Here is a 288,358-nt window from a genome sequence, read left to right as displayed (position 1 = left end):
AATGGTTCGGGACTATTTAGAAAAACTGAACGTGCACAAGTCCATGGGGCCGGATGCGCTGCATCCGAGGGTACTAAAGGAGTTGGCGGGTGAGATTGCAGAGCCATTAGCCATTATTTTTGAAAACTCATGGCGATCGGGGGAGGTCCCAGATGACTGGAAAAAGGCTAATGTAGTGCCCATCTTTAAAAAAAGGGAAGAAGGAGGATCCAGGGAACTACAGGCCAGTCAGCCTCACCTCAGTCCCTGGAAAAATCATGGAGCAGGTCCTCAAGGAATCAATTATGAAACATTTAGGAGAGGAAAGTGATCAGGAACAGTCAGCATGGATTCACGAAGGGGAAGTTGTGCCTGACTAACCTAATTGCCTTCTATGATGAGATAACTGGCTCTGTGGATGAGGGGAAAGCAGTGGATGTGTTATTCCTTGACTTTAGCAAAGCTTTTGATACGGTCTCCCACAGTATTCTTGCCGCCAAGTTAAAGAAGTATGGGCTGGATGAATGGACTGTAAGGTGGATAGAAAGCTGGCTAGATCGTCGGGCTCAACGTGTAGTGATCAATGGCTCCATGTCTAGTTGGCAGCCGGTTTCAAGTGGAGTGCCCCAAGGGTCGGTCCTGGGGCCGGTTTTGTTTAATATCTTTATTAATGATCTGGAGGATTGTGTGGACTGCACTCTCAGCAAGTTTGCAGATGACACTAAACTAGGAGGCGTGGTAGATACACTAGAGGGCAGGGATCGGATACAGAGGGACCTAGACAAATTAGAGGATTGGGCCGAAAAAAACCTGATGAGGTTCAACAAGGACAAGTGCAGAGTCCTGCACTTACGACGGAAGAATCCCATGCACTGCTACAGACTAGGGACCGAATGGCTAGGTAGCAGTTCTGCAGAAAAGGACCTAGGGGTCACAGTGGACGAGAAGCTGGATATGAGTCAACAGTGTGCTCTTGTTGCCAAGAAGGCTAACGGCATTTTGGGCTGTATAAGTAGGGGCATTGCCAGCAGATCAAGGGACGTGATGGTTCCCCTTTATTCGACATTGGTGAGGCCTCATCTGGAATACTGTGTCCAGTTTTGGGCCCCACACTACAAGAAGGATGTGGAGAAATTGGAAAGAGTCCAGCGGAGGGCAACAAAAATGATTAGGGGTCTGGAGCACATGACTTATGAGAGGCTGAGGGAACTGGGACTGTTTAGTCTCCAGAAGAGAAAAATGAGGGGGGATTTGATAGCAGCCTTCAACTACCTGAAGGGGGGTTCCAAAGAGGATGGAGCTCGGCTGTTCTCAGTGGTGGCAGATGATAGAACAAGGAGCAATGGTCTCAAGTTGCAGTGGGGGAGGTCCAGGTAAAACTATTTCAGGAAAAACTATTTCACTAGGAGGGTGGTGAAGCACTGGAATGCGTTACCTAGGGAGGTGGTGGAATCTCCTTCCTTGGAGGTTTTTAAGGCCCGGCTTGACAAAGCCCTGGCTGGGATGATTTAGCTGGGAATTGGTCCTGCTTTGAGCAGGGGGTTGGACTAGATGACCTCTTGAGGTCCCTTCCAACTCTGATATTCTATGATTCTATGAAGTCAGTGGCAAAACTCCCATTGACTTCAGTGGGGCCAGGATTTCATCCACTGTATCCTGTGTTAACACTGATATTTTCTTAAAGGCCTGGCCTACATACAGATTTTGTATAACTATGGCAGTTAGGGGTCTGATCCAAAATAATTAAACCAGTGTAATGATCTTGGGGTTCATTAAATAACAAAACCAGTGAATGAGAAAGGAATAAAACTGTATTAAAATAAACTGGAGAGCTTGGGAGCTGCTGCACACAGCCAGCCATGCGGTGTTCCCAATCCCCATTTCCAGGAATTTGGAGATGTGCCCTATGTTCATAATACTGGCCCTTGTCAGGGAGCATCTCTAAATAATAATCTTCTACAACCAGTACAACACTTGTGCAGATGCAGTTATCTCAATATAAAACAGGGCCGCCCAGAGAATTCAGGGGGCCTGGGGTCTTCGGCAGCGGGTCCCAGGGCGGAAGGACCCCTCGCCACGGGTCTTCGGTGTACTTCGGCAGCGCGTCCCGGGGTGGAAGGACCCCCCTGCCGCCGAATTGATGCCGAAGACCTGGAGCGGAAGAAGCTCCGGGGCCCGGGCCCGCGAGAGTTTTCCGGGGCCCCCGGAGCAAGTGAAGGACCCCGCTCCAGGGGCCCCAAAAAAAACTCTCGTGGGGCCCCTGTGGGGCCCAGGGCCTGGGGCAAATTGCCCCACTTACCCGCCCCCCCATAACTTATGCCTATTCCTGTACAGGAACAAGCTACATCATAAGGATCTTTATACAGATGATATTACTCCATCCACACTGTGGGGGTTTTACCACTTTAACTATCTCTATATAGTTAAAAAGTGGTACAACAACAACTTCTGTGTTTAGACAAGTCCAAAGAAATCATAATACAAATCCAAAGTGCTGCTAAACATGCAGAAAAACTGTATTACTAAAAGTTGCCTTTTCTTAACCAGCTGTGAGGAAGTGTAGTCCTGGAACATTTGCTGATTTATTGCAGCTAATGGAGCAAGGTCATGAGATAGCATCCTTAGCAAGCATCCTGGACTGGGCAATTATTGTTTTACCAAAGACTAGGATATGTTTGCAGTTTACATTTAAATATTTGGGTTTTCTAGTATTCTCCTGCATCTATATTGTAAGAGTGATAGCTTTTGTAAACAGTAGTCCCTTTGTACATCCTTAGACTCTGATGTTAGCATATTTTAATAAATATTTTTATTTCACTCTGGATTTTAGCATATTTTAATAAATATTTTTATTTCATTCTGGATCCCACAAGCCTGTGGGATTTTCAGACATTAGTAAACTCAAAAAAAAAAGTGTGCTTAATCTGATAATGATCCACACTGAAACCATACTATGCTTTACTAGTGAGATGCCAGCCATTTCCTTCAACTTCAGTGCCTATGTTAAGAGTGAAGGGTACCCAGCATGGGCAGAAGAGGCAATCATATAAAGGTAACTGCAGTTATGCTTGTGTGGGAAATGAGCTCACGGCCTTACTGGGACTTCACATCCAATCTATGTTGAAGGAAAGTTTACTTCTGGAGTTGCAAGTTGAGAGCATATTTAGGGTAAACATTTTCAGGCATGTTTAAATTAGCCTGAAAACAAACATTAACCATAATTCTAAATTTCCTGGGATTGTAAACATTATAAAAATCCAAAGATATAGATATGCACAGTTCAGGCACCCAAATAACCTTAATGCTGCTCTGAAATGACAGCATGCAACAACAATACGATTACGATTGATTCATATTAATGCTTGTTGTCACAGCTTAAACGGATTTTCTTAAAAACAGATTAAAAAAAATCTCCCTCATGGTACTACACAATATTCTATGTTTTATATTAATGTGTACACTTTAAAACAGGCAGCAGCACAATAAAGTTGTTGGTTATTATTTAATTTATTTTGCTCATGTTGGAAAGCCTATGTAGTTCAATGTTTAAATTATTGCTTGATCCTCCAAATATTGGTCAGTTGAGTCTACATAATACTGAATTATATTTAGTAATACTAGGAAATTAAATTAGATGGGCAAATATATTTGAATGTTAAAGTGAACAGCTAACCCCAGGCAAAAAAGGCAAAACACAAGATGTAGGGGTTTTTTTTATTATTTTGTTTTAAACACTGACTTATTCCTAGAAGAACTGACAGGCTAGTCTGAATTGTGTTATTGTAAAACACTGGTCAATTTTGCTGTAACAACAGTAACCAAAACTCTTGCAACACCACTAAGGAATCTGATGACCTGAAAATTTAATTGGCAGTAAAATTCTCTTTTAGAAGCTGGAACTGGATGAACTCTTATTTTTCTGAAGGAAAGTTTCAGATAAAGCCCAATACTATACAAAATAAAGTACTAAGGCACACACTTTTGAAAGAAAGTTGTGACAAAGTGAGCCCTCTAGCAGACAGACATTCAGTGAAGGAGAGCTGATGGATAAGAAAACATGAACAAAGTGAAGATACAAAACAAGACATTTTGAGCACTGAGAAAAAGCATAGTCATTGTTTAAGAATTAGAGAAGTAAAAAACTAGCACCATCAAAGGTGAGATGTTGCTCAACTGCCCATGATAATTTGCTACAGAGAGATACAAACTATATCTCCCCATATAATTATACCATCTTCATGCAGCTCCCATATCAAAATACTTTTTCTGGCCTAGTCTACCAGGCCTTCTCCCTTCCCTACCAGTCCCTTTATTTAAAATACAGTACCTCAATTCAACAAACATTTTAATGTAGAAAATAAAACCCCCTTATACTGCACCTTCCTGTGATACTTCCACCCTCTGGTCAACTGGTACAATTTGTGTGTGTATTGTTCTGTCTATCTCAGAAGGTGCTTGAAGGCTGAATCCACATTTCCTCTTTGTTATGTTGACCACCACCAGTGAGTTTTGTGCTATACAAACAACTACTGTATTTTACTGTGCATCAACATGTTTATTTGTGGCAATTATTAATTTTTGCCTAAAGGTTAGAACAGAGATAAAAAGGCAGAATTTCTGGATTTTATTCCCACTGCTGATTTACTTTGTGATCTTGAATAGAGATATTTATAGTTTGATTTTCAGACTCAAGTGCACACACCTCTCAAAGATACATGGAGATCTGACTGCACAGCACCTCTGAAAAATCAGGTCATGAACCTTTCTGTTCTTCTGTTTACACAGCTGTAAAATGGATATAATACTTATCTAACTCATGGTGTGATTTGAAGCTTAATGTGCATTTGTAAAGAACTTTCGGTGAAAGGTGTTAGAAAAAAAGACTTACACCATACTATAACTCTCCAAGTTACAAATGGGTTATGTTATTTTACTCAAGGTAAGATTAGTGTTTCTCTCCCCTTCCCTTCCTTCTGGCAACCTAGCCTCCAGAAAGTGAGCCTACCTTGCCTGAACTCCTCAGGACGGATCCTGTAAACATACAGGATCTGATCCAAAGTCCTATGAAGTCAAGGCCACATTTTTTTTTTTTCAGATTAGCAAAATGGGAGCCTTGCATACACAAAGGAGAGCATTTGACTTTTATCTGGCATAAACATGCTGAAGTGCTGTTGTCATGCATCCTGGATTTGGGCTGTCAGTGCTGTTGAAATACTCTAAGTTTCTAAGTTTCACAACATCTTCAACACAAAGTATAGACACAAGATTATCAATCACATGATAAGTATTAGTGCCATGAGTAGAACTGGTTGAAATTTTTCATATGAATAGTTTATTCATAAAAAAAAAAATCCAGTTTGTGTTGATTTGAACTATTTGTGAATTTGACATGAGTAGTTTTGGCCATTCACAAAATGGCCAAAGGAGGAGGTAAGAGTGCTGGGGCCGCCATTCCACCCCACCCCTTTTATCCTTTACCCCAGTGGTTAGAGTAGAGTACTCACCAGCGATGTGAGAAACCTGGGTTTGAATTCCTGCTCTGGAACAGACCAGAAGCTGACTTTCAACTCACCAAAAATTCCAAAAAGCTTCAGATTCAGTTCAACCTGAACCAAAATTTCTTTAGATTTTTCAAAACTACCACGAAACTGAAAAATCAGTTATTGGGCCAACTCTAGTCATGAGACAATATATAGAAAGCGAGCATAAAGGAAGACAAGCAGATAGGTAGTCAAAACCAAATATATACTAGATTTGTTAACAAAGGAGCATTAGGGCCTCCATTTGTTACTTTATACTTACAAGGGATTATGGATAAGCAGAGTTAATTTCCTGGGGTGCCATCCCCCTTCCCTTTACAAACAGCTATATTAGTATTAAACCAAATCCATTCTCATTTGGAAGATCTGGCATATGAATATTTCCTTTTTCTTTCCAATTTAATGTAGCAGTCTGACGCATACTGTACAACCTTGTAGTAAACCTAACCATTAAATATGGACCACTTAACTGCTGTGATTCAGAAAGATATTACAAAGGGTGGGTTAAGGGAGTTCATGGAATATTGTTATAGTTTTCATAAAAGTGATTGTAGAATTCATAAAAATGAGAGGCATTTTTGAGTTCATGTAAGACACAAACAGTGACAATCAGACATATATGCACACAGTAAGTGAGAAAACATTTATGAAAGCACATATTTGAACAGTTTAAAATCACTGCACAAAAATGGATTGGAGAAATTGAGAAAAATCTCACACTGTACATTTGTAATTTTCAACAAGGCATTGTTCAGACAGCTTCCATTATCTCTATGCAAATTTAGATAAATTAATGAGTCAACCTTGCAATTATCAGTAAGGCGTGTTTTTTATAAATGAAGACAGGAACACCTCTAATAGCTCATTTTAGAGCTGCAAAAGAACCTTTGCGATGGATTAGATTAATAATTCTCTATAGGAGATAAAGGGCAACTATATACTTAAGAATTCTCGTTCTTTTTCTCTCTCTCAGAGAAATAAGATTTAGAATTATGCAGTAGGGTTTAGAGTTTTACAGCCATTATATAGTAAAGTGCAATTCAATTGTTGGTGAGAGACGAGTTTGAATTTCAAACAAAAAACAAACAAAGCAAATGCAAGGGAACTGTTCTTTACAAATAATGATAAATTACATAAACTAAGCACAGGGTCATTTCAAAGAAAAATATACGCTGTGGAAAATGAATCAATTGGAGATGTAGTCTCCTCACACTTCTTTATAAGCATGTAACTACCAGATCTTTATATAATGGTTTAAATTTACAAAAGCTAAAGCAAGTCATGTTTTTATTTTATACATTGTTATTTTTCTCATCCATTCTAGGAGCTACAGATTTTACACATCTACATAATTATGTGTCATCTAAAAATGAAAATTCCTTAAGAAATAACCTTCCTTATCTCTTCGATATGCCAGCAAAGAACATATTTAAGGATATGAGTATTTCCACTGAAGTAAACAGAACTCAAATTGTTGTTTAATAACATTAATATCAGCCAAAGCTAACTTGAAGATATACAATTCAAAAAAAAGTGTAAACAGATGGGTTTTTTTTAAAATATGAGAAAATTTTGCAGTATACTTTAGACATACTAATTCCTTTTCTTGGTGCACATATTGTTAAATATTTATGGGGATATTTATTTGCCTTGCAAAGTGAGTAAAAGTCTTGTTGCATGTACTCCGGAGTTTGCAGTCCATATTCGTGGATGGATCCATGCAGCTATTTCCATATGAGGAAATATCCACACATTAAACATGATGTACAAAGTGATTTGGTGCATCTTTTACAAAGATTTGCAATTTTCTAAGCCATACAAGGAATTTAGCCATATTTCTTTCATTAATTTTTGTGGAAGATCTGTGGCTAAATCTCTTGCCTTGATTTGAAAATCTCATCCTTTAACTTTTTAATTTCTGGTTAGTGGCACTGCATACTTTAAGTCACACTGTTGCAGGAAATAAAATGCTGAATAATATAAATGAAAGATGAAAATAATCCTTTGAATTCCCTGGCATCTGCTATATCCTTAATTTTATTTAAATAGAGTTTTGAATTTGCCTTGTTTGGGGTTTTATAAATTTAAATTTAGAGCTTATTAACTAGTAAAATGACAAGACAAAAGAATAAAGGCCCCATAGATCAGTTACGTAGGATATGAAGTAAAACAAAATCTAGAATTAGAATATCAGTGTAAATTATAAGGAACATATTTATCAAAATGAATATATTAGTCAAATATACCAGGATAAAATAATTAAGGTTACTCACCAGTAATCTTTGAGTGGCCCCTGCATATTTCCTTTTGTGGGATCACGGCACCCATGCTGAAAGGTTCCAGAACCTTTGGGAAAGCTCTGTCCATTTCGGTCACTTGTCCCTCCGTGCTCCTTCCATTCTGGAGGGTTCTGAGGTTATAAAAGGGAGTGGCCTCAACTGCCTCTCAGTGCCTTTCACTAATTCAAGACAACCTGAGATTTGAAATGGGGAAGGAGGATTGGGACTGTGACTATGCAGAGATCCATCTTGAAGAACTCTGGTTACAGACCACTGGCTTACACAAGGAGATCAGAATTGCCAAAACAAGCATCAGGTCTGGACACCATTCAAGAGAGTGAATAGAGGTAACTGACCTTGCTCTTCCAAAACAAGTATTAATGAAGAATTTAAAAAGCTAAAAAAAAAAAAAAAAAAACCACACAGCCACAGTAGCAAATCATGCAATATAGTGTGATGAAGATGTCTCGAGGGCACACCACAGAAGTTGCTTTTGTCCTGGATGACCCTGTTAGGTCATGAGAATTGTGAAACAGTGTGTGATTTACACGGATAACTTTTGGACCAAGAAGGACTCAGTCTTCTGGTGTCAGAGCCCCAGATCCTTCAAAGTCAATGCTGGACTCAGTGCCTGCTTACTTGACCACACCTGAGAAACATCCTCTTATGAAGTCCCCTCAGCAGGAGCATGGGAGGCAACCCTCTTGCTCTTGCTGGTCCAGACAAACCCCCTGCCAGGAGGGGAACTTCTCTTCTTTTTTCTTTAAAACAAACAAAAATCACTAACTGACAAACAAAATTTGCCCCCACAGGTCAGAAAGAGAGAGGGGGGAACCGAACAAGAAAAGCATCAGAACACTGCATGATCTGACCTAACTGTGCCTTCAGTGGTCAGAAGGAACTAAGGGGCAGCTGAGGCCCCTCCCCCTTTTATACCCTCAGAACATTCCATGATGGGAGGGCAGGTGGCCGCAATGGAGGTTTTCCAGAAGATTCCAGAAGGCAGCAGAGCAAGCGCCTTGATCCCACAAACAGTGAATATGCGGAGGCGACTAGATTACTGAAGATGGCCAAAAAATTAGGGCCTTTCTAGGGCAACCATTTAAATTCCTGTCAACTGCCCATAATTTGATTATAGAAGGTACAGCTGTAAAGTTAGTAGCCTGGGCAGAATTTTTGTTTGGACTCCATGAGCTGCTCAGAGCAGCCATCTCCATTTTGATTAATCATTACTGAATTAAAAGCACAATATTTGACAATCAAGAACACATAAAAGACAGCTTTTCTGTAAACAGGTGAACAGACCTCAGACCAGAATGCTAGGATATGCTGTACCTTCTCACTTTAAAAAAAAAATTCTAAGTATTTCTGTATCACTCATCAGTGCATATGGAATAAATTTCCTTTAGGCTGAGTGGACAGCATTACAATTATCTGATCTTCCTATATCAGCTGCTATTTTAAGTTTCTGCATCCAGCGAACAATATATATTTTAGAGACGATATTCCAAAACTCAGACATATGGATGCCAATACTTCTAATCTAATTGCATTTCTAAATTTTATTTATGTTCCTCTATGAGCTTCCAGATTTCATTCTCTGTAAGACACAGATCATGAATGCTGCTGTAGGTAATGAAGAGACAGCACTGAGAGACTCCAGGTGGTATGGTACCCTATCTACATTTATTATTTCAGTGAAGACCCATCATTCAACTAATTACATTTCAAATTTGTGGAGAGCATCAAAAGTGACTTTGGACAAGCTGATAATGAGGACATAAATCTTCAAAAGAAAAGCCTCACTAGTACAGAGATTTCAATAATTTCTCTTCCCTCATGAATCCAGAGGCCAAAATATCACGCACTTATTATTTTTAAAGTAAGGCTACTCCCACTTGGAGCTGGTATACATATATGTGTGTCTGGAGGTGGGGTGGGTTAGTTTAATTATTACAACACTGACTCAGGAAGCATGACCATGAGTCACTGTAGGGAAGATGAAGATACTTATGATAATAGAAAAGAGGCAAATGCACATTGAAGCGGCAGAAGTTAAGGTGAAATTCACTCCAATGCAGAGTGTCTGCCATGAGCTGCAATGCTAAGTCGCATGATGGTATGGAACTGTGTGTGCTGACTATAGGCACCATGTGTGTACCTTAGATTTTTCTAAGGTTCCCATCACTGAGGTATCATAGCAACCCAAACCAAAAAAAGAGGTTGGTTGAGTATAAAGCTTTTATTAAAAAAACAAAATAATTCACACTAAAAATTACGTAGTACAGTCCAGGATGAGGATAATGTGGTTTTCACCTCAATACAACATGCAGCTAAATTCCTGGAAAACATTAGTACAGAACATGCACTTGGGAGTGCCGGGGGAAAGCTCTTGAATTGTTCATACTCAGTTTGAGGACACAAGTCAAATAATTTCAAAATGTTTTATTAACCGAGCCCCAATTTTGCAACTAGAGAATTTGTAAAAGCACTTTAGGCAGAAGAGAGGACTGGTTTATTCAGGCTGCGATATCTATACAGCTACTACACTATGCATCTTCCAGGCTCTGTAGCAACAGAAACTACCTTCTGTTTCTACTGAATATTTATCACTTGTACCATCTATCACTTTGAAAATATAAAGACTGTATAAGAATTAACTAATTAATCCTCACAACACCACAAAGCCATAGGTCAGTATTCTTCGCCTCATTTTATGGATGGAAAATGGAAGTTCAGAGAGGTTAGGTGACTTACCAAAGGCCCACAAGCCAATGGCAGAACTGGAAAATGTAAACCCTATGTTAGGTCTTCGAGGCCATATAATCTCTCTCAAATTTTATCTCACAGGTTTTGTAATTTTTTTTTAAACGTATGCTACTCCTCTTTGAATTCCTTCAGCGTAGATGTTTCCAACAACTGAAATTGTACCCATCAGTAGGTATGTTTTGAAAACACATGAACAGATAGATTAGTATGAAGTATTTTTGCATGCTCTAGAGTTGGAGCGGGTTTCATACAACTGCTAATATTCTTGAAAAATACTCCATTTCCCCCAAACTCTGGGCATGAAGGGGTGTATTCTTGGGCTACTGCCAGTAAGAATGGCTCCATGTACAATCAGTGCACACAAATGACTTCTAAAATGGTATATGTATAGGCTAATAATTGCATTAATATCACAGATAAAAATCTTAATATAAAATAGGCAGCATTAATATTTCCCCTGATTTATTGTTTGTTTAATAATCAAAATCACTATTTTTCTACCACTATAATCCAGAGATATCTTATAAATGTGTTGCTAAAAACTTGTTCAAAGTACAAGAATGCCACATTTGTTGCCATCTCTGGGCTAATTCTTATACAATGGAGCAAAGCCCAGCTTTAAATGCACTGAAGTCCACCAGGGCTGAGGGAAGAAATCTTCAGACTTTGTAACCTCCTGCCATGTGGCCCCATGTGCTCGTGTGGGGGCCTGAGCCCTGCTGCCTCAGGCAGCGGGACCAAAGCTGAAGCCCAACCTGAGTCTCACTACCCAGTGCTGAAGTCCCGGGCCCCAGCAAGTCTAAGCCAGCCCTGGCAACCCCATTAAAACAGGATCGCGACCTTCTTTCGGGTCCTGACCCACAGTTTGAGAACCGCTAGTCTAGTCCATGGTTCATTATAGCCAGGAAACACATTGTTTCTGCTGTGATTTGGCTTTATAGAGACATGTAAATCTCTCAGGATTAGCCCTTGAACAATTCCCTTACAGTGCTACACTGTTGAAACACAGGAAACCCTAATTTTAAAAAAATAAAGGAAAAAAAAAAAAAAAAAATTAATGGAGATATCCCATCTCCTAGAACTGGAAGGGACCTTGAAAGGTGATTGGAAAATATCAGATTTTACTCACTGTATGTGCAGACTCGTGTTATTTAAACTGAAGTTATGTAATATAATCTGCATAATTAGTAATAAATTCATCATTTAGAATAGAATAGCACTCTGCAGGGTGTAACTTCTACACATTAGTGAATCTGTACTTGAAAGGAATTATGTACCTTATTACAATTTTCTATGTGAAGACACTAACACAGAAGCATTTCCACAAGTAACACAAAGTTGCAGAGGCAGATTCTTAATGAGACAGGTTAATAAAAATGGCACTATTTGTTATGGTGGTGTGGTTTTTGTGTGTGCATTTTTTTCTTTGCGCAGAGTTTCATAGCTGGATTCGAACCTTGCAAGAAGATAGGGTCTAATTTTCCTACTCTATAGTTAAAAACCTTCATGATTGCCAAAATTCAAACTAAAATTATTCCAAGTATAAAAGAGCAGATGCTGAAAGCCATGGCAACACTACTTCGATGTTCATGCCAAAGAGATGAATTTGCTTGAAAAAGACTATTCATAATATGAATAGCGCTTGATCTGAACAGAAGTATATTATGAAATCTGCTAAACTTTTTCAGGAAAATGAATTTTTCTCCCTTATTTGTATTCTTTTTTATCAAGCTTTACTTGCTATGTCTTCCTTTATGTCTCAATAGAGCAATGAAGCAGACTTACAAATAAGTATTTTATCTTCTGCATTGTTAACAAAATACTGAGCAATTCATAATTTTAAAAGGGGACAGTTTTATAACCAGGCTGGTTTAAAGGTGTTTCTATCAAGTCTTAAATGGCAAAACCCCAAGGATCTAGAGGTTGCAATTCTAAATGCATGCTCTTGTGTATGTTTTAAGGCCAAAGTCTTTTCCCCAAAATTCTCCATTGTTGCTGTTGCCCATGGGCAGTAAGTATTGCAGGTAACAGTAAGCTGTACCATCCCAAACAGCCCACGCTTCGCCCCCAGGCCAGGCCCCTTCTTCCTGTGGTTCCCTCTCTAGACCACTTCTCCTTGGCTGGGGCTAGCTGGCCTGCTTCTTGCAGGGAGTCAGGGCAGCCGGTGCTGGGCCCGCACCGCCTGGCTGCCCCCACTGCCCGGCCACCCAGTGCACTGGGGCTGGCCATGCTGCCCGGAGAACTGGGGCTGGGGCCTCACCCCCTGGCCATTTGGGCTGGGGGCCGTGGCGTGCGTGCTCTGGGCTCCTGCAGGGGAGCAGGAGGAAGAAGAAGAGGCAGATGGGGTGGAGCGAGGCCTTGGGCACAAGGAGAGAGGCAGTGCTGTCACTTCATCTTCACAGGTGGTGGTCAATAAGGCAGTGCAGTTCACCAGCATTTTGCACACAATGTTCCGTAGACCTTGCTGTAAGCAGCACTAGACAACAGTGCTTAGAATGCCAGCAGCTGCCTAGAGGTTTGTCTAAACTAGAGCTGCCACTTTGCTATTGCCTAGTGGAGGTGCAATAGTAGCAACAACAGTAGTGAATTTGGGCAAAAAAAAAAAATCATAGGAAAGACAAGGTCTTTGCAAGCGTCCCCTGTGCTCTGGGCAAAATGGGACCAAAACCTATATTTTGCAACAATATTAACTGGGTCTCTCTCCAGAAAATACAATTCATTCTGATGCTTTCACTCCCATACGTTACAACAATGGGGCATAGTTGAAAACATTCATTGATACAAAACCCCTTGATTATCGTCAACCAATAGCTTTTCCAATGTGCTCTCCAGGTGGCTGGGCTCCATAGGCCTTGACTTCCATGATGCTATTCCAGATGGTCTAGCTTAGAATTTCCTTCCCCTCATATGTATCCAGGAACAGGGAAGCTTGTAGCCAGATTCAGCCACTTTTCAGCTCTTTGCCAGGCAGCATGAATAACCAGTTTACTCTTCTGGCTCTCCCAAATCTGATTGCAAGATTGGCAACAGCTCAGGCACCCTGATCTCCTGCTGCCTGGCTCCATGGACAAGTACAGGGACCACTGCGCTATAATCCAAATAACTCCCCACCAATGGGGAAAGCTAAAGGCCTGGAGAAGCTCCCATGTAAGATGCAGCTCCAGAAAAGCAGAGAGAACACAAAATTTTGGCTGTCTGGCTGCAGCAAAATGGTGAATTCCATGGCAAAAATGCTGAATTCTGTGGTATCTAGGAACAACGTTAGGCTGGCCCATGCTGCTACACACATTTGGGCGGCACTCCCTGTAAACATTTGCAAACCTACCTCATAATCCACCTTCAAATCCCTCCTCAACATTCTTCTTTGCTGTATTTCCCAGGTCTTTCTGCATCCATCTATTGCCTCTTGTCTTCTACTTGGATTCATAAGTGCCGTCTTTGTGGGTGCTGTGGGACTGAAGCACCCATGGAAAAAAAAATAGCGGGTGCTTAGCACCCACCAGCCGATCAGCTGTTTGGAGGCAGGAGGCAGGTGCTCAGGGGAGGGAGTGGTGCAAGGTTGGGAAGAGGCAGAGCTTACCTGGGGGGAGGGGCAGAGCGGGAGCAGGAAGAGGTGGAACGAGGGTGGGCCCTGAGACAGAGCAACTCCCAGAAAAATGAAAGTCAGTGCCCGTGCTTGGACTGTAAAAACTTGGGTAGGGATTGTCTTTCTGTTCTGTGTTTGTACAGAGCATAGCACAATGTGGTCCTGGTTCATGACTAGGGTATTACAGTAATAAAAATAAATAATAATATTGCTGAATTTCACAGTGTCCAGTTTGAGACAAATTCTAACTCTAGAAACTCTAACCCAGACTTCCTCCCTGAGTGCTTAAATATGCCCATGTCTCCTCTTCCATTCACACCAACCATCCCACATCAGCTCCTCTGCTCACCTCCAGTTAGTCTGTTAGGAGACTCCCTCCTCTCTATAACTCCCTAGGGTTCCATGATGCCAGTTATCCCTTCTTCCACCACAGCAGACCTACCCACTAGCTCCTAACCTCAGAAAGGGAAGAAACCTTCCTCCTCTACTAGGCCATGCCCAGCCTGAAGATTCCATGAATACCAGTTCCTGAGTCCTCTGCACAGAGGAACAAATGTTGCTACTGTTCCCATGGTTGGCTAGAGGAACCAGCAGAATAAAGAGGTAGTTATTGCTGCTGTAGCATCCCCTGAAAGCTGTGGGAGATACTGCAGGTGGTAGCAGTGGTAGTTCAGCTGAAAGTTGAATTTTGCTCTATGTTTCCAGTGGTAGTAGCTCCTTCAGGGAAACCCCCTCACCTCTCAGTCACAAAGGCCCCTGAACAGTAACACCTTTGCAAAATAACCCATCTAGGGAAGTGAGATCGCTATAGAATATGCACTCAGAATTTCCTCTTAATTCTTTCATTGGGAAAGGGAGAAAGGGGGAGATGGAGGATGAGTTTGCCCCTTCACAAGAGTGGCAGTGGATTCAGTCCCCAGACTGGTGGATACCAGATGATATGCTAGAAGCTCCCCTGCTGCTCCACTGGAGTAAGTCTCCTGCAGGAACTGTATTTTCATTGGCTGCCCCAGTTGCAGGTGTCCCCAAACTCCACCTCATGGAGACTGCATAAAATCTGTGAATACGGGGCCTAGCAGAATAGGGCATAACAACAGTGACTTGGGTCAACACTGGGAAGGGGAATTCCCAGCCTTATCTTCGTTCCTTCCCCACCCAAGGTGGAACCTGGTGGAGTCTACAAAGGGGTTTCCCTAGGGTCAGAGTGCATGGTGGGGAAGTGGGATCCACAGGTTTTCACTCATGAAAGGAGAGAGGGTCCTATGTTGTTAAAAAATGATCACTGAACAATACTTCTAAGTTTACAAGGTAGTAGCAACTGTATCATGGACTAAAGAAACTCTTTGGCCTTCACTCTGTTTATAAGCCCAAGACATGGTTATGATCAACTTAAAAAGGAAGCACTTTCATATTATTAAACAGAAATTTTCATTACATTTTCAAAAAACAAAAAGCTACACTGAGCAAAATAGGTGGTCGAACAACAAAGGTACATTGTTGAAAGATCAAAAACAAAACAATTCTCTTTTTGGCCCTTCCTTTTCCCATCATTTCCCCCTTTCAGTCCTCATTTTTCTCCCTCTTCCCTTCATCACTGTTCTTAAAGTGTTTCAAGTTGATGGACAAACTATGGAACCTGACTTGGCTTTTGAAGGCCCCTGAAAATAAAAGAAGGGACTTGGTTTTGTAGTTTCATGTGATCTTGAGTTTGGTCCTGCAAATTAACAGTGATGAGTTCCAGCTGCACACTATTTCAGTGTGCATGCAATGGTGCATTTTGAAATGGGTACTGTACCATAAAAGTAAAGAATTTCAGGAGCTGTCAGAGGCTTCAGTTCTGGAATATCTGATATGTTACAGCGCTCATTAATATACAAAAGATGTCCTTTAACACAACAGTAACATACTTCAAGAACTGCAGTTATACATACTAGATATTTAAGTGTCTATTACAGAAGAGATATATGGCCTTGGTAGTTATACCATACAAGATACCAAAAATAAATGGAAACATAATACACCTCTACCTCGATATAACGCTGTCCTCGGGAGCCCAAAAATAAATAAATAAATCTTACTGCATTATAGGTGAAACCGCGTTATATCTAACTTGCTTTGATCCACCGGAGTGCGCAGCCCCGCCCCCCCCCCCCAGAGCACTGCTTTACTGTATTATATCCAAATTTGTGTCATATCGGGTCGCTTTATATCGGGGTAGAAGTGTATAATTTCATGCCTCATCATTTGCTTACACAACTAAGAGTATGAGGTGTGCTCTTAACTAAGGGCTGGTCCACACTAACCCCCCAGTTCGAACTAAGATACGCAACTTCAGCTACGTGAATAACGTAGCTGAAGTCGAAGTACCTTAATTCGAACTTACCAAAGGACCACATGCGGCAGGCAGGCTCCCCTGTCGACTCTGCATACTCCTCTCGCAGAGCAGGAGTACCGGCGTCGACGGCGAGCACCTCCGGGATCGATCCCAGAAGATCGATTGCTTACCGCCGAACCTGGAGGTAAGTATAGATGTACCCTTACGCAGCAGTCCCTAAAAAAGTAGTATATTTCCTTTAAAGAACAGTATATTTAGCCACTTAATTTAGATAGAAAAAAATCCACAGAATCTATGGAATGTGCTTATTAGAGATTGCATAGGGCCAAACCAAAATACTTGTATGTAAAAGGCATCAAATCAAAATCTTTGAATAATTTTTCAAAGTCGTGACATTAAAATTATTGATGAAAAAATTAACAGAAAAAAATTACTTGGAAGAAAAAACTGCAGAGGTCAGTGCACTCTAATGTAATTTAAACACATATAAACTAAAGAGAAATTATTAGGAAAATATAAGCCTAGGAAATCCTTTTTACCTAGCACAACAACAACAAAAGTTCTCTCTTTTAATATTATACACATTAGTTATCTGGAATAAGACTTAATTCTCGTGCACAACCTATACTGATGGAGACTCCTACCTGAAAGAAAGCATTTTTTCTTTCCTTCCCCTCCCGCCCCCCACACCCACTTTGTGTGGCAAATTACATTCAATTGGATTTCAACACCTCTCATACTGTAGTGTCATATCACATTCCAGAGTGATTTATCTTACTGCAACTTGTGTAGCACAAAAGGCATTTCCAACAGAGATTGCTTTCTGGCTTTATATATTGTCAATCCCAGTTGCAAACAGCCAAACTGGACTACAGGGAAGGCGGGGGGGGGGGGGGGGAGATGATAGCTCACCTTCTGGAAGTGTGGGGGGCACAGAATTATTGCCAAGTCCTGTAATTCACCACATCTTGCTATAAATGTGTATAGTAAGTCACCAAAGAAAAGAACTGTCTTGTATCACTAATAATAGTCTACAACACCAATTACGAGCTGTGCTCATTTTCAAGGCTGGCTCACCAAGCCATTTCAGGCTGCTGAGATTGTGACACTCCTTTTTTGTTGCATATTGCTGTTGTCTTGTTATAATTTTGTCTTCTGATATCACATCATTGTATTAAATCACTTATATATGCAAGGTATCTTGTAGTAATAGTTCTACACATGCAAAACAAACAAACAAACCAACCAGAGTATTTTTCCAACTCAGCACTATTAAGTATGTCATAGTCCCAGAAGAGAATTTAAGCCCTGTTTTAGGGCTCAGTTCTATACCATTGAAGTCAGTGGGAGTTTTGCCATTGATTTTAATGGCACAGGATTAGGGGAGGGACCCACAAAAGGGACTTAGGCGTTGCAATGCTGAGCATCATGGCGCCTAAATCACAGAAAGAACACTGTGTGATTGACAAAGCAGAGTTAGGTGCCTAGGCTCCTTATAAAATGAATGGGAAGAGAGAGGCACCTACAAATAGGACTCACAAAAGCCAACATGGCAGGTGGGGAGATGCCTTAGGTAGCTAACAGGAGATGCCAACAAGAAGGAGATGAGCTAAGCCCTGCACCCTTCTTGGAGATAAGTGCCTAAGTCTTCTTAGTAATCCACAAATGGGAGCCTGCTGCCAACAATCAGATGGCTTAGGCACCTCAGCTGTTTCTTGCAGCAATGAGTTAGGTATCTGCCTTGCTCCACACAAAACAGCAGCAACAGGAGAAGGTGGTAGTTGCAGGTAAATGCCTTAATCTAGCACTGTAAAGAGGCCAGCTCTCAGACTGAATGAGATGAAAATTAAATCACAGATACTCTTATTTGCAAGCATGGCTTTGACTGCCATCTTCAAGTCGATGGTTTACAAATCTACTTTGCTACTGAGGCATTCTCCACCTTCATCCAATCTAGAATCTCAGCAGGTTTTTCTGACTTCTCTTTGTGGAGGTGCAGTCATCATCTCAAATTCAACATGAACATAACTGACCTCTTCATCTTCCACTCTACACCCTTCCATCCTCTTCCCCATTTATCACAGGGAATGACATAACCATCCTCTCGTTTACTCAGGACAGTAACTCGGGCATCAACTTTAAACCACCATGTTTAAAACTGGTCACTTCTTCTAACACAGCATCTCTAAGATCAGGCCTTTCCTCTCGGTCTGTAAAACCAAAAACACTCTTGTCCAAGCTCTCATTATTTCATACCTTGACTATTGTAACCTCCTCCTTTCTTGCCCATCACAATGGCCCCTCAACCTCAATTGGTGCCTTTGGGTGCTTCCAAAATATAAATATTGCTCCAACTCTGAAAACTAAAACTTTAACACAACGCTGATGCAACTCATCTGATGAGGCCCTATGGAATATATAAAGATTGTCAGCCTATCATCTGCTGGTATGTAATGTTTAGAACAAAAGAGCTAGAGATGATGGGAGCTGAATAATGAACTGAGGAGTTTACGGCCTTTCCAGTGTTCTATGAGAATTTTCTTTGAATTGAAAATCTGAATTAAAGTGCTTTTGAGTTATTTAATTTTAAAAATTAATAATTTTTAATCCCCAAATGCTCTGGAAATTAACTTCACGTAAAAAATATAAAATGTGAAAATGAGTCAACACTTGCATTATATAAAAAACAAATTTCTGGAAAGGAAAACAAAACTCCCAGAAATCTTAACTATAGTTAGGAAGCTCTCACTGCTTTTACACTTTATACTCACAAAGCATTTATCACTTTCAGTGTTCAATATTATCATAACAAACCCTCTTTCCCCCCCTCTCCCGCAAGCTATAAATTCTGGAACCATAACAGGGGCAACTTGTACAAAAACTTGTTAATATTATAATCTGGTATAATATTAATTATACCAGATTAGATTGGCAAGTATCATTTTTTGCAATATAGATAAAGACATGCTTGGCAATAAATATAGCATTCTTTGTAACCCTATTAGCTTTTGAACATTACAAGGACCATCTAGTCATATAATATGCCTTGGAAAATTCTATTCATCCACAGTAATTGTTGTTTATGACCATGATAATAAATGAAAATATTAATTCTTTTACTTATCCATCAAAGGATGGATGACCAGATTTTGACCATGGCTTTGTGAATCTTAATAGTGATTTTGCAAGGCTCTCAAATTTATTGCTCTTATAAAATATATATTTCATTATGTTTTATTACAGATTACTGGATAATTATTTTATTTTATGACTGGCAATCTGCCAATGAGCCGTTCCTCTCTGTGTTGCTATAGAAGTATTTCAGACTAGTTTATTAGCAGCTGAGTATTAAGTCACATCCAGTTGGAACAATTGTCACAGTGGAGCAAACTTTAGCAATACTTAGCTAACAAATAAAGAAAAAGGCAAATCTTGAATATGGATTTTAACTTAGCCTTAATGTATTTCTTTTTTATTATCAAAGTATATCAGGTCAAGACACTAATTGAACTAATCATTTAGCCCTTGTCTACATGAAAAGTTGCAAAGGTTTAATTTAAATCAGTTTTTAAAATAATGCATTTAAACCAGTAATAAAAATGTATGGGGACACTTGTTTTAAGAGTGGCTTAATTTGGTTTAATTTAAATTGGTCAGGAATCAAACTAAACTAAACTGTAATCATCCTGGTTTAAACAAATTTATTGTCTACACAGATTTAACTAATTCAGTTTAAAAACCACACCCCAAGTAAAACCAGTGCACTTTTTTCATGCAGCCAAACTCTGAGACTCAAAACCTGGGTGCCAGACAATCTAAAGTAGAAAAAAAGGATGATTTGGGTTTTAATTTTATTGTTATTTGCTGGAGGTATTTATTCTTTGAAGTGGGAGAGATCGAATATCAGATTATAAAAAAATTTGTATTTTGGGTATTCATTTGAAGGGATATTGAATGCTTTATACAGTGAAAGAATTATTACCACCTCCTCCTGGAAACAGTATACAAGTCATTCCAGAATAGACAATGTCCATTAAGTATATCAATTATATTTTCAGCAATTGGAAAAAAAAAGCCCAAAAGACTAGCATCAAAAATGCCCCTTCAAATTTTACTATTAGCTCCTGGGATAAAGTAGGGGGGGGGGGACATGCTAAAGTATGAAAGACACTCAGATGAAGGAAACAACTAGGAACTTTTGTTTGCGCCAGTGGATCTTTCACAAATGAAGCACTGTTTCATCTCTTAGAATGCACACATTCTCGCCAAGAAGTCCACTGCAACCAGCAAACGCACAACTCAGAATTAGCAAAGGCATTAAGAACCCTCATCTTTAATGATGACAGTTGCTTTGACTTATAGCAAGAGCTAAGAAAGAAAAAAGGGTAAAAATGACAAGTGGTTTTTAAAATGTGGGTATAAAAGCACTCCAGCTTCTCTCATTTAGTACTATCGTTTTGAATTGCCTAACATGGCACAATCCTGTCCTCCAATCCAAATGTCAGTATTCCCCATCTGCTCTCCCCTTGTCCACAAATCACTGATTGATGTCAATGGGAGATCTGCACACAGAGGGACAGCAAAATACTGAGGTGGAGTATTACTGTGCCAAACATAGTTTACACGTAGTTTTGTGTAATGTCCACTTTCATTCCGTCAGGTAGTGAACAGAGTGACTAGATACTCTGTACTTATGAAATACATGTATGCTCACATTCCAGAAAGTCAGTTGTGGTTTTTTTTAAAGTGCTACAAAATATGTTATGTTTGCTATTGGCAATTAATTTCCCCTGAAGTTGGGTTTCCATTCAAGAAGAAACAGTTCACTATATTGAAGTACTGAATACTGACATGCACATAATGATTTAGAAAGCTAAGTGCTGATGAGAAATATACTCTTATGAAGACAGAGCAACAGCAGCTGGGTCCAGAATTGCAATTGACACAATTGCATGGATCACCTAGCTGGTGCCAAGCCAGTATTATCCCTATCAACAAAGATGAGTAATATTGAGCACTTTATATAAACAATCTCCTTTGCCCTTTGTTCTAGAATCTCAGACCTAATCTTTTTTTAGGGGTATGTGATGGGGGAAGGAGGGCATAGTGAGGGGAAAGGAAAAGAATGCGTTGTCATGCACAGATTAGACCACTATATATTCTGGCAAAGGAGAGGTCTTCCATTTAAATTGCTCTAGTCAGACAATTTACGATAAAGGTCAAACTACTGAGGGTGAAATCCTGGCCCCATTGAAATCTATGGAAGTTTTGCCACTGCTTCAGTGGAGCCAGAATTTCACCCTAGATGAGGAGCAAAGGATCAAAATCTTAAAGAACCATAATCTTGTATCTTCTCACTCACCAGAGTGAGAACTTTCCTTGCATCTTCAGCATAGAAAAGCATTGAAACTGATGACTGTCATCGCACTGCCTATAAATATTAGTATAGGTTGCTAGAGAAAATGCTTATATTCTGTTTCTTATTTTGCATAGTGACAGCAAGTGACATGACATCAATCCTAAATTAAACTGTTCATAGTTTAAATACAGACTCCAATATGGGCAGAATAAGCATAGCGCAAACAAACCATCTGCTACAGCTAGGAGACAGAGAAAAGGAAAAATCTGAGCACATAATGTACTGACACTTCATTTTTGAATGGAATTTGTATATATTTATCAGAAGAGATCCTCATCTATACACAAAATATAAGCAGTTTTTAGAAATACAGACACCAAAGAAGATGCTTTTTACAGGTCATGAAGCAATAAATATCCTGGATGACCCTCAGATTATTCACAGAAAACAATGCTCAAGTATTCCTTTATTAGGTAGTCCATTGCACATTATCTCACAAATCATCTGATACTACTGAAGGCATGCCTTTATCTGAAACATCACCACACTGAATGGAAAATGACCTTGATGTCCTTCAGGTATGAAAACAGAGTACTAAAGACTCATTGTAATTGATTGTATGCATCTGAAATCTGTCACAGTACATAGAACATTAAATAGAGACAAAAAGAAAGTTAATATATTAATATATTCCTTACAGGTATTAGAATGTGTCTCTATAAATTCTATCATCTATAGCAAAACACTTTTCCATCAAATTGTTATTTGATATACTGTACAAAAGTTATGATAATCAATACATTTGTAAAGCACTTGAAGCTATGGAACTGTTCTATTTTTTGCTTCAATTGTACAACCCTCCCCTGCCCCCTAACTTAAGCTGCTAGTGTAGTTGAAATTTGAGCAATAACAACCAAGAAACTGCCTATTACCAGACAGATGATAAATTAAAGTAGCTAGATTTGCCTTAAGTCCTAAACATGCATTAGAAAACTAGTTTTCAGAGTGGTTTCATAGAAAATATTTTGTTGCTTTAGAAGAAAATTAAATCCTCTTTAATGGTGTGAATATTTCATTCCGTGAAAAAGTTTGCATTTTGTTTTTTCCTTCTCTCTATAAACTGCTAAAAAGGCACATAGAAAAGATTTAACCTATTTGTACAAATATAGAGAAAAAGAAAATTGACTCAAAGCTTATTTACACAGAGGTCTGTTTCCATGGCTTTGACAATCTGTACATTACATTTATTGGCCAGAGCACTGTAAAGAGTCTACATGTAAATGAGAACCATGACCAATATGTCTCCCCTAGAAACTATTTTAATATCAACCCATCACAAAATATCGAGGCATATGTACACAAAAACAATACAAAATGTTGGATTAACCTGTCCATGGATTGGATTTGGGAGCATTTGGTGGTCATTAGTTCTCTTAAAGGCTGCAAGCTAAGGACAAGGTTTTAGCCAGTCAAAATGTGGGACTTAGAAAAGTTTCTAAGCTTGCTTTCCTTTCTGGTAACCGAATACAATTGGCAAATTACATGTGAATAAAACATTCAGAGCTGTACTGTTATAGGCTGATGCTCTGTTCGCTAATAAGTGGTTTTTAAATTACAAATTTGTAAGCAACAGAGGGTCCTGTGGCACCTTTGAGACTAACAGAAGTATTGGGAGCATAAGCTTTCGTGGGTAAGAACCTCACTTCTTCAGATGCAAGTAATGGAAATCTCCAGAGGCAGGTATAAATCAGTATGGAGATAACGAGGTTAGTTCAATCAGGGAGGGTGAGGTGCTCTGCTAGCAGTTGAGGTGTGAACACCAAGGGAGGAGAAACTGCTTCTGTAGTTGGATAACCATTCACAGTCTTTGTTTAATCCTGATCTGATGGTGTCAAATTTGCAAATTGGTCCTCAGGATCAGACTCCAAAGAGAAACTGCTGAGCTCCAGTTCATTTGCAAATTTGACATTTGAACTAAAAACAGGTGTTTTATTGCAGCGTAGACATATCTCTGGAGAACTGACCAGCCAACTACAAAAACAAAGAAGGTTGAGATTGGTGGGAGCACTCTGTGGAAGCTTACCCCTGGCCCAGGCACTTTTTGTCCCTCAGAAGGAGAGACACAGTGACAGGAACCAGTTAATTCTCTTGGCCTCCCCCAAATAGGCCAGTCACAGCCTAGATGTGATGCCTAGGCACTCCCATTAGCCTTGTACAGGCTTTCCACATACGCCTGGGAAAGTGGGGAGTGTGGAGCAAGCAGACAGACACCAAGGGTTCTAATTCCCTGGCAGTTCAGCCAGCCTCCTCTCCCCATACATCTTCCTCTCAGCTGGGTGTGGGTGCTGGGGAAAGGCACTATACAGAAGCTGCAATATTTTACACCAGTGTCACCTGTTCAGGGAATTTCACCAGAATTCTCTCACCTGCAGGCCAACAAAACATTCATAATAAGTTATAGGAAGAAGTGATTGCAGCATAAAGAACTCCTGAGACATTTGGATTTCTTTCTTTAGGAGAGGATTAAAGGGTCAGGTATAGAAGCGGGAAGGTGGCATTAAGATAAGTAAGAAATGGGTAGGCATGCTGGGCCAGATGGTCTTTTTCCTCTCTTAAGATTTCTTATATTCTGAATTCTATTAGCATTCAGCAAGGATTGTTCATGAGTAACCCTTTGCTTGCAAATGCTCCAATAAAGTATGCAGCATGAATGTTGTTCCACTTTTCTGAAATGGAAAACTACAACACATTTGTTGAAAACAAATCCCATTGAAAAGGGGGTCAGTTTGGAAGCAAACTAAACTGTTTGTAGAAGGGATCAGAGAAAAGCTATATCAACCAGTCAGCCATTTACCTGTATTAACATACTGGTGCAAATTTATCCTTGTTCTAACTCCTCTGAAGTCAAGAGTTAGGGATGAATTTAGACCCCAAATACAGATAACTGCAACACTGTGAGCTATCTGTCCACTGCTTTATACAGAATAGTTTATTAGTAATGTTATAATTCTCTATGAAATTAAACAAAACATTAAGAAACTGCAGATTAAAACACATTATTGAAAAGTGTTGGAGGGTGGCTTTTTGAAGGTTGATTTTTGAACTTCAAAAGCAGGAAACATCTCACTTTTACAGATTCCAAACTTACCAACTTCACTAAGTTATAGGATGTCAACATATACTGCAATCATTCTGTATTAGATTGATCTAAATCAGGCACTGACAGGTTTTGGAGCATCCATCAGTCTTGCAAACTAGAGTTGAGATAATAAAAATAATAATGTAATGGGCAATAATAATTAATTGCTCAAAAATACAGAGCTAATGTCCGAATGATCTCTAAGGTTGACAAGAACTGAGGACAGGAGAAATTCTATTCATTGTGCATTGTAACCACAAGTGAATGAGTCCAAAGCAGCACATACAGAAGTCAAGCAGATAACCATTGGAGTGATCAAACACCATTAGTGATCTTTCTAAAACAATTATTGAAGCATGTGTACTCTCTCGTGCTATCATTTGCAGGACTATGAATGCAGGAAGAAGGATGATGCTATCAATATCTTTCAACCCCCTGGCAAGAAACAGTCTCAAAATTCAATCCAGACAAAACACCAAGGACTTCTCAATTCCAAAGAAGAGGTAAAGTATGTGTGTTCACTATAACAATAGTATGAGAGTATTGTTTAGATTTATTTTTGGTATTTTTTAAAAACAAAGTTAGTGGAAAACTCTTACTGGAGTTTTGAGGAAGCAATAGCTTGGGACAGTTGCCAAAAGCATCAAAGTAAACACAATTAATACCCCAAAAAATGTGCTGTGATTTGAAGCAGTTAACATTGCTACACACCATACCCCTGATCCAAACCCATAAAGGAAAGAAATGAATATGTAACAAATACATACCTTCTTCTCTTGTACGCACAAAAACACTCTTTATCATTACTACAACTACCATACACCACAGGCCACGTATCGCATTGTTAGGTTTGCCTTTCCCTTTACGCACATACCCCCATATCAAACGCTCTTCTCCCAACAGTATTAGTTTGATGTTTGGAGTAGTACAGTGTTAGGCTGGAATGGTGTGGTTTGGTAAAGGGGTAATGGAAAGCTGGCATCCCTAGGGAAGACAGAGGACAGAGTTACAGATGAAGTGTATTATCTGTGATGTAGGCTCCTTCGTTGGTAATTAAAGTCAATTGAAGTTTCACTTAAATTAGAACTGTGCTCTAAATCTGGTAAGAAATTCTCAGCACTAGAACCCTTCCAAAGTTACAGTAGAACCTCAGAGTAATGGACACCTTGGGAATGGAGGTTGTCCATAACTCTGAAACGGTCCATAACTCTGAACAAGACATTAGGGATTTCAGCCACAGTGAGGGGATGGGGAGACTCCAGGTGGGAGGGGGAATCGGGGCTTCTGACCCTAGGGGCTGCCAGGGCTCCTGGCAGGGGGTTCAGGGCTTCTACTCCCTGGGAGCACCAGGGCTCAGGGCTTTAGATTGGTGGGGGGCGGGGGAGGAAGAAGAGAGAAACACTGGGGCTTAGAGCTTCAGTCCCGTGGCTCCACTCCAAGTTTCAGCCTCACAGTAGGTGCTGGGGCTCAGAGCTTCTGCTACAGGGGGAGTGCTGGGGTTGAAATTGGTGCACCCTCTTAGCTAAAGCCCTGATGACCTTCACGGGTCTGAAGCTGGAAATGGGGCCGTGGGGCTGAAGCCTCAAGCCCCAGCACTACCCCCGGTCTAAAGCCTCGTGCTCCTGAGGGTCAGAAGTTCCTAGTCCCCCCTCCCACCCAGGAGCCCTACAGACAATAGTCGCGTGCAACCCTGATGCCACCCTGAGAGCAGACTCATCTTGCATACTGAAGGAGGCAGGAAAATAGTATATGATCATGTAATTTAAGACTGTATCATAATGCATATGCACAAGGGGGTGAATTATGGTTGCAATGCAGGCCAGCCAGCCAGCCTTAATACTCACACTTCTTAACTTTTGAGTGTTTGATTGTGCATCTTTAATAATGTTCTTTTAACAGATTTTTGTTGGTAACTTCCTAGGTTTTAAAAAAAAAAAAAAAAAAAAAAAAAAAAAACACCCACCCTGAAAAACAGCAATCCCATCACATGACATCACACTGACACCCACATGGTCATTAGCATGCTTGGAACCTTTAGATCTCTAACCCAGATCCCTGTCACAGTAACTCTTAGCAATAATAAGTTTTCATCCTTTATGCAGACCAGCTCTAGAAGGGGCTGAGGCACATTGTTTCCCAATGGATTTCACAGATATTTGCTGAAAGCAGAGAAATGGAGAGACCCTGGAATCTTGGGTCACATTCTAGGCTCTGGAAAGGAGCATACTCTAGTGGGCATGCTCTAGTGAGCACGCACTTGTCCACCCCGATCTCAAACTTTTCTGTCTCATACCCTCTAACCTGTCCCTATCCAAATCTTGTCTCTTCTTTAACTCTGATTATTTGTCCTATTCTCCTTGCCTACCCAATCCTAGTCTGCATGCCTCAGGGTTCTCATCCCAGTCTCCCCGTCCAGGCTTCGTTGTCCAAATCCTAATCTCCCTGACTTCTAGCCTCTCAGAGTCCCCACCTGGAACCAGGTTCTCCTCCCCCAGCTCCTTGTCCAATGTCTCTTTCTGCCCAATGGCTCCCAGCTCCAGTCACAACCCAGTTATTCCTAGCTCTGGTCTCCTTGTTATGTCAGTCCATATCTCCTCACACCATCCCAGCTTCTCATCTGATCTGTTCCCCCCCCCCCCCCCTCTACCCAGCCAACTGGCTCCCAGCCTCTCCCCCAATCCCCCTCATTAACTCCCACTGCCAGTCTCCTCACACACAGTTCCAACTCCTACTGTCCTTGTCCAGCTAGTTGCAACCCACCCTCTCCCACAGTCTCCTTGCCCAGATAATCCCAGTCTCATCAGAATCCCTGTCCTAATCTATTACAGTCTCTCCCCTGGTCCAGCTTTTGTCCACTCTGCATTCAAATCAGATGAATTCCTTCTCCATCATGTCAACAGAGGGTCACTGAGAGCACAGAATGGATAGGCTCCCTGCTCTCAGTTCCTGTGCCTAGCCCTAACTAGGTCCAGAGTGGCTGGGAACAGCCATTACAGGGAAAGTATTTCTGATCCCCCATACCCAGGGCTGGAGCACACTCAGTTGCTCTGTGGTGATGGCACATGGACAGTCCTGTCACATAGAGGAGCTGTGAGGATACGGAACGTGCTCACTCACTCCCAGGAATAGTACAGGCCCAGTCTGGTCAGCACTAGGATCTGTGAGAGGCTCAGTGTGCATGTTTCAGAGATGTTAGCTGCCAAAATCAAAGAAATCTCTGCACAACTGTGAACTGCAATTTTTTGAAGGCTTATAATTTGGACAATTTTTCGCCAATTTTTCACAAACATGGCAAAATACACATCCCTGACAAAGAGGCCACCCCCTGCCAAATTTCAAGTCTCTAATCCAAAGCATGGAGGCACTAGAGCATTTAAAATAAAAGATCAATATTTATTTTATTTATTTTTTAGTGTGTAGACAAATCTAGATTTTTTTCCCCATAGATATGTTCTCAGAAATGGCCCAACTCCTGAAAACTGACTTATAACAGGAAGAATCAGGCAACCTTAAAAAGTGATGTTACCAATCCCACCTATATCATACACAACAGACAATATATATATATACACACACACACACACGTGTACAGACACTCCTCAGGTTATGCAAGACCCAACTTACGCAAATTTGACCTTACGCAAAAAGTTCCATAAGGCATAAATAAAATTTTCAAGTTGTGGAAAATATTGCATAGTGTACGGAAATGCAAAGTACTGTACTGTAGTGCGGTGTGTGGAGGAATACAGCAGTAGCATCTCCGACAAGGGAAGGCTTTGCACTCTCACAGCCTCGTGTTATTTCAGTGATACTGTATTTCTGTTATTTCACCCTATTATTTCATTCAAATCATGCCGGGAATACGACCAAGTGATAGCAAGAGTGCAGGACCAGTTCATTAGCGAAAGAAGATTGATTTAGAGCAGAAAATGTTATAAATGTTTGGTTTTTTATGCTTGCACAATATACGTTTCCAACTTGTGTAACCCAAATTTTACATAAGGCTTTCTGGAATGGAATGATTGAGTAAGTCAGGGAGTGTCTGTACTGTATATTTATACAGGTTTTTATCCATTATAAACCAGGATTTTTCTCTCTACTGATTTGGGTCAAATTGTTCCATACCTCCATTGATTAGTACTTTTCATTTTTGTACTAAAGAGTTTCCTGTGTGGCTTTACTGAAGGTCACAGAGAAAGAACTGCATGCTGCTTTATTTAAAAGAAAAGGAGTTCTCTGAAGAACAAGTTAAGAAGTCAATGTCCCATATAGCAGCGATTCTCAACCAGTGGTCTGTGGCCCCGAGTCCCCCCGCTGAAACCCAATGCCCCAAGCAGAACTGAAGCGGGTGAAGACAGGAGCAGTGCAGGGCTGAAACCCCAAACTACTTCTCCCCCACCCCCTGCTGAAACCAGGAACAGTGCAGAACTCCCCCCTCCCCGAAGCCAGGAGCAGGGGCTGAAACCCTGACGCAGGCTGAAACCTTGAGCCCACGGGCAGCGTTGAGGAGGTGCAAGGCTGTTGCCCCCTGAAACTCCACTGCCTTACCCAGAATGGGGCAGTCCTGGGTTTTGATTATATTTCTCCTAAATTTTAAAGTTTTGACAACCATAATCTCTCACATACAACCTCCTGCTATAGAAGGTTCACTGTAAAGCCCTAGCTTGAGCTGTTATATTAAGCTGCTTGAATTTGACTGCTGACATTCAAAAATATGCTGAGTAATGAGATACATTCAAGCAGGTCAGCATGTAATTTTTGCACAACTTGTGTTTTTTCCACACATGCAACCACTAGTGGTAATGAGAGTCTTTATTCAGGTGGACTGTGTTTTCGTACACTTTCTAACTGCAGTAAGTTATAGATATAAATATTAGAATTATACATGCAACTATTTCAAAGCTTTTATTATTTATTTTAATTATTTAATTGATTTTACTACCTAAAACTTTAATAAGTACAGTTGATAGAAGTCACTATAGCCATATTTTAGAAGCAAACTTTAGCTGCATCAATCATTACTGTGATCAACTGAAAACTACACATTTCTCAACTTCTGTTTATAATTTTCTGAGCATATAGGAAAGAAAACGAATAAATTTAAATGGTATATTTTACATATGCAAATTTTATTAATATATGAATCATTTTTGCATAATGTCTCAAGCAAATTTAATATGTCAATTATCCATGTTGATATGCAATAGCAACTTTATGTCTGCCTTCGCACCAGCCTTAATTAACCCACCACTAATGTAGTGAGATATAGGTTTTTGAATGGCATTAATTAAAAAGGAATCTGCTGTATGTACATTTTATTTCTTTATCATAAGTCATCAACATAGATATCAATGCTGATGTAAGAATGTCAGCTTCTAACCAGAGATAAACTGAGTTTTTTCAAGAAAAGAATAATTTAATATGTAACGGAGGGAGTCTCAGTGAAATTCCTTTCAGGGAGGGATATACAAGACTATGTTTGAAATCAACATTACAATACACAGTCTCTTATAAAGATGGATTTCACCCAGGGGTGCTGGAACAATTTGTATAGTGAGGGTGCTGAGAGTCATTGAACAAACTGTAAACCCTGTATATGATGGAAACCACTTCAAGCCAGGAGGTGCAGCAGCACCCTTAGTTCCAGCACCTATGATTTCACAGAATCTCAGTGGGAAAAAGCACTTTTCAGCAGTCACCAATGTAGTCAAAAATTGAGATAACAGAATACATTTGAGCAGTCCAGGGCAGTTAGCAGCAGCAGAGATTGTGTTAGCACTACAATTTCATGTGCTCTATTATGATTCTAATTCTGCTCTGAAATACAATTGAACAGAATGTATAAGATGCAAGTTATTGCAAAATTTGTCCCCGGTGTTTAGACTACCTACATTGTTCTGAGCTCTTTGATCTCCAAAGATTCACAATGCACTCTTCCTAGCATACCACTGCCAGTGAGCTCTTTGAAAATATTATTCAGCACTGTATGTATAAATTTTGCCTTTGAAAAAACCTAAAGATTCCTGGATTGATCTTGGGGGGGTGGGGGGGGGGAGGAGGAAGGGGGGCGAAAACACACCAAAATCCCTTGAATACATACACAGTAAACTAGTCAAATATGAATAATTCAAAGGGTGAAAAAAACTTGTTGCTTGAACTAGTTCATGAGAAAATTTAAAGATGTGGATGCAGTCATTTCAATATATGCGGTCTCTATAAAAATAACGTATACAGTTCTTATACTTCATTTAAATGTGAAAAAAACAACTATGACATTCATTCTGTCCCATTTTTATTCTTATTCCATTCAACTATGATGTTTGTTGTAAAAAGCTTTTTATTGATACACACATTGAAAGATCCCAAAGCACAACTGATACCCAAACTATTGCATCATAAATTTTCCAAGGATTGACTGAGGCACCTGGCAAAAGGTATAAGACAGTGACCTAAGGCAAAAGAAGAGAAGCCTCTAAAAGTCACTATTCTTATTTGCAGCAATCGAAATTCTGAATAATCTAAAATGTGTCACTTTTGACAAATATCCACAATTTTAATAAAACAATGGTCCCTTTTAAAAACAAAACCAGTTTATTATGCATAGCAACACTGATATTTTAATCAACATAACTTTTGTTATTTGCAGAGGGATGACTTGAAAGATTAATTTAGTAGTAAATAACGCAAACTTTATTCTTTAACTCAACATTACAATAACTTTTATTAAAGACATTTAACAACCTGTATAACTTCATAAATCAGTAGAGTAAAATACTTAAGGATTCAATTTTAAAATATTTGTAATGTTTTCCTTAACATGAGAATATTGTGGAAACATTAATAATTCATACAAATAGTGAGCGCTATTCCATTACCATTTGCTGCCAGTGCTATTTAAAAAATTATTATACATCATACAAAGAGAGAGTTACTAAAATGTAAATATGCAAACAGAGTTTCCAAATACTGCATATTTACATTCATGGTAGATGGCCCTTTGAAAGTGTGCTTAATTAAAAAAGGATGTGCTGAGACACAGTAACTTATACGGTAAGTAACAAATAGTAGGAATCTCTTTGGTTAGTATCCATTTTTAGAGTCTTTATAGCTATCTTTAAAATCTTGAAATATGCAAGTATAGGTTGCTTATTGTTTCCACACACTTCACAGATACAGTCCTATATTTTAAACTCATTGTTATAATGAAATATAAGACCAATGTAAGACAACAGCTACCTATTTTTATAATAATACACCATTTATGAAGCATACATTGATCAAGCTGACAACTAAATTAATAGAAAATTAGCTACAGAATATTTATTATACACCATTAGTTATAAATAGCACTTAGCACAGAAAAGGGTAACTCCCCCCCCACACACACCTACTAGCAGATCAGTTTCAGTGCCATTATTGTCAAGCACATTAAATTTTCAGGATGCATGGTGTGGTTTCTAGGTTCTCTTTAACCCCCTGAACTGTGTTTTTAAAATTAGGCATTTTATATTTAAAAAGCCAGAGCAGAAACATTAATAAAAATATTCTGCAAACTTTCACAACAGAAGAATAAAAATGTGTAGTTTGTAGATCTTAATATCAGCAAAATTGGTCAAAATAAAATGATAGCATTCACTGGAGATCTGCTAACGTTACAAGGCAACAATTTGCATGGGTGGTTCATTCGCCCCCTCCCCCCAACAGAATGAGAAATGATTAAACTGAAGAAATTGTGTAAGAAAACAGATGAAAACCAATTTTACATTCAAGACATCATAATCTTTAGTTTACCTATTCCAGTTCTTATGGAAAAGGTAAAAACCAGAAACCATGGATTTCATAACTCATTACAATATGACGGCAGAGGTTCGTGATAAATGGCTTAGAGGAGGTTAAACAAAGCAATGTAGCTCTTGAAGGTGATAGTGTGGAACAAAAGTCATGTTTCTGAGACCTCTTGCTTTTCAGCAAAGGAAAATGAATACAGGATTCTTCTGGGAAATGCTAACAAAGGAAAATATAGAATAAATTTAAAAGAGCCAATCCAGCTATTAAATTCTCAGAAAGCAACGAAGTAGCACCTTCAATGAACACACTCAGACATTCCTAATTTATTATTTAACAAAGACAGTTTTATAGTAGGAGATACTGCTTACATGCTCTTTTTTCTGATCTATTCATTGTGCATCCAACTGTTACTAGTGCATATAATCTTCGCAATTTCTTTCATTGATATTAACAGGGAAATATCACAGGTAGCAAAACTGATGCTAATCCCAGGCTCACAACAAACAATCACACACATGTCCTTTAATAATCTTCAAGGAAAGACTAGCCATGTCTAACAATAGAAAATAGCCCTGAACATCAAATAGCCCTGACAAGCAAGAATCGTTGAGTAGAAGCAAAGAGATGCTAATGAGTGAGAGACAAGGTCAGGATGCGAGGAAGCATAGTACAGTGCTACAGCTTTCCGTGTGGGGAAAACCTAACGGCTGCCATTTACGCTGAAATAACATTTGTTAGGGAAACAGGAACGTCCTACCTCTTTCACTCCTCCGTTTGGTGAGCAGCGATGTAGTGTGGGGTGGTTTCCTTTTGCGATGGATGCAGCAGCAGCCGCCCAGCCTGTCTCTCAAGCAGCCTCCATTGCTCTCCCCGCGGCTGCCACACCATGGCAATGCAAGCTCAGTCACTCCAGTGATCACATGCTCCCTGCAACCCACCAGACCCAAGTTGGGCAACAAGAGAAGGCACGCTCCCGCTGCCTCGCCAAATGGGAGAGTTTGGGTAAAAGTTGAACCCTGCCGAATTGTACAGAACTGCTCCTACTGGGGAAAAAGGTAAAAGCTGGATTCCACCTGGATCCCGGTGATATTTGTACCCAAGCCTCCAAATTCCATTGCGTAAACAGAAATGTCTAACTCTGGGGTTCTCAAACTGGGGGTCACGAGATTATTACATGGGGGGGTCACGAGGTGTCAGCCTCCACCCCACACCATACTTCACTCCAGCATTTATAATAGTGTTAAATACTTTAAAAAGGGATTTTAATTCATGGGGGGTGGGAGTGTATCGCACTCAGCCCTGTGTTAAAGTGGTCACCAGTACAAAAGTTTGAGAACCACTGGTCTAGCTGCTTCTACTGCACAAATAAACCAATTCTGACCACTGATTGGTTCTGGTGCACTAGCACAACAAAAACCCAGTTCTGGCCTCCTTAAGTAGACAACAAGTTTAGCTGCTTCTACTCCAGCAATGAAACACAGATACCAAAGCATCCCAATTCAACTGAACAGTAACCCTGGCCCCGGTGGCCTGTCACCCCAAAAATCTGGCACCTACTCTTCAAATTTCACTGCCTAAACAGAGAACATGGTTAGCCTTTGCTATTTACCAAAAAAAAAAAAAAAAAAAAAAAAAAAAAAAAAAAAAATGTAGACACCAACACAGCTAGGTGCAACAGCAGAGCAAAACCCAGATCCAGCCCCTGATAGGCATTGGATCTTTCTCAGTCCCTCTCCCTCAAATTCCACTGCCTAGGTAGAAAACATGTTGAGGCTTAGGAGTGACTAAAAAAATCCAGACTCTGATGCAACTCACAGGAATAGTGCCACAAAATCTTGGATAAAGCATCTGGACCCTAGAGCCTTACCAGTTTTGGCTCCAGAAAGTGCACCATCAAAATGGAGAGAAAGTGTTGCTTCTACTGTTCCACCAAAAATATCTGGACCCAATAGACATTTGTACAAGAAAGATGCAAAAACTGCACTTTCACCACTATAGTATCTGAATGCTTTACAAGCATTAATTTATTTTCACAATACTCCTGTAAGGTGAAAGTGTACGATCTCCATTTTAGAGAGGAGGAGCTGTCACAGTTGCGCTACTTACCACTGGTCTGGCGCCTCCATCTCATCATTTCTGGGGATTAGCTCTTGAGGCCAACACCCTTGTCCGTAGCTTGCATACCATCACTCTGACTCCAGGCTGCAGCTCCTCTCACTGCAGGACCCACAGCATCCTCTTTGTGATTAAGCCCTCTGGCTATGTCACTCAGTGTTCCCCTTCTGGGTTTCAACCCATTAACAGTCCTACGCAATCTTCCCATTCACTGCCCCAGTTCCACTCCCTCAAGCTCCAAGAATCCTTCAAGAATCCTCCTCCCTCTTACTAGGGAATAACTGCTGCCTGCTTTTCTCAGCAGCCCCCAAACACTCTCCCTTTTCCCAGGGAGTTTCTCCCCTTTCTCAGCAGCTGCCCCTATCTGTAGACAGCTTCCTGCACAGGTGAGCCTGTTCCTAATTAGCTGCCTCCAGCCAAAAGCTCCAGTATGAAACCTAATTAACTGATTGGAGCCACCTACCCCAAGTCTACTCTTGCAGGACTATGAGGGGGAGGGGGAATCTCACTCCATCACAGGAGCTGTGGCACAGAGTTTAAGGTAAAAAATGTGCATTAATTTTGGGTGCCCAATTTGAGATAACAAGAACTGGAGAATTTAGCATTATATACAGGGCTGGCTTAACCTTTTGTGGGCCTAGCACCAAACATATTTGTGGACCCCCATAGGGGCAATGCAACATGGCGTGGGGGGAGGTTGGTTCCTGGAGCGAGGGGCCAGCCAGGAGCAATGGGGCATGGCATAGCATGGTAGGGGTGCCCTCACTCTGCCCAGCCCAGTGCGAGGGCACTGTTTACAAACTGGCAGTTGCCAGACACACAGTGGCCTGCTGCCAGCATGCCCCTTCCCCTTGGGGGCGGGCCTATGCCATGCCACTCGGCCCTCTCCCCAACACCCCCGACTCCCTATGCCCAGCACCCCCCGCACAGACTTGCCCACATCCCCACCACAATGCCCAGTACACCACACAGAACCCCCACTCCCTAGCACCCCAACACACACATCTCCCACTGACAGCGCCCTTTCCCACAGCCCCACCACCACAACGCCCCAAACAGACCCCCCACTGCCTATCATCCCAACATGCACAAACCTCCCCCACTGCCCAGTGCCCCCCAGAGACCCACTTCCCCACACCCTGCCCCCCAGCCACACTCACCAGCCCTTCTGAACCAGCTCAGAGCAGGGATCCCCACTCCCAGCACAGTGCTAGGGGGCAGGACAGCTGAAACTCAGGAGCACAGAGGGGCCCCATCCAGCCCTGCCTGCCTGGCACTGGTGGTGCCCATAGCATAGAGGAGGCATTTCCTTGCAGGGGTGGTGGAGGGCAGCTGCCCACTTCTCCAGCCTGCCGCTTCCACAAAGTGGCAGGGAGAGGTGGGCCCCGGCAAGCCTGAAGTGGATGGTCACCGGCCTGGAGCAGCAGCGACTGAGGGCTCTTCTCCGCCCCTGTCCCTGGCAGTGCTGGGGGTGGAGAGGTGCCCATCCCTCAGCTGGCTGAGAGAAGCGAACAGTGTGGGGAAAGGGGGGAAGGGCCAGAGGGTGGAGAGGAGCCAGCAGCTTGGGATGCATCGTGGGCCTGGTGCCATGGCACCACTGTAAACTTAGTACTGATTATATAGCACTTTGTGTTCAAAACACATGTCCCAAGTCCCCTTGACTTCAGTTGCAGCTATGAGTGCTGAGAACTTCTGCAAGTCAGACCCCTTGGTATCAGGTCTTCAAAGATCTCTGTGTAGCTTGAAAGCTTGTCTCTCTCACCAACACAAGATAAAAGATATCCAGTAAAAGATATTATCTCACCCTCACTGTCGCTCTAATATCCTGGGACTCAAAGGCTACAACACTGCATACACCATAGAGAATTATGCCACAGGAGGAGAGTGAAGGTGTGTGTTAATGGCAGAAACAAAGAAAAAGGGGTGGGCTATTAGGAAATCTAGATCACTTTTCTTATACAAGTTGTCCCATTGAGTTCATCATCCTCATCTACTCAGAATATCAACTTCATGAAGCTTTTCAACAGTGACCACTGCAAGATTTCTCTAACTCCTTAAACATGTACCCATTACCTGATGCAGTCTGTGTATCTAAATTGTGCATGACCTAGATTGCAAGTTCCTTAGAGCAAGGACTGAAAGGACTGCATCTTATTTTATGCATCTGAAGAAGTGAGGTTCTGGCCCACGAAAGCTTATGCTCCCAGTACTTCTGTTAGTCTCAAAGGTGCCACAGGACCCTCTGTTGCTTTTTACAGATTCAGACTAACACGGCTACCCCTCTGATACTATACTTGGGTGGCTCACCCCTTAAAGACTGGAGGGCTGGGGCTAGTCAACCTTGATTACAGAATGAGTCAGATTTGGGAGAGATTAGGGTTATTGCCCTATTAAGGGCAGGAGGCTGCAATGAGGGAGGAAATACTCAGGGATTAGAGGCTCCTAGGAATGAGCAGGTTCTAGCAGAGACTCATTAGTAATTTTCCTTGGACTCCAGGGAGATACTGATGAAGGTGGGAAGCTGAGTAGCAGATACTGCTTCCAGCCTCCTGGGGAACCTGCATGGCGCATATAAAAAGCTCAGTGTTCTAGAGAGCTTTTCCTGCCAGGCATCTCAGGAGGGGAGGTGCAGGGCATATCCCAATCTCCCTGTGTTTGTGTGTGGCTCTGAAGTCTGAATTTCAAGCAGTCACACACACAAAACAGTTGGTGTACCTGGTCCCGGTCAGTCTGTGACTGTGAGGAGCAGGAGTGAGTGGAGGGGCTAAGGGGTGCAGTCCCAGTCCAGGTAAATTTGTGTGTGTGGGGGGGAGGAGGCAGTGAAACCTGGCTGGATGGGGGAGCCACAGCCCCCCCAGAGTGGGATGCTGCAGCAAGGAAAGTGCACTGAAACCCCTCAATCTCCTTGCAGAGTGGGTGAGGGGGCAGATGCTGCATGCAAGCAGGGCTTTGGAGCTGTGCTCCGGCTCCGCTCCAGCTCCGGGCAAAAACCTACTGCTCCGGAGCTGCTCCGTGCTCCAGCTCCAGGCTCTGCTCCAAAGCCTTGCATGCAAGTCCCACTCCCCTACCCCTTTTTTATTTCTAGTCCTAGTTTTGCTGCATACAACATTAAGTTACACATTAAAATTATTAAAATACATTTGTGCGTATTTACATTATTACTAAAAAAAATTCTGGAATCTGTATAAACACTCTCCACCCCTTCTGAAATAGGTTGGACTTGTTTTGAAAGGGTGTGTGTGTGTGTGTGTGTGTGTGTGTGAGAGAGTGTGTGTGAGAGAGAGAGAGAGTGAGTGACTTGGCAACTCTGGTTAGGACTGAGACTCTAGCAAGGCAGGGCTTGGAAGTGGCCTGTCAAAACAAGGAAACCTTTCCAGGTAGGGAGGCCTGGGCGAGGCCCTGATCAAGCAGGGGAGGGACTACAAAGGCCCTAGATAGGAATGCCTGGGAGGAGGAAGAGAAACTTTGTGTTGAATAGATTTAGAAATGGGATTGTTTTGGGATTTTGAGTTTTATTTGCAGTTTACTTTAGACTAATAAACCCAATCCCCAAGGATGGCTTTTTTGACCAAGAAAAAAACAGAAGTTTTATTTAAACAGTCCAAGGGGGGAAACTGAGGCAGGCTATAGCATCACCCCAAGCCATGAGGGGGCACAAGATAGGCAGCCTGCCCAGTTACAATACTCAACTAAGAAAGGTTAATATTAATTACAAAAAATAAATTGTAGAGAGTCAAAAACTGTTTATTTAGAGAATAAAATGTTTTAATTGTTTTTTAAATAAAATAGAAAGCAATAGTCTTTATCTTTAAACAATGAAGAACAATTTGATTTATTTCTGGATAGCTGGGACATGTAATTTATGAATCACTATTGAGTATAAATCTCTTCCACTGTCCAGAACTGGTGCACCGGACACCACACACAATTCCTCATTGCTCTTGCAATGAACCTTTGGTCAAACTTGATCCATTCCATAATTAAATTCATATTGGTTATAAGACTTCAGCTATTTAAAAGTGTTAACTCTGCTACTTTAGATAAAGCAGAGGAAGAGAATGCTGTGAGAAGACAATTTCTTGCTGCAAGATACGTATTGATAAAGGTATGTTTTCAAAAAATGTAATATTGCAATGACTGAAATAGACAATCATTTTGCCTGACAGATATGAGTGCACTACAATGACTGCACCATTATTTATCACTGCAACTATTCAGTGACAGTATAATCTGAGTGGCTCAAGGAAGCAACTGTTTCAGGCAAAGAACAAATTATCCAGAGAGGAAAGGTAAAAACCAGTTACTTACAGTAAGTGTGGGTCTTCGAGTGCTTGTCCACATATATTCCACTGTTGATGCACGTGTACCCAATGCACTCAAGTTTGCATACTTTTGACCTGCAGTGTCCACTGGGTGCCATGCCTGCACCTTAAATGTGTTTGTACTTTCGAGGGCGTAAAGAGCAGAGCAACCCCCAGTGCCTCTCAGTTCTTTCACCAATACAGAAGCCAGGTCTTATTGAGACCCTGTAGTAGTGTGGGCAGACGACAGGAGTGAAATATATATGGACAACACATCTCAAAGAATCACAGTGACTGTAAGGTAAATAATCATTTCTTCTTTGAGTTCTTGTCCAGAGATATTCCACTGCTGGTGACTCACGAGCCATAACCTGGATTACCAAAGCTGAGTGCTAGTTTACCTAAACAAGACTCCTACCAAAATTGGCATTAGATTAGGATGCTTCAGTGCTGGGTGAACATGCACACTGAGCCCCAGTGGCTGCCCTACATCTATCTAGTATTGAAACATTTCTCAAGAAGCAACAGAAGCTGAGTGTGCTCTTGTAGAGTGAGCTGTCACTCTCATTGGTGGATCTATGCTGGCTAATTCATAGTCCAGCCTGATGCAAGTAGGAAGCCAGTCAGAAAGTCTCTGTGTTGAAATGGCCTGACTTTCACCTCATTCTCATCCCCATAAGCTATGAACTGTCTGGGGGATACTCTAAAGGCATTAGTGTTATGAATGTAGAAAGAGCATGCCCTGGAAACATCTAGGGTGTGAAGCTTAGCTTTAGTATGAAAGTGGTTTGGGGGGAAAAACACAGATAGGTACATAACCTGGTTTAGATGGAAGCTGGAGACTACCTTTTGATATGAATTTTGGGTGAGGTCTCCGGGCCAATCTACTCAGCACTGGTGAGGTCTCATCTGGAGTACCGAGTCCAGTTTGGCTGCCACAATTTAAGAAAGATTTGAACATACTGGAGAGAGTCTAGAGGAGAACAATGAAAATGAGAGTTTTAGAAAACATGACCTATGAGGTAAAGTTGAAAGAACTGGGCATGTGTAGAGAGGTGGGCACATAAGTCTTTAAATATGTAAAAGGTTGTTATAAGGAGGATGGTAATCAGCTGTTCTCCATATTCACCAATGGTAAAAAACGTAGCACCAAGGGGATTCAGATTAGAGATATAGTTAGAAAGTTTTTCTCAACTATAAGGATAGTTAAGCACTGGAACAAGTTATCTAGGCAAGTTGTGGAATGCCCATCAATGGAGGTTTTTAAGAACAAGACAGACACCAACAGGCTTGGTTTAGGTATATTTAATCCTGCCTCAGTGCAGGCGGATGAACTAGATGACCTCTTGAGGTCTCTTCCAACTAGGGTGACAAGATCAGCAGTATAAAATATCAGGACGGGGGGAAGCAAAAAAAAAAAAAAAAAAAAAAAAAGGAGTTTAAAAGGGGCTGGGGGCATTAGCAGGCCCCGGCCACGCGCGCTGCCCTCCCCGTGGAGCCTCCCACCCCCCGGACCGCCACGGGCATATGCGGCGCACAGTGGGTCCGGGCGGGGGCAGTGCGGAGTGGGCGGGGGCCAGGTGGGCGGTGCGGGCCGAATCCCCGCTGCTGCCAGGGAGCCCTGCGCCTCTCCCTCCCGCTTGCGGCTTTGGCTCCTTCCCGGCGGGACGCGCCTCCCACCGCCCCGGCCACATGCGGTGCGCGTCCCCCGTGTCTAGTCTCCCTCCTGCCAGGAAGGAGCCGCTGGACGCGCGCCGCATGTGCCTGGGGCGGGCCTGGGGGTGCGTCCCGCTGGGAAGGAGCTGCAGCTGCGAGCGGGAGGGAGAGGAGCGGGGTTCCCCGGCAGCAGTGGGGATTCGGCCCATGTCTCAGCGCTGCCCCCACCTGGAGCCACCGTGCTGCCCCACAGGCTGCAGGGCTGGAGCAGCCTCCAGGCTGCGCTCCCGGCCCCCGCGTGCAGCGGTCCGGGGGCCGGGCAGGAGCCCTCTGGCACAGTGGGGGGCTCAGAGCTGAGCCCCCCCGTTTCCCTCCTTTGCCAGCCTGCCTGCCCGGTGCCCGGGTGCTGGAGCTGACTCACCAGCTCCAGGCACCGCTGCCACCCACCCAGGCTTGCGCCGCCATGCTGCAAGCCTGGGAGGGAGGAGGAATGTTGCATGGTTGGGGGAAGAGGCAGGGCCAGGACGGGGATTTGGGAAGAGAGCCAATGGGGGAAGAAGGGGGCGGAGCCGGGGTGGGGGGCGAGCGCCAGAGCGGAGGGCAAAATTTCTTTTTTGTCCAGTGTCCCGACCAAACATTGGTTGGGACACGGGACAAAGAAGCAAATATCGGGACGTCTGGTCACCCTACTTCCAACCCTTTATTGCTATATGCTGCTCTCAGAGTAATTCCATGGCTATTGTTTGTTGTTGTTTCGGTTTGGTGGAGGTTTCAGAAAGTGGAGGAAGTAACCAGGAGAATAGTCATTTCAGACTTGATTCTCACACGGAGGTATTTTGTTGCAAATCTTAAAGTGGAAGGCAATTTGGGTAAAAGTGATTAAGAAATGATAGATTTCATGATTTAATGAAAGGAAGAAGTGAAAGTGGCAGAATAGGACAAAAGACTTAAAAAAAGCAGACTTTAAAGAACTCAGAGAACTGGTAAGTAAAGAAGACGGAAAGGAAGGCAGGGAAGAAAATCTAAGGAAAAAGTTGTTCAAGAGAACTGGCAGTTTCTCAAAGCCCCAATATTAAAGGCACAACAGCAAACTATCCTGATTTGAAGGAAAGATAGGCAGAACTGGAGCTCTTAATTACCTGAAAATCAAAAAGGAATCCTACAAAAAGTGGAAATGCAGACAAACATGGACACATTTGCTAAGGAAGAGTACAGAAGACTGGCACAGGCATGTAGGGATAACAGCAAAAAAGCTATGGAACAGAATGAGTTAGATCTAGCAAGGGGCATAAAAGACAATAAGAACTTTTTTTTTACTACATTAGGAGCAAGAGAAAGACCAAGGAAAGTGTAGGTCTTATATTTAGAGATGAAGGAGAGCTAATAACAGACAACATCAAGAAGACTGAGGCGTTTAATCCCTATTTTGCTTCACTCTTCACTAAAATGGTAAATTGTGACCAGATACTTCACATATTTAATATTAACAACAAGACAAAAGAACACAAGCCAAAATAGGGAAAGAACAGGTTAAAGAATATTTAGAAAAGTTATATTCAAGTCAGCAGGGTCTGATGGATTTTATCCTAGGATACTTAAGGAACTACCTGAAGCAATCTCAGAAGCATTAGAATTAATGGAGGAGGGGTGAAGTCCCAGACAACTGAAGAAGGGCAAACATAGCATCTATCTTTAAAAAGGGGAACAAAGAGGACCAAGGGAATTATAGACCTGTCAGCCTAACTTCGATACCTCCTGTTCTGCCTATCTTTCCTTCATATCAGGATAGTTTGCTATTGTGCCGTTAATATTGGGGTTTGAGAAAATTATTTAAAAAATTGTAAGCACGTAGAGGATAATAGGATTATAAGGAATAGCCAACATGGATTTGTCAGGAACAAATCACTCCAAACCAACCTAATTTTCTTCTTTGAAAGGGTTACTGACCTAATAGTGGGGAAGCAGCACTTGATTTTAGTAAAATTTTGGCACAGTTCCACATGACATTCTCATAAGCATACTTGGCAGGGGGATATCTAGTGGGATTCTGCAGAAGTATATCCTGGGTTTGATACTATTTAATATTTTCATTAATGACTTGGATAATGGCATGGAGAATATGCTTATAAAATTTGCGGATGTCACCAAGCTAGGAGGGGTTGCAAGCACCTGGGAGGACAGGATCAGAATTCAAAACAACCTTGACAAATTGGAATCAACAATATGAAATTCAAGAAAGACTAATGCAAATTACTAAACTGAGGAAGGAAAAAATCAAATGCACAACTACAAAATGGGGAATAACTGGCTAGACAGTAGTACTGCTGAAAATATCTGGGGTTATAGGGGATCATAAACTGAATATGAGTCAACAATGTGATGCAATTGCAAAAAAGGTGAATATCATTCTGGAATGTATTAACAGGAATGTCTGATGTAAGATGTGGGAGGTAATTGTCTTAGTTTACTCAGTGCTTGTGAGGCCTCAGCTGGAATACTCATTCAGTTCTAGATGCCACACTTTAAGAAAGATGTGGATAAATTGAAGAGAGACCAGAAGAAATTAACAAAAATGATAGGAGGTTTAGAAAACCTGACCTATGAGGAAAGGTTAAAATAAAACTTGGGAGGTTTGTCTTGTGAAAAGAAGACAGAAAACCTGATAATAGTTCCCATTTGTTAAAGGCTGTCATAAAGAGGATGGTAATCAGTTGTTCTCCATGACTACTGAAGGTAGGACAAGTAGTCATGGACTTAACCTGCAGCAAGATTTAGGCTAGGTGGTAGGATAACTATAAGGATAGTTAACCACTGGAATAAGCTTCCAAGTGGGTCTGTGGAATCCCTGTCACTGCATCTGAAGAAGTGAGGTTTTTTTTACCCACGAAAGCTTGTGCCCAAATAAATCTGTTAGTCTTTAAGGTGCCACCAGACTCCTTGTTGTGTTTGTGGATACAGACCAACATGGCTACCCCCGATACCTGTCACTGTAGGTTCTTAAGAATAGGTTAGATGAACACCTGTCAGGAATGTTCTAGGTTTATTATGTCCTACCTCAGAGCAGGGGGTTGGACTATATGACTTATTAAGGTCCCTTCCAACCCTACATTTCTCTGATTTGATGGCAAATACAAAAGTGTCATAGGCTTCTTGACATAGAGGGGTGCATTTTGCTCCCTCTTGTTTGTTTATATAAAACATGTCTGTGGTAATAATTCACAATTTGAAATGTTAGTTCTTTTAAAATGGGAGGAAAATTATGCATGCCCAATAACTAGCTCTTAGCTCTAAGATACTTATATGAAGGTGTGTTTCCTGAGAAGTTCACATACCTTGTGTCTGAAGGTTGTCCAAATGGGCTCCCCAACCAAATCTTTCACCAACATCTTTGAAGGCATTAGTGGAGACAATGGTACTTTCCTTGCAGACTTTCAGAGAGTCTTTCCACCAATTAAATGACATGATTTCTGGGGGAACATGCACTGACATATCCAGGTGATGCCTGCTGATATAGACTTTAACCACCCTTTTATGCAAAAAAGATGAAGTCTGGCAATATTGAGTTACGTATATGCAGAAGGCCATGTATCCTAGGAATCTGAGACAAGCCCTCATCAGTGTCTTGGGATGAACTTGCTGTTGGGATGAATGGGTCCAGTAGTCTGTCGTTCTTGTGGCAGACAGGTCATTGACATCTTGGAGTCTAAAACTACTCCTTTAAAATCTATTCGATTTAGAGGTTAGTATTAATTTTTCTTTATTTTTAGACCTAAGGAAGCAAAAAAGTTAGAGTCCATTGAATGGTTTGTTACTTGTTGATGCAACTTTCCATGACTGACAGTTTTCCAAGTATGGATAAACCTGGACTTCTTGTTTCCTGAGGTAAACTCTCTCTACCATTAGGCATTCTATGAATATCCCTTGTGCTGTTGATAAGCTGAATGGTAGCACCCTGTCCTGGCAGTGGGAATTATCCACTTACTCCTTTTTGTGGGCAAGGTGAATCTTTATATGGAAATAAGCATTTTGGAAGTGAAGAACTACATACCAGTCATGTGGATCTAGGGCTGGAATCATTCGCAGCCAGAATCCATCCTGAACTTGAGCTTGCCAATAAAGGTGTTTAGCTGTTTCCTGGAAGTTATAAAGCTTGGTTTACGCCTTAGCCTCCCCTCACCATGAGGCCCCGCCCCCTCTGTGGCCCTGTCCCCTGCTCCTCCTCTAACCCCACTCAACACCCCACCCTCCTGGCCCCATTGGAGGCCAGAAGCCAAAGCATTGCGCAGCACTGGCTGTTCCCAGGCAGTAAGAGCTGCCCGGCTAGGGGACCTGGCTCCAGGGCTGGCAAAGCCCTGGCAGAGCTCGAAGAGCAGTGACCGCAGGGGGCAGGACCCAGGAGCCCAGGCCAGAGTGGGTCAGTCCGGGCCACTCTGGGGAGCCCTAGACTCTCCACCTGCCCTGGGGGGCATGCCTCAGCGAGCGGGGACATGGGCCAGGGGCTGCTTTCGGACACCCCGTCCCCTGCTGGGGCTTACTTCTCTGCTGCTACTGGAGAAGGAGGATTATAAATTATCTTTAGACTCTGTCCCCAGAAGCTCCTGATTGGTCTTTTCTGCATTGGAGTCATGGCTCTTTGGGGTAGGACAGGGACCTTCTGTGCCAGTCTGAGCCCGGTGCCCTACCAGTGTAAGCGTTGGCTGGCTAGCCACAGGCAGGGCATAATTCCCCAGCTGTAGAGCCTGTAATTTTATGTTGGAGTCATGATTCCTGGGGTAGGGTGAGGACCTGACATGCTGGTCTGACACTGAGCTCTGTACCCTGCTGGTGTAAGGGTTGCTGGCTGGCAACAGTTAGGGCATAATTCAACCTTTGTAGAGCCTGTAAGTGCTGCCTCAGGGCAGGTCTACGCTAGGGGGTTAAGTCGACCTAAGTTCTGCAACTCCAGCTACATGAATGAAGTAGCTGGAGTCAATGTTGCTTAGGTCAACTTATTGTGGTGTCTACACTGCACTGGGTTGACGGGAGAAACTCTCCTGTTGACTTACCTTACATTTCTCATTCCAGTGGAGTACCTGAATTGACGGGAACGCGATCTGGGGTCGATTTAGCGGGTTGATTTAGACCCACTAAATCAATCCCCGGTGGATCGATCGCTGCAGTGTCGATCCACAGTAAGTGTTGACATACCCTCAGGGAACATTGCGTAGATTTAAGCAGGGGGGGTTGCAGGACAGCTCTGTCAGATCTGAATGGAGGCAGAGAAGTCTAGCAGGGAGATGCTGCAACAGTGGATCCAGGTGGTTGAAACCACTACTCTGCCAGATGAGGAGAATTATAAATACCAACGGCAAGAAAATGAACAAAATTAAAGGTTTTTGAACAAAATTGTTGCAAGAAATTGAACCAACTTTTTCCACTATCAGAGGCAGAAAATCTGGTAGCCTGAGCTGAAAGGTGACCCTTGTCCTAGAGGCTCCAGCAACAACATTGGATTGCCTCTAAATTCTGCAGGTGGAGAGCATTAGACCACAAGTAATGAATGAAGAGAGAAGCTGTACAACAGAATAAGGCACTGGCCCCCTTTCTTTTTGGAAATCGGAAAGTAATCAGAGTTAAACTCTTACCCTCTGTGTTCATTTAGTATTTCTTACATGGGTTCAAGATTTAGAAGTGATTGCACCTCCCTATGTAACTTACTCTTGTGTGAGAGATCACTGAAAAGGGATAGGAAAGGTGAGGGTACGGGGGCTGGGAAAGGTCGGGAACTTAATGAAATATTTACCTCTACAGCTGCCAGGACGCATTGGTCCATAGTGATAATGTTCTAGACCCCCCAAAGATGAAATAAATGAATCTCAAATGGAGGAAATATAACAGGAAGATCCAATAGAATTTGTATGCTACTCCTCACCAAATTAAATCTGCTGCATTGATGATGATGATGATGATGATGAGGGCAATGAGCAGACTTCATGTTGGATGGAGATGACTTTCCTCTGTGGAAATTTTGGCACTTTCTAGAGGGTTCAGGTTACCTATGTCAGGTATAAAAAGATTGCCTCTGCAGCAGTTGAGTTTTAAAGTCCTTCTGCTTTGGTGTCTGAGCATATACCCCTAAGGATTTAAATGTAGCATGTGAGTTCTTCAGAAAGAATAAGGCCTCCGTTATTTTAACATTGAAAAGTTTACATTCTTCAAATTGAAGATCCTCAGTTCTTAAGGGATCCCTGCTGACAAACCACAAGGATCTCCTCAGATCAAGGGAGGCAGCCATGAATTTGGAAGCTATATTTACAGCATCAAGGGCTACTTGGAGGGATTTAATCACCACCAGTTGACCTTTGTCAATCAGTGACTTTAACTCCTTCTTGTTTACAAATTTAGATAAGGAGTCCCAATTCAAATAATCATAGGTTGCCAACAGGACCTGGTAATTGGCAACTCATTTGGAAACTTGATGCAGAATAAGTTTTCGAAACACACTAACTTTTTGTGTCTCTTGCCTTTTAGTGTCCCATTTTGCTGGCTTTGTTTCAACCTCTCATTCACATCAGTGACAATTAATGACCCCGTGCTGGTGGTCATAGAAAATTGCTGGAAGCTCTGTGAAGGCACTTAGAAGTGATCGTCTGCTCTCTTTGATGCTGGTGCCAGAGAAGCAGGCACCTGCCAGAGCAATGTAGCTGGCTGTAAAAGCCCTTTGTTGGTCATTGCAAGACATCCTAGCACTGAAGTGTGCAGGATGTCCAGGAGTTTGTGTGGTGTGCTGAATGTCCTGGACCATCTCCGCTGGAATCTCCAATGTGTCATCCATTCTGCTTAACAAGTCCACGAATGTATTGTTTACCTCATCGAGGTCAACCACAGGTGGGGGTATAGGACTGACCTCTGCAAGTTTACTTAGTGGTAAAATTAAAGTGGCTTATCTTCACTGAGTTTTTAATCTTGTGATAGCTCACAGGCTACCTGAAGAGGGAGATACTGGTCTCTCCAGGAGGAATGTTTTCAGATGAGACCCCCTAGATCTTTGTCTCCTCCATAATGTGGCTCTTGCCCAGACACAGTAAACATCTGGTGTGCCCATTACGGAAAGGCATCATCATCTCCATGAAAGCCAATTTTTAAAGCCTGGAGATTCATGTTCAATCATAATGACTAATCCTGGGGCGCAAACTCAGGCAAACCAAACAATTTTCTTCCTTAAATGGAGAAAGGAAACAATAAAAAAATCTAACAACACTAATGACTAAATATTAAGTACTTAACTATTTACATCACAAAGAATAGGGCACACAGTGAGTGGAGATTGGGCATTGTATGATTTGTAGCCCTAGGCAGTGAGAAGGAAGTGACAGGTGGTTGGGGCCCTCTCCTGGAGGTGAGAACACACTCAGGGCACAGGTGTGGCCCCCAACAGACACTGCTGGCCAAAGGAATCTGAACTCAAGTGTATTGGGTATATGTGCACCAACAGTGGAATAGATATGGACAAGAACTGAAAGAAACTATTAATTGTTCTCAAGTTGTTCCAGAATGTAGACCATATGTTCCTAGAAGTGGTTTTATGGAGGACCTCCTCCCATCTCTGAACTCATAACAGCTTTATGGCCACTACAACAGTTACTTATATGGAAAAGAAAAAGTAATTGATTTTTACCTATTTTAATGTTTTTGAACAGCTAGAGGAGGAGAAGCCAGCACTATGATCAGCCAGCTCTCTGCAAACCACCATAAAGCCCATGGACAAGAGGTTGCATGTTTTTTGCAAGAGCCTAACAACAAACAACTAAAAATGAAACTAACTAGCTGAATAAGAGTGGTATGAATTAAATATTGCAGACTGGAAGGAGTGGTCAGCAGTGCTAGAAGTGTGCTGATTTGAAATGGGTTGCAGGCGTCAGAAATACAATTTCTAAAAGGTGAGCGGGGTTGCTGAGAGGTGCACATTTTTAGTACTATGTGGGGAAAACACACTGATTCCATCACTTGCCAACCTCCTTCTGGGGTAGAACAACAAATTAGTGGTGCAAGCAGCAGGAAGTGCTTTCCTTCTCTCCCCCTCAGCAATCCAATACCATTGTTACAGGAGGAGAGGGGGAGGACCCAATATAACACGAATTCGGATAGAATGCGGTAAAACAGTGCTCTGGGGGGGGGGGGGAGGGCGGGGCTGCGCACTCCGGTAAATCAAAGCAAGTTCAATATAACGTGGTTTCACCTATAACGTGGTAAGATTTTTTGGCTCCCGAGGACAGCGTTATATTAAAGTAGAGGTGTATGTTCCCTGCTCCCACTCCCCTTCCTTAAGCAACACGATGGTTCCTTTGCTCTTCCCCCTCCCTACAACACCCAACTGGGTGGGAGAAGGTGACCCCACTGCAGCCTCTCTCCCACCATGCTCCAAGACTTGGGAGAAGAAACCCAGGAGCTGCAGGTGTAGCATAGGGGCACAACAGATGTGGAGACAGTGGACAGAATTGATTTGATGGTTAGTGTCAGTAGCCAGACAGATATGGGGTGACAAGACTTTTTTAAGACCCATTAAGTGTTGCTGGTCAGGATCCAGAAAAGTCTTAGTGCTTCTTTACTTTTTATCTATATGCTTCTGTGTAGAGGTTAGATACTGCAGATTTTCTTGGCTTCTATTAACTCATCATCACTTAGTGAGGGGAGCATTTCTCAGTTTAGGAGGGTCTGAGAAAATTAAAGTTTCAAAATGCTTTCTAAAATCCTTGTTTAAAAGGGCACTGACTTTAGATTAATCATCTAAAATTTACCGAAGCCAAGAAAGTAGAGAAGGTCAAAACAGCTTAAAGTTTAATTTTTTTTTTTTTTTTAAACTGTTGATACTTTTAACCCACCAATCCAGACTGGTAGGGTTACTCTCTCCCCAGCATAAGCCATCTAGAAAGCAGACTCTTTGTGCTCTCCAGATTTCTCACATCTCTAGCAATCCACTCTAAAAAACACAGAGAGGAAACAGTCAAAATAAGTATCCCTTTTGCTTTATTTTCTGGAGTCATCAATATAAAAGCTAGGGAAAAAAATACCACAAGTCAGGTTGAAAGCATTTTGGGTGTCATAAGTCCATCAATGACTCCACTTGGCTGTCCTGTCCTGCTCCTTAACTTACCAGGTTAGGAAACTAGAACCTGTCAAAAAGCTGTTCCAGTTTCCTATTCCCCTCATCTTGGCAAGGTGCAATAAGAAAACAGCTCTTCAAAAGAGCTGACACTCTAGCAAAGAAAAATCATTACAATATCTCTGATTGACTGCAGGTTTGTTTTCAAACTAGTAGGCCCTTAGGATCAAACATTAAGCAATCAAAATAGTTTACGCACATCATCACACTGAAATAACTTAAATCTCTCAACCTTTTTCCTGTTTTATACTTACTGAACTAAATTAGAAATTGTTTTAGCTCTGTTGGTCCCAGGGTATATGAGAGACAAGATGGATGATGTAATATCTTTTATTGGATCAACTTCTCTTGGTGAAAGAGACAAGCTTTCGGACGACACAGAGTTCTTCTTTAGGTCTGGGAAAGGTATTCAGAAGCCTGGTCTATACTAGAAAAAATTCACACCCCTGAGTGACATAGTTAAGCTGTCCTAACTCCCCCTATAGACAGCATTAGGTCAACAGAATAATTCTTCCATTGACCCTGATACTGCCTCCCAAAGAGGTGGATTACCTATGCTGATGAGAGAACCTCTCCTTGTAAGCGTAGGTAACATCTACAGTTGAAACGCTACAGTGACACAGCTGCAGCTGATCAAGTGTAGACAAGCCCAGAGCATCACAGCTAAATACAAGGTGGAACAGATTGTTTAGCATCAGCACTTATTCTGAGACCATTAAAGGTGAAGTATCCTGTTAACATCTCTTCAATCATAAGACAAAAATAGAGGTTAGTGGGTTACAGAGGTGACCCACTATGCGTGGGGTGGAGGGGACTGGAGGGTCATGTGCCCCTCCAGATTTGCTCCTTGGCTTGTACTGAACATGTTCACATGGACTGACCATGCTCAGTAACACTGCTGAAGCTAGCTGTCCTCACTTACCCCCTCCCCCACACACTATCGGCAGGCACAGGTAGTCTCTGTTACTACAACAGTCTGTAAGCATAAATCCAGTGTGTTTATTAAGACCATGATTGTTAGGGTCTAGCAAAGTTATGAATTTAAGCTCCCAGGCTAGTCTTTGAAGGTCTTGTGCAGGTTACCTTTAGGGATGAGGACAGAGGTCATATATGGAGTGATTGTTTTGTGAAAAGTGTTCACCTATGGGTGATACAGTGTTTTTGTCTTATTTTTGTGTGCAAATTCATTTGAGAGCATAGTGATTGACACCCACATAGTCATTGTGGCATTTAATGCACTGGATGAGGTACTCCACATATTGTGATAGGCATGTGTAGGACCCAGGGATCTTGAAAGATGTGTTGTGGCGGTATTGATCATCATAGCAGTGGAAATATATATGCAAGTTTTGCATCTGTTGTTCTGGCAGGGTCTGGTGCCACTTTAAGTAGTGTATCCTGATCTGAGGGGAGCTTGCTTCTGATGATGAGCTTGGAGAGGCTGGGGGGTTGTTGGAAGGCCAGAAGAGCTCTGTGCAAGTTTGAAAGTTTGGCTTGGTCTACACTAAACCCCCAAATTGAACTAAGGTACGCAACTTCAGCTACGTGAATAACGTAGCTGAAGTTCGAAGTACCTTAGTTCGAACTTACCTCGGTCCACACGCGGCAGGCAGGCTCCCCCGTCGACTCCGCGGTACTCCTCTCACCGAGCTGGAGTACCGCAGTCGACGGCGAGCACTTCCAGGTTCGACTTATCGCGTCCAGACAAGACGCGATAAGTCGAACCCAGAAGTTCGATTGCCAGCCGCCGAACTAGCGGCTGGGTATAGACGTACCCTTTGTCTCTCAGAAGTTAGTCCAATAAAAGATATTACCTTTTCTCTATAAATTAGAAATTGATATTTTACATCATGAAATGGTATAATTGTTACATTTATTTGTACTGCTTACCATAAAACATTCAAAATAAAGTTGTAAAAGATGGTAAAAGAACAAAACTATAGTCTAATTTTCAATGATATTTTAAATTCACAAAGCTAGATGGCACAAACAACTATTTCAGTTTACTGGAGTATTGATATTTTTGGAATGGCAACTGGTTGGTGATCACATACAATAACATTCAGCTATGTAGAATTAAGAGTTATCTGCAAATAGTGAAATTAGTAAACAATTAACATTTGTTGAGTTATCTAAAATTAAAGATTTAATTGAGTAAATATTTACATCTAATTTTGCAGTTTCTTTTCCCAAGTGAAGAACAGTATCGTCCAAAGAATGGAACACTTGGGCCTAGTCTGCACTACAGAGTTATGTCAATGCAAGGCGGCTTACGTCAATCTAATTATGTCATGACTACACTACAATGTTCCTCCCACCAATGTAATTCACCTGCAAAGTTGACTTAACTTGACCTCTGCAAGAGGCCTAGCACTTAAGTCGACATAGGTTGATGCAGTGGCAGTATAGACACGACGTTACTTATGTCTACTTTAGTGGCCTCTGGGAGATGTCCCACAATGCCCTGCCATGACTGCTCTGGTCACTGTTTAGAACTCCGCTGCCCGGTGGCCAAGTACACAGGAATACACCCCTCCCCTTTTTGAAATTCCATTTCCTGTTTGCTCGGCGTGGAGAGTTCACCTAGCCACTTCCCAACTAAGCATGCTTGCTACACATTCCAAATGCACTCCTGCCTGGAGTGCACAGGAGATGGTGGATCTCCTGGTTCTGTGGGGAGAAGAGGCACTACAGGCAAAACTCCGATCCAGCCATAGAAATATGGACGTTTACCAGCAGATCGCTTGAGGTGGGCTACAAGAGGGACCCCCACGCCTTCTCCCTCCCAGGCAGTACTCACCAGGGCTGGGACTGCCACCACGGTCTATGAATACCTGGCCGAAGTTAAAATGTATTGCTTTAAACTTGGGTGGATTAAAGGGAGTGATTTCAATATAGCAAGTTTTCCATATGCTTGGAGTATGCACTCACAATAGTACCTTTGTGCATTGTGTCTTTTGCAGCTGCAAATGTGGCCTTCACCTCTCCCTCCACACCAGTGGAGAGGCTGAGCCAGATAAGGAGGAGAAGAAAGAGAACCTGGGATGACATGTTTCTAGAGATCATGCAAGCCTCTGGAGCAGCAGACACTGAGCTGAGGGCATGGAGGATCACTGACAAAATGGGCACAGACACTGAGGACAGGAGAAAAGCTCAGGAGAAGGAGCACAATGCACAGCAGGAGATGATGGTATGCATATCCTTCAGATGCGCTATCTATTGCCCCACTGCAGCAAAACCATTCACTATCTCCAGCACACTGCCCAACTCCAAATTGATTCCTGACTGACCAGTAGCAGTCAGGCATTACAAGATTCCACATGGCGATCGCCACTTGCTTCTCAAGGCAGGTCTCATTTTGGTGTCGCTGCACAGGAGGGCTGGGACAAGTTCCTCACACAGTTCCAGGAAAGAAGTGACCTTGTGGCTGCAGAACTTTTGGATGCACTGCTTGTCATCCCATACCTGCATAATGATGCGATCCCACCAGTCGGTGCTTGTTTCTCAGGACCAAACGGGCACTCTATCATGTTCAGTTGCTCTGCGACTGCCAACAGCAGGTGGGAATTGTTTTATTCCATGGCTTCCAGCAAGGCTACTTGAAAGGAATTGTCACATTCTGTGCGGCAGCTCCGGAAATACTGCAGGATCAGGCACATTGTGCTCGCAACACTCATCACTTGTATGAGTGATGGCTTGTACACACTACCGCTTAAGTCAATGCAACTTACTTCGCTCAGGGGTGTGAAAAAGCCATCCCCTGTGAGTGAGGCAAGTTACATTGACTTAAAGCAGTGTCTACAGCGTCTACAATTACACAACGGCAAAAACTATGGGACATTCATGCCATTTTCCTAGTCACCCATGTGAATGTTTTGCCCCCATGCTACCCAAAACACCCTACGCTAGATGGCGATGAGTTGCATAGTGGGATAGCTACCCATGGTGCACACTGCTCTGCATTGATGCAAGCACTGCTAGTGAGAACACATAACACTGACACAAGGAGCATAGTGTGGACATACACAACCAGCTTAATTACTGTGGCAGCTGACATAACTTAGATTGACTTAATTTTGTAGTGTAAACATATCCTTGCTCTTTTCACTTAGTATTTTATTATTGAAAAAGTTTGAGAGTAAAAAGAATGTAAATTAAAAGATTTAAAAGCTACTGCTGAGACTATCCAAAGCAGAAACAAAATAGAATAATGTAAGAACGTACTTTATATAGTTACTGTGAACCTCATCCTGCACCACTAATGTCAATGAAAGCTTTGCCGTTAGCTTCATTTGGGGTAGTATCAATCTCTACAGTATCATTTCCCTTCACCCCATAAAGGACAAACCAACAATCTGTTAAAAATAGAATTGTACTCTTTCTGTATAAGCAATTCCCTTCCATGCCCCCAGAAGCTGAAACTAACCAATTTAAAATATTTACAAGTAATTCTTAATTTTTGTGTGTTTTATGTTGCCACTTTCAGTCCTTAAAATCTAGTCTCTACACAGATATGACTGAACTGACAAAATATGCCACCTTCATACAAGAATAAAGCTTGTATATGGTAGCAACAATATATTTATGTTAATTACAATATTTCTATTGAGACCATATTTCCAGTTTAAACACATTTTATTAAGTCACAATCTTAACAATCTTATTGCAAAATACTGTAGATTGGAGACCAAGTGTAGCGAAGTTCAAAGTTTAATTCTTCCATGTCATTTTATATGTTCTTTACGTCTTATTGGTGTCCATAATGGAATCTGGGAAGTACAGGATTTTCTTCAAAGTTATATGAATGGAATGCTGTAAATCAGTCAGCAGGTATGCATTACAACAGTATAGGTTTCCCCTTCTAATTCTATACATAACACCAATAAATACTTGTCACATTATCTTTTGAATTACTAAATACTATTAAGCACTATTCAAATTTAACATTTTGGAGAAGGACAATTAAGATGAATCCAAATATACAGTTATCTGACATAGATCAGCTTTAATGTGTTATAAAAAAAAATGAATGTAGCACAGTACATAACCTACTTTGACCTAAACTTTGAATAATTGTCTGTCACATTTATCAGAGTTTTCGTAAAAAGATTAATCCTCACTGCACTTACCTAGTAGCTCTATATCCTAATAAGGCCCTGTGTCACACCTCTTTAAAAACTTGAACTCAACTGCATGAACAATTCCAGATTTTGTTCTGATCTTTAAAAAAAATAAAAATTGAAAAATATCTCCAGATTTAGTTTGGAAATAGTCATATTAAGTAAAATAGAACTATTGTGTAATATTTAGTACATTATAATATAGTACAAGTTTAAAATCTCATTTTCATTACTTTTCATTAACATTGCCAAAATAAGTTTTAAAATATAAATGGTATTACAGAAGATATTGCAGAAGACTAGACTATTCTTTTTATTAGAGATGACATATAAAGTAAATTTATAAAATACAATTCTTGATTTGACACTTCTTTGTTAAGAAGAAAAATCTACAGCAAGGATGATAATACATTCAGAAAATAAACCGATTCAGCAAGACATGGGGTGTATAAAAGCAATGACATGCAAACAGAAAACACTTGTAAAAAAATCCAAAACACATGGAAATCCACCAGAACCATAACAAATATACTGTACATGAACCAATCTTTAAAAAAGTCCAAGCCTGGTTTTGCTCAATATTAGCTCATGCTGTAGTATGGACAAATTTCTGAAGCCATATCTGATTTAAGCAAATTTAAATTAGTAGAGAAATCAGAAGTTGTTGCATCAGTTATTCTGACCCAGCTTCCTTCTTTTGTACCATGAATTTCTATAGCTATTACACTAGCTTTGCAAAACTGTCATGCGACTTTGTTATAATGTGTGAATTTTGTGCGTCGACAAGCAATGAAAAGCACCCATAAAAAAAACCTTGTCACCCCCAGATAAATGGGAGAATAGAATTTTGCAAGGCTGATTGTAGGACACGTGCACACACAAATTCACAAGTTATCACTGATTTGAAGCAAAGTCAGAGGTAGAATTCATGTCAACCTTCATAATTTTCAAAAGTCCTTGAAACAAGTTAATCCTTCTGTTACAAGTTTAGTTTTAAGACTATCCCAGGTATGGTTATTCCTTGAAGCTCACATTTCTGGGTGGGGGGAGGAAGAAGAAATTTTAAAAATATAAACATCTGCTTACAGCATTTTTATCAATTCAACCAAGGGTAAAATATATAATAACATTACCTTCTTCATAGTTTATTCCTAAATTACTTGAATCAGCCCATGCTATCACCCACAGAATTTATTTTAATATACTATTTCATTCTTGACACATGTCGCACAAGCACTGGACAAAAGTACAATGTAAGACAAGGACAAGAAGAAAGTTATTAGGTTAGACTAAGTGGCTTATAAAAAGGGGAAAAATTCCCAGTATACAGTATAAAACAATACAATTGACAGAGCACACTTCCACTGTGGAACGCTGCAAGGAAGGAATAAATAAGAAGTAAAACCGATAAGAGAGAGAGGGTAAAAGTTCACGGGCAGGTCAGAATGCCAAGAAACAATTATGCATTGGACTCAGAACTGGGATTGGACAAATCTTAAATTTGTGTATGAAATCAGATATTTCAAGAGTATTTGGATTCAAGCAAAGTCCATGGAAAAAGTACAAATATTAAATGGTATCTCTTCTGTTAACTTTGTGCAATTTTGGGATTTTTGGTTCCCCTCTGACAGTTCAGACATGATCTAGTTAGACAAGTCAGCTGTGGTAGCATACATGGTTACTAAATACTTTCTGAAAATAAACAAAGCTCATTCTCACTGTCCTTTGATTTTGACTTTTCATTGAGATGTAACATGTAGTGGTGGGTCACACAAACCTGTAACCAGGTTTGTAACATTGACGGGCCACATCTAAAACAATAATCTTTGTAAAAATGTAGAGACATACGTGAGTGTCCTGCAAATCTCTTGGACAGCAAAAGATTACAGGCTAGCTACAGATTCTGATCTACCACTGATAGACTGTGCCTTATCATGACCTTGAACGTTCAGACCTTAGCAATCAGAAATGGAAGAGTCCCCAAGATGCATCTTGGGAAGCTGGCAGTTTGTGCTTGAACCTTTCAAAAAAATCAAAGTTTTTGCTGCTTAGCCTGGGGCTTGGCATCCTGAGGCCTCTGCTAATGCAGAGGCCCAGCACCTTCCAGGTATCCTTCAAACCAACCTAGAAATAAAGAACAACATCTTGACCTGTCCCTTACCTCTTTTGTGGAAGGTAGAGGGTTGGATAATGGATCCCAAGAAACAGAATCTGACCACACTCGTTTTTGCCTTCACGAGACTGTCCTCTGCCAAAATGCCCATTTAGCAAACCTTCAATCTGCTAAACTGCCTACTGAAAGCCAAAAATCTCAGGCAAATGTATCTATGGGTATCAAGTGCGTTGGAGGATTTTCACACTCAATGCTAGGCCATTTCCAATCCCTCATAGACTGAATTCCATACAATTTTGCTAGGGGTGAGGACTGATAAACTGGTTTGACTTTTTCCAAAGCTCATACTAGTATTTACCTATGTATCTATGTTATCTACTTTAGTATAAGATTCCTATAACAGTGTATGTGTTATTAACAGGTAGCTCCTAGTATGGGTTGTTGCTCTTCATTCTTAGAGCATCCCAGCGTTAGAGTCGTGATTCAGGGGTGTTGAACTATGAGGCTTGTCCTTGACCATCAATAACGCTACCATCAAGTGCTAATGTAAAAGGTAGAAGTAGTCAGTGGCATTCTTTGGCAGCGTGTGCTTGCATTTATATAGAGAGAGAGAGAGAGAGAGACCTATCTCAGAGAACTGGAAGGGACCCTCAAAGGTCATAGAGTCCAGCCCCCTGCCATCACTAGCAGGACCAAGTACTGATTTTACCCGAGATCCCTAAGTGGCCCCCTCAAGGATTGAACTCACAACCCTGGGTTTAGCAGGCCAATGCTCAAATCACTGAGCTATCCCTCCCCCAATTTTGCCACCTTACATGTGGCTAGAGTGGTATATGGATGGATTGGATGATATGATTTCTGGCCTGGAGCCCATAGTGGTTTTATGCACGAGTCGGATGACCCTAGCACCTCTCTCTACAAAAATGAGGAAGCATGGCTACTCTGAGGTAGAGAGAAGGAGAGGAAGAATTGAAGGCTGTCTTCCTCAGTACCCCTGGATGTCATGACATAAAAAATTCCTCCAGCTTTCAGGGTATCAACCTGACAAGTCATTCTCATCTTTCCATGTAGTAGTTTCAGGTTGATAGATGAGATGATTTGTGTATCTAATGTGGTGTAGCTGTCAACCCTGGTCTTTGTGAGGCCATTAATGCTGAGAATATCAGAGCAAGGTGTGGTGAAGAGTGTGTTTAAATGAGGTTTACCATGAATGCCATAATCTCAGAGTAGGCTATGTGCTTGGACAATATCTACAGCTGACTAGGCAAGATGCATGGCATGCATCACCAAAGCTGAAGCAAGGAAACAAATTTATTAGACTGCACAAATACTCAAGCTCTGGCCAGTACAGGACACTGGATATGTTTACATAGCAACCAGACACCTGCAGCTGGCCCATGCCAGCCAACTTGGGCTCACGGGGCAGTTTCATTGCTGTGTAGACTTCTGGATTCGGGCTGCAGCCTGAGCCCTGTGACCTTGAGTCAGCTGGCACTGGCCAGCCGTGGGTTTTTCTTAGTTGTGTAGACATACCCAATTATCAGCTCAGTGGCACAGACATGCCCCAGCTCCCATCCGTCCCTCCCCCCGGCCCCCGCCCTTACTGGTGAAGAGGTTTAATGATTTTAGAATTTTAAAGCTATGGATGTCAAGTATCAGAGGGATAGCCGTGTTAGTCTGAATCTGTAAAAAGCAACAGAGGGTCCTGTGGTACCTTTGAGACTAACAGAAGTATTGGGAGCATAAGCTTTCGTGGGTAAGAACCTCACTTCTTCAGATGCAAGCTATGGATGTATATCGCAGTCCTGTTCTATAAGCAAAATCAAAGGAGCAGGAATTCATTGTAATATTTCGCTATTGGAGAATAACTAGCATTTAATGTTTTCAGTCAGTACTAGTTATTGTGTTTAAAACACTATAAGAGTGTAACTATCATTGGAGTGTTTAAATATTTCATATGCACCAAAACATAAAATGCTGATTTCCTGCCCCCCATTTCAATTTAAATACAGCTGTATTTAATTCTTATGTGAACACTTAATCTTGACAAAAATCATCAAATTACTTACTTTTCTGCTGTTGCTCGATCAGTTGTTCTTACAATTGCACGCTCTGGAGAATGAGAAGGAGATCTAATTGTTGAACTAAGTGGAGATGAGGTACGTACAGAAGATGTGGACAGACCATGTCGACGCATTTCCTGAATTGCGCGCTCTCTACCAAGTAGACAATAATTTTGTTAAACACTAATTTGTACATACTTATCTTTATTACCACTATTAGCATTCATATTCTGCCACACCATATTTCTCTGTAGAAATTATTAAATTATAAAAGAAAATGAAAGGTGATAATTTAAATGGATAGCATATATACATTTTAAATAAAAATGTCTCAATTATATTTAAGGGACACAGATCATTTTTTAAAATTAATGGTTAAAAGTAACATTTAAGGGTACAATAAAAGGTTAGAAAAAAATTCTCTATTTTTTCAGTTTGTTTACTTTGTGAATTTGACAACACTTTGTGTAGTCAGTCTTGTTCTTCTGTAAACTCAGTATATATGTTTTTTGTATGGTCTCCCATACCTCAAGAGGTGAGGAAAAACCCCTACTTACCACCTGAGCTGGAACTAACATGGACTATACCAGGGGAAAGGATTGGGCCCAGACTAGGAACGAGTCTAGTCTGTGAAAGAAGCTTATTGGAACATCTGAGGCTGAGATGTGATCTGTAATCAGTTTCTTAATGTATTAGGCTTAGACTTGAGTGTTGTTGCTTTATTTTACTTGGTAACTTACTTTGTTCTGTCTGTTATTACTTGAAACCACTTACATCCTACTTGTTATACTTAATAAAATCACTTTTGTTTATTAGTAAACCCAGAGTAAGTGAATAATACCTGGGGGAGCAAAGAGCTGTGCATATCTCGCTATCAATGTTATAGAGGGCGGACAATTTATGAGTTTACCCTGTATAAGCTTTATACAGAGTAAAACGGATTTATTTGGGGTTTGGATCCCATTGAGAACTGGGTGTCTGGGTGCTGAGCAGTTTTTGGTTAAAGTCTGCAGCTTTGGGGGTGTGGACCAGACTCTGGGTCTGGGTCGCAGCAGGCTAGCGTGTCTGGCTCAACAAGGCAGAGTTCTGGAGTCCCAAGCTAGCAGGGAAAAAGGGCTCAGAGGTAATCTCGGCACGTCACGTGAGAGTCCCAAAGGGGTTTCTGTGACCAAACCCGTCACAGGTGTCTCCTGGGCTTGATCCAGTTGTAAGAATTTTGGCCAATGCATTATAACTATATTGTTGCTAGGATATAAAATATGAGGGTATATATTCTTGTATTGATATTCTGAATGTAATCAACACCAAGAGGTCTTTGGACTAATAAAGGAATGCTTGTGTGAAAACTGAGTTATAGTAAACCTTAATAAAATTATTAGGAAAACTATTTTCAAACACACAGTATTGCATTAGCAGCTACCTTAATGATAGGAAAGGAGGATCACCCCACTGAAACAAAAACAACACAGGTGCTTACCGTTCAAATCGTTCAGTTGTCAGTTGCCTTTTTAAAACATCATAGTCCGTCTGTAGCTGTGCAACTTTACTTCGAAGTATGGAAACTTCTCTATTATGACTGGTTCTAAAAATAGCATGAGAAGTAACAAAAAATTTTCGTAAACTGTTGCACACTTTCAGCTGGTATCTTAGAGGAATTAGGAAAAACAGAAATGAACAAGGGAAACCAAAAAATGAAATAAGAGGAGTTGTTACTTCAACAACTCAAAATAAAGTGAGAATCAGAAGTGATGGGAAGAATTGAATGAATACAATGACAAACTACTGGATAAAGCTAACCTGTAAAAGACAGAAGTGTGAACTTGGAAGTCCTTCAATAAATTCATACTACAGTGCATCATATTTCTTTATAGATAAAAATATACAGTAGAACCTCAGAGTTACAAACGCCTTGGGAATGGAGGTTGTTTGCAACTCTGAACAAAATGTTATGGTTGTTCTTTTAAAAGTTTACAACTGAACATTGACTTAATACAGCTTTGAAGCTTTACTATGCAGAAGAAAAATGCTTCTTTCCCTTTTTTTTAAGTAGTTTATGTTAGGGCTGTCAAGCGATTAAAAAAATTAATTGCGATTAATCGTGCTGTTAAACAATAGAATACCATTTATTTTAAATATTTTTGGATGTTTTCTACATTTTCAAATATATGAATTTATATTACAACACAAAATACAAAGTGTACAGTGCTCACTTTATATTTATTTTTTATTACAAATATTTGCACTGTAATAAACAAAAAAATTGTATTTTTCAATTCACGTCATACAAGTACTGAAGTGCAATTTCTTTATCATGAAATTTGAACTTACAGATGTAGAACTATGTACAAAAAAACCTGCATTAAAAAATAAAACAATGTAAAATTTTAGAGCCTGCAATCCACTCAGCCCTACTTCTTGTTCAGCCAATCGCTCAAACAAGGTTGGTTACAATTTGCAGGAGATAATGCTGCCCGCTTTCTTGTTTACAATGTCACCTGAAAGCGAGAACAGGTGTTTTCATGGCACTGTTGCAGCCAGCATCACAAAATATTTACGTGCCAGATGCGCTAAAGATTCATATGTCCCTTCATGCTTCAACCACCACTCCAGGGACATGTATCAATGCTGATGACAGGTTCTGCTCGATAAAAATCCAAAGCAGTGCGGATCAACGCTTGTTCATTTTCATTATCTGAGTCAGATGCCACCAGCAGAAGGCTGATTTTCTTTTTTGGTGGTTCGGGTTCTGCAGTTTCCGCATCGGAGTGTTGTTCTTTTAAGACTTCTGAAAGCATGCTCCACACCTCGTCTCTCTCAGATTTTGGAAGGCACTTCAGATTCTTAAACCTTGGGTCGAGTGCTGTAGCTATCTTTAGAAATCTCACATTGGTACATTCTTTGCATTTTGTCAAATCTGCAGTGAAAGTGTTCTTAAAATGAACAACATGTGCCGGGTCATCATCTGAGACTGCTATAACAGGAAATATATGGCAGAATGCAGGTAAAACAGAGCAGGGGACATACAATTCTGCCCCAAGGAGTTCAGTCACAAATTTAATTAATGCTTATTTTTTTAACGAGCGTCATCAGCATGGAATCATGTCCTCTGGAATGGTGGCTGAAGCATGAATGGGCATACAAATGTTTAGCATATCTGGCACGTAAATACCTTGCAATGGCGGCTACAAAAGTGCCATGCAAATGCCTGTTCTCACTTTCTGGTGACATTGCAAATAAGAAGAGGGCAACATTATCTCCCTTAAATGTAAACAAACTTGTTTGTCTTAGTGATTGGCTGAACAAGAAATAGGACTGAGTAGACTTTTAGGCTCTAAAGTTTTACATTGTTTTGTTTTTGAATGCACTCACGTAGCAAAACAAAAAAAAAATCTACATTTGTAAGCTGCACTTTCACGACAAAGAGACTGCACTACAGTACTTGTATGAGGTGAACTGAAAAATACTATTTCTTTTGTTTATAATTTTTACAGTGAAAATATTTGTAGGCAAAAATAATATATACTTTGATTTCAATTATAATACAGAATTCAATATACATGAAAATGTAAAAAAAATCCAAAATAATTAATCAATTTCAATTGGTATTCTTTATTTAACAGTGCAATTAAAACTGCGATTAATAGCGATTAATTTTTTAAATCACGATTAATTTTTTTGAGTTAATCGCTTGAGTTCACTTGATTAATTGACAAACCTAGTATTTTTCCCTAACTTCATTTCCTGAAACAGATAAACCTGATCTGATTGAGAAAGTTTCTTTCCTGTAGCTGAAATCTACTCATAATAGTAACTGGGAGGATGGAAGCCCACATCAAGAGTCGTTAAGAGTTTTGGACTCTTATGGAAGGTTTGAACACACAAACTCTTCTAACAGGTGCACACATACAAACAATGATGCTCTCAGAAAGAATCTTTTGACCAAGTGTGGAGGGTTTGATTATGTAAATAAGTGTTTTCATATAGTTCAAAAGATTTTTCACAATCAAAATACAAATAAAATAAAAAATTTACAACTCAAAATATTGGAAGAAATGTAATTGTCTGTTTTAGAACTTACAGTTTGCTCTCTGCAAGAGTTAGCTTGTCTTTAAGTAACTGAATTTCTGAATCTTTCTCATGGGATGTTAAATGATTCTGAAACTCTTTGTCTCTGCTAGTAGCGAGCAGCGTTTCAAGATTCTGAATAGTAAGTCGTTCGCTGGACAATTGCTTTTTTAACAGCTCTGCTTCTGACTTTATATCTTCTAATTCAGCCAGAACCTAGGGTATAAAACAATTACTACAGTAAATTTGTTACTAGCCTGATATTTAACGCTCACTATTTATGTAGTATTTTACAAACAGATACGTGTGTGTACAGTTTTCACATTCTCTGAAAAATACTAATTTGCAGTTTATAAAAGATTTTTTTTTAAACAGACAAGAAATTATGTTAAAATGGAGTTACAATTAAAAATACATATCAATTTTAATGTAAGGGTTTAGAAAAAACACATTATAGGAATGTTTTAATAATCCCTAAAATAAGCCTTATAAACCCAGGAAATTCAGAATTGAGCTTAAATGTATAAGAAATCTAAATGGTTAAGATGGAAATATTCAGTTAAGGCACCTAAACAATTTTGTGCCTTGTAGTGACAATACAAAAAGGAATAAATACCTCAAGGAGATCAAGATTAATCTGGACCCACAAACATTAAAATGCCTTAACCATAATGGTATGTTCAACACATGATTATTTTAAACTTAATCTTAATGATTAACCTTAACTCTGCTGTGTTACCATTTTTAACCTGAGGGTTTTTTATTTGTCATGTAACTTCAGAATTAGATACATTATATTAATTATTAAAATTAGTCACTTTAATAGACATAAAAACAAACCATCATGATCTAAATAAAATGGTCCTAGATGTATAGTAGGTTAATATGTATAGTAGGTTAATAATCAGTAGAAAATTTAAAGATTGTACAGTATATCAAGAATTAGTGCATACATGCACACACACACACACACCCCCTATTTCCTATTCTAAAGGAGCCCCAGTGAAGTATATGTGCATGTCAGAAATGATTACTAGTAAGGGGGGAAAAAAGAATTATTAGAGCTCCCTCACGTAAGGAAATCAAATTGTGTATCTGTGCTATAACAAGTGCTATATTAGTCGTTGCTTCTTACCCTTTCATAATCCATGTTTTTGGATGTTAGCTGTCGTGAAAAAAGTTCTTTGCTAGACTCAAGTTTCATGCACAGTTCCCTCATAGAAGCCAGGTCAGCTAATACAGAAGACTTTTCTTCTTGTTCGTATTTGAGATCCTCTTCCAATCTGGACATATTTTTTGTAATTGAAGACAGTTGAGATTCATATGCTTGGTGTGCATTGATATGCTAAAAGAAAACAGACAACAGTTAAGTGGTCGTGGATTCCCCCCCCCCGCCAGTGTTAAAAGTTGCATAACAAAGTTACATACATCTAAGTATCTTTGCCCTGAGCTCTAAATTGAACTTCAGACTACCTTACTTTTTTTTTTTTTTTTAAATCATAGTTTTTGTTTAAAAAAAGCACAACCCTAAAAACCAGGTTTCTCGGAAACTTTTGCAACCATTTGAAGGAATACACAGATATTAAACAAAAAGCAGAAGTAGACTATAATGGTGTTTCAGAAGAAAATTAAAATTTAAAAATTAAAGACTGAACTCCATCTTTTACTCAACTGCCAATCTTGAACTTATCATGCTTTTGTCAATGAATGTCAAACACAAACGTAGCCTATCTCTGCTTGGCTGTTATAATCTTTTTGATCTTCAGAAAGACTGTTTCTTCGAATATGAAATTCTCATTTGATATAACTGGAATAAACTAATATGCTGTTATAAGAACCAAAAGTTTGAACTAATACTTAACTGAAAAAATATCACAAGAACATTTTGTCCCACTTAGTGAAATGGAATTATTGGAAGATATAGTGGCACTATTTATTAATATCTACTGAGATCATGCAATATCTAAATTCTCCATTTTGAAGTCTTCATACAAGCTCTACCAAACAGTTTCTCCACAGGAATGTAACCCTGCTCTACTTAACAATAGTTACTCCACAGGGCAAGATGACTAAGAGCCACAATCTGCCTTTCCTACTCCAGAGGGGTGCAAATGTACCCTGGGCTAGAGTTATACCTGTTGCAACAAATGCCCTCAGGCATACCAGCACAGCTGCACTGGCTGGTACATTAGGTGATTGGAGCCAAGGTTTCACCCACTCCCAAACCTTCCTATCCATATACACTGGGTAGGTGGGGAAAGCGGTGTGAGTAACCTCAGAAAAAGAACAGAGGAAACAAAATGCAACAGACATTTCACTATCTACTAATCACAATTAACCATCAAGGATCTTTCAAATACTTTGAAAAATAGACACACATTGTAGTCTTACTGTTCTTAGTATTGTAGATTTAACAGAAGAATCTTGTACATTTGTATTCTAAAGAACTATGTTTTCTGCTTCCAAAATTGCTGTTCCTATTCAGCCATATCCTGTTGCTGTTTACCTGTAAGTATACTTCAGTGTTCTATTTCATACGAAATAGAGGTTGTCCACGTTGCCTTACAACTGCTCAGCTACAAATTCAAACTCTGATTCAGAGGACAAAGATATTGCCTCATTCAAAACCTCAATCTATTCACTAGATTCCACATCAACTCCAGTCCCTAACATAGGGTTACCATACTTAAATAAAAAAAGAGGACCCTCCATGGGGTCCTGGCCCCGCCCATTTCCCACCCCCAGTCCCGCCCCAACTCTGCCCCTTCCCCGCCCCAACCCCGACCTAACTCCGCCCCCTCCTCTCTCCCACTCCCAGCCACGCGGAAAGGACTGCCCGAGCGCTACCGGCTTCACGGTTTGCCAGGCAGCCCCCAGACCCTGCGCCCCCGGCCGGTGCTTCCCCAGCGCAGCTGAAGCCCAGGAGGGGAAGCGCCCAGCCGGGGGGCGCAGGGTCTGGAGGCTGCCCGGCAAAACCGTGAAGCCGGTAGCACTTGGGCTTCGGGCAGCCCCCTTGCCTCCGGACCCTGCACCCCCGGCCGGGCACTTCCCCTCCCGGGCTCCGGCGGCGCAGGGTCCGGAGGTATGGGGGCTGCCCGAAGCCGGTAGCACTGGGGCAGCTCGGCTCTTAAATACAGCCGAAGAGTCGGAGAGGAGCAGAGCCGCCGCGGCCGGAGGCTCTGCTCCTCCCCTGACTCTTCGGCTCTATTTAAGAGCCGAGCTGCCCCAGTGCTACCGGCTTCGGGCAGCCCCCATGCCTCCGGACTCTGCGCCGCCGGAGCCCGGGAGGGGAAGTGCCCGGCCGGCGGCTGGGGTCCGGAGCAAGGGGGCTGCCTGAAGCCGATAGCGCTCGGGCAGCTCGGCTCTTAAACAGAGCCGAAGAGTCAGGGGAGGAACAGAGCCGCCGCGGGAGGGGAAGTGCCCGGCTGGCATTTTCCCGGACACGTTCGGCTTTTTGGCAATTCCCCTGGACGGGGGTTTGAGTGCCAAAAAGCCGGACATGTCCGGGAAAAACCGGATGTATGGTAACCCTACCTAACAACAGCACAAAATCTTCTTCAGCTCCTCTGATTTATGTAAATAAATGGTAATTTCAGATGGGCTCCATTGAGCATGTTCAGAGATTTGAGTAACAATAATATAGCATTACAGAATGCTAATACTGGTTTACATTTCTCTGCAGTACCTTGCAAAAAGGGGGCCTTGATCCTTGGCTTTGGCTAGTAGGTACTACTAATATATCAACACCTCCACTACTGCCTCTATGATTACCACATGGAGCCTTTCAGTCAAGGAACTCAATGTGCTTTGAACAAATAATTAATCATGCCCTTGTGAAATACTGCAGGCAAATATCACACCTATTTTATGGATAGGTAACCTAAAAGGGTCTTAACATACTGGCAAACAATCTCCCCCCTCCCCCCACCCCCGACAACTGAAAATCTATCTCTGTGGCATCAGCAGTGAGTTAAGTAGAATAGAAATGATACTATTCTAGCCAGAATTGCAGTTACCATTTCAAATATTCTGTGTCTGCCTTCAAAACATTCAAGGATAGAAGTTCATTTCCATGCAAGCATAGCAAATGTTCCTTATCTTCTATTTAAAAGCAATTAAGTATGAACCATTTTCCTTGATAGGATTCAATTTTATTGGGTGGTATTGGTTATTACCTCTTGAATTTCTTTTTCTAAAAGTTCCACTCTCTCTCGAAGATGTCTTCTATCGGTATCTACCGAGAGGAGTTCAAGACGTATTGAGCTGCTTTCTCCCTCAGCTTGATGGGCCTTGACTTCCCAGTCCTCAGCTTGGCTGTGGAGCATTCGGAACTTCTCTAACAATTCTTGATTTTCTTGCTCCTAGTTGAAATAAAAGTAATCACTTTATAATTAACTATGTGTCGCTGCAACAAATGTCTTGTACCTTCCAGTCATTTAACCCTCTTTGTACCTGCAAGCCGCATCTGTTACACTACTTCAAAGGAAGGCGTGGCCTGCGCCATATCCCTGACCCTGTATGAAGGCATTCATCTTTCTCTCCCTGGAGAGAGTACATAGCTTCATTCCTTAAGCAAGTGCCAAGCAGCAAATGTATCCCAGATACGGCAACCCAACTCAGTTTATATTAGAAGTGGTTTTTTAAGCAATTTACAGAATAGACACTATTGTTTGAGGATACATACCTGTCAAGGATACCACGAAAAATACATTAACAATATTTTTTACCTCATATTTTATCTCTTAAGGTAGGAATTTCTTGCTATTCTCAAGATCAAAGCTATATTGCTATTATCATTTCTACCAAAGCTGCAGTGTATCTGGCAAAGATATCCCTAAAAGACGATCAGTCCGGCCTATTAGCTCATTTTATTAGCTCTTCTAGCTTTAAAGTTTTCAGTCATTACAATAAATACTCAAATTTGGATTACTTTATCCTAACAGGGTTTTCAATGCATACATTACTAGGGTGACCAGACAGCAAATGTGAAAAATCAGGACACGGGGTGGGGGTAATAGGAGCCTATATAAGAAAAAGACCCCAAAATCAGGACTCTCCCTATAAAATCGGGACATCTGGTCATCCTATACATTACTAGCTTTAAAATACAGAGAAAAATTTACATCTACAAACCTTAATTTTATTGTAGGCTAATTAAAACAGTCATAATTATAACAACATTTATTAAAAACACACTATTGCCAATTTACAGACTTTATTTCCTCACCTTCGAAGCCATTAAGCTTTCAAATCTGGAGACTTCAGATATGTAATTATGAACTCTAGTCTTCATTTCTTCTTTTTCACGTACTGCTTCTTCCAGTTCAGTAGTGACTGCCTAAAAAAAAAAAGATTACATGAAAACTGAATAGTTTATTAAAATAAAATATACTAAAGTAAGCATGCCTGTGAAGTGCCCTATATTTTACTTTCTTCTGCTTTGGGGTAGTTCATTCAGTAAATCTGATTTCCATCCAACATCCTGTTAAATTCTACATTGATCACAACATGGAGGTGAATGAACGACAGAGAATGGATTTTAATTGGCATGCCACAACTTTAACAAAATACCTGGGAAATGGTGTTATGCCCCCCGTTCTCACATACCACTTATTTCACTGGATTCAACTTGAGGGAGTTTAAATAGGCAAGGGCGGATGAGAGCCAACCAGTTAGCCCATTCTTACATCCCCAGCCAATTGAAAGGTAATCGGCTCCCCACTCTGTGAACATCCATTGCAGTTGTTTCAAGATCCCTCCACTTTTGACTATAGGGGAATGGCATTTTCCCTACTTTCTCAGTTGAGTAATCTGAAGCGGAGAGGGAGAAGTGACCTAAACAACAGACTCTTATTGTTACTTTCACAAGGTCTCCATTTACAGTTTTCAAATTAACACTCATGACTCAAAAATCAGAAGACTAGCAAAGTGGCTGAAACTTAGACTGAACCACAACCAGAAAGAATTTTTTTGTGAAGCACCTAAATTAACATTTGTTATTGTGCTGGTTAATTCAAACTAACTAGGAATCAATTAACTTGAGTTACAACACAACCAAAAGCTTTAGTCAGATATTTTGAGTTACATTAATATATCCTATGACCCAATGTTTTGCAAGTTAAAAAAAAACAAACAAAAACAAAAATTTGTTGAGAATTTTTTTTTAATACTTCAGTAATCTACATCCAAATTTATTTTATAATTAGAAATTATGTTTTTCTTAATGGAGAATGAAGCATTCGCTAGGTTTGAAAAAATTCTTAATGGTTTTGAAAAGGTCTTTTTGAGCAAACTCAAACACTGTGTCATCTTTCTTACTGATTTAATTATGACCATCATATTTAAATTACAGCTGTTCTGATGCTTGAACCCCAGGGTGCACAAAATTTGAAAGACAGTGATGCACCAAAAGGTCAGTCAAACCTGATGAGTCCCTTAAACTGTGTCCATTTTACATGTAGACAGCTGGATTAACATTTCTTATTTAATTCACATGACCACCTTCTGAAGTGTAATTATTACATGGCATGTCTTAAAAGCCAATGGTGCATTAAGAAAATAAGCATATTCTCAAAGTGTTAGAAGTTAATTCATTGTGGGTCCTCTGATGGACACAATCAGTCTAACAAGATGGGTTTTCATCTCTATTGCATTTGAAGAGGCACAAGCAACAAATAAAACTTAAATTTCAGCCCCAAAATACATTTTTCAAAGAGTTAGGATTGCCTGAGAAAAAGTTTAGAATGGAAAGTCTGTCTCTACTTTAACTATAATGTTTCATATATGACAATGGTGTAATAAAATAATAATATGCATGCTGAAAGCTAACTACTATACATGTTGGCCTTTTTCTACACACATTGAAGGTCACTGCCATGTGATAAGGGATTTATTCTCCTATCAAAAGTGTGGGGAAATTATGCATGTAAATGCCCCACATGTCAATGGGAGAACAAATCTTTTGGTATTTGAGAGGATAATATAAGAATTGAACGCATTTTGGATTCCACAGGTGATCAAACAAAGGAAACAAGTTCTTAAATTTGCAGATATTTAAATTCAGCCTAAATATGTTCATTTCAACTCAACTGTTCATAATATTCTAGTATTCACAAGAATGCAGAACAGCAAAATATTCAAAATGCATAAGAGACTATAGCAGTTTTGGATTTAGTAATACATGCAGACGAAATGCAAGTAATCTTTGATGCAGAGATGGTGTTATCCCATTGCCCCCTCCCCTCAACACATACTAAAAACATACTCAAGGGAGGGGAGGCCTTGAGCTGCTTGGGGGCCCTAAGCAACTGCTTAGTCTGCTTATGCCTAACACCAGCTCTGCTTTGGTGTACTTCATTATCAGGCACTACTTTCATACCTGGTTTTCTCTGGTCATTATAGCTAGATCATCTTGTAATCTTCTGTTCTCCTTCAGAGCCATTTCCTTCACTCTTCCTGTTTCTGCAAGCTCTACCTGAGATGCATCAAGCTGGCGACGGAGACTAGCTATCTCCCGATCTCTGTTACTCAGCGCCTCCTTTAGTTGGCTATCAAATGGGTGATTTTGAAAACCTTAAATAAAATTTCCCTTCTTGCATTATAGCATATACTGCTTCAAAATGTTAGATAAGCTCTGAATATACAAAAGCTTTAGGAGCAACTTACTAATTTATTTCTTGTTCGGAAGGCTACTATAAACCATTGATACTCAGACCTCAGTAGTTCAAAAGCCAAATTAGCAATCAACATTACCCAAAAGAGCCACGGTAGCGTGAATTTATTGTTTCATTTACTACTTATATATAATATAAAATAATATATTATTCTCACAGCAAAATCACTGACCAAATATTCTACAATTGGTTTGTAACATAGTAAAAGCATCCTGATTGGTTAATAATTAACTCACACAGTGTTTTAATATCATGTGCTGCAAAGAGCCACAGGAGACACATTTAAGAGCCACTTGTGGCTCCCAAACCTCAATCTGAGTATCACTGCTATAAACAAATTACCACTACATGGATCTTGTGCCCCTCATGTGTGATGGATTAAAATTTGCATCGCTCAGAGTAAACTGTTGAACTGCCTATCCGCATAAAATGCTTAACTGCTTGTGGTGGCTTGGGCAAGTCATCATTGAAGCATGTAGAACTGTTGAGGGTTGGGCAAAATGTCATTGAAACTGGTGGGTGTAACTGACGTCCTTCATGTAAGATGACTGAGAGTAGATCTGGACAGGAATTTTCTGAATAACAGTTTTTCCATATCAAACCCAAAACTTCTCCTTTGAAAGGGGTGGCAGAAGCTACGAAGATGCAAATCACTGAATTAGGCAAGACAGGGACTTGAACCTAGGTTTCCCACATCCCACTTGAATGTTCTAATAATTCTCCCGTGGGTCTCCCTCCCATTGGAGCTGTTCAACTTTGTATAAATAATTAAATATTTATTGGGTTAGAAAAAGAAAGACCAACTATAGACCAGTGGTCGGGCACTTATCTGGTATGTAGGAGACCCAGGTTAAAGTCCCGGTCCAGTGAATATTTATTTATTTATACAAAGTGGAACAGCTCAACAAAAGAGACAGACTCACGCAGAATAGCCAATAATCTGGTAGTTAGGGTGCTCACCTGACATACAGAAGACCTAGGTTCAAGTCCCTGCTCTGCCTGGTTCTCCCATGTTTCTGCATCCCAGGTGAGTGACAAAACCGCCAAACTATGGGGGACGAAGAGGGGAAATGGATCTCAATTTTTTTTTGAAAGGTCGGTTTCATCCCACTACGGAACAGGATATTTTTCAAAATTGCTGAACTTCTTAGACAGGAAAATTGTTTCCTATTCAGCTATGGCATAAGAAACAGTTAAGTTCCTTTGTAAAACAAGAACAGCTTCCATCCCAAACACAGGCATGGCACTGCCCAAAACAAAGGCATACCTAAGGGAATTCAGGAATTTAAATTAAGTGAGTGGAGGGGGCTAGGTTGGGTATTGTTTCTAATAGAGGTTACGTGCATGTATGCGAGAGAGAAGAGGAGAAACACCACAGAAACAGAGACCGAGCAGGAAACCACACACAGCTTGAACAAGCACTGACAGTATAGCTGAAAAAAAACCTAGAGAAAGCTTTTGGGCTGAGTGCTGGCTGAAAGGGGCCTGGAGCAGTGAGGAAAAAAAAACACACTAATCTTTTCTAACTGCTCTTCTTCTAGATGCATTGCACATGTCCATTTCACTCCTGGTGTGAGTGTGCCTTACACAACATTGTTGGAAAAGTTTCCCTCAATGTTACCCGTTGGAGCAGCTCAAGCACCCTCTGCTGCCGCACACCACTATGTGCTGATATGAAAGGCCTCAGAGCTCCCTCAAATTTTTCTTGCCAAGCAGGTTGTGGAATGGACATGTGCAACACGTCTTGAAGAAGAATAGAATAGTTCTTGGAGTGATTGCACACGTGCATTCCGTTCTTGGTGACTCACAAGCTGTAATACAGGAGGAAGGAGCAGAGTTCATGTATACACAGACTGGAGTATAATTCATCCAAATTTAGCATTGTCTCTGGCATACTGAATAATGGAATAACGGGATGCAAAGACATGAACTGAAGACCAGACTGCCACTCTACAAATGTCCTGGATAGGGCCTTGCACAAGGAACACTGTTGAGGCTGCTTGCGATCTTGTGGAATGTGCTGATAGTTTGGCAGGCAGGGAAATACCTGCCAGGTCATAAACATGAATGCATAAAGTTATCCAAGATGAAAGTCTCTGTGAAGGGACCAGGAGACACTTCATTCTGTCTGCTAAGACCAGGAACAGTTGGGTTGACAAACAAAACTGTTTAGTCCTGTCTATGTGGAATGCCAACGTTCTTCTAACATCTCAGATGTGCAGATGATGTTCCTCTCTATTTTCATGTGATTCTGAGTAAAAGGTAGGTAAGTAAATTTTCTGATTAATATGAAAATTAGATATCACTTTAAGGACATAAACGGGATTGTATAAGGCAGTTTGGATGTCAGAGCATCCTGGAAACTGGAATGGTCTCCTCAAGCATCCCATCAAAACACCTGTTTAGCACCCCCCGGGTGTCATGGAGTAAGCACTGATGTAGAAGCAGAAGGAGGGGGAGGTCTACGTATAAAATTGCAACTCTTCTTTCTCTGCAGGTCCTGCCAAGGAGCAGCAGCAGAGTAATGGCGGGTCTGCTGTGGGAAGAAGTGCATCCTGGGTGGGGCTGGAGCATAGAACCCCAGAGACTTTAGAGTTGCCCTAAAGTCTTTCAAGCCCTGGAGCTTAGGGTCAGTTTGCCCTGAAAACAGCAAGGACCCTTCAAAGTCTGTCGGACCTCCTATGGAAGCCTTAAGGTTTGCAACCATGAGCTCTTGCATGTGCCCACTGCACAAGCCATGGATCTAGCCGCAAAGTCCACTGCATCCAGCACAGCCTGCAGTGAAAATCTAGCTACAGATTTTCCCTCTTCAGCTAATGAGAATTCCTGCCTCGTGTCCTCTGGCAGCATGTCTCTAAACTTTAAAATGGTGTCCCAAACAATAAAATTATACTGATCCAATAGTGCTTGCTGGTTGGCAATCCTGAGTTGCAATCTCCCAGTTAAATAAGCTTTTCTACCAAATAAATCTATTTTTTGGCATCATTTGATTTGGGGGTTGCCCCTTGTTGCCCTTGCCATTCCCTTTCACTAGTCGCAGACACCACCAGAGAACCCAGAGGAATGAGAACATAAATATTCAGACCCCTGGGAAGGCACATAGTACTTCCATTCGGCCCTTCTTGAGGTAGGGGGAAGGGATAAAAGAATCTGCCAGAGAGCATTAATAGGGTCCATAATTGCCTCGTTAATAGGTAAGGCCACTCTCGAAGGCCCTGCTGTGGCCAAAATATCAACAAGGCAGTGTGAGGATTCTTTAACCTCCTCCATCTGGATCCCCAGGCTTAAGGCCACCCTCTTTAACAACCCTTGGGGGGCATTATAGTCATCTGGAGGAGGAAAATGCCCTCTGAGAAGATTACGGGACAGGCAGGAAGAGGCTACTCTTCCTCCACTCGTTTTCCAGCAAGGTCTTTGTGAGCCACCTTTTGCTGCTCAGTACCAGACTCAGGTACAGGCAGCAACTGGTGAGTAATGTGCCCCATGTCTCTCCGAGGATACAGAACACGAATGTCTTGCGTATACCTAGAAACTGGGGGAAACTGAACAGATTCCAATATGGCCAGTAGACTGGTGGTGGACAACGAATGTGAATACGAGCTTCCGTTAAACACTTTGAATAGCTTGAGTGTGGGTCGCTCAAGGGCATTGGCCTAGCGCAAGAAAAGCCAGGCTTGAAGCCCAGTGACTGAGGCATCTCTCAGTACCAAGTAATAGGAAAAAAACCCATCTATGTTCAAAAAAGAACACTTATGTTATCTACACTATTAACTAAGCACTAACATGGTAAATCTAGAAAACTATCTACAGTTCATTTACAATGAACACACAGAGCACATGCTAAGGCAAGCCAAGCAATTCCAATGACCATCATGGGCGGTAAGAAGGAACTAAGGGAGCTTTGGGGGCGGCTGGACCCTTTATACCAGTGCACAGTGGGATCATGGTGGATTCCCCATCACTAACAATTTTTTAATCGAGGTTTGATGTTTTCCTAAAAGATATGCTCTAGGAAGTATTTGGGGGAAATTCTAAGGCCTCTGTTATACAGGCGGTAAGACTAGATGACCACAATGTACTCTTCAGGCCTTGGTATCTATGAGAAAACACACACACAAATCTGAAGATCACAGTGATTGATAATCTGGTAAGCATATATACCCTACCATCAAGGAACAGGAATTACTCTTATTATTTGTATTCTGATAGTGGCTACAATAAGTTAGCTACTGCCCACACACAGGAAGCCAATTCCTCTTCCAAACAACTCATAATCTAAAAAGGCCACAATCAAAGGGTGAAGGACAGGGATAAAACCCACAATAGAAATATACATTATATATTTCTATTGTAACATATATATATATATATATATATATATATATATATATATATATACACACATACACACACACACACACACATATACACACACACACCCCTACATAAACACACACACATATATAGCTTTTCTCCACAGATGTTTCATATACATCAATGCACCAAAACTCCAGTTAAGCTGACCTTCAAACAAAGTTTAACCTTTTAAAAAAAATTTCAGCAGTTAACTGAAGAAATGTCTGAAAGGTGACAACTAAAAAGGGATGAGCTGAAGCCTAGATCAGAAAAAGAAACAAAGAAGGTAGTTTAACATGGAACGCATCTGTAGGGACCCTCTGATACCAACTGGCAAAGTGCACAGGGAGTGCATAGGGCTTTACAGTATTCCCTGGGTCAGATGTATGCACAATAATTCACTGATGGGAGGCATGTAAGTTCTCTATTGAGAGCCAGTAGCCCACTGGCTGACATAATCATTGTGAAATGTGTGTGCAGATAATATTTGAGTTATGTATCTAGAAAGCAAATTATGTTCTTAAGGTCTTGGAGTTAAGGAAGATCACCAGGAGGTGACATACCTTGGAAATGTTCCTTTCAGGCAGGAGATAACAGACACCTATCACCCTGTCTGGTCATTCGCGTATTGTATGCCTCAGAGTTATGCCTATTTGCATACTGAGCCACAGGCTAAATCTACAAGACAGGAAGTCTACAAGATGAAACAAACAGCAGGGGGTGTTTATGAGTAAAAAAAAGGATGGGACTGGTTTATCTTCATGGTGAGGGAAAAGGGCAAAGAAACGCACTGAAATCCTTCACCAAGGAGGTAAGCTGACTGCAGGTCTGTCTCATGAAAGAAAGGTCACAGCCTAACCTGTCTGTAAAGTGTTGCAAAGATTTTGGGTGAGCCAAACTCTACAAGACATAAGCGTATCTAGTGACTTAAGTTTAGGATCTAGAATGCATGTTATGATTCTATTTTATATGTAAGCAATTTTTTCCAATACTACTACTTGCTATTACTTGAATCTCTATGCTCTGTTAATTAAACTTATATTTGATTTCATTATAAACATACATAAATGCTGTGTGTTAAGCGGAGTGGTGATCTGAGGTAGAACTGGTAAACTGGGGATTACTGTTTCTTTGGAAGCTGCAAATCTGTGAATTCTGCAAGTGTCCCATGGACCAGGGCGAGACACTCTAGGATGACGCTCAGAGGTTTCAAGGATAGGGTATGCCAATCGCTAACCTACAGGGTGACAGTGGAGCCAACAAGGCTGAGAGGGGAGTGTTTGTGTTGCAAATGGCTGGAGGAGCTGGGCAGCTAACTCATGACAGGCACAAACAAGGCTTCCTCATGCTAAAGACAGATGGTTGTGAGGTGCCTCACAGCCCCGGGAGCCCCCGGGAATTGTCATACATATATGCCCTGCTGACTGGGGGAGAGTTGCATGGTTTAAAACATATCTGTAAAACACTGAGGGCACTAGACTCAAAATGGTAATCTCTATGCTATTATATCTGTGGAGAAAAACATTATTACCAGTTTTAGAACACATAAGAGCTATTTTGACTTTATTTGAGAAGAACAGACTCAGCAAGAGATTTCCTTAAATATGAGAAGATAAAGAAGTGAAGAAAAACACAAGGCAATAAATTCTATTAAAGGTTTCTGACAAGCAAAGATTGGCAGCCTTTTAATATTTATTTGGACTTCTATTTTCCAGAAGAGGTTAAAAATAGTAAATTGTTAGTGAATTAGACATAATGATGTAATTACAATAGTTCAGTATGATTTACATTGTTCCATATTGTTTTATAGTTTTCAATACTTATATATTTTATCATAATTGCTTGTGGCTTTTGTGGACAGTTTAAATTCGTAAAACTTTAAGGACAATAAAAATCAAGAACAAATTTTGAAAATAATAAATTAAATAGCTCAGTAATTTGATTTGTATGAAATGGGGAACATATAGAGCTATTTGCATACGTTAGTAATTATTGTTTATTTAAAAGCACTCTAAAGCTTAGGCATCCAGTAAGGTGCCTCAATTATTTTGCAAGTGTTCCGTGTATGCTTAAATAGATGGTCATATCATCCTCAGGTCTCCCTACTCGTTATCTGCTTCCATCTAAGCACGGTGTACTCTGCATTCTATCAACTAGGTGTGCAGTTGTTATGCTCTTATGCTGCAGTTTTACCTTAAAAAGTGACTTTGTAAAAATGGCCTGATGGCTGTCTTGAGTCGTTTTAGATAAAGAGACCTTTTTCTAACTGATAGCCCCACAAACCCACCCAGTAAGAGTTCAAACCCAGCACATTGCTCGCCCGCGCTGCTTCCCGCCGCCCCCATTGGCCCAGGACGGCGAACCGCGGCCAGTGGGGGCTGCGATCGGCCGAACCTGCCGCATCAGCGGGTAAATAAAACTGGCCAGGCCCGCCAGGGTGCTTACCCTGGCGAGCCGCATGATGAACGTTGCCGACCCCTGTTATAGACTAACAGATGTATTGGAAAATAAGCTTCCGTGGGTGAATACCCACTTAGTCAGACACAGCCCCATGCATCTGACGAAGTGGGTATTCACCCACGGAAGCTTATGCTCCAATACATCTGTTAGTCTATAAGGTGTGTGATACAGCATGGCCAGAGGGCAGCAGGAGAGGGTTAGAAGGGAGCCTTATTCCCTGTACAGGGAAGAAAGTTTGCTATAGATTAATTAAAGCACCTGAAGCCAATTAGAGCAACTGAAGCCAGTCACCTGATAAAAACCCCCTGCTTCAATCAGACAGGGGAGGAATTGAAGCAGAGAGGATTGATGTTGGAGCAGAGAACAGTTTGGAGGGAAGCAGAGGAAAGTTTGGAGAAGTGCTGCGGTGGGCTTAGACGACCAAGACTCTAGGTAAAGGGGCACCTGGCTTGTGCAGAGGGAGGGCAGGAAGCCCCCACAACCTGAAGGGCAGGAGAGGGAAGTAGCCCAGGGGAAGGAACTAGTTCAAGTGGTTTACCGCTATCCCTATGGCCCCTGGGCTGGGACCCGGAGTACAGAGCGGGCCCGGGTCCCTCCCTCTCCACTCCCCTCCTCTAGGACACTAGTGGGGCAGTTAATATTCCAGGTCAGGGGCAAGAAATGGTGCCCTGAAACCCCTCCTCCCCCCCCCCCCCCAGAAGAAAAAGCGCGAGACCCATCATAGTAGTGCCGGCAATTTGCCACAGGACTCTCTGTTGCTTTTTACAGATCCAGACTAACACAGCTACCCCTCTGATACTATACTACATGTGATAAATCGACCCCCGCTGGATTGATCACTGTCCGCCGACCCGGCGGGTAGTGTAGACAAGCCCTTAAAAGTGCAATTTAAGTGCTACTTATAGGAAAATTAAATGCACATAAGTTTAATTACCCAGATAAACAATTGCTATTGCCGCTTTTAATCCTCACCATCCACACCTACAGTATTTGAGGGGAAGTGTCTTCTGCAACGAGATATATTTTTTCCACAATGTAAATCATACTCCCCTGTTGGATAACATATATAATTAAGTATATGTCACCAAAAATACAATAAGAGCCTGGCTGCTAGTGCTTTTATTCTGCAGAAAATATTGATCTTAGGAAAATAACAACGGAAAATCATTTCAGTGATTACTTACTCTACAGAGGATTCCAGTTCTGACAGAGTTAGTCTCAAATTAGCAATTGTTTTTTCCTATGAAATAAATATTAAATGTATATTACATATTATGCTGCAGAATACCCAGAATAATTCAAACTAAGCATAATTTACTTTAAAGTAGCATTTATAAAAACTTTAATTTGACTATTCAGCAATAGGTAACTGGGGTTTTTAAATGTTCAAATTTCCAAACTTCTTACAATAAAAATGAAACTTAGGACTAATTTGAAATTTGTAGAAGAAGGATATCTAGCAGTTAAGGTAAATGGGAGTCAGTAGATGCAGGTTATATCACTGCATGATGTAAATACCTTGCAACGCCAATTACAACAGTACCATGCGAATGCCTGATCTCAATTTCAAGTGACATTGTAAATAAGAAGCACACAGCATTATCTCTTGTAAATGTAAACAAACTTGTTTGTTTTAGCAATTGGCTGAACAAGAAGTAGGACTGAGTGGACTTGTAGGCTCTAAAGTTTCACATTGTTTTGTTTTTGAGTGCAGTCATGTAACAAAACAAAACAAAAAATCTACATTTCTAAGTTGCACTTTCATGATAAAGAGATTGCACTACAGTACCTGTAGGAAGTGAATTGAAAAATACTGTTTCTTTATCTTTTTTACAGTGCAAATATTTGTAATAAAAAATAATATAAAGTGAGCACTGTACACTTTTTATTCTGTGTTGTAATTGAAACCAATATATTAAAATCTAGAAAAACATCCACAAATATTTATAATAAATTTCAATTGATATTCTATTAGTGTTTAACATCATGATTAAAACTGCGATTAATTGAGAATTTTTAAAATCAAGTTAAATTGTTTTGAGTTAATTGTTTTGAGTTAACTGCAATTAATTGACAGTCCTAATAAAATTAAATCCTGAGCAGAGGGCTGGCACAAGACCCTAGGTGCCACTTAAATCTTTAACACAGGGCCTAAGCAATACAAAGGCCTTCTGCATCACAACAAAATCTTGCCCTAATTTTTGCATACTGCTTTGAGATCCTCAGATGGAAGATACTAATCAAGTGCAATACACTAAGTACTGTTAGTGCACATACCTTGTTAGCTAAGTTGTCATCTAAACATGCAATTCTTTCTGTCTTTTCATCTACAGTTTCCTGAAGACTGTCCTTTTCCTTATCCAGGACACTAATGGTACTTCTGAGCACATTCACGGTCTCATCCTGTGAAGAGCTCTTATGGTTTAACCTATCTGTAAGAGAAGAAATGGGTGTTTTTGTTGGTTTAAATATAGAAGATTAATGCAAACAAGAATATGAAGTGATTACCTATTTTCTCCTTTAGCTTTGCAATTTCCTCTTGAGCTGATTGAAGTTCATCCTTTTTAAGAGAGGATTGGTGCTGAAGATCTTCAAGGGACCTCCGTAGTTGTTCATTTAATAGCCTGAGAAATCAACAGTCAGTTGAAAATACAAGACTCTAATATTTCAAATACATTCTTTGATCCAACTATCAAAGAATTAGAGAAACTGAAAGGATTATCTAAACCATCGCTCTGTGGGATTGTTCAGCCAAAGTTATTTTCATCATCTCAATAAACCAGAACAAATGCAAATAATAAAACCAAAATCCCAGTTTTGCAAGAGGAAAAAGATAAGTGGCCGGATTTTCAAAGTAGCACAGCAACTAGAAATCCCACTGAAGTCAACAGGAGCGTATCTTTAAAAAAAATTAGTTTATAGTATTTGTTTTGTAGAAAGACATTGCTGTAAGCCAACATTGAGCAGAACAAAACCTTGTAAAAGTGTCTTGAGTAACAACTGACATTTAAATTTGTACATTTAAATCTTTGTACTGAAAAATTTACAATATCCATATTTATCTTACCCCCTCCATAAATAACAGTTATAATTATGAGGAATTTATTAAACAAGAATTTGTCACTTGAATGAAGACTTCTCTCACTGTTTTATCAACAAGCACATTTAACTTTCTGAAGATTTTCAAGAAAATTATCTACCAGTACAGAAGTTCTCAAAACTTTATCAGTTTAACGTGACTTCTATACAGATCCCTCCCTATTCATACCAAGCAACTCTATGCAACTACAGCAGTTGCTTATATAGAATACTGGTAATGGGGAAGTATTTAGTGATTTTTAATCATTGTTAGTGGCTCAATCCTGGAGGGTGGCTCTTGTGTTAAGCAGGGGATATCCTCTACATTTTCATCTGTTTTTAATGACATCCAGTCTCCTCTTCACAATGAGGAGACACAGATGTCTGGAGGAGCAACTGAAAACAAGGCGGTGGGGTCAACTGTCTGAATCACCAGTAAATGCTCTAGGGACCACAGTTTCCAAATGGTCGTGTTAGTAATATGTCACAGAAGCATGGTACTGACTTTATAGTTAAAAGCTGCATTGAGTGTTCTATTGTAAGTCTTATTTTCATACACTCCTCTCACCTTTTGATCTGAGTGAGCAATTTGTTTAAAATTTCTGTGTGTAATTCTACATGGAAATTTTTTTCCAGATAATTTCATTTAAAAAAAGGTTACATATTCAGTAACTGTTGTTCTTCAAGATGGTTGCACAGGTCCATTCACTTCAGGTGCCTGCATGCCCATGCACTGGAGCCAGAAAAAACTTTTTCCATAGCGGTACTGGTTAGGGTAGCACATGCACCCTCACATGCTCATGCTGTTAGCCCAGAGTACAGTAACTCCTCGCTTAATGTTGTAGTTATGTTCCTGAAAAATGTGACTTTAAGCAAAACGATGTTAAGCGAATCCAATTTCCCCATAAGAATTAATGTAAATGGGGGGTTTAGGTTCCAGGGAAATTTTTTTCACCAGACCAAAAAACAAACAAACGGTTACTCACCTTTTGTAACTCTTGTTCTTCGAGATGTGTTGTTCATGTCCATTCCAAGCAGGTGTGCGCGCGCCACATGCACCCCAGCCAGAAGATTTTACCATAGCAGCATCGGTAGGGTCGGCTTTGGCGCCCCCTGGAATGGCGCCTTCATGGCTCCATATATAGCAGCCCGCCAAACCTCCACCCCCTCAGTTCCTTCTTGCCGGCACTCCGACAGAGGGGCAGGAGTGTGGGTATTGGAATGGACATGAACAACACATCTCGAAGAACAACAGTTACAAAAAGATGAGTAACCGTTTTTTCTTCTTCGAGTGATTGTTCATGTCCATTCCAAGCAGGTGACTCACAAGCCTGAACCTAGGCGGTGGGGTCGGAGGTCATTGCAGACTGGAGTACTGCGCGGCCAAAGGCTGCATCATCTCTGGCCTGGTGCGTGATGGCATAGTGTGCCGTAAAAGTGTGGATTGAGGACCACGTGGCCGCTCTACAAATTTCCTGCATCGGGACCTGTGCCAGGAACGCAGCAGAGGAGGCCTGCGCTCTTGTGGAGTGGGCCATGATAGGCGGGGCTGGTATGTTAGCCCGACGGTAGCATTCTTGGATGCAGGTTTTGATCCAAGAGGAGATCCGCTGTGACGAGACCGGGAGCCCTTTCATCCCGTCAGCCACAGCAACAAAAAGTTGGGTTGATTTCCTGAAGGGTTTAGTCCTTTCAATGTAGGATGCCAGGGCCCTGCGAACATCCAGGGAGTGCATCCTACGCTCCTTAGCGGAGGAGTGTGGCTTCGGATAGAAGACCAGGAGAAAAATGTCTTGACACATGTGAAACTGGGAGACCACCTTCGGAAGGAATGCAGGGTGCGGCCTGAGTTGGACCTTGTCTTTGTAGAAGACAGTGTATGGAGGCTCTGATGTCAGTGCTCTGAGACTCTCCTGGCTGATGTGATAGCCACTAGAAACGCGACCTTATACGAAAGATATATAACAGCGAGCACGAAGCCAGAGGCTCGAAAGGTGGCCCTGTGAGGACGGACAGGACCAAATTGAGGTCCCAAGCCGGGACTGGTTGACGAGTATGCGGGAACAGTCTGTCCAGGCCCTTGAGGAAGCGACTAACCAATGGGTTTGCAAAGACTGAGCTACCTCCCGCTCCAGGGTGGAATGCTGAGATAGCCGCCAAGTGGACTCGAACCGAAGAGGGGGAGAGTCCTAATTGTCTCAGATGAAGCAAATAGTCCAGTACGAGAGGGATCGGGGCGAGCAAAGGAGCCTGTCCCCGCTGTTCGGCCCAGGTGGAGAAGCGCTTCCACTTGGACATGTACGTGGTCCTGGTGGAGGGTTTTCTACTACTGAGAAGGACCTGCCTGACCTGATGAGAGCATTGCATCTCCACAGGCTTTAGCCATGGAGCATCCAGGCTGTGAGGTGGAGCGACTCTAGATTTGGGTGACATAGGCGACCCCAGTCCTGTGTGATCAAGTCTAGGAGCAGGGGCAGCCTGAAGGGCGCCCATATGGACATGTGCAGGAGCAACATGTACCAAGGTTGGCGCGGCCAGGCTGGCGCTATCAGGATGACACGAGCGTGATCCCTGCGAGCCTTGAGGATTACCCTGTGAACCATGGGAATCGGGGGGAAAGTGTAAAGTAGGCCGTCTTCCCAGGAGAGGAGGAAGGCATCCGTCAAGGACCCCGGATCACGTCCCATGAGGGAGCAGAATTGCTGATACTTCCTGTTCTCTCTCGAGGCAAACAGGTCTATCTGGGAATGGCCCCTGAGCTGGAAAATTGAGAGTACTACATCCCGGCGGATAGACCACTCGTGACTCTGAAACGAGCGGCTGAGAGCGTCCGCTAGCCCATTCTGCTTTCCCGGTAGGTAGGATGCGGTCAGGTGAATTGCGTTCTGTACACAAAAGTCCCATAATGCGAGGGCTTCCCGGCACAGGGGAGAGGAGCGTGCACCACCCTGTTTGTTGATATAGAACATCGCTGGTGTGTTGTCCGTAAGGACAGAAACACACCTGCCTGCGAGGTGCGGTTTGAAGGTCATGCATGCTAGATGCACTGTTCGTAACTCCCTGACGATGTGTAAAGAAAGGTCCTCTTGTGACCAAAGACCTTGGGTTCTGAGGTTCCCCAGATGCGCTCCCCACCCCAGATCCAACGCGTCTGTTACCAGGGATAGAGAGGGCTGGGGGCTGAGAAAGGGTACTCCCGCGCAGACCTCCTGTGGGTCAAGCGACCAGTGGAGGGAATCCAGCATCGGGCGAGGGAGCGTTACTACTGAGTCTAGGGAGTCCCTGGCCAGCCGGTACACCTTCGCCAACCAGGTCTGGAGCGGGCGCAGTCTGAGCCTGGCGTGGCCCACCACATAAGTGCATGCCACCATGTGACCCATTAACTTGAGGCAATTTCTTGCTGTAGTGATAGGGTAACATTGGAGACCGAGAATAATGTTGGACATGGTCCGAAACCTGGTCTCTGGGAGGTACACTCTGGCATGTGTTGAGTCCAGGACCGCCCCTATAAATTCTATTTTTTGGGTTGCAGATAGTGTGGACTTGGCCTCGTTCAGTAGGAGGCTGAGCTCAAGAAAAGTCTTCCTGATGAAGACCACCTGAGCCTCCACCTGTTCTTTGGCACGGCCCTTGATGAGCCAATTGTCCAGGTAGGGAAACATCTAAATTCTCTGCTTGCACAGGAAGGCTGCCATGACTGCCATGCACTTTGTGAAGACCCTTGGGGCTGCTGACAGTCCGAAGGGTAGAACTGTAAACTGAAGATGGGCATTGCCTACAACGAATCTGAGGGATTGCGCCTGTGCTGAGGGATTATTATGATATGAAAGTATGTGTCCTTTAAGTCGAGAGCGGCATACCAGTCTCCTGGATCCATGGAAGGTATGATGGAGGATAGGGAGACCATGCGGAACTTGAGCTTTTTTACAAACTTGTTTAGACGCCGCAAGTCCAGAATAGGTCTGAGGCCCCCTTTCGCTTTCGGTATTAGGAAATAGCGGGAATAGAAGCCCCTGCCCCTGGACTCCCGAGAAACTTCCTCCACTGCCCCTGCTGCGAGGAGGGACCGCACTTCCTGAATTAGAAGTTGCTTGTGAGAGGGGTCCCCGAAGAGGGACGAGGAGGGGGGCTGGTGGGGTGGGAGGGAGGAGAACTGGATAGAATATCCCCTCTCTACCGTGCAGAGTACCCAACTGTCTGACCGATGTGATTTGGGCCCAAGCACGATAGAAGGGGGACAGATGTGACAAAAAGGTAGGGTTGGACAGATCCAGAGTTGTGACCCCGACCGTCCCATCAAAATGGGGGCCTAGGCCCCGGTGGTGGCCTTGGTTGGGCAGATGATGGGCCGGAGGGCTGTTGTTGCTGCCTCCTTCTGCCGGTCCTGGCCTGCCTGCGCAATGCGTCCGTGCGGTTCTGAGGCTGGTATGGCTGCGGGGCCTGAGGCAGCCTGAACTGCCTACGTTGGGTAACTGGAGTGTGTAAGCCCAGCGATCGAAGGGTAGCTCTGGAGTCCTTTAGGCTATGCAGCCTCTTATCTGTCTTTTCAGAGAAGAGCATGGGCCCTTCGAAGGGGAGGTCCTGGATGGTCTGTTGGACCTCATGTGGAAGGCCTGAGACCTGAAGCCAGGCTCCCCGTCTCATGACCAGCCCAGTTGCCAATGTGCGAGAGGCTGCATCTGCCGCATCCAAAGCTGCCTGGAGGGACGCTCGAGTAATTAATTTCCCTTCCTCAACTAGGGCTGAGAACTCAGTTCGCGATTCCTGAGGAAGGAGTTCAGTGAACCTAGACAGTGCCAAGCATGTTTTGTGACCATACCGGCTCACTATAGCCTGTTGGTTGGCTATACGCAACTGCAGCCCCCCTGTGGAATACATCTTTCTTCCAAACAGGTCCAACTTCTTGGCCTCCCTGTTTTTTGGTGTAGCCCCTTGGAACCCCGACTCTCCCTTTGGTTGGCCACATCGACCACTAGGGAGTCCGGGAGAGGGTGGGCATAAAGGTGTTCATGGCCCTTGGAGGGGACAAAATATCGCCTCTCTGTCCTCTTGGCCGTGGGGGCTAATGAGGCTGGCGTCTGTCACAAAGTGCGGGATGTGTCCGCAATAGTCTTTATCAGCGGTAGGGCTACCCTGGACGGGCCCAGGATGTCGACCACCAGATCCGTATCCACTTCGATCTCCTCAGCTTGGATCGAGAGGCTCTGGGCTGCACGTGTAAGCAACTGTTGGAGGATCCTGTTGTCCTCTAGGGCCGGTGCCGCTGAGGTTCCCGCGACCGCCTCATCAGGAGAGGAAGAGGAGGAGATCACCTGCAAAGGGCCTTCCTCTATACCCTCAGTCCTCGTGGGGACCTGCGGCACACGGTACTCTGGTTGCGTGGCCGGTGCGGGTGCAGGATGTGGCACTGCGGCTGGTACTGGGGTCAACACCAAATGACGAGGCGTGCTGGTCGGTGCCTGTGGTGTCGGGACCATGGCCCCTGCCGGTGCCGGTGTATGACTAGGCGGTACCGGGATCTGTTGTGGCACACTCCTGTCAGACGGCGGTGCCGGTGGTGGAGGCATTTGAGCCGGAGCCACCGCCGTCGATGAGACCGATGCGGACCTTGAGCGGGGGCCGTACGCCTGTCCCACGGACTGATAGTAGGCCCAGGGAGTCCAGAACGGCCACTGGGGGGGCGGTTGCCACTGCTGTTGCCACTGCGGTGGATAAGGCTGGAGGCTCACTCGCGAGGTCGACTGCCTGCTCCTCGATCTACTGGAGCGGTACGACTCCGCCTCCGAATCTGAGGTCTCCGAATAGGAGGACCTAGGGGGAGCAGTACCCACTGTCGCTGGGGAGCGGTGCCGCTGGACTAGAGAATGTTCTCTCTGCTCCAGTGCCGCTGGGGTGGAGCGGTGCGGGGACCGCGGCGATAACATAGCCGGCTTGCCCCATGATTGTATAGGGGTTGGGCCATGGTCGGAGGCTTTTTCCACCGGCGCGGCAATGCTGGCACTGGGCGGCTTAGTAGGTCAGAGGCTGCCTGCAATGCTTCCGGCGTCGATGGGAGGCGCACTTTCTCAACGAGGTCCAGGGATGTCTGCCTGTCCAGACTCAACCGTACCCTCTACGGGGCGGGAGTCAACGGATTAGCAGGATTAGTCTGCAACACGGCCTGTCCCGCAATACACCGGCCCTTTAGGGTCCTGGTGGAGTGATCGTCCCCTCACAGGCCTCTTCTTTTTAATTGGCACCGCGGATGGTGAACGGTGCCTCATGGAGGCCGATTTCCTATGTGCTGACTCCCTCCGGTGCCGGGGTTTGGAGGTTTTGGCCTCATGACGTATTACCGGTGCCGGGGCGCTGCGCACTGAGGATGAAGTGCTGGGCACTGCGTTGGTCGGCCCAGGGTCCGAATATGGCTGCAGGGCCACTTCCATTAGTAACACTTTGAGCCTCTGCTCTCTGTCTTTGAGAGTCCTGTGGCCAAATGCCCTGCAGATAGTGCACCTGTCTCTTTGGTGGCTTTCTCCGAGGCACCATAAGCAGGAAGAGTGCGGGTCACTCTTTGGCATGAATTTCCCGCAGTCCTTGCAGAGTTTAAACCCTGGGGACCCGGGCATGCCCCAGCGGGGCGACGAGTACGTTGGGGAAAACCCCCCAACAACTATTTATCTATACTAACTCTAAACTAACTAAACTATTTACAAGGAAGAAAACGGGACACTGCCAAGATTGCTGAAGAGCAAGCGAAGTTCCAGCTAGCCGTCACCGGCGGTAAGAAGGAACTGACGGGGTGGAGGTTTGGCGGGCCCCTATATATGGCGCCATAAAGGCGCCACTCCAGGAGGTGCTGAAGCCGACCCTATGGACGCTGCTATGGTAAAATCTTCCAGCTGGTGTGCACGCGGCGCGCACACACCTGCTTGGAATGGACATGAACAATCACTCGAAGAAGAACTATATATTATATAGATATACACAAAGTATACATTTTAAACAAACAGTTTAATACTGTTCACAGCTATGATGATTGTGAAGCTTGGTTGAGGTGGTGAAGTCAGAGGGTGGAAGACGGAGGAATATTTCTCAGGGAATGCCTTGCTGCTAAATGATGTACTAGCACTCGGCTGAGCCCTCAAGGGTTAACACATTGTTGTTAATGTAGCCTCTCACACAAGGCAGCACGAACACGAGGGAGGGGAGACAGCATAGCAGACAGAGACAGACACACACCTTGTGTGTGTGTGGGGGGGGAGAGAGAGAGAGATGCACACTGCCCCTTTAAGTAAGCTGACCCACTCTTAAGTGCATTGTCTTTTTAAGTGGATCAGAAAGTTGAGAAAGCAGCTGCTGCCCCAAGCTCTCTCTGTCTCCTTCCATCTGTGTCCCCTCCCTGCTCTATATAGGGAAGGGGTAAGTGCGGTGCAGGAGCAGGGGGGAGGGGGACACCCTGACATTAGCCCCTCCTTGCCCCCCTGCACAGCAAGCAGGAGTCTCTGGGAGCAGCTCCAAGGCAGAGGGCAGGAGCAGCACATGGCAGTAGGGGGAGGGACAGCTGAACTGCCTGGCAATTGATAGCCTGCTGGGGGGCTGCAGCACGGGGAGCTGATAGTGGGGCTGCCGGTCCACCGTGGTTACAAGCCCCCACCAGCTAGCTGCAACGGGCTGCTCTTCCAGCAAGCAGTGGACAAAGCAGGCGGCTGCCAAACGACATTAGAAGGGAGCATTGCACAACTTTAAATGAGCATGTTCCCTAACTGATCAGCAACGAAACAACGTTAACTGGGACGACTTTAAGTGAGGAGTTACTGTATAGAGGAGTGGAGATGCCTTGACACCCATTCAGTTCCTTCACACCAGAAGCCAGTGCTTGCTGTGACTCCAGTGTAGGGGGAAGGAGGGAGGAGTATGGAATGTACATATGCAACACATCTTGAAGAACACAGCGAACAGGTATGTAACCATTTTTTCTTTGAGTGCTTGCACGTGTCCCTTCCACTTGAGGTGACACACAAACAGTCCCAGATGGAGGAGGGAACCAGAGTTTACCTCAACAAAGACTGCAGCACCACTCTCCCAAATATAGCATCATCCCTCAAGGCCTGGGAGAAAGCATAATGAGTAGTGAGCATATGAACAGATGACAATTGCAAAAGCCCTGCAAAAGCCACTCATGGAAATGTAACTCAGGAAAGCAGCTGAATGTGCTTGAGCGCACAGAGTGCACTAAAGCTCTTTGAGGTAATTAAATGTTTGCAATATCATAGTACAGACAAATGCTGGAGGAGATCCAGGAAAAGATATTCTGAAATAATGGTTTTTCTTTCCATCCTATCAGTAAAGGATATGAATAACCAAAGAGATGTCCTAAACTCTTTAGTCCCACCCAGGTAGAAAGCCCATGCTCTGTGAATGTCCAAAGTATGGAGATTTTTCTTATTTTTGTGTGAAGTTTCAGAAAAAATTGTTGGCAAGTATTATAGTCTGATTCAAATAAACATCTGAATGCACTTTAGTGAGAAATTTGGGATGTGGCTACAAACCAACTTTGTCCTAGTAAGATACTGTATAAGGAGGGTCAGCCTGAAGTTCTGCAACTCTTCCGGTTGAAGTAATAGCTACCGGGAATGCTACCTTCATTGAGGGATGAGACAATGAGCACGTAGCTCTAGGTTTGAAAGAGGATTTTATTAAAACCGAGAGAACCAAATTTAGATCCCAGGGTGGAGCTGGGTCTCTAACAGATGGGAAAAGCCTGTTCAAACCCTTCAAAAACCTAATAGTCACAGGGTTGGAGAACAGATCTCCCATCTGTAGAAGAGTGAAATGCAGAGATAGCAGTCAGACAAACCCTGAGGGAACTGATCGAGACACTTTTTTCCTGTAAGTGAAGCAGGAAATCCAGAATACACTGAATAGGAGCCTGTGATGGAGAAGTATCTTTCTGCTGGGAATACACAGAAAACTTCTTCTATTTCATGAGATAAGTGTATCAGGTGGAAAGCTTTCTGCTGTTCAGACGAATGCTCTCCACTGCAGCAGAACAGATAACCTACACCTCATTGCTTGGATGCTCCATTATTGACTCCACAGGAAGCTAAGAGGATTGGGATACAGAGCCTGGTCCCGTGAAATTATGTCCAGAATCTGGGGAATGGTAATGGGAATCTCAAATGGACAGGTTCAACAGGGCCAACAACCAGTGCTGAAAAAGCCAGGCTACAGCGATTAAAATTAGAACAGCATGATCTTGTCAGTTGGCCCAGGACTCTCAGCAGCACAGGGATTGGCAGAAAACAAAGAAGTTTTCCCTTCTAGGAGACCACAAAGGCGTCCAAAATGGACCCTGCGCTGACACTTGCCCTTGAACAAAACTAGTGACACTTCCTTTTCTGTCAAGTGTTGAACAGGCCCATTTCTAGTATACCCAAATCTGAAAAATGGACTTTGCTAAATTGGGTCTGAGGGACCATTCATGATCTCTGCTGAATGACCTGCTAAGATGGTCTGCTAGAAAGTTTTGAGATCCAGGAAGATGAGATGCTTTGAGGGTAATCTTGTTCTTGATGAAAAGGGACAGAGGTTCAGTACTTCTTGCCAAAGGGGTCTGATCTGGGATTTCCCTGTTTGTTGAGGTCAACCATTGCAACAATGTTGTATGTGAGCACTTGTACAGAACAGGAACACTTGAAAGGCCAGACAAATAACTCAGAGCTACCTGACATTGATCGTCCTGATCAGTCTACAGACTGAAAGCTCCCTAGATTTGCTCCCCAACTGAGGAATTAAGCATTTGTGACTAAGGTCACACAAGGCAGAATTGGAGCAAATGGAACTCCACTACATACACTGGCAGGGTCCATTCACCAGTCCAGGCAAGACAGAACAGTTGCAGGATCAGTTGAGTCTGCATTTCGAGTAGATGATGAGATACACACTTCAACCACTTCTGCAGGACTCGGAGGTGAATTGTGCCATGTGTTATACACAAGCTGCCGTGTGACCTAGAAGTTTCGGGCAGTTCCTTACTGTTGTACAAAGATATAACTAATTCTTTGCACGTGTTGAATATTGCTTGAAATTTGGCCTGAGGCAAATAAGCTCTTCCTGATGTCAAGTCAAGAAGAACTCTTATAAATTCAATTTCCTGTACGGGGAGAAGAACTGATTTGTCTTTGTTGATCATCAGGCCAAACAAACAAAATAGGGATCAGATCTTCTCGATGGCTTCCTTCACTTGCTGTCTGGAATGACCTAAGATCAACCAATCACCCAGATATGGATATACCTGGATTTTTGTCTTCCTGTGATGTGCTGCCCCTACAGCCTGCACTTTGTGAAGACTCAGGGAGGCTGATGACAGACCAAAAGAAAGGAGCATAAACTGGTAATGCACACTTGCTACAACAAACCTTAAGAACATTTGGTGACTCTGATGAATGACCACGTGGAAATCGGCATCCTTTAACCTGGGGCAATGAACCAATAGTTGAGTTTGGGAATGGATAACTGAAGATAGGATAAGCATATGAAACTTTATCTTTCTTATGTACTTTTTGAGATTTGGCAGTCTAAAATAAGTCTGAGGCCTCGCTTTGACTTTGGGATGAGAAAATGAGAGCTTTATAAGTAGGTTGAGAACATTTTACATTATTAATATTTTCATCATTTAAGAAAAGATTTAAGAAAACAAAGATGTTTTTGTAACTTTCAATTTTTCTGCACACAATAAATAAAGTAGAAAATTTAACATACTGAGAAAAAAAAGCCTAATTCAGTACAAGTTGTGGGATGCAAAAGAAATATTTAAATAAATATAAGCCATAACAGGCCCCAAAGAGTCTATTCCTGGGCTTCAGTTATCCATGGCTCTCCTACTCCCATTCTATCTCATGGATCCTCCTACAAATATCCCAACTGCCCTGCCTTCCACATAACATCTTCATTCCCTCCCACGTGCCCTGACTAGTCCCACAAAGACCATTGCCCAACACACCACATTTCCTTCTTCCACAAAATATCCCCCTTTGCAACACTTAACTTACCCCATGCCCCTCCTCCCAAAAAAATATCCTAGTTCCCCAAATCTACTCAAAACAAGTCCCAGCTCCCCAGTAGTCTCCTTCTGTGCCCATTGACATACTCCTATTCCCCTCATGGTCCCACATTAACACTTTGTCTACCCCCCACAACCTCTAAGCCCTCCTGTTATTCCAACACAACCTCCAGATACTCAATAGGAGCACCCATCCCAGACAAGCCTAAATAGCTTGCCATACTCCTGCTAGCCTCAACAGGCTTAAGGGTAGAGTGAGAGGACATGAGAAGACTCTGCTCCTGAGCTCCAGATGGCCACAGTTCTAGTATCAGAGGAGTAGCCGTGTTAGTCTGTATACACAAAAACAACGAGGAGTCTGGTGGCACCTTAAAGACTAACAGATTTATTTGAGCATAAGCTTTCGCGGGTAAAAACTCCCACTTCTTACAGCTTTACTGCTGCTCTCCCAATGGTCCACAACATCACAGCTGCCTCACCGTATCTGGGCTCTGCTCCAATGGTAGTGACATTGAAAGCACTACAGCAAACAGGGCCCCAGGCAGTTATCAGAGTATTGACTTACCTTATACTTCATCTAAATCAGTAGTACTTCTAGCGGAAGTATGAGTATAATCAAGACATTGACATGAGGGAAATTTTAGAACAATAAGCCTAGTCATTTGTCAATATAGACTGGCTCTCTGTGAGATTAGTAAGGCCAAAATTGTCAAAACTGCATACATAAAATTAGATTTCAGTGAAACCTAAAGAGTTACACCAGTCTGAAACTGGCATAATCCAGGCCCAATGTTCCAGTCTGTGAGGGCTTTCTTCTCCACCCTAAGGAAATGCATGTGCAGCACCTGTTAGAAACTTCATTTTCCTCCAGGATCATACCTAGGGAAAATGGCTGTTGGGGAAAAAATGAAATAATTCTGAGGGCAGAAAAATTTTAAGAGATCAACCCTGACTACTGCCTTGTTCGTAGACCTGAGATTGGAACTCCAAAGTACAGGGGGAGTAACATCACGTAGATGGGGGAAATTACCCCATTATAGAAATTTAATTTTTTTTTTAAAGTTAACAAATGGGTTTAGTAGCATTTCTTCTCAAATTGCACATACCAACCTTTACTATAATTTAGTGAACTGTTCAGTTTTGGAATTTTCTTTACTCCAACTTAGTATAAAAAGTGATGGACGCTGTACAAAGATTTTCACAGCTTCGGGAGTCTGTGTTTTTTCATGTTGGCAATAAGATTATCTTTCACTTGCAACTGGCACTTTAAAAAATATTATTATATTTCCTCACTATACAACTACACTGGTAGCCCAGGAGAATCTAAGGCACCTTTTCCTACTAACGTTTTCTTGTCAGTGCAAGACAAACAATACCAGGATATTTTAAAAACATTTTATGAAAGTTTTACCATGAGTTCTCTATCTCTGTCATGTTAACGTATGAGAAAATTGTATGTTAATTGCTATAACAGGACACAAAATTTTAAGCTGAACTTACTGAAGTGAGCATAACTCAGCTTTAAATTGTGAAGAGTCATCAGATGTCTGGGCAAGTTTATAAGACTTTGTTTTTAATTCATCTTCCAGAGAGTTTATTCTTTCTTTCAGTACAGAGATTGTACTCTTCAGTTCAAACTGTTGCGTTTCAAACTGCAATAAAAAAAAAAAAAAAAAAGAAAGAAAAAAAGACATGTTGTCTTTATTTCCTTTAGAAATCCATTACAGTGGAATGATTTTACTTTAAAGAAAATTTATCTAAAGGGTTTTAAAAAGCCATTCGGGTGAGAAAAAACTTCTGTTAGAAGTTTACTCACTAACATGTTACTTACCCCAGAAACAGTGTTTTCCAGTTCTGCGATGTCATGCTCCATCTTTGATTTCTCAAAGGCTGCTGCTTCCTGCTGGACCTAACATGGAAAGAAATACAGAATTACTTGTAACAGTAAGTAATTTTTTAGACTGGAGTATGATTTAAGATGGCAATGCTCTTTGCAGAATATAAAGTTCTAAAAGAAAAAAAGCCTTATCTTCATATGCACATGATTGGATGCAAAGCACACGAACTCCAGAGCTTCACCTGAACAAACAACAATGTAAGTATGATACAACGTTTCTCATGATTTTGTGAGGATACTTGCAGATGTCTTTAAACCTCTGTGTGATTCAACCTTTGGGAGAATTTGTAACAGAAAAAGTAAATTTCCTTTCCCCTTATGAAATAGTCTCAGGTGGGTTGCTATAGAGAGAATACAAAACCAAAGTAATGCCAGATATGGTAGGCTAAGACATCAGAATTCTAAGCTATTTTCTAAAAGATATTGTCAAGGTTTAAAGTAATTTTTAAAATCCATTTTCATTTGTTACAAACAACCTTAGAAGCTTGAAGCTTAAGGTCTGCTTACAAATCAAAGTCATCTTTCCCCATTTCAGCATTGTATCATTATTTACTGCTAAAGCACCTTTATCTACCTTCTGATTTCTATATATGAGTATTGTGATGTCATCAGATAAGCTTGTGCACTTCCTCAGAAATCTGTGGATGATGGCTCTTTACCAAGGGAGCTGTGGCTCTGGTCTGATTTCCCCTTCTTCACAGACTTGCTTTGTATAAATGGCATGCCCAAACCAGACTCCTTCCATCCCTTGCTGCTGCTGCTTTTCCCATTTTGGGGAAGCCACTTGGGACTAAAGAATTGGAAAACACGCCTTATAGTGATTGTTAAGCTAAATAGATTCAAGAAGCTCAAAGAAGATAAAGGAGAGAGACTTGGTCACAGTCCATAAGTACCTACATGGGGAATAAATATTTGATAATGGACTCTTCAGTCTAGCAGACAAAGGAATAACACGATCCAACAGCTGGAAGTTGAAGCTAGAAAAAATCATACTAGAGATAAGGTGCAAATTTTTAACAGTGAGGGTAATTAATCATTGGAATAATGTAACCCCGGGTTGTGGTGGATTCTCTATCAATGGCAATTTTAAAATCATGACTGGAAGTTTTTCTAAAAGATATGCTCTAGTGCAAATAGGTATTCGTTCAGCGAAGTTTTATGGCCTGTGTTATGCAGAAGGTAAGCCTAAATGATCACAATGCTCCCTTCTGGCCTTCAAATTTATTGCTACGTCTACACTATGAGCTAGGGGTGTGAGTCCCCTGCTTGTGAACACATACCTGCACTAGCTCTCATCAAGCTAGCATGAGTATATATAGCAGCGTAGCCGCACTAGCATGTAGTAGTAGTGGAGGCATAGATGAGCCATTCCAAGTACTTACCTACTGGTTTCGGGTGGGTTTGTACTCGGCATGACCCAGCCACGCCTTTCCAGCCACTACCAGTAGTACTGCAACTACACTGCTGTTATCAAGCTAGTGTGAGTATGTGTACACAAGCAAGGGAAATCACACCCTACTTTGTAGGTTAAACATAACCTATGACTATAAAGGGGTAGAGGTGAGGGGAGATCTAGCTCCCCCATGCCAGCTGATGCAGTGCATCACTGTGGCATCATCTGTGAGTACATGAATCATCAGGTACTCAATTAGGGGTAAGAAAGCAACACCAGCAGAACAGCCCTGAGTTACAGAATGTTTAGGAGGAGGGTGATCTCAAGAGACTACCATCTCTCCTGTACCTTCTATAGATATATTTGGTCTCCTGTTGAGAATGGATTACGTTCACTTGAACTAGTATATGATATACATGTTATGTTGTTATACAATAACTGATGCTAAGTGAAATTGTATGATGGGGTATGTTGTTGGATGAAGACCAACATAACATATGGTGCTGGGTGTATGGAGGGCATGGACTTTTGGATGGAAATACCACCTGGTCTGTTTGTTTGGAACTTTGGGAGTTTTGAATTTGAAGGGTTATTGGTTAGCTCCTGAGAAGATGGGGAACAGGATCATAGAGGGAGTCAGAGAACTATATTGTGATCAGGAAGGGAAGCACTACTGGGCTCTCATAAAATTAGGCTTTCCTTCTGAAAGTCAGAAGTAGAAGGGATACTGAAAGCAGTTGCTTTTTCTGATATGTTTACTCTAGTTAAATAAAAGTATACTGGTTTTTCAAACTCAGAAGTCCCAGGCATAGTAAATCAGTGGGGGTCTGAAGAGATCTGTGGGGTCCTTGAAATAGAATTAGGCAAAGCAGCCAGAATTGCCCAATATTCACAGGCAAGGGTTCGGAGAGGAAGCTTAGAGGGATTACTAGTAATCCAGAAACACCGGTTTTGAACAAGGCGTGTGCCCAGGAAGGGGCAGGTTGTGACAATTTCCCACCCTGGAATAGAGGCATTCAAGACAAGAATCTTTGTTGGTGGTTTTTGTGAAAAGGACTTTCTGCTGCGTACATGGGTTGGATCTGTCAGTTTAAAGAAGAAAGACTTCCAGAGGGCCTACAAACACTTAACCCTTCCTGTGTTTATTTGGCAGATATGCAAATCTCATTCACCCTCAGATAAACTCTGGCATGCTGGATGATGTACATGCATGCTGACATGTGCCTCAGTAATTTGAGGCAGGAACTCACTCCTGAGTGCTGGGGTGGGACCAGAGTTGATTGATGAGGTCTATCATAATCTGAAACCTCTTTTGAGGGAGGTATGTTCATGTTGACTTTTAATTTATTAGAGCCCTATAAACTCTGGGTTGAGGTCAGAGTCCATTTTTAAACTGTTGACTCTGAGCCTCAGGGTGGAGTATCTTTTGAAGTGAATCTGTCATGTGCTGAAGGGGATTTCCCTTGCACCAGCCAGTCATACAGGTAGGGAATAACCTGGATTCATGGTGATCTAAAATGTGTGACCATCACAGCTAGGACCTTGGTAAATACTTGTGGTGCTGTGGAGAGGCTGAAAGGTAGAACTCTGTATTGATAATGTTAGGTTCCTACCAGGAGCCACTGATACTTCCTGTGAGCTGGAAGCATAGAAATGTGGAAGTAGGTATCTTGGAGGTTCAAGAACCACAAACCAGACCATGGGGCTGAGATGGAGCAATGAATGACGGCACTGAAGATCAAGGATGAGTCTCCACCCTCTGTTCTCTTTGAGAATAGGAAGTAAGTGGAAACAGAATCCCTTGCCCCTTAACTCCTAAGACACCTCCTCCATTATTCCCACTTGTACCATGGAGTCTTATCTCTTGCTTCAGTATTTTCTCATCAGAAGGGTCCCTGAAGAGAGATAGGGAGAAAGGTGTTTTTTGATGATCTTAGAGACCTACTGGTCTGGGGTTATCCCTGTCCAAGCCTCCCAGAAAAGGACAGGTGAGTGTCAAAGAAGGGATGAAAAAAGAAGGGTCCATAGATGGTCTGGCACAACTCTTGCCCTGTATATCATGTTTTCTTGAAGCCCTGGATTGTGGGACAATGAGGAGGAGGCAGAAGGTCATCCGCCACAGAAATGCTGTCTCTTCCCCAGGGCCTACAAGGATCACTATTGCAAGTAATAGTGGGGCTGCTGCCTCTGCCTGTATTGCTGTAGCTATTGTCTTGGAAACTTCCTCTTAGGGGGCAGAACTTATAGGCCCAGGAATCTCACTGAATCCCTTGACTATTAAGGTATATAGGGTGTTGTCCAGGATGTTGCTGAGCTCATTGCCCCCATACAGGAGGTCCTCAATAGTAACCTGGACTACATGTGGAATTCCTGATGCTTGTAACTAAAAAGATCTCATAGCTACAGCAGTGGCTGTTTATCTGAGAGCTGTATCAACTGTGTCAATTGCTGCTCAGCGTGCTGTCAGGGATGGAAGCTACCATAAGACCTTTTATTTTATCCAGGTGATCTATGAAGAACTTGTCCATAAAATTAGAGAGAGTTTGTCCAATAGCATGAAGCCATATTTGGAAAGTTGCACCTGGTAATTCACTATTTTCACTTGGAGGCTTGTGAAGAGTAAGCTTTCTTCCCAAAGACATCAAAGACCTTTGCCTGGTCTTGCTTGTCTCATGGACTGCCTGAACTACAACAATACCTGGAGAGGATGTTGGTAAAAGTACTTGAATCCCTTTTCATGGACCTAATACCTCCTCTGTCTGCCCCCTTTGATGTACTCACAATAGGTTCTGGTGTGTACCAGATGAACTTTGCTGGCTTTGGCATGGTGAGTTGTCCCGACAAGAAGGGTTGTCTGATATCCAGCAATTTGTGCTGCTTCTCCTGGATGACTGCCAGGGAGATGTTCAATGTCTCTGCCGCCACGTGACAGAGCAAGTCCTAAAAGACCTTCAGCTCTTGTACCAAGGCAGATGACAGAGGGTTGACCACTTCGTCTGGCAAGGAGGATGAAATGACTGGGATGGAGTATTTCAAGCAAGTGCTTGTGCCACTGTATTCCTCCTTTCCCTATACCATTTGGGGTTGAGCTGAAACAGATGGAAGTTGTTTCTTTGGTATGGAGAATCTGGTTCTGAAAGCTGCAGTTTGAGCCAATTTTTTTTTTGAGTATGGATTTCCTCTTCAAGGGATCAGTATGCCATGGTTGGTATGAGTAATGTGGAGGACACACAGGTGATACCCTATGTGACCCAGATGACCTTCCAGTTACCCTGATAGATCCTGTCAGTGCTTCTTCTCCAACTCCCAGTGCACCAGCCAATGAGGTGAGAGGTGGCGCTCAAGGGAAGGGTGGCGCTCCTCAGCTGAAGGGTGAGGGAATCACTGTACACTGCTCCCCCATCTGCCCAACCCCTGTGCATCCAGACCCCCTCATACCCAGACCCTCCCACCAAGCCTCACCCCCCCACACCCAGAACCCCGCAACGAGCCCCAACCCCCCCTGCACTTGGACCACCCCAACAAGCCCCCTGCATCTGGATCCCCACCCCACTGAGCCCCACTCCCTCAGCATCTGGACCCCCCCCACTGAGTCCCCCACAACCAGACCCCCCTTCCAAGCTCTAGTCCCCCCTACATCCAGAACCCCCCGCCCCTGCTAAGCCCAAACCACCTTCACCTGGACCCTCTGCAGAGTCCCATTACCGTTGCACCCAGAACCCTCCAACAAGCCCCTGTGCATCCAGATCCCCCAACGAGCTGCCCGCACCCAGATTGCCCTCTCAACCCATACCTGCATGCTCCTACGCCAAGCCCCTCAACACTTGGATCCTGCCTTGATGAGCCTGCCTGCCCACACCTGGTGCATCTGGCAACGAGGGGCAGGGCCCTGGGGTGTTTCTGGGGCAGGCCCAATCCTTGCACTGTGTCAGAGCTGGGTGCATCAGCATGCCAGGAGTATCAACATGTACCATGCCTGCAGTTGAGCTTACCCTGCTTCTGCTTCCAGATGTTGGTCCAGCCTGGTTCCAGATCCTGCTTCTTCCTACTTCCTATCCTGCTCCGGCCTTGTTTCCAAACCTGCTCCTGTTCCCCTCCAGCTTCTGACTTCGAGCCTCTGCTTTACTTCTGGCTTATGTGTCTAGTTTACCCTACGGCTCTGGCACTTAGCTACTGTCTCTCTAATACTGATCCTTGCTCCCCCTCCAGCTCTGCCATTCGGCTTCTGTCCTTCTGACTCTCAGCTTGTTCCTGGACTCTGCTCCCCTGGACCAAGCTCTAACTGATAGGCTGGACTCCCATTTCAACCATTAGTCCTGACTGCCCAGACCCAGTCAGCTATAGTTTGAACAGCCCAATACATAGGTAAGGCCCACCTCGCCAACAGACCCCATTCAGTCCAATTTTTCGCTGGTGGAATTGGTGGATGGGCCGTACAGACCTTGCAAACACAAGTGTTCACGCTGCAGGTGTAGAAAACAGCCCTACAAGCCCAGGTTTCACCCTGGCTCCAGCCTCTCAAGAGCCAAAGGTTCCACTTCCGGACAAGTTTAATGGTGACTGTGGTTTGAGATTTCCTAAATAATGCCAGCTCATCTTCTTGCTACCCCACAATGCGCCTCACAGACCAGGCCTGAGTAGGTCTCAACATTACTCAGAAAGCCTTGGCCTGGACCTCCCGCTCCGTTGGAATAGTCCAGCCCCCTCCTGGGATAGGTGAATCAGATCATTCAGGCCGTGATGGTTATCTTCAGTGACCTCCACTGCACCCGAACCTCTGAAACTGTACCAGCTATTTACAGCAGAAGCAGATGCCTCCAACTTTGCACTGGGACAGTCCTCTCCCAAATGGCAGCCTCTGATGGTCCGCTTCACCCTTTAGCCTTTTACTTGCGCATGCTCACACCAGTGCTGCAAAACAATGACATCCTTGATAAAGAGCTACTTGCCATCAAAGTAGCCTTCAAGGAATGACAGCATTTCCTGGAGAATGTCAGGTTCTCTATCCAAGTCCTCACTGACCACAAGAACCTGGAATTCCTGAAGAAGGCTTGGCACCTAAAACAGTGACAGGCCCACTGGTCTCTCTTCTGTATTTGGTTTGACTTCTTGGTGACCTACTGTCACAGAGCCAGGAATGCGAAGAAAGGTGCATTATCCCAGAAGGGGGAGTACTGTGAACTTGACCAAGAGGCTCCATCCATGATCCTCAAACTGTCAAATTTTATTTTGAGTACCACTGTCCATAACCTGCTACCCTCGATGGGTTCCCTGCTGCCTAATGATCCCTTCGTAATTCAGATCCACGAAGCCCTAGAAAATGTTACCACCCATACTGCCTTTCTGTATCTTAAGGGGCACATCTACATACACAATGGTTCACCCAGGCTGCAAGTTCTACAAATCAGTCACGATCCTCTTCTGGCAGGTCACTTTGGTCAATTCAAGACCCAAGCCCTCAGTGCCGAGGAGTTTCTGGTGGCTGGCCCTGCACACTTCAACAGCAACTTATATCTGGTCCTGTAACCTCTGCACTCAGACCAAAATCCCACATGAAACTGCTCTTCAGCCCTTTTCCACTCCACCCCCGTCTTGGGCCATCGTGTTGACGGACTTCATCATGGAACATCCGCCCTCCCAAGGATTCTAGTGGTTATTCATCTCCTGACAAAGATGGCACATTTTATACTGTGTCACAGCCGCCCCACTGTCCACAAAATAGCCCGTTTGTTTGAAGACGATACCTTTCACCTTCATGGATTGCCCTCAAGCATAGTATCCGACCAGGGGTCACAGTTTATTTTGGTGGGAATTTATGTGCCTCCTGACCATTGAACTTCGTCCCTCAACTGTTTACTACTTTAGTACCAACAGTCAGGCAGAGAGAGTCAATCAAGTCCTAGAGCAGTACCTAGGCTGTTTCCTATATTACCACCAGGATGACTGGTTGGCATTCGTTCCACCACCCTGAATTCACCTACAACTACACACACACTGTAACTCAGAAGACCCCCACTTCATTAATTATGGGTTCCACCTTTGGCAGCACCCTGAAATCCCCTTGCCTTACCAGTACCAACCATTGCTGACCTCGCTGTGTAGGTTAACCAAGTACATCAAGAATTCAGGCACCAGTTAAAAGAGGCTAAGACAGTGTACAAGCACCACGCCATTAGCCAACCGATACCATCAGCCAACCCCCAATCTCATGGAAGGGGATAGGGTTTGATTGTCTGCACAAAACCTGCAATCCACCCGTCCATCCCTGAAGCTGGACCACAAGTACTTGTGGCCATTTAAGATCACAGAACAATTTAACCCAGTAACCTTTCGATTACAGCTGCCAGAATCCCTTCAGATCCTCCCCATTTCCACATCTCCCTCGTGAAATCTTTATCAAGAATTTCTGCCTGCACTACAGTCCTCCTCCTCCTTTAATAATTGTGAAGGGCCAACAGAAACTTGTGGACCAGCAGATTCTGGACCCTCACTGAGTCTGGGGAAGACTCCAATATCTGATTGACTGGGAGGGATAAGTCCTGGAGGAGCAGACATAGGAACCCGTGGAACATGTCCAGACCCCAGACCTCCTGTGTGCCTTCCTGCCTAATCCAACAGCCCCAGGGTTCCTGGGAAGTGACCCTGAAAGAAGGGGGTGCTGTCAGGTACCAGACCAACTACTGGCCTGCTCCCTGACTAACTTCACTGCTAGGCAACCAAAGAGCCCAGCTTCACTGCCTTGGAACTGACAGAGTAGCCAGAGCACCTGACTGGCTGCTGGTTTAGCTACCCTGCTCATAAGTCTGGCACTCACAGCAGATCTGCAGTTCCTCAACATGTATTATGCCCACAGCCACACTTGTCCTGCTCCAGCCTGCTTCCAGGCCCTACTCCAGACTTGTTTCCGAATCTGCTCCACCTACTACCCACTCTGGTTCCAGCCTCCCTTCCCTCCAACTTCTGATGTCAATCCTTAGCTACGGCTCTGGCATTCAACTTCTGTCTCTCCAGTACCAATCCTTGGCTCCACCTCTAGCCTACAACTCCAGTTTACCCACCGGCTCTAGGATGTGGCTTCTGTCCCTCTGGTACTGACCCTTGGATCGTTCCTGGACTGTCCCCCCACTGGACTCAGCTCTAACTGGTAGGATAAACTCTTGTTTTAATCATTAGGCCTGACTGCCTACAGCCCCATCAGATACACCTGTCATTAGAGCCCGGTGCAGATACAAATATGTGGATCCATATCCAACCTGCAGGAATCAACTTGTATCCGACCCATACTCCATCTTTTATCTATATTTGCATCCACACTGCACCTGCAACAGCAAGCTATGTCACAGTGCCTCTCAGGAAGAGCCTGTGTATTGTATAAGAAAACTGCCTGGCTTAACAAATGTGCACAATATTATTATTGTTGTTATTATTTTAAACATCAGTCTTACTATACAACAGGCATCAGAACAAATAGCCTTTTATTTTATTATTTTTAATGTAAATGTCTAAAGTCAATAATGCTCAAAATAACAAACTAAACTATAAAATTTAAAAAAATCTCAGCTGCCTATTTAGCTTGTGAGTTATAAAGTCATCAAACTTAGAGCTCAGCAATCTCAGTTTCTTTGCACCAGCCACTGTTCTCCCTGTGGAATCATGTAAAGAGAATACTATCTGAGGGCTACAGTGCTTAATTATTGCCCGGGCTTGGCAGGTTATCCTCCTAAGGGGGCGGGGGAGGAGCAACAACAGGCACTCCATGTCAAGGGGGTAAAGGTGCTCTCTGGCTGCCCAACCAATGCCTTATTTCAGCCCTGGCACCTATTGGCTTGACAGATCATCCTCCGCACCCCCTCACGGGGTTGGGAAGAAAGAGGAGCAACAACAGCAGGCACTCTATGACTCAGGTCAGTTTTCCCAGGTGGGTGCAGGAGGGGGGTGCAAGGGTTAGGGGCACAGAAGAGGGAGTTCTCCGGTTGCCCAGCCAGTGATTTATTTGTGCCGTAACAGTCAGTTGGAGAGGGAGGCAGCTGCTTCTGCAAAGTAAGTCAGGAAGCCAGACTGACTTACTTTGCAGAAGCAGCTGCCTCCCTCTCCAACTGACCTGATACAGCAATGAAGTTGGGAGAAGTTTCCTATATTGCTTGACTGTTTAAACTACAGATAGGAGCATGGGGGATTTTCCTACCTGTCTTGATCTATCCACCTCCCCTTTCTCTATATACAGGGAGAGAGGAAATATAGGCTCTGGAAGGTGGGGAAGCAGCCTCATAGGCTATGAGCTACAGATGGCTACTTTCCCGCATTTGAGATCCTGTATTTAGGGTCCTGTGCGGATACAAAAATTTGTATCCGCATCGATTCACAAACATGGTCCACGAATATAAAGCAGATATCCGCATATCTGTGGGGCTCTACCAGTCATTGCTCTTTATCTGAGATAAATGAAAAGCCAAGAGGCAAAGAAAACCTAGCAAAAAGTTTAACTACCAAAAATTGAAAACTTTGAAGACTAACTGGTTTCTTGCTAAGCAAGGAACAAGGATACCATAGGGTTCTGTCTTGCAGTGACAGGTGACAAGAAAGAACCACGTGTTGCAGCCGTACCGTCCTTTGTCTCTTCTGCTGTGGGAAGCAGGAGGGTACGCAAAGCACAGGCAAACTTCCCAGACACTGCCATTTTAAAGAATCTGATCTTGCACATATGACATGCACCAAGATTGGAATCTATATGAATAACTCAAAAAAAAAAAAAAATCTTAGCTCTAAGTATAATATTAAATTAGAAATGTTTCCACATAGAAGTGAAATCTGGTTCTATTTAAGTCAATGGTAAAACTCTTATTGGTGTCAATGGGGCCAAAAGTGAAATCTTGGTGTTCATAGTGACAGGTTGCAAGGCAAAACACAGAAAGAATACCATATTGAAGTAAACAAAACAATATAATGAACTAAAGCTTCAGAACGTTCAGTGAATCTAAACACTAGACACTAAATGATTAAATTAGCTCTAATGTCTAGCCAGAAGCTAGCAAATAAAATACCAGAGAGGATATACTTTATTTACATATTTGTGGAGCAGTTTTTAATATCTAGTATCTACAGAGTCCCTTCTGCAACACTGCTTTTATAGCTGTATTTCCATTTCCAGTGCTTAAAAATAACTTGAGGCTTAACAAAGAAAACAAAAAAGCCCCCAACATTACTGAGCATAGGTTTAATGCTTTTTTTTGCACCAATAAAATGAAACATGCACGAGTAATTGCAACATTATATCCATATATTTATTGCAGATACATACTGATCCTACCCATAGTTTCTCCTGACAAATGCATTCTTTGATGTATAAGGTGATCGTTTTACAAGTGCAACGTTTTAAAATTTTGAATTTCCAGAAAGCTCATTAATCCTGCACAGACTATACAAGTGGTCCAGTGGTGGTGTTCAGTGGAGAAGAAAACTGAAGCTGTAGGCTCTTAGTTATAATTATTACTGCATAAATAAGCAACACATCAGAAGTTCCTCTCAGGATTCACAAGAGTAGATATTCACAGATTAACATAAAAGGCATTATTTATATTAACACATGCTCACCTTTAGTTTCTCCCTCAGACTTTCTTTTTCTGCCATCATTCTTCTGAAGTCAGCTAATGCAATGTCTCTTTCCTCTTCCACGTGACTTTGAGAAACTAAAGTATGCTTTGCCTCTCTTCTTAACCTATTTAATTCATCCTGAGACTTTAAAAGAGTACTGCTTAGTAGTATCCATACATTCAAAATAGTACATTGTATATAATGTTAAGAAAAATGACAAACTGATTTTTAGCATTCTGATTACACTAGATATACTGCATTTCTTTCTAGTTGTTTCCTAGACATCCAGAAAGTGCTCCTTAAGTCGTACAAAGGCAAAGAATTCTTGATTTTCCCAAAATACACTTACTTCTTCCTTATGTCCAAACCCCCTTCTGTTCTCATTCATTACTTTCTCCTCCTTCCTCTCCAGCTTCTATCCTCCCCTACCTTGCTCATGAATTCTCTCTCCCTTATCTTCCTAACCTTTCTATTTCCAAATTCCAAGTACAAGGGAGGTTTAGGTTGGACATTAGGTAAAACTTCCTAATTGTCAGGGTGGTTAAGCACTGGAATAAATTGCCTAGGGAGGTTGTGGAATTTCCATCATTGGAGATTTTTAAGAGCAAGTTAAACAAACACCTAGGAATGCTCTAGATAATACTTAGTCCTGCCATGAGTGCAGGGGACTGGACTAGATGACCTCTCAGGGTCCCTTCCAGTCCTACGATTCTATAAAACAGGTAAAGCTGTAAAACTGGATTTAAAATATTAGGTGACTTAAGGCTTGTCTACACTGCCCTGCAGTTTGGACTATAAAGGGTGTGAACAGCAGTGCACACCAAAAGTGCTGTGTTCTAATTCCCTCATGTGGACTCTGCTGGCACAAACTAAAAGGTTCCTAATTCACGTTAACGTAGTCCCATTTGAGAACTACGACGTTAACGAGATTAGGAACCTTTTAGTTTGCTCCCGCAATGCCTACACAGGGGAGTTACAGTGCAGCACTTTGGTGTGCACTGCTGTTCACACCCCTGTAGTCCGAACCACAGAGAAGTATAGACATAGCCTTACATAGTTTACATATTAACTAGTGACACTAATAAGGCAGATTACAATTTTAACTCCTATCTACCTAATTTAAGATTTTCTACAACACTTATCACTGTAGTATCTAAGGAATTAGATCTGCACAACAAATATCCTAACTGAATTCAGGAAGACATAGTAGCCACTACTAGAATTTCTTTGAAGTTAAGATACCAATTTATTACAAAGCAATAAAATCAGGAATTACCTACTTAACAAATAATTCTAAATTTGCAATCCTATTACAGTAGTTACAGCTTGTTATATCTTGGTTGGTCTAAGCTCCCCGGATCCCACCACGCTGAGCCGCCAAGTCCCTCAATCCCTGCTTTTTTTTTTAATTAATAAACAGTACTACAAAGTGTTAGTCAATTAATTTAATGGCAATTAGATCACGCCCTTAATTTCTTACCTGTTCATAAAGGACATTTAATTTGTCTCTTTCTGCAGTCAGTAATTTGACATTGGATTGAATTTCTATCATGTGTTTTTCAAATCTATCCAACATAGATTGTAGTTCATCTCTTTCCCTTGTGATCAACCTCACATCTTCACTCTGCAAAGTAAATCAGAAAATACTAAATAGGTATTAATATAGAACATTATTAGTAACATCTATAAAATATATATTTCTAGGCAAAAGTCAGCAAAATGGAGCCCCAATCCTGATTCGGTTTCTATGCTTTACTGTAAATAACAAACAAGGAACAGTTTTCCCCAAACCTGACAAAACACATAGGGTATGTCTATACAGCAATTAGACACCTGCAGCTGGCTCATGCCAACTGGCTCAGGCTAAGAGGCTCAGGTTAAGGGGCTGTTTAACAGTGGTGTAGATGTTCGGGCTCGGGCTGCAGTCCAAGTCCTAATGTCTACACTGCAATTAGACAGCCCCTTAGGCCACGCCCAAATCATCTGGCAGAGGCCAGCTATGGATTTTTAATTGTTGTCTAGATACTTACATGTTAGGGTACCTTAGATTCCCAGATAGACATACCCTTAGATCTCTCTTGCTTCTTTCCTCTTAAATTTGAAATAAAAATCTTTTTTTACAGATTGAGCAATAATGGAAAACTTGAAAAATGTCAACAGTAAAAGAAGGTTTCAGAGTAGCAGCGATGTTAGTCTGTATCCCCAAAAAGAACAGGAGTCCTTGTGGCACCTTAGAGACTAACAAATTTATTTGGGCATAAGCCTTCGTGGGCTAAAACCTACTTCATCAGATGCATGGAGTGAAAAATACAGTAAGCAGTATATACATTACAGCACATGAAAAGATGGGAGTTGCCTTACCAAGTGGGGGGGTCAGTGCTAACAAGGCCAATTCAATCAAGGTGGAAGTGGCCTATTCTCAACAGTTGACAAGAAGGTGTGAGATTCAACAGAGGGAAAATTATTATTATGGTTCACAGTTACTTATGGTTCATGTTGCGAATATAATTTAAAAAGACAATTAGGGTAAATAATTTTCTGCAGTTAATATTTAGATTATATTTGATCACTTCTTGAATGGAACGAATATATTTCCAGCAACAGATCTGCATTGCTTTTTCCACCATTCGTTGATAAAGGGGGAGTTACCTTTTCTGGAGACCTACGGCATGGGCTAGCTCTTCGTTTTATCATCTTTTGAAGATATTCTAGCTCTCTTTTATAGTAATCCCTGTCTTCTTCTAAAGTCTTCACAAACGCATCTAGTCGAGAAGGTGACTTGTCTCCAAAAGCTATACCATATTCTAACCTCATTCTCTCTACTTCTAAGACAAGTTCTCGTTCTGCAGAGGAAAGCAAGAAATAACAAAACTAGCGTATCTATGAATAAGAGACTATTTTCTTATTGACAAAACTACAGAGTTAACTGTATTTGCCTAATATACGAGTAAAAAGTTTTAGAAGTATTTCTAATATATTGCAGCTAGAAAGGTATGCAACAAAATCACACATACAGAGACACACACACAAAAAAAATAAAATAAACAGAACAGTAGCCACAATCAGTATACGGCAGTTCCATAATTTATTTTGCGTTAACAATTAGAGTATACTATTCAGGACAGACATGTATCATCTACAGGGTTAATAAGATTAGCACAAATAAAGCCTAAAATCACTATAGAAAGTATGTACACCCCTCACGCAGAAAAAAATGCAACTCTACAGCTAAATTATATCATGCATGCACAGTTTCAGTGCTGGAATATTTTGATGGAAAACCTTAAGCCTCATACAATTATTTTTATTCCAAATATAACAGGATCCTGATTTAGTGTTATTTCTACTTACGGATAAATATATTTAAGATTAAGATATATTTAAGGGAATCAATATTTAAACATTTACCTATAATTTCAAAGTTTTCAACTTTTTCTGAAAGCATTTGTTTCTCTTGCTCAAGCTGGTTTAACAATAGTTCAAAATTTTGTTTTTCATCTGCTTTTCCAAAGAGTTCATCAGCCAGCCTCTCTTTTTCTCTCCGACATGAACATAACTCCTGAAACAAAAGTACTGAAAAAGTTAGTAGATTCCTAAAAATGTCACTAAATAAAAATTAAGCAAAGTATTTTAAATAAAATAATTTAACATTTTATTAACTTTCTAATTATGATCAGAGGTGCTACTGTTTAACCAACCCCATGTACAAAATTTTAAATGTTAATGAATATGTATTGTTTTGGTGCAATTTTTTTTACTATAATCAAGTGTAAAGTAAAAATACATTATGCTATTATCATGCATTCAGAACTCTGCAGTCAGCAATGAAACTAAGGCCTTGTCTACACTATGGGGGAAGATCGACCCAAGTTACGCAACTTCAGCTACGTGAATAACATAGCTGAAGTCGATGTACTTAGATTTACCACGGGGTCTACACTACGCAATGTCGACTGGAAACAGTCTCCTGTCAACTCCCTTTGTGCTTCTCATTCAGGTGAAATACAGGAGTGGATGGGAGAGCGATCAGCAGTCGATTTAGCGGGTCCCGCTAAATCGACCGCTGATTCATTGATCACTGCACGTCGAACTCCCAGTAAGTGTAGACAAGCCTTAAGAAGAATCAGGTCAGTTTCATTCTGCTGCTATAAGAGGGAAAAATAATTTAAAAAATAAGTGGAGAGGAACGAGCAAAGGAAAGAAAATACGAGTAAAGCAAGAGATTTTAGTAAGCAGGTCTGATCAAACAGTATTTCGTAAATATAAAATATTTGATTAATTTAATTGGCATTAGTTAAATAATTTGTATGACAATATTTTGTTGTATTCAACCAGTTCTGTATCTGCTCAAATACTATTTGGTGCATATTTTTCCTATTATTAAATCATCCTACTAAATGAATGCTTTTTTAAAAGCATATTTTATATAAAGTTGATTTTATACAATACTTAAACAGTGCCACTACATGATGTGTTGTTTTAAACTACAGGAGACAGACTTCAAAGGACATGGGGACACAGGTATTTTTCATCTGGACTGTTAAACTTTGTTTCCAACCTAGCAAGTGCTGGGTAAAAAGTTGGAAGTCCTGATTAAGAGGTTGAGCAGTTTCTATATGAAGAAAATTCTCTGAAATGTCCTACTTGGGTGTGGTGAAAATAATTATACCATTACAAATTAAGGACCGTGACATTGGGGAAGGAGAAATGATACCAGGGAAAACTCAAGGAAAAGATTGTACTTTACACAGAAAAGTCTTTTGTAATACAACATGTAGAAACAAATACAAAAAGAAAACTACAATGCTTATCCAAACCGTTTGTCTACAGAATTGTTTTCTTTAGTTTATTCAAATTTACAACAAAATGATAGGATGGGTCATTCAGCTTTTTAACTTTGGAATCTACTCTCTAAGCTATTTTATTAAAGTTCTTAAATATTATAGAAGATATTCATGCTGATATACATTTTCTGTTTTAAAAAAGCTAACCGATCTTTTAATTCCTGTAAATTAAACAATTTATCTCATAAGGATGAATGCATGTTAAAACATTCTATACAAGATATGATAAACAGAAAAAAAGAAATCACAACTTAATTGGCGTTACCTGAAGAAACCTCAATTTGAAAAGGTTGTTTTACTTACTGACTTAAGTCTTGTTATTGTTTCTTCAAGATCCTGTATTTCACTATGTTTTCTTTTAATTTCTTTCTATTAATCAAAGTTAACATATATTAATAAAAATGAAGTATTCAAAATTATAATAATTCCTTTAAAATCAAATACCCCTGAGATTATATACAAAATATTTTTGTGAGAAATATACAATTCTCTTTGAAAGTGATTTCTACTTTGCTAAATTCTAAGTACATGTACACAGTAAAGTGCAACGTAAGCTGAACTTAATACCTAAGAATCTACTAGTCATCACTTACTTGATCGAGAGCTTAATTTCCATGCTATTTATTGAATAAAGCACAGAAGTACTGAAAATGTCCTCAACTTGCTGCACACAGACTTATATTCCTCTTAGAGCATAGCGATTAAATGAGCTATTGCTTGATTCCTCAGAGCAGAACCCTCCAAACCCAATTATCATTGTTAGAAAGATCTATCTTGTCCCAGGAGTTCTTGGTCTCAGGATTTATTTATTTATTTTTTTAAAAAACAGTCTTCTTCCTTCTAGAAGCTAACTACTCTTTAAATAACTGTCTTGCCTAAAATAGTAAAGTGACAAACTAAGAGAAATAAACTCTCTTCTATTAGCATGCATGATGGTCTATTTTGTGCATTTTCCTGCTCATTCTTAATAGAACAAAGAACAAAATCTTAAACACAAAGCACCAAGAGATAAAACTTGGTTTGGGTTTCTGGTACTTTATAGTACTATACAAAGCTTTGTGATGCCATAGTAACAAAAATATATATTTAATCAAGGTGTAAGAATAGTCACCTTTCAATGAGAAATTCTATACAACATTCTAAGTACATTTCATAATGTTTTGATCTGTAGTAGGAAAATAATCCTTGTATCCTTTAAATGCAGATTCAACGCCTCGGACTTGAATGGGAGTTGGATCAGATCCATAACAACAGAGCAAATTACAGTACTTACTTACCTTAGCTTCCCCAATTTCCTTATCTGCAGTCTCAAGCACAATTTCTTTGTGTCTTTCCAACTGCTGTGCCAAATGGTCTATCTCACTCAGTTCTTGGCATAGTTCTTCATTTTTATTGCTTAAATGAACCACTTCAGTAGTGACATTTTGTTTGGTGTCCAAAAGGTCTTGTATGCGATTTTCAAGCTCTCTGTTTGTTTGCTGAAGATATTCAACCTATGATGTATTTATAATTAAAACAGTAATATTAAATACAAAATTGTCAAATACTATTAAAGATGATAGTAGAATACCTCTTCCACTGCTTCTGAATCACTATACCTGCTTTACACATTAAAAACAAACAACATCTCTCCTTGTAAAAAATTACATTTTAAGAATAGGAAAAACTGCAATAAAAGTTGACATAAAAAAAAAAAGATTAACATGGAGTTAAGGTTGTAGACACTCAGCAGTGCCTTGAGCTCCTTGTACCCTACCAGAACACGAGTTTAATTCCCCAAACCCAAATGCCGAGAAACCAAGAAGTGTGGAGTTAAGACCCACTATCACCTTTAAAAGAAGCTTAGGGCTAGTCTACACTAGAAGCACTACATCAGCACAGCTGCTCCACTATAGCGCGTCTGGTGAAGACACTCTATGGTGACAGGAGAGAGCTCTCCCATCGGCATAATAAATCCACTTCCATGAGATATGGTAGCTATGTTGGCTGGAGAAGCTCTCCTGCCGACATAGCACTGCCCACACCGGCGCTTAGGTCAGTATAACTTATGTCACTCACATCCCTGAGCGACGTAAGTGCTCGTGTAGATCTGACCTTAGTATTGTAATAAAAAGCACAAACATCAGAAAACTGGGAAGTGCATAGCCAAGCTAAGGGAGCTGGAGTACTGAGGTTGCAAGCCTGCATCATTCCTGAAGGACATTAATGGGTGAGCATCCATGTCTCCACATATTCACCCCTACCACAGCCTCGGGGGCATTAATGGATGGAGAATCTATGTTCCTCACAAGTCCCCACTTGCTCTCCTCTCCCCATTCCTACTATGAACCTTGACAACCCCAATACCTTTCCCCCCACCCAAGGTACTGAGGGGATATCACTACCTCCACATTCCTGACCTCCTTGAATTTCCGCCCATGTCACCTGTAGCCTAGGGAAGGAGTTTGCCCACCTGGAGAAAAAGGATGGGCCAGCCTGGGACTCTTGAGACCCAGGTTCGATTCGCTGCTCTGCCCTTGACTTCCTGTGTGCATGACCTCGGGCAAACCACTTTGGGTATATCTACACTTGGAGATAGGGGGTGTGATTCCTAGCTTGAGGAGACAGACTTGCACTAGCCCACATCAGGCTAGCATACTAAAAACAGAGTGTAGCCATGGCAACATGAGCTGTGGGAAGGGCTAGCTTCCTAGAGTATGTATGTAGGGTCTCCAATGGGCAAGTATTCAGGGTGGCTAGCCCATCGTGCTGTCACAGCATTTTTAGCATGCTCTCTCAATGAGGGCTAGCATAAGTATGTCTCCTCAGACTGGGAACCACACCCCATCTCAAAGTTGAAACATACCCTTAGTCTCTCTGTACCTCAGTTCCATATCTGTAAGCTGGGATAACGATACTTCTATTGTTCACAAGGATGTTGTGAAAATAAATAAAACAAACATTCTGAGGTGCTCAGATATTACAGTAATGGGGGCTATATAAGCTAACTAGATACACAGTTATCAGCAGTGCTTGCTCTAATAAGTCCCAGAGACTCATTAGACAAGCATTGCTAGTAGCTAGGGAAATGCGTTCCGTGGACCACTGGAGACATGAGGGGTGGGGGCAGTAAAGGGGAGTAGCAGTACAAGGGGAACAAAGCATGACCCATTGGTTCCCTTTATGTTATGGGGAACTAGAGTATCAGGGAACAGAGCAGAAATGGGGGGAGGGGATTAAATGGGGATATGTATGTCCCTATATAGATTCATTTCCCCAGACTTAGGGGGCTCCCTCGCTACAGGAGTCCTATAAAGCAGGAGCTGCAATCTCCACTCCATATTATCTCACTGTGCTATTACATTATGAATATGGGAAAATAATGCAACTTAAGACAAAATAAATGCTTCCTTTTAAGAGGTCTATTGCTGTGTTCGTTTTTCCCCTCAGTACCATTTTTAAAAATAAGTACAAAGGGTTTATAAAATTGACTTCAATGAGACAACACGCATGAGAAAAATTACCCACCTTCATGAGTGTTTGCAGGATTGCAGCCTAAATTACTCACTTCATTAATTTTGATCTTCAGTTAAACAATGTAAGCAATTTTCTACTTTTTAAACACATTTATTTTCAATTTTGGAATCTCAATTTTTCAGCATTCTTTAACAGTTACTATTTAAAGTTGCTAATTTTAATTTTAAAGTTTTTCTTGAGATACTTATTTCTATTTCCCAGTCAGAATTGCCTTTGCAGATTAATACTCCTGATACACATGCTATGAACATGTGAATGTTTAGGGGGAACTGCATAGCTCAAAGGCACCACTTTTCCAGATTCTTTGACCCTATAATGCCAAAGACGCAAGTGTATATGCAAAGACAATGTAGTTGAAGACTCAGAGTTAATTGTAAGTAACTTCTCTTTTCAGTGCACAGTTTCAGTCCCTCACACACAGAAAAAATATAAAGGACCAAACAAAAACTTTGATGTTTGGACTAATTTGAAAACAGTATACAGAAAGTTTACAGTTTGAACATAACAAAATGAAAGTTTCTAAACAGATGTCTTACCAAAATTTTTAGTAAGAAACTGAGACCTTTGGGTTATAAACTGAAACTATTCTAAACATAAACATTAAGTCATTTAAAAATAAACTGGTAACAAAAGACATGATGCAATTTTAAATTAAGCATCTTAAGCCGATCTTGTTTCTAACATAAAACATACTTTTTAAAAAGAGGAGCTACAAGTCATTTATAGGTTGCTAGTATTTCTAAATTTGACAAACGAATGTGCATAAATGTGTTACCTGCAAATTTAAATGGGCAATAAGCTTCTCGTTACTTTTACTTCTGGATTCCAAAGATATAACATCATGAGAGCGACCACCATCCAGTGCTAGTACTAGACGTTCTATCTCTCTATCTCTCAGTTCAACCTTTAGGGAGAAAATATTTATTCCTTTCAAGTGCTTAGTTATCTCCTAGCCAGCCTTAGAAAACCTCTACTATTTTTGTATACATTAAAGAGATTGAATTCAAAGTTGCTAGCCATTTGTTTGTCACAATAATAATAAATATTTAACTGGATGACATACTGTAAGAGGAAATCTGAAAATTTAAAATCTCTAGAACATTAAAGGCAGTGGCGTAGCTGGGAAACGCTACTGCTTACTTTATTATATTTATCGCTTTTAAGTTGAAAATATTCAATATTTTAAAAGAATATTTCCCCCTCCACCATTTTGTTCATCCCCATTTAAATTTATGTATTTATTTTTGGTAACAATACAAGAAAAACGACAGAGTGGTTTGTGTTCATTTAAAATTAAAAGAAATGAATCTGCGGTAAAAATTAAATTTGAGAAGTTGCTTGAAAAAAATATCCCGTCCAAATACATATCTTTAAAAGAGTAAATAATAGGCACAAAAAGGGAATAGAAAGCACATATGCAAAGTACAGCAAAGGCACAGATCTTAGAAATTCAGGAACACAAAATACAAAATACATACATGTTTTCAAAATCCAAAGCATGAGTTCAATCATGTCTTCATTACTAATGGTTATTATGATTGACATGTATAAATTGACCAAAAAAAAGTGTTTTTCAAGTGTATTCCCAATGTTAAATGTTTTCCCCAAGCACAAGCACATTCTCATTAAAAAAAGTAAAGAAGCTTACTAAACAAATTCAAAAGTGAAACATCTAAGTATTGACAGGTTTCAGAGTAGCAGCCGTGTTAGTCTGTTCTGCAAAAAGAACAGGAGTACTTGTGGCACCTTAGAGACTAACAAATTTATTTGAGCATAAGCTTCCGTGGGCTACAGCTCACTTCATCGGATGCATAGAATGGAACATATAGTAAGGAGATGTATATTAACTAATTAGCCTCTTAGAGTTGGTAGGGCAACTCCCACCTTTTCATGTTCTCTGTATGTGTGTATATACACATCTCCTTACTATATGTTCCATTCTATGCATCCGATGAAGTGGGCTGTAGCCCACGAAAGCTTATGCTCAAATAAATTTGTTAGTATCTAAGTATTGGTATTCCATAATGTGGCTTATAGATGTGCCATTGTGCTTTCTCAGGCACACTACCATACTGCCAGCTAATGCATACAAAGGGTACCTTTAACCAATACTTTGCATCAAATATGCTACATCAGTCAATTGTAAGCAGCATTGCTTAAACCAGTAGTTCTCAACCAGGGGTACACATACCTCTGGGAGTATCCAGCGGTCTTCCAGAGGGTACATCAATTCATCTAGATATTTGCATACTTTTACAACAAGCTACATAAAAAGCACTAGCAAAGTCCGTACAAACTAAAATTTCATACAGACAATGACTTGTTTATACTGCTCTATACGCTGAAATTAAAGTACAAAATTTATATTCCAAACTATTTATTTTATAATTATATGGAAAAATGAGAAAGTAAGCAATTTTTCAGTAATAGTGTGCTGTGACACTTTTATATTTCTATGGCTGATTTTGTAAGCAAATAGTTTTTAAGTGAGGTGAAACTTGGGGTACACAAGAGAAATTTGACTCCTGAAAGGGCCGGGGTACAATAGTCTGGAAAGATTGAGAGCCACTGGCTTTAACCGAATGAGGAATATTTTATGCATGAGTGCAAGTTATCAAAATTGCAGCCACACAACAGGCATAAACAGATTATAGTAATATATTGCTTATTTGGATAATGAAGGATTTTTGTCACCTCTAATATCCTGCACATTCCTTAGGGGGAAAAAAGAGGTTATAATTTGATTGTGTCAGGTGGCCAAGTCAATGATTCAGAAAATGGCAACAAGCTTCCTAAGGTCACTGATGCATTACTTCTGGTGCTCCTGTAGGTACTGTCCATTTTGTTTTATAGATATCCAGATTTGCTTGTCTCAGAGGAAAATGCATTAAGATCAGAGTTTAGAAATTATTTTAAAACCAGAAAATATCAAAAGGATTTTACTTTGTAAAGGTCCGACTTAACACTGTTCTTTCCTTCCTTCCTTCTACCCAATCTGATATTGGAAACTGATGTTTCCAAAGCTATTTGGGAAGAATCTCTGGTATCTCAGCTTGGAATAACAGAAGAACAGAATTTCAATATGAAAAGATTTCAAGATGCCCAGTACTTTGTTCTAAACTAAACAGTAACATGCATTCAAATTTCAACAAAGAATTTTATACAATCTTACCTGAACAAAAATAAAGTAAGGGGTAAGATCATTTGAATTACCGACCTTGTCTTGAATATTTTGAAAAGCAAACTAGGAAGGAAGAAAAATGCTGTGGCAAAGAGAAGGTGGGACTTTGACATGGGATAGTCTCATGTTTGGTGCACTGGTATGAAAAGGCCACAGTTGATGTAACTGGATGCAATACTCATCTAAGGACTGGAAAAAGACCAGAATTCCTGGTCAGGCCCCTATGTATGCAGGCAGGCAGGCAGGCAATGTACAGGAAATCCAAACCAAAAGACTGCTACATCTCTAACTCTCCAGACGACTAGCCTGGAAGGTAGGAACAGCAAAAGAAAATCAACTGCTGGGACTCAGACAAGACCAACCAAAAGCACTGGAAAGTACCTGGTTATAAGGAGTGGCAAGAAATCCAGATATATACTCAAGAGGAAAAAAGACTGCTTTCAGGGAGATTTTGAAACAGCCATGAATTGGTGTACCTTTGCAATGGAAGGGAGTTATTTTATCTGTTTAAGCTGCACTGTGCTCAAAGGAAAGACAATTAAGGGGCTGGGTTGGCTGGATCATGGTCTGGGCAGGAGGTGAAGGAAGTGGTTGTGGGAAAGGCAGTGGAGATTTCGGTTCCTGGATCTTTTGCCTGCCTTGTTTGTTTATGGCCTAAGGCTACAACTCTCAATACAGGGGAGAAAAGAGCTCACCATCACCTCCTTAGTACTAAGTACTGTTACAGGTTATATTTGTGACCCACAAGAAAATTCAAATTAAAAACACTTGCCTACAAGACTCTCCTGAGAGCAAGCAGCCAACAATTGTAGATTGAAACTTCTATTCCTCTATCACTACCTTTAAATCACTGACAAAGAAGGTCTCTGGAGAAGCTGGATACAGTTTTGCTAGCATTTCATCACAGACTGAAAATACCTCAGTTTCAGCTGGTGATAAACTCCATTAAGGGTTATTCAGGGTTATCAGGGAAGTTAAATTGGATAAAATATCAGAAAAAGTGTCAGATTCCAGTGTGATGTTTCTATCATTTATGACTGTATGCAATGACAGCCTTTGTATTTTGGGGAGGGCCTCAAACGATTTTGCTATTACTCTCCCACACCAGTAATCACATCACATTATTGCACAGGACTGGCATTAGAATTTTTGAAAGGACCATTAGAATGACTTTGGTATCCCTCTCTCCAAATTTTCAGGCTAACATCAAACTTCTCCGCTGTGGTAGAACTGAAGACCAGATATCAGAGGGGTAGCTGTGTTAGTCTGGATCTGTAAAAAGCAACAGAGAGTCCTGTGGCACCTTTAAGACTAACAGATGTATTGGAGCATAAGCTTTCGTGGGTGAATGCATCCGACGAAGTGAATGCATCCAGACTAACGGCTACCCCTCTGATACTTGACACCATGCAAGGCACTGCATTTAGCCGTATGGAATGGAAATCTATCATGAAGAAACTTGCACAAGTACAGACACATGCATCCGACGAAGTGGGCATTCACCCACGAAAGCTTATGCTCCAATACATCTGTTAGTCTTAAAGGTGCCACAGGACTCTCTGTTGCTTTTTGAAGACCAGATGATTATGATGGATAATGTGCATAGTGAGTATTTAAAAACATATATTAAGGGACAATTCTCCATATATTGTAGGGACTCGGGCTGCTAGGGCTCTCATTCACAAAGACTGGATACATACAGAGTAGGTGATTTTCTCTGTCTTTTCCCCAATTCAACTAGAAAACCCCAACTAGTCAACAATATTAATGTAACTTAATCACTCAAAATCCCATCATTTTCCCTAAAAATATTCAGTCTCCAGGGAAGCACAATACATAAAATTCATTAACCTAAAATCTGCGCTTTTCTTGCTTCTTCCCTTTCCTTATTAGTTCTTTACTTTTATCTACACACCATTTTGTTCTCATTTCTATCTTTGATCATTCTCTGTTTGGAAGGCAACATCTATCTTCCTCTTTTTCACATTTGCTCCCATTTTGCTGTCCACTGCCTTATTTCTTCCTGGGTTACACTGTCTCTACCACCCTCTCTAGAACCCAAGTATTCTCATCTCTGTCCTACATATTCCACCATGCTATCCACTGTCTCTTCAAGGTCCTCCCTCAGCTCCCTTTCTAATATTATACATTGCACTTAAGAGGTGCTTTTCAAACAAGTGATAATCACATGACTATCATTGTGGGGAAGGTTAGGATTATTACCTATATTTTACAAGCAGAGCAATTGAGGCAGAAAGCAAGTCAGTGTGGAATACAAACTTCCCCTGCTCCAAGACCCAAGCATAAATGACTAGATCTAGGTATCTCACACTAATGAGATACTTCTTGTGGCCTGAGGTCACTCTGACTCCTCAACAGAAGAGTTGGCTTAGCACAGGGGTGGGCAAACTTTTTGGCCTGAGGGCCACATCGGGTTTCTGAAATTGTATGGAGGGCCGGTTAGGGGAGGCTGTGCCTCCCCAAACAACCAGGCGTGGCCAGGCCCCCGCCCCTTTCTCGCCCCCTGACGGCGTCCCCAGGACTCCTGCCCCATCCGCCCCCTCACCCCGCTCCATCCACCCTCCCCCTGCTCTCTGTTCCCTGACTGCCCCTGGACCTCCCGCCCTGACTGCTCCCCACTGCCCCATCCAACCCCTCCTCTCATTCCTGACTGCCCCCCCAGGATCCCTGCCCCCATTCAACCCCCCTGTTCCCTGCCCTCTGACCGCCCCGACCCCTATCCACACCCCCGCCCCCTGACCACCACCCTGAACTCCCCTGCCCTCTATCCAAACCCCCTACTCTATGCCCCCTTACCGCGCTGCCTGGAGCACCGGTGGTTGGCAGCGCTACAGCCACACCACCCAGAGCACCAGGACAGGCAGCCGCACCGCCCGGCTGGAGCCAGCCATGCCACTGTGCAGCACAGAGCACCGGGTCAGGCCGCGGCTCTACAGCTGCGCTGCCCGGCAAGAGCTCGCAGCTCCGCCACCCAGAGCATTGCGTCGGTGGCACAGTGAGCTGAGGCTGTGGGGGAGGGGGAACAGCAGGTGAGGGGCCGGGAGCTAGCCTCCCGGGCCAGGAGCTCAGGGCCGGGCAGGAGGGTCCCGCGGACTGGATGTGGCCCGCGAGCCATAGTTTGCCCACTTTTGGCTTAGCAGCAGACAGCTGAAAGGCAGCAGACAGCTGAAAGGCAGCTTTCAGCAGCCCTAGAACAACAGACCTTACCCTCCCTTCAGAGCTACAAAATTATTTGGGGATCTCCCCCACTAAAAATTAAAGCAGGCATAACTGTGGTTTTCATGAATCACAAAGATCAGCTGTGGGTAGCTGTTTGGTGGGTTATAACCAGCACAAGAATTTTTTTGGGTGGAGGAGGGGAAACAGTGACAAACAATCAGCCCTAACAAGCTATTTTAACTGGTTTACATTCACAAGGCTTTCTCTGAAAAAAAGGCTTTGTTGGGGAGGGAGAGAGAAAAAGAGAGAAGGAATCAAGGCTAGTGGTGCGGGGAACAAGGTCACATGTTTTCTCACTATCAGAGAAAACATGGTGAAGGTAGAACTCCAAGACAAGATTTGAATTTACCCTAAAAAATTAACAAGAATTCATCAGTTTTAAAAGAAATCCACTTTTGGATGAGAAAACTAAAATCTTAATAACCAAGACCCAATTTAAGTAGAGTAGTAGATGTTATTAAACTATTTGGTTTCAAAATATTTGTAATTTTAAGTCTGCACATATACCCTGTTCCTGAGATTTTTTTTTAAAGCATCTGTTCCCCATTAATTTAAACTGAGGGCATGGCTACACTTGGCAGATGTAGAGCACTGTGAGTTAAACCCGCCTTCGGAGAGCGCAGTAGGGAAAGCGCTGCAGTCTGTCCACACTGACAGCTGCTTGTGAACTGGCGGGGCCACAATTGCAGCACTTGCAGCGGCATTAGGAGTGGTGCATTATGGGCAGCTATCCCAGCATGCAAGTGACTGCAACATGCTTTTCAAATGGGGTGGGGTGGGGTGGAGTGTGACAGGGAGTGTGTTGTGTGTATGTGGGGGGGAGAGAGAGTGAGTTTTTGGGGTGCTGAGAGCATGTCAGCATGCTGTCTTGTAAGTTCAGACAGCAGCAGACTTCCCACTCCCGCCTCTCTCTCTCTCTCACACACAGCATTCCACACTAATGGCTTGCATGCCGGCTGTCAGAAACGGAGCTTTGAAAGGGCATTTCCGCATTCCTACAGAAGTTCAAAACAATGACAAGAGCGGCCACTTGACTTAAGGGGATTATGGGACATTTCCGGAGGCCGATCAGAGCGCAGTAACGCAACATCTTGTTCACACTGACGTGCGGGCGTTGTACCCAAGGCGCAGCAAATGTTATTCCTCTCGCCAAGGTGGAGTACCAGCAGCGCTGTAGCTGCAGAATCAGAGTGCTCTACGTGCCTTGCCAGTGTGGATGGGGAGTGAGCTAGGGCGCCCGGAGCTCCTTTATTGCGCTGTAACTCACAAGTGTAGCCAAGCCCTAAGTCAATATTTTGTCATTTACTATAATCACCTTTTTTTTATTTACATATGTTTAAAAAGCCAATATTATTTATGTAAAAAGATATCCTACCTATCATTCCACATATGCAGAGTGCAAGTCTAAAAGTTGGTACTTTAGTCCAAAATAGGAATCTAATAAACCACATATGGACTAAAAAACTGCAAAGACAGTTTATCCTAACCAGATACATATTTTTTAAAAATAGTTTTCAAATAGGTATAGTCCAAACTTAACAAAAAAATTATCCTTAGGGTGTATATTTGTACATCAAAGTGATCCTGGAATGATTTGTGCTTGTATACATACATGAAAACCTGAATTTAAATGTCCATTAAATAACATATATTTAATGGAATCATTGATCCAAACAGAACATAAACAGTAGGAAAACATCTTTTAACATCTTTGCATTAGCAATTTCATCCAGAAGTGTAAAAACAAAACAGTATAGAATAGGAGTTGAAAAATATTACTAATTTATGGAACTCATTCTGACCATATTTGACACTTAATGCTTTTCCAGTAATGTAAAAATACAAATTATACACAGACTATTCCCAGTGTTACTGTGGCAAAAAACAAACAAACAAACAAAACCTTAAAGTGTTTATTCTACCTGTTTGCTATAATTTTTCACCCCACGTTCAGATATCTCCAGCTTTTCCTGCAATTCGGCTACTTCCAACTGAAGTTCATGAATTCTGAAATATATTTACAATATAGTGCATATGTCCAGATTGGTTTCATTCAGTAATTCAACACAAACATATTCTAGTGAGATGGAGTTTCAACAGTTTTCTATTAATATTTGCACCTTGCCCCCGCAAGAGATATATTGGACTAAACAGAAGAGTTACGGTCATGCATAATATAAGTACAGAGGCTTCAGTATGAAAAGTAGATGAGTTTTAACAGAAGAAAACCAGGAAGATATCAGAAAAGATTTTTTTAAATGACTAGAGCCTCATACAAGTTCAAGTTCCCAGGACAAACAAACATTCTTAATACATAAGCAGAAAAGGAAACAAACAAACAAACAAATATATATGACAAATATCTAAGATGAAACATCCTCTCCACAAAACACTGCCCTCTTGACTTCAATTCACAGTATTTGTACTAAAATTAATTTAAGGCACTATATTAGAATCTCAAGGGAAATGCTTTAAGACAATAAGCTGTTTATTAAATCTCCATTGCTAGTGTGTTATAGATTTGTAGTATTATACAGATAAGACAGAAAATATCATATTGCCTCTATATAAATCCATGCTACGCCCACATCTTGAATATTGCGTGCAGATCTTGTCACCCCATCTCAAAAATATATATTGGAATTGGAAAAGGTAGAGAAAAGGGCAACAGAAATGATTGGGAGTATGGAATAGCTTCCGTATGAGGAGAGATTAATAAGACTGGGACTTTTCAGCTGGGAAAAGAGACGACTAAGGGGGGGATAAGCTAGAGGTCTATAAAATCATGACTGGTGTGGAGCAAGTAAATAAGGAATTGTTATTTACTCCTTCTCATAACACAAGAACTAGAGGTCACCAAATGAAATTAATAGGCAGCAGGTTTAAACCAAACAAAAGGAAGTATTTCCTCACACAATGCACAGTCAACCTGTGGAACTCCTTGGCAGAGGATGTTGTGAAGGTCAAGACTATAAGAGGATTCAAAAAATGAACTAGATAAATTCATAGATGACAGGTCCATCAATGGCTATTAGTCAAGATAAGCGGAGATGTTATCCCTAATGTCTGAAGCTGGGAATGGGTGACAGGGGGATGGATCATTTGATGATTACCCGTTCTGTTCATTCCCTCTGAAACACCTGGCATTGGCCACTGTTGGAAGACAGGATACTGGTCTAGATGGACCATTGGTCTGATCCTGTATTGCCATTCTTATGTCATACACAGAAATTAAGAATGAAGAAATGTAACCTTTATCTTTTCCTAGAGAAATTGATTTCTCTGGTGTCATTACCACAGACATACATGAATGACTAAATCTCCATGCACTTAGAGGTTCTTCTTGGCAAAAAAAATCTAGAAGGGCTATAGAGTAGCAAATCAAGTGAATGTGTGATTGGTGCTGCAAAGCTTCATAGCAATGAGACATGAAATGCTATATGATGTCAAAGATTAAAGAATGATGAGAAAAACATTGTTACAATAGCAAATATATATTACCAACATTTCAACATTTTGAAAAAAATCTTTAAGTCACCTGTTATCAGCCACTTGAAGAAGATCTGCAACATAGGGGTCATCTGGCTGAGGAATTGGATAGGTGCTGACTCCTGAAGGAGGGACAGGTTGATCAATCTGCATGAGTTGACGCCTGAATGGAATGTTTCTTTTCCTGCCACCTAAAAATCCACAAATGTTTATTACTTGAAATTGAAGTAAAAGAGGATATTATATTTTCATCTGAAGTGAAGTATTCAATAGCTTCTGAATTGGCATGTTCCCTCTTTTCATCACAGAGAAGCGCCCATGAATAGAAGTCATACATTCTTGACAACATCCTTAATAAAATACTACACATTAATTTTGTCTAATTCCAATTGCCTCTACTTTCTACAACACAAACTGTAGAACTTGTTACTGTTTCACCAACCCTCGCCCTCTCAACTAAGCAGTGGCTACAAGGACAAGAGCTCCTAGTAACAACATTACTGAGAAAATGTTTAAACAACACTTTACATAACTTTCAGATTCTGTTATTTCTATTTGTAATATTTTCAAACAGACAAATCTCAATAGTCATCATGTAATATATGCAGTGTTGTTGTAGCTATGGTGGTCCCAGGATATTAGAGAGACAAGGTGGGTGAGGTAATATCTTTTACTAGATCAATTTCTGTTGGTGAGAGAGATGTGTTTGTGAGCTACACAGAGCTCTTCTTAAAGACAGAAGTAGGTCCAGAAAAGATATTACCCTATCATGTAATAATGCAAACAGAGTTCACTGACATGCAATTCCAAATTTAGTGGATTTAGCAGAGAATCCAGTGACTGGGTTTAAAAATGCCAGCGTTGCCTTACAGAGAAACATTAAGACAAATTAAACCCCCATTCAATAGTGAGATCAACAAATGATATGATAAATTTTCATTAACACAATAAAAATGAATAGAAGCTGCACAACATGCAACATACTGGCCCACATTTTATTCTCCTCCTCCTCACTTTCTGCCTTTGCTGTACATTTCAGTGTAAAAGATATGGCAATTTCCTGCAACATCTTGGACAAAATTTTATTGAATTAAGTGTAAGTATCTATGGCATCTATCATACTAAACAAAAAAGGTAATGTATTATTATGGGCTGGAATTCCATGTAACCTCTCTGAGGGATGACTACAAAGTAGAGTCCTGCAACGGACTATTTTTTTAATCCCATACCCATCCTGCCCCACAATACCCACTCCGACTCACTCCAGCATTGTTTCTTGCATTTTTATCTCACTTCTACCCACAAAAACTTAGATCCCGCAAATCCCACAAAAGAGACAGATTCCCCCATGATACTAAAACAGACAAAACTAGGGCTGTTGAATAATCACAGTTAACTCAAAAAATTTTATCGTGATTAATCGCAGTTTTAAATCACACTCAAACAATAGAATACCAACTGAAATTTATTAAATACACCTCTACCCTGATATAACACTGTCCTTGGGAGCCAAAAAAATCTTACCGCGTTATAGGTGAAACCGCATTATATTGAACTTGCTTTGATCTGCCGGAGTGCGCAGCCCCACCTCCCCGGAGCACTGCTTTAACGCGTTATATCCGAATTCATGTTATATCATGTCGCGTTATATCAGGGTAGAGGTGTATTTTGGATTTTTTTTAACATTTTCATATATATTGTATTGTGTTGTAATTGAAATCAAAGTGTATATTATTTTTTATTACAAATATTTGCACTGAAAAAATGATAAACAGAATAGTATTTTTCAATTCACCTCATACAAGTACTGTAGTGCAATCTCTTCGTCGTGAAAGTGCAAATTACAAATGTAGATTTTTTGTTTTGTTACATGACTGCACTCAAAAACAAAACAATGTAAAACTTTAGAGCCTACAAGTCCACTCAGTCCTACTTCTTCTTCAGCCAATTGCTAAGACAAACAAGTTTGTTTACATTTAAGGGAGATAATGTCACCTGAAAGTGAGAACAGGCATTTGCACGGCACTTTTGTAGCCGCCATTGTAAGGTATTTATATGCCAGATATGCTAAACATTCATATGCCCCTTCATGCTTGGGCCACTATTCCAGAGGACATGCTTCCATGCTAATGATGTTCATTAAAAAAATAATGCGTTACAAAGAGTTCAGTCACAAATTAAAGTATGTGCCCTGCTCTGTTTTACTCACATTCTGCCATATATTTCATGTTATAGCAGTCTTGGATGATGACCCAGCATATTGTTCTTTTTAAGAACACTTTCATTGCCAACACAAAGAAGGTACCAATGTGAGATTTCTAAAGATAGCTACAGCACTCGACCCACAGTTTAAGAATCTGAAGTGCCTTCCACAATGAGAGGGACAAAGCATGGAGAATGCTTTCAGAAGTCTTAAAAGAACAACACTCCGATGCGGAAACTACAGAACCCGAACCACCAAAAAAGAAAATCAACCTTCTGCCGATAGCATCTGACGCAGATAATGAAAATGAACATGAGTCGGTCCACACTACTTTGGATTGTTATTGAGCAGAATCCATCATCAACATGGATGCACGTCCCCTGGAATGGTGGTTGAAGCATGAAGGGGCATATGAATCTTTAGCTCATCTGGCATGTAAATATCTTGCAACGCTGGCTACAATAGTGCCATGTGAATGCCTGTTCTTACTTTCAGGTGACATTGTAAATAAGAAGAGGGCAGCATTATCTACTGCAAATGTAAACAAACTTGTTGTCTGAGCGATTGGCTGAACAAGAAGTGAGTGGACTTGCAGGCTCTAAAATTTTACATTGTTTTATTTTTGTACATAATTCTACATTTGTAAGTTAACTTTCATTATAAAGAGATTGCACTACAGTATTTGTATTAGGGGAATTGAAAAATACTATTTGTTTATTTATTTATTTTTTTTTTACAGTGCAAATAGTTGTAATCAAAAATAAAGATAAAGTGCACTGTACACTTTGTATCCTGTGTTGTAATTTAAAATCAATATATTTAAAAATGTAGCAAACATCCCAAAATATTTAAATAAATAGTATTCTATTATTAACAGTGCGATTAATTGCGTGATTAATTTTTTAATCGCGCGATAAATCGTGATTAATTTTTTTAATTGCTTGACAGCCCTAAAAACAACAGTTGGTTAATATAAATATATATTTAACAAATTATCATAGTCTGTTTTTTTTTGCTCACCCAATCCTGCCTGCAACAAAGTACATTTTATCTGCTCCTGCTATTATGGCAGCAGGTCCTGCAGGATCCCAGTCCCAATGCAGGGCTCTACTACACAGCAATGAAAGCCCAGGCTCAAGCCTGACCCCGTGTGTCCACACACCAATTGTGCTAACCCAGGGCTTGAACCTACGGTTTCAGGTCCCTGCAGGGCTGGAGAGTCTGAGCCCACGTTAAACTGGGACCTAAGGTCCAAGCCCTACTGCTTTTCTGTGTGCAGGCAGCCCCAGCTTAATTCAGGTTCTGGAAGTCCTCTGGAAATATCCCAGAGTTCCTGCTCCCAGAGAAGCAGTGCTGCAGGCAGCCAGGGCAGCAACTGGAAGCACCATTACTGCCTGGCTGAGCGTACTCCCCCTTCCTGCTCCAACTGCAGTGGCATCAACTCTGGCTCCTCTTCCTCTTTGCTGCTGTGCAGAGCTTGCCTGGAACACGGAGCAAAGTTGCCAGGTGGGAGGCGGCTCCCAGGATGTTGGGAGTCATCCCTCCCCTGGCTGTGCTGAGTGGGAAGCCCTGCATTTCCCCCTCCCTCCCGCTTGGTCCCTGCTCTGCTCTCTTCACCCCCCACCCTGTGCCTTCACGTTCAGGGGCACCCAGTCTGGGTGCGCTGTGAGGACGGTGAGTGGGAGCCAGCCCCAAAACCTCTCTGCAGCCTCCCAGGGATCCCTTATTCTTGCTTCCCAAGGTGCAGCAGAGGCAGGGATAAGGTATCCACAGGACATACTGCTTTGACTGAAGCAAAAAATGAATCCAGCTTAATGGAGAAAAAAGGAATTAAAAAGATGATGGCATTTTGCCAGCTGGTTAGCAACATCTGGTTAGTATTCAGATGCTTCAGTGGCAGCTAATCCTGCTCTGAACTGGATTAATTTTTAGGTTTAAAATATAGTTGCCATAGTTCACACAGAGCCTGGATTTTGGCACTCGTGAAGCATATAAAAGGAGGACTAGAAAGTGGAGCTGAGTGACTCAGTTACATGACTTTACCATTCCCACCTGGATCACTGTGGGTTCAATACTTTATTTGAATAAAAACACCAGCTTTTCTATCCAGGCTAAATTTATATTTAATACATTTGAACCAACCGTCCCCCTGCCCCAAGCACTTTGGCCAATAAGCAGTAAGAATATAAGATGGCAAAAAGTAAAGTAAGAATACTATTTAAAGAAATGCAGTTTTCTTTAGCTCAGGAGAGTGAGCTGTCGGCGACATTTCTCAACCCCATATAGATTAAACATATGATCAAATCCTGCTAGCCCCCAGCTCCCTGCCCCTTACTGCGCTGCCTGGAGCTCCGGTGGCTGGCGGTGCTACAGCCACGCACCGCACAGCACAGAGCACCGGATCAGGCCGGGCTCTGCGGTGGCACTGCCCCAGGAGCTTGCAGCCGGCGGCAGAGTGAGCTGAGGCTGTGGGGGGTGGGGGAACAGCAGGGGAGGAGCCGGGGACTAGCCTCCCAGGCCAGGAGCTCAGGGGCCGGGCAGGAGGGTCTCACGGGCCAGATGTGGCCCGTGGGCCGTAGTTTGCCCACCTCTGCATTAGATGGTAGTTCAATATAAAGTCTTCTCAAACTGCAGTCATTCTACTGAGACAGTCACCAAATGAGCTAATTATACAGTGTATGTACTCATGTACTCCTTATGGGCACCTAAAATCCCACAATTAGGAAACAAGGAGGGCAGTAGAATTTTCCCCCAGTACAACACATTAATAGCACAAGAATGTTGATACTGGGGGCAGAAGACACTAGGCACTCTGGGATAGGGTTACTTTGACTTGGGTCTGTGTACTGCAGTGTGGATGCCAGAGCCCAAGGTTCAAACATGGATCAGAAAATCCTTAACCTAGAGTTAAAATGCACTGTAGATGCTCAAGCCCAGGGTTCCCTGAAATGGGTCAGCTAGCTTGAGTCCCACTAACCTTAGGCTTACATTGCAATGTAATGTTATGGGGAGATGTGATGTGAGGCCTGAATGATCGAAGGACTATACTGAACAATATGCCAGATAAGAAGGGACTTTTGGGACAAACCTGCGAAGTGACTAGAGAGAGGTTAATGCAAATTCCTCATCTCCAGTTAGTGTAGCTTCAAAAGACTGAGTGTTTTCCTGTGAGGAGTAAGCAATTGTCTGCTGATCACCTGTTACATGAGGCCAAGCTCAAAGGTCCAAACTGTATAAAGGAAAGACTGAACTATTCCTGCTTGTTCTGGTTCTGAATCTAGGACCATGTCTACAATAGCAAGCTTACAGCGGCACAGCTATACCAATGCAGCTATTTTGCTGTGAGATTGCTCGTGTGGCTGCTCTATGCCAACAGGAGGGACCTCTCCCGTCAACATAGTAAAACCACCTCAATGAGCGGCGATAGCTATATTGGCGGGAGAAGCTCTCCCACCAACAAAGCACTGTGCACGCTACCACTTATGCTGGCAAAACATATGGTGCTTAGGGCATAGGCGCTGACTCCATGGGTGCTCCAGGGCTGGAGCACCCATGTGAAAAAAAAAAATGATGGGTGCTGAGCACCCACCGGCAGACCCCCTACCAGCACCTCCCCATCCCCCCAAATCAGTGCCTCCCACTCCCTCCTAGCGCCTCCCGCCTGCCATAGATCAGCTGTTTCGCGGCGTCAGGAGGCACTGGGGGGATGGGGAGGAGGGAGGAGGAGCGAGGGCACAGAGTGCTCGGGGGAGGAACTGAGCGGGGAAGGGGTAGGAATGGGAAGAAGCAGGGCGGGGTAGGTTTGTATTGTTTTTAATATGTTTGCTCTGTAATGCTTTCACCTTAACAATAAGCATGCTTGCTTATAAATAGCTGTGTGGTAATTTATAACTGTGGGCCATTATGCTGTTTACAGCCTTCAAAAAGTGCAGACGATGGGGCTTGCTGGGAATACCACAGTGTAGGCAGGGAACTGTGCCACCTGGAAAAACACCCTGTCAGGAGGGAGAGAGACATGGCTCTCTATCCAAGACACATGATGGCTGAGAAGCTGGAAGCCTAAAAGAAGCTAAGAGAAGCTGGGTGCTCTTAGCAATCCTGGAGGTGGGACTACAGGTGCAGTTGCCCTGCACTGTATCACTAAACATACCAAAATTATACGTTTGACATATGCTTTGACACTAATGGATGTCACATTGAGAAAAATTAAGATTGCCTGTATGAAAGAATAATTTCCACGGTCAGAATATTATGGAGCAACAAGAATCCTGGGATTCACCAGCTATCATATGATCATATAAGCATGGAATTGCAGACCAGTGCAAGTTTCTACAGCTACACAAGAGCCATAGAACTCTTATTGCTACAAAAATACACCTTGAGTGATGCTATGTTAAAAGGTTGCAGCTAAAAAATAAACCACCATAAACAAAGCTATGAGATAATGTTTCTGTAGTAAAAAGGCGTTCAGTATAGGATTGAAGGAATCCTTCCAGTAATTCTGAAAGATGAGCGAGAGAATCACACCTGAAAATTTTGTGCAAATTCCCCAGCAGCAAAATTAAAATCAAGAGAATTGATTGGATTTTGACAGCTTCGTTCATTGTGTCTTTACAAAGCCACTGGAAAGTTTTTCAGAAATGCAGAAGAGAGTCTAAATTAGGAATTAATTAGCAGTAGAAGACAAAACACAGTGGGGAGAGATAAAACAGAAGGGAGGCTGAAAAAGTGATCTAGTAGTAGTGCATCAGCATTTGCAAATAACTTTCACATCTTCCTAGGGAAGCATGGGCTAGGATTTCTGCTTCTCCAGCACTCTCAGCACTTGACAAAAGGGATTCCTTGTGTCACTCTAGTGACCAACTCTGGCCAAATGATGTGTCACTCCTGTTCAGTAAACAACCTGTCTCTCCTTAAAATACGCCTTTTAGTGAGATGGCCACCACTTATCTATGTCCTACTAGCAGCAAAGCTCTGAATTAAAAAAAAATATATATATATATATATATTAAAATGTCAAAAGGATAAACAAAACAACATTTAGGATATACTTCATGTGACTAAACTTACCTCCTCATTGTTTACTGATGCCTCTTTCCTTACCCTTCCTTCCACCCATAACGCCAAATGGTCTGTCATTAATTTCATTACCTTATCAATCTAATTTATATTACAGATGCTTTAAGCAATCTTGGATATTTGCTTGTAAATTAAAGAGCCATGTGCACCAACAGTTTTTTTTATATTGTATTATATTAATAAAAAATATGAGGGACAGCACTGACTAGTTTCAGAGGCAGTAACCACTAGTTCTACTAACCAGAAGATTAAATATGATGTATGATCTTTGTGCATGGAATAGGGGTAATTGCAGCAGACTCTTGAGCAGGAAAATGAGAGGGGAAAGAAAGGAGTAAAGCCACAGACATAAAAGAACAGTACAATGGGTCATCAAGTAAGAAATTAACAAAAATCCCAAGGGAGGAGCATGAATGCATGGAGGTGAAAAAGAGTAGAAGATAGCTTAATGTTGGCTAAATTGCACATGGGTTTCTTTCAGATGCAAATAGTGGATGGGTAACCAAAAGAACTCAGAAGTAAAACCTTAAATGTTGCAGTTCCCCACGAACATTTCCCCATTTGAAAGAATGTGGGAAAGGAAGTGAAAGAGAGAAGTTACCCTAACAAGTGAAATTAAACACTAGCACATGTTCATTTATCAGAGAGACCTGCAGAGAGAGACTACTTTAAGTTCTTTGAGTTCCCAGAGGGCTAGATGCTTGGTCCGGTATGATTGTTTAGTACTGGGGTGGAAAACTGACTTCAGCTGCAAAAGCCAAAGTTCGTCTTCACTACCCGCCCTATCGGCGGGTAGCAATCGATTTATCCAGGATTGATATATTGCGTCTCGTTAAGACGCGATATATCGATCCCTGAATGCGCTCATCGTCGACTCCGGAACTCCACCAGAGCGAGCAGCGGTAGCGCAGTTGATGGGGGAGCCGCGGCCGTCAATCCCGCGTGGTGTGGACCCCAGGTAATTCGATCTAAGATACTTCGACTTCAGCTACGCTATTCGCGTAGCTGAAGTTGCGTATCTTAGATCAATCCCCTCCCCCCAGTGTAGACCAGGGGTAAGTAAGTGGCTCAGAGAGGATCAACCAGATGCAAGGATGATGATACTGAAACTGTACAGCCAAAGTAGGTTCTCATGTTACACACACCCATCTTGCTATCAGCATACCAGTGAAAGGCAGGGGAGAGGCATGATTACTAAAAACAAGGAGGCTGCATTTAGAAGCCACTATATTACTCTGATTTTGAACTAAGTTTACAACCCTTTGTGGCTGTTACAGGACAGCAGCCTTCAGACTGCTCTAACGGGTTAACTAACATGATGCTGACCATTACTGTGAAGTCAATATAGACAGGGACAAATCATATTATCCACGACCAACTGTACAATGTTAAAGACAAACTACTGAGACATGGGTTTACCCATGACCAGCTGACAGTGTTAAATATGATTTGCCATTGGTAGCAGAGTCACGGTCAAAATTATGTTGGTTAACATGATACCCTTTAAGATCATGTTCTAACTATGTAATTTTCCAGAGGCAACTCATCATCTTTCTTTGATAACAATATGTTACACAAGTCTTTCTTAAACATATGGAAAAGCAGACTTGCAGAGCAGAGAGCCAAAAGTTTAAGAAGATAATCCCAGCTTCTCATCCTTACCTAGAAAGTAGAACATCACAGTTTGGGAAAAGTAAGACTATCTAGGATTGCTTTATATGCAGTGGTCGTACCTGGAGTTTGTACTACTGCTTGTAGATTCTTCTCCTGAAGTTGCTGAATTTTTTCAGTCTTGGCTTTGTTATCTCGCTCTAATGATCGAATTTTATGTATATATTGATTATTCAGAAATTTCAAGTCAGCTGTCTCATGTTCAACCTTTCTTAATGTGGCCTTCAAGTCTAGAAAAAAACAAAACAATAGCTATCAATATTCTAATTGTACAAAAATATGCATAAAGGAGACATATGTCCTCATTTTCAAAAACATGACAATTATACGGAGGCTGATACTGTTATGTAGTTCTTTAGCTTTTTGCACAGTTGATGCAAATTTTCTCTTATTATTACGAATACGTTTTTCAGCTGCTAAAGTCTTACTTCATGTAAGTAACATCTGAGTTTTATTTACAGATTATTATTATTATTGTTATTTTTATTCAGTATAGACAGACTCCAGTGGAATGAGGTGGAGACTTCTAGTTCTGTCAAACTCTAGAACACAGGTCACGAGGGTGATGTGCAAAAGCAGCTTAAAGCTCAGCTTTGCCAATGATCTCAGTGATGCTCTGTGCAGACTCTTCCTCTTGAGTTGTGCTGCTCTAACTTATGCCAGGCTGCAACAGACACAAGGGCTCAGAAACATCCTGGCCACATCCTTTCTTGGCACCTTAAAGCCCAACAGATTTATTTGGGCATAAGCTTTCGTGGGTTAAAAAACCACTTCTTCAGATGCACGGAGTCCATTTGAAGAAGTGGGTTTTTTATCCACGAAAGCTTATGCCCAAATAAATCTGTTAGTCTTTAAGGTGCCACTGGACTCCTCGTTTTTGTGGATACAGACTAACATGGCTACCCCTCTGATCCTCTTTCTTCTAGCCATTAACTAATTATCCTTCTATGCCATGAATAGTAAGTGGCATAAGCAATTATTATGACTGCTCTGTGCCATCCGAATATCACCCTTAGACTGATTTGCTCCTCCTTTGAAAGGGTTAAGATGTCTTTATAGCCAGGACTATGCTGGTGGTGCAGCAAAGAAAACCATCACTGGCTCTTCATTCATAGTGAGGATAGTAATAAAAAAAGAAGAGATAAATATACTGGAATACTGCTTTTGCTGATTATATTTGTCATTGTGATACTATTGCACAAAAGAGAACAGACGCTTTAACTTTCTCTGTCAATATTAAGGATATAATTAAAATGTACTACCATCTTGACACTGCAGTTAATTTTATTAAAGGTGGTGGTAAAAGTATTATGATACTAATTTTTTGCAACAAATTTTTACTTTATCTGTGGAAGCTTTAGGAACACAACGAAAGTCCACTGACAATTGATTTTTAAATACAGCCCTAAAAGTAATAATCATTTTATATATATTATACAATTTAAGGGTATATTTTACTCTACTCTATTAATGTACGTGGTATTTGTTTTGATAGGTCTTTCTTACTCTAAGTTAATAAAGTCTTCCTGAAAATTTCAACATGAGGCTGTCAACTTCCAGACTAGAATGTGCCAGTGGCATGTTGTGTGTGTTCAAGACTGGAACAAGATCTATATTTTATGTGGGCAGAACAACTTACTCTGGAATTTACTTATGATAGTCATGGGCTAAAATGAAGTCTGACCTCAGGAATCTTCAATTTTAACTCAGTGTACTAAAAACACAAACTGGACATCTGTGGACATTATTTCCCATGAGCGTACTGAAAAAGTTTAAAACCTCTTCAGTATTGAAACACATAAAACAAGATCCAAGTTTTTCTTTCAATTTACAAAATGTTTATCTGCAAATTCTGGAGAGTTCATACTGTAATATTTAGCCCAGATACTTCTAAAATAATTCAGTGATAAACAATGAAGATCTGACATTATACTTATTTCCTTTCTGACCATTCATTAGTATGAAAAGCTCACAGATAAAAAAGTAAAGGCATTTATAGGATGAACATTGCTTATTTAAAGAACAGGAGTACTTATGGCACCTTAGAGACTAACAAATTTATTTGAGCATAAGCTTTCCTGGGCTACAGCCCACTTCTTCAGATGCAGAGAATGGAACATATAGTAAGAAATATATATACATACAGAGAACATGAAAAGGTGGAAGTAGCCATACCAACTGTAAGAGGCTAATTAAGATGAGCTATTATCAGCAGGAGAAAAAAAAAACTTTTGTAGTGATAATCAAGATGGCCCATTTTAGACAGTTGACAAGAAGGTGTGAGGATACTTAACATGGGGAAATAGATTCAATATGTGTAATGACCCAGCCACTCCCAGTCTCTATTCAAACCCAAGTTAATGGTATCTAGTTTGCATATTAATTCAAGCTCAGCAGTTTCAGTTTCGTAGCAGCACTGCTATGGGTATCTGCATGGCGCCACAGTATGCCAACATTTTTATGGCTGACTTAGAACAACACTTCGTTAGCTCTCATCCCCTAATGTCCCTACTCTACTTGCGCTACATTGAGGACATCTTCATTATCTGGACCCATGGAAAAGAAGCCCTTGAGGAATTTCACCATGATTTCAATAATTTCCATCCCACCATCAACCTCAGCCTAGACCAATCCACACAAGCGGTCCATTTCCTGGACACTACTGTGCTAATAAGCGACGGTCACATAAAAACCACCCTATACCGGAAACCTACTGTCCGCTATACTTACCTATATGCCTCCAGCTTCCATCCAGGACACACCACACGATCCATTGTCTACAGCCAAGCTCTAAGATATAACCGCATTTGCTCCAATCCCTCAGAGACAAACACTGACAAGATCTCTATCAAGCATTCTTAAAACTACAATACCCACCTGCTGAAGTGAAAAAACAGACTGACAGAGCCAGTAGGGAACCCAGAAGTCACCTACTACAGGACAGGCCCAACAAAGAAAATAACAGAACGCCACTAGCCGTCACCTTCAGCCCCCAACTAAAACCTCTCCAGCACACCATCAAAGATCTACAACCTATCCTGAAAGATGATCCCTCACTCTCACAGATCTTGGGAGACAGACCAGTCCTCGCTTATAGACATCCCCCCAACCTGAAGCAAATACTCACCAGCAACCGCACACCACACAACAAAAACACTAACCCAGGAACCTATCCTTGCAACAAAGCCCGATGCCAACTCTGTACACATTTATTCAAATGACACCATCATAGGACCTAATCACATTAGCTGCGCCATCAGGGGCTCGTTCACCTGCACATCTACCAATGTGATATATGCCATCACGTGACAGCAATGCCCCTCTACCATGTACATTGGCCAAACCGGACAGTCTCTACACTAAAGAAAAAATGGATACAAATCTGGCATCAGGAATCATAACATTCAAAAACCAGTAGGAGAACACTTTAACCTCTCTGGTCACTCAGTAACAGACTTAAAGGTGGCAATTTTGCAAAAGAAAAGCTTCAAAAACAGACTCCAACGAGAAATTGCTGAGCTTGAATTACTTTGCAAACTAGATACCATTAACTTGGGCTTGAATAGAGACTGGGAGTGGCTGGGTCATTACACATATTGAATCTATTTCCCCATGTTAAGTATCCTCACACCTTCTTGTCAACTATCTTGATTATCACTACAAAAGTTTTTTTTTTCTCCTGCTGATAATAGCTCATCTTAATTAGCCTCTTACAGTTGGTATGGCAACTTCCACCTTTTCATGTTCTCTGTATGTATATATATTTCTTACTATATGTTCCATTCTCTGCATCTGAAGAAGTGGGCTGTAGCCCACGAAAGCTTATACTCAAATAAATTTGTTAGTCTCTAAGGTGCCACAAGTACTCCTGTTCTTTTTGAGGATACAGACTAACACAGCTGAAACATTGCTTGTTTAAATAATGAGGACCAATATCACAAACAATGGTATTTTAAGAAAATGATAGTGTGTCATTTATCTTATGGGCCCTGCAAATCTAAAAGAGAACTTCTTCTCCCTCCTTTCCTGTTCTTAGCTGCTAGGACTGGAAGGGATCCAATGGCTTTCGCTCATCTGCTTAGCATGATCTGAGCAACTTTGTGAGAAACCAGTCAGAGAGCAGGATTTTCCATTAGACCTGCGGCTTCCATTAATACCCTTCAATTAAAGGGCACATCAATTCTGAAAACAGACAGTAATGTGGTTGGTTTTTACTTAAGTGTATATTCAGAGTGAACTCTATTTACTTTAATTATTAAGATACTATTTTTTTCCTTTTAGAAGTGTATAGCTAATACAACTCTGCAATATTGAACTAGATTCTCTTCAGGATTGTTAACTAAATTCCAGTTACAGAATTTTTAAGCACTTTGAATCTACGGATGAAAAGCATTTTTATAAGAGCTAAGTCTTTGTGATGAGCCAGAAAGAACACTGGCTTCACTGTTAGATTTCAGGGTAAGTTTGCAATTTGCCAGATGGGGGGAAAAAAAAAAAAAAAACCACACAAATTTGAAAAATGAACAAATTTGATTTAAAAGTCACTGAAAGATCATAAAGGTAGAACCACATAAAAAGACTTTTCATTCATATGTATACACACATAGTCCCTTTTCAGAGTAAAGCCACACTTTAAACAGCAATATTCCTAGTATTTTAATTTTTAAGCAATTTTTCCATGTTGTATAACAGTGATACTCAGACCTCAGTGGTTCAGGAGTCAAATTAGCAATTAACATTACCCAATAGAGCCACAGTACTGTGAATTCATTGTTTCATTTACTATTTTATATATTAGATATTAAATATATATATATATATATATATATATATAAAATTATATTATATTAACCAATCAGGATGCTTTTGCTATGTTGTTAACCAGTTGTAGAATACTTGGTCAGTCATTTTGCTGTGAGAATTTTTTTTATATATATATAAAAAAATCTCACAGCAAAATGACTGACCAAGTATTCTAAAAATCTCACAGCAAAATGACTGACCAAGTATTCTACAACTGGTTAACAACATAGCAAAAGCATCCTGATTGGTTAATATAATAACTTAGACTGGTTAATAAAATCACACAGTATTTTAATATCATGTGCTGCAAAGAACCACAGAAGACACATTAAAGAGCCACTTGCAGCTCCCAAGGCTCATTCTGAGTATCACTGTAGTAGAATTATCTCAGAAAAAAATGCAACTTGACATGATCAGTATGTTAACGTATTGGAGTTCAGCAGCCTTTAGATTATAGAACAAACATTTGTACATTTAGGCCCCAGGCTGTAAACACACTGAAGTCAATGGGACTACACATGGGCTTAAAGTTAAGAACATACAGAAGAATTTGCAGGATCAGGGCCATATGTGCAATCTGAAACAAAATCCAGTTATTTTTGATATTCAAAAAGACTGAAAAGTATCTTAATTTTTCATGTTACCTTTAACATGACGATCAGATTGTTCTTTCAGTTTCAATATTTCTAAATGTAATTCATTATTTTCCCTGGTGAGTTTAGCATTCTCTGCTTTATAAGGTTCTAGAAGAGCATCAAAATTGCTGCATTCTTTTTCAATTTTTCCAGCAGATAACTTTGTACTGCGCAGGCTCTCTGTTGTATGGACAAGGTCACTGAAATCAAAAGACAGCAGATAGTCTAAACTCAGGTAAGAATCCTACCAAATTGAAAGTTATGATCCCAAATGGTTATTTTGTCCTTAAAAAGGCAGTCATGTTGTTTGAAACCATTTTTAAATTACTTGTTTAATCTACTAGAGAGATGTTAAGACTCCCTCTCTTATACACAGGTACATTCCAAAACATAGGTAATATAAAGTCAGAATTTTCACTATAAAGATTTGATGATAATTCAGTGCAAACTTCAAAATATTAATGCAGTATAATGCAATAGACTTAAATGTGGCTGGTCTTTTCTTTCTGGCTTTAGTCTAGAATTACTGGTTACAACTTGCTAGATATTTAGATAGGATTCTATGGTTACATAATAATGCTGGCAGAACGGCCAGAGGCCACCAATAATTAGTTTCTGTAGCATACTAAGTGTCTGTAAACCAAAAATGTGGGATTAACAAATGTATTCCTAAAATTAGGCCTAACTAATTTTCCCTAAAGAATTCTCTTTGTGAAGAAAAATTCACAGCAGCACACGTAGTTTTATTGTTTTAAATAGAAATCTTCTTAAATTTTCAATATGGAAAATGGTATCCTATCAAGAAAGCTTCTATCTTCAATAATCAATTAGATTATCAATTTTTTCTTATAAAGTATCTTGTGTCTATGGATATCCTGGACCTGGTTATTCAACCAGGAACCAGGTTGATCTGCTCTCGTTGCAGACAAAATGAGTTGCCTTGAGTTTTGTTTTTTCTAAAATAAAATGTTTTATGTTGCTCTTCAAGGATAAACTGCAACACATGAGCTTAAAAATTGGGTGGACAGATTGGTTTGTCCATTAAGACTGAAAATGAGAACTGGCATAAAATGCATAAAAACAAAATGATGAATAGTACAGAAAATACTATAGTGCCTTTATATAAATCACTGATGCAGCCTCATCTCGAATACTGTGTGCATCCCTTCTCAAAAAGGAAATTTCTGAACTAAGGGTGTTCAAAGAAAGGCAACAACAATAATCAAGGGCATGGAAAAACTGTCATATGAAGAAAGAGTGAAAAGATTGGGATTGTTTATGTTAGAAAGGAGATGAAGAAAAAGAGACATGATAAAAGTATAGATGGTATAGACAAGGCAGATCAAAAACTTTCGTTATCCCTGCCTCATAACACAAGACCAAGTGGACATTCAATTATATTAAAGGAAAGGAAATTCAAAATTGATAAACAACATGTAATTAAACTGTGGTAGTCATTGCCACAGGAAGTCACCGAGGCCAAGAATTTAAACGTGATTCAAAAAGGTGTTGGTGTCACTAGGCATCTCCCTAGGTAACTCGGGAGGGTGGAAGGCCACTAGTGTCAATGAAGCCTTCCTGCACTAGGCCCAAAAGAACCAAACTTCTCCTATGTTTAAACTCTAATCGACCGCACAAGCCAGGTGCAATTGGAATATGTAAGCAACCAGTTATCTGTGTGCAACCCCCTGCTCACACCAGTATCAAGCGGTAATAATGAGGCCTGCATGTTTCTGGCTGAAGGGAAAATAACAGTTCAAAGGGGAAAAGGACAAGATAACCGTTTAAAGAAGTTACTAACAAGCTAGGCTTATAGCTGCCAAAAATGACTTAACTGCTTAAATGTAATTGCTATTTGCTTAGTAACTGTTACCAGGGAAGGGAGGGGTAGAGGGGGAGGAAGGGGGGGGTGAGGCTTAGCTGCAAAAATGTATAAGAAGAAAGAAACTGCTTATGATAGTGTGCTTGATTTGAAACTTGCCAGTCTTCTTGCACTGCTTTGGGATCCCAAATAAACTTTGATTGCTTCTCCACCCTGGTGTGTTTATTGGCGCGAAGCACACCGAGCAACGAACCCCGCTGTTGCTGTCCTCGGGCACTCTGTGCCAGCAACAAAAGTATTGGTATTGATATGTATCTCAAGAATATTTAGTTACCATAATTAATTGTAACAAATTTTGTGAAAGGAACATTAAACCTCATACCTCAGAGGGCTCAAACCAATCTACTGGTACTCAGGATGAGACCTAAGTATGGGGCAGATTACTCCACATCTGCTGATTGTGGGGTTCTTACATCTTCCTCCAAAGCATCTGGTGCTGGCCACTATCCGAGACAGGATACTGGACTAGCTGGACCTCTGTTCTGATACAGTATGGCAATTCCTGTGTGCCTAATGGCATCAAAGCCATCAAACAGCTGAAGAGTGGATGAGTTGTCCTCCAGACATACTACTTAGCTACATTCATTTTCTGCTTTATGCAACCAGTTGCATCCCATTACACATTTCAGTAAATGTGGACACAGATATATACATTCTACCCACATAAGATTATTAAGAACCAGAATCAGGAGGTAAGTTTTCATTTTTAGCCTCAGTTTAGACATTTTAAATTTTTAAGTGAAGATCATCAGCCTTTATAGAGACCAGTAAATACCCAGTTGTCCTAGGATTTTCTTAACTTGTCAATACTTAGAAACTATCCCAATAAAATCTCATAAAATTTTAAATGTTCACTTTAAACAATTTCTCCTTTGAGCCTATTTCAATAGAAAATTTTGTTTTTGTTTTTAAAGCAATTTTTTAAAAGAATAAGAGTTTTCCACTAGTTTTATAGTCAAGTAGCATGCACTGCTATGACTAATGTTCTTTTTAAAGATTTCCCTTTTGTTTGGATACCTAAAAAGTTTTTCCACCAGAGGCAAGCTCTCCACTCCCAAGGGTTGTCGATAGCCCAGCTGATCTAGCCTCTTCCTGAGGTTAATGAACTTTCGCTCTGCAGCCGTGCTCATTGTGAATATGCTTCAAAAGTGATTTTATCGCTCCCAGCAAAAACAAGGTGATCTGAAAAAGATTATAGAATATATACAGAGTTTCTTTCTTGCCACTATACAACATGAATAAGTAAAAGTAATCCTTTCTGGTAAAATAAAAATAAATAAATAAATAAATAGTATTTTTGTATATGAAATATAGATTTCTATATACCATATTTACTCGTCCATAAGCTGAATTTTTTTAGTAAAAAAGGGAAGCATCAGAGAAGGGGGTTGGCTTATGAACGGATATAGAGAGGGAGAGGTGGGACACAGCCCCTCCCCCCAAGAGAGGGGGCAAGGAGAGGCAGCAGAGCCAGAAGGGAAGAGGCAGGGCCAGAGTCTCTCCACTTCCGGCCACGCTGCTCTCCCCACAGCCTCTGAAGCAGCTGCAGCTGGCGGGCTGGGACACTTTGTTTACTTAGGTTTACCTCCGTGCCTGCAGACACTCGGCTTATCCTGATGGCCCGGGAGCCAAAGTTTGCCGACCCCTGAATTATAGGGTCAGCTTATGAATGGGTCATAAAAAACTTCCATTTTTTACTTATCCATCTTGCGGGGGTTGGCTTATAAACGAATTGGCTTATGATCGAGTATATACGGTATGTTCTCAATACACTGTGTAACTAAAAGCCTTTATTAAAAGACACCGTCCATTTACACTGAGTTTTATTATAAAGAAATTATTTATCTAGATTTTTATACTATGCCTATCTGAGCTCCTCACTTGAGGTATACACACAAAAAACTCTCTCTTTCTCTTTTCCCTCCCAACAGCAAGAACCAGACTTCAGGGAGATATTTTTATGCGAAGACTAACTCAAAGCGAATTCTGCACTTTCTGAATTTTGTGGTCATTTTGATCTCCACCAGGAGTGAAATCCATGGACCAGTTCTCAAAAAGATTTTGTTTCCTTCACATACAAATTTCACTCAAGGTTGACATTTCAAGTGGATTATTACTCCTGGGGGAATTCTGCACCACTGTGCATGCGCATAATTAATATGCCATGCATATTTTTATTTTTATTTTTGCAGAAAATAGCTTCTGCTAGAAAGTTAATGCACTTCTGCCTTTTGCTCAACAGAGGGCGCTGTGGCACTAGAACAGAGCAGCTACTCCCAGCCAGCTAAGGAAGAGAGAGAGCCTTCAGTGCCTTCTTCACAGCGCCTGTCGGGCCAGGTCAAGAGACCGGGGATATGGGGAGACAGACAGTAGGGAGCTGCGGGGGGCGGGGGTCCAGTGGCTCATAAGGGCTAGTAGGGGAGGACACACTGGGGCAGGGGCTGAATGGGAGTGGTGGCGCAGGGCCACAGTGGGGAGGGAGGTGCAGAGCCACATGGGGATGGGGGAGGGAGTGCAGGGCCACATGGGGATGGGGGGATGGCTGAGTGGGGGGAAAAAAGACACATAAGGACAGGGGGTAGAGGTGCAGGGACACATAGGGATGAGGGGAGGAGGCTGGCTGAGGGGGTGCAGGGACACAAGGGGAGGGGGCTGCAGGGCTATGTGGGGGAAGGGGAATGGCTGAGTTGGGGCACAGAGACACATGGGGATAGGAGGTTCAGGGACAGGTGGGGACCACCTGTAGTCAAGAGAAGATTATCCATAAAACCACCCAGCACCATCTTTGTACTATGTCCTGGCCTGAATCCTCACTGAAAAGGGACCCAAATACCGGCAGTGCCTAGGGAGAGTTCCAGATAAAATTGGCAAGCTTCTCTGTTAGCTTGCTTAGAAATGGAAGGTTAAACATCAGGCTTACTCCTGGGGGAATTCTGTGCCACTGCGTTTGCGCAGAATCAATGTCCCTGCAGAAAAATGACTTTCTGACAGGGAAGCAAAGGGAAGCTGCAAGAGCGGTCATGCACCCCTCCCTAGCAGCGCAGGTACATTGTTTCAGGCACCCGAAGCAGTTGGCGGAGAGGTAAATCACTGGGACACCCCAGCCAGTGGCTCCTATCCTGCGCCAGGATCAGCTGCTAGTCCTGGCTGAACTGGAGGCAGGAGAGGACGGGCCTTCCTCTTCCCCTGCAAGGAGCAGATGGGGCTGTGGCATACCCACCCCCCCAAAACCTCCCCCTGGTTGCAGGAAGCTCAGCATCCTCTCCTGCTTCCTGCCCCTATCGCTCCTCAGCCACGTGGGGCAGGGATTACTATACGAGGAGCTTCTCCCCCATCCGCCCAACCCCTCCCATACCTGCCCCTCCTGTCAAACCTCACCCTGTATACCTAGACACACACACCCAACCCTCCATACCTGAACCCACCCCACTGAACCTCAACCCCTGCATCTGAAGCCTCCCTGCAACCAGACACCCTGCCTCCAGACCCCCAGCTCTGCACCCAGACCATCCTCCACTGAGCTCCCTGCACTCAAACCCCCACCCTGACAGGCCCCACCCTCCTGCACCATTCCAAGCCCCCACATCCAGATCCCAAACTAGCTGCACCCAGACCCCCACAGCTGAGTAGTAACAGCTAATTTAGGCCCCTTCATTTTGTATGTAGAGTTGGGATGTTTTCCAGTGTGCATTACTTTGCATTTATCAATACTGAATTTCATCTGCCATTTTGTTCCCCACTCACCCAGTTTAGAAAGATCTCTTTGTAACTCTTCGCAGTCAGCTTTAAATTTAACTTTCTTGAGTAATTTTGTGTCATCTGCAAACTTTGCCACCTCATTGTTTATCCTTTTTTTCCATATCATTTATGAATATGTTGAACAGCAGAGGTCCCAGCACAGATCGCTGGGGGACCCTTAAATTTACCATACTCCACTGTGAAAGCTGGACATTTATTCCTACCCTTCATTTCCTATCTTTTAACCAGTTACTGATCCATGAGAGGACCTTCCCTCTTGTCCCATGACTGCCGACTCTGCTTAAGAGTCTTTGGTGAGGGACCTTGTCAAAGGTTTTCTTAAAGTCCAAGTATACATATAGAAATGCAGATTCCAATTGCAGAAATGGGTTAGCAATTTTTTGCTGCGCTGGAACTGTGGCCTTATCCCTGCTCCTCCTCTTCCCCCTGAGGCCCCACATCCCCTAGCCAAGCCGGAGGCTGGAGCCGGGCACGGTAAGAGATGCCCAGGAAGCCCAGGCCACTGTAGGGCACCCCAGACCCTCTACCTTCCCTGGGTGGGGAGCCAGGCGCCCAAGAGCAGCCCCCACCCAGGGCAGGTGGAGGGTCTGGGGTTCTCCACAGTGGTCCAGGCTCCCTTGATGATTAAGAACATAAGAGCGGCCATACTGGATCAGACCAATGGTCCATCTAGCCCAGTATCCTGTCTTCTGACAGTGGCCTATTCCAGGTGCCCCAGAGGAAATGAACAGAACAGGTAATCATCAAGTGATCCATCCCCTGTCGCCAATTCCCAGCTTCTAGAAAACAGAGGCTAGGGACACCACCCCTGCCCATCCTGGCTAATAGCCGTTGATGGACATATCCTCCATGAATTTATCTAGCTCTTTTTTGAACCCTGTTATAGTCTTGACCTTTACAACATCCTCTGACAAAGAGTTTCACAGACAGACCGTGTGTTGTCTTTTAGCATCTTAGGGGCAGAGGAAGAGCAGGGGTCAGGTCCCCGTGGTGAGGGCTCCCAGCAGGAAGAGACTGGCTCCACTAACAAGGGCCGCACTTTGCAGCACCTTATCAGCTCCCTCCCTGCAAAGCGCAACCACTGCCGCTCCTAGTTGCTAAAAAGTTAAAAAGTGGGTGGGTATGTCCCACCCAGTTCCAGAGATCGTGGCCCCACAGGATATGGGGGGTCCCAAATGTTTTTTTTGTGCCCAGTGCCCCAATAAATCTTAATCCGCCTTTGGTCAGCACGGGGTGTTTGCACAGATTGTAGAGATGGGTCAGGGTGTGTGCGCGCACATAGTGGGGGCAGTGGGGTTGCAAAGGTTACAGGAAGGATATATGTAAGGACTGGGAGTCAGCATGGGATAGATGGTGGGTAAATCACAGGGAGGCCTCAGGGTGGGAAGGTGGCTGGCTGCAGCTGCGGTCGGAGGGAGGGGCCGGGTGGGAGTGGACGCAGATCCCCTTGCCTGCATCTAGTGCAGGGATAGGCAACCTATGGCACACGTGCCAAAGGCAGCACATGACCTGATTCAGTGGCACTCAAACTGCCTGGGTCCTGGCCACCGGTCCGGCGGGCTCTACATTTTAATTTAATTTTAAATTAAGCTTCTTAAACATTTTAAAAACCTTATTTACTTTACATACAACAATAGTTTAGTTCTATATTATAGACTTATAGAAAGAGACCTTCTAAAAACATTAAAATGTATTACTAGCACGCCAAACCCTAAATCAGAGTGAATAAATGAAGACTGGGCACACCACTTCTGAAAGGTTGCCGACCCCTGATCTAGTGTAAGGATGAGAGCGGGCCAGGCACACATCAGATCGGGGTACATGCCACACAGTGGGAGCACAGACACACCTGGGCACAGACACAGTCACTCCTAGGAGGGGCCGGCTGGGGTAGGCGGCGGACACGTCTCAGGGAGGGGCGCACAGGGCTTGGGGCGCGGGCTGGGGGGACGCAATGATGGTAACTCAGCCCCAGCATCACTGTCCGTTAACACCCAGCGGCACAGGACCGCCCAGGCCCAGCCCTGCCGCTAAGCGACGCCGAGTCCCTGCTTCCAGGAGCCCCGGGTCACCCCTCACCAGACCCGGGCACCGGAATCCCCCCGGCCCCGGGAGCTCCCAGCCCTCCCGCACTTGACATCACTGTCATCAATGTCGCCATAGTAACAGACTGTGACCCCCCGCAGAGCTCGGCCCTTCCTTCCCCGGAAAGTGGCGGAAGCGAAGCTCCGGGAGGCTCCTAACGACCGCGCCCCTGACCTCGGGGGCGAGGGACACTCACCGGCGACTCCGGCTCCGCAGGCCTCGGCGCCGGCAGCTGGGCCGAACCAGCGGTTTGAAAATGGCGCGCGGAGGAAGGTCCACTTCCGCCCCGTCACCCCAGCAACCGGGCAAGCGCGAGCTGCGCCGCGTCCCGCACCAACTGCCGCAGTGCAAAGGTGACAGCGAGCAACCCCTAGCGGCACCGGGGCTCCCAGCAGCCTCCGCGCGGAGCGGGCTCCCAGCGGCCTCTCCTCCGTCGTGGCTGCCTGGAGTGTCTACCCGCCCGCCCGCCCGTGTCAGCGACCAGCGCGGGATCTGCCTCTTAGGCCTACTGCGGGTGGGGTCCCGGCCCTAGAGACCGGAAAGGAGCTGCACACCACCAGGGCGGCCCAGGCCGGACGGTGCTGGGGTAGAAACCCTCCGCCTCGTGCCGCATTCGGCAGCAGGGCAAGGGCGCAGCCCACGTAGTCTGTCTTTGCAAGTCGTCTTAACTGTGGAAGCACCGTCCGTCTGCGTCACCTAGCCCCGGCCTGAGCGGCGCCTCGCAGCCACCGAGCCACACTCGCTGCACCGCGGTGGTCAGTGGATGGCTGGAACGTTATAGGACAGCGAAAAACCCCTGTCCCAGCATCAGGGCTCTGGCCTGTTTCTGGAATTGCCCAATTGCTAGTATTGCCAGCCCCAAGTATTCGAAAATTATGAGTCAAGCAGCAGAAAATCCCGAGTGGCTTAAAAATCATGGGCCTTTAAAACTAATAGAATAAAAGAAAAAGACCCATTGGGTGCTTTTTGTTTTCCTTCTGGTTCTTGAACCTTTGAAAGCAGGTCCCATTTTCAAGATTTTCTCTGCAATAAATATTTAATAAATAACCTGAGATTTTCATGACTGAGAGAAGGGACTTTAAGATGATGAATAAGTATTGCAATGTCTGTGAGAAAATTATGAAAGTTAGGGTATGTCTATACTACAAAATTAGATCAATCGATTTTATACAGTCGATTGCATATGTCCACGCTAAGCGCATTAAGTCGGCAAAGCGTGTCCCCACTACTGTGGCTAGCAGCGACTTATGGAGCAGTGCACTGTGGGTAGCTATCCCGCAGTCTCCGCCACCCATTGGAATTCTGGGTTAAGCTCCCAAGGCCTGATGGGGCAAAAACATTGTTGCAGGTGGTTTTGAGTACGTGTCGTCAATCGCCCCTCCCTCCGTGAAAGCAACGTCAGACAATCATTTTGCGCCCGATACCAGGGTGATTAGAAGAGCACAGCAAGGCGTGCTGCACATCAGAGAGGCTTTGAAAACCAGTTTCATGACTGGCCAGATTGCTTTGGGTTGGTGTGCCATGGTCTGTGGGAAGCATGCTTCTGATTATGATCTTGGCAAGGTTGGTAGGTTATTTGAAAGCCAGAAGAGGGAGTTCAGTAAAGATCTTTCAGGATGCGGTCCTCATCAAGTATGGGTTGTAATTGTTTGATGAAACCCCACATGGATTCCAGTTGCAGAGTTCAACCTTGTATTTAGCTGTGACACACTGGCTTTTCCCAGACATGAAGAACTCTGTGGAACTCAAAAGCATGTCTTTTTCATCAACAGAATTTGGTCCAGTAAAAGCTATTACCTCATATACCTTGTGTGTCTCATTTCCTGGAGCTAACATTGCTCCAACAACCTTGCAAATAAGAATTACCGATAGTTAAAAAAACAAACTCACATTTGGCATGGAAACAGGTTTTTCACTAGCAGTATGTGGCTTTAAAATATTAAATATGTTTGACAATACGGCCGAAGCAGTACAGAAAAAATTTCAAGTGCACAGCTAACACTCAAACAAGGGAGGGATTCTATTACCATGCATCCCCATATAGTTATCTGGGCAGGTATTTGGTTACAAGCATTTACACACATTTTATGAAATAGATGATAAACTCAAGAGATTTACCAACTTTGGAGCAAGGTGTGATGGAGCTTATAAAGTCAGCATGCTGCTTGGCTCTGGATTTAAAGAGTTTACAGCACACCTTTGTTGCATAGGCTAATTCACCCTGCAGAAGAAATATACAAGCTTCAGTCATATATTCTATACAGCTTGTAAAGCGTGCAAGCTGAATAGTAGCATGGGATTTTTTCCTTTCTTAAAATGGACAGGAGATTAAATGCAAAAAATCCTAACAATGCAATATTAAAGTTGTATAATTTATCTTTGATCAAGAATCCGTGGTCAGAAAGCAATTTATTATTGGTGTGTTAGATACATTTTAACACAAGAAATATCTTAGTGAAACCAATGGCTCAGAAATGTCCATAGAAGTTCCTGCCATGTGTGCATGCAAGTACACCTCTACCCCGATATAACTTTGTCCTCAGGAGCCAAAAAAAATCTTACAGCGTTATAGGTGAAACCACGTTATACTGAATTTGCTTTGATCCGTTGGAGCGTGCAGCCCCGCCTCCCCGGAGCGCTGCTTTACCGCCTTATATCCGAATTCATGTTATATAGGGTCGCGTTATATGGGGTAGAGGTATACATGAATTCAAAGTTGTTTCTTTGGAGAGGTTTTCCTTGATAAATGTAATAAGTTGTTGAAGATTTATTGTTTGTATTTAATACATACCATTAAATACACAGTTATGCAATGTGGACAAGGTAGTATTACAGTGTAAACAATGTAAGAATATTCAAAAATAGGTGCCTAATATTAGACTTTCAAGTCCATACTTGGGGACCTAAACAAATGACCTTATTTTCAAAGTGACTGCCACCCAGAAGCTCCCATTTGGGTACCTAAATATGAACTTGAGAGCCTTGTAGTTTTGAAAAATCTTGGCCCTTAAGATTTTGGAATTCACGCATTAAAAAAAAATTTAGCTGTCTTTATGGTAGTAGTGCAGACTTTCTGCTTAATGTATGACTGAAGTTCAGTCATGCTTTAGTAAATACCAGTAAAAAAGTAAATGTATGCTTAGAGGAAAATTATGTATTGTTTTCTGCCTTGTCTTGGGTACCTCATTTTGGACTTAAGAGAAGGCTGATGTTTTTGTGGTGAACAGCTGAAGAATTAATGAATACTCTGGAATAAAAAGTTTATGGGACACTATGTTTGAAAGATTATTTTTACTTAAGATCAGAAGAGTTACAGCCACATACAGTCACATTAATTCTCAAAACATGAATTTAGTTCGTACTTTCATGGACCGAACTCGACATCCATATATGACAGCTTGAGGCAGAAAAAAACTAATTCTGTACAATCTTTTTAATGGTTACATAATTACCAGGATGCAAAGTACTAGTGTGAAGTCATTTGACAGTAGTGTCCTTTCAAAGTGCTAAGAATATACAAAGATAATTGCTGTTAGCAAGAAAGTTACAGATTTAAAAAAATCTTGGGCACCAGTGGGAGAAAAATTAAATATTAAGTGTTCATGAATTTAATGCTTTAAAACAGTGCTTCAACCGAGCAGGAAAACAACACTGCTATTTAGACTTTTCATTTTGCATTGAAATATATCCGAGATGGAAATATGACTAGACATTTATAGAACATTTAAGAATACATATGCTTCTTATTTCATCTTCTTAAAGCAAGTAACATTCATAGTACTTGATATTTTTCAAGCATTTTCCCCTTGTAGAAGTTTAGTGAGACTGTGCAATACTGGAGCAGTAGTCTAAGATGTCCTGGATAGTGAATTCCATGGTAACACCTGATCCAGGATAGCAACGAGCTATCAAGCCTTCAAAGTGTTTGTATTGGCGTATAAACTCATCTTGCATAGAATGCCATACAACCTGCCGAAGAAGGAATACAAACTAAAGTAAGTGACATTTTATCAAGACAAAATTCAGAAAAAACAAGATTTTTGTTGCATAGAATTTCTGTAAGTCCCCTTCTATAAACATTTATACAACTTCTACCAAGTCAGAATGACAAAAGAGAGGTTTTTGGGTTGTTTTAAAAAAAAATATCATAAAGCGTTTAAATACAAATATCTCATGTAACTAACTGAGCAAAGAGGGTGAGATTTTATAAAATCCTCAGTGAAGTGGCCTAATTCTTCTCCCTCTAAAGTCAATGAAAGTTTCACTACTTATTTGTATGGGAACAGAATTAGGCCACCTCTGACCACTTTTTAAAATCCCATTCATAGCACTGGAAGAGAATGAACTGAAAGTATTATTCTGTGCCAAAACATATGTATAGAAATAGATGAATTTCCAGATCAGACAAGTGGTCCATCTAGTCTGATATACTATCTCCCACACTGGCCAGCACTAGATGTTTCAAGCTTGCAAGAAACCCAATAATGGACAATTATGGTATGCTCTAAGAGAAGTTTCTTCTTAACTCCTGTTAGTGGTTGATTCAGTTTGTCAAAAGGAGTAGAGGCAATTGGGGATGAATTCCCCTTTAAGAAAACTCAACCCTCAAAACATTCCATTTTGAGGAACTCACGCAGGGCTCCAAAAACCCCCCCACTTATTTTCAGAAGAGTCCTGAAGCTCAAGGCACATCCCCCAAATGGGAGTATGCAGAAACAACACCTCAAAAGAAAAAGTTATGGCAAGTTACTAATTTACTGATGACGTACTTCCCAGAATACAGAGCTGTAGTTTACACAGCATTCTTTTGGTGCAAGTCAAGATGCTAATTTTCTCTCATTCCAGAGAAGCAGACTAAAGGCTATTCTACAAAGTAGTAGGATGTTTGTACAGGCATTAAAACAATCTGAGATGTCAGATTATTCTTTATACAAATCTGATAGTTTTACCTGAAGTAAATTTTCTTCTTCACAAAGATGTTTGTCCACCTTCTTATAGAGATTATCCAATCCCTTCTTCACTTCCTTACCAGGATATTCCTTTATAACTTTGCGAAGCTCTTGTTTATTGAAAGCCAGTTGGTAACTTACTTCCTCTTCTCTTATGCCTTGTGCCACACGAGCTTCAACACCCTCAAAGAAATGCTAAAATACAATTATAGTATTAATATAATCATAAATGTAGGGTAGTGTATATAACTGTGGGAATACAGATCGATGGCACATCTTGTTTCCACATGACAAAAAAACCTGACTTCAATGAAACAATACTGATTTACATCAGCTAAGGATCTGGTTCCACCCAACTAAACAGAGCAGTGTCTGCCACCACCGCACTAGAGCACTGGTTAAGCATTAACTCAGAAGGAAAAGTGTAACCACTTCTTGTAGCAGGGTTTCCCTTGAAGTCTTCTGTCAAGTGCTGATCCAGCCTAAAACTAACAAGATCATAGTCTGAAGAGAAATAGCAGAAGAGCCGTGGATGTCTAAAGAAGAAAAAATAAAAAGCAGTAGCAATGTACACAAACATGAGATCCTAAAATATGCATTCCAGAGCGGAGTGGGCCTTCAAAAATGTATGTAGGGAACTTCATAGTTTAACTCACATTAGGTGACAAACAAGCATTTTAGATTTTTTATATATCTATATAGAAAGACATTTCATTATGACTAATTTCTCAAGCATAAAAATTCTTAATTTTCTAAAAAAACATTAAAAACTAACAATCCTAATTATAGTAAAACATAATTAACAATATTAAATACATTTGATATGCACAGCAGATATATCTTACAAATCTCACTATGGTATCCAATTGAATAACTCAGTTTAAAGCAAAATGTGCTGCCATATATATGGATCTGGTTTTGGCAATTAAATGAGTATTAGGGTTTTTTTGTTTTGTTTTTTGTTTTTAAAGTAGTTTAGAAACAGGGTGATAATGCTTTTACCATCTGTGGTGGGCAACAGCATCCCCAAGCTCCTAATTAGTGATGAAAGTTAGTGTTGGAAAAGAATACCTGTCTTCACATGAACATTTGAGTAAAAATTCTGCAATATATTGCAGTCATGGAGGTGTTAAATCATTGTCCTGGCGGGAGATGAGAGCCCTTTGGAAGTCACCCTGATTGGAAGTTAACAGAAGAAATGGCACATCCTCACACGCCTGGAGCAGCAAACTCAAAACGTGCAAACTAGTTTTTGGAGAAAGACAGCTGTGTTTTGCATTAGAAATATAGTTAGACCAAAAGATGCTTACATTTAATTTCTCAAGAGGCTGTCCCAAGGAGTAGATGACATAAGACTGGAGATGATCAGTGTATTTCTGTTTAGCTTCTTTTTTTTCAGCCTCAAGACATGAGATTTTCAAACGAGAGAGAGTTGCAAAAATACGGTGGAAGTTCTCCATCATGACCACATCCCTGGGTGTTTTCTGGCTTTCATTTGCTACTTTCTCCACTAAAATCAAAACAATAAAAAAAGATTCAACACAAATCTCTTAAGGTAATTAAAATTTCTAAATTATGGGAAAAAAAGAGAGCTTTGTAAGATGAATTCAAAAGAACCAACTATAGGAACAATTCCAGAAAAGTGTCTTTGGCTTTCACGTCAAGAACAGTCATTTGTAAAAATTACTGTTATTTTAAAAAAATTTAGAGCCCTTTAATTTTAGAAAGATCCACAAACTAAATTTCTCTAGGAAGATTACCTCCTTAGGGAACCGTGTGGGATAAAACAAACAAAAGTAAGAATTCCTGGTAAGTTGTATCCTTTTAAGCAGAAATGAGGATTCAAACTGATGACTTTTTACTTGGCAAGTCTGCCAAAATGATTTCCATTGTTGAACAAGTGAGTACATGAGAATATACAAAGCAGCACTTCACATTAGTCCTAAGACTACAGAGTTCCACTCCTTACATAAAGAGTATAGAGAGTAATTTATACATATTTTAAAATAATATACGATACTTATTTACATGACTGATCCTTTTGTTTAGCAACAAGTGATTTGTACACATTGTGGAAGTTTACAAACAATTTATTTCCCTTTGAAGATATTTATGCATTGTAGCAAAACTTGAAAAAAATTATACTAAAAAGTATTTATTCTAGGCTCCCTTTGCTGTTATTGAAGATTTTTGTATTGTAATATGAGCTCTATTCTGCATATCCCAACTTTTCTTACCACGAACAATTTTTACTTAGAAAAGAACAGGAGTACTTGTAGCAGCTTAAAGACTAATAAATTTATTTGAGCATAAGCTTTCGTGGGCTTGCATCTGATGAAGTGGGCTGTAGCCCATGAAAGCTTATGCTCAAATAAATTTGTTAGTCTCTAAGATGCCACAAGTACTCCTGTTCTTTTTCTGGATAGAGACTAACACGGCTGCTACTCTGAAACCAATTTTTACTTAGAATATCAGTGTCTATTGCCAAAGTTATTTTGTCCTTCCAGTCTCTCTTTTTAAACAGGAATGCACATAAAGGTGCCAGATCGATAGTCTTGATGATGGAAGCACTCATTTGTCCACAAAACAGGCCAATGCTAATGTATATTTCCACATACTGCCCCATCATTGCTCCTCAACCTAGTTCCAGATCACCACTCCAAGTAAACGTGTAGTAAAGTCTTTGTGCCCATTTATCCATTAGCCTTCCCACCGAAACAACGAGGATGCCATTTGTGATAGTAATTTTTGTGGCACGAATTCCTGTGCTCTAGAAAATTAACTGAGATCATCAATTCATTTCAGACACATCACTGAATAGTCATTAGGAAAATACGTCGCTGCCAATTTTGGTCTTCCTCTCTTCCATTCTATCCAAAGCGTGGCAGCTACAGATACCTTACTGAGCAGCCTTGCAATCCCTTATTGCATTAAGTTCAAACCCCTCACAATCAAAACTCTGCCTATATCTCTGCTGTCTTTTTGTCTTAGTATCATCCTCAGTCGTCCTTCCTATCTCTTGTCTTTTTTCCACTTGTAGCTTTGTGCTTTTTTTTGAGTCTACTCCCAACTGGTTTGGAGCAGTCTGTGCCCTCTTTTCTGCTAAGTATCCTATCTCTCTCTCAAATATCTTCTAAAAAAAAAAGTTACCTTTTCCGTAACTTGTGTTCTTTGAGATATGTTGCTCATGTCCATTTAACTTAGGCGTGTGTGCTCACCACGTGCACTGGTGCCGGAAGTTTTCCCCTCAGCAGTATCTGTAGGGGACCGGCTCTGGCACCCCCTAGAGTGGTGCACACATACTGTGGTATATAAGGCGCCTCCGGTTTCCCTCCCCCCCCCAGTTCCTTCTTGCCGGAAACTCTGACAGTGGGGAAGAGGGGGGGCGGGCCTGTGGAATGGACATGAACAACACATCTCGAAGAACAGTTACGGAAAAGGTAACATCTCTTCTTTGAGTGATTGCTCATATCCATTCAACTTAGGTGACTCCCAAGCAGCACCCCTCGGAGGTGGGTAGGAGTTCACGGACGTGTAGATTGCAATACAGCTCTGCTAAACCCAGTGTCATCCCTGGCCTGCTGAGCGATGGCGTGGTGGGCCGTGAACATGTGCACCGAGGACCATGTCATGGTTCGACAGATGTCCTGGCTCAGGAAGTGTGCCAGGAAGGCCGCCAAAGATGCCTGAGCTCTGGTCGAGTGGGCTCTGATGATCGGTGGCGGAGGGACTCCCACCAACTCATAGCTGGTCCGAATGCAAGAGATGATCCAGTTAGAAATCCTCTGCGTGGACACTGAGAGGCCCTTCATCCTATCAGCTGTAGAGATGAAAACCTGAGTTGACTAACAGAAAGGTTTTGTCCGATCTAGGTAGTAAGCCAGAGCCCTTCTTACATCCAAAGCATGAAGGTGCCTGTGACGCTTTGTACCTCGGGGGAACACCCTACACCCCCATGTTCATCTTTATAAAATGATGGTGTAGTATCCAATGCAAAGTTTGTCATGTTGGGTATCTTCGGAAGGCTCATGATGCACTGAGCATGGTTGTTATAGTAATTATTGCAGTAATGTTATATAGGTTATAATTTCATGTATGTTGTTATGAGGCTGAAAATGTATCCTCGTGGCTTAAAATAAGCCCAGACAAAAACTCTCCAAGAGCAGAGGGGCAGTTCACACCTCATCAGGGCAGGTATGGGACAAACCCAGCCCAGTCTCACAGGAACAAAGGACACTGGCCTAGGCAGCAACAAAAGAATCTGTTAAGACTTTCGAAGGAGTCACCCCCCTTCCTTTGGTCAGTTTGGAACTGCAATGAGGTAATGTTCAAGGGGGAGGGGGCAAAGCCAAGAGGAAAGAAAGAACATGATAAAAGGGAGAGACATTTGCCAGGCTCTCTCTCTCTCCCACCTAAATCTACAGACACCACACCAAGCAACTGAAGCAGTGTTCAAAGGGGAGAGCCTGTCTGAAGAGCAATCGGCCAGCCTGTGGTGAGAAACATCTAAGTTTGTAAGGGCATTGAAAGTGTTAAAATCAGCTTAGAATGCACTTTGCTTTTATTTCATTTGACCAAATCTGACTTGTTATGTTTTGACTTATAAATCACTTAAAATCTATCTTTATATAATTAATAAATCTGTTTATTCTACTTGAATCAGTGCGTTTGGTTTGAAGTGTGTCAGAGATTCTCCTTGGGATAACACCTGGTACATATCAATTTCTTTGTTAAACTGACGAACTCATATAAACTTGCAGCGTCCAGCCGGCATAACTGGACACTGCACGACGGAAGTTCCCAGGGTTGTGTCTGGGACCGGAGGTATTGGCTAGGGTCATTCGGTTGCACAATCCAAGAAGCAGCTCACCTGCCAGAGCCTGTGTGCGAACAGCACAGGAGTGGGGGTTCTCACAGCAGAGCAGGGTAAGGCTGGCTCCCAGAGTCAAGAATTGGAGTGACCTAGCAGATCACCGGTCCAGATAACACCAGAGGTGATCATCACAGCTCTCTCTTCACTAGTCTCATGGGGCTTAGGGCAGAACACCAGAAGGAAGATATCCTGGCTCATGTGGAAAGCAGACACCACCTTGGGAAGCAAGACCAGGTGGGGCTGGAGCTGGACCATGTCTGTATAGAAGATTGTGTACAGCAGTTCTGAGGTCAGGGCTCACCTCGCCGACATCACTGCCACCAGGAAAACTACCTTCCATGATAGGTGAGACAGGGAGCACAAGTCCAAAGGCTCAAAGGGTGGGCCCATGAGCCTGGACAGAACAAAGTTGAGATCCCACTGAAGGGCTGGGGACCAGACTTGATGAAAGTCTCTCTCAAGGCCTCTAAGGAACCTGATCATCATGTCATATCACATCTGCCCCTGGATTGGTGGATGAAAGGCCGAAATGGCTGCCAGATGCACCCTGATAAAGGAGCGCGCCAGGCCCTAGTTCCTTAAACGAAGCAGGTAGTCCCAGATCAACTGCACCAAAGAATGCGAAGGGGAGATGCCCTGTTTGGCTGCCCAGCAGGAGAACCTCATCCAGTTTGTCAGGTAGGTCTGCCTAGTCGAGGACTTTCTACTCTCGAAGAGGCCCTTCTGGACCCCTTCCAGACAAGCCCATTCATCTGGGTTCAGCTAAGCAACATCCATGCCATGAGGTGGAGGGATGCAAGGTTGAAGTGCAAGAGTTGGCTGTGATCCTGTGACAGCAGGTCCGGTCAGTTCGGCAAGGGTCAGGGAGGGATCGCTGACAAGCTTAATAGCATCCTGAACCAGTGCTGGTGAGGCCACCCCGGGGCGATCATGATAACCTGAGCCTTGTCTCTCTTGATTTTCACTAGGACCTTGCTGATGAGTGGAATTGGAGGGAATGTGTACATCAGGCTTCATGCCCACAGCAGGAGAAAGGCGTTGGGAGAGGGAGCCCTTGCCCAGGCCCCATCTGGAGCAAAACCAGTGGCACCTCCTGTTCTGCCTGGTGGCGAACAAGTCCACTTGGGGAGTTCCCCCACCTCTGGAAGATCATGCCAGCTATCTCCAGGTGGAGCACCCACTCGTGGTGAGAGGAGAAGTCCCTGCTTAGGTGATCTGCTAGTGCGTTCCTAGCACCTGGAAGGTGACATGCTTCTAGATGGATTCCGAGTGCCTCTTGGCAGTGGGCCAAGGATCGTGCTCTGCCTTGCCTGTTAATGTAAAACATCGAGGCTGTGTTCATGAGGACTCTGACCACTCTGGCCAACATGTGAGGTAGGAAGACCGCGCATGCTCTGCGCACCACCCTGAGCCTCTTTTATGTTTATGTGTAGCGTCGATTCCTCTGGGGACCACATACGTTGGGTCTGGAGGGTGCAGAGGAGCGCCCTCCAGCCAAGGTCTGAGGTGTCCTAAACCAACTCCTTCCAGGACATTCCCGGGGTCAGTCCACCATCGAAGCGAGGTAAGTATCGTCGCGGGGATGGTGACGACCTTCTCCAGGTGGTCCCTGGACTGGGAGTAGACCGTCACCAGCCATTGCTGCAGAGATCACATTTGGAGCCTGGCGTGACACACCACATATGTGCACGCTGCCATGTGACCTAGGAGGCGCAGGCAAACCCTGGCCGTAGTCCGTGATGTGGTCCGTCAATGCCCTGAATCTCTCCAGCAGCAGGAACACCCTTGGCGCAGGTCAAGTCGAGCACCGCTCTGATGAACACTGTCCCAACTTCCTGTCACTCCGCCTGGAGTCAGATCTGGAGCATGATCGTAGGGACTGGTGGCACTTGATGGATCCACGACGGCTTGGAGCCGGCGATCTACGTCTCGCGCTTGACAAGCAGTACCAGGATAAGGAGAAGGACTGGGAGTCGAAGCAGGCCCAGTGCCGGGAAGCGCCCGCACACAGTGATGCCCTCCTAGGGGATCGGGAATGGTACAGTCAATCCCTCGACGGGTCCCTGGAGCGGTACTCCTGCCAGGGGGTGCGTGCCTCCAAAGGTCTGCGCCCGGTGGCCAGCAAGCTGCACCTCGAGCCTCTCTGTCTGTGCCCAAGGTCCAGGGACTGAATAGGGTGGTGCAGCCCTACTGCAGTCAGATGTGTGGTGGCTACGGGAGGGTGAGCACTAGCGGGACATCCCCTGTGACGGGGAATGGTGGACTGGGGACCAAAGTGGTCCAAACGTGGGTTTACCCCATGACCAGGGAACCAGTAGCTGATATGGGTGACACCAGGAGGGATGTGATCTCCTGCGCCATCTGCAGGGATTCCTGCATGGACGGCACCCGTGGCTGACGGAGGCCTCTGCCGCTATCCGGGGTAGCAGGCAGGGAGTGGGTTGGGCTACATCACTCCCCTGGAGCTTGGGCCCGAGATCCCAACGTGGGTGAAGAGTGGCCCAGCAGGGGACCTTGCTTACACCCAGTCTTATCCTTTCCCTTGTGGGAGGTTGGAGATCAGCCTCATCCTGCCTTCTTGGGCTACTTGGTCGGAGCCATGGATGGGGACTAGTGCCAGCTAGTGAACGGTCCCAGTGGGGCACCGCACACTGAGGTACTCTGTGCCGAGTCGGAGCATTGCTCCGGTGTTGGGGTGAGGGCCAACTCCATAAAGAGCGCTCTTAAACGAATATTGCACTCCTTCTTAGTCCTTGGCTTGAAGGACTTGCAAATTTTGCATTTCTCACTAATGTGTCCTTCGCCCAAGCAACATAGACAACTGCTGTGTGGATTACTAACAGGCATGGGCCTCTTGGAGCAATCACAGGGCCTAAAACCTAGGGATCGGGGCATGCCCCGTCCTGAGGCAAAGTCCTGTTCGGTACTTACAAAGTCTTTAACTATAGCTAAGGTATTTATAAACGTTAATAGAAAAAAACATACAGTATAATACAAAAGATAACTAGTTCGTATGAACAAGCAGCTACATCACTAACTGAAGCAGCAACAGTCCAGCAGCATCACTGGCAAGAAGGAATTGAGGGTGGGGGGAACCAGCAGTGCCCTATATACCACGGCATGTGCGCGCCACTCCAGGGAGTGCTGGAGGCGGTCCTCCACGGATACTGCTGAGGGAAAAACTTCCAGCACTGGTGCATGTGGTGAGCACACACACGTAAGTTGAATGGACAGCAATCACTCAAAGAAGAATGCACTTTTGTGAATCCTTCCTATCCTGATGATCTCACAGATATTACCACCACATCTTCCTATGCCTCTGTTTTTGCTCTTTTGGATTTGTCTCTTGGACTGTAAACTCTTTAAGTGTCATCTCACTTGTTTTGTGATGTACTACATACATTTGTGATGCTATATAATTCAGAGTGATGACTGAAATAAAGGTGAAAGTCTCAGTAATTAATTGGAATCTCCAAACTCCTTCTTTAGCCTTTAAGAAGGTGAATATTTTGTTTTTAAAAGCTTTTAATAGTTCCGCTCAGTAACAAAATATAGGTACATATATAGAAGTTAAAAATTCATATACATTTTAAGATAAAATAATGAATATTTGTCCCCTACCTCCCATGCAGAACCCTGAATGCTGGTCAGAGCAGGGATGCTGCTTTTCAAATAGTCTGCTTTAAACATTAAAAATGCACCTATGTTTTAAGTTCACTTAACGCATACTAGTATGTTACTGATTTCAGTCATTAACATTTTCTAAAAATGGTGGTGCCAAAAATTTCAATCCAGATTTGGTGTCAAAGGCTTATGACAAGATTATTAATAATTATTATTATTATTTTTAATAGTAGTAAATGTACTTTTCAAATTTTGGGGACTGGGATGCCCAATAGTGCTGCCATCTGGATCTGTCTATGTGGGAAATATGCTTGATCTGCAGAACAAATATTGTCTACCAAATTGCTGTTCTGCATTCTCCATTGGCCAGTTTATGGAAAGCTATTAATGTTAGTTTCAGGGGGGACTATATATTCTGCCCTCCCAAACGGAGGAAAAAAGTACATCAGGCAGACAAAGAATGGGTTTGTGGAAGTATGTTGGGCATTGCAATAGACCTTACCATTGATGAAAACACTTCTTATAAGTTTTATGTAGGCTTTATCTAAATCTCCTCGTCGCTCTGCATTTTTGAAAATAGATTCAGCAAGTGCTGCAAATTCTTCAAATTCAGCAACAAATGTAAGGATCCCAACTTTACTCTTCTTTGATATCTTTACCTCCTCCATCTGTTTTATTTGATTGCTCTTAAGTTAAAAACAAAAAGGTTAATTAGTCCCTAATATTTTTTCTGAAACTTGACCTAAAAAAAGAAATAAGAAAAATACACAAACACATTGAAAAAATCAGTAAGTTTATTCATATAAGACTTGAATAATGTTCCTTTTATCTTTATGATGTTATGTTTTTTAAACCTTTTAACCCAAACAAACCTTTAATAAATCAGGGTGACGCACTATGAAGGAATTTATGAGTATACCAAATCTTTGAGCTTTTATTTTCTTCCTTTCGGTTTACCTTTTCAGCTTGGAAAAGAGACGGCTAAGGGGAGATATGATTGAGGTCTAGAAAATCATGACTGGTGTAGAGAAAGTAGATAAGGAAGTGTTGTTTACTACTTCTCATAACTCAAGAACTAGGGGTCACCAAATGAAATTAATAGACAGCAGGTTTAAAACAAATAAAAGGAAGTATTTCTTCACACAATGCACAGTCAACCTGTGGAACTTCTTGCCAGAGGATGTTGTGAAGGCCAAGACTATAACAGGGTTAAAAAAAGAACTAGATAAATTCATGGAGTATAGGTCCATCAATGGCTATTAGCCAGGATAGGCAGGAATGGTGTCTCTAGCCTCTGTTTGCGGAAGCTGGGAATACGTGATAGGGGATAGATCACTTGACGATTACCTGTTCTGTTCATTCCCTCTGGGGCACCTGGCACTGGCCACTGTCAGAAGACAGGATACTGAACTAGATGGACCTTTGGTCTGACCCGGTAGGGCTATTCTTATGTACCTTACATAAAGAGGTACATATTCTAGAGCGTACAAATATCAAGATAGTTGTTTATTAAATTAAATTCTCATATGCAGCCAAGTTAAAAAAAATCTAAGAAAGGAATCAAACATTGTTTTCTTCCTTTATTGAAAGTTGGATTATCAGTAAGTTTTGTCTCCGATTCTTGGCTAGATCTACACCAGAAACTGTTGTCGGTATAATAATGTTGGTTAAGGATGTGCTTGGGGTTTTTCTGTTTATTTTTTTTTTAAATGACATTTTTATACTGGCAAAAGTCCTAGTTAAATGCAGTTGTACTGGCAAAAAACAGTCCGATTGCGGACATAGCTTATTTTAGTCATGGAACTATTTTCACCAGTAAAAGCTGTGTTAACATTAAGTAGGTTTGCCAGTATAGCTATATTGGCAAACCTTTTCTATTGTAGACTAGACACCTGTCTCCTTCACACACATACTTTTTGATTCTGATAGGGTCATAAAAAATGTCTTTATTAACATAAACCAAATTTTGTACAGCAAGTCAGGTGACCTGAGGGCTAAAGTCTGCATGCCTTGCTCATGCCTATAGTTTCAATGAGATCGCTGGTGAGAGAAAAGTAGGCAGGATTTGGCACTGGAATACTAAGAATCTGAGTTCTTATAAGTGACTGCGTTTTTCCAGTTACTTCCTGAATGTTCATTAGACAAAGCTAACCACCAATTATTTAAACATTGTTGCAAGTCCACCCAAGTTAGGGTTACCATACGTCCGGATTTTCCCGGACATGTCCGGCTTTTTGGGACTCAAATCCCCGTCCGGGGGGAAATCCCAAAAAGCCGAACATGTCCGGGAAAATCCGGCACCGCTGGGCCGGGGGCTGGCCCGGGGCCGGTGGTGCCGGGGGGGGGGGGGGTGTGCCGGGGGCCGGCAGCGCCGGGTCGCCGGGCGGTGCGCCGGGCCGCGCGCTGGGCCGCCGGTGCCTGGCGGTGCGCCAGGCCACCGGTGCCGGGGGGTGTGCCGGCGGTGCTGGGCGGGCCGGGGACCGGGGGTGCTGGGCGGGCCGGGGGTGTTCGGCCGGGGGCCTGGGGGCCGGCAGTGCTGGGCGGGCCGGGGGTGCTCGGGCCGGGGCCGGCACCCCAGGGCCTGAGCCGACCCAGGCTGGAGCCGCCGGGGGGGCCAGCTTGGCCCGCGCCTCCTCCCCCCACACCCCCCTTACCTGCTTCAGGCTTCCCGCGAATCAAATGTTCGCGAGAAGCAGGGGAGGGGACGGAGACTTTTCGGGAAGGGGCGGAGTTGGGGCGGGGGGCGTGGGCGGGGCTGGGGCCGGGGCCCCGTGGAGTGTCCTCCATTTGGAGGCACAAAATATGGTAACCCTAACCCAAGTTATTTTGTGTTAATTTAAAAATCAATACATAGTGATAAGATTTCCCCCCCACCTTTAAATTAACTCCAAAGACATCTAAGATTTAGAGTTGTTTTACATTTAAACTTGCTAGCAGCTGGCTGCCTTTAATATTATGATTAGTTTAATCTAAGTAACCAAGAACTTACAATGCATTTGTCAAAGTTCCTTTTGACAGTCACCAAAACATTTCCAAGTGTTGTGCTGAGGAAGGAAGCTGGGTCCACATTTTGTGCTGTCCATACATGGTGACTCATCTTAACTAACATATAAAGGGAATTAAAGCTATCAATCTTGTCCCCCAGAGCTATAAGGTTATTCAGCTCTGGCTCAATACAGCGAAATATTTTTATCATCATCTGTCGGATCATGTCTTTCCTGTTAAAAAAAAATAAAAATAAAAATAACAAATCTGACAGTTCACTGGGCTACTATACATTTTCTATCATATATATTAAGAAAAATGTATGAGTATTTAACAGTCTCATTTTTACTTAACCTTAATGAGCATCAAGGTTTTCAGGGAATGAGGCTAAAGGAAGAATAAAATAATTTTTGCCAGTCTTAATGGGATATTGCCATGGTCAAAAAATTACAGTTTAACTACATTTAAAAATGTTTTCTTCCACATAGGCTTTCTAGGATCTAGCAGGCAATCTGGTTTCCAAAATAGAGTCTTTCACGTGCTTAAAGTTCAAACTACTCTCCTGGGTATTTTTACAAAACTAACAAAGGGATGGGTGGGTTTCCTTGTAGATTTTGTAAGCAGGTGGGGTACTGAGTTGTGACATTGTTTTATTATAACATATCCAGCCAGGCACATTTAACTGCAATAAGTTTAAATTTAAGTATAAATTATACAAGTTAACTATTCAATGTTCACTAAAAAATGTAGAAGTCATTAATTTTAACTGCAGGAAACAAAAGTAACTGTAGATTTATCACTATGGGTAAAAAAAAAAAAATCAAAGATTTATACTTCATTAGAGAAAATAAATCTCCAGCCTCAAAAGCGAACAATGATGAAACATCAACACATACTCAGATGATATAGCTTGTGGAACACCAGAATTATGAGACCGGGATAAAGTTCCTCCATCCATTTCGTCTGCTTCATTCTGCAAGAATTATGCAGGTATTTTACATAAATATGAATCTTAAAAGCAAGGAGTTAACTAGGTTATATCCCTATCTAACTAAAATTTTCTATTAAGCTGGTAGGTAGGTCTAAGAAAAACAATTACCAGCAATCATTATTTGAAGGTCATATTTACAATAGAGACACACATTCATCCTCTGTTACAAGACAAGATACCTGGGCGTACTCCATGGCATAACATTCTGAACCTTAATACCACCCCCTCATCTGGAGGTAAACAGAGTGGTCACCACTAAATAGCCAACATTTTCTATTTAAGGTTTTGTCATTGCCGTAAGCTCTGCAAAACACTGTCCCACCCTATGATCTTCCCTTGATTGTTTGCCTTTCCTTATCAACTGTTAGCATTCATAAGTTAGTGTAGTAAATTATATCAAATGCTGCTGACAGAACAGCATGGACATTTGATCTTTAAATATCCATAGAAAGAGATCGCCCACCAAATCCACAAGTGCAGCCTGTGCCATATGCAGATCTGTATTCAGATTGGCAATCGGAGGCAGTGATGTACTCTGAGATATCTCACCAATGTGTTCTCAAGAAATGGGAAGGTGAAAGATTAAATATTGGCAATATTTGCCCAGATTCAAACAAATATCCACCTGATGCTGACAGCTATCGCCACAGAACAGCTTCCTTAACTCAAGCTAAACAACTTACCACCTGAAGGGAGGTGTTGACAATCTCCACCCAGTTCCCCTCTGGCCTTCCAACCATAGACTGTAGTACTTACACTATTGTAACAACACTGTAAAAATTGTGAAGTATGGTCCATCAATGAGCAACACTGGACTAAACTCAAGCAGACAAGACTATGGGTGAAATCCTGGCCCCATTAAGGCAATTGCAAAACTACCAATGACCCCAACAGGGCCAGCATTTCACCCTTAGCGTTTGTGCAGTCTGCATCCATAGAAGCAGACTGTTTAATTACAGTCAGCTAGACTTTCTCTGCAAAGTAACATGATGTTTCTTTTTGACACGGACTCATATCAAGACAGGAGCAAGGACAGCCTCAACTAATCAGGTTGCCTTCTATTCAAAATAAGTCCCCTGACACCTACCATGACACTGTCCGCAAGTCAGACAACTGCACACAGAAGTGCATATTTAGTTTTCTATTCAGTTGTCCAGCTGTTTGTATGCACAACTCCCAAATTTGTATTAGCAATCATGATAGCCATGCATGCAAATTTAACAACCGAAGCTAATGTCAGTCTCTAAACTCAGACTAAATAACTTAGCCTCATCTGCACAGGCCAGCCAAACTCTGTTAGACAGTTTTAGTTTCAACAGCTTAAAATAGTTAAATGATTGTTCCTTCATTTAGTTTGAAACCCAGTTTAAATGTGGACAAAGAGATAGCCATTATGGTTTTCTGTGGCAGAAATCTTCCAGGCACAGCTAAAATACCCCTTGAAGCAACTAAGCTGTTTTAAGTAAGTATAGACATTTTCTAAAAAAGTACTTAAGAACTAGCATCTCATATGAAAGCTTAAGAAACCTTTGAAAATCCAACCATCTTAGAAGAAGACACAGAAAGAGAGATAAAATACTTAAGGGGTGAAAAAAATCACTTTCCTCTGAGGGAAAACAAGAAAAAAGTGATGGGTGATTAACAAGAGAATCTCAATAATAATCATTATAAAATATTAACAGTTGTAGAATTGTGCACTGAGGAACATTCCCAGAAAACAATGTACTATGAAGGTTTACCTTTATTTCCCACACATAGCTATAAAGGTTTTCTACATTCTAGATTTCCCCCCTTTTATTTGCCACCATTATTCCAAATACTATGTTTCTTAGCACTTCAACAATATACTTAGAATAAAAATAATTCAAAATAAAAGAAAGGGTCTAATTTACTACATCCTTTTCTTCTTCCACTGTTTAACTGTAAAGTACATTCAGATTTCCCTTTACTATAATATTAGGGAAAATGGATTTGAGACAGTCTGGTTAAAATCCATTATGCACTCTAGACTTCTTTGACATTAACTTGCAAACTACAAAAATTCTGCTGACTATTATTCACACTTTAGGACCCAAACTTGCAAACACACATGCATTTAAACAACTTTATTCATATGAGCAGGTCCACTGACTTTAGTGAGAGTTATCGTGTGTATTTGTAGCAATTGGGCCTTCATTGCCACAATATTATTTCAACACCTAATTCAACAATTTTGTGTTAAAGACCATACATAGATTATATATCATTTTAGCTAAATTGAAATAAGTCATACCATTGTTGTTCCCATGCTTTGATGCTGCTGTAGTTTGAAGAATTTGCTAATGAAGTCCTGTTCTGCCAGACACAGGGGCTCCAGTTCGCTTAGAACTTGCTCAAAGATCTAAAGTAAACCAAAATAATTTGATTAAACACACCCATACATACACATCCCAATGCACTGTAGCCAATTATAACAATATTCTTAGTTTTAATTTATTTTCCATTGCTTGTGTGATCCTAAGAACCACTCGATGCCAGCTGGCAAAGGGTTCACTGTTCTGTAACAACTCCTAATAGGTGTGACAAACTAACTACACTTGGCACACTGCATTCATAGTATATATCCATAAAGAATATCATGTGATATCTTTAATAAAAGCTGGGTTCACACTGGTCATTAATATCATTGTGAAATGTACGTGCAAATAGCATGTCTATGATGGATAGACACACACCGGTGGTGCCAGAATAGGGGAGTCAGGGGGCCGTGGCCCATCCACTTTGCTCCTCTTCACCCTGAGGCTCCCCTGGCCAAGCCAGCAGCTGGAGCCCAGCCGGGGAGCCCAGGCAGCTGTGGGGTGCTGGGCCGCAGACCCACCTGCCCTGGGTTGGGGGAGCCCATGGGGTGAGGAGACAGGCTCGGGGGCTGCTCTTGGGCCCCCCATCCCAGGCAGATGGATGGTCTATGGTGCAGCACCCCACAGCTGCTCACACGGCTCTTACCGCATCTGGGCTGCAGCCCCCCAGCTGGAGCCAAGTCCAGGTAAGAGCTGTGTGTGGCTCGGGCAGCTGTGGGGAGCCACGGACCTTCCTGCCCTGGGTGTGGACACAAGCCAGGGGCTGTTCTGGACCACCTCCCAGTCTCCTCCAGCTTCCGGTTTGGCTGGGGGCAGGGCCTTGGATGGAAGAGGAAGGGTGGAGGGCCCTGGTCCTGGCCCCTGGCCTCCCCACTTTTGGGCAGGCTCTGCCGCCCTTGATACACACACAATAAAAATATATTCTTAAAAAGTCTGAATCAAGGCAGGGTTGACAAACAGATTTCTGCCAAAGGATGTATATTCACCTGTCTGCCTTAGTTTACATGTAAATTAAGTATAGTAAGCCAACACAATGGAAACCCTGTCTGCATACAAGTCAACACGGTGTTGGCATGCTAGAGGATAGACCACCAGGGTCATCCTGACTCTGGGAACAAGCAATCAATTGTGGAGGCTGGAGAAGACAAAAGGACACCTCTTTATCCTGTACCTGAAGAAGTAACTGTTATGTTATGACATTTGTGAAAACATGTTCCCAATCAGTCTAGGTTAGAAATGCTGCAAGAAAGCTTTGGGGAATATAAAGTCAGCTTTTAGACAGATGGTTAGTCTGGTAAAGTTAAGTTTAGTTTCTAGGAAGCTTGTATTGATTTTGTTTTGTATGTAACCTTTCAGTCTCTATTATCCTTACTCACTATCCATTAAATTTTAACCTTTGATAATACAATTATGATTGTTTTCACTATAAATATCTCTCACTACTGCGATGTTACATAAGAGCTGATCCTCAGTTGAATCAAACAGGCTTGTGTGTACGTCTGCTTAGAGATAGCAAACCTGCTAATTTCAGCAAGTGTCCAGTGGTTAGAGACTGGATATTACAGGGGAGTGCTTCACAGGGGCTCAGCAATTGAGGTATGCCTACTGTTAACATGCAAGCCAAAGTAGGGGCTGGCATAGCCCTGAGGAAATTGTTTGAGCTGCTAATAGGCCAGAGGTGTCAGAGAGCTGACACTCAATTATGCACTAGCAAGTCTCTCAGTCCTAGGTACCCCAAGAAGCATCACAGCTTGTTCCATATAATACCTTCTGCACTCAAACTCCAAAGACAGATTACTACCTGAACATATAAAAGCAATAGGAACAATAGCCTGATACGATTTCCAAAAGTTCTAACAGTAAAACAGTCATATTTTAAAAAGGTAGATTTACATAAAGTTTTACTACCATGTGAAACATAATTCTTTGTTATCCACTTTAAATATGAGAGGAAGAGGGAGAAAGGAAAATGGAATGGTGCCCGTCTCTCCTGCCCCCCTCCCACCACCGAGGAGTTTGCCAACTGAATTCTAAGATACAGGAAGAAGTATTTACTAATTCAAAACCCATTAGCTATCTGGCCACATGAGAGGTTGTAACAGTGTTGTCACAACCTTTTTCAAATAAGGTTATAACCAAACAAATTGCATCCATACCTGGTACAGTTATTGACTGTTAAGCAATCATACTACCAATGTAGTTGCAGGGAACAAGAAAATAGGAAGTAGTTCACAGAAGAGTTTCTGTCCACAGTAGATGAAACTATGCTAGCTGCTATTCTTATATTGGAAAAACATTTCAAATACTGTGCTACAGTTTCAGATTATTAGTTTTGGGTATTTAGTGCAGCAGTGTGCTCTGTTGGCATATGATAGCGTGGTAAAGGTGTGTGCACAGAAGCACAGATTGAGTGGGGGACAGCAAAAGACTTTGGTGAATGATCTGTAGCAAATAATACTGTATTTGTGGAACTGGTAAGGTGGGTGCCTGTGAGTGGATGAATAGAGGGTATGTTAAGTGGTTTAACATACCATTTCTTTGTGGGTTTGTGTCAGGTGTGTTCTGTATGTGCCAACCTAACTGCTTTACAGTAAAGTTTGTGTATTAAGTACTAGCATCTGGTGAAATTGGTAAATAAGTTTTTGTATTCACTTTTGGAATACAGAGGTGATCTTGAGTTATTTTTAAATATAATCAAATTAAACAGTGAAGCTACTTTTTGGCATACATTTTAATTTATTAAAATTATTTGTCATCCGCCAATCCATAAAGACTCTTTCAAAGACATTTCTAGTCTACTGTGTCACCTGCATACAGGAAACTAAATCAATTTCTTTGCAAGTATTTAGGGACTAAATGCATGGTAACTGTTAAACCCTACCTACCACACTACTAAGATTAAGCAGTAAATCCAATCACTAGAAACTAATTAGGGGAAGATTTATTCAAAAAGTTATTGAGCAAGCACAACAAATTACATAACTCTGCGTATATATTTCTTCATCACACACAAGATTGCATGCAGAAATACAGGATGAGGGCTTTTTAAAATAATTAAAAGAAAACAAAAACCAAACCATTTGAAGGGATTATATCTATTTTTGTAGACTTGTAACAGAATATCAGAATTCTTACAAAAATTACTAATTTTCACAGACAGGACCTGATTTTAATTCAGTTTCATAGAAAAACACCGGTTATGACTGCAAGTGTATGTCAGTAACTTAGAGGTTAAAATCCTTACAGGTAAACTGCAATTACCCAAAAAACAACAATTAAACAGGGAAAAGATAGCAAGGATTGGTGGTGCTAGGCAACAAAAAAGTGGTATTCATCTCCTCAAATAAAATAATCCTATAAAACTTAATTTTAATTGTTTCCCCACTTTCCATTTTCACGATAGCACTTGGCAAAAAAAAGTATTAGAAGACTATAATTGGTTCCCCTCATCCTTTTTAAAAATATATCTTAATTTATAATATTTTGCAAGACTAAAAACAGTTTTGGTAGGAAAATTTTCCCTTATGCATTGAGAATCCTCCCTAAACACTGGTTTACACTTTAGGTCTATTACTGCAAGGGATAGGGCTACAGACTTAGCCTTCATTTAAAAGAAAAGAACTCCAGCAATCATTTGGCACCATAGTTTAAGGCAGCCAAAGAAGATGTGCAACTGACATTTAAATGGTTAATTTTAGAAATTGGTATTTATTTAAATTATTCTTTTGTCTTGTGTACTAGATCTCTACTGGATGGTCTAGTAAACTAGATTCTCTTTCCTTCTTTCCAGTTTTGCCAACAAATTTACAAAACACATCACAATATTTTTTGAACTCCTCTCTTAGGACGGTGTCATAATTCAGCAATCTCATGATCAATTAGTTTCATATTTGGTAGAAAAAAAATAAGTTGGTCCCATACTCATCCCCCCAATTTTTTAGCCAACATTCCTTTGTTTGGGAACTTTTGAGGAGGTGTAGCAAAACTGGGCTTATAATGAAAACAACTGCAATCTTAACTATGGTTAAAGTTTGTCTCTCCAAAATTAAATCTGTTACAGAGTCTTGAGCAAATGCACAATGCATATCAAATTTAAGTGTTGACATATATGTATTCATGCTAAATGAATTGAAAGCATTATACATATATATGGACTCCTGGGCACTAATGAACATTGAGACAGTAAACAAAATGTGGATTCATGACAATTAAAGTTCAAAACCAAGGAGAAATATTACATTACATTTTTTTGTTTTACCTTATCAAATTTAGTTCTATCAGCCACATCAAGGTCCGAGGCAGACATGTTTCCCATATCCAACAGTGAGGATGACTGAGACCTGCGATTTCCTGAACTCTGAACAGAGAGTTTATTTAGGCTAGAGGTCGATCCAGTCAATTTTCCAGAACTTCCATGAAGACCTATGAAATAATGAAACTATGAAAGATGGTAGCGTAGGTGGAATAAAATAAATTTGAAAAGAACAATAGAGGTATATCCAAAACAGCACTTCTAGTCCCCACAGAGATTGTCAATATTCTTTGTACTGAATAGTTTGTACCTTATCTGTAAGTGGTTTTGTGGTATACACATGTTTCTTCATTACAAGCCTAACTGGAATATTTAAGTGTTTTCAGAGTTAATTACAATGCAGCTACCTAAATCTGCATTGTAGAATAACATAGGAAAACTGACAACAGAAACCACTTTGGGCATCTTGCACCTGGGACTAGCACGTATAGCAAATATGCTGGGGCAGATACTCTACTTTCTGAAAGGAAAGCTGGATGGGAACTCCAGTTATGATGCTTTAAGAGCATCTTCCAGCAGCACACAGAGCAAAGAGAGACAGTGGGGAAATTATTCTGAAAGGAAAATAGTAGAGAAAACACTTGAGTATCTGAGGATACTCTCCATATTCTCTTGGACTTGCTTTTTCCATAGTTCACATTCTTTTGGTTGATGACAGCTGGGAATAAAGTGGGGTGGGAGAAGGGGACTTAAGGAAGAGCTCTTGCTATGATGAGAGACCTCAGTACAAAAACAAAGTTAAGAGAAACATCTCCTGCTATATTCAAACTGCAAGTAAAATGCTGTGGTAAATCTTCATAAATATCAATCACAGAGAAACCAATTATTAATTTTAATTCTGTATGTTCAAACTAATATAATTACCAACTATGTTCAACATCTCTTGGATGTGTTTGCTTACAAATACTTATTGCACCCTGAACTGTCAGCTTTAGGGTTAATGGGTTTTCCATTATATATAACTACACCTAGGGTACGTCTACACTTACCGGAGGGTCCGGCGGCAGGCAATTGATGTTCTGGGATCGATCCCAGAAGTGCTCACCGTCGACGCCGGTACTCCAGCTCGGCGAGAGGAGTACGCGGCATCAACGGGGGAGCCTCCCTGCCGAGTCTGGACCCGCGGTAAGTTCTGACTAAGGTACTTCGAATTCAGCTATGTTATTAACGTAGCTGAATTTGTGTACCTTAGTCCGAAGTGGGGGGTTAGTGGGGACCAAGCCCTACACATAGACACACATGCATTGACAATACATACTAATGCACTAGTCATACTCACTCTCTGTTTCCTGTTTGACAGCACTTTCTTTTCGAGGCAGTGTAGCTGGCATGGATTAGGTTGCAAGCATCAAAGACAAAGACAAGTTAAAAATGCAGTTTGCACAAACCATGCACAAGATGCAAGTTAAGCACTAGCTGGAAAGAAACATGCAGAGAACTATAAGCAGCAAGTAACTATAGTTGCAAACACATGTAGTTGGGGTGGTACTGTTCTAGAAATTCAGTATCTAACTACATGGAAAACACAGTATACGTTTCAAAACATTAAAGTTTCTTTTTAAAAAAAAATGTGTAGGAAAACTCTGACTTGTTAAACATTTATACATCAAATTCTCCTTAACACAGAAAAGACAACCAAAATAGTGAGTCTTATTTGCAAAGATTGATATTGGATAAGATTCGCAGTTTACAGAAACAGCGTGCAAATAAACTGTAAATCATACTGATACCAAACAAAGAGAAATGGAAACAGATTAATCCTGCTTAGACTTGTACTATATCAGGGCTACCTACATCATCTTCCAGCTCTTTAACTAAAAATCTATTAATACTGCAGAAGTCCTTTCAATAATATCCTTTTCTCTAATAAGACCAGCCAGCCTATTGTATATTGCTGTTGCTGACAACTCAATTTCGCTTTTCATAGTGAGAAGTAATGTATTTTTCATTCAGGTTGCATCAAGAATTTCCCAATTTGCAGGCTAAGAAAAAAGTCACTACCAACAGAAACATTTACATAAAGATACAACTCATTTTTAAAAGGTTTATCCCCTGAATATCCTGCTGGTCTCTGAAAAATAAAATAAGTAATTTCCTCAAGCAAAAAACTGCATTTTAGTAAGAAGTTTAGAGTACCCTGTGACAAGGTAATATTTCCCTGTTTGTGGTAAAGGATTCTAAGGTCACCAGTAGAAAGCACTTGCACACCTGCTCAAGAAGCAAAATTTAATAGGATTCAACAATTCTTGGTAAGCATGAATTTTTCAAGTTACCGCCACAAAAAAACCAAATAGTTACTTATCTGTACAGTAACTATTGTTGTTTGAGAGGTGTTGTGCATACACATTCCATTTTAGGTGAATGTGCACTTACTGCACTGGAGTGGGAGACTTCTGCCAATACTACCACTAGGTGGTCCATGTGCTCCTGCTCGCCTCATGCTCTCAGGTGATGGCATAAAACAGGCATGGTTGCTGCCTACCTGTCCATTCCTTCGCACTGCTTTAAGTAAAGTCCAAAGTAGTGGGGAAGGTGGGAGGGTCGTGGGATGTATATGTGCACAACATACCTCAAAGAATAATAGTTACTGTACAGATAAATAACCTTTTTTCTCCCTTGAGTGATTGTGCACATACACATTCCACTGGAGATGATTCCTCAGACATTCCCTTACAGGTAGAAGGACTTTGGATCATCTACATAGGGATTGTACCACCAACTTGCAAAGCTGGTATCATCTCAAGAGGTTTGACTCATGGTGTAATGAGTGGGAAAAGTATGCACAGACGACCATGTTGCTACCTTGCATACACCAGCTATTGGAAGATTGCTCAGGAATGGTGATGTGGTGGACTGAGCCCTAGTGGAGTGAGAGGTTATTCTCAATGGAGAGACTTTATCAAGATCGTAGCAGAGTTTCATACAGTCAGAAACCCAGCATGAGATTTGCCAAGATGACACTGATTGACCTTTAATTCTTTCAGCATAGCTTACAAAGAGCCTGGGGTAAGACCTGAAAGACCTAGTGTGGTCCAAGTAAAATGCCAGTCCTCGATGAAGTATGGAATGCTTCTTCAGTCTTAAATGAATGGGATTTCAGGAAAAATATGAAAATATTGTTTGGTTTAAATGGAAGACTGACACTACCTTAGGCATAAACTTAGGGTGAGGCCTAAGAGATACTTTGTCCTTATGGAAGACCATGAAAGGAGGGTCAGCCAAGAGAGCTTAAAGTTCTGAAATCCTCCTTGTAGAAATGACTGCCACCAAGAATCACTTTCTTTAGAGAAAATAAAGATAATGAAATTGTAGCCATTGGCTCAAAGTGGGGTCCTATCAGTTTGGAGAGGACAAAGTTTAAGTCCCATATACAGGTGTAGGAACAGGAGGGTAAACATTGATTTGGCATTTCAAAAATAGAAAAAAATGAAAGAATAAGAAAAGATGGAAAAATTATCTATTGGCTGATGTAACGTAAAAATAGAAGCCAGGTAAACTCTCACAGAACTACTTGAAAAACCAATACACTGACTGAAGCCTCATATGTGGAGTTACATACATGCATGAGGCGCCGTGGCCAAGAAGCTGAAGACAGGCATGCACTGATGTTGTTAGATTGGACTTGAGGCTTTTGGAAAGGATGGCTATAGATTGATACCTCTTGTTTGGAAGATAAGCCATGACAGTCCGGGTATTGAGGTGGACTCCCATGAAAGTTATGGATTGAGTTGTTTGTAATTGCGATTTGTCCAATTTAGTTTCAGCTCTAGACAGCAGAACACTTGTCTGATGACAAGGATGCTGTTCTGGCCCTGGTCGCTCGATGCTGCATGAATCTGCCAATCATCCAGGTAAGGGAATATTTGAATACCCAAATGATGGAGGTGAATAACTACCCCCAACATGCAATTGGTGAAGATACTCAGGGCTGAAGACAGACTAAAGAGAAGCACCATGTACAGTTAATCATTGGTACCTACAACAAATTGAAGGTACTTTCAATGGCAGGGATGAAATGCCACATGAAAGTATATGTCTTGTCTCCATGGAAGGGGTAATAGCGAGGGTGACCATTCTGAATTTGATTTTCTTGATGAAATAGTTCGGCTTTTGAAATAGTTCTGGAAGCCACCAGATTTCTTTGGGACCAGGAAGACTGTGGTCACGCCCCTTTTATGCCCTCTCCTGAGAGCACATGTTGAGCAGGAGCCTGTGCGCCACCTAGCAGTACTGCTCGCAAAAGTCTCTGACTCGGATGCACTGGACACACATACATCTACAGTGAAATGTTTGTGTGTACAATCCCTCAAAGAACCACCCCATCAGAGTGGAGCTGGCAAGCTGGTCCTATTCTAAGAGGATAGGTATTTACTTTCATTTGTACAAATTCAGATGTGCAAATGCTCTTCAACACCGATTTCTCAACTAGGCACCAACGCAGACAGTTTTAGGATGTCAGACTCAGATTTAATTCCAGCTTAATTTTTATCTGCACTATTTTATTTTTTACCACAGTACTGCATATTTGGTATTGGTTTCTTCATAGATCCACTGATCCCCAAGCCCATAGACTGGTGCTGCAGAACAAAGAAATATAGCCAAGGACCACCCTTAGACAAAGGTATATAATGGTCGGGCTGCTGTGAAGTATCATCTGGTAGGTAGGATAGGGTTACCATATTTAAAAAATAAAAAAAGAGGACACTCCACGGGACCCTGACCCTGCCCCTTTCCCACCCCCGCCCCCGCCCAACTCCGCCCATTCCCCAAAGTCCCTGCCCTAACTCCCCCTTCTCCCTCCCAGCCATGCAAAAAGGGCTGCCCAAGCGCTACTGGCTTCACCGTTTGCCGGGCAGCCTCCAGACCCTGCGCCCCCGGCCGGCGCTTCCCCAGCACAGCTGGAGCCCAGGAGGGGAAGCATCCAGCCGGGGGCGCAGGGTCTGGAGGCTGCCCGGCAAACCCATGAAGCCGGTAGCGCTCGGGCTTTGGGCAGCCCCTATGCCTCCGGACCCTGCGCCCCCGGCCGGGCACTTTCCCTCCCGGGCTCCAGCTGCTCTGCTCCTCCCCTGACTCTTCGGCTCTGTTTAAGAGCCAAGCTGCCCGAGCCAGCGCTACCGGCTTCGGGCAGCCCCCTTGCCTCCAGACCCTGCGCCGCCGGAGCAGAGCAGCTGGAGCCCGGGAGGGAAAGTGCCCGGCCGGTGGCTCGGGGTCCGGAGGCAAGGGGGGCTGCCCGAAGCCGGTAGCGCTGGCTCAGGCAGCTTGGCTCTTAAACAGAGCCGAAGTCTGAGTCAGGGGAGGAGCAGAGCAGCCGCGGGAGAGGAAGTGCCCGGCCAGCATTTTCCCGGACATGTTCGGCTTTTTGGCAATTCCCCCCGGACGGGGGTTTGATTGCCAAAAAGCCGGACATGTCCGGGAAAAACCGGACGTATGGTAACCCTACGTGACTGGTACCCGGGGCCGGGGGGGCGCAGCTCCAGCCTCAGGGGGACGCAAATCCGGACAATGCCGGCTCCCCGCAACGCGCTGACATCCACAACCCCCCCGGGGGCGCCCCCCAGCCCTGCGATGGTTGCCGAGTGGCGCCCAGAGACACCTCCCACCCAAAGGACAGGGGCCCGCGCCCCCCCTCCCCCGACGGCTTGCTGCCTCACAGGGGCAGGTTGGTCACGTCGCAGGGGCCGCTGGGAGTTGTAGTTCTCGGCCGCTCCCCTCTCCCGGCTCTCCCTGGAGCATGAGGCCCGGCCGGACTACAGCCCCCAGCATGCCCTGGGCAGGAGCCAAGTGTCGCATCGAGATGATGTCACAGCGGGCGACCCACACACACACAAATTCGGAGATCCTAGCCTCCCTATTTCCCCGGACATATCCGGCTTTTTGGCAATTCCTCCCGGACGGGGATTTGGGGACCAAGAAGCCGGACATGTCCGGGGAAATCCGGATGTATGGTAACCCTAAGGTAGGACATACTGTTGTCACATGGTACTCAAAGAGGTTTGCTGTCAAATTAGGAGGGCATGACTAGTAGGAATCCAAAGGGGTCAATCTGGGGTCTAGTACTATTCAATATTTTCGTCAATGACTTGAATAATGGAGTAGAGAGTATGCTTATAAAATCTGCAGATGACATCAAGCTGGGAAGGGTTGCAAGCACTTTGGAGGACAGGCTGAACAATCAAAATGACCTTCACAAATTGGAGAATTGGTCTGAATTCAACAAGATGAAATTCAGTAAAGACAAGTGCACACGTACTTCACTTAGGAAGGAAAAATCAAATTTGCAACTACAAAATGGGGACTAACTGTCTAGGCGGTAGTACTTCTGAAAAGGATCTGGGGGTTAAGGTGAACCACAAACTGAACATGATTAATCAATGTGATGCAGCTGCAAAAAAGGCTAATATTCTGGGGTGTATTAACAGGAGTGTTGTATGTAAGATACGGGAGGTAACTGTCCTGCTCTGCTTGGCACTGGTGAGGCCCCTGCTTGAGTACTGTGTCCAGCTCTGGGCACCACAATTCAGAAAGGAAGTGGACAAACTGAAGAGTCCAGAGTAGAGCAACAATGATAAAAGGGTTAGAAAACCTGATCTATGAGGAAAAGTTGAGAAAAAGGTCCATGTTTAGTCTTGAGAAAAAGACAACTGATTTGGGGACCTGATAATAATCTTCCAACATGCTAAGGACGGTTATAAAGAGAAAGGCGATCAATTGTTCTCCAGGTCCACTGAGGTTAGGACAAGTATCAATGGGCTTAATCTGCAGCAAGGGAGACTTAAGTTAGATATAGGAAAAGCTTTTTAACTGTAACGGTAGTTAAGCTCTGGAATAGGCTTCCAAAGGAGGTCGTGGAGTTTCCATCATTGATATCCTTTAAAAATCAGTTGGACAAACATCTGTCAGGGATGTTCTAGGTTTACTTGGTCCTACCGCAGCACAGAGGGGTGGACTTGATGACTTCTTGAGATCCCTTCCAGCCCTACATTTCTAAGATTCTAGGATTCTTTCCCATTCTCAGCTCATTGTATTTAAATGCACTGAAGATAACAAGTTTCTAGCTTCAGAGGAAGAAAAGTACACCCTGTTAAGGCAAGGAAGAATTTGCACTGCAACCCAGAAGTTTACTGCTCTCTTTTTTGTGTCAGACTGTCTTCCCCCCCAAAAAAAGAGCCATATGCTAGTACAGAGCACCAAAAGAATTCTCCCAGCAGATCCTCTCTGTTTAAGATGTTCAAATTGAAGCTTCATTCCAGAAACTGCAAAGAAGCAAAAGGCAAGAGAACACCAACATAGCTCAAAGACTGGCAGTGTCTGATCCCCCAAAATCTACTCTGTAAAAAGCCTCTGTGTGTTTCTTACACAGTAATTTTTTCATTATTAAATAAATGCACATTAATTTAACAAAACATCTTTTAGGACTATGCACTAACTTCCTCCAATGCACAAGTCTTTTTAATTTGGCGTTGTTAAATAGGTTTTTGCATTCATTTAAAAAAAAAACCAACTGACATTTAAAAGGCAAAATGAAACACTATTTATCTGCAAAGATCTGAGATGCTTCTTTCCCTCCCTTTGCACAACTGATAACATTAAGAACATGAACAGTGCAGAGCAGTGTATTTTCCTATACTACTATTATAGTCCAATTCAGGTTAAAATTGTTTGTGGACTCCACAGACAATCCATAATTCTGGGATATGCATCCATAAAAGCTGCTCATTAATTCCTGGGCTGGGTAGCGAGGAATTTCCCCCATAAATGCAGCTGCAGAATGCCAGTTCTGTTTCTGTGCAATGACTAAAGCCTATCCACTCACTCCTCAAGGAAGAGATTCTGCTCAGTCTCTGCATGAATACTGGAGGACATATCTCAGAATGTTCTTATTAGAAGGAAGTTCTTTCCTGGCTTACTGAAGGTCTGAGAAAGCAACAGTTTGGTTTGCTACATGACAAACTATAAAAGAATATGTCTACGTTTAAGTAGAACGGTTACAAAAGTAATTAATCTTACACTAGATACATTGGTAGAAAGTTTCTCCACCCTCTTGCTAGACTGAAAAGATTGCTAGGCTTTAAAAAAATGTAGTCAAAGTTTACACAAATATGAATCTTAACAGAAATTCTCTTGGATCTTTTTAATTCACATATGTGAATAACCTCTTTCCTCTAAAACAAAGATCTGTTATCCACAGTTCACAATAATGTGTCATAAGTCGAGAACATAATTACTATGGGTAACGTTGTTTCCTCCCAAAGTGGATCACAAGGGAATAGTTAAAAAACAATGGAAAAAAATATAGGGTTATTTTAAGAGGCAGGGAGAAGGGGGGATTATTATTTTTTTTTTTTTTTTAACTCATGACCAACGAGGTAGGTTAACATTTCAAGATTCAGGATTCCTCCTGCTTCAAGCTGTTTTTCTGAAAACTCTAGGGAACCATTTGTGCTCCATGTTCAATTATCTGGTATGGCAAATTTAGGCATATTAACAAATAGAATATATCATCTGAGAAAGTGCATCAAAGATTTAGCTCACTATATTAAAACAGGCAAAGCAGAATTAATTGCATTCCAATTGTAAAATGATGGGAGATTAAAGGCTGTATGTCTATACCAAACATTAAAATACAGTATATCTTACATACAAATCCATCTACCTTTTCACCTGTTTTGCCCTATTATTTGCTGCTAAATTGCAATGTTATTTTGGGTATAGATTCCCTTTCATACACATGCATGAACTCCTTTTCCCAAAGGGGATACATGCACCCATCAAAAGGAAAACTAAATACAATTTCCAACCTCAGATGCATGTACATAGCTCCCTTTGAAACCCATGTATGTACATCCCCATGGGCAGAATTAGTGTTTAAGTTAGCTTCCTCAAAATCCCTCATAAGTATTTATTAAAATACAAATCTCTTAGTGGCACAAGTAACTAAAACACTGCCCAAATAGTTTTCTTTGGATAAAATGTGTTTGTTTTTCCAAATGTGCTTCAGCGTTAAAATCCCACTAAGTGAAGTTTTTAAACAATAAATGAGTTGTCAGGTCTCAAACACTGATCTGCACTCACAGTGATGTATATAGTGCCATGCCTCATTCTTCAAGTTCTCACTCATTCAACTCCCTCTGAATTTACTACAAGTGTGTCACAGAGGGCTTTTTCAATGTACCTAATACATTTTTGATGATCCTATATTTGTCCTCTGACTTCAGCCATGTCTGCCAAATTTAGCATCTTTCCAGTTCAGGCACAAAACAGTCTTTTACAAAGTTGGCTCTGGATGATTTGCCATAAATGTTTATTACAACACAAACAAACTAAAGCAAAGGTATGTGTCTTTTGGAAGCTTACCAAACTTTTTTCCTTCTTTGGTTGTGCCCGTCATCTTAATCTTGGCAACCTCAAAGAAATCTTTTATTTCTCTTTCATATAGCCGTGATAAATAATCCATGTAATTCTTAAGTGAAAAACAAAAACAGGTTAGCATACGTACTGTAATCTGAATAAATGAAATAACCCAGAATTTTAAATGGCAACCTGCAAATAAAGTGAACAAGCTAATGCTCTTGGTGCCTTGCATCTAAAGATTTGGACTATATAAAACCTTAGAGGTCTATGCTACCAGCAGAGGCTTCAAAGCAACAAATCCACTGGGGTATGTTGCAACCTCCCCACCACAGAGGGAGTATAAATGGTCAGCACAGCCCACTGTTATTGGGGGTGGCCAGAGTGGCAGGGGAACATGATAATTCAACTCATCCCCTTTACAACCTCTGCTACTGGGCTCTTACTGAGCCTCTAGCAGCAAATAAAAAGATGTACTCCCCAGGCAAAACCCCTGAAAGTTTGCCTTCCCACAGGATGAATCCCTGCTGAGAAATAGAAGGCAAAGATAGCTCAAGATGTTATAAATTCCACTTCCCTGCCACCAGATTCAGCGATACTGGTCCTTTATTTGTTGTATATATCTTCTTTACTGTAAACTATAGAAGAAGCTTGCTTTAATTTTGGCTTGCATTGTTGCTAAGAAAGTTTAAATTTCAAAAAGCAAAAAACTTCTCACAACTAAAGTATAAATTATTTGACAGTCCAATTGCTTGATTTATAACTTGAATTTGCTATGTAAAACAATCTCTTATTCAGCACCACAAATGGAAGTGCGTTCTGGAGGTATTTGTTTTCATATATCCTCAAATATTAATCCCTCCATAAATTGCTTATCTATTCCTAACTATCAGTGCAAAAACATAACAAAAACATATTGGAAGAATAAGTGCACATGCCCTTTCCCTATTAAACCATATGTGCATGTGTGCATAGGCGCATGTGACAAGGAGGACATGCAAATACCCATCTTTAGGATTGTATGTGTGCGCACACACAAGCACATATTACACACATATCCTATTACCCTCGATTTTGCCTACTTCAAGAAATAGTAGTAGTAGGAACTCAGCCCTTTCCCAAAATTGCTAAACTATCATCACCACTTTTACATACAATGGTAACTACTTCTACTTTCCACAATAGTGTTCAGTCCATTATTTTTACGATTATTTCTCTGCAAGTCAAACAAATTAGATCATTAAGCAAAATAAATAGTTTTTCCAATAGCCACAAACCAGTGCTAGTAGGGAAATCTAGTTTCAGTTCTTGGAAGTTATTGCATTTTATTATTTCTATCAAAAAACATTACAAGCACAAAATAAGTCCTCTTGGCAGTCACAGGGTTACTTACTTTCATTATTGGGGGGGAGGGGACTAAATAATTCATTACCTTTTAAGTTATATCACTAATAATCATTGAGCTCACAGACAGAAAGTGTTATTGATTTATTTGCTCATTTGAATATTATATTAATTATTCAAAAGCACTACTTTAACTACAAAGCTGCAAAAGACAAAGAATTCCAGTAAAAGGACTGTTGTTTTCCGAGTATATCCCTAACTTTAGCTTACAGCCCAATTCAAACAAATCAAAAGAACGAGAGAAAATTAAAACAGGATACCAAGGAAGGTTATCAAATATAGTTTGCGTACACTTGAAAGGTATGAAAATGTTCTAGAAATTTACCATTCAGTCTCTGTACAGAGACTGTCTAATAGGCCACGTACCTAATTTACATGAATGCTGACTAAAATGGGGACCAAATTACTTTCTTTGTAAAAGACGTCAATCTTCTACTGGGCATTTAACCCAACTTCTTCTTATATGACATGAAAGAAGACACAACTAGTTGAATGTTTCAGAATCATTTTTAGGAGTCTGCTTTAAAACTCTAATACTTAAGACTGACTGAATTTACAACAGATGACACTCATTAGCAACCTCTAAGTTCCTAGCAGAAAGTTGCTAATAACCAAAGTTGCCAATAGGCAAAAAACCCATGCCCAGGACAACAGTGCAGAGCAGCCCTGCAGCTAGGTATCCACCACCAACACAGAAGAAAACACTGGAGGCTTGGACAGTGGTAAGGGAAGCTGGGAGGGTGGTCTGTAGGAAGGGAAGCAGCGGGGCTGTAGCCTTAATGCTGGGGCTTTCTACAGGAAGCAGAGGTGCCGGGTGCCTGCGGGGCTGCACAGCCCCTTTCCATGCACTGTCCAGACTGCTCCAGGAGCCCAAGATCAGTGTGACCAAGTGCTTCTCTCCCTGGCAGCAGCCATGCAAACCTGCCTGTATCTGGGGCTTTCCACAGGAAGTGGGGACCTGTGGGGCTGTACGGCAAAAACAAGTGGTCAGTAAATGGCATGACAGTTGCTAATAGCCAAATGCCATTAACATTGAAGTCAATCGGATTGGGTTGGTTCCTAGCAAAAAATTGCTCAGAACAGAAAATTGTCAATATCAGGATTGCTAATAATTGTCATCCATTGTATCGGCCTTAAAAATAGTGTGCTTAATAAGAGCAAAAAACTCACTGTTAAGGGCCAAATGTTGCCTTCAGTTACATCTGCACAATTTCTGTACAATCTGTGGTTAATTTTTCACTTCATGGTATTTTTTGAAAATCCTGTACAAACAACTTACAAAAACAAATTTTTAAAAATAACTAAAATTGAGATTTTCAATTTTATTTAAAATAGCCTCTAAAAAGTTTTGCATAAAAAAGCAAACAATGGATTAACAATGAGTTCAGTGGAACTAGGAAGACCATTTATACCAAAGTTATTTTCCAGAATTTTTTTTTTAATTATGTATGCCATTAGGGCACACAATGGAAAAATGTGTTTTTAAAGGTATCACATATTTATTAAGTGTCATAACTTCGTATGGTGCTTTACAGATATTAAAAAGACCATCTATCTCTGGAGGAGTTTAAGTGTATATCACAGTAAATGACAATAATACCAAGAAAAAAAAGTAGGGAAAGAAGAATCAGGGATTAAAAGAGCTGAGCTGTGATTTTTTTAATCACAATTTAACATTCAAATTGAGAATAAGACACTCATCCAAAAATAATGGAACACATAGCACTAGAGAGAATTTATCCAATATCTGAGTCACATACCTTTGTTAACCCTTCATATTTTCCATAATCTGTACTTTTTAGCCACTCCATCAATTTGGCATATCGAAGCAAGTCTCTGTGAAAGGGATGGTGATTGGGTAACGTCAGCTCAATAGAGTGCTGGGCAAGCGTGGAACTTTGGTCATGACCCTTGATAAAAGAAAACATTAAAATAAGTGTAGAAGCAATGTGTGTAAACATACCACTACAAATGCTATCGGATTGGCCTAAAAATTATCACATTGTCAGATAAACAAAAGAAAACAGAAAAGTGAAATTGAAAATTACTTCTTTCACGTCACTTATCTGCAATTAATAGCTTGAATGACATCCTGCAGTGGCCTAGTGACTAGGACACTGGACTGTGGCTTGTATCATGGATTTGTCTTCTGCTGTCCCTGTGAATATCAGACCAAATTTGGCCAAATTATAAGCTTTTGAAAAATTGTAATTTGCACATACTCAGAGACTTGATTGAATTTAGCATCTAAACTCACTGAAGATTCCCATCTGTATTGAGCAACTAAGCAAGCTCCAGCCCTGGGCTACAGGAAGTGACAAGACTCTCTCTACAATTGCTGCTGCAGGCCAGACTGAGTCTGGACCAGAACTGAAAAGCAAAAAAATGTCCCTCTTGTGGTCTCAATGCTCCTCCTGCTGAAGCCCAGGCAGCATAGAGGAAGCTATCTGATTTGAAAGCAGAGGGGTAAGAGTCAGACTGGGGGTGTGGGATAATTAGATTGAGACAAGGAGCGGGGGCAGGGGAGAGAGGCTGGCAGGGAGAGGAGACTGAACTGATTAGACAGGCAATGGAGGAGGGATTCAATATGAAACAAAGAGCTACATGGGAAGACAGGAACTATTTGAGCAAGGAGACTGGGACTGAGAACTAGTGAGGTGGGGAAGGAATGAGGTATGGGAACTGGGGAAACACTTGATGAAAAGCCAAGGTGCGAGCAGAGAACTGGACTGGCAAGGCAAAGAGGAGTGGGGGGGGGGGGGGGGTGAGGCAAACACTGAAATTGGATGAAGAGTCTAGTGATGGAAACAGGGACTGGGAGCCAGTGAGGGCATGGAATGCGGGAGGAGGAGGACGACCAGAGGCAGAGAATGTGGAGACAGATTAGATGAGGAGCCAGGAAGGGGAGCTGGGATTGACTGGACAAGGAACTATGGGGATGGAGGAACTGGGACTAGGATGAGAAGCCTAAGTTAGAGAGACTGGAACTGGCTAGGTGAGGATAAAGGGACTGGGACAAGAAACCAGAGGTGGGGAAGACGGCACAGGGACACTTTGGAAAGGATGGGGCAGAAGACATGCAAGCCTGGGGAGAGGTACAGGAAGAAGAGTTTGTGCCCACTAGACCACACTCCCCTCCAGAGCCAGGAATGGAACTCAAGATTCTAGTCTCACTATTCCTCTGCTGTCAGCAAATATCTATGAAAAACAATGGCAAAATGTCTCATCCCCATCTAGCGTTGGTCCATATAACAATAGTAGGTTGTCATCCTCTATCAGTTAGTTACTCTGTTAGCTCAAAAGGCAGAGGTCTATGAGGAAGATCTAAAGGTTCCAGTTGAGGATTTAGGTGGATGTCAGTATTATGCCACATGACAATTTTTTTTTGTTCAGTTTAGTTTTTTTAAATCCTGGGAAATTACACCCAAAGCTACATTAAAACACACACTCAGGATGCAAAGTCAAGCATGCAAAGTTAGGAAATGCGAGAATTAAGGTTGCCTGTGCAACCTTAATTCAGCCCCCTTGTGCATATGAATTATGATACAGTCTGTAACCACATGATCACATACATTTTTCCATAGGACTCCTGCCTCATTCAGTTCACAAGATAGATGGTGCTCAATTAACAAGGAGCTAGTCAGTATTTTTTTCCTCATTGTTCGATGTGTGACCCTAGACTTTATTTACTGCACAGTACTCAAACACTGCTCTGAAGACAGAATTATTAGTTTCCTCACAGACTTTTCTACAGCACTCATCACTATACATTACATTATTTTTACAACACTCCTGTGAAATGAGGGGATATTATCTCCATTTTACAAATGGGAAACTGAGGCACAGAAAAATTAATGTCAAAGTCTCCACTAATTTTAGGTGCCCAATTTGACACACCTGGGACCTGATTTTTCAGAATATATGGCATTATATAGCAGCTAATATGGTCAAAGCAGTTCCCATTGACTTCAGTTGCAGCTGCAAGTGCTCTGCACTTTTGCAAACAGACCCCCAGAGTCTCAAGTCAAGCACCCAGAGAAAATGAGGAACACAGTAACCACCTGTGAAAAGTCTAGTTCAAGTAACTGTCCAGGATCACACAGGAAACCTGGGGCAGGGGCAGGGACAGAATTCAGTTTCCGAGAGCAGCATTCAACTACCTTAATCATTCTCTCTCTTCCTTCAATCCACTGCCTCATTCACTACACACCTTTTAACTTCTGGAACAAATGAAACAGATAACTGCCTCCTTTACTACAAAACCCTGATTCATCCCTGGAGCATGGTCCATCTCATACACTGAATGACTGAGGACATGTGGGAAAAAATAGCATGCAATCATGTAATTAAAACTGTATCTTAATGCACATGAACAAGGGGGCTGAATTAAGGTGGTACAGGTAACCTTAATTCTGGCATTTCCTAATTTTTGAGTGCATGTCTTTGCAACCTTAATAATGTTCTTTAACAATAAGGGTTTTTGTGTGTTTAATACAGTGGTCATCAACCAGTCAATTGCGATCGACTGGACTGCTCCTGGAGTCTCTCCCAGTTGATTACGATCTCTGGCTGCTAAAAGTACGGTGGCACAGCAGGGCTACCACTAAGGCAAGCTCCCTGCCTGCACCAGCCCCACACCGCTCCCGTTAGTCGCCAGCATGCCCCTGCAGTCCTGGGGGAGGGGCAGGGGTCTCCCTCTACACACTGCTCCTGCCTGCAAGCACCGCCCCCACAGCTCCCATTGGCTGAGAATGGAGAACTGTGACCAATGGGAACTGCGGGGACGGTGCCTGCAGAGAGAGGCAGGGACACGTTGGCCCCTTCTGGGAGCCCCTGAGCACCATCCCAGAGCCAGCAACCCATACTATTCCCTGCACCACTTTGCCCCAGCCCAGAGCCCCCTCCTGCACCCAAACTCTCTCCCAGAGCTTGCACCCTTCACCTCCTCCTGCACCCCAACCTTCTACGGAGCCCCCTCCCACACTCCGAACCCCTCAGCCCCAGCCCAGAGCCCGCACCCCCTCCCAAACCCCTGCCTGGTGAAAGTAAGTGAGGTGGGGAAGAGTGACCGGGGGAGGGGGGGGGGCTTCAGGGAAGGGGCAGGATAGATCCTGGGTTACACTTAAATTCAAAAGTAAAAAAGATTGGAGACCACTGGTTTAATACAAGCTGAGATGACAAATGCACTCTGGAGTCATAGTAGACTGTATGATTATTAGCTCAATTCAAGGTTATATTTCACAGATTTCATTTTTCCATTTTTTTTTAAGTCACTATATGCTATGATGCACTATGCAGGAGGAAAATTTTCCTCTGGTTCACAACTAATCTATGGGCCAGATCTTGGCCCTCAGATCTATAACTTTTGTGCTTTTCTGGCAGTGCAAAGGGCACAAAACTGCCCTGGTTAGGTAGCCAGTGATTCCTGTGACATAACGGAATTTTCGAGTAGTGTAAAGGTCAGCTTAAACCACTGTCAGCCACTCTCTCCAAATATAGGGGCATTCTAGAGCAGGTCAGAGGTGGGATGGGGGTGACCATTTGGCAGGGTGGTCCTAAGAAGATTATTTTAGTTTGTGTAGTTTAGAGCAGCCATTAGGCTGCTTTAAGTTACATGGGATGCCAGTTTGGCACCTAGAACACAGAAACAAAAAAGATGACTTAGGGCCATCTTCCCCCATGGCCATTTCCCACTGTACCAAGTACAGTTCAGACACTTGGGAATTAGGTCCAATGTATGTAAAAGAAGTGTGTAGAACTCAAAATCTTTGTAGTTTTCAACTGTGATATAGTCATGGACACCTATTAAGAGACTTAAACCTGGACATTCCATATAAACATTAATTGAAAAATAACCCTAACTAAACACTGCAATCCGAACAATTCAGTGTATTTAAAATGCTTTAGACAAACTAGTCAAACTATGATTTTTTATTATTATTACAGCCCCCTTTTTCAGAATCAGAATGATAAAGAAAACGACATCCAATTTGGGATACAGCATGAGGTAGCAGATTACATTAAAATGATTCCTAGCCTGAGAGACTTTTCTTATTTGTCCCAGCAAAGAGTAAGTTCACACAAACAGATAAATTATTTTTTTCTCTAAAACCCAACTGAAACCTTGACATTTGACTTTACCAAATGCAAACTAGTGACCTTGAGAGTTGCAGGAGACAGGCCACACCTTGGTATAAGCTCAGAGGGGCACAGGCCACACTTGAGTCACCCCTGCCGAATGAGGAGAAAGTGTGATCTTTGTGGTCATAGTATGCATGTATTGTTTGTCTTTATTGCTGCATATTTATTTAAAACAAAAAAAACAGGGATCAGCTAGGCTTAAAAAATAAGAGTAAGTAATACATTATATCAACAGCAGTAATTATCTTCCTATTTGTTAGGGAGTTAACACTGTTAAAAGGTTGTATATTAGTTCAGTAACAGCAAAATATTCTTAATTGCTCTTTGATGCTACCCACCCCTTTTAAGATAGGCTTTTCATAGAAATTCAATACAGAAAACCTCGTAGTCATCTATTTCATCCTCCTACTATGCAGCCTTGTTTCCTACAATATGTATTTCAGTTGTTTTGTTCCAGACTCAACTATTGGGGCTTCCATCACTTCTTTTGCAAGACTTCTGTACAATTTACTTGATGTTATTGTTAGGACATTCTCAGACATTCAGCCAAAATTTCCTTTGCTTATTTCATCCCATAATTCCAATTCATTCCCTTCTTGTACCACTTCAAAGAATTTCCCTCTCTGCTTGGTATTAGCATTCTTCACATAGTTACAGTTGTTCATGTTCACCCTTTAGCCATGGTCTAGCAAAGTTAACTTTGTTCTACTTATTTTTCCTTCCAAGTCAATCCCCCCATCTTAATTTTTTCTGTTGCTCTACTCCAAATGACATCCAGTTTGTTTAAATTCTAGTATCTAGGGGCCCAGAACCAAGAGGTGTTTTTTCTCCAAAAATGCCACATAAAAAGGAGTACCACCTCTGGTTCAGTGTACTGCCACTAGATACATTCATAGCACAAAATTACACTGTTTTTTTGTCTTCATATTGCACTGCAAACTTTTATCAAAAGGACTGTTTCAAAAGAAGAAAGCCAGCTGATTTATGTTTTCCTTACTAACAGAACCTGATAACATCCTAAAGTTACAGATAATTTATTAAATAAAATACAAGTTTAGAAAACATGATAAGATTAGAACACAGACAAGTAAATGTTTAACTATATCAACTGCTGAATGTTAGCAATAGTAACTGCAGACTTTTTGCAAATGCAATGAGCTCTAATCTGGAGTTGCATTTTTCTGTTTAAAATGTCAACAGATTTCTAGAATTTCTTGTTTGATTCTTTTAAAATAAAAATATATGTGAATGCACTGTTACATAAAACTTTGTTTTTAAAATGAAACAAGCTGCATTACAGTTCAAGGTTAAGATATCTAAGCTTGGATAAATCCATTGGAGTTTATTCTCCCTTAATCATGTCTAAATAAATTCAGCTGACGATTGTATGTATGAGCAGAACACTGAACTGCTTCATGTTTTCACACTTGCCTTTTCTAGTTCAGGATTGCTTCTTAATGAAACAAGGAAAGTCCTACATGAGAAATTCAAATAAATCACACAAGTAATTCTAAACAAAAAGTGCAACTCTCAACAAGATGTTAAAGACAAGAGAAAATGCGCCAGTTAGAGACATTTTTCAAATACATTAAATTCTGCATTCAATTCATCCAACTGCCTAGTAAGACAGTATGCCATTTTATAAGCCAATACCTTTGACACAACAGACTTTCATACTGTCAACATGCTAAATTTAAAGTATAATTTGTTGTTGCTGCTGCTACATTTGAAGATGAGAGTTTAAACAAGGGCATATTCCTTCCCAGTCCATCAGCTTTTCCTACTTGAACCTGTAGTGAAATTACTCAATTCTGCTGAATGAGACATCAGATTTTGAGTTTGCACCCTCACAATGTCTTCACTGAAGGATTAAGCAAAAGAAGAAACTGGACTGGTGTCAGCACTTATCCAGGCACAAAGATTAGAAATCTTTGCAAAGGTAACAAAGAAGATGACTGGCTGAGTAAGTTTACTGTTTTTTATATATCCTCCCTCTGAAGTTTCCTCCAGTATGAAACAACAGTATGGTTTAGCTAAGTGATATAGCAGATGAATGTAACCAATATACACCTCTACCCCGATATAACGCTGTCCTCGGGAGCCAAAAAATCTTACTGCATTATAGGTGAAACTGCGTTATATCGAACTTGCTTTGATCCGCCGGAGTGCGCAGCCCCGCCCCCCCGGAGCGCTGCTTTACCACGTTATATCCAAATTCATGTTATATCGGGGCGCGTTATATCAGGGTAGAGGTATATTACATTGTAGTAAGAACAGCTAACTCTCTCTAAACTTTTATAAAAAAGCATCATCAGGAGCATAAAATTATAAAAGCAAGTTCTCAATAAATCTGCACTTAAATGCACAACCATCCTCTTACTGCACTGCCCAGCAAATCCAACTTTCCAGCTTCACTAATGAGAACCATTTACATAGAGACAATGGTGTTCAAGTCCTACCTGTTCATTTAGATACACTGATAGATGAAGAAGTAGGGTGCCACAGATTTGGGTTTTTTTTAAATGTAAGGGAGGGTAAAAAAATTTAGAAAGAGCAAAAGCTAACAATGACAATTCAAAGCAGATCCAGCAAGTTATTCTTTTACAGAGTAGAGAAATACTTGCCATTACAGGGAGGACCTGCACTGCCAAATGGAATGCCATGTGCTCGTGAGATTATCCTGCATTACACTATTTGGAAAAATTCTTCATTTTCTGCAATACCTAGAAGAACTATTAGTTAGCATCTCAGCCTGCTTTTTTTGTTTGGTGCTGTTTATATTGGTTATGCACAAACCTTTTCATTTTGTGGCAAATGTAATAAAAGTTTTCTTCATGCAACTTGTCACTTCACCGCCTTAGTTATGCTTCAGAGGCCATGTGAATGTTGTCTGTCCACTAACAGACACACAAAGCTTGAGTGCTGATATGAACATTGGAGGAGGAGCCCTTATACCCTGCAACCAGTAAAGGCAAGTTTCCGATTTAGGAAGCCAAAGTTGCAACTGCTAGTTAGATTTAGCAAGCTTTTAAAAACAAAATAAAATTAGAGAAGCTTGAATCAAACCTGATGTACTCACAGAAACCGAAAGATAGTAGGACCTGTTATAGAGCTGAAGAAGGGTCTGAGCAAACTAATTGGAGATAAAATACAGGAATAATAAAAAAAAAAAGTGTTGAAAATTGAAAGGTGCTAAAAAAACCACACAACCCCACACAGGAAACAATCTCAGCACAATATGAATTCTCAATCATTTAAAACAAGGATCAAAACCACATCAAGACAATTCTACTTGCTGCAAAGTCCATACAAAAACCCCCTGCAGAATTGCAAAAACAAGAGATTTTTAGTCTTCTCTCCTTGGAACTAGCCCTATAAACACTTTAATCCAACACCTTCTACAAGTCCTCAATTCAAGCCTCCTCCACCCATATTGTAAGATTTAAAAAAGTTACTTCACTTATAATTTTAGAACAATTCAACTACAGAACTGGGAGTATGCCACTTGCTCCACTACAAGAAATATCTAGATCAAAGTCCTACTAAATTGTATCAGAGGGGTAGCCGTATTAGTCTGAATCTGTAAAGAGCAACAGAGGGTCCTGTGGCACCTTTGAGACTAACAGAAGTACTGGGAGCATAAGCTTTCGTGGGTAAGAACCTCACTTCTTCAGATGCATCTGAAGTGAGGTTCTTACCCACGAAAGCTTATGCTCCCAGTACTTCTGTTAGTCTCAAAGGTGCCACAGGACCCTCTGTTGCTCCCTACTAAATTGTGTAGGACTCATCCCTACTACAAATACAATCGTATCAGGCAGCCTATTTACCTTATGTCCAAATCCATGCTTATATCATAATTACAATTTGTTGCAGAGACTGAAATTCAGCCATGTTTTGTAACCAAGCTACATGAACTGGAACAGCGGCATAACCATAGATTTGCAAACAATCATAATACAGTTTCCTTGATGCAATTATATCTGTAGTGGAGATGGGCCCTTCTGTGGTAGGGAAGGGTCCACCTTTTAATATTCAGTCTGGCTCTCACTGACTATTGCTCTTTGTTGTTTTAGCTATCGAACTTTAAGGCTAAAATAAATTACTACGGTTATATCACAAACCTGAACCTTAAGGTACATGTCAAACTTAATATAGATCATTTTGTGCAAAAACGTATAGACGGTTATTTCCGTGGCATCTAGTTGTTAGAGACCATTAGAAATCTCTGTACTTGAATTGAGTATTATACATACTTATTAGACTATTGTAAATAGATGTGTCAAAGTCAGGTAAGTTATTATGTGGATCAGAAAATGTGCTTGGATTTCAGTTAATCACATCAAATTTTATGATGGTTTGTTTTCAAAGCTTTCAAAAAGGCCATCTAGCTGCAAACATATGGATTAAAGAAGTGAAGTACCATAAATTACCTGCTGAACGAACACATTGTTCAGATGACTGGCAAGTCTTCGTGCAAATTGTTCACGTAGGTCACTGAACCGCTGCTGTTGCTGTTTGACTGCATAAAGCATATCATGTCCTAAAAATCACAACAGAAAATATTTTAAGACTTGTATGTTTTTTTGTTAGGAGTGGAAGAAGCTACAGGGCAAGATTCCCTATGTGTGGAAAAACGATCTAAAAAACTGACAGGAGAGGTACTACTGTAACAATGAGAGTGTTACTTTTTCCCTTATTTTATTTAATAAAAGCTTTACCTGGTCGAAGAGCTACATTCATACACTGCAAAAGGGCATCAGCTGCATTAGTGCAGGCTTCAATGCCTCGAGAAGATGCCAGATCCCCCTCCTGGAGGGCCTTTATGTGACCTTTTGCCAAATCCATATGATTCTAAAAGATAACATACAAGTACAGTATATAAGCAAAGCACTGGCTCAAAGTTTAGTTTCATGCTATTCTATTGGAAGAAGACTGATATTATAAGACACTTCTAAAAATAGTTACTTCTCGATACAAAAGATCTCAGATTTCAGGCCACAATTAACATGCTTACAACTAGGAATTCTATCTCTGACAGCAGCTTCACATTATTCGTGTTGCTGAGATGAATTAGGTGGTTGCTTTCTGAGATCTGATCCATTTGCTCTTTTACACTCTGTAGCATTTCCTCATAACTGCTCAGCTTCAGCTCAATTTGATCCACTTCCTTCAGAGCTTCATCCAGCAGCGTCATCAGGATGTTCACTTGTTTCTCAGAGGCCATGATTGACTGGATGTTTGCCTGCAGGGCAAATAGTTAGTTAATCACTTTATAGCCTGATTGTGAATAACAATTTTATACATTTTTTTAACTGGCACCCTCATGACTATCAAATACTGTACCTGCCAAAATGTTAGGTTGTTCTGGCTTTCTCCAATTTCAATTATGTTAAAGAATTAAGATTTTAAGTGGGTTTTAGCCCACGAAAGCTTATGCCCAAATAAATTAGCTAGTCTCTAAGGTGCCACAAGTACTTGTTCTTTTTGCTGATACAGACTAACACGGCTACCACTCTGAAACCTATGACCACAGAGTAGGTGCCTTAGGCCATGGCAGTGTGTGGAATCCTCTTCTTATAAAAAAAGAATAAAGTTTTGCTCTAATTTTCACAGTATTCTAATATTAGTCAGCATGCAAAGGCTGTAGTCACAGAATAATTTTAACACTTTGGTCCCTGTGATGAATATTTTATGATTTTGCCCTACGGAAAGCTGGAGTTAGGGAAACTGTTTAATTGGCAATTCAACCGTGTTTCTACATAAATCAACCCCATCCAGGAAAAAAAAAAACTTTCAAGCTTAAGGCAAAAATATAGTTTAACTAGTTAAAAGCTGTCTGTTCTGCAAAAATATTGGAATCACTGAGTCAGCCCCACTTTCATTAAGTTCACTATGTGACAAAGCACTGGCAGTTTGTTGTTGTTTTTTAAATAAGTTACTGTCAAAGATCAGTCAGTCCAATTCTGCAATACTGTGGCATTAATCCAAATCTCCTAGTTGACAGTGCTTGTCACCCTATCCTAAGGTGAGCGGAATATTCTTTTAAAAGTTAACACCTCTGTTATTGTCTCAATTTATTTTATAGTGTTCTCATTTTACAGAGAACTCTTATCACAATTTATCTTTTTATTAGTCTATTTACATATTTCATAGTTGGTTTACTAAACATATATTTATGGATCTCACTTTTCCTTCATTTGTTTTTTGGGAGACGAAAACGTCTTCTAGAATGCCTTCCTTTTCCTTCTCAATCCTTCACCTGAAGTCCATTCAGCTCATTTCAGAAGGCCTAGAAATGGCTTTAAAGTTCTTTAATATAGGTACTAGTGAACATGCAATTCTTCTGCACAAAGATAGCAATATATGTATCCAGTTAACTGTAATATGCATGATACTCTTTCTTTAGCCTCTACTTTAGAATGCACTGTACGAGTTCAGACAAATATAAAATGTAACAAATGCATAAAGCAGAAGTCTATATAATAAGATTTCAGGATTGTGTCTCTGTGTGTCACTCTGAAGCCAAGAATGTCTGTTGAATCAACATGATGAGATGGAAGCAGCTACAAGCATTGTTAAGAGCTCTTTTTGTTTAGAATATAAACAGGTTCAATTATCACTGGGATTCGTGGTCTGGTACCATACGATTTAAGTTCTTAGCCATTTTTGGCCTATTTAAAAAACAAAACAAAAAAACACCACATTTTTATGAATTACACCTGTGCAATAGCTTGAACTTTCAGCTACTAGTTAAATTATACTGTCATATGTGCAAAAATGCACTGAGTTTCACAAGGTATGCTAATTCATTATATAATTTAAAAAAATCCTTACCCCATCTAACACCTGCAGCTCTCTAGATAACTTTTCTGCAAAGGCTTCAGCATTAGAAATGGCATATTCACAGCCTTCCATCATTATTTCAATGTCCTGTTCCTCTCTTGCATTTAACTCTTGATACTCATCCACAGCTTCTTCATCTCCTCCTGCTACACTCTGATTTTCTCCACTTGGAACAGATTCTTATGAGGGGAAGGGGGGGAAAGAAAGCCCACAATGAATTCATTTTTGTAATAAAAAAACAGGAAAATGTGCTACCATTTTAAAGGGAGATAGATAATTCAACCTCCTTTAAACAAAAATAGATTAGACTTGACTAAAAGACAAGGCCACATCAAACAGAGGAAAGGAAACACACAATACAAAAACAATACAATATAAAAACAAACAAGCATGCATGCAGGCTAAGCCCTATATTTACTTCAAAATCTTTTGTAGGGTTTTAGGGATAAGTGCCAAAGTTAAACCTTCATACCAAAGAAAGTTTGGAGAATTTCAGTAACACATCACAAGGGATTCCCAATTCATTCCTACCCAATTCCACAAGCAAGTCAAGAAAGCCTCATGGTCACTGCTACTGAAGACTGCTCATATACAGTTAGCAGATGCAGCCAGGCTTTTACCTATGTAGACTGCTAGGAGAAGCTCACCAACTACAGATGATATCTCCACCTTAACACTAAAACAAATTGGAGGCCACTTATGAGTTCAAGAAGCAAGGGGACTCACTGTTACCCACGATGGAAAATTAGATAAAGGGTAGTAATTGGCAAGATAGTTAATGTCAAGGGATTGTTTCTTTGTCAGGGCCACATCCTACTTTCACAATCATGAATAATAGGTCTCAAACCTCCCATACTGGCCTTTACCAGCCATTAAGTGTCAAGGTTCAGTTCACAGGTAGATGTAAACAATTCCCCCCAACACATCTCAGAGCTCACTAAGTAAAATCCAGTGGAGCCGACCAAGACAGCTGCCCTCCCACCACCCAAAATCAAGCCACTTATTTAGCATTTAGGAGCCCAACCTTAGGCACTCATTTTTGTAAATCTTTCTCTCTGCCTCTAAAATAAGCTAAGAGTAATTCATAGAAGAAAAAATTGTTCTATAAATAGAAACTGAATTCACTGAGTAAAAGTGAAGTTGATGCTCAACAGAAATTTTCCACAGGAACAGGAAACAATGAAGGAAATGAGGATTACACCTTAAGACATTGATTAAAAAAAATCCAGACAAATATTAGCTGAAATCTGCCACAGGTTTCAGTGTTCTTTTGCTGTCACAATAGTAAGCTTATGAAAACAGTTTGAAGAGAGTGATTAAAAAAACATAAAAGACATTAATGTAGTCCCATACACCTTCTATCACACACCTGGAACTTGCTTTCTCTAGCAATTTGAAAAGATATTCAATGAATTATTTCAAGAGAACAAAACAACTTAATTACAAAAAAAATCATTACACAAAAGAATAAAGGAAAAGGTGTTACGCACCTTCTGCAACTTTAGGTAGTTCTGGAGAATAAAAAGGTGTGAAAAAAGCAGAGGAAAGGAAGCAAAGAATATTAGCTAAGCAGAGTATGAACATTGTGTGTGTGCTTTTTTAAATGGCAACAAGGTTGAATGTTACAACATCACAAGGTTTTGAAAAATTCGAGTTCAACATTAAAAAAGTAGGTTTCTCAAGGAGTTTTTCACCTGTAAATTCCCCTTGAGTCTAATGACTTGAATTCAAGTGTACCTACACAAGTCATTTTAATTGTTTAATACTAGCATATGACTTCTGCCATTTCTGATTAAATCAATCTATGAAGTGTCATTTCACTGCAATTTATACTAGATTCTAGCCATCTAAATGATTTAGCCTTTTACAGTTTTACTCATGTTATTATGATACAGAATAAGTTTACTCCTGTTAGTCTGATACATCAAAGACTGCTCAAAGACAATTGATTAGTCATTACATGCAATTAAATCCTACAAAGGCATTCCAAGATTTATATAAAAAAGAGTGTCAGATTACCCTGGAATAATCCTAAACAAATGCAAAAAATGAAGTTTACACACATTTGTATAACACAGTAAGATTTATATACAACTGCACAAAGGGAAGTTAAATGCCAGAATGAACAGAGTTCTCCTCTTCTTAGACTTACTACATAGACCCTTACACATTATCTTTATTGTGTTAGGGAGTTAGTGAATATTTTAATATTCACTAATTATTCTGTATCTCCAGCATACAGACTGTTTCATTTGTAGAAAATGTCTTGTTCTATTTGTTAGAATAGTGAACCTGCTTTCCCCCAAAACATAGCTTCAAATGAACAAGTATCTTTACCAATAGGGTGGTAAATTTGGATAGATATAGTTCTTAAGACCATTAATTGAATTAATTCGTTTTCTAAAACCAGACCTTGCATTTGCTTTTTATACACTTTAGTGAATATCTTTTACCAAGTTTAAAAAAAAAATAAAAAAAAGGTTAGTTAGTTAAAAAAAACAAACAAAAAAACCCACCACCATTATTGAACGTTACCTTCCAAAAGCTGGGCACTAACATTTACGAAGTCAATTTTCTTTCTAAGATATCTCTGGTTCAGTTTCCAGATACATGAAATGAAAGTGTTCTTTTCTGCTGTGCTGCTGGCAACCCATTTGTACACTTTGTCGAAATGCAAGTCAAATTCAGGATTTTCCTGCAAAAGACAAGAGAAAACTCATCAGGCTCATCAGTTACAACTCATTCTCTGAATAGTGGAATGACAGTTTCTAGTTTTTAAAAAAAGTGGTCTGATGGTAGGACAGATGGAAGCTTTACAGCTGTCAACTATGTGTGGTGTGCTGAGATAGCAGGCATTCAAGTGTACTTTGATCAAGGAGAGGCTCAGAGACTTCAGGTAAATATTCCAAAACAGACTGTGTGGGTGGAAAGCATAATTCAGACCTTCAGGTAAAGAGATTACAGATTGGCATGAAGAACAAAACCATTTTCTTGAACTAGATCTGGTGACATTCTCATAAGATATGAAGACTCCTGTGACAGATCTTGGAGATTCATTTACTAGTACTATCTGCCCAAGGTGGTGCAATCAAAATGACCTAGGCCTTGTCTGTCTTATCTTTCTGACCACCAGAAGCAGCAATGGAACCAGCAGGAAAGCATACAGTTGATCCTTGCCCCAATACAATCGGAGCGCATCCGTTACTGCATCTTGAGCAGAACTATGGAACTATTTTCTGCATTTTAGAGATTTGTAGTTGCACCCATCACTGTAGGATTTGAGCACTGGTGGATAGAGAAACAATCAGCTGCATCTATAAAAAAATTGCAAACTGGGGTTTTACTTTTCCATGTAATAAGTCACTTACAGAAAGTAAACAATTTCAATTTTATTATTACATTTATCTTGTTGCACCCACCAATGAGAACACTGCCTTAGAATCATAGAATATCAGGGTTGGAAGGGACCTCAGGAGGTCATCTAGTCCAACCCCCTGTTCAAAGCAGGACCAATCCCCAACTAAATCATCCCAGTCAGGGCTTTGTCAAGCCTGACCTTAAAAACCTCTAAGGAAGGAGATTCCACCACCTCCCTAGTCCAGTGCTTCACCACCCTCCGAGTGAAAAAGTTTTTCCTAATATCCAACCTAAAACTCCACCATTGCAACTTGAGACCATTGCTCCTTGTTCTGTCATCTGCTACCACTGAGAACAGTCTAGATCCATCCTCTTTGGAATCCTCTTTCAGGTAGTTGAAAGCAGCTATCTAATCCCCTCCCCCATTCTTCTCTTCTGCAGACTAAATAATCCCAGTTCCCTCAGCCTCTCCTCATAAATCATGTGCTCCAGCCCCCTAATCATTTTTGTTGCCCTCCACTGGACTCTTTCCAATTTTTCCACATCTTTCTTGTAGTGTGGGGCCCAAAACTGGACACAGTACTCCACATGAGGCCTCACCAATGCCGAATAGAGGGGAATGATCACGTCCCTCGATCTGCTGGAAATGCTCCTACTTATACAGCCCCAAATTGGCAAGAAGGGCACACTGTTGACTCATATCCTGCTTCTCGTCCACTGTAACCCCTAGGCCCTTTTCTGCAGAACTGCTGCCTAGCCACTCAGTACCGAGTCTGTAGCAGTGCATGGGATTCTCCTGTCCTAAGTGCAGGACTCTGCACTTGTTCTTGTTGAACCTCATCAGGTTTCTTTTGGCCCAATCCTCTAATTTGTCTAGGTCCCTCTGTATCCTATCCCTACCCTCCAGCGTACCTACGACTCCTCCCAGTTTAGTGTCACCTGGAAACTTGCTGAGAGGGCAATCCACACCATCCTCCAGATCATTAATGAAGATATTGAACAAAACCCGACCACGGACCAACCCTTAGGGCACTCCGCTTGATATCGACTGCCAACTAGACATGGAGCCATTGATCACTACCCATTGAGCCCGATGATCTAGCCAGCTTTCTATCCACCTTATAGTCCATTCATCTAGCCCATACTTCTTTAAGTCTCTACTGTGGGAGACTGTATCAAAAGCTTTGCTAAAGTCAAGGAATGACATGTCCACTGCTTTCCCCTCACCCACAGAGCTAGTTATCTCATCATAGAAGGCAATTAGGTTAGTCAGGCATGACTTGCCCTTGGTGAATCCATGCTGACTGTTCCTGATCACTTTCCTCTCCTCTAAGTGCTTCAAAATTGATTCCTTGAGGACATGCTCCATGATTTTTCCAGAGACTGAGGTGAGGCCTTGATTAAACTTGATTAAAAGCTTCCTTTCATTAGCCACTTGTATATCCAGCATCAACTGCACTGACCATAGACTATGGAGTTTAAATCAGACTAAGGACTTTAGAATACCCACCTTTCCTCCAGTGAAAGTTTCATATCCTTTTAATGCTATACATTCTGTGCAAATTAGACTAGCATTTACCACGACATATTACTTGTATTGCTGCTAATGTTTCTCCTACAAGCAATTGGCACATGAAACTGGACATGATGGGAAATGAAATCTTCATGTATAGTGCTTCACAAAGCACTGTAAAAGAATCTCAGTTGCCTCATCAGTATGAGCTGCTAAGTGTGATGACTAATGATGCATTATAAAAAATGTGTGTACACACACAATTTTATGGGTGTTGTGCATTATAGATGATGTGCAATGTGAAAGGCAAGGGTCCTGTGGAAAAAAAGTAGTGTATGATCCTGTAATTAAAAGTATTATTATAATGCATTCCCACAAGGGAGCTGAATTAAAGGTGCACAGGCAATGTTAATTCTGGCTTTTCTTAACTTTTGGGTGCTTGACTTTGCAACCATAATTTTTTTTAATAGTTTTTATAAGCTATTTATAAATAGCTTATAAAGTATGACATACGTAGAGAAAACACATACATCAGAGACATATTAGGTTCCACTGAGTAAACTGCTCTGAAAGAAAAGCCTTGATAGAAACAATAGTTTTAGGGGAACTCTGACCCATAAGGAAGTTATTTCCCTAAATTAAATTTAGATTTTCTTTTTAATTTTACTTTTCTTAAAAGTTACAACCAACACATGTGTTAAACATATATTACAGGAGTAATAAAGTTAAGCGTATTCACCCTACTCTTGACGGAAATCTTCTACAAGCCAGTAAATCTAAATAACTTTTTGGATTATTCATATATAATACCAATAGGCAGAACATTAAAGGGAAGAAAGAATGAGTAATGTGTGGGCTGGTCTACACGACCACTTAAGTCGATGTAATTTACGTCACTAAGGGGTGTGAAAAAGACACCTCCCTGAGCGATGTAAGTTACACTGACTTAAGCGCTGTCCACACCGGCACTATGTTGGCAGGAGACATTCTCCCACCGTCATAGCTTCCGCCTCTTGCAGAGGTGGAGTAATTATGCCAATGGAAGAGCGTTCTCCCATCAGCATAGTGCATCTTCACCAGATGCACTACAGCGGTGCAGCTGTGCTGATGTAGTGCTCTAGTATACACTTGCCATGTTTTGTCTCCACCACTCCCATCTCCAGTTACAAGTTCTGAGGTATGAAATACTTAATAGAAAGAATGAAAAGTTACCTTCTACAGAACAGAGATGAATTTCAGGCCAAAACCAAGTTACTGTTTTGGGCATGCACAATCTAGGATTTATGAAGAGGCAAAATATCTCAGGGTCATATACTCTTCAATAGATGGGTCAATGTTCTCATTTCTTGTGGATGGCTTATAAAAATGTATCTCATTACCATGTACACTATTTGTTTTAGACAGCTCTATCTAGGTTCTTATATATTGCTCATCCCCATGGTTTCAAAGTGCCTTCTGGTACAAGCATTACTTAAAACCTAGCATGAATTATAAATCAGCAGTAATGCTTTCATTCTACAAAGGCAGTCCATTTCAAGGGGACCTGAATCTGGATAAAGATTTTATACAGTACTCAAATTGGGGGGAAAAGTAGTACTTCTCTTACAAATTCTTGCAAACAAGTCAAGCTCTACCTATCTGAGATGCCTCTGACAGACTATGTAGAATAGATACTGAGAATACTATTGATAGATAGTGAGAATACTCTGCTGGCTCCTCAGGCTTAGCTCCCCCTCACTGGAGTTCAGATACAACCTTGGGCAAGCCAGATTAGGGTACAAGCAAAATAGACAGATGGCTGCCGTCCCAGCTTCCAACCCTCATGTGATGTTAGAATCTAAACTTTGCGTAGCTCACAATTAAGAAGTGAACTTGGACTCGACAGAGCTCTGAATGAAAAACTTTTAAAGTTTCTATACAGTTAGGGAGACACATTGTAAACATAGGTCACACAAACATGAATAAATACATACTTTAACAGCATCTTTGGCATCAACAACAGCAAGATCTCGAAGTGCCCACGCTGTCTGTCTTTTGTAGAAATCTCCCTTATCGGATTTCTTCACCTTGACCACATTTACTTGCACTGGACGTTCTGTTGTCACTGTTAAGTACAGAATTACTTTCAGCAATGAGCAGAGGCTATTTTAAACCAGTAGTAATGTCAACTTCTCATCTACATTTGAATCTATGATTCTGAACGATTTTCCCCTTCAGATAGTGAGCTTAAAGTTTCTATCTGTTGTAAAGGGATCCCTCCAGACACAGGCTTCATTTTTTATCTCAGACACAGATATGTATCACTGCATAACTTCTAAAATCAGCTACAGTGCTATGTAGGCATTTTTTCCTCATTTGTTTTTTTATAGTAGCCCTAAAATGAAGTGATGAGTTTAAAGAGCAAAGCAGCAGCTATAATGTAAAACAGAACCAAAGACTGACACAACCTAATTAAACTCCCCACAAAACATGGGCTTGACATAATATATTATTGTTATTATTCATTTGTATGATCATAGCACCTACGAGCCCCAGTTATGGACCAGGACCTCATTGCATTATGTGCTCTACAAACACAGATCAAAAAGATAGTCCCTACCCTAAAGAGCTTACGACATTGGTACAGTAACTCCCCACTTAAAGTCGCCCCGGTTAATGTTGTTTCGTTGCTGATCAATTAGGAAACATGCGCATTTAAAGTTGTGCAATGCTCCCTTATGACATTGTTTGGCAGCTGCCTGATTTGTCCACTCCTTGCAGGAAGAGCAGCCCGTTGCAACTAGCTGGTGGGGATTTGGAACCAGGGAGGACCAGCAGCCCCACAGCAGCTCCCCTCTCTCCTAGGTTCCCTGTGCGGCAGCTGCCCAGTAGGCTACCAATTGCCGGCAGTTCAGCTGTCCCTCCCCCCACTGCCATGTGCTGCTCCTGCCCTCTGCCTTGGAGCTGCTCCCGGGAGCCTCCTGCTTATTGTGCAGGGGGAAAAAGGTTTTTAAAATGTTTAAGAAGCTTCATTTAAAATTAAATTAAAATGCAGAGTCCCCCGGATCGGTGGCCAGGACCCAGGCAGTGTGAGTGCCACTGAAAATCAGGTCGCATGCTGGCTTTGGCACATGTGCCATAGGTTGCCTACCCTGCTGTAGCCCAATCAGTATCCACAGTTACATTATTGCATGATTGGGGTAGAACATAGAGTTAATAAATAAATCAATCACTGGAGAATCAGGTTTGAATATAAAATTGCCCTCTCTGGTTAGGGTTATTATGGAGGAAGAGAGGTAAAATGGGGTTTTTTTTGTTTGCAAGGGTTCTGAGTTAGGCCAAATTAATTTGCCAAAAGCCTCTACTGCTTGGAAGGCCTGCAACTAAACTCAGAAACAAAGGACCAAAAGTACAAAGCACAAAAAGACAGCACTCACATTTCCCCAGAGCTACCTGCCCCAGCTTCTAATAAGTACACCCCAGCCTCTTTCCCTTCCCTTTGAAAGTAACCAACATTATTTAAGGTGTTGAGCTTAAACAGCTATGCTTCACTTAAATAATTCCCAGTCAGTAATGTTATTCTTACCTGCCTCTAAACCGCAGTGGGGAATTAAACCCTAAATCCTCAGGTCACTGGCTGGCTTGACAAGCCCTCCTTCTATGAGCATACCTGGAGCAGGGTCCAGCATGGCTTTAATAGTAAAGCTTTTTTTGTTAGGAAAACATGAGTAATTTATTTTCACTCTATACCATAACTGATTCCATCCATTTACAATAAATGGAAGTACATGTTCTCTATACAGGAAAGGAACAGGCTGAGACATGAAAAACAGTTGCCACTTAAAGAAATTAAGTATAGTAAAATGAAGAGTTATATTTAAAGTGAAAAATACTCAAAGACAATGAAAAGAAATACTTTGCTGTGTCTCTCAATCAACATACATACCTGTGGCACACAAAAAGCAGTTTCTCTTCTTTTTGCCTGCTTTGCACACATTCACAATGCTCAATAAACGTTCATCATTTGGAGTGAAAATATCTCTCTGTAAGGCATGCTTGATTGCAGTCATTTTCTCTCAGCTGAAAAACAGGTTTAAAAAAGTCATGCTGAATACAATATAATGTTCAAGCACATTTATGAACTGGTTAAATACCAAAAAAACAGTTACCGGTATTTTCTTGATAGTAACTGTGGTTCAAGAGGTTGTCATCTACGTGGATCCCCTCTATGTATGCAAGCGCCTCATGCATATATCAGAATCTTTGAACAGTGCTGCCCATTGAGCCCTGTCTGCACTGTGCATGCCCTTGTACTCCCACCTACCAAGGGCATAAAGGCAGAGCCGCCTCAACTGTCCCTCAGTTCCCTCACTAATTCAGAATCCCAGGTAAAAGGGGTGCCAAAAAAATGGGGATGGAGGATGACTCATTAGATCCATATGAATGAAAAGATCTCAAAGAACTGTAGCCATTATTAAAAGTCAGTAACCATTCTCTCTTCTTCGAGTATTTATCATGAAAGTAATAAACAGTGTCCCCATTTGAAAGGTGGGATTGAAGATTCCTAACTACTACTAAACAGTGATTGTAAATATACCCCTGCCCTATTTGGCATCTGATCTTACAGCCAGGTCAAGGGCATAGGATTTAACAAAAGGGGATTACTCCACAGAGCAGTCTTGCTGATCTCAGATATGGGGAATATTTCTAAAGCATGCAGAGGAGGCAGCCTCTGTTCTTTGATTGCTGGTACACCTCTTCCTACAAACACATGATTGAAATACACTGGGTAATCCATTTAGGTATTCTCTTGGAAAAAATAGCCTGCCCCTTTGAAATGCTACTTATGGCAGCAAAAAGTCTGTCTAAAGGGCTTTGTTCTATCAAAACATAACAAGGCCCTTGAAACTTCCAAGGTGTGGAGAGTTGTTTTTTCCCGTGGAGAAGAATGAGATTTTGGAAAGAAAGAGAGATTAATAGATTATTCCTAAAATTGTGTCAGATTTGGGATGAGGTCTCAACACTACCTTATCTCTGTGGAATATTGTGTGAGGGGTAGTGATGACAGTTTGTTAGTTTGCTGAGCCTTGTAGCTGATGTAATAGCAACAAAGAGGCCATCCTGAGAATAAAGTCACGTAGAGAATTGAGAGAGAGGTTCAAAGAGGGGCTCCATGAGTTTGTAAGGAAAATAAAGGAACCCCTTTAAAAATCTGGATACAATAGAGAGAAAACTGACTTTGTCTGAATCAGCTATGCGTGGGGTGGGCATGCCAAATTCACTGCAAGGTATACCTTAATGGAATTAAACGCAAAATATAATCAAGGATTATAGATATAGAGACCTTCAACGGGTCAAGGTTGCACTGAGCTGCCCAAACTGAAAAATCTTTTCTATTTAGAGGAATACGTTTTCCTCATGGAGAGCTTCCTGCTTTGCAGTAGGATTTCTTGAACTTGTAGCAAACTGTCAGTATCATTCAACCAGCCAACATCCAGTCTGTCAGATGTAACAATTTTGGTTCTGGGTGAAGTATCTGACCTCGGGTCTGAGATACTAGTCTGGAGGTGCTATTAGAGGCTAAACAGACATCCTAAGGAGAACTGGTAACCAGAATTATCTTAACCAATATGGAGCTATCAGAATCAGCATGGCTGCATCCTCTCTGATTTGCCATACCGGCCTGGGTTTCAGGGCAAACAGCAGAAATCCAAACAAAACCTTGATGCCATGGTACAAAGAAGGATCCTGGGCTCATGTCTCCCTTCGATAAGCTTAGACAGTGCATGTTCTCTTCTGTGGCAAACAGGCATATAATGGGATTCCCCCACTGGTGAAATATTGATATGATGGTGGAGCTCTTCAGAGACCACACGTGGTTGGTAACAGATTGCTAGATAGTTGCTGACACCTGGAAGATGCAGAGCAGCTAAGGATTATCCCATTTTGTCAGTACCACATTCATAATTTGATTGCCTCCTGGCAAAGAAGTGATCAATAGGCAACACCTTGATTTTTAACACATAACATTACATAGTCTGAAACCCTGCATGGTGAAATTCTTTGGAATTGGTAGGAATGCTATGCAAGTTTGATTGCTCATAATTGTAAAAGATATATATATTTATTCATGTCCTTTTGGGACCAAATTCATTGTATCTAAAAGTGGCCCACCTGTGTGCCCCAACCTGCTCCTGATGCATCTGTGATCAATGTCTTTGTAGGTCGTCAATTCCCTTTAAGGAATTATGTTTGTTTTATCGATTGTTCGAAAAGGTACAACTTCAATTGAGTATCCCTGGATTTTCTTCTCCTGGTCCAAAGAGAACGGCACACCGAGAAGTGGTGTGACACCGGGCTCTCACCAAGACAAAAACAGCAGCAGCTAGGGCAGCATGTAAGCAGACCGAGTTTGTTCAGCATGGGCATAGTTTGAAGTCCAAGGGCTTTGAATATCCCAGTTTAGGCTTGAAGCACTGGCAGAAAGAATGAGGCAAAAATAGATTTTTAAAAATATCTTTTTTGGGGAGGAGAGGGGGGAATAAAATAAAATTAAAAAGGGAAGTTGTTGGTAATTAACACTAGCTAACTAGAAGAGAGAATTCTGCTAAGGGGTAGTGGGGTGGTTACTGCTTGTTCCATCTTGCTGCCACAGGTGATACATGGAACTGAGGGAAGGTTTCAGCCACTCTGCCCTCTATGCCCTTGGATGATGGGGCATGAGGGCATAAATAGTGCAGGCCTGGCTCATACCCCTTTTCAAAAATTCCAATGTTGCGCACATGAGGTGCATGCACACTTAGATTAGGATCCACACAGATACCTACTCAAAGAGCAGACATTTTATTTGCTGTCTAATTCTCCTGAATTAGGAAAGGACACTAAAAAGCAACAGAGGGTCCTGTGGCACCTTTAAGACTAACAGAAGTTAGTCTTAAGACTTCTGTTAGTCTTAAAGGTGCCACAGGACCCTCTGTTGCCTTTTACAGATTCAGACTAACACGGCTACCCCTCTGTTACTTGAAACGACACTAGTTTCCCAGTGACTAGAGATACCAGATATACCGATCTGAAACAACTTTTAATGGTTCGACTCACTTTTGTCTGTCTTCATGGTAATGTGACAGGGGAGAAGAATTATGATAACCTTTCTTTCTTTATATATACATATAAAAAGAAATTAATGAAAAGCAAACTTGTTTGCAGCAGTAAGATGTTTAACAGTACAGAATGACTCTCTCTCTCTTTCTCATATATATATATATATATATATATTATATATATAGAGAGAGAGAGAGAGAGAGAGAGAGAGAGAGAGAGAGAGAGAGAGAGAGAGTCATTCTGTACTGTTAAACATCTTACTGCTGCAAACAAGTTTGCTTTTCATTAATTTCTTTTTTTTTAAACCACACACAAATACTAATAGCTTTTATTGTTGAATGTTCAATGAGAACAACATATTGCTTTTGTTGGTGATGCCACTAGACAATTGAGTAGTGTATTAAAAGAAAAACAGTATTTTTACTTCCAGTGCTTATGGGCTTTGACCCAGAATCCAAATGATCCAGAAATAGATAGATATTCTTTCAAATAGCTCAGAGTCTTTGAACAGGTCCAAACAAACAGCTCAGTGGTTTGAGCATTGGCCTGCTAACCCCAGGGTTGTGAGTTCAATCCTTGAGGGGGCCATTTAGGGAACTGGGGTAAAAATCTGTCTGGGGATTGGTCCTGCTTTGAGCAGGGGGTTGGACTAGATGACCTCCTGAGGTCCCTTCCAATCCTGAGATTCTAAGATCTCATATCAAACAGGATGTTGCTTTTGGACCTCAGCGAGAGTTTAAGTTGGTGCCTAATGCCAAGATGAAAGTAATCTTCATTATAGTCCCAGCCACTGCCTTCACTCTAAAATTCAGCCTGCACTCAGTTACCACATTTATGCAGTGAACCTTAATATTATGTGATGTTGATCGAGGTCAATTAAATACTGGATATCTTCATGGTACTGCAAGATTGTGAGTTCCCCTTCAAGAATAAAATATCCCATCAGATACTTTGTGAAACACCTAAAAACAAATTCCTGCATTTAGAGAGAATTTGAAAAACTTTATCTATTGTGCCTGAGAAGAGGAGTTGTGAACCACTTTCTTCAATTCAGAATTTTAGGCAATCTTTTAGATATGCTAGGTCCAGACCATTAATGCCTTGAAGATTGAGTGCCTGGAACCTGACTCAGTATTCTATTGGAAGCCAGTGTAGACAGCCGAGTAAACATAGGATATTCATTCTACTTGACCTCTCTGTAATTTTTCATGCAGTTCACTATAAAATGTGGTTAACCCAACAGACCTAAAGAAGACAATGCAGCACCGCAATGTAGACAATGTTACCTCTCTTTACATCCCTCCCCTGGCTCCCCCTCCTCTAGCATATCAAACAAACAGCACATTTGTACTTCCAACCCCCTTCACAATCAATCCTACCCTGTCCTTCATTTGCTATCAATGCTCACCTCCAATTGGCCCATGATGCCAGCCTCCATAACTCACTTGTTAAGTTTTCATATAAGCACCTTTGTGCTTTCTCGCATAACTCCCCCTCGTGCTTGGGAAGAGCTCACCATAAACATTCAAAAAGCTACCCCATTATCCTCCTTCAAATCCCTCCTCAGAACTCTCCCTTGCTGTGATGCCTACAAAACAAAAAACAAAAAACGAACAACCTTTGACTACAGGGTGCTTGTGTGCTGTAACTATAGCTTATGACCAATATTGTCTCATAAGAACATAAGAATGGCCATACTGGGTCAGACCAAAGGTCAATCCAGCCCACTAACCTGTCTACCGACAGCGACCAATGCCAGGTGTTCCAGAGGGAGTGAAACTAACAGGTAATGATCAAGTGATCTCTCTCCTGCCATCCATCCCCACCCTCTGACAAACACTGTCTCCTTGTACTCCATCTGTCTGCATTCATATGTTGTCTCTTGTCTTGTATTTAGACTGTAAGCTCCTTGGGCCAAGGATTGTCTTTTTGTACTGTGTTTGTACAGCACCTAGCACAATGGGGTCCTTGTCCATGACTCAGGCTCATAGGCACTACAGTGATAAATGTCAATAATAATCATCATTCCTCTCTAAAGGCACGTAACGTAGCAATCAGCAACTGTTTCTCTTCCATAATCATCTTGCCTAAAGAGTCTTCCTAGGAACAGCCCTCCTTCAATATGTATGTGAGATCACATCAATGTCTAGTGAGATGCTATAGACTCCACTGCCAACACCACCCAGATTAAATCCAGCTATACATCATCATTTTCCTCAGATGCAACCAATGCTACCAGAAGGATGCCTACACATGCTCCTAAATAAAAGATGACAAACTCAACTCAAGCAAAACCAAAGTAACACTGATCAGAAAAGGGGAACTGCTTTGAAGGAACAACTGAGACATCTTCCCCTTCTCCTGATGCCTGCCCCTACTTTCTTCACTTCAAAGTGGTGCAAAATCTTGAGTCCTGCTAGACTCTTCACTAGACCTAGATGCCCAGTGGCAAAATAATCCACCTTCATCAAGCTAAGAAATTGGAGCCTTTCCTTCTGGACAAGGATTTGACCACAAAAATCCACAAGTTTATCACTTCCAGAATGATTACTCCTGGGGGAATTCTGCATCGTTGCGTGTGTGCAGAATTCATGTCCCCCATAGATTTCTTTACTTCTCTGCAGAAAAATGACTTCTGATGGGGAAGCAAAGGGAAGCCTTGAGAGCGGTCATGTGCCCCAGCCCCAGCAGCACAGGCAGGTCAGTTAGGGCGTCTGGACAAGCCAGTTGAGACATAAATCATCGCCAGGGAGAGGGGCTGGGCAGTCTTGTGTGTGACAGAGAAAGACACACTGTCCCTCTTACGCACACTCGTCATGGAGGGGCAGGGCTTTGGGTTGTTTTTGAGGAGGTAGGCGTGGGGCAGTCTCTGTCCCCTCAGGCAGAGCAGAATGTTAGCAGTCTACCTGCTTAGTGAATTGTTCTTAGTGAACTGTTCCCGTTGTCTTTGTGAAACCCCCAGGAGTATAAAACAGGTGTAAAAGTTTCAAGGCTCCTTTACATTGCCAGAATGGGGTAAAGGAGTCGTATTTTAAAGGACAGTATGGCTTATAAATGCTTATGGTACTTCAATGATTAGAACTGGTCTAAATTTTTGGACTGAAAACATTTCCTATCAAAACATGTTCCATGAACTATTTGCTACTGACTTTTCTGGAGATAGTCCGTAGCCAATATAAATTGTGAGTTTGACTCCCCAGCCCTCACTTGCTCTTCAGTTGCCTATGATGTAACACTGAGCATATGGCTGCATATATTTGTTGACTAATAACTAGAAATAAAGGGTCAAGCCTAGCTACATTACTATTAGACAAAGGAAGTTTGGGGATTTCCTCCAATGCTCTCCATTCCCATTCTCCATCCACTGTATTTTAATTTAAATAAATTACCAAAATAATTGAAACCAGCATGATTATATTATGTTATTTTGACAAGTAAAATATGCAGAATTTTTAATTTTTTGAAGCAGAATTCCCCCAGGAGTAAATTATTAATGCCACTTTGTGGCTACATTTACACTATTGGGGGGGGGAAATCGATTTTAGATACGCAAATTCAGCTACAGGAATAGCGTAGCTGAATTCGACATAGCTGATCCGACTTACCCTGCTGTGAGAACGGCAGCAAATCGACCGCCGCAGCTCCCCCATCGACGGCGCTTACTCCTACCTGGGCTGGTGGAGTACACACGTCGATTCGGGGATCGATTATCGCATCCCAACGAGATGCGATAAATTGATCCCCGGAAGATCGATTTTCTACCGCCGATCCGGATGGGTAGTGAAGACAAGCCCTGTATCTGGGGCTAGAAGTGGAAGTAACAGACTCTCCAACTTGTGCAGAATGTTGTAGCCTCTCTCTTCAGTCAGATTGGCCAATGGTAAGCACATAAACTCTGTGCACCAATCTTTCCACAGTCTTTACAGTCCACCTTCTATTACAAGTTCAAGGCCTTGGTCCCAATCTTCAAAGTAGTCAGTGGGCCAGGAGGACCAGCTACATCAGAGATCTCATCTCCATATATGTACCAACAAGACAGCTGTGCTCTTCTGAGACAGTGCATCTGACAAAGCCTAAAATGAAGTATGAGAGAACTGGAGATAAAGCATTTTTGGCTCAGTAACAAGCTTTGAGAGGAGCTAGGAATATAGCACTGGAAGGGACCTCCCTCCCAGGTTACGGAATCTAGTCCTCTGCTATCACAGGCAACCCCATCATATACTCCCATTCATAAATTTATCAAGCTCCATCTTAAAACTAGTTAGGCTGTTTGCCCCCATTACTCCTATTGGGAGGCTGTTCCAGAACCTCACTCCTTTGATGGTTAGAAACCTTATTCTACTTTCCAAACTGAATTTATTCATGGCCAGTTTATATCTGTATGTCCTTGCTCCATCATTGTCCCTTAGCTTAAAAGGCTCTTCTCCTACCTTATGTCTCCCTGGATATATTTAAACAGAACAGTCATATCCCCACTCAGCCTTCATTTTGCTACATTAAATAAGCCAAGTTTTTTTAATCTCCTCTCATAAGATTCCTCTGAAACTGAGACCAATCCAGAGTCTGATAAAGCCTTCCTAAAATAACTAGAACAGTTTCCATTGAGAGCCTCCTATGATGAACAGAGGAAGAGCAGATGACTACATGAAGACACATAGGGCATCACTTCACAGATCTAATTTACCTGCGAAGCACTTAGATATCACAACAACGAAAGCTACAAGGAAAACCTTCAATAAGCAAAGTGAGTGTCAGACAAGTCTATTTACTGAGCCCTGACAGTATGCACACAATAGAAGAGACAGTCCCTGCCCTGAGAAAGTTACTAATAGCCTATTTAACAGGAATGCCTTCCCAGGAACAAGGAATGTCTTCTGTGATATATGCAGAAGAGTGTATGACATGTATAATTAACAGCCTGTTCCTGGCTTTTAACTTACGCCCTAGCATGACAACTACCTATACTGAACTCCCATAGTGAATGTCCTGTACCTGGCACTGAGCAGGCAGCAGGAGCGGCCTCTGCCCTATCCCAGTGCAGACCGAGTCCTCTCACGAGACTGCAACATGAGTAGTAACGTCCTGCCTCCCGTTAACTGGGAAATTCACACAGAGAAACACGGACAATAGTAAATCCAGTCCACTTAAGATAGACATTAAGCCACGTCAGGTACGCGGCGGCCCCCGGGCCCCGCTGGCTTTTACCACCGTTTCCTTACATATTTTTCCTTGTTGGTGTGGAAGGTGCGAGGCGGACCGCGCAGCGCGCTGTCAGACTAGCCCGACGGGGACCGCGGCCCTCGACCCCCGTTCAGTGCCAGGGGACACCTGTAACAGCAGCCCCGGCCTCTGCTCACGGGGCCCGGCCGGGGTCAGTGCCTGTCACCGCCGTGAGGAGAGGGGAGCCATGGCGGGGTCACTACACAGCGCGCCGGGGCCGCCCCTCCGGACCAGAGAGCCAGGCGCGGCGACGCCGCCGGGACGGGGACCGGGCACCACACATGGGGCGGGGGCTGCTCGGACCTAGAGCCGCAGGGGGCGGCGCTGCCCGGTCTCTGTACAGAGCGGGGTTACCGGAGCCAACTCCCCCTTACCGCGGGGCCCGGGCAGGTGGGCGCAAAGGCTGGGGCGTGTCTCCTCCTTAGGGCGCAGCGGCTCCGCCTCCGGCCCATCTAACTCCGCAGCCACTGCTGCCGCGCAACAGTGAACCGCAGCGGCTTCCTCTTCCTGTCACGTGACTGGGGCGGCCCAGAAACACCGCAGTCAACTGCGGGGACGCTCGCTGGACAGAGCGACCCCTCTCGGCGGGCGGGAGCAACAGTCCGGTCACCACTGTCCTCGCAGCGCTCGGCAAGGGAATGGGGAGGGCGATGGGGCGAGCCAATAGGAGCCCAGGCAGGCGGCAGAGGGCGTGGCTCCTGTTGGGTCACCTGGGCAGAGAGTGGAGTGAAGGGGGAGGTGAAGCACAGCTGATCTGGAACTGTGGGAGGCAGCGTGGGGCAGGGGGTGAAGTCTTGAGTGGGGAGGAGGAACTAAACTGGGGCAACAGGGTCATTTGTCCTGAGCCAGGCCTCTGTCAGCAGCACCATTGCTTTTTACAGTATTTAAATTTTAAAAATTAACTTTCTAGTCCCTTTGCTGACTAGAAGCCCTTTGGCAGGTGATACTGGAGTGCCTGCCATCTCCTGAGCCTGCAGGCAGCCTGACAACACCATCACCCTAAGAAGGGAGAACTGCCCCCTTCATCTCACTGGCGGGTTAACTCTGAGTCAAAACGGCAAGTGAAATATTATTAACAAAAGTAATTTTCCCTCTGTTGATATTCACCACTTCTTGTCAACTGTTGAGAATAGGCCACTTCCACTTCAATTGAATTGGCCTCGTTAGCACTGATACCCCACTTGGTAAGGCAACTCCCATCTTTTCATATGCTGTAATATATATATATATATATATATACTGCTTACTGTGTTTTTCACTCCATGCATCTGATGAAGTGGGTTTTAGCCCACAAAAGCTTATGCCCAAATAAATTTGTTAGACTCTAAGGTGCCACAAGGACTCCTCCTTGTTTTTGCTGATACAGACTAACGCTCTGAAACCTGTCGTTATTAACCTTGTTCTTTATGCAACACTATCAGTGTACTAGCTGCTTTGCCTGCAAATATGGAGATAATCTCTGCCCCAAAGAGTTTTCAACCAAACAGACAAAATAGCAGTGAGGGATGTAATGTAGGATGCAACAAAAGCAAAGTTGATTGCATATTGAAGTGTATAATGTTTGTTTGTGCATCATCAGCTGGCTTCATGACGGAGACAGCTAAGAAAGGTTATGCTGGTCACTTAAGTAAAACATCCAGCTAAGCTGGTATTGTAAGTGAAATTTGGGAGTACGACAGGGCTTGGGTATCACTTCTCTCTCTCTCTCGATGAAGCTTTCCTCAGAAGCAAGGTAAAAGTTTGAACAACTAAACTTAAATACAATTGTTAAATGATGAAATGTAAAACTAAACAACACAGAGTGGTTAAAAACAGCAGTATCTGATCAACTCTGGATCCTTTTCTACTGCTCTACAGCCACTAACCTTTTGGCACAGTTTTAAGTGCAGGATGTACTCTTCTTTTAAAATTAATTAGCCTGTGCTGTTATAAACTAGTGTTAAGTAAGTTGCATGTGAAAAACATATTGCACAACTTCTCTGTAGAGTTGATCTGAAAATTGGGTTAATACAATCCTTATAATGTACAGAATGACATAGGTTTTTAACTTGAAAATTACCATGAAACACAAAGTAAATAATGCACTTCTATCACCTTTCACATAAGGATCTCAAATCACTTTACAGCCCCACAACCCCAGTTTCAGCTAGGCAAGGAGCACAAGGTTCACATTACACATAATGGAAAAGCAGATTATCACATGGGGTTGAAAGCAGAAGTTATTTATCAGTACTTTGCAACTCTACACAACAGTTTAGGATAGGAAGTGAAGAAGAAGTCCATATCCCATTAAAACTGCAAGGGAATTACCTGATTTGGAATTTGTTCAGTACTTCAAAATTAAAACCCCTTCATTTGCAAAGAATACCATAGAAACTTTAATAACCATATGTGTTCAGGACTTTGGCTTTACTTCTAATCAAAAAGCATCTTCAGCAGCTCAGTGTACTCTAGCACCAGTACTAATTCAGGGGGAAATGTGACACAGAATCACTAACACCTGCAACATATGGGATTCGGATTTTGACCTTTCAAAGACAGACTCAACTCAAGCATGTATAGCTAATTAGATCTGACAGGATCACAGTGCTACAATGAGAAATGATGTCCAAATTAGGGATTTAAAAACAGTAACCGTATAATGATTAAATGTTTACCAGGGAAACTACGGGTGTAGAGGGGTGTTATGTTTTAGGCAGGGCTCTGCTGCTGCCACTGCACCCAGGGATCCCTGCTGCTGCTGCTGCATCTGGGGCTCTGCTGCTGCCCAGCATACCAATGTGCCCAGGGTCCCGGCAGCTGGGATGGACCCCGGCCACGGGGCTGGCAGCCCAGAGGGACCACGGGCGCGCCGGGATGCTGGGCGGCAGCAGGGTGGCAGCCGGGACCCCAGCCACGGGGCTGGCAGCCAGGATGGACCCTGGCAGCCGGGGCCCCAGCCAGGATGGACCCCAGGTGCACTGGGATGCTGGGCGGCAGCAGGGAAGCAGCTGGGACCTCAGGCATGGGGCTGGCAGCCCATAGGAACCCCGGGCAAGCGGGACAGCAGCCAGGACCCTGGGCGGAGTTTAACCGTTAACTGAAACTGATAAGCATCAAGCTTATCGGTAAACTGGTTACACCCTTACATCTGTAGTCCAAATTCTGCCTCAGACTTTTGTATGCAACTCCCATCACCTTTGATGAGGTGATTGCAATTTGGTCTGTACGGTGAGTGACCGTCTCTTTGTGGTCAATAAACCTCATTCATATTTAGCATTGGTTGCATAAATTCTCATAGAATCATAGAAATAAAGGGCTGGAAGAGACCTTGAGAGGTCATCAAATCCAGCCCCCTGTGCTGAGGCGGGGCCACGTAAACCTAGAATATCCCTGACGGGTGTTTGTCCAGCCTCTTCTTAAAAACCTCCAGTGACAGGGGATTCCACAACCTCCCTTGGAAGCTTAATCCAGAGTTTAACTACCCTGAGAGTGAGAGTTAGAAAGTTTTTCCTTATATCTAACTCGAGTCTCCCTTGCTGCAGATTAAAACCATTATTTCTTGTCCTACCTCCAGTGGACATAGAATCATATTCTCACAGCTCTGCAAGTCTTTCATTCATTATTAGCGGTTAGCTAATAAGCGATGGTCACATAAATACCACCCTATACCGGAAACCTACTGACCGCTACACTTACCTACATGCCTCCAGCTTCCATCCAGGACACACCACACAATCCATTGTCTACAGCCAAGCTCTAAGATATAACCGCATTTGCTCCAATCCCTCAGATAGAGACAAGCACCTACAAGATCTCTATCAAACATTCTTAAAACTACAGTACCCACCTGCTGAAGTGAAAAAACAGATTGACAGAGCCAGACGAGTACCCAGAAGTCACCTCCTACAAGACAGGCCCTACAAAGAAAATAACAGAACACCACTAGCTGTCACCTTCAGCCCCCAACTAAAACCTCTCCAGCGCATCATCAGAGATCTACAACCTATCCTGAAAGATGATCCTTTACTCTCACAGATCTTGGGAGACAGACCTGTCCTTGCTTACAGACAACCCCCCAACCTAAAGCAAATACTCACCAGCAACCACACATCACTGAACAAAACCACTGACCCAGGAACCTATCCTTGTAACAAAGCCCGATGCCAACTCTGTCCACATATCTATTCAAGTGACATCATCATAGGACCTAATCACATCAACCATACCATCAGGGGCTCGTTCACCTGCACATCTACCAATGTGATATATGCCATCATGTGCCAACAATGCCCCTCTGCCATGTACATTGGCCAAAGCGGACAGTCTCTACGCAAAAGAATTAATGGACACAAATCTGACATCAGGAATCATAATATTCAAAAACCAGTGGGAGAACACTTTAACCTGTCTGGTCATTCAATGACAGACCTGCAGGTGGCTATATTACAACAGAAAAACTTCAAAAACAGACTTCAACGAGAGACTGCTGAGCTGGAATTGATATGCAAACTAGACACAATCAACTCAGGATTGAATAAGGACTGGGAATGGCTGAGCCATTACAAACATTGAATCTATCTCCCCTTGTAAGTATTCTCACACTTCTTAACAAACTGTCTGTACTGGGCTATCTTGATTATCACTTCAAAAGTTTCTTTTCTCTTACTTAATTGGCCTCTCAGAGTTGGTAAGACAACTCCCACCTGTTTATGTTCTCTGTATGTGTGTCTATATATCTCCTCAATATTTATTCCACTCTGTATGCATCCGAAGAAGTGGGCTGTAATCCACGAAAGCTTATGCTCTAATAAATTTGTTAGTCTCTAAGGTGCCCCAAGTACTCCTGTTCTTTTTGCGGATACAGACTAACACGGCTGTTACTCTGAAACCTAGCGATATATGATGAGACTATGACCCATAAACATTTTGTGCTAAGCTTTGATAAGTACCTTGAGACTTATGATGGTCTAATTGTCAATACATGTGGACTTTAACTTAAAAATCCACATTGTAAAACTACAACCTCATCTTTCGTATACTGGGTTGTTAATTGACTGAAACAATTGAAGCAGTATCAAGGGATATGCTTCTAGGTGGATATATCTTGCGTTTGTAACTCATAAAACAATATACTGTGTACATCTTCTATAATGTATCATTCATGAGGGGCAAGGTTAAAAGAAAATTTACAATCTGATAATTTCTCACTCTAACCACAAAATATAACTGTCTCTGGTAGGATCTATAACAGACTGGACAAAGTGCTTGTTAAAGATTGCATAGAATTTGCATGCAGCTTCAGCAGTATATTACTCAAATAATCATTTTTTAAAATTCCCAGTTTTTCTAACTTCAGACTCTTAATTCTATTGCCACAAAAACAAAATAACAGCACTTTTAAGGCATGCACAACACTTTTACCTCTCTACCCATGCTCTCATTCTGTAGGTGGACTGAGGGACCCTTACATCTTGCTATACCAATTTTAACTCTGCCCCTTGGGACGTTATGTTCTTTAATGGCACAGTACAACCTTCAGTTAATGTTGGGAGAAGATACGAGGAGGTCTTTAATTTATATTGTGAAAATGTATAGAGGTGGAGTATCCAGATGACAGGAAGAGTAGTAAGGGGAGAGCTCTGGGCCATACTGGGAGGGTAAGTGGGATGACATAAATCTAATCTCATGTGCAACGGGAACAAGGACCTGAAATAAGATTGGTGAGGGCAACTTGGACTCTTCCATTGTCTGATTCACTTCAAATGTGGTAGAAATATTCTACCTCAGTCCAAGACACACACTATCAGATTTTAGCCTATTATTCCTTTATGGATATTAGAGTGGAGAATGGCAATATCGGGCTTACCATGGAAACTCAGTGGCAACCTGAACTATGGAATAGCTGGTGCAACCCCATATTAGTTTCATTTCAAAAACAAAGACAGTTTAGTTACCAGAGAGCAAAAAATACAAACATTTTGAACATGAAAGGAATATCTCACCTAATTGTTTTTCTGTCTTTAAGTTAAATGCTAACTTAGTTCCCTCAAAATTTCTAGGAAAATCCTTCTTCTACTGACTTGATGAAAATTTTAATCCAAAAAACATTTTATATAAAAAATAAGGAGTTGAAATTATAACCTCTGCTATAATTTTTCCTGCACAAACTGTAGAATCACTAGCATCATGCTATAACATGTTTGAAAAGTTAATGGGAAGAGAGAGAATTAAAACTTTAAATACATTGGTTAATGCATTTATTTTCAATGTCTTATCTAACTGACATTATCCTGCACTGCCATTATTTAACAATAAACACACCAGGAGAATGGGTGGGAATTATTCCATGTTCATGGGTCAGATTGCACTCTCTCTGGAGGGGAATCCTGAGGAGTCCAATCCTCAAGGAGAATCCACATCTGGTCTTCTGTGTGGCTAGCCAAAGGTGAAAAGGGGACTTTGTTAGGCAATGCCACAACATGAGCTGTAGCATCCTTTTCACTTACCGAAGCTGAGGAGAGGATTTTGTCCAAAGGGAATGAATTCTGTTGATTTACATAATGGTGAAGTTACTTTGGCAATTCCAATGCCAGTCTGAAATCATTATGATTTTCATTGTGTTGACATGTTGTACTTTGACCACTCTATCTGTAGTGTTTCAGGAATACAGAGACCACCTCCTCTCCCATTTGCAATATCATAAGATCTCTGTTATAGCTAGAGCAGTTTCTTATGTGGAGGGATGCTGCTTGAGTGTATGGGATGCAAAGAGGTACTGAAAATAGACAATACATTAGCACTTTGTATGCTGGTATTTTCAGTGTGTAATTAAAGAGATAAATTAACTGAGGTTTTAAGACCCTAAATTTGACCTATATGACCATAAAGTCAGATGGGAAAAGTCTTCTCGATTTTAAATATGTAGTTTTGTTTGCTTGTCTTTTATAGGTGCCACTCCATCACTTGGTCATGAAAGGAAAAACACAATAGCCTCTACTTATATTAGACCTACCAAAATAAGTTGCATCCATGTTACTGGGAGCAGAATTTGGCCCAGGAATTTGGATGGTCTTTGCTGGCTTAACTGCACTCAAATCTATTCTGGTACACCACATTATTTTTGTATTTAAATTCCTGGGTTTTGTTCAATGAAAATAATACAGGCAGGCACGCACAGAATGGAAATCAATATTTGCTGAATGGAAAAGGACTAAATTGGTAGTGGGAAATGTTGTTTCTAGTCCCTAAAGTGTATTATAAACTGTGTCAAATTTAAAACAAACACTTGGAGCCCCATCCTGTTTTCACAGCAATCAGTGGCAAAACTTTAACATGACAGTGTCCCTTAAGATAACCCTTTTTAAAATATAGTAAGAAGATTCTTACATGGTGTAAATTAGCATAGCGCAACTGACTTCAATGGAACTAAACCAATTTATATCATTTGAAGATCTGGCCCAATATAAGCTTCCTGTTGATATTTAAAGTTTGTATGTGTTAAGGTGGATAGGAAATCTATGATTAATGCATGAACAGAGGAGAGATAACATATGATATATATGAATGTTACGTGGGCATTCCCATGTAGTCTCAGTTCTAATATTAGTTTAAACATTAAAAAAGAACATTTTTCATGACAAAAAATAAATTTAAAAAAATACATTTTGTGGCAGAATCTTTTCTTCCTCTTTACCTCCCAGGCATCTGAGTGATTCTCTCTTGCCCACTGTCTCTTGTTTTACATATTCCTGCTACTGTGGAATTCTTCTATTTTCCTCTAAAGCAGCTGGTACTAGTGTCAGAGATGGACATGATGGATCTTGGGTATGGCAATTCCTATGTTCAAAGGTTTGTCCAGATATGATCCAAGGCACTAACTCTCTTCTCATTTTGGGAAGCAATGTTTTTCTCCTTTAAACTCCTTTCTATCCTCTCTCACCACTAAAAGCCTTTTATAAGAATGATATAAATGCATTTCTGTAGATCAGTGACTCTGAGAGATTCCTACTGCAAGTGTCTGTCACTGCTGTCTCTCTGCCTATTAGATTTTGGAATCGTCTCACCAGGAATTAGTGGAAGCCCCAGCTGTCACCTTTTAAACTACATTGTATGTCTAAAGCACCAGAAAATGTGCTCTAGGGAACAGTTCTGCATTAGTAGAAAAGTGGACTAGATGATCCGTCAGGTCTTTTCCATTTATAATTTATCTGATTCTGTATCTCAATGGCATAATTGTGTTCTACTAAACCAGAGAGTGATAGTCTCCTACATCTCAGAACACAGAGTTTTCACAGTGCCACCCTATCAGCCTGACAATACAGAGTGTCCTGTTATTTGGGGCCTCACCTAAGCCCAATGAAATAAATAGGAGTCTTTCCACTGATTTAAGTGAGCCTTAGATCAGGCCCCCATGCATTTTTTATCATTGTTAATTTTGAAGGAATTTAAATGGAAAATTCTCATTTGTCTCACCTTTCCTCCTTTTTGATCTGATCATATACTTAGGGATGGATTATACTCTCATCAAACAAATTACATGTCAAATGGGTTTTAATTGCATTATTTCACATCCAATACAAGCTTATTTAGTCAGAGATAGATATAACCGTACAGTGGTTGAAAGATATGAACAGTTCATCTCAGTGCATTAAATATCTTTGAGCATTATATACAAATTTAGCTAGAGTTACATCTAATCCATTTCCAGCACAATGCAGAAAATCATTGGTGAGAAATTCAGCTACCTGTACGTATCTTCAAAATGAATGTCCTGTAGTATTTATTATTAAGTGATTGACTACAGTCTTAATGATGGAAATTTGCCCACCCAGACAACATGTCCTTCTGCTTATAAAGTACAGAGTTTGTGAGTATTCTAGAAAATATTATGAACTATAGAATAACAGACAGTCCAAAAAAGACTTGACTTAAATCAGATGTAACAACTGCCTTAGTTATTGGCTATTAGAGAGGTTTTTGTCCAGCTTGGGTGGTGGGCAAATTAGCTCATAAATGTATGAGATATACAATACTTTGTTTAGATTATCCCAATGTCATGTAGATGCTGAAAGTATCAACATAGTTTTATAAATTGTATTTATAAATACAGTGCTCCTTCTCTATAAAGCTGCATACAGCTAGATAGCTAATATAAAGAGAAAGCTTGTAATGGATTTCAGTGGATCACATATGATCTAGAATCAGATTGACTTAGAGAACTTTCAAGGGTAGCCTTATAATGAAGATTCATGTTAAAAGGACCCTTGTATATAACATACATCTTAGACCCTAGAATTAACTATGTACTTAGCGTATAGTCAAAGGGCAGGACTTCATATCAGTTAGGAAGGTGGGAAGCATTTAAAAAAGTAAAGTCAAAAGCTGTACATTTTATACAATCTGTTATAAATAATTATTATTTTATTTGATTTTGTTCCACTTGAATTAAAAATGTACATATATAGATTCCTTCAGTCCAGGAATCTCAAAGTGCTTAAAGATATTAATGAAGTAAGCCTCACAATATCCCTGTATTACTATCTCCATTTTACAGATAGGGTATACTGAAGCTCAGAGAAGATAATTGACTTGTCACAAACCAAGTTAATGTCAGAACTGGGTATTAGAACCAAGATCTTAGCTCCCAGTTCTGTGCTTTAACTTCAGAGTCATGCTTCCTCTCTTTTAGGGGTCATTCATGGGCCCTCATGTGCACCCGTGCAGAAGAGTAAGGGAGCGTAAGGAGCCTCCTTATGCCTTCCATGAGCTACCTCCATCACCAAAGCCTTCACAGGCAGAAGAGAAGAGAGGCCACTGTCAGGCAGCTACTCCCCATCCCACTGAGTTTATGGGGACTGAGTAGGGAAGACTGGGAATTGACTTCATCCCCACCAGTGCACTGGCTCGTGCACCAGATTCATCACAGAAAGAGAAATAATTTGAGCTAACAACAGACTAACCAAGTTTCCTGTCACATCAAAGAAAATCCCAATTATAACCAAAAAACTCCTGACTCATGATTTAATAATGTTATCTCCTGCAGTGCAGGCGAAGAAGCTTGGGGCAGGTGATCCAGCAGGGCCAGGGCTGAGATGGAGTGGGGTGAGGCATCACAGGAGGAGAACCCCAGTGGCTCACTGGGGCAAGAGCTTCAGCAGTCACTGGAATGGAAGGCAATGGGTGCTGCCATCTTGGATCACACTGCTCAGCATTGAGCAGGTCCATTTGCTCTTGGCACATGAAACTAGAATGATGCTGAGTTGCTACTGCATGAGGCAGGAGTGGAGAGTGTGGCCTAGTGGAGGGAGTCTCTGTGCATGTGTGAAAGACTTGGGCTGGGCAGGGACACCCTGAGAGGAGAGTAGCTGAGGAGAGCAGGACATGCAAGGGAGGAAGGAGGAGTGGAGGTACCTGATGCCTTCCCCTGCAGGGGGCTCATTGCTGGGTCTTATGGGTGGCAGGTTGAGCTGGGTGCAGAGGGACATCGATGGGCTGGGATCTCAGTTCATTGGGACACTGAAATATGGTCATTTTTGGTTAAATCTCATAACTGGAATATTGGTACAGGGGGGTATGGCTTGTCTAGGAAGGAACGGCAGGGGGGAAAAAGGATATAGATGTAGCATTACAGATCAAAAATATATACGCTTGTTCTGAGGTTCAGAAGGAGGTGAGAGGCAGACCAGTTAAAAGTCTTTGGGTAAAATGTGGAAAAAATAGGGGTGACCTCATGTTAGGGGTCTACCATAGGCCATTAAATCAGAGAAAGGAGGCAGATGAGGCATTTCTAGAACAAATAACAGAAATATCCACAACAAGAGCAGTAGTAATGGGGGATTTGAACTATCCAGACATCTGTTGGAAAAGTAATAAAGCTAAACACAAACGCTAAATTTCCAGTAAGTTCTTGGAATACATTGGGGACAAAAGTTTTTGTTCCAGAAAGTGGAGGAAGCCAGGGGGACAGCCATTTTAGTCTTGATTCTTACCAGGAGGAATTGGTTGCGAATCTGAAGTTGAAAGCAATTTGGGGTGAAATTGGTCATGAAATGATAGACTGCATGATTCTGAGAAAAAGAAGGAGTGAGAGCAACAGAATAAGGACAATGGGCAACAAAAAAGCAGACTTTAACAAACTCAGAGAACTAGTAGGTAAGTTCCAGGGGAAGAAAATGTAAGGGAAAAAGGAGTTCAGGAGAACTGGCAGTTTTTCAAGGAGACAATATTAAACACACAACTACCAACTATTCTGATGTGAAGGAAAGATAGGAAGAATAGCAAGAAGCCAATAAAGCTCCATCAGGAGCTCTTTAATGACCTGAAAATCAAAAAGGAATTGTACAAAAAGTGGCAACATGGACTAATTTTTTATTTCAGAAGGTGGAGAAAGCTACTATGGTAGAGGCTGTTCTAGATTTCATTTTGACCAATAGGGAGGAATTTGAAAGTGGAAAGCAGCTTAGGTGAAAGTGATCATGAAATGGTAGAGTTAATGATTATAAGCATTGGCGGATTAACAACCAGAGGTCCCGACGAACTGGGCTGCCCCCGCACCCCAACCCACTCTGCCCATGACCCGGCTCCCCAGCTGGAGCATCGGGCGAGCAGAGCAGGGCAAGCCCAGTGCCCCGACCCCATTTATCCGGCAGGAGCACCGGAAGGAGAGGGGAAGGGGGGACTGCAGGTGGAAGGGGTGTAGGAGGGTGCTCTGGGCTGGGACCGAGGAGTTCTGAGGGCAGGAGGGGAATCAGGGTTGGGGCAGGGGTTGGGGCATGGAGAGAGGCTCAGGGGTGCAGGCTCCGAGCAGCACTTACCTCAAGCACTCCCAGAAGCAGCAGCATATCCCTTCTCCGGCTCCTATGCAGAGGTGCAGACCTGTCCACAGGCACCGCCCCTGCAGCTCCCATTGGAGCACCAGAGAGGGCCACTGGGGCGGGGCCATTGGAGTGCATAGGAGCCAGAGGCAGGCCATTGCACTGCTTCTGGGAGCCATGTGGAGCAGCCCCCAACCCTGTGCCCCAGCTGGAGCGCCGGAGTAGGGCAAGCCCTAAATCCTGCTCCCCAGTGGGAGCTCGAGGGCTGGCTTAAAATGGCTCACGGGCGTAATTTGCCCAGCCCTGCACTAGCCATCTTTTACATATATCCGCATCCGCAAGCCGTCTCACAAGGACTAGCAACGGAGGGGAGGGAAGGGAAGGAGTGGGCAGCAGGGCTTTGCAGGGAAGAGGCAGCGCAAAGGAGATGCTGGAGGGAAGGGGCTTCACATCACATGCTGCTCCCAGGGGCTCGCAAGCGACGGCACACAGCAGCAGCAGCGCATGTTGCATCACAGTGGGGCGGAGGGGTGGAGCACTGGGGCACCGTCCGCTCCAATTCCCATGGCCGGGGGTGGGCCCTGCTGCCCAGGAGCCATCGGGCCAGGCCCAGGATTGGGAGCGCAGTCAGTGCTGCCAGGCCGTGCCCTGATGGGGACTCTGGTGCTGCCCGAGGGGCCTGAGCTGTTGGATAGGAAGCAGCATGACGAGCGGGTGCTTGACAGCCCCGACTCCAACCTGCCGTCCAGCCCTAGCCACTGGCTGCTGCCGCCAGCCCCGAGCGTGCTGCACCCTCCAGGCTGCCCGAGCTGGAAGCTGGTGCATAGAGCCCAGCGTGGTTGTATCCACATCCGATCCACTATCCGCAAAAATGGTCAATGGATATGAAGCAGATATCCACGGATTTGCAGGGCTCTACTTATGAAATTAATTGTCAGATACTTAAGGAACTAGCTGAAGCAATCTTGGAACTGATAGCAATTATCTTAGAGAATTCATGGAGAGTGGGTGAGGTCCTAGAGGGCTGGAGAAGAGCAACATAGTACATATCTTTAAAAAGAAGAACAAAGAAGACCTGGGAAATTATAGTGCAGTCAGCCTAACTTCAATACCTAGAAAGATACTGGAACAAATGATTGAAGAATCAGTTTGTAAGCCCGTAGTGGATAGTAAGATTACAAGGAATAACCAGCATGGATTTGTCAAGAACAAAACATGCCAAAAAAAACTAATTTCCTTTTTTGAAAGGTTCACTGCTCTAGTGGTTCGGTGGGAAGCAGTACCAATAGCCATGATATATCTTGATTTTTAGTAGGGCTTTTAACGCAAACCCACATGACATTTTCATAAGAAAACTAGGGAAATGAAGTCTAGATGAAATTGCTATTACGTGGGTGCAAAAATGGTTGAAAGAGTAGTTATCATTGGTTTTCTGTCAAACGGGGGGGGGAGGGGCGGATATATTGTGGGGCCCTGCAGAGGTCAGTCCTGGGTCTGGTACTATTCAATATTTTCATTAATAACTTGGAGAATGGCATGGAGAATATGATTATAAAATGTGTGGATGACATCAAGCTGTGAGGGGTTGCTAGCTCTCTGGAAGACAGGATTAGAATTCAAAACAGCTATGACAAATTGTAGAATTGGCCTGAAATCAACGAGATGCAATTCAATAAAGACAAGTGCAAAATACTACACTTAGGCAGGAAAAAAATCAGATGCACGACTACAAAATACGAACTAAATATGATAGTACTGCTGAAAAGGATCTGGGGTTAAAATGGATCACAAATTGGATATGAATCAACATTTTAGGAAAGATGTAGACAAATTGGAGAGTGTCTCAAAGAGAGCTACAAAAATGATAAAGGTTTAGTAAACCTGACCGATGCGGAAAGTTTGAACAAAAGGCATGTTTAGTCTTGAAAAAAGAAGACTGAGTTGGGGGGAACCTGATAGTCTTCAAATATGTTAAGGGCTGTTATTAATAGGACAATGATCAATTGTTCTTCATGTTCAGCTAAGGTAGAACAAGAAGCAATGGGCTTACTCCGCTGCAAGAGAGATCTAGGTTAGATATTCAGAAAAACTTTCTAACTACAAGGGTAATTAAAATCTGGAATAGGCATCTAAGGGAGTTTGGAATCTCCATCACTGAGGTTTTGAAGAAGAGGTTGGACAAACAAGGTTTACTTGGTCCTTCATCAGTACAGGGAACTGGACTTGATGATCTCTTGAGGTTTGGGAGATTCTATAACAGGTTTGGGGTATTTCCTCCATCGTCAAGTCCTTCTTCCCCACTCCAGATTTCAAACCAGAAATTCTCTGGGGGCTCTGATGCTCTCAGAAAAGAGCCAGTTTTCATAGTCCTCCCCATCCAGACCCCAAAAGCTGTGCGCTTTGTAATGAAAGTTTAATATAAAGATTTCCACTCCCCCATACGTTTGCAAAAGCAGCATAAGAGTAATAGTAAAGGATTAAAATAAATTGAAATTAACAACCTTATATATAGATTTAATTTGGTAAAACTTTAGCTCTTAGTTGGTGGGAAGAATCAGTGAATCGAGTGTAATTATTTTTACAAAATACACATTTAATGTAGTAACCATAGTCATATATTAAAGATCCCACCTTATCTATTGGCAATAGTATTTCTAAAGATGTGTATGATTAGTAGAAAAGTATACAGTGGCACTCAGGGGCCTCCCACCCTGGGAGCCAAACCCCCTCTCCAGGGCCTTGCATCCCATATCTCTCTGAAATTAATTTGGAAATGCTGGTCAGGAGGGCTAGCAAAAAGACGGCTGCAGATTACTTCACCTAGAACAAAGGGGAAGCAGAAACCCTGTGATTTTGCTCCTGTGGCCTTGCTCCTGGGGCAACACAGCTATGAATTATCCTTTCCTGATGCTGAATTGTAGGGTTACAATCCACTTCTTAATATTGTGTAGCAGGGTGGTTACCCCGCTCCTGCCTGAGGGGTTTAAAACAGCCCTGGCAGAGGGCTGGGGCAAAGGGGAAAGCTACTGGGCTGATTGGGGAAGTAGCCCCAGCTGGCCTGTATAAGAAGGCTGGGAGCCAAGAGCTCAAGAGTCTCTCTCTGTATTCAGAGAGAGAAGGGCCTGGCTGTAGCAAGCTAGAGATAGTGTACCTGAGTGGAGTATGGCTGGGGAGCTCCAGCCTGGATAGCCCCAGGCTGCAGCCTGGTAATAGGCCAAGGGGTACTGGGGATTGTAGAGGGCAGCCCAGGGCTAGGCCAAGGCAGCAGGTCCGAACCCAACCTTGCTGATGATGAGTGGCCTATACTGCAGTCTGCCCCAGAGAGTGGGGGCTAGCTGGTGACTGGCAGTGGCCTTCACCTGAGGTGAGGTGGGGTTAGTGGGTGGGGGTTCCCCTGGGAGGGGAGACCTAGCATATGTATGGGTATTGCCAGGGGGCAGCACCCAGAGCAAGGGGCAACAGGGGTCCTTGGAGGGACACGGGGGCCAGTGCAGAGGACAAGGCAGATCACTGGCCTGTAGAGGGCGCTCCAGAGACTGGTGAGCTAATTCCCTGGACGACCAGCAGGAGGTGCTGCAGAGGTGAGTCCGGACCTCTTACAATTGACTGAGAAAGATTCCCAAAAGCACTCAATGGGAGCAATTAGGCCAGTGCTGAACTCAATGGTAAAACAACTGACTTCAATGGAAGCAGAGGTAGGCTAATGCTAAACGCTTTTTAAAAAGCCACCCAATTATTTAAATTGTTACATTTAATCAAAGGCATTAATATGCATTTAAGTAACATACTGAAAATATGCTGAGAAATTGTTAGAGCCATTGCAAGCCACAAAACCTCACTCACCCACTCTTGTAATAGACCCATAATTTCTGGCTGAATTACTGAAGTCCTCTTTAAAGATTTAAAGTTACAGAGAATTCAACATTTATTCCAGTAGAAACCTGCAAGTGACCTAGGCCCCATATAGCAGAGAAAGGTGAAAAATCCCCAAGGTCTCTGCCCCCAAATATGATGGTCATTTGGACCCTGAGCATTTCAGCAAGACCCAACCTGGAAAAGAATACTCTGTAAGAACTCAGAGCCCTTCCTATCCAGTGTCACTGTTGCTCTAGAGCTGAAGAAAGTGTGGATGTTAAACTGTGTTCCCAAAACTAGGTTAGCATCAAAGTTGATTCAAAGAAAATGATGTGAACAAAATATATATATTTGTATTCACTTGTGCTCAAAAAAGGGGCAAATAGAAAGAGGCAAAATTAATCAGGAAATACTAACTTTAAATTTTTAAGAGGGTAGCACAAGTGATGGAAGTTAAAAATGAAAAAGTATTTGACACTCTGTAAAAAAATATAATAGACACATGTTTCCCCACAGTGACAATGCATCCCATATTTTTCATAGTGATATTATTATGATTGGTTATAGCATAATTATGATGCATTTTATGCAAGATAAATCATGTAAGGTATAATTGGAAAAGTTATGAATTGCTGAATATGATTATCCTATTTTTATGCATATTTCATTTTTATCTGAAGTTATGAATATTGACTATGTATCTGTATTTCAAATGTAGTTACACCTGGATAATGCCCACTAGACAAGATGCTTTCAGTCTAGCTAGTGGGTGGGGAAGGGCCTATTCAGGGCAATGGGCCATTAGGAAAGAATAGGCCTTAGGAGAAGCTTATCTCCCACCTGGGGAACCTTCCTGAGAATCCAACAGATAGCCTCCAAGTAATGGCTGCTATGACTCTACAAGGACATGTGACCAGACCACATGTCTGTGGACTCCATCTTGGGATGTCAATATTTTTCCACAGACTGGTTTGGGAACCAAGCAAGTGCAGCTTGCCCCTTAAGAATCTGCAACCTGCTTGTATCATCTCTTACAGTGAGAATCTGCTAATTCATATCCAATCTACCTAGTATATTTGGCTTAGTTTGTGTTTTTTGTTTATATGCTAGGTAATCTGCTTTGATCTGTTTGCTATCCCTTAAATCTATCTTTTGTAGTTAATAAATTTGTTTTTGCTTTATCTAAACCAGTGAGTTGGAGTGAAGTGTGTGGGAATCTTAGCTCAAGGGGCAAAGGCTATTGCATATTACTCTCTACATTGAAGGAGGGGGCGAACTTTATGAGCTTACTCTTTATAGTTCCCTGTGCAGTGCAAGAGGGTATAATTTTTGCGTTTATACTCCAGAGGGGGTGCATGCCTGGGGAGTTGCCTTAGCTGTAGCCTTTCCATTGTTGGTTCATTGCAGGGGCTGGACAGAGAGCCTGCATGTAACTGCAACTGCATGTGGCACTACCTGTATGAAGGCTGGTGTGTAAGTGTTTGCATGATTGGGATCTTACTGAAAGAAACAGTTCATTATCTATATAAAAATGAGGTTTCTGGTTTTGGTTGATATGTAAAATTAAATAGCAAATACTGCATAGCACTTATCTTTTATATCAGATGATTTGTTGGAATCTGGCACTGGAAGCCACTAGTCACCTTATTGTTATAAAATCCATCTTTATGGCATAGGACACAGGGACAGACACAAAAGGTTGGAAGCATAGAAGCATATCTTCATAAGTACTAAACAGTCCCCATTGTTGGATGACCAGAGTGAATCATCATTTATGTAGGTTATATCGAAGTTCACAATCTTCAAGTCCTTTTTAAGGTACATGTAATTCAATTTGTTTAACGTTCGAGCAAAGGCATATTTAGATGCACAGCTATATGCTTCCCAACTGTAGACCTTCTCAAAGTGCATGTCAAAATATGGATTATCCTAAAAAAAAATGGAGAGAATGAAATTACTAGCTTTATAGGCACTGGAACAGCAATATTTATTGTTTTATGCTTAGCCACCTTATAGTCTTTATCTCACTATAATGGATTCATGAAATATTAGCACTGGACTTCAGAAATATTTCCACAATCCATAGACATTCCTACAGGGGTGGTTCTTTTAAATTTTTACCAAGAATGCCCTAAAACAGTCTGTAATCAGGTATAACTCTCAATGATGTGAGCACGGGTTTCAGGATTTGTCCAAATGAACACACTACAACTTATGACAATTATAAGACACAATTTTAAAATGTACAGGACTGTAATATTGTCCAAAATGTACTGTATGAAAAGCACTTATCTCCTATTATAAATAAATTCCCCTATCAAATTAAGAGTATTGATTGCCTTCTTTGCCTATATTGCAGATTTCTAGGTTTACTGGCTCCTCTGCTTGCTTAATGCTAACAATGGCTTTGAAATTAAACCTGTTAAATTAAACTTTGTGAATGTCATTAGCTGTAGTTTATTATGAACATTTATCCTAATGTTAATGACTTTATGATTAAATCTTTTTTCATCAGAAATAAGACAGCCTTTGATCATACCCTCCTATGAAAAAAAAACCTGTGGGAGGAGGTTCTGGAATAGGAAATCTCTGGGACGATTCCCTCAGATAGCTCCCTCAATCACTGCATTATGGGAGTGGAGTTCAGTGTAGCCATGCTATGAGCAAGTCCTTCTGGCTGCCATGGCTGTGGGAGCTCTGGGATATGACGAGAGGAAAGATAAATCAGCCCTAAACTGTTATTTTTTTGGCCTAAGCTGCATGGAGCCAGGAGGGGCTGGGAGTGGTTGGACATGTCGTCCACCCCCTACCCTAATTCACCCAGATTTACCATAAACACAGAGTGCATAAAGTACTCAAAGTATGGGAAGGGAGATGTGACTGACCCTCCCCCCTCATGGGCATGAGCGGAGTGTCATGTTCTTGTACCAGACATGGACGAGCTACACAGCTTGCATATACACTCCAGATGTGTTCATCATAAAATCCTTTCAGGCTTTGCCAGGTATGGCTGATATTTGTTTAAATAAGGTATTTTACATATATACACACACACACACCTAGTGACTGAACAGTAAAATACAATTTAGCATTCCATTACATCTCCCCCTTTAAGTTCTACATTCCCACCATTTACAATATTTACACTATCACACACTTTGTTCAGTATGGATCAGTCTGTTAAGTATCTCTGAAATGTGTTAAATTTCTAATTACATGATCCGAACACAACAACTCGGTCATCTAGCTAGCTGCAATGACTGTCTCTGGTCAGTTTGGAATCTGAGTGTTCTTCATGTTCTGCATCTGCCATTTGTAGAGTTTGTTCAGCTCATTGTTCTTTCTGAGGAACAAACCGTAGATGTTGACAGTTTTTGTTGAACTCTCCACTGTTGGTCTCAATCACATGATCGTAGTGCTGAATTATTTCTTTAGAGCAGCTGCAGTTGTCCATCCCTTTTCTCCATCTAATTTGACAAAAACATGGTCGCCAGGTGGTAGATCTGGCAGTTCTCTAACCAAGTGATATCTGTTGTAAAAGTGTTCATAAGCTTTTTTTTTTTTAGCCTTTTTATCCTATTGGGCTACTTCATGTCTGGTCATGTTGGAGATAGAACTACTGCTCAAGTTTTGGAAAAGAACCTGAGTTGTCTTCCCATCAGGAGTTTTGCTGGACTGTATCCAGTAGCTGCTGTTGGCATTGATCTGTTACTCAGAAGAACAAGGAATGGATCTTCCTGCTGTAGGATTTTCTTGGCTGTGTGTACAGCTTTCTTAGCATCTCCTTTTGCTTGTGGGCAATGTGGGCTGCTAATAATATGATCAAAATCATATTTCATTCAGAATGACTTACATTCTGCTGCAGTGAATTGTAGTCTGTCGTCTGTCATTAGTTTTTCCAGAATACAGAAGTGATCAAAAGATAATTTTCAATTTCTCAGTAACACTATGACACGTTATTTCTTTCAAGTGCATTATTTCTATATACCTGGAAAAACAATCCACTCCAAACAGATTTTGATGCCCTCTGAATTTGCATAAATCTGCATCTAGTCTCTTCCAAAGAGACTCTTCGGTAGGTATGTTTTATATACTGTATGGTTCAGCATTGTCTTTGTGGATTTGTACTGGATCTCATTTCGAAAGTCCCCTATTATCATATCTGTCATCAATTTCTTTCACTAGCCCATAAGGGCTGCCATATTGCAGCTGAGAAGGTTGTTGGTCTTTGATCCTAGGCACTCTGAACAATTGGAAAAAGGCAACCAGAGTGCCCATCTTTAAAAAAAGGGAAGGAGAATCTGGGGAACTACAGACTGGTCAGCCTCACCTCAATCCATGGAAAAATCATGGAGCAGGTCCTCAAGGAATCCATTTTGAAGCACTTGGAGGAGAGGAAGGTGATCAGGAACAGTCAACATGGATTCACCAAGGGCAAGTCATGCCTGACTACCTGATTGCCTTCTGTGATGAGATAACTGGCTCTGTGGATATGGGGAAAGTGATGGACATCATATACCTTGACTTTAGCAAAGCTTTTGATATGGTCTTTCACAGTATTCTTGCCAGTAAGTTAAAGTATGGATTGGATGAATGGACTATAAGGTGGACAGAAAGCTGGCTAGATTGTCAGGCTCAACAGGTAGTGCTCAACGGCTCAATGTCTAGTTGGCAGCCGGTACCAAGCGGAGTGCCCCAGGGGTCAGTCTGGGGCTGGTTTTGTTCAACATCTTCATTAATCATCTGGATGATGGGATAGATTGCACCCTTTGCAAGTTCGCGGATGACACTAAGCTGCGGGGAGAGGTAGATACGCTGGAGGGTACGGATAGGGTCCAGAGTGACCTAGACAAATTGGAGGATTGGGCCAAAAGACCTCTAAGGTTCAATAAGGACAAGTGCAGAGTCCTGCACTTAGGGTGGAAGAATCCCAGGCACTGCTACAGGCAGGGGGCTGACTGGCTACACGGCAGTTCTGCAGAAAAGGACCTGGAGATTACAGTGGATTAGAAGCTGGATATGAACAGTGTGCCCTTGTTGCCAAGAAGGCTAATGGCATATTGGGCTGCATTAGTAGGAGAATTGCCAGCAGATCAAGGGAAGTGATTATTCCTCTCTATTCGGAACTGGTGAGGCTACATCTGCAGTACTGCATCCAGTTTTGTGCTCCCCCACTAAAGAAAGGATGTGGAAAAATTGGAGGGAGTCCAGCAGAGGGCAACAAAAATGATTAGGGGGCTGGAACATGACTTAAGAGGAGAGGCTGAGGGAAATGGGGCTATTTAGTCTGCAGAAGAGAAGAGTGAGGGGGAATTTGATAGCAGCCTTCAACTACCTGAAGGGGGGGGTTCCAAAGAGGATGGAGCTCAGCTGTTCTCAGTGGTGGCAGATGACAGCACAAGCAGCAATGGTCTCAAGTTGCAATGGGGGAAGTCTAGGTTGGCTATTAGGAAAAACTATTTCACCAGTGGTGAAGCACTGGAATAGGTTACCTAGGAAGGTGGTGGAATCTCCATCCTTAGAGGTTTTTAAAGCCTGCCTTGACAAAGCCCTGGTGGGGATGATTTAGTTGTGGTTGCTCCTGCTTTGAGCAGGGGGTTGGACTAGATGACCTTCTGATTTTCTATGAATGCATAGCTTTTATCTTTGTAAACAGTTTCTGTGATGAACTGGTACATGCAGTTCAGAATACCTCCAGGGCTACTCAGAGCTGTGTCTGGCGACTTAAGCTGTGGGAGGGGTTAAAGTGATTGTACATCCCTTCTGAGAGGACTGAGACATCAACTCCTGAGTCAGTTTTAAAGTCAGTAGTCTTGCCCTGAATATTCAGTTTCACTCTCCAGGCAGGCTCTGTCATCACAAGTGATAGATTCCAGAAACAATTACTTTTGATTGTCTAGAATATGAATCAACTCCCTGACTGCTTTGGTGCAGCAAACAGACGCAGACATGTCCATATATTGTACAATTATTACACCATGTGCCTCAGCTGGAAATGCATCATCTCTTGGGATATGTCTTTTTCCACACTGTGATGGGTGTTCAACCCACACTTGCCCTGAAAATGTTAATGAAGGCAAAGAAAGCAGTTAATTAATCCAACAGGCCACAGCTGAGGGTAATCAGGTGGCCAAGTAATCCCTTGAATGAGTAAAGGAGTCCAGGTCTGAGCTGGGCTGGACTTATAAAGATAGGAAATTGTAAGCAGTGGGGGCTGCTGAGAAAGGGCAGACACTCTCTGGAAATGGGGAGGAGTGTTTGGAGACTGCAGAGTGAGTAGGATGCAGTCATTTCCTGGGAAGAGGGAGAAGGGTTTTGGAGCTGGTAGACCCAGAGAGAGAAGGGGGACCAGTGGTTGGAAGCAGTCTAGGGAAGGTGCAGTGAGGGTTAGGAGAGGAAAGCTCAGGACTGTTGAGGGTCCCTGGACTGGAACCCAAGTAGAGGGCAGGCCTGGGTTCCCCTACCAGCTACTGGGGAGTGGCCTGGGCATTGCAGATGCTAGACAGACAGCAGGTCTGGAAAGACTCTGAATTCCCTAGAAGGTGAGGATCTTAGTGACCTGGCTGAAGGGCTGAGTCATGATGAGGATGCCACGGTTCCTGGAGTGAGGTGGATCTGCAGAGGGAGAGGACGATGGGATAGGCACCACCTGAAGAAAGTGCACCACCTGGCAGAACTAATCCCCAGGGTGGCCAGCAGGAGGTGTCACTGTGTGAGTGGACCCTGTGACACATACCTTGTGCATGTTGGCTGGAATTTATTCTTTTTAGATTGGGAGTTCTCTCTCTTTGCCACAGGGGTTTTATTATGATGCCTTTTAACACTCAAGTGTCTGTTATAGCTTCTAGGCTAGTTTCAGGCTTTTCAAGTTGCTCCTGCCTTTTGTTCTGTTTGACTAATTCTGACTGTTTTGCTATCTGTATAGCTGTGGCTAGGGTTAAATCTCTCTGCAGTTGTAGCTGCTGTGAAAGGTTTTAATCTGTTAACCCAATTACCAGTCTGTAATGGGGTCAGGACTCATCACCGCTGGCGCCTCCTGCTCGTTGCTCCAGGAATTAGCTCTTGTCAGCCGTGGAGCACCTTCTGCGCGTGCTGTCTCGCCCATTGTCTGCTCTGCTGGTTGGGACCGCATTGTTCCCTGCTCAGAGGCATCTGCTTCAGGACACTACCCTCTGGCAGTACCCACTACTCCAGTCTCACCCCCTTCTGGGGGGAGGGGAGGTTAACATCAGTCCTTTAGCTTGCACCTGCCTCAGTGGCCAGCCACAACCCCAAAGTCTAGCCCCTCACCTCAGGGGCAAGTTGCAGTCTATTTTGGCCACACTCCTGTGGCCAGGTGAAGTGCAAGGCGGGGGGGGGGGAAGGAGAGACCCAGGCCCACCTGCTACTCTGGGTCCCGACCCAGGGACCCTGTAGCAGCAGCCTCTCTCTGCCCTCCTTCTCTCCCCTCCTGTCCGCCTATCTTCCCTGGGCCACTTCCCCTTTGGCCCCGTGCACCTTCTCGACCCTTTTTATCAGGAGCCGCAGCCTGGCAGGTAACTGGGCCAGAGCTCTCCTCTGCTCCCCTGAGCCTGCCCAGCACTGCTCTGTCAAAGGTGCTATCTCCTTAACTCAAAAACAACAAGGAGTCTGGTGGCACCTTAAAGACTAACAGATTTATTTGGGCATAAGCTTTTGTGGGTAAAAAAAACCTCACTTCTTCAGATGCATGGAGTGAAAGTTACAGATGCAGGCATCTAACTTTCACTCCATGCATCTGAAGAAGTGAGGTGTTTTTTTTTTACCCATGAAAACTTATGTCCAAATCTTAGTCTTTAAGGTGCCACTGGATTCCTTGTTTTTTTGTGGATACAGACCAACACAGCTACCCCCTGATAGGACTCCTTACCTCAGGAGCCAGTCCTCCCCCTTACTAGTCTCCTTTGCTAGGCAGGCTTTATATGGGGTCAACCCCAGTCCTGACTGGCTCTCCATAGGCCTTTGCTGATCGGCTGCTGGTCTGCGCAGCCTCTCTGGCTTGTTCCAGCCCTTTTTCTCATGGAGTGTGGCGGCCACCCCACTACAGTCTGATATTTTCACGTCTTGCCTTCCCTAAAATCAGTTTTCAAACAATGTACACAGCTCTTATAAAACATTCAACATTTTCCCCTGGTTCTTGAATTCCCTGGTGAAAACATGCTCTTTCATAAACATTTCTATGAGGTATAGAGAGGTATAGAGTATGCATCAAACATAGTCAGAACCCTTTCATAGTTATCTTTGACTATTTTCAGTGAAGTCAAAGGACTTAAAGATATGCTCTGCTTGCTTCCCCATAGCATAAAATAAAGACAATAGCTGTATATCTCCAGTTTCTTGGTTCAGCTTGGTTGCCATGCAAAATCTTGCAAAATATTATTTCCAGTCTTTCCATTCTGAAGGTTTATCGAAGTTGAAATTCTCTAGGGCATTGAAGAGTGGTACGTTGATGAGATCCTGAAACCTTTGTTGCTTTGTTTCTTCTGTCTGCAACCTTTGTAGCCTTTTCCCTTCTGTTTCTATTCTTTACTCCTGACACCAGGTCATGTTGTTCTGTATCAGATATGGACTGGCTGTACAGCTTGCCTTTAAGATATATTCATCATAAGATCCCTTAATGCTCTGCCAGGTATGGCTGAGGTTTGTTTAAAGGAAGTACTGTATTTCACACACAGCCATCTAGTGGCTGAACAGTATAATACAATTTAGCATTCCATTGAAGAGAGAGGTGTGAAGAGGGACAATCTTTTGGGGGTGAATGATTCAGACCAAGCTTTGTTTTTCTTGGAAGAAAATTGCACTGATTTTTTTCTTTGAGAACTCTGCATGAATTCATTTTTATGTAGAATTTATTGCAGTATTTGTACTTGGATTCTATTCATTTGGCTGAATATCTATTAAAATCTTGTATTGAAAATACCTTATTGCATTTACCTCAATGCACCTTCATCTTCTGTAAAACTGAATTTAATTCTGTCTCTGGGTTTGTTCTGATGTCTGTTTTTACTGCCAATTTTGCCCCTTCCATAGCTACACATGAATTACTACTAATTTGAATCCTTTAGCTGCAGGTCCAGTGATTAGGGCACTAGGCTAGGACTTGGAAATTAAACCTGGATCTCCCTAGTCTGCTATACACTTTGTGTGTGAACTTGGGCAAGTCACTTAGCTTCTCTGTGCTTCAGTTCTGTATCTTAAAATGGGGATAATAGTACTTCCCCAACTTACTGGGGTGTTGTGAAGATAAATACATTAAAAGATTTGCAGGTGCTCAGATTAGTGATGAGGGCTGTATAAGTATCAAAGATATATACATCCTGTTTACTCATGAAAAACATTCAGAGGAACCAAGTAAAGTAATGTGAGCAAGATTTAGTCCCAAATATTTAAAGATTGCAGTTCATGGGAATGCAGTTGCTAGCTCCATGTCTTTGGGTCCACCTCTTTTTTCATTATATCTGTGGAGGTTTTCATGGGAAAGCTCCAGTGTAATAAAATAGTGTGTGGTCACTACATCTATTTAAAAAGAGTAAATCATTAAGTGTCTTAGGCCTTGTTTAGGTGCACGTGGACTTAATCTTTAAGTGATTTAGTTAAACCCGTGCAAGTTTGTATACAAACACTAATTTAGTTTTTTTAATTTTGAAAAAGCAAGATTAAATCAAGATTTGTTAGTTAAAGGTCCATGTTTCCACTCCATATCTATAGGTGCAGGCTACCTTCTGGGCACACAAATTTGTGCCACTTACTTCTCCACTCTGCAACACTTGGGAATGTTCAGGGACTAGGCATGGTCTGGGGATTCCCTGGCAGCACAGCAGTAGGCAGATGCTCTTGCATCCTGAAGATCTGCTGAGAGCCATGAGGACCTCAGAATTTGTGAGCTAAGGGGGCAGAATCCCCAGATGCTGCTTCCACTGATAGGAATAATTTTGTCCCCACACCTTGCAGAACTTTATATAAAGTTCTGCAAGTTGAAACTCTGGAATTTTCCTCATCTTTACTCAGGTTATTCCAAGTTCAAATGTAAGTAACTCAACTGAAGACATTGAGTTAAATTTTCCTCTTAGTTACACCAATGTTAATCTACTGATCTACTCCAGATTTACACTGGTGTAGCTGAGGTCAAAAAGTGACTGGGAAAATCTCTATTACGAGGTCCAGCTGTAGGCACCAGCAAAGCAAGCACGTGCTTGGGGCGGCACAATTCTAGGGGCAGCATTCCAGCCATTCTTTTTGCTTGGAGTGGCAAAAAACCTAGAGCCGGCCCTGTCTATTTCTACAATGACATACAAGCAAGAAATAGGCCATCTTGACTCTCATATCTAAGCTGAGTTTACAGAGCTGACAAAAAAAAAATTATTGTAAGTGGAGCAAATGTGATCTGGAGTCTCTGACAAATGATAAATCTGTATCCCCATTATGCCACTTTTTTTTACAGAATCTTTCTTAGTAGAACTGCACCTCATCTGTTGTCAAATTGTAACAAATGCATTGTGCTAATAGAAACTTACAATAAAATACAGCACTTACAGTGTCTGCTTCTTTTCCATCAATCATCTCCAGATCTTTCAAAAGCCACTTTTCAGCCATTTCATATTTCTCATCCAGATCTATTCTAAAGTGTTTCACCATAGATATTTCTACTTCTCCACCTTTAGTCACTGCAAGACAAAAAACTAGTTTACTCAAACAGACAATTGGTTTCCAAAATGTCTGAAAATGAAATACTTCATCAAGCTGCATTTTAAACAATAGTTTAAAAACTAGAGCTATATGAAACTTGATGGGTTTGTTTGCACAGCGAGCAGAATTTAGCCCAATGTTTGCAGCCCATAAACTCTATTTGCTTTTAATAGATTCTTTTTTCACCCTAACCCAGCCTGTAAAGACTAATCTTGTTTGTGGGAAAGCTTTGTTGTTGGGTTTACTAAAGAATACACTCATTAAGGCCCTGATCCTGCCTTTAGATCTGTGCAAGTAGATCCTCATGTGTCTGGAATCCTACTTACTTCAGTTGTGCACCATGCACATGCAAAGGTCCACTGAGTTGATGGACTGTGACCAAAATCAGTTCTGAGTCTGTGCATTTACATTAATGTTTGTATACTTCCTATGAATGGAAGATCTGTTTTCCTATAAAATATTAATAGAATACAAAACAAATAACATGTAGTATTTAAGAAATAGTACTTGAAGTTCCAACTTGTCTGTGATTATCTTCTGCTAATAGGGAGTAAGTGAAGGAAGGATAGAAAAACTCTTCATAATCCTCATCAATATTAATTAATTAATTGCATTAAGCACTGAAAAGGAGATCAGTATTGTGGATTATGCATGTGAATTAGTGGGGGATACTGGAATTTGAACACCTATATTAGGTAGGTTTATTTTCTTTTTTAATTGTCAGATGGTGTCTATGGCTTCATACAAAGATTTGTAACTCCGGCACCCTTCTGAGAAGTGGTACACCTCTGACCTAATGGCCTGCTTCTTCAGCATAGTACTCCAAAACCATTCTTCCCCTGCAGCTGCAGCCTGACCTCTCCACTAGACATCATCACATACCCTCTGGGGGAGTGATCTGGTCTGAGAGTAGAAAGCTGTAGAAAAAGGGTGAAGACCAGTACTAGAAGCACAGCATGTTTTTAAAATGGAATTCCTGGACATCTGGCAATAACTTCTTCCTATCCAAATTTCTTTTGCCCTGACTTGTTAGCAAGAAATTGGTAGTCCCTGTGGAGGAAGTTTTATGCTTTTTTTGTCAATCATTTTACTGTACTTAAAAAAAGAAACAGTTTTAAAATAAAAACAAGTGTAGGGCCTGATCTTGCAAATTCTTGCTAAAGTGTATAACTCCATTTACAGAAGAGGGATTACTCCCATGTGCAAGGGTTTACTGGGTTAAGCCCATATTTCATCCTGAAATACAGAGACAAACCCAAAACAACAAATACACTGAATATAGTTTTTCCTGCAAATGCACAGTAAAACAGGGTGGCTTGCTTTTTTTCTTCCTGGCCCTGTCTGTTGGGAAACCCAACTAATTACTGCTTTTTTTTCTAGTGCTAGGCTCTAGACTCCAACTAGGAGTTAAAATCATGACATCTGAGAAGAACATGTGTTAAGAAACAGCCCTAGAAGTAGTGAAGTCCTAGCTCATCTAAAATATGTCCTCACTTCTTTGGTAATTTAGGTTATCCAAGTTCCTATTCCTCATATTCCCGTGACAAATTGTATATCAGCATTTCTCAGATTTCCCATTTAATTTAGGTTTGAAATTTCTTCTTGGGGGAGAGGAGCCACATTATAGTGCCTTGGATTGTTTAAATTGTTTCCTGGGGTGTTTTAAAGAAGAAAGAGATGCAGTTTGGGGATGCTTGTATTTTCCAATGGATGATATTAAGATGTCATTGCAATCCCTCCTAACCACATCAAAACGCAGTTGCTAAAAATGGCTAGACATCTCTACGTTTCAGTTTTGCCACTAATTGGGTTGATTAGTGATTCAATGTAGGGGAGTATATAATATCCTAATTCCAGACTTTTACCATTTGCCACTATGAAAGTGAAGAGAGACAATATTGAGAATATGGCATGGAAATAGCAGCATTTATCTACCTGCATTGTGGTTTTATTGTAGTATAGCTTTAAATGGGATAGTCTGCTAAAGGTTTCTGTTTGCATCTATGCAAATATTTGGTTTACAATATTTTCTTTCTTACAAGCTATTGACAGGCATAATACAGGTTAACCAGGAAGAATAAATTGAGACTACTATTGAAAGGATAAGATTTTAGGTAGAATGTTTTGATCTTACACTAATTGTGCTGCTAGAATATATACTTGTGAAGAATTAGAAAACATTTGTCTGTATTTAAAGGATATTAAAACAGTAACAATTTTGTTTTAAAAGATTTCATGCCTGATATTTGTACACCTTCTAAATGCACAAAAATACCAACCTGTTTTCAGCATTCACAGAATTTTTTAAAATTAAAACAAATTTGGGCTCCTTTTCTCCTAATCCCTTATGGATACTGCACAAAGCCATCACCCTTCTGACCTTATATGATATCACTGGGAGGCTCTATTCAAGAAACTTCCAGGATTAGAAAGAGCTGTTTAGGTCAGGATTAAGGACTGTATCCTGCAAGGTGCTGAGCAACTTGAACTCTCAGTGACTACAGTAGGAATTGGAGGATGCTCACCAACTTTCAAGATCAGATTTACTCTGTGCCCACCACTTACCCAACTATGTTAGAGTGGGGGGGGGTTCTCTCTCACACACACGTGCGCGCGCACACACTCACTCTCCATTCTTAAATTTCAGTATATTTTCCATTATGTCTACAGAGATTCTCCATTAGGTGAATTTGTTTAGATTTCTTCACTGGTTTGTTCTTTTTATTCTGTGGAAACAACACTCAAATATTTCAGAAGGAGCTTTTGCTCTCTTTTTTCCCTTTGAATGTTCTATAACAACTTTAATCTGATTTTTAAAAAATGTATCATAGTTGTACAAACTATCAACCTTCACAAAAATTCCTGAAGCCCATATGTAGCACATGGTTTGAACCTCAAGAACAAAAAGGGAGCAGAAAGTAATATTCACTTCTACCTACTAATCATTTATAAATTCCCTAATTCTGAACAGCTTTCAGTGGTATAAAAACAATACATTTAGAAATCAATGAAATTGTATTTCACTAGGTGATATTTATTAAATAGGCATTGACAAATTTATATAGCAGACACATTTGAAATTTTTTTGTAAATATTCTAGTAATAAGGTTGTGCCACTGTGAACAATCTTACTTTATTATAGTAATGAACATTCACAATCCCTTGGCTTAAACAAAGATGTACTTCAGGCAATGAATAACAAGAAACTATACTTAAACACAATGAGGGGATGGGGACTGCAAACACTAAAAAAAGAGGAAGAGAACATGTTTACTGAAGAATGTTATGGTTATTATAAAAATACAATTAGTATTATAAAATGGCAGTCTTTTAAAGGCAATTAGCTACACAAAATGTTTGCAAATAGTCAATACAAAATGTTAGAAAACTATTCACAATCTCATTTTTGTGTATTATAAACAACTATGTATCTGGTGCTTTTCAGAACTGGTCTGAAGTAGGGGAAAAATGCATACTCCTTTCCAACCCTATTTTCAACTTCCTAAATGTTGGCTACAACTTTCCAAAAGTGCAGGGATTCTGAGCAATGCAGTAGGTGTCATGCTGTAGACAAGGAAATGCCCCGAACTAGATACAAATGACAAACCTAGAGAGACTTCAGACAAGGCTAATGGTTTCAGACTCCTCTTGCTTTATGCATGTCCACATTTTAAGACTGCAAAGGAACTGCTTGATTGAGACTGACAGCAGAGACAGCAATCTGGCAACATACTGGCCTGTCCCAAAAGATTCCAACCCATTTAATGCCATTAACTACAGCGGGAGGAAGTGTTGCAGTTTAGTTGCTCGCCACTTATTTCAAATACAAGCTCGCATTATAGGCTCCGCTACTTTTTATTCAGGCAACATTCCCATTGAAGTCAATGGGAGTTATGCCCGCATTTAATCGTGCGGGATCAAGCCCTATATATATATTATTGCCCAACATCATAGGACCAAATTCTTCACTGATTTACCCTTTTCTTGTTCAAACGATTTATTTCAGTGGCGATGCCCTGCTATAACACAGGGCGGCAAATTTTACACTCCCCCTTCTCTTCTCGCTGCGTGAACAGTTTGTATCCACTCTCAGCGATGCATTTGGAAAACGCATGTGGCTAAGGGGCTATCCAGTTACTGTTCTATACTGTCACTCGCTTTATTACCACACACAATGTGCTTGGGCCAGAGGCTATTCCTAAACATCCTCATGTGGAAATCTCGGATCCTTCTTACTATGCAATTATAATCTGTTGCACATACTGTGAATTAATGAAAGCGACGCTTTAAGCCTTCCATTTAACAAAGGAAGATCCTTCAGACAATGGACAGCGGCGCAGGCACGATCGTAAAATGTAGGCTATATTCGTGTCAACAGCCAACATAAAGCAACAAGGCCCCAGACACCCGTCTCCTCGGGTTTAAGGTTAGGAGTCTGGCGCGCAGCGGAGCAAAGGTAGCTGTCAGTTACACTTCACCAAGAAGAGAGCCACACGGTCTCACGTACGAGGCTTCTGTGCTATCTTTGCTTGTATCTACACTTGGTTTAATATCGAAACAAGCGCCCTGCGTTTGTTTCAATTATACTAGGCCAAAGCCTAAGTTGGACGCAGGATCATTAGTTAAAAACCTTTCTGAGAGGAGCAGCACTTCCTAAGAGTTCAGTACACCGCCGTCCCCTCCCACCGACCCTGCTATTCCCACCACGGGACAAGTCTCTGCTCTAAGGGCAGTTGTCCAGACCGCCACGGGGAAAGAGCTTGCATTAGAGCCCTTTGAATACAACTTCAAAATAGTTCATCAGTCTAGTACCATGCACATTCCACATGCAAGTATTCCAGGATCTGCGAAACGGGAAGGTGCAAGGTCAGGTGCCAGGCCAGCGTGCTGCAGGGAGACTCGGAGTCACAAAACTAGGGCAAACGTTCCCCTCCAGCGCCTGGCACCGTTGCTATCAATATAAGAGCCTGATGTGCAATGCAGATGTTGAAATGCACCTAGTGACCAATGCAAATCAGGGCCCGAGCTGGGCCCGCAGCAGGACCCAGCATCGTTCGCAGGCTCGCTGGGAGCCCGCAGCCCGGACGCGCGTGGGAGAGGGCGAGCCCGCCGCTTGCTCGCAGAGCGCGGGGCTCCTTCCTAGAGACCGATACACCTGCCCCCGCCGCCCCTGCGTTACCTGCGGCACAGAGGTAAAACGTGTCGTGGGCTGAGCACTCGATCTCTATGAACTCCCGCAGGCTCTGCCCCAGGGGGTGAAACAGCTTCTTTTGCAAGTCTTCTTTCACCAGCGAGGACATTTCCTTCGCGGCAGGCGAGGCTGATGGTGACTCTCTCTCTCTCTGGGTCTCTTGCTGCCCCGTTTCGCGGCTCCCGAGCAGGTGCCCGGGGGTCTCGGTCTCTGCAGACACCCCGATCAGGCCTCAGACAAACCTCCAACTTCCCAGCCTCCTGACAAGAGCAGCCGCCTGCCGCCACTCGCGCCCAGCACTGACTCTCTGCGGCTTGTCCGGAGTTTGATGGTGGTGGGGGCATACTCGTGCGTATGGGTGTTGCAGACATATATAGCCCCCCGGCTGTTACCCTGCACAGGCATTTTTAATATCAAACCTTCAATAAAGACCCACGACCTCGGTTTGATTCCATTATACCCATCAGTTAACAGCTGACTGGAGATATCGATTGGGATCATCTTCCATTAAGAATATTACCACTGGCAAGAGGAAAGGCAGAAGCAGGGCTATCTACCCACCCTTTCCCTCCCTCCTCTCCTACAGTAGCGCGGCTGCCGAACACTTAACTTTCCCCACAGGTCTGCGTGCATTGCTTCAGAGCAAAGTGCCAACCAGCTCTTGGCTCCAGACCGAAAAGTAGCTTCAGCATTAGTCCAAATCCAGATTTTCATCAGGGTGAATCTGGCCTATTGTTTGGCAATCTGATCTTCCAAACTGACCCCTTCCTTATCACACAAGGCGTTTGCAGCAATCACTGCGGTGTCTTGTGAGACACCTTTTCAAGTTCTCACACCCATCTCCTCCTTCTCTTGTCTTCAAAATTAAATCAGATCTCATGTCCAAAAAAAGTGTGACAAATCTGTCATTATCAACCTCTGTTTGCAGAGGTTATAAACTTCTTTGTAGGCTTAGTTCAATCTAAAGGTGTCATGGATTTTTAATAGCAATTTGAATAGATGGTTTTGCTCCGATATGATGCTTTGCTGATCTAGCAATGAAAAAAAATCTACTTTTAATGAACTAACGGCTCTATTGTCCCATCAGTAATATGCACGTGTGAAACACTTTTTACATTAAATGAGAAACAGAGGCTGAAGACTAACCTGTAGGAGAATACTTCAACCTCCCTGGCCACACAATAGCAGATGTAAAGGTAGACATCTTACAGCAAAAAAAACTTCAGGACCAGACTCCAAAGAGAAACTGCTGAGCTCCAATTCATTTGCAAATTTGACACCATCAGATCAGGATTAAACAAAGACTGTGAATGGCTATCCAACTACAGAAGCAGTTTCTCCTCCCTTGGTGTTCACACCTCAACTGCTAGCAGAGCACCTCACCCTCCCTGATTGAACTAACCTCGTTATCTCCATACTGATTTATACCTGCCTCTGGAGATTTCCATTACTTGCATCTGAAGAAGTGAGGTTCTTACCCAGGAAAGCTTATGCTCCCAATACTTCTGTTAGTCTTAAAGGTGCCACAGGACCCTCTGTTACTTTTTACAGATTCAGACTAACACAGCTACCCCTCTGATACTTGATCTCATTTAATGGTACAACTTATATGAAGCTGTTCAGTCATTACTTTTCTCTGCATGCCACTTACCATACTGTGCAAATGTGTCACTGAGAAGACATTGCAAAGTATTTTTTATTTGGAAGCAGGGAGTTTTACTTGAGATTTGCAAAGTTCTGAAGGCATGTTGCAAACTGACCAGGTCTGCCCTATCCTGTTGTCCTTGAGAACAGCGGGAGTCGCCGGGACAATTGAACAAACTAAAAGGTAGACCATTACAATCAAACAAAAGCTACAGTTCTTTATACAGCCGTGGCAATCTGTACAATCTACTTCTTCAGGAGGCTATCAAGTCAAATAGTTAACAAAACCTTTTAAAGAGATTGGACAGCTTTATGACCAGTAATAATATCTGCCATTATGAGATAGCTATACCTCATGCTTCTATAAACTGATTACCTGCTTGAGCTGGGAAAGAATCTGCCTGTCCTCATGTAACACTATTCAGGATTGGCCAGATGCATTTGGGGGGAAAGAGGAAGCCATCCTCTGAAGTGTTAAAATACTCCCTTGGAAGCAGAATACATAACAGGTATGGCTATGCTTATAACCTATGGTTAACTATGCTTGTCACCCAGCAGATGTTTCCATAAGGTTCCTCAGCAGTACAGTATCCCTTAATTTCAAAACTTGCAATAGACTGTTCCAATCTTTGATTTTTCTCCCATTCTTAGATGCCTGTTGCAGCTGGCTATTGCAATTATTTCTGTTTTCATATCACATCCATCAACATGGTATTTAAGCGCTTCATTTATTTTTCATTTCTTGTATTCTCACCCAAATCATTTCACTACTTACAGCCAATTTTTATCTCACTGCCTTAGTAAATAATTTCCTTACAAAGGATCTCCGCCCCCCCCCTCCCCCCCGCACTTCTTCCCTGTACAATCAGGGAAGAAGTTAAATTAAATTAACATTTTTCAACTTTGAAAACTCAATGGCAACATTTGCATTTACTTGTTTTCTTAAATGAAGTCAGTTCTTTAGCTGTCATATTTATGGATCACATTTAAACTTTTAACTTGCCAAGTGACTGTCCTCTTTCACTGTCTGAATCACGTTGTGTTGACAAGAAGCAGCACCATCTTTGTTGCCTGGTGGGAGATGCTTAGCTCTTCTTCCCTGTGCACTGAAGCTTTAATTTTAGTTTGTAAAATAATGTTGATTGCAACAGCGTCTCTCTTCTGCAGGGTTTGTTGTGTTTCTAATGTCACTAACTATTGCAAGGAAAAATGACACCAGAGTATCGGAGCCGTGTTAGTCTGAATCTGTAAAAAGCAACAGAGGGTCCTGTGGCACCTTTGAGACTAACAGAAGTATTGGGAGCATAAGCTTTCGTGGGTAAGAACCTCACTTCTTCAGATGCAAGAGTGTGATCTCAATTAGTATGATATAAATCCATAGTAATACCACTGATTTTTGTCTCTGGCCTATGGACTCCTGCAATGAGGATCTTGCAGGTGAGTTATGAAGCTGAAGACTCTTTTTCCAAAAATTGTTTTGTTTTTATTACTAATATTCCGTAGCATCATAGATATACTTGGTGGTTCACTGACATGAAATGAGATGTAGTCACTAACTTATAGGTTTTTACATTCTCAGAGCCTAATTCTGCTCTTGCTTTCTCTGGTGTAAATTGGGAGTTACTCCAATGAAGTTATGCTAGTGTAAAACAGTGTGCTTTAACAATAAACTACCTAAGTATGGGGTAAGTATGTGGCCAAACAACCACAACATTTGAATTGTTTAGAATCATAGAATATCAGGGTTGGAAGGGACCTCAGGAGGTCATCTAGTCCAACCCCTTGCTCAAAGCAGGACCAATCCCCAACTAAATCATCCCAGCCAGGGCTTTGTCAAGCCTGACCTTAAAAACTCCTAAGGAAGGAGATTCCACCACCTCCCTAGGAAACCCATTCCAGTGCTTCACCACCTTCCTAGTGAAAAAGTTTTTCCTAATATCCAAGCTAAACCTCCCCCACTGCAACTTGAGACCATTACTCCTTGTTCTGTCATCTGCTACCACTGAGAGCAATCTAGATCCATCCTCTTTGGAACCCCCTTTAAGGTAGTTCAAAGCAGCTATCAAATCCACCCTCATTCTTCTCTTCTGCAGACAATCCCAGTTCCCTCAGCCTCTCCTCATAAGTCATGTGCTCCAGCCCCCTAATCATTTTTGTTGCCCTCCACTGGACTCTTTCCAATTTTTCCACAATCTTCTTGTAGTGTGGGGCCCAAAACTGAACACAGTACTACAGATGAGGCCTCACCAATGTCGAATAGAGGGGAATGATCACGTCCCTCAATCTGCTGGCAATGCCCCTACTTATACAGCCCAAAATGCCGTTAGTGTTCTTGGCAACAATGGCACACTGTTGACCCATATCCAGCTTCTCATCCACTGTAACCCCTAGGTCCTTCTCTGCAGAACTGCTGCCTAGCCATTTGGTCCCTAGTCTGTAGCAGTGCATGAGATTCTTCTGTCCTAAGTGCAGGGCTCTGCACTTGTCCATGTTGAACCTCATCAGATTTCTTTTGGCCCAATCCTCTAATTTGTCTAGGTCCCTCTGTATCCTATCCCTACCCTCCAGCTTATCTACCAGTCCTCCCAGTTTAGTGTCATCTGGAAACTAGCTGAGGGTGCAGTCCACGCCATCCTCCAGATCATTAATGAAGATATTGAACAAAACGGTCCGCAGGACTGACCCTTGGGGCACTCCGCTTGATACCAGCTGCAAACTAGACATGGAGCCATTGATCACTACCCGTTGAGCCCGACAATCTAGCCAGCTTTCTATCCACCTTATAGTCCATTCATCCAGCCCATACTTCCTTAACTTGCCAGCAAGAATACTGTGGGAGACCGTATCAAAAGCTTTGCTAAAGTCAAGGAATAACACATCCACTGCTTTCCCCTCATCCACAGAGCCAGTTATCTCATCACAGAAGGCAATTAGGTTAGTCAGACATGACTTGCCCTTGGTGAAGCTGACTGTTCCTGATCACTTTCCTCTCCTTTAAATGCTTCAGAATTGATTCCTTGAGGACCCACTTCATGATTTTTTCCAGGGACTGAGGTGAGGCTGACTGGCCTGTAGTTCCCCAGATCCTCCTTCTTCCCTTTTTTAAAGATGGGCACTACATTAGCCTTTTTCCAGTCATCCGGGACCTCCCCCGATTGCCATGAGTTTTCAAAGATAATGGCCAATGGCTCTTCAATCACATCCACCAACTCTTTAGCATTCTCGGATGCAGTGCATCCAGCCGCATCGACTTGTGTTCTCCAACTTTTCTAAATAGTCCTGAACCACTTCTTTCTCCACAGAGGGCTGGTCACGTGCTGCCCAGTGCAGAAGTCTGGGAGCTGACCTTGTTTGTGAAGACAGAGGCAAAAAAATCATTGAGTACATTGGCTTTTTCCACGTCCTCTGTCACTAGGTTGCCTCCCTCATTCAGTAAGGGACCCACACTTTCCTTGACCTTCTTGTTGCTAACATACCCGAAGAAACCCTTCTTGTTACTCTTAACATCTCTTGCTAGCTGCAACTCCAAGTGTGATTTGGCCTTCCTGATTTCACTTCTGCATGCCTGAGCAATAGTTTTATACTCCTCCCTGGTCATTTGTCCACTCTTCTACTTCTTGTAAGCTTCTTTTTTGTGTTTAAGATCAGCAAGGATTTCACTGTTAAGCCAAGCTGGTCGCCTGCCATATTTACTATTCTTTCTACACATCGGGATGGTTTGTTCCTGCAACCTCAGTAAGGATTCTTTAAAATACAGCCAGCTCTCCTGGACTCCTTTCCCCCTCATATTATTCTCCCAGAGGATCCTGCCCATCAGTTCCCTGAGGGAGTCAAAGTCTGCTTTTCTGATGTCCAGGATCCGTATTCTGCTGCTCTCCTTTCTTCCTTGTGCCAGGATCCTGAACTCTACCATCTCATGGTCACTGCCTCCCAGGTTCCCATCCACTTTTGCTTCCCCTACTAATTCTTCCCTGTTTGCGAGCAGCAGGTCAAGAAGAGCTCTGCCCCTACTTGGTTCCTCCAGCACTTGCATCAGGAAATTGTCCCCTAAACTTTCCAAAAACTTCCTGGATTGGAAGGTTTAGGTTTGATCTGTTCCTTCCAGATTTTTTAAAATATATTTGTGAGTCTTAAGTTTACAGATATATTTCTGCGATATCAGGAGTAAGGCCCGACAGCTGCACCTGCTCAGTCTCCTGATGCCCTAAAAAGCTGGGCCATATTAGCTAGGCTTGCTGACAAACTGCCTCTCCTGATTGGCTGAGGAAGCTAGCAGGCCTGTTCTTAAACCCTGCAGTAGCTTGCTGGCTGGCTGTTCAATGTACATGCTCTGGAGTCTCTGTTTGCTGGTGCTTGCCTTGCTTCTGCCCTGTACCTAGCATTGACCCTGACCTCCACCTGGCCTTGTTCTAGTCCTCCTGTTCCAGCCTCAGAACTAGCCTTGCTCCTGCCCTCCCAGACTCCAGATAATCTGGTTCTGATCTTTGATTCTGATTCCTGGCTGGCTCTGACTCTGCTTTGATCCTTTGCTCTGGCATTTGGACTTTGACTCTGGGTCTGACTCCTGCTCTGACCACTAGGCCACATCACCCATGACCTGGTCTCCTGGTATGCTACGGATTCAAAACATTAAACTGGATTAATTTTGAACAAACAATTCTTACACCCAGATCCTCGGTTACAGCTGAGGAGCACAGCATAGCTTAGGAGGAGTGCAAAAGTGGTGGCTTCTATGCCACCCTGATCCTAGGCCAGAGCATATGTTAGGCCAGACCCTGACATAACTTAGAGATGCCTACAGCTGGTGTGGGCAGCTGGGGATAAGCAGGGCATAAGGGTGCTCAGTTCCCTGGCCATGACTCCTTTGCTGGGATGGGTTGGTGTAAGAGAGCCATGAATACTTGATCTTGACCAGCTGAGGATGCCCCTACACTGGAATAATTGGTATGCCAGTTCTATGCCCAGACTCTGCCAGGTTAGTGCTTAGACTGTAAACGCCTCTTGGTAAGGGAGTCTCTGTCTATGCTTTCTAGGTATTTACACAGAATTAACGCAAAACGGCTCCTGCTATAATGTGGGTACTATGAGATGAGTATATAATAATAATAATTAGTAACTTACAACTGAAAATACCTTAGCTATGCTGCTTTCAGAAATAATTGCACTGTCTTGACCTGACTTCAGTGGAGTTACTTTATTCTCACCACTGTGAGAAGGGACTCAAGTCCCCCTATTTCACTGGCAGTCTTTTCTGCATAAAGACTGCAGAAGGTATTGATAGGAAGATTAATAAACACATTGCTTTTATTTCAAAATATTAAAAGGACTTAGCTTAAAAAAATCTGGTTTTTAGTTTAGATCTTGTCAAGAGTTTCAAAAATGTTCGACACTATACAAATAATGAAGCAGTTTGTATATATTTTTTTAAATGCTCTGAGATGACAATTTGCATGGCTTTGTTCTCAGCCAGGCAGAATTTCAAATATCTGAGATATTAATTAAGCCATCATATATGGGGCTTGCAAATGCATAATAAATATGCAATATTGCACAGTGAGATTTTGTGTAGTGAACTTCTTAGCAGCTGCCTTTGTAACTTTATCTTTTCATACACTGTCTTGCACACTGACAAAATTCTCCTAACAGATTGGCATTGTGAAACTTTACTTTGATTATCTGTTCTCTTTGCATGCACAGAACTTCCCTAGCATATAGGCCAAACAGAATATCAGTCAAAATCCACTGTGTGGATTCAGCAAGATCCCCCAGATAGGCTGTTTACATGCTCACTGGTTGGACCAGGGCAATACTTTCTTTCCCATAGCTTCAGGGAAGGTTTAAAAAATAATTGACTCTGCGGATGTACCTATTATCCCTTTTCTGACTGTACCTGTTGTGACGAACTGGGCCTGTTCTCACTGTGGTCTGTGAATGCTGACAGGGGAGTGTGGCTGGAATAGTCTGCATTGGAGGATGGGAGACAGCCCGAGGGCGCATACCTGAGTGTGTAACACGAGAACCCAGGAAGGGGTTGAAGGCCAGGTGACTCCTTAGCCCGGGAAACTGAACAAAGGCTGTGGGAGGGGTCGCGGAAGCAGAGTGTGGGAAGCAGGCTGGAGAGATGGCTGGGAGGCAGAGATGGCTCTGACCTCCCAAGGGGGGCTGGGCTGGGATGCCTTGGGACCCCAAGATGGACCTAACTGAGGGGGTCCCTGTTGTCTGTGCCTGCAAGACCTGTCTTGGACTGTATTCCTGTCATCCAAATAAACCTTCTGCTTTACTGGCTGGCTGAGAGTCGCAGTGAATCGCAGGAAGCCGGGGGTGCAGGGCCCTGAGTTCCCCAATACTCCGTGACACCTGTGTTTTGGATTGGACTCCTTTTTTTTTTTTTTTTTTTTTTTTTTTAAACTTGCGAATTCAGAGGTGTTGTAGCGTGCAGCTATGATGTGAAAAAACAGCTTGCAATCCTCCCACTCTTACTGCCCAGCCTTTGCATCCATCCATCTTTCAAGGATGTGTTGAAGCTTCTGCTGCCTCAGACTTCAGTTCATCACCATCAGTATTTATAGTGTCATGATGAGAGGTTTCAGTGGTTCATAGTCAGTGCCAGAGTCCTCATTAAGAAACTATTATTTGTCTGACTCAGCTACAGTACATGGTGCACACTTCGTGCCATGTGCCCGGAATATTTTTCTGACACTTTTTTAAACCATGGGCTTATAGGTACAAACTACCTTTTTAAAACGTGTATGGATCTTTCAAAAAAAAGCTTCAAATATATATAAAATCTTCATTTATTTATTATGCCCAGGTTCAATGCCAAGGCATTCAGGGTGCTGTATAGTTAAAATATAACTCCATAAAAACAAAATAATTAAATATTTAAAAAGCAATCTGAACAGCTCTATTATTAGAGCCGTGCTAAACTCATAAGCTTTTGGAAGAAGGCACAGCAAACTTCCTTTTAGTTTCAGATTGCCTGGATTTGTGCCCTCTCCATTTCACTTTCAGTTTTCAGGTAGAATGAAAACCTTGGTGACTGTGGCTGACTTGTTCCTTTAAGCTTCACTTGAGCAAAACTCAGTGGAAAATTTGAAGGAAAAAAAAAATCTTGGTTTTGGGTAAAGCCACACATTTCTCATGGGGCCCCTTTGGGGAGCAACAGAGCTAAGCATATAATACGGATTTCCAGCAGTATCCTTCCTCCCCTGGCATCTCAGGGAAGGATTTGTGGGTTTGACTCAAGACCAGGCAAAACTTTTTTTATTAAATCATTTAATGTCTTGGTGCCTTAGTTTCTCCAGCTGCAAAATGAGAGCAATAATACCTACCTCACAGTTGTGTTGTGAGATTTAATGTATTGAATTTTGAAGCACTTTGTCTTCTTGGGGTGGAAAGTATTATTATTTTGGTTCTTAAATATCATGCCAATAGACTTATTAGAAAAGCCTAGTTAGATAAGGCCCTGAGCCTGCAACTCACTGTAAGTGCAGACCACTGCTGGTCTGCTCATGCAATTTGGTGCAGGATCCAGGCCTAAACTTGCAAATGTCAGTGCACTTGGGCCAATTTTCAGGCTCTGTGCAAAATATTAATCAGTTCTGTGGTGTTTCATGCTTATTGAAACCTCTCAGGCACATTCACTACACTGAAATATAAATTAGTTTTCTATATTTAGAAATTCTTTTGGGAAGGAGAACCATTTCAAAAGGGAGAAAATGCTTAACACTTGCACCCAATTTTCCTTCCAAAGGGGGGGGGGGGAACATTGAAACAATTTTCATGAAATTTTTGTTTATTTACAGTACTTCTGAGCAGTGGTGAAAAGCAACATGCCATCTCAGTCCCAGTTCACAAGACCCCATTCTGTTATACTACTGAGTAGTTTCTTTGCAGCTCCTCTTACATCAAAAATCAGCATAGGGATTAAATTACTTCTGCAACATGCTCTTATGAATTCTTAAATGCCGAATTAAGCACACTACCTTGACAATATTAACAGGCTTACTGGGTGGATTTTTATATATGATCTTTTATTAAGAGACAGCCAGTATTCTTGCTCACTGAATGTTGCTCTCTTGTTTTGTACCCCATTGTTCTAGGATAGTTTTGATAGGACTGATCTCAGAGCTAGCCTCAGCATACGGAGCTATGCCTACAAAACTTTTTTTTTTTTTTTTGGCCACCACCTCCTACTTAATAAACTTTTGTCCATCATAATCACACTGCTATGGACCAAATTGGCTTTAGGATTTTGAGGGATGTTCAGTAAAATTATTTTCTTCCCCTCCAGCTTAACTGACTCTTTATATAAAACAGGCAGGATTGGGTGACTCTCTGCTGTAGAAGTGGAGCCTAGCTGCTTATGATGGGATCTATGCATAGTTGTCAACATATTAAAAAGAAAAGTCAATTCACAATTTTTTAGCGCAGTTAGAGCGTCTAGGGGCTACACAGCATAGTAAGCCTGAGTCTGTGTGACCCATGCCTGCAGACTCTGTGTTTCCAAGCCCATGTTTGAGCATGCTGTTGGACATTTGAGTGGCACTTTTTGACCTCTCAAAGGCACTTCTCAGAGGGGTGTGCATACTAGCTGATGCCACTTATGCCTATTGCCTTAGCTGCAGAGTCCCCCATGCAGGCCAGTGCTTCTGAAGCAGGGCCACAAGCAGAAACTGGTGGGATCACATCATCACATGGACCTGGGAAAACAAGTAGTGGATCCAGACTTTTCACGTGAAGAAGCAGATGTTTCTGGAGGTTTGTGTTCAGATTTCCCCAGCCCTCTAGCCCCACAACATCCACTTGAGGGAGGCCATGCCAATCCAGAAATGAGTAACTATAAGACGGTAATAACAGCCATACTGGGTCAGACTAATGGTCCATCCAGCCAAGAGTACTGTCTCTGTCAGTGACCAATGCCAGATGCTTTAGAGGGAATGAACGTACAAGGGCAATTAGCAAGCAATCCATCCCCCGTTGTCTAGTCCCAGCTTTTGGCAGTCAAAGGCTTAGGGACACCCAGACAATGGGGTTGCATCCCTGACCATCCTTGGCTAATATCCACTGATGGAGGATTTTTCCATGAACTCATTTAATTCTTTTTTTAAACCCAGTTATACTTTTGGTCTTCACAACATCCCGTGGCAATAAGTTCCACAGGTTGGCTGTGTGAAGAAGTACTTCCTCTTGTTTGTTTTTAAACCTTCTATCTATTAACTTCATTGGGAGACCTGTGGTTCTTGTGTTATGTGAAGGGGTAAACAATATCTCCTTATTCATTTTCCCCACCTCATTCATGATTTTATAGATCTCTGTAATATCCCCCCTTAATTATCCTTTCCAAGCTGAACAGTCCCAATCTTTTTAATTTCTCCTCATATGGACAGTGTTCCATACCCCTATAGCTAAGACCCTACTTAATTCGTGATAGTGCAGATCCTGCAATATTAGGCTTCTACTACAAGTGTCAGCCGAGGGACTGACGGCAGGAACCCTGCCATGGATGGGGCTGGTGGCTGGGGCTCCCCTTGTGAGCCCCATGCATTAATGAATATAATAGAGTTGCAGCAAAATTGTCCAGTTATCAAAAAATTGAAGGCATAACATAATACTTGAGTGTTTATATTGTTCCAGCAAATTTTTCTTAAACAAATAGGTCTTCTCTGGCTTTTCCAAATTACCACAATTAATAAAAGACCATTACTACTTTTTTGCGATTTGATTTTTTTTTTTTCCATGTCTTGCCTGCAACTCAGTCACAATTATTTGACAATCATCCCACGATTCAAGTAGGGCCTTGCCTATAGCTATCTGCAGCTTGTTACCCCAGACTGCTACCGGTTTGTGAATAACCGGCGTGGAGATGGCAAAGCAACTATCGGGCAGTGTTGTGGCAGAGGTTGGTGAGGCTATCAGGACTGTGATGATGTACCCAAGGTGGTGGGCATTACAAATGTTCCTGACAATTGCTGGCTTTGAGAGAATGGACTTTACAAACTGTGCAGGGCCATTGATGGGATTCATGTGCCAACAGTTTTCCCTCTGCAAGGAGCACATGAGGACATAAACTTCAAAAGATACTAGTATATTGTTATGCAGGCCCTCGTTAACTACGGGGGCAGATTCATAGACACTAACATGGGATGCACTAGCAGGATGCATGATGCCAGGGTGCTCCGGAGATTGAGACTATCTTCATGGACAAACTGGGACATATTCCCAGCAACTGACCTTGTTATAAACTGAGTTACTGTCCCCTTTTGTCATTACTAGGGCCTTACCAAATTCACGGCCGTGAAAAACATTTCACAGACCTTCAAATCAGACCTCTCCCATGAAAGCTAGAATATTGGCAGGAAGGGGTAGGGCTGGGGGTGCCCCAGGTGGGGGCTCCTACTGTGCCCCAGGCTCCTGCTGCTAGTCCCCTCTGGGCTGGAGAGGGACAGGACTTCCTCTTCCCCTGCACATCTGCTCTGAGGAGCTGGGGGGTGGGGCAGATCTGACCCACTTCCAGGTACGTTCTCTAGCTGCAGGTAGCTCTGGGGCTGCGTAGCAGCCCTGGAGCTTCCTGCAGCCACAGGGGGTTCCCGGAGGGGTGGAATGGGGGAGGGGTTTGGGGCTTGGAGCTCCCTCCAATCAGGGCAGAGAGCTTCACCACGGTCCCAGCCGAGGCCACCTGGGGCCCAGCTCTGATTTCTCCCCCCACCCCCAATGGCTGGGGCCATGGAGGGCTGAGAGCAGCGAGCGGGAGCAGGTCCTCAGTCAGAAGAGCTGTGGCAGTAGGCTAGCCTCCCCCAAGGGAAGCTTCACCTGCTGCTCACGTCCCCCCCCCCTCACTTTCTGCCCCCATTGCTCCACAGCCATGGGAGGTGGAGTCACTGTACAGGGAGCTGCCCTCCCTTCCAGATGCAATTATTAGCTTGTTTCAATAAAAATAAAAAGAAAGGTCAAGAACTTGACAGGAGTTTTTGATTGACACTTTACAGCAGCAAATAACATTCAGGGCTCAACTCACTGATTGGTACATATGGACATTGGGGTGGTTTTGTAGCATAATGATCTCAATTGGCAGCCTACCAGAAGACAAGTGAAATGACTTTAAAATGAGTGTCCAAAGGAAATCACAAACCTCTACAATAATTACTGCAGCGGATCGTGTGAAAGAACTTGGAAGTCAAATTCTGCATGCCGATGGTGACAAACTATTTTGTACAAGCGGCAATGTTTCGTTGGATCATGCATTTGAGGCAATGGTTCAGTGCCACTTACACTCAGAAACCCATCGAAGCAGAAAGAAGGCTGCGGATAGCATATCGCTGGGAAAAGTTTAAAAAACAAATTTAATTTAATCTCCTTTTAAGAAGACGATAGAGAGTTAGGAGACATTTAGCTAGCCTGGAACTTGTGGATGCTTTGCAAGTGCTAATATACCATGGGAAAAACTTGATTACCCAAAGCTGCATGAATTCATTCCACATAATGTACAAAATGCTGGTCGCTTACCAAGTGCGAATAAGCTACAACAGCTCTACCTTCCAAAGGTGTGTACTATGCATTTTGAGGAGATGAAGTCTCAAATTAACTCACGTGAGTCTTTTGTAATTATTTCAGATGAGTCCACAGATGAGCAAGACAAATGTACTGCACATTCTGTTTGATTTTATTTCTGACAAGGCTGAAGAGGTACAGACAGGAAAGCTAACAGTGCTCACCGACTGCATTTACTTTGATGCTGTTAACTACACTACAGTTTCTCAAGAGATAATTAAAACCATTTCAAAATATGGTGCGGACTTTGATGGAGTATCTGGGTTTGTAAGTGACAATGGAACTTTCATGACACAATCTTTCAAATCTGTTCTCTAAGGTCGAATGCCAAATGCTGTCCATATTACATGTAATGCACATATAATTTCTTGTCAGTGATTTGTGGAGATGCAAGTTTGGTAAACTGGTCAGCTACATTAAAAAGATTTTTAAACACTGCCCTAGCTGCAAACTTTGATACAGGCAGTATATTGCAAACACAACAGAAATCGGGGAACAAAAAATTGCACTCCCCTCAGAGCCAGTAATTACTCATTGGAATTTTGGTTTCGGACGGTATAATACCATGCAGCTCACCTGAAATACTACTGAGTTCATCTCAGAAGAGCTGACACTGAGATAAAAAACTCAGGTTTTAACAGAACTTTCAACCCTTCTAAACAATGCTCAGCTGAACGAGGAAGTTCAGTTCATTGCCAAGAATGCCAGAGGACTGATGGACTTAATCACTTGGTTTTAATTTCGACATGTAACAATCCACCAAACTTACAATAAAGTAATGGTTGTACTGTTCTGGGCTGAAGCACAGTCAAACAAAAATCATCCTGACAATGTGGAGTTAAATGCCAGTGTTCAGCAGGTGTTTTCTTGCATGGCAAAGAAGCTCAGACAACACTACTGCTATGGGGAAGAATCAAGTGATCTAGCAAAAACGGCTCAAAAATTTCAACAACCTGCAGCAAGGTTCCTAAAAGCTGAGCGTGTTTTTGACCCTGCACAAATGCGCCTGTTGATGGTGGATTTTACCTTGCTTAATGCAATGCATGGTTTTGACAAGAACTGTAGGCTGGAGATTCCTACTTACAAAAATATTACGAAAGAAGACTGTAGTAGTTTGCCTGTGCTTCAGTTTGGAACTCAGTGGAAGGCAGAATCCCGCACCTTGCATGGCTATGTCAGTTCTGTATGACAGTTCCAATGAACTCCATGGATGCAGAGAGAGCTCTGTCTAAACCAATTCTCGGATGCCCATATCTACCAATCAGGGAGTTGAGCCCTGAGTGTTATTTGCTGATGTAAAGTGTCAATCAATAAGTCCTGTTAAGTTCACATGACCTTTCTTTATTTTATTGAAACAAGATAATTGCATCTGGAAGGGGGGACAGTCCCCGTATAGTGACCCCTCCTCCTGTAGCTGCGGAGGGATGCAGGCAGGAAGTGAGTGTGTGTTTGGTGTGTACGGTGCTTTCTGCTAGAAGAGGTACCCGAGAGCAGCTGTGCAGGGGAAGAAGTAGTCCTATCCTTCCCCAGCCCAGCCAGGACTAGCAACTAGGAGCCCCCGGCTGGTACTCTCAGCAGCATGCGGGAGATCGAACCCACCTCCACCTCCAGGAGCCTCCTCTGGCTGCAGGAAGCTCCATGGCTGTTGCCTTCCGAGCCCAGCTCTGAAGGCAGCACAGAAGTGAGGGTGGCAATCTCACAGCCCCCCCTGCCCTACAACAGCTGTGTACCCTCTCCAGAACCTCCTTTTGGGTCAGGATCTCCATGGTTACAACACCCTGAAATTTCAGATGTAAATTGCTGAAAATGTGAAACTGACTAATTTTCAAATCCTATGGCCTTGAAATTGACCAGAATGAACCATGAATTTGGTAGGGCCCTAGTCATAACATATCATTAAACTTGATATTATAGTCTAGTCACTAGTTCTAGTTTTTAAGTCATTTCAGGCACGGCAACCTGTGGAGAACATTATTATTTTGGAGATCCGCAAATGGAAGTGTGATCTCCTGCTCCAGGGCAATGGAAGACAGCCATCTGTATAGTAAGAAGATATCTAGTGTCTGACCAGCACATCTCGGAATGGAGAGCGGTTGTGAGTTACAGAAGCGGCCCGAATAAGTATGCCCTGCCCCAGAATGTAACAGACTCTCTGGACTTCCTACTCCCATGCAAAGTTCACTTTCATCACCAGCCAGCAATGGGTGAAAACTTATAGTAAAATCAACAATCCCGTTGACTGTGCTTTACTTAGTCTGGCTACTAGACATGAGGGAAACAGAAGATGAGAATGTTAAACCCTGTGGCCAAGTATTAACTACTACTTTTGTCTTTTCTTCCTTATTTTTTCCTTGCAAACCTTATCTCACTTTGTGTATATTTGTTAATTGTGTTCAGCAAAACTCCCATTAACTTTAACAGGAGCAGGTGCAAGCCCCAAAAGAATAAACCATTGTGTCTCTAGTACTAAGCTTTTATGATTTCTCAGATGTACTGTTCTGGGAAAAAGCAATTCATCAGCTTTAGAAAAGATATTTGATGTGTCCATATAGCTTTTTTGGACTTACTAATGTCCATTAGTATATACATTTAACTGATTGCTTGGATCCTGATCCAAAGACCATTAAGCCAATGAAAAGACTTCCATTGACTTCAATGGATTTTGGATCAGGCCCTAATGGAGCAGCAAAATATGCTGTGAATAACAGTAATTCATTCTGGGCTAAAGAAAAACAGATTTTTCCAATGCTTATTGTATTACTTTTAATACATACATTAAAAGTCTAGTAATTTAAGAAACAAATAATTTTGAAACAAATAAACATTGGCCTAAGCCAATAGTCTAGAGATTGATTATTCTGTGCTGGTAGGGAGGAGTTCTACAATCAGTTCTTCCAGCCAGGCTCTTATTCCCTGAATTGGACAAGGACAGAGAGTGCATACAGCTCAAGATGGGATGGAGTGCCTCTGTTGTTCAATATTAAATCCCTACATATATAGGACCTGATCCTGCTCTCATTGAAGGCAATGGAAAAACTCCCCTTGATTTAATGGAAGAAGTTCTAAGTTCTTAGAAAGCAGTGTTGAATGAGACTGAAGATTTCTGTCCATTTTTCCTTACTTGGAAAGATAGTGCTATTGGGGGTAAAGGAAGGAATTAAAATTGTGAAATTCTCAAGAATCTCTCAATACTGAAAGAGGGGGATAATAAATCATTTTATTTAAGTGATCTTCATTAGGCTTTACCTCTCACAGTTATTGGTTTCCGACTGTCTGCAGCTGCAGTCAAACATCACTGCATCAGTTTACACTTTGAAAGTTTTCTTCACAGCTGTAAGGGCTAGAGACCTACTTTCTTTTAACTAAAAGGCTAGATTTTGGAGCACAAGCTGGATATCTTTACTTTAAAAAAACTGATTAACCCATGAGCTGACTCAACTTAGCCCTCCAAACGAATTTTAAGAGAACTTTAGTAAACTACTTATTTCTGAGTAGTCACAATTTAATCTTTTCCGTTCTCATTTATTCATGAACTCATTTTCTCGGTCATATGCCTTTCCCCACTATTTCTAGAAGCCCTTAACCCATTATATGGCTAGTTAATGGTAAGTGGTTAGTATCTGAATTAATTATTAATAGCTGTAGTTTAGCATAAACTAGTTTAGATGTATTGAGAAGTCTAAGAAATGAAAAGGATGTAAAATTGTTTCATTCTTCACCAGTGAAATCACAATTAAACAGGGTAATTTTTAACTTGTTTCATGCATTGCTGAAGTAGAAATAGGGAACACTTTATAGAGGAGATATCAACTGGTTAAGAGTGTTTTCAGCTATCTGTCCTTTGATATCCTGTTAAAAGTGATGGAAAAATTACAAAGGTTTATGGATGCAGAGATGCTGACAGACTCAGGAACTCATCGGTCCTGTTAAAGCAGAACACTTTAAAAGACAACATGATGGACTTCTATATTATGACATAACATCTGAGTTTAAAAAAAAAAAAATCAATCTTGTTATCCTTTTTATAGAGGTATTTTGTGGGGTCTCTGTGTGTGTGTGTATGTGTGTGTGTATGTATATATATATAATGATCAGAGTCCCAACTGCTGTGTGTAAACCTCAAATTCTATGGCTCTTTTCATTAGAGTAAAGAAAAAGTATGACAGAGAAGAAAGACCAATAATATTATGTTAAATAAACAAAGCAAATTAGCATTGTTTATGAAATTAACTAAAACGTCCCCGTCCCCCCTTAGCTTACATTTTTCTTTGGGCAAATATAGGTTGTCGTCCGATTTTTTTTGTTTGTTTGTTTTTTTGCAGTTACCATGGGTCACATTATTAGAAATCCAGTAGCAAGTCTCTAATTTTTAACTATGATTTTTATCTGCAGCCCTACAGAAAAGATGTTAATGTATCTTTTTTCTTCCCTCATGAAAAGTGATTATTAATGGAAAATAGTTAATAACTTCAGATTAATATGCATGAGTTATATTTTAAATCAATACATGAATGTGGGGCAAAACACTCTTAAAACCATAAGGTTGTATTGGGCATCCAATATATTTTTAACGTTTCATAAGGAATCAGGAAACTATAAACTGAGGTAATGTGTAATGTTATATACCGTATTTTCCGGTGTATAAGACGACTGGGCGTATAAGACGACCCCCAACTTTTCCAGTTAAAATATAGAGTTTGGGATATACTCGCCGTATAAGACTACCCCTCTTCCAACGCACACCAAATAAAAATTAAAAAAACATCAGATTTGATTTCAATATGGTAATTTTAATTCAAATGCTTATGACATGCAGGTACTTAGCAGGAAAACTGTCACTTATAAACATAAGGCTGTTTGTCATCAAACATGTAAACATAAAACAGTGCAAGTGGATTAAACTTTTCCTAATTCACTCTAAAACTGAAAGGAAGGATAAGACAATAAACCCATGGGAGCTGCCATGCTGTTTGTTTTCTAAGCTGTCAACCAAACTGGAACTGATGATGATAGGAGGAAGATAACAAACAATAGAGAGAGAGCAAGTGCCGGGCAAGTCCCTGGCGAGTTAGCAACGCCCATCATAACTGCAAGCTACGGTATTTTTACAGGTTTTGCTGGCGTGACAGTTTCCCTTTAAAAGCCTTCAAAATCCTCCTGTTCATCATCTGATATCATAAGTACATCAATGACATCTTGTGATACATTTGTAAGGCAGTCATCGTATGGATCAAATTCCGTATCAGATGGTGTGGTCTCAGCTTCGGCTTCCTCTTCATCTTGCCACAAGTAGTCGTCCTCCATACCATCTAATGAATTTGATATGCCACACTTCTTGAAAGACTTGATTACTGTTTCTGCATCAATATCATTCCAGGCTTTTATGACAAACTTGCACAAAACATCCAACTGTGGAACACGCATGTTTCCTCCTTTTTGTGAATGACTTTTTGCCACTAACCATCCATTCACTCCACTGTTCTCGAATGCGATCTTTAAATGGCTTGTTTAGGCACACATCCAGTGGCTGTACCAAAGATGTCAATCCTGCAGGAATAACTGCTGCATCTGTGTTTAGTCTTGCAAGCCTTTGCTTGGTGCTGGGAGTTAAATGAGCCCTGAACATATCCCACACCAGTAGACTACATTTTTGAATAAGTCCACCTGGTCGCCTGCTCCATACATTATCAAGCCATAGCTTTACCCCTTCTTCATCCATCCAGCCTTTTTCATTCACATGTACAAAACAACCAACAGGGAACTTGAGTTTCGGCATTGTTTGTTTGTTTTTCTTTTAAAAAATAATCATTGGTCTCAGTTTGGCGCCATAAGCTGTGCATCCTAGTACCACTGTAAAACTGGACTTCTCATGTCCTGTTTTAATTAAAATTGTTTTTTCACCTTTTTGATGGACAGTTTTATTTCCAACCACATCAAAATTCATTGGAGTTTCATCCATATTTCCAATACTACTTAACGCATAGCCATGTTTAGTGCGCTGTTGTATTACGTATTGATGGAAACTATTTACTTTGCTATCAAGATCTGCAGGTAATTTTTGGGCAATTTTCGTCTTTTGCCTCAGTACCATATTATGCCTTTCCATGAATCTAGTACACCAGGATACAGTGGCCTTAAATCTGTTGCTGTGATCTGGGTTAGATTTGGCCCACTGAAGTGCAAACAAACGTATTTTATTTCGTGTCACTACATAACCGTTTTGGCGATGCTCATTCACCATGTCTGCTACATGTTTTTCGAGTTCTGGCCAATGTGGGGTGCCTCTTCTTAATGCACACTTACCCCTTGGCATACTCTTTAATGCTCTTTCATTTGCTTTCCAGTCCCGAACCATCTTTTGTTACTCCATATTGTCTTGCAGCAGCGCAGTTATTATGTTCCATGGCAAAGTTTATAACTTTAAGTTTGAAACTGGCTTCATATTTCTTTCTTTCTTGCTGGTGGAGCTATGATGGGGTTTTGACTGTTGGACATTTGTATACTGTACTGTATGTACTGGTGCTATACTGTATGAACAGGTACAGATACTGGTGCTGTACTGTATGTGGTACCCAGTATATAACAACCAGCCAATCACGGCAAGCGATGTACCTTACCGGCGATTGGCTGGTTGTTGTATACAAAGCCTGCTTGGATTGGTCAGCTCTGCCTGCCTGCCCAGCCCTCCCTGTCTCCAAGACTATCAGAGCGGTAGCGCAAACACGCTTCTTTCACCCGTCTGGCCCGCCCTTGTATCCTATTACCTCCTTCTCTGCCTCTCAGATCTTGCACATGCGCGCCTGCGCCGCTTCACTGCAGTCCTCAGGAGCGAGATCTGAGAGGCAGAGAAGGAGGTATGGTAATAGGATACAAGGGCAGGCCAGACGGGTGAAAGAGGCGTGTTTTTCTGGGCACAGCACCGCTCTCTCTCTTTTTTCCATACCCCGGGCGACCCGGACGCCTGCAGCTTGCTCCGCCCTTGCTGCTTTCATGCGGCCGCGGCCGTTTTTGAGCTCCCCCCACCATATGCGGTGACCGCAGATTCTCCAGTCCGGCTCGGAAGTTTCAGCACCCGCCCTATAAGACGACCCCCGACTTTTTTGAGAAGATTTTCCTGGGTTACAAGTTTCAGAGTAGCAGCCGTGTTAGTCTGTATCCGCAAAAAGAAGAACAGGAGTACTTGTGGCACCTTAGAGACTAACAAATTTATTAGAGCATAAGCTTTCGTGGATTACAGCCCACTTCTTCGGATGCATATAGAATGGAACATATATTGAGGAGATATATATACACACATACAGAGAGCATAAACAGGTGGGAGTTGTCTTACCAACTCTGAGAGGCCAATTAATTAAGAGAAGAAAAAAAAACTTTTGAAGTGATAATCAAGATAGCCCAGTACAGACAGTTTGATAAGAAGTGTGAGCATACTTACAAGGGGAGATAGAATCAATGTTTGTAATGGCTCAGCCATTCCCAGTCCTTATTCAAACCGGAGTTGATTGTGTCTAGTTTGCATATCAATTCTAGCTCAGCAGTCTCTCGTTGGAGTCTGTTTTTTGAAGTTTTTCTGTTGTAATATAGCCACCCGCAGGTCTGTCACTGAATGACCAGACAGGTTAAAGTGTTCTCCCACTGGTTTTTGAGTATTTTGATTCCTGATGTCAGATTTGTGTCCATTAATTCTTTTGCGTAGAAACTGTCCGGTTTGGCCAATGTACATGGCAGAGGGGCATTGCTGGCACATGATGGCATATATCACATTGGTAGATGTGCAGGTGAACGAGCCCCTGATGGTATGGTTGATGTGATTAGGTCCTATGATGATGTCACTTGAATAGATATGTGGACAGAGTTGGCATCGGGGTTTGTTACAAGGATAGGTTCCTGGGTTAGTGGTTTTGTTCAGTGATGTGTGGATGCTGGTGAGTATTTGCTTTAGGTTGGGGGGTTGTCTGTAAGCAAGGACAGGTCTGTCTCCCAAGATCTGTGAGAGTAAAGGATCATCTTTCAGGATAGGTTGTAGATCTCTGATGCGTAAAATTTGTGGGGTGTCGAATTACAAATAAGGGAAAAACGTGGCAATCTCTCTGCATGTTCATAAGTCTCAGGGTATATCAGTATATCCTATAACAAAAAGGTATCAGTGGGCCTGTGTGCTGGGGAGACACATCAAGAGATGCTTAATTAATAACCACCTGATGATCATCTATATGAGTATTGTAAGGCAGTGAGGTAGTTATTGTATAACTATAGCAGGTTATTAAAATTCCATGTATGACTGTACTAATCAAACTGAATAGGTGGCTGGGGGAAGAGTTAACAGGAAAGCTACACAATAGAGCAAAATAAGGACACCCCAGCACAAACTAGAAATATATTAGGGAGAGCTGTTAGCTTCGGGGCTAAGCGTTGTTCTGAGCTTCCTCAGCTCTCGTCCCTAGTGCCCCTCCTCTACTTGCGCTACATTGATGACATCTTCATCATATGGACCCACGGAAAGGAGGCCCTTAAAGAATTCCACCTGGACTTCAACAATTTCCACCCCACCATCAACCTCAGCCCGGACCAGTCCACACAAGAGATCCACTTCCTGGACACTACAGTGCAAATAAGTGATGGTCACATAAACACCACCCTATACCAGAAACCTACTGACCGCTATACGTACCTACATGCCTCCAGGTTCCATCCAAGACCCATCACACGATCCATTGTCTACAGCCAAGCCCTAAGATACAACCGAATTTGCTCCAACCCCTCAGACAGAGACCAACACCTAAAAGATCTTTACCAAGCATTCGTAAAACTACAATACCCACCTGGGGAAGTGAGGAAATAGATTGAGAGAGCAAGACGGCTACCCAGAAATCACCTACTACAGGACAGGCCCAACAAGGACAATAACAGAACACCACTGGCCATCACATACAGCCCCCAGCTAAAACCTCTCCAGCGCATTATCCACAATCTGCAAGCTATCCTGGAAAATGATCCTTCACTCTCACAGACCTTGGGAGGCAGGCCAGTCCTCGCTTACAAACAACCCCCCAACCTGAAGCAAATACTCACCAGCAACTACACACCACACCCCAGAAACACCAACCCAGGAACCAATCCCTGTAGCAAACCTTGTTGCCTACTCTGTCCCCATATCTACTCTGGCAACACCATCAGAGGACCCAACACCATCAGAGGACCCAACCACATCAGCCACACCATCAAGGGCTCATTCACCTGCACATCCACTAATGTTACATATGCCATCATGTGCCAGCAATGCCCCTCTGCCATGTACATTGGCCAAACCGGACAGTCCCTCTGCAAAAGAATAAATGGACACAAATCGGACATCAAGAATGGTAACATACATAAGCCAGTAAGTGAACACTTCAATCTCCCTGGTCATTCTATTACAGATTTAAAAGTCACTATCATTGAACAAAAAAACTTCAGAAACAGACTTCAAAGAGAAACAGCAGAACTAAAATTCATTTGCAAATTCAACACCATTAATCTGGGTTTGAATAGGGACTAGGAGTGGCTGGCTCATTACAGAAGCAGCTTTTCCTCTCCTGGAATTGACACCTCCTCATCTATCATTGGGAGTGGACTACATCCACCCTGATTGAATTGGCCCTGTCAACACTGGTTCTCCACTTGCGAAGTAACTCCCTGCTCTCCATGTGTCAGTATATAATGCCTGCATCTGTAACTTTCACTCTATGCATCCGAAGAAGTGAGGTTTTTATCCACGAAAGCTTATGCCCAAATAAATCTGTTAGTCTTTAAGGTGCCACCAGACTCCTTGTTGTTTTAATACATGCCTGTGAGTTCTACCTCCCTGTAGTGCTTTCCCACTAATTTCTTACCTATTATTCCCCTTATTACTAAGGCTATGGTTACACTGGCGCTTTACAGCGCTGTAACGTTCTCGCTCAGGGGTGTGAAAAAACATCCCCCTGAGTGCAGCAAGTTACAGTACTGTAAAGTGCCAGTGTAAACAGTGCCCCAGCGCTGGGAGCCACTCCCAGCGTTGTAAACTAATCCCCTCCTGGAGGTGGAGTACCTGCAGCGCTGGGAGAGTTCTCCCACACTTGCACTTCAAAGCACTGCTGCAGGAGTGCTCCCGCAGCAGCGCTTTGAAGTTTTGAGTATAGCCACAGCCTAATAAACCTCTCATCCCCAACTCCTAAATCACGTATTACCAAACACAAGCTAATTGGCTACAACTCATAAAATGGGGATGATACTTTTATGGTTCTGGAGTTAACTGCACCTTTGCCCCCTTCATGGTTTCCTGAAGAATACCTGCTTAGGTTTCGGGCCTCTAGCCATCACCTCTCTATGTGTGGGGACCTTCATTCCTTTCCCTGCAGACCAGAGCTTTAGGGTTGCAGTTCCCTTGCAATTCACTGTTCTTATCCCAGCAGGTCTAACCTAAGTCCACCACCAACTGTTTGGCTGCCTACCATGGGCCAAGACAGGGTTTACCATTGACCAGCCAGCCTCCAGAAAGCATAGTAGATTTATTTAGGACAAAATCATTCAGAAAAAAACATCGCACACACTAAGCTTACCACACCTCACTCATCTTCCATATGGTTAAAATCTCATGTCCATTTGAGGGACCTGAGTCAGTTGAGGATGACTCTTTACACAGATTGGGAGGCTTTGTTCTCCCAGGCCTCCTGAAACAGTTAAAACCAGTCAATGCCCCTTTCCCCAGAAGTCTAAGCTTCAAAGGACTACTCACATAAGTAAGGCAAGTGGGGGTATATTGCTCTTTACATTTAACAATTTCTTAGTATATGAGACTGCATATCTGGGATTGGGACACTGCATTAAACACTCCTAGTGATTCCAGATTCCACAGGAAATGCATCTAGCAAAACAGGAATATATAGATACATAAACACTTATTGATACAAAAGGATATTCTGTGTGTCCATAGTGCTCCACATATCATACAGCGTAGTAGTCTTTGAAGATTTCCATGCCTCCAAAGTCTCACATCTTACAGATTTAAAATTTTATTAGAAAATATTTAAAAATAAACAATACAGAAAATTTGAAGCGTCAGTTGTTGGTCATTAGGGGTAACATACAGAGTATGGGGGGATGCTAGTATTTTGGGGTTGGGCAGCACACACACACATCACAAAAGAAACATGAGGCTTAATTAATGTTTATAAAGTGCTTTTAAATCCTCAGAAATGCTCCTAAGTGTAAAGTTAGTATTTTCCTATATGTATGTTTTCTCCTTTTTTACAGGTGAGTAAAATAGGATCAACTTTTTTTCTTTCCATCATCATCACCACCACCACCACCAGCAAAGCTGGGTGAAAGATTTGGGGCCTGATTCTCCACTGTTTTGTTCTTTGTGCAGTCATTTACATCTCTGTGCAAAGTGAATGTAAAATGCAAACCGATCAAAATGATAGTGTCTTACACCCACTGTGCATATCTGTAGATGACTATATAAGGTGCAAGGCAGTGTGGAGAAGCTGGATGGATAGATAGAAGTAGACTCCCTGAGTTTTGTATGGAGCCATGCATGTTTATGGTGTTATCCAAATAAGACTCAAACTCTTTAATATTAAAATCCAATTCAACTCCTATTGAAGTTTATGGGAATCTTTTCCCTGCACATGTCAAAGGGAGCTACCTGTGCTTAGGGATGACATACTCAAGGCCTAATTAGAAGCAATTTCCTCCTGTGAACCTAAACACCTCTTCACTTTGGCAATTTGTCTTGATCATTCACACTGATCTGTGCAGTGAGCCTGTATGGGCAGGCCCAGCATGGTTTATAGGACTACATGATACAAACCAAATCTTGACAGCTGGGGCAGCACAGGTGCGGAGGCTGAAGGCAAGGAGCTAGGCTGGCTGGGTTCTGTTCCCTGCTCTGCACTGACTCGGTGGGAAGTTTGGGCAGGTTCCTTCTCCGTGCTTCAGTTTCCCGTGTGTAAGAGGCGGGATATTAAAGTGCCAGGCAGGGGCGGGGAAGGCGAGTGGCAAGCCTGCGGGGTGTGGTTCCCTACCACAGCCACTGTGTAACGTGGCCGAGGTGCTGGTGATGAATTAACAGGCGCGTAGAGCGTTTCCTAGGTGCTAACCCAACGCCCGCAGCTAACCCAGCCCGGACGGGACGGGACAGCCAGTGCGTGGCCGGGCACCGCCAGGCACGGAGCGGGGGCCCCCGAGCCCGCCCAGACACCGGCACGGAAGCGGCGCTTATGGCCTCCGGGCCGGGGCAGGGAGGCGCTGCCCGTGCGCTGCGCGGGGCGGCTGGGCTCAGCTGTGCCTGGCGCTCGCAGGGAGCTGGCGAGCCGGGGCGGCGCTTCCGCAGGGCGGCCCGAGCCCTGGCGCATCTCTGCGGACTGACCTTGTGGCAGAAAAGGTGTGTGGGTCCGGGGGGGCAGGGCTCCTAGTAGTTCTCGGTCCCAGGGCCAGCAGCCGAGCCTGCCCCAGGGATTTCCCTAGACCCCCGCCCCCTTTTATGAACTTTTAGTTACTGCAGTGTTGCCAATTTAGTGATTGCTTGGAAATTTGAATTGAAATTGAAACTAATACACACTTTAAAAGCATATACAGTGTATGATAAAATACGTGTATCTGAAAAAGTATTATAGATTTGAAAAGTATGAACCTATGTTCAAACTAGCTTCCTTATACAGCTGTTGTTTTTTACTACAATGTCAGTGCATTCATTTGGGTGATGTTGGCCAGCCTAATCATTTCAAATGATGATTTGTAAGCAAAGTCTAAATAAGCTCTCCCTGACAGCTAGTGATGAGCTGGGGCTGGGGGCAAAGGCTTCAGGACCAGATTGTATTTACATTCACACCTAATCTACCTAGGTATCCAGCAAACAGAGCTGCATTGCCCAAGTGATACATTTTGGCTGGGGTTGGGTTACAAATCACTTGAATGAGGGCGGGGGTAATGAAATGTTTTTATTCTTATTGTATGAGGAAAGGGCAGCAGAACTGTACTTAGCCTGTGCTGATTGAGGGCATTGAGAGAGGGTGGAGCCAGGTGTTTTGCTTGATGGTCTGCCTGAGTCACAAGTACTATTTGACCTGCCCCTCTCTACTGTTTAAAGACAGAGCTGATTAGGCTCCATAGATAGTCTTTTGTTTTGTTAAGTGACCACTACAGCTGAAATCACTGATAATCAGGTCTCAGGCCTTGGCTACACTTGCAGCTGTACAGCGCTGAGAGTTAAACTTGTCTTCGTAGAGCTGAGTAGGGAAAGTGCTGCAGTCTGTCCACACTGACAGCTGCCAGCGCACTGTCATGGCCACATTTGCGGCACTTCCAGCAGCATTGGGAGCGGTGCATTATGGGCAGCTATCCCACAGAGCACCTCTTCCCATTCTGGCGCCATGGGTTGTGGGAAGGGGGTGGGGGGTGCAGGGCTTTCTGGGTCCTGTCCCAACGCCCCGTGATGCATCACTTCACATCCCAGCAATCCCTGTGTTTCCATCCACATTTGGCTCCATCTTTCAATGGTTTCTGTGCAGCGCGATCTGTGTTCCGTTTCGGTCTGCGGGAAATGGAGCCCGAACTGCTGAGGCGTATGCTGATGAGTCTCACCAGCACGTCCCGCTTGGCAGTCGAGCTATTCCTTAAGATCCAAAGTGACAGTGAGGAGTCCGACGATGCTAGTGAGTCGTGTAACGCGTACGACACAAAATTGCTTGTGGTATTCATGGACATGCTCAGCACCATGGAACGCCACTTTTGGGCTCGGGGAAACAAGCACTGAGTGGTGGGATCACATTGTCATGCAAGTCTGGGATGACAAGCAGTGGCTGCAGAACTTTCGGATGAGAAAAGCCACTTTCGTGGGACTGTGTGAGGAGCTCGCCCCCACCCTGCGGCGCAAGGACACAAGATTGAGAGCTGCCCTGCCAGTGGAGAAGCGGGTGGCTATTGCAATCTGGAAGCTGGCAACTCCAGACAGCTACCGATCAGTCGCGGACCAGTTTGGAGTGGGAAAGTCGACAGTTGGAATCGTGTTGATGCAAGTTTGCAGGGCCATTAATCGCATCCTGTTCAGAAGAACCGTGACTCCGGGTAACATGCAGGACATTGTGGATGGCTTTGCACAAATGGGGTTCCCTAACTGTGGAGGGGCGATAGATGGGACGCATATTCCTATTCTGGCACCACCCCACCTAGCATCCGAGTATGTTAATTAGAAGGGGTATTTCTCTATGGTTCTCCAGGCACTTGTGGATCACCATGGGCGTTTCATTGACATTAACGCAGGCTGGACTGGAAAGGTGCATGATGCACGCATCTTTCGGAACACTGGCCTGTTCAGGAAACTGCAGACCGGGACTTTTTTCCCAGAGTGGAAGATCATGGTAGGGGAAGTCGAAATGCTCATTGTGATCCCTGGAGACCCCGCTTACCCGTTAATGCCGTGGCTCATGAAACCCTACACAGGGAGCCTTGACAGCAGCAAGGAACGGTTCAACTACAGGCTGAGCCAGTGCCGAATGACTGTGGAGTGTGCCTTTGGCCGTTTAAAGGGCCGCTGGTGATCTCTGTATGGGAAGCTGGACTTGGCCGAAAACAGCATCCCCCTGGTTATATCCGCGTGTTGTACCCTCCGTAATATTTGTGAAGGGAAGGGTGAAAGATTCAGTCAGGCATGGACCTCCGATGTTCCACACCTGGAGGCTGAATTTGCACAGCCAGAGGGCAAGGCTATTAGAGGGGCCAGCACAGGGCTGCAAGGATTAGGGATACCTTGAGGGAGCAATTTGAGGCTGAAAACCAGCAGTAATGTCTGGTGCCCTGCACAGGAGTGAAGTGCAGTGATTACAATGTCAGTAGGAATCTGTGTTCGCTAAGCTGATTTGCAGTGCCTCTTTCTTTCCTGGGCTAAGGTATCTTTTACTTTATGCAATAATAAAGAATGTTTTCAAAGCCAAAAAATCCATTTATTGAACAGAAAATTCATTTATTGAATGAAAGAAACACAACTGTTTGGGAATCAGAAAGGGCAAGGGGGTGGGATGGGGAACGGTACAATCATAGATTTGTGTTGTCCTATCTGGAGCGCTGTGCAATGAGTGCTGCACTTCAGGATGGCTGTACTGCATGGTGATGGGGGTTGAATGCAGAGGGTAAGGGTCGTAGTTCTCGGGGCTGGTTGGTGAAGATACAGGTGTTGGAGGCAGCTGGTGGTGGTAAGAACCCGGATGTTGGGGAAAGTGGGTTGGAGGGGACGTGGGGGCACAAGGGAAAGAGTTTTGGGACAAGGGTTGCGGGGGTGGGGCGGCGGGCGCAGTAGTGCCCCACCTGCATGGCTACAAGCGCCTGGATAGAGTCCGCTTGGTGCTTCATGCTGCTTATCAGCCAATCCGTGCTTTGCTTCCGGTGTGATGCGTTTTCCTTGCAGATCCTGCTTCACTCTCCCTCCACTCCTGCGCTTTTTGATTCTCTGTAAGAGATTGATGCATCACTTTGCGCAGCATGTCTTCTTTGCTTTTTCGTGGTCTCTTCTGGAGTTTTTGCAGTCTCTCAGCTGGTGATAACACGGACGGCTAAGAACTCAAGGTTGCGTCTGTAAAGGCAAAATGCAACATTTAACAAAGGCAGCGTTGTTTATACCAGAGTAATGATTCCCCCGCACTTAAGGAGGGCACACACAGTCTACACAATAGCATAATTTTCCCATCCCAAAGAGAGTACACATAACCCACGGGAGCCCTAAAATGGTGAGTAAGGGGGGACTGATTGTTTCAGGGCTGTACTGTCCTCTGGGATTCTGTGCCTTTGGGAGAGCCAATAGCTGCAGGGGGCACCTACATGGAACACTGTCCCAACATTTTCCACAGGAGTTTATCCTGGAAGATATCTCGCTGCTGAGGGTGACCTGGGAAGCAAGGGAGGGTCTTTTACTGCGATCCGGCTTCTGCCCTGGCCCATATGCAGCTTGCCTGTGTGCAGCAATGGTCCCCCTGCCCCTTGCGGCACAGTGGCGTGGACACGTTACCCTGACTGGGACAAGGACCACGGTGGCTCTCCCAATAAACCTGCGCAAGCGCATTGCCCACATTCTGGATGAGACTTTCAAAGAGATTACCGAGGCCGATTACCACGATGTGATAGACCACATCAATGCGCTATTCCGCATCTAGGCATGCATGCACCCCTAACCCTCCTCTCCCAAAGAGCCCACACTGAAAAAATTCCTTCCCGAAAAATTTTTTTTTCAGAAAAAAAAAAAAAAAAGCCGCTTACTGGGAACCTGCTCTTCTGTTTGTCCTCCACCAAGTACCGGCTGCTGCGACTGGCTACCTTCCTCCTGGCTTGAGAAGAGCTCCTGGCTGCATGCCTCCAGGGATTCCGGGGTATCTCCCCCGGCCCCAGCACCCTCACTCATGCTTTCCTCCTCCTCCCCCCCGCTCTGAAGTGTCCATGGTGGTGCTTGGAGTGGAGGTGAGGTCACCCCCAAGTATCGCGTCCAGCTCTTTGTAGAAACGGCAGGTCATGGGGACAGCATTGGAGCGGCGGTTTGCCTCGTGGGCTTTGTGGTAGGCATGCCGTAGCTCCTTCACTTTAATCCTGCACTGCAGTGTGTCCTGGTCATGGACCCCTTTCCATCATGGCCCTTGTTATCTGCCTGAAGGTATCGTTATTCCTACGGCTTGAGCGCAGCTGGGACTGGACAGCTTCCTCCCCCTAAACACTGATGAGGTCCAGCAACTCACCATTGCTCCATGCTGGGGCTCGTTTGGCGCGTGGAGGCATGGTCACCTGGAAAGATTCGCTGATAGCACTCCACACCTGGATGAGCAAACAGGAAGGGGATTTTTAAAATTCCCAGGGAATAAAGGGCGGGTCTGACGGTTGGTCACCTGAGGCCAGGGCAGTAGAGTTCGAAGTGATGAGCAGAGTGGCTAGAACAGGCATTGTGGGATACTGCCGAATACTCCTGGAGGCCAATCAGAGCGCATTGGGCGGCCACACTGGCGTGTCCCTCTCATGCCACCATGTGGAAGCCTGGTCCGAACCCTTCACCTCTGAGGTGCTTGCTTCATTTGGTCCCAACCATTCTGATGCTCCCGGGGTAGTGGGGCCTCCTGCAAGGTTCTACTGGCTGTGGGCAGCTCCTAGTGCCGCTTCTCCCCATTGAGCCCCCATTTCCCTGAGGGCCTGGAGCAGTGTCAGAATTTTGAAGACCAGGCCCCCGCCTGGGTACGTGGCCCTCTGCTCCTAAGCCCCGCCCCCGGATTGTGCCGCCTCAGAGGTTTTCTCGGGCCAACTTCACAGTCGGTGCCCGCCGTCCTCTAACCTGAAGTCTCGCCTCAGCCTCGAGCTGATTCAGCCTCTCTCTCACACCGAACGCTCTCCCTCTTGAACCAATTCCCGCCCAGTCTGAGCCCCGTCCCCTGGTGGAGCCCCATGTGGACTCCGTCCAGCCCTTGTGTCTACGACTAAGTTTTGGAGTCCTGGTGCCATGGTGGCGGCAGGGCAGCGATGCGCAGAGCTGCCTCCAGAGGCGCGAGGGGCGAATCTCACGTGTCAGGCTTCCCATGGCAGCCCCCGCACTGAGCCTGCCCTGGCCTCTTTCTATGGGGCAGGGGGAACCAAACCATCCCCTGCTGTCCCTCAGCAGTGCATGGAGCTTGGCTGCACCTGCTTCCACACTGTGCCAAGCTTAGCCCCATCCCTGCTGCTCAGGCTTTAGCACCAAGCCCACCATGGCTTCCCTCATCCCCAGCAGCGCGGAGCCATCCCAGGCTCTTTGGTAGAGCCCACCACCAGCCCAGGGAGGAGTTGGGCCACTCCCAGCCTTAGGCAGTGACTTCCCATTTGCACAGCCTGACTCCATTGACAGGAAAGAGAAACGAGGAGATAGCGACCCAGATCCTCAAAGATGTTTGGGCCCCTCACTCCCATAATGGCTATGTACCTTGGAGGAGCTGGGCCAGTATAGCCAAAAGATACAGCAAAAGCTTCTAGTGTAAAGAGACATCCCCTGCACAGGCATCAGAAAGGAAATGACCTGCACACTGAAATGTGCTGAGGTGCTAGCTACACATCAGTATATTGAGTCCTCGAGGTTCTTCTTTTTATCCATAGAGGTTTAAATTAATCTTCTAGGCAAAGCACTTTCAACCTTGATTTAATTATATGGATGTGTTTTATAGTACACAAAAATAAAGAGCTTGTAATTTTACAATTCTATCTACAAGAGACCAAATGTCATAACCCAGTACCTTTAACTTTAAACCATTCTAGAGTTACATGGAAATTCTGTTCTTTATTCCCCCTGAAGAAATAGAACATATAGGGTTTGTATGTGTGTTTGGATCTTTAGCGATAATAATCCCAGTAGATAGCCGGGAATAAGTGTTTGCAGAGGACATATGTAGATTTGTTTATGTAACTTTAGCGCCCTCATGGCCAAGATGGAGTCTGCTCTGCAGGCAGCTCTGACCAAAAAAAGGGCCAGACAGGAACGCAGCAAGGAAAGATCCTTCTACCCCAGGGGCATCTGTTCCAAACCCCCCAGAGTGAACACACACACACACACACCGGAAGAATATAGGAAAGGGAAATATTTGTTTCCACGGGGATGAAAGGAGAAAGATAACAGGGGGAAAGATGGGGGAAGCGGTAAAACAGGACTGCATTCATTACAAGGCCCCACTAGTACCACAGTCGGAAAGAGCTGGGGGGAGAACTGTAATTCTATTTTGTAGAGGATTTTGCTATTTCAAAATCAGATTTCATTCTGATTTGGAATCATATTCAAAAATTTTGAAATTCTCTGTGAAATGGAATTGCTGATCTCCACTGAGCTCTAAAGCAGCCATATAGGCTGCCCCAGAGCTGGAGACCCTTGGAGCCTTACAAGACCTAGCTCCACGGTAGCACACCTGGTGGGCTGTCCTGGAGCCAGGGACTCTAAGAGCCCTACCTGGCAAGGAGTCACGAGCCTGGCAGCTGGGGGTCCCGCAACTTTTAGGCTCCCAGCTTCCCATCAGCCCACCAGGCAGGCAGGTGAAGAGCTGGGAGCCTGGAAACCCGGCTTCCCCAGCAGCGTGCCACATGGTCTATCAAGGAGCCAGGCAGCTGAGCTGTCAGGAAGCCAAGCAAGTTTCTGATGGAATTCTGCCTGGCTGGCAAAGTTCCATCGGAAACATGCTTGGTTTCTGCTGGATTCTGTCAGAATTGACACAGTCCTGCAGTGTGTTTCAATTTCAACAAAAGCGCAAACTCTGGCAATTGTTTTTTTCTAACAAGCTCCGCTAATTAGCAGTGGAGAGCAACACGACACAATAGTTTTAAACAATAAGACCATCAGAGACAAATCAAAGAGCAAGGAAGATAATTTTTAAATAGGCAGAATGTATGGTAATTATTCAGTGGAAATGCAACCTGCACCAACGCAGTCTTTGAGAGGTTTAGCCAACTTTATACCAGGTTAACTAGCAGCAACCTATTCTATTGAATAGTCAGTCCTGGCAGATCTTTCTTTTTCCAGGTACGCATGATGACCGTGGTTGAGGTATGCTAGAATGGTACGTTGCTGAATTAGAGCTCTCATCATCATACCATCAGGTTTCAGGTCTCTCATAGCGTGCCATTCATCCTGTAAGAAGGAAGAAGCCAGTGCACCTGTGACTTGTCAGCTGCCTCTGAATTGGGTTTAAGTGAAGGGGGAAACGGGCGAGAGTGCCTGTAAACAGAGAAAAGACGACTATTGAAGTCATGGAGTTCCCCTAGTGTAACTGCCGCTGCTGCACACTTAGACTTTGTTCACGTGCTTTTTCTATACCAGGCGAACAATTACCTAATATTGAGTATTTGCTTTCCAAGTTGCCCACTTTTGAATAATAAATCATAGGGCAAGGGTAATTAATAAAAAGCACATTCCCATGCATATTTCAATGGAACAAAAAGCATCTGGTATAGGAAAAATGAATTAACAAATGCAAAGAGAGAGAGGCTGTTTCAATTCATTATTCACAAGACAGTTTTCTTCACAGCATTAGCAAAATTAATGCCTACACAGTGAATTATATCTTCACATACCCTACCAAAGTTAATCTCTAGTTCTCTACCACCCCTATAGAATCTCATTTGTAGTAAAAAAAAAAAAAAAAAAAAAAAAAAAAAAAATCTGTTTAGTGCTTTTCTTCAGTAGATCTCAAAACACTTTACAAATGAGGTCAGTACAATCATCTCCCCTTCCCCACTTTTTTTTAAATAGAGGGGGACACTGGCACAGGGAGGCGAAGTGACCACCAAGTGACCCAAGGACAGCCAGTGACCCAGCAGCAGAGCCAGGAATAGAAACCAGGCGGCCTGAATCCCAGGCCAGTGCTCTTAACCACTAGACCACACTATCTCACATGTATTAGCATATTGAAAATTTAGTGCATCGTAAAAGTAAATTTCTGAGAAACTTGAGATTGAATTAAATATAAAAATATTACATTAATCTACTTTTAAAAAAAATGTCTGAATGGGAAAGGTGCAGAAACCAGGGGACCTTGCTAGTTTTAGTCCAATCTTATCATAGCCACAATCATATATTGTGCTCAGGAAGTGCAGATCTCAAGCAATCTATAAGCCTGTGAACAGTGAAGGAACCAAACAAAGGCCTATTCTTGTGCACCTTAGAAGCTCTAGGAGGGCAACCTTATGCACCTAAGTGGCAGTGCGATCTTCATCCTCAAGATCACACTGCAGTCTGCCCAAAACGTGTGATCCAAGAGAAAAATCAAACCTGCACCACTACAGGGTAGTTACTTCCAACGACCGCATAAAAAGGGTAAAAAGATGTTAATTTAATTAAACGTAACAATACCAAAATTCTTCACAAGTTTATCAGATTCCTTTTTGTTTAGCCAAAGAAAGAACTGAGACTATACTTGAATGTATACATTTTATTAATTGAATTACATAAATAGTAATAAATACATTCATAAATAAGGAGTTACAGAAAGCAAAGCAATCTGATATGACAATCAAAATTCAATCCATGCATTTAACATGGAGTAGTTATCAAACTATTATCAAATAGATATAATCAGAGCTAGTTAATTCATTTCACACATCATAAAGTGGCAATTTTAGCAAAATCATCTTGAATACAGAACAGAATTAACTACCAGTGTAAATCCTTTATTACAGGTCATTGTTCAGCACTTAAGTGGCAGAAGTAGAAGTTTTCCAAAATTATTACACTTTGAAAAGCTCAATAAGGTTTAAGGGATCCCCTAAAGCTGCAGAAATGCTACCCTCTTGAAAGTCTCTGGAGATATCTTTATTCTGCCTGGTCACGTTCATCCAAGATTTTGGAATTAGGAATGACAGTAAGAACTGAGGTAGCCAGGTGGGTCCCGCATCCCTGTTGAGCTAAAAATTCAAACCTCAGTGCTTTCAAACACCTACCCGAAATTAACTTTCACACCAATCAAATTGCACCAAACAGGCAACCTCAGCTTTGCCCTCTAAATATATCTACTAATGTACGTATACAAAAACATCTAAAATTGCCAACAATTCACACTAAACCAATACCAGAAAAACAATCATAATCACAAAATACTGCACCTCTACCCAAATACCAAGACTTAACAGAAAAATACCTACCTAAAACCTCCACATCATCATCCTCTGAATTCAATAAGCGTAAAAGACTATTAAAACAACACTATTGCCACGTCCACCAATAGACACAACTACTAAAAACACTCTAACTTCTGACACAATAGGTGCAAAGTTAATATTGAATGTGTGGTACACTTTGGTTGGTGTGTCCGTTTAAGTAGAGTAGGTGTTTGAAAGTTGTGAAGTGCGGAAAGTAACTGCCAGTTGCCAGAACATTTAGTTTTGTTTGCTTCCTTTTAGAAATGTGTAAGCAATACACAAGTTAGGCGTTACCTGGAGTAAATGTTAATTTTGTGAACCTTAACTTTATTTGACGAGTTAATGGGGGTGAGTGGAGGATTCAAATATATACCTTCCCTTAAGTGACATCTTTGCACTTCCAGTAGGAAATGATGATTTATTAAAAGGAAGCTATGATTCTAGATAACTTGTGTGTTTAAGGACTATGCATTTCAGATTCACAGTTACACCTTGGTACTGACACTTCCTGCTTCTCCACTTGTGCTTCATGATTCTCCAGATTTCCCCTTGACAATTATTTCACCAGGCAGTCTCCCTACAAAATCAAGAGGAATTAAATGATTAAGGGCGGTAAGGAATTAATTGACAAGGATTCCTAAATCAATGTGACAAGGAATACTGCCTGGAATGCCTTAGTCCAAAACCGCCACAGGACACTCCCTTTCGGAACTTACCACCAATAGCATGTCAGATCTCGAAGAGTACAAGAAGTGAGTAGAAAGCGGGAGACGTGTCTGCAGAATTCCAGGCAAGTTGGAAGCGCTGCTTGAAGGGCCGGAACTCTGGACACAGTCTCATGGGGGCACCATAAATAGTAGCTGATGAGACCTGTACCCTGTTTACAGGGTGCTCATTCAGGGCAGTGGTTGCATTTGGCCTAGTGCCAAGAGACTAGAGGGCAAAGACCCGATCCCTGATTACAGGGCGGTCGTTGGCAGCAGGCTGTGAAGACAGCACGAGGCCAAGAGACCCAAAGGGCCTCAGAGACGCAAACCCTAGTTACAGGGAGGTCAAGCTGCCCACGTAACGGAAATGATTCTAATCCCCCAGATTTCGAAAGCGAGATGCAACCTGTACCCTGATTACAGGGTGGTCGCTGGCATTAGCCAAATAGGAGAGACCATAACCTGAATTACAGGAAGGTCAAGCTGTCAAAGTACCAAAGAGCTCGATATGTCCCATTCTAGAGAGACTTGTGACATAGACCCTAATTACAGGGTTGTCACGCTGACTAATGGGGCAGAGCACGGCGTAAAGCCAAATGAGCAAGAGGGCAGAGACTCGGACCCTCGTTACAGGGCGGTCACATTGCTCACTTTAACAAAGAGCTCAATGCCCCTCCAAGGACAGCGGGAGGTGACTGGCACCCTGATTACAGGGCAGTCACACTCACGAACCAGCTAACCGAGACCCAAAGGGCCTCGGAGACGCAAACCCTAGTTACAGGGAGGTCAAGCTGCCCATGTTACGGAGTCGATTCTAAGCTCCAATTTTCAGAAGCGAAATGCAACCTGTACCCTGGTTACAGGGTGGTCGCTGGCATTAGCCAAATAGGAGAGACCATAACCTGAATTACAGGAAGGTCAAGCTGTCAAAATACCAAAGAGCTCGATATGTCCCATTCTAGAGAGACTTGTGACATGGACCCTAATTACAGGGTTGTCACACTGACTACTGGGGCAGAGCACGGCGTAAAGCCAAATGAGCAAGTGGGCAGAGACCCGGACCCTACTTACAGGGCGGTCATATTGCTCAATTTAACAAAGACCTCAATGCCCCTCCAAAGATAGTGGGAGGTGACTGGCACCCTGATTACAGGGCAGTCGCTCACACTAGCCAGATAACGCAGCAGAATGTCAAAAGGACACAATGGCACAGACCGGGACCCAACTTACAGGGCGGTCACGCTGCTCAAGGTATTAAAAGGCTCGAGATTCCCATACAGTCGAATTACATGACCTGAGGCCTGATTTGAGGGAGCTTACTGTGCCCAGAGTTCCTTTCCTTTTCCTCCATCTTCTTTTCTCCTCTGTGTGTGGCTTTCCTGACACTTCCTTCTTCTCCACTTGTGCTTCATGATGCCTGAAACAGAGAGAGGGAGCACAAGGCCTGTGTAAGTGAGAACCGCTTTCGACAACGCCACGTCCCGCACGCAAATTCAGTGTAAACTACTGATACAGTGTTCTTTTCCGCATCTGCAGACAGTCTGGATATTTAGGTCCAAGACACTTCTTTGTGGTCCTCAGACACTTCCACAAGCATATCCCCCTCCTCCCAAGCTGCACTGGCTGAGAAAAGTACTGGACCCATTCTCCTCTAAAGCCACAATCTCCAGATTTCCCCTTGACAATTATTTCACCAGGCAGTCTCCCTACAAAATCAAGAGGAATTAAATGATTAAGGGCGGTAAGGAATTAATTGACAAGGATTCCTAAATCAATGTGACAAGGAATACTGCCTGGAATGCCTTAGTCCAAAACCGCCACAGGACACTCCCTTTCGGAACTTACCACCAATAGCATGTCAGATCTCGAAGAGTACAAGAAGTGAGTAGAAAGCGGGAGACGTGTCTGCAGAATTCCAGGCAAGTTGGAAGCGCTGCTTGAAGGGCCGGAACTCTGGACACAGTCTCATGGGGGCACCATAAATAGTAGCTGATGAGACCTGTACCCTGTTTACAGGGTGCTCATTCAGGGCAGTGGTTGCATTTGGCCTAGTGCCAAGAGACTAGAGGGCAAAGACCCGATCCCTGATTACAGGGCGGTCGTTGGCAGCAGGCTGTGAAGACAGCACGAGGCCAAGAGACCCAAAGGGCCTCAGAGACGCAAACCCTAGTTACAGGGAGGTCAAGCTGCCCACGTAACGGAAATGATTCTAATCCCCCAGATTTCGAAAGCGAGATGCAACCTGTACCCTGATTACAGGGTGGTCGCTGGCATTAGCCAAATAGGAGAGACCATAACCTGAATTACAGGAAGGTCAAGCTGTCAAAGTACCAAAGAGCTCGATATGTCCCATTCTAGAGAGACTTGTGACATAGACCCTAATTACAGGGTTGTCACGCTGACTAATGGGGCAGAGCACGGCGTAAAGCCAAATGAGCAAGAGGGCAGAGACTCGGACCCTCGTTACAGGGCGGTCACATTGCTCACTTTAACAAAGAGCTCAATGCCCCTCCAAGGACAGCGGGAGGTGACTGGCACCCTGATTACAGGGCAGTCACACTCACGAACCAGCTAACCGAGACCCAAAGGGCCTCGGAGACGCAAACCCTAGTTACAGGGAGGTCAAGCTGCCCATGTTACGGAGTCGATTCTAAGCTCCAATTTTCAGAAGCGAAATGCAACCTGTACCCTGGTTACAGGGTGGTCGCTGGCATTAGCCAAATAGGAGAGACCATAACCTGAATTACAGGAAGGTCAAGCTGTCAAAATACCAAAGAGCTCGATATGTCCCATTCTAGAGAGACTTGTGACATGGACCCTAATTACAGGGTTGTCACACTGACTAGTGGGGCAGAGCACGGCGTAAAGCCAAATGAGCAAGTGGGCAGAGACCCGGACCCTACTTACAGGGCGGTCATATTGCTCAATTTAACAAAGACCTCAATGCCCCTCCAAAGATAGTGGGAGGTGACTGGCACCCTGATTACAGGGCAGTCGCTCACACTAGCCAGATAACGCAGCAGAATGTCAAAAGGACACAATGGCACAGACCGGGACCCAACTTACAGGGCGGTCACGCTGCTCAAGGTATTAAAAGGCTCGAGATTCCCATACAGTCGAATTACATGACCTGAGGCCTGATTTGAGGGAGCTTACTGTGCCCAGAGTTCCTTTCCTTTTCCTCCATCTTCTTTTCTCCTCTGTGTGTGGCTTTCCTGACACTTCCTTCTTCTCCACTTGTGCTTCATGATGCCTGAAACAGAGAGAGGGAGCACAAGGCCTGTGTAAGTGAGAACCGCTTTCGACAACGCCACGTCCCGCACGCAAATTCAGTGTAAACTACTGATACAGTGTTCTTTTCCGCATCTGCAGACAGTCTGGATATTTAGGTCCAAGACACTTCTTTGTGGTCCTCAGACACTTCCACAAGCATATCCCCCTCCTCCCAAGCTGCACTGGCTGAGAAAAGTACTGGACCCATTCTCCTCTAAAGCCACAATCTCCAGATTTCCCCTTGACAATTATTTCACCAGGCAGTCTCCCTACAAAATCAAGAGGAATTAAATGATTAAGGGCGGTAAGGAATTAATTGACAAGGATTCCTAAATCAATGTGACAAGGAATACTGCCTGGAATGCCTTAGTCCAAAACCGCCACAGGACACTCCCTTTCGGAACTTACCACCAATAGCATGTCAGATCTCGAAGAGTACAAGAAGTGAGTAGAAAGCGGGAGAGGTGTCTGCAGAATTCCAGGCAAGTTGGAAGCGCTGCTTGAAGGGCCGGAACTCTGGACACAGTCTCATGGGGGCACCATAAATAGTAGCTGATGAGACCTGTACCCTGTTTACAGGGTGCTCATTCAGGGCAGTGGTTGCATTTGGCCTAGTGCCAAGAGACTAGAGGGCAAAGACCCGATCCCTGATTACAGGGCGGTCGTTGGCAGCAGGCTGTGAAGACAGCACGAGGCCAAGAGACCCAAAGGGCCTCAGAGACGCAAACCCTAGTTACAGGGAGGTCAAGCTGCCCACGTAACGGAAATGATTCTAATCCCCCAGATTTCGAAAGCGAGATGCAACCTGTACCCTGATTACAGGGTGGTCGCTGGCATTAGCCAAATAGGAGAGACCATAACCTGAATTACAGGAAGGTCAAGCTGTCAAAGTACCAAAGAGCTCGATATGTCCCATTCTAGAGAGACTTGTGACATAGACCCTAATTACAGGGTTGTCACGCTGACTAATGGGGCAGAGCACGGCGTAAAGCCAAATGAGCAAGAGGGCAGAGACTCGGACCCTCGTTACAGGGCGGTCACATTGCTCACTTTAACAAAGAGCTCAATGCCCCTCCAAGGACAGCGGGAGGTGACTGGCACCCTGATTACAGGGCAGTCACACTCACGAACCAGCTAACCGAGACCCAAAGGGCCTCGGAGACGCAAACCCTAGTTACAGGGAGGTCAAGCTGCCCATGTTACGGAGTCGATTCTAAGCTCCAATTTTCAGAAGCGAAATGCAACCTGTACCCTGGTTACAGGGTGGTCGCTGGCATTAGCCAAATAGGAGAGACCATAACCTGAATTACAGGAAGGTCAAGCTGTCAAAATACCAAAGAGCTCGATATGTCCCATTCTAGAGAGACTTGTGACATGGACCCTAATTACAGGGTTGTCACACTGACTAGTGGGGCAGAGCACGGCGTAAAGCCAAATGAGCAAGTGGGCAGAGACCCGGACCCTACTTACAGGGCGGTCATATTGCTCAATTTAACAAAGACCTCAATGCCCCTCCAAAGATAGTGGGAGGTGACTGGCACCCTGATTACAGGGCAGTCGCTCACACTAGCCAGATAACGCAGCAGAATGTCAAAAGGACACAATGGCACAGACCGGGACCCAACTTACAGGGCGGTCACGCTGCTCAAGGTATTAAAAGGCTCGAGATTCCCATACAGTCGAATTACATGACCTGAGGCCTGATTTGAGGGAGCTTACTGTGCCCAGAGTTCCTTTCCTTTTCCTCCATCTTCTTTTCTCCTCTGTGTGTGGCTTTCCTGACACTTCCTTCTTCTCCACTTGTGCTTCATGATGCCTGAAACAGAGAGAGGGAGCACAAGGCGTGTGTAAGTGAGAACCGCTTTCGACAACGTCACGTCCCGCACGCAAATTCAGTGTAAACTACTGATACAGTGTTCTTTTCCGCATCTGCAGACAGTCTGGATATTTAGGTCCAAGACACTTCTTTGTGGTCCTCAGACACTTCCACAAGCATATCCCCCTCCTCCCAAGCTGCACTGGCTGAGAAAAGTACTGGACCCATTCTCCTCTAAAGCCACAATCTCCAGATTTCCCCTTGACAATTATTTCACCAGGCAGTCTCCCTACAAAATCAAGAGGAATTAAATGATTAAGGGCGGTAAGGAATTAATTGACAAGGATTCCTAAATCAATGTGACAAGGAATACTGCCTGGAATGCCTTAGTCCAAAACCGCCACAGGACACTCCCTTTCGGAACTTACCACCAATAGCATGTCAGATCTCGAAGAGTACAAGAAGTGAGTAGAAAGCGGGAGAGGTGTCTGCAGAATTCCAGGCAAGTTGGAAGCGCTGCTTGAAGGGCCGGAACTCTGGACACAGTCTCATGGGGGCACCATAAATAGTAGCTGATGAGACCTGTACCCTGTTTACAGGGTGCTCATTCAGGGCAGTGGTTGCATTTGGCCTAGTGCCAAGAGACTAGAGGGCAAAGACCCGATCCCTGATTACAGGGCGGTCGTTGGCAGCAGGCTGTGAAGACAGCACGAGGCCAAGAGACCCAAAGGGCCTCAGAGACGCAAACCCTAGTTACAGGGAGGTCAAGCTGCCCACGTAACGGAAATGATTCTAATCCCCCAGATTTCGAAAGCGAGATGCAACCTGTACCCTGATTACAGGGTGGTCGCTGGCATTAGCCAAATAGGAGAGACCATAACCTGAATTACAGGAAGGTCAAGCTGTCAAAGTACCAAAGAGCTCGATATGTCCCATTCTAGAGAGACTTGTGACATAGACCCTAATTACAGGGTTGTCACGCTGACTAATGGGGCAGAGCACGGCGTAAAGCCAAATGAGCAAGAGGGCAGAGACTCGGACCCTCGTTACAGGGCGGTCACATTGCTCACTTTAACAAAGAGCTCAATGCCCCTCCAAGGACAGCGGGAGGTGACTGGCACCCTGATTACAGGGCAGTCACACTCACGAACCAGCTAACCGAGACCCAAAGGGCCTCGGAGACGCAAACCCTAGTTACAGGGAGGTCAAGCTGCCCATGTTACGGAGTCGATTCTAAGCTCCAATTTTCAGAAGCGAAATGCAACCTGTACCCTGGTTACAGGGTGGTCGCTGGCATTAGCCAAATAGGAGAGACCATAACCTGAATTACAGGAAGGTCAAGCTGTCAAAATACCAAAGAGCTCGATATGTCCCATTCTAGAGAGACTTGTGACATGGACCCTAATTACAGGGTTGTCACACTGACTAGTGGGGCAGAGCACGGCGTAAAGCCAAATGAGCAAGTGGGCAGAGACCCGGACCCTACTTACAGGGCGGTCATATTGCTCAATTTAACAAAGACCTCAATGCCCCTCCAAAGATAGTGGGAGGTGACTGGCACCCTGATTACAGGGCAGTCGCTCACACTAGCCAGATAACGCAGCAGAATGTCAAAAGGACACAATGGCACAGACCGGGACCCAACTTACAGGGCGGTCACGCTGCTCAAGGTATTAAAAGGCTCGAGATTCCCATACAGTCGAATTACATGACCTGAGGCCTGATTTGAGGGAGCTTACTGTGCCCAGAGTTCCTTTCCTTTTCCTCCATCTTCTTTTCTCCTCTGTGTGTGGCTTTCCTGACACTTCCTTCTTCTCCACTTGTGCTTCATGATGCCTGAAACAGAGAGAGGGAGCACAAGACCTGTGTAAGTGAGAACCGCTTTCGACAACGTCACGTCCCGCACGCAAATTCAGTGTAAACTACTGATACAGTGTTCTTTTCCGCATCTGCAGACAGTCTGGATATTTAGGTCCAAGACACTTCTTTGTGGTCCTCAGACACTTCCACAAGCATATCCCCCTCCTCCCAAGCTGCACTGGCTGAGAAAAGTACTGGACCCATTCTCCTCTAAAGCCACAATCTCCAGATTTCCCCTTGACAATTATTTCACCAGGCAGTCTCTCTACAAAATCAAGAGGAATTAAATGATTAAGGGCGGTAAGGAATTAATTGACAAGGATTCCTAAATCAATGTGACAAGGAATACTGCCTGGAATGCCTTAGTCCAAAACCGCCACAGGACACTCCCTTTCGGAACTTACCACCAATAGCATGTCAGATCTCGAAGAGTACAAGAAGTGAGTAGAAAGCGGGAGAGGTGTCTGCAGAATTCCAGGCAAGTTGGAAGCGCTGCTTGAAGGGCCGGAACTCTGGACACAGTCTCATGGGGGCACCATAAATAGTAGCTGATGAGACCTGTACCCTGTTTACAGGGTGCTCATTCAGGGCAGTGGTTGCATTTGGCCTAGTGCCAAGAGACTAGAGGGCAAAGACCCGATCCCTGATTACAGGGCGGTCGTTGGCAGCAGGCTGTGAAGACAGCACGAGGCCAAGAGACCCAAAGGGCCTCAGAGACGCAAACCCTAGTTACAGGGAGGTCAAGCTGCCCACGTAACGGAAATGATTCTAATCCCCCAGATTTCGAAAGCGAGATGCAACCTGTACCCTGATTACAGGGTGGTCGCTGGCATTAGCCAAATAGGAGAGACCATAACCTGAATTACAGGAAGGTCAAGCTGTCAAAGTACCAAAGAGCTCGATATGTCCCATTCTAGAGAGACTTGTGACATAGACCCTAATTACAGGGTTGTCACGCTGACTAATGGGGCAGAGCACGGCGTAAAGCCAAATGAGCAAGAGGGCAGAGACTCGGACCCTCGTTACAGGGCGGTCACATTGCTCACTTTAACAAAGAGCTCAATGCCCCTCCAAGGACAGCGGGAGGTGACTGGCACCCTGATTACAGGGCAGTCACACTCACGAACCAGCTAACCGAGACCCAAAGGGCCTCGGAGACGCAAACCCTAGTTACAGGGAGGTCAAGCTGCCCATGTTACGGAGTCGATTCTAAGCTCCAATTTTCAGAAGCGAAATGCAACCTGTACCCTGGTTACAGGGTGGTCGCTGGCATTAGCCAAATAGGAGAGACCATAACCTGAATTACAGGAAGGTCAAGCTGTCAAAATACCAAAGAGCTCGATATGTCCCATTCTAGAGAGACTTGTGACATGGACCCTAATTACAGGGTTGTCACACTGACTAGTGGGGCAGAGCACGGCGTAAAGCCAAATGAGCAAGTGGGCAGAGACCCGGACCCTACTTACAGGGCGGTCATATTGCTCAATTTAACAAAGACCTCAATGCCCCTCCAAAGATAGTGGGAGGTGACTGGCACCCTGATTACAGGGCAGTCGCTCACACTAGCCAGATAACGCAGCAGAATGTCAAAAGGACACAATGGCACAGACCGGGACCCAACTTACAGGGCGGTCACGCTGCTCAAGGTATTAAAAGGCTCGAGATTCCCATACAGTCGAATTACATGACCTGAGGCCTGATTTGAGGGAGCTTACTGTGCCCAGAGTTCCTTTCCTTTTCCTCCATCTTCTTTTCTCCTCTGTGTGTGGCTTTCCTGACACTTCCTTCTTCTCCACTTGTGCTTCATGATGCCTGAAACAGAGAGAGGGAGCACAAGGCCTGTGTAAGTGAGAACCGCTTTCGACAACGCCACGTCCCGCACGCAAATTCAGTGTAAACTACTGATACAGTGTTCTTTTCCGCATCTGCAGACAGTCTGGATATTTAGGTCCAAGACACTTCTTTGTGGTCCTCAGACACTTCCACAAGCATATCCCCCTCCTCCCAAGCTGCACTGGCTGAGAAAAGTACTGGACCCATTCTCCTCTAAAGCCACAATCTCCAGATTTCCCCTTGACAATTATTTCACCAGGCAGTCTCCCTACAAAATCAAGAGGAATTAAATGATTAAGGGCGGTAAGGAATTAATTGACAAGGATTCCTAAATCAATGTGACAAGGAATACTGCCTGGAATGCCTTAGTCCAAAACCGCCACAGGACACTCCCTTTCGGAACTTACCACCAATAGCATGTCAGATCTCGAAGAGTACAAGAAGTGAGTAGAAAGCGGGAGACGTGTCTGCAGAATTCCAGGCAAGTTGGAAGCGCTGCTTGAAGGGCCGGAACTCTGGACACAGTCTCATGGGGGCACCATAAATAGTAGCTGATGAGACCTGTACCCTGTTTACAGGGTGCTCATTCAGGGCAGTGGTTGCATTTGGCCTAGTGCCAAGAGACTAGAGGGCAAAGACCCGATCCCTGATTACAGGGCGGTCGTTGGCAGCAGGCTGTGAAGACAGCACGAGGCCAAGAGACCCAAAGGGCCTCAGAGACGCAAACCCTAGTTACAGGGAGGTCAAGCTGCCCACGTAACGGAAATGATTCTAATCCCCCAGATTTCGAAAGCGAGATGCAACCTGTACCCTGATTACAGGGTGGTCGCTGGCATTAGCCAAATAGGAGAGACCATAACCTGAATTACAGGAAGGTCAAGCTGTCAAAGTACCAAAGAGCTCGATATGTCCCATTCTAGAGAGACTTGTGACATAGACCCTAATTACAGGGTTGTCACGCTGACTAATGGGGCAGAGCACGGCGTAAAGCCAAATGAGCAAGAGGGCAGAGACTCGGACCCTCGTTACAGGGCGGTCACATTGCTCACTTTAACAAAGAGCTCAATGCCCCTCCAAGGACAGCGGGAGGTGACTGGCACCCTGATTACAGGGCAGTCACACTCACGAACCAGCTAACCGAGACCCAAAGGGCCTCGGAGACGCAAACCCTAGTTACAGGGAGGTCAAGCTGCCCATGTTACGGAGTCGATTCTAAGCTCCAATTTTCAGAAGCGAAATGCAACCTGTACCCTGGTTACAGGGTGGTCGCTGGCATTAGCCAAATAGGAGAGACCATAACCTGAATTACAGGAAGGTCAAGCTGTCAAAATACCAAAGAGCTCGATATGTCCCATTCTAGAGAGACTTGTGACATGGACCCTAATTACAGGGTTGTCACACTGACTAGTGGGGCAGAGCACGGCGTAAAGCCAAATGAGCAAGTGGGCAGAGACCCGGACCCTACTTACAGGGCGGTCATATTGCTCAATTTAACAAAGACCTCAATGCCCCTCCAAAGATAGTGGGAGGTGACTGGCACCCTGATTACAGGGCAGTCGCTCACACTAGCCAGATAACGCAGCAGAATGTCAAAAGGACACAATGGCACAGACCGGGACCCAACTTACAGGGCGGTCACGCTGCTCAAGGTATTAAAAGGCTCGAGATTCCCATACAGTCGAATTACATGACCTGAGGCCTGATTTGAGGGAGCTTACTGTGCCCAGAGTTCCTTTCCTTTTCCTCCATCTTCTTTTCTCCTCTGTGTGTGGCTTTCCTGACACTTCCTTCTTCTCCACTTGTGCTTCATGATGCCTGAAACAGAGAGAGGGAGCACAAGGCCTGTGTAAGTGAGAACCGCTTTCGACAACGCCACGTCCCGCACGCAAATTCAGTGTAAACTACTGATACAGTGTTCTTTTCCGCATCTGCAGACAGTCTGGATATTTAGGTCCAAGACACTTCTTTGTGGTCCTCAGACACTTCCACAAGCATATCCCCCTCCTCCCAAGCTGCACTGGCTGAGAAAAGTACTGGACCCATTCTCCTCTAAAGCCACAATCTCCAGATTTCCCCTTGACAATTATTTCACCAGGCAGTCTCCCTACAAAATCAAGAGGAATTAAATGATTAAGGGCGGTAAGGAATTAATTGACAAGGATTCCTAAATCAATGTGACAAGGAATACTGCCTGGAATGCCTTAGTCCAAAACCGCCACAGGACACTCCCTTTCGGAACTTACCACCAATAGCATGTCAGATCTCGAAGAGTACAAGAAGTGAGTAGAAA

The 288,358-nt window shown here is 42.5% G+C and overlaps 3 protein-coding genes across 17 annotated transcripts; all 3 read right to left on the bottom strand.

Annotated features, from left to right (window-relative positions):
* Positions 1-54,610: 54,610 nt before the first annotated feature.
* Positions 54,611-145,512, bottom strand: CEP135 (centrosomal protein 135). Of its 5 annotated transcripts, none has more exons than XM_054028807.1 (26): positions 145,425-145,512; positions 140,402-140,566; positions 137,512-137,702; positions 132,127-132,294; positions 123,161-123,302; positions 121,545-121,629; positions 113,977-114,105; positions 110,963-111,178; positions 109,989-110,054; positions 108,250-108,400; positions 107,491-107,684; positions 106,322-106,465; positions 104,842-104,985; positions 93,792-93,869; positions 93,461-93,612; positions 80,347-80,462; positions 80,116-80,270; positions 79,023-79,078; positions 70,728-70,896; positions 68,577-68,687; positions 67,525-67,710; positions 64,485-64,694; positions 63,363-63,565; positions 60,762-60,866; positions 59,291-59,437; positions 54,611-56,144 (listed from the first exon to the last, which is right to left on the bottom strand). In XM_054028807.1, exons 2-26 carry the CDS (start codon positions 140,512-140,514, stop codon positions 56,123-56,125), a joined length of 3,453 nt encoding a protein of 1,150 aa, XP_053884782.1. In that variant the 5' UTR covers positions 140,515-140,566; positions 145,425-145,512; the 3' UTR covers positions 54,611-56,122. The 5 variants fall into 5 exon arrangements, with proteins under 5 accessions (XP_053884782.1, XP_053884781.1, XP_053884783.1 ...); XM_054028806.1 differs by having other exon boundaries at positions 54,611-55,208; XM_054028808.1 differs by having other exon boundaries at positions 59,291-59,333.
* A 2,990-nt stretch (positions 145,513-148,502) lies between these two features.
* Positions 148,503-210,708, bottom strand: EXOC1 (exocyst complex component 1). 11 transcript variants are annotated; one of them, XM_054029349.1, is made up of 22 exons: positions 210,579-210,708; positions 208,590-209,057; positions 201,830-201,963; positions 199,878-200,008; positions 195,570-195,729; positions 194,525-194,545; positions 193,026-193,213; positions 191,206-191,433; positions 190,910-191,042; positions 190,622-190,731; positions 189,271-189,324; positions 181,811-181,960; positions 178,653-178,758; positions 170,578-170,622; positions 169,245-169,408; positions 164,923-165,030; positions 162,556-162,632; positions 161,664-161,892; positions 159,177-159,360; positions 151,488-151,687; positions 150,178-150,372; positions 148,503-149,197 (listed from the first exon to the last, which is right to left on the bottom strand). In XM_054029349.1, the coding sequence occupies exons 3-22, from the start codon at positions 201,951-201,953 to the stop codon at positions 149,045-149,047; spliced, it is 2,760 nt and encodes a 919-aa protein (XP_053885324.1). In that variant the 5' UTR covers positions 201,954-201,963; positions 208,590-209,057; positions 210,579-210,708; the 3' UTR covers positions 148,503-149,044. The 11 variants fall into 11 exon arrangements, with proteins under 11 accessions (XP_053885324.1, XP_053885325.1, XP_053885323.1 ...); XM_054029350.1 differs by having other exon boundaries at positions 208,654-209,057; XM_054029348.1 differs by lacking the exon at positions 208,590-209,057.
* A 16,763-nt stretch (positions 210,709-227,471) lies between these two features.
* EXOC1L (exocyst complex component 1 like) lies at positions 227,472-241,858 on the bottom strand. The gene is made up of 3 exons (XM_054029398.1): positions 241,738-241,858; positions 236,406-236,536; positions 227,472-227,783 (listed from the first exon to the last, which is right to left on the bottom strand). The coding sequence occupies exons 1-3, from the start codon at positions 241,856-241,858 to the stop codon at positions 227,520-227,522; spliced, it is 516 nt and encodes a 171-aa protein (XP_053885373.1). The 3' UTR covers positions 227,472-227,519.
* Positions 241,859-288,358: the final 46,500 nt, after the last annotated feature.

Source organism: Malaclemys terrapin, chromosome 5 (assembly GCF_027887155.1).
Source record: "Malaclemys terrapin pileata isolate rMalTer1 chromosome 5, rMalTer1.hap1, whole genome shotgun sequence".
In the NCBI taxonomy this organism is placed as follows: Eukaryota; Metazoa; Chordata; order Testudines; family Emydidae; genus Malaclemys; species Malaclemys terrapin.
This window is presented reverse-complemented; position numbering and strand designations above follow the sequence as displayed.

Excerpts from the sequence above, each read along its gene's own strand:
- CEP135 (XM_054028806.1), bottom strand. The coding sequence starts at position 140,514 with ATGAGCACGGCTGCAGAGCGAAAGTTCATTAACCTCAGGAAGAGGCTA. Across the intron at positions 137,703-140,401 it reads CTGGTGGAAAAACTTTTTAG|TGACCTTGTCCATACAACAG; the intron begins GTATCCAAACAA and ends TTTTGATTTCAG. Across the intron at positions 108,401-109,988 it reads CAATAACAAGACTTAAGTCA|GAGTTATGTTCATGTCGGAG; the intron begins GTAAGTAAAACA and ends CTTTTGTTTCAG.
- EXOC1 (XM_054029349.1), bottom strand. The coding sequence starts at position 201,953 with ATGACTGCAATCAAGCATGCCTTACAGAGAGATATTTTCACTCCAAAT. Across the intron at positions 195,730-199,877 it reads ATGCCAAAGATGCTGTTAAA|GAAAATCCTGAATTTGACTT; the intron begins GTATGTATTTAT and ends TGTCTTTTGCAG. Across the intron at positions 161,893-162,555 it reads CCACAAGCTATATCATCTGA|GAAAGACATGATCCGACAGA; the intron begins GTATGTGTTGAT and ends TTTTTTTAACAG.
- EXOC1L (XM_054029398.1), bottom strand. The coding sequence starts at position 241,858 with ATGTCCTCGCTGGTGAAAGAAGACTTGCAAAAGAAGCTGTTTCACCCC. Across the intron at positions 236,537-241,737 it reads GTTTTACCTCTGTGCCGCAG|TGACTAAAGGTGGAGAAGTA; the intron begins GTAACGCAGGGG and ends TTTGTCTTGCAG. Across the intron at positions 227,784-236,405 it reads ATGGAAAAGAAGCAGACACT|GATAATCCATATTTTGACAT; the intron begins GTAAGTGCTGTA and ends ATTTTTTTTTAG.